Source organism: Cryptotermes secundus, unplaced genomic scaffold, assembly GCF_002891405.2.
Source record: "Cryptotermes secundus unplaced genomic scaffold, Csec_1.0 scaffold2, whole genome shotgun sequence".
NCBI classification, from domain to species: domain Eukaryota; kingdom Metazoa; phylum Arthropoda; class Insecta; order Blattodea; family Kalotermitidae; genus Cryptotermes; species Cryptotermes secundus.
This window is the reverse complement of record NW_019728496.1, coordinates 96,489-308,676: the sequence shown is the minus strand read 5'-3', so window position 1 is coordinate 308,676 and position 212,188 is coordinate 96,489. Positions and strand designations below refer to the sequence as shown.

At 41.7% G+C, this 212,188-nt stretch overlaps 7 protein-coding genes across 12 annotated transcripts in view; 3 read left to right on the top strand and 4 right to left on the bottom strand.

Moving 5' to 3' along the window:
* The window catches only part of LOC111865131, a 13,804-nt gene extending 6,016 nt beyond the window's left edge, over window positions 1-7,788 (bottom strand). Inside the window, exon 1 of the mRNA XM_023852886.2 lies at window positions 7,524-7,788. Within this exon, the coding sequence (XP_023708654.1) occupies window positions 7,524-7,782 (259 nt within the window). The 5' untranslated portion in view covers window positions 7,783-7,788. The remainder of the gene's footprint in view (window positions 1-7,523) is intronic.
* Window positions 7,789-18,410: 10,622 nt separating this feature from the next.
* LOC111865116 (growth factor receptor-bound protein 10) lies at window positions 18,411-147,943 on the bottom strand. Of its 5 annotated transcripts, none has more exons than XM_023852851.1 (12): window positions 147,821-147,943; window positions 124,175-124,278; window positions 120,155-120,314; window positions 97,148-97,278; window positions 94,395-94,463; window positions 91,915-92,043; window positions 88,208-88,249; window positions 32,218-32,418; window positions 29,549-29,629; window positions 27,201-27,466; window positions 26,121-26,214; window positions 18,411-23,789 (listed from the first exon to the last, which is right to left on the bottom strand). In XM_023852851.1, exons 1-12 carry the CDS (start codon window positions 147,858-147,860, stop codon window positions 23,595-23,597), a joined length of 1,512 nt encoding a protein of 503 aa, XP_023708619.1. In that variant the 5' UTR covers window positions 147,861-147,943; the 3' UTR covers window positions 18,411-23,594. The 5 variants fall into 5 exon arrangements, with proteins under 5 accessions (XP_023708619.1, XP_023708620.1, XP_023708621.1 ...); XM_023852852.1 differs by having other exon boundaries at window positions 120,155-120,311; XM_023852853.1 differs by lacking the exon at window positions 147,821-147,943 and adding an exon at window positions 140,099-140,178.
* A 5,552-nt stretch (window positions 147,944-153,495) lies between these two features.
* Window positions 153,496-163,143, top strand: LOC111865126 (28S ribosomal protein S22, mitochondrial). Its single transcript, XM_023852878.2, has 7 exons — window positions 153,496-153,928; window positions 154,207-154,367; window positions 155,844-156,008; window positions 156,279-156,422; window positions 157,741-157,970; window positions 159,809-159,914; window positions 161,865-163,143. The coding sequence occupies exons 1-7, from the start codon at window positions 153,838-153,840 to the stop codon at window positions 161,988-161,990; spliced, it is 1,023 nt and encodes a 340-aa protein (XP_023708646.1). The 5' UTR covers window positions 153,496-153,837; the 3' UTR covers window positions 161,991-163,143.
* A 1,151-nt stretch (window positions 163,144-164,294) lies between these two features.
* On the bottom strand, window positions 164,295-173,076 carry LOC111865130 (N-acetylglucosaminyl-phosphatidylinositol biosynthetic protein). The gene is made up of 10 exons (XM_023852885.2): window positions 172,795-173,076; window positions 172,559-172,715; window positions 172,286-172,465; window positions 171,289-171,407; window positions 169,847-169,962; window positions 168,195-168,286; window positions 166,845-167,050; window positions 166,678-166,763; window positions 165,665-165,939; window positions 164,295-164,483 (listed from the first exon to the last, which is right to left on the bottom strand). The coding sequence occupies exons 1-10, from the start codon at window positions 172,809-172,811 to the stop codon at window positions 164,379-164,381; spliced, it is 1,353 nt and encodes a 450-aa protein (XP_023708653.1). The 5' UTR covers window positions 172,812-173,076; the 3' UTR covers window positions 164,295-164,378.
* A 92-nt stretch (window positions 173,077-173,168) lies between these two features.
* LOC111865113 (E3 ubiquitin-protein ligase MIB2) lies at window positions 173,169-188,322 on the top strand. The gene is made up of 12 exons (XM_023852847.2): window positions 173,169-173,307; window positions 173,483-173,720; window positions 176,165-176,336; window positions 177,774-177,889; window positions 178,590-178,775; window positions 178,916-179,076; window positions 179,796-180,011; window positions 180,273-180,441; window positions 181,307-182,100; window positions 183,291-183,879; window positions 185,131-185,425; window positions 187,203-188,322. The coding sequence occupies exons 2-11, from the start codon at window positions 173,495-173,497 to the stop codon at window positions 185,358-185,360; spliced, it is 2,859 nt and encodes a 952-aa protein (XP_023708615.1). The 5' UTR covers window positions 173,169-173,307; window positions 173,483-173,494; the 3' UTR covers window positions 185,361-185,425; window positions 187,203-188,322.
* A 6,416-nt stretch (window positions 188,323-194,738) lies between these two features.
* On the bottom strand, window positions 194,739-199,185 carry LOC111865120 (prostaglandin E synthase 3). 2 transcript variants are annotated; one of them, XM_023852866.2, is made up of 4 exons: window positions 199,082-199,185; window positions 198,310-198,496; window positions 197,850-198,038; window positions 194,739-197,310 (listed from the first exon to the last, which is right to left on the bottom strand). In XM_023852866.2, exons 1-4 carry the CDS (start codon window positions 199,096-199,098, stop codon window positions 197,197-197,199), a joined length of 507 nt encoding a protein of 168 aa, XP_023708634.1. In that variant the 5' UTR covers window positions 199,099-199,185; the 3' UTR covers window positions 194,739-197,196. The 2 variants fall into 2 exon arrangements, with proteins under 2 accessions (XP_023708634.1, XP_023708635.1); XM_023852867.1 differs by lacking the exon at window positions 199,082-199,185 and adding an exon at window positions 198,629-198,929.
* A 173-nt stretch (window positions 199,186-199,358) lies between these two features.
* LOC111865117 (nostrin) overlaps window positions 199,359-212,188 on the top strand; it is an 88,318-nt gene continuing 75,488 nt past the window's right edge. Inside the window, exon 1 of the mRNA XM_023852859.2 lies at window positions 199,359-199,741. Coding sequence (XP_023708627.1) covers window positions 199,712-199,741 — 30 coding nt within the window. The 5' untranslated portion in view covers window positions 199,359-199,711. The remainder of the gene's footprint in view (window positions 199,742-212,188) is intronic.

The window sequence follows — 212,188 nt, the reverse complement described above, 5'->3', positions numbered from 1 at the left end:
CTAATGCGGCTGGAAGGATTAGGTTAACTGGAAAAAAAAAATCCAATGACCTCATCGGGACTTGAACCCGCGACCTTTCGGCTTGTAGCATAGCCCCTCAGCAACTACGCTACCGCCTGACAATCTTTGTTAGTTCTAACATGAACTGCCAGGGCTACAATATTCACAAACCTATACGAACTCCTATGTGTATGCCAAATGCAGTATTATTTTAGCACCTGATGTAATGTTACGCGTAGGAGTGGATTCAGTTGCGTGATTTTCTTTCTCTCTTTTTTGACAGTGACAATGTTCCCACTTCAGTTGAAACTGTTTATTTTTTCTTTGTTTCTTTCATAGTCCCTAAGCACAGTGTCTATAGCACCTAAGTCATATTACGGCGCCGGCTTCTAGTATGTGCGTTGCAGAAATCCTTTACTGTACTGTACGTAGCAGAACAATGGAGTTGTGTTTGTTTAGCAAACATGGAGACTTCACTATATGCCACACGTCATTCCCCGTATGAATTTATGTTACATTCTGATTGGTTACTTCACCGTCACATACCGCTAGCAAATATCCTAAAAACACGGTAGTAAGACTTCACATATCACAGTGTCTTATAAACTTATTATATGTTTTCATATAACGTGAACGAATAAGAGGAAAGTCATGTACGTCTGTACGCCTGCTTGACCTGAAACATTAGGCATACCCAATGGATTCCTGTGAAATTTTTTATTGAAAAGATAGCGGAAATAAACGTCTAACTTAGCAATTCTGGCGCGTTCGATCATTGTCGTTCACTTTTCTCGAAAAAACTTGAGACTTCCGGGGAGGGGGGACTGGATTAAAGATCAGATGTTTTCTCCACAACTTCTGTTCAGATCATTTTTCTGCTCCGATAAGAAAAAGTATACTTCTTTACAGTTATGCTCTCGGGATAGGCTTAGATACGCACACATATGAAGTGTCCTTTATTTTTGCCCGATTTTAACAGAAATTGTAAAATTCCAACAGGATTTAGCAAAACTCGCCAGTATCATGTTCCATGAGAATACATTCAGTGGTTTTCGAATTGTTACATGCGGACAGACAGTTATTTTAATCTGACCATGTTACTTTTTGGTCACTTGCGCATGCGTGTTTGCAACAAAGGGAAGTCAACCGTTCGAGAATAATAATTTATTCCAGTATTCCAGGAAACGTGTAATTCTGAGTAATACAGCTGCGCCAAGAACATAATGAACAATCGTTGCTTGTTATATTGCATGTGCTGCTTTCTCTGCCAGAAAACATTCGATAATTTGATTCTCATCAACTCTATTCGTCTGTCTATCCGGGGAATCCTAGCAGACTCCTATATATTAGCTTTTTCACAAATATAGGAAAGTTTAATTAAATGTAAAACACAGGGACAAACTTGGTCTTTTCTATTTGCACAACAGGATGCAAGAACGTATTAGAAACTTTACCATTGCCCTCTCTTGGAGCAGCATCTAGCTGTTTCTGAAGGTCGTGTCTATTCATAACCATTATACCCTTAGGCATATCTACTGAACTGGAGAGTATACCTGATTCTGAAAAGCAATTTTCACTCATGACCATTATTTCCCCGGACTTCTCTACCGAACTGGACCACCTATCGGGCTCTGAAGTGGACAGCGTAGTCGGTATAGCGACTGGCTGCGGGCTGAACCGAGGGGTCGGAGTTCGAGTCCCGGTAAGGTCAAGAATTTTCTCCACGTCGTCCAGACCGACACTGGAGTCCACCCAACCTCCTATCCAATGAGTACCGGGGGTAAAACGGCCGGGGCGTGAAGCTGATCACTCACCCCCAGCTAGTGCCGAGGTCAAGAAAATGTGGATCTATACATCTACTCCCCCATACGCCTTCATTGCGTAGTGCTTGATTAGTTAAGCACAGGATAACTTTAACCTTTGCCGGGCTCTGCAGAACCACCGCCACCCCCCGAGGGTCAGTGCTGTTACTGTGACATAGGTGCAGACAAAGCAACTAGCCGGTATGTGCGGTGCCGGACTGCGCAGGGGGCACACAGTCTGTCGCGTGGGGAAATCCGGCTGTCTATTTTCTCTTGTGCCCGCGCTAGATGACTCATACCCGCCCAGGCAGCTCAATAGCGCCGTGGAATGTCTATTCGACAGCCACGCGGGACTTTTCAATGGCTGCAGGTTCCGTCTTTACAAGTTTCTATATTCAGTCCATAAAAACATCTTTACTCTGCAACCAGCCAAGTACTTGCTCCCATGTTCAAGGTCAGGGCTTTCACACACCTCATGGGGTTATGATAAATGAGTATGGAACAGTGGTGGAATGATGATTAGTTGGGGAAAACCGAAGAAACGTAGAGTAAAACTTGCTTCCTTGCCACATCCTCCACCCGTTCACTATAAAACTCACATGAAAGTCACTCGGGATTGAACCTGAGGCACCGCGGCGAGAAACCAGCCTCACACAGCTTGAGGTAATTTCATATAGGACTTCATTTATTTACATATTTGCTTTCAACAAAATTTGGTATCTGCATTACACCGCCTAACACTGAAAGTTTTCTGCTGATATAGGTGAATTTTTTAAGCTTCTTACTTAACGATGCTGTCAGTACATATTGAGCTGAGCCCTTCTTGAAGAGCCGCCAAATCTGCAGCTACTCAAGAATTTCCCAGCATTTTATGGAACCCGAAGGTTCATTACCGTATTCACGAGAGCCCTCCACTGGTCCCTATCCTGAGCCAGATCAATCTAATCCATACCATCCCATCCTATCTCCCTAAGATCCATTTTAATATTGTCCACCCACCTACGCCTTATTCTTCCCAGTGGTCTTCTTCCGGCTTTCCCACCAATATACTATATGCACTCCACGTCCCTCCATTCTTGCTACATGCCCTGCCCACCTCATCCTCCTTGACTTGATCATTCTAATTATGCTTGGAGAAGAGGACAGGTTATGAAGCCCAACGACTCTGTCAGTATCGAGACTATATGCATAGGTGAAGTGAGATATGAATGCAAAATTTTGGCTGGGAAATTTCACATGAATAAGCCGAATGGAAAAGCTAGGAGTTGTTGGGATTATAATTTTTAGAACACAACTTAGAGAAATTGAGTGTGTTGGTACGAATAGGATTGACCTATATAAGACCTGAGGTTTGTCACAGCGGTGACTATGAAGTATACCGTCTTCTGAGATGTGGCGCCGTGTATATCTTGTGTGAACCGACGTTTCGGAGGAACGTATCGTCTCCATCTTCAGGGTAGAAAATGGAAGATGGAGGCTATACGTTCCTCCGAAACGTCGGTTCACACAAGATCTACGTGGCGCTACATCCCAGAAGACGGCATTCTTCAGGATTGAACTAGTTCAAAATAGTTTCATTACTGAACTCTTGTGAACGCAGTTATGAACCTTCATGTTCCTGAAAAGTGGGATACATTCCGCATTGAGCATAAAATGAACTACAGTGAAAGGGGAAAATAATGTTTCCACTAAATAGAGTTTAGTCTTTCCTGTACTTAAAGGTTTAGAACGTCTTGAAAATGCATGCAGCACATGTACACAAGCTACATGGCATCACATCCTAGAATATATTAATATTTCTCTCTAAGATCCGAGACGTTTCACGGAACTGGCTGTAGGGCCGTTAACATTAATATTTCAGTTGGAATTCGGTCCGGTCGATGAATTTGGTCTACGTGTAGCAATACAATGCAGCGTTCTCTGCACGCTCTGTAGAAGTGTCACTGGACTTTCTTTCTGTAAAAGGGACATTGGTTATTTGGGTTTCCGAGAAATCGAAGAAGGCTACGGCAGTGCGTCGAGCAAAATATTACTCCTGCTGATACACAGTTTCAACAGTAGAACCGTACAGAAAGTAAACTAGACTGGAAACTAGTAGCAGCGTTAGTTCCTTGCGCTGGACGTCGTTATCCGACTTGTCAGCCTCACAGTATATCGTATCTTGTAGCTGATACTTCAGACATCAAACACTATGTTCATTGTTAGGCGCGCCATAGCTCAAGCGGTTAGTCGCTGGCCCTGGTTCGATCCTGGGTCTGGTCAAGTGGGATTTGTGGTAGACAAAGTGGCGCTGGGGCTGGTTTTCTCCGAGTACTTCGTTTTCCCCTGCCAATCTTCATTCCACCAATTGCTCCACAATCACCCTCACCTATCATCTGGGGCTGGTATAATAGGCCAGAAGTGGCCGCAGTGCAAGGGACTTAGTCCCACCCCACTAGCAATAAAAAAAAGTTCATTATTATATTAATGTGGAATTATGAGGCAGAAAGTATGCGTCAGTTTTTTTCATTATAGAACTTCTAATTTCCTAGATTACTCTATCTAAGATGAAATATTCTTATTAGTTTTTATATTTTAAGTTACTTCAGCGTATTTTCTGTCAATGAGTGCTAGGAATATTCTTGGCGGTAAACGGCGGCCGGGTGGACCGTAAGGCTGACAACCTTACCGCCATCTTTGAGCCGATTGTCTAGATAATGTGGGACCCTCAACATCTCACAACCATATGGGCCTCCACGGCCTCTTACAGGGATAGATTTAGTTTACTTTATTTTCTCTCACGTTACGTGAATAATATAGATTGAGGTTGAAGAATGCCGTCTTTTGGGATGTGGCGCCGTGTAGGTATTGTATTGTATTGTATTGTGTTGTATTTTATTATACAATACTTACACGGCGCCACATCCCAGAAGACGGCATTCTTTATGGTCACGGCCATGAAAACCTCAAATCCTAATAGATGCAGGTTGTCTGAGAGCGGGATGCTAAGTAGAGTGAATTTAAGAGGAAGAATGTGACAGGAGGTTGGAAAAAATTGCGAAATGAGGAGCTTCATAACTTCTGGTAGACTTGAAAGGATTCTGACGATGGTGTATTCTGTACTTCTTCTGGCTTATTTTGGACTTCATCCATCGTCTGGTGTGTAAAAGAAAAAAGACCACCACGTTTCGGAGACTGGATCTGTCTCCGTCTTCAGGTGGGTAGGGAAGGATGAAACCTACTCAGTTGGGCCCGTTAGATTGAGACTAGCTCTTTCTTACGGGCCCAACTGAGTAGGTTTTATCCTTCCCTACCCACCTGAAGACGGAGACAGATCCAGTCTCCGAAACGTCGTGGTCTTTTGTCTTTTACACACCAGACGATGGATGAAGTCCAAAATAAGCCAGAAGAAGTTCATAACTTCTGCTCTTCACTAGATATTAGTATGATGATAAAATCAAGGAGGGTGAAATGGACTGGACATGCAGCACTCTTGGCAGAGAAAGGAAATGCATACAGAATTCTGGTAGGAAGATTAAAGGACGTAGATCGCTTGGAAGATTTCGGTGTAGGTAGGAGCATTATATTAAAATTTTTCTTAAAGAAATAAGATGGGAGATTGTGGATTGGATTTCTCTGTCTCAGGATAGGGACCAATGATAATGAACCTTCAAGTTGCATAATATGATAGGGTTTTTTTTTTAATTGTTGAGCTATTATTAATTGTCTCTATTTGTGTCTTACTTTCGTGTTTTCTGTTTATGTTTTTCACTTACAGTAGAAGACCGCTCCGCAGAAATATATTCTGAATGCATTCTTTGCTCATAGAATTACTCGGTTTTTGAACTTTTCCCCCCTCATCTAAGGAAGGATACAGATCCAATTTCTAAAACGTCGTGTTTTCTATTTTCTAGAATACCGGATGATGGGACAAGTCCAAACACCCAGTAATTTTATGTGTAATTACCATCGTCAGAACCTTTTAGAATCTGCATTCTTTACTGTTTTGCTTATCTCGTTGTTACAGATCCGTTCTCACAAACTTGATCGCATTGCAAATACTGCAAATATTTTTCTTGTATTTCGTTATGTATTCGCTGCAGGGAATAGTGCGAGGCTTGAGTTCTCGTGAACTTATCAAAATTATATTTTCTGGGATGTGGCATCATGTAGCTTGGTAGACGAATACACCCATTTCTGGTGAAACTACTGTTTCCATTTTAAGATGCAGGGAAGAGAAGAGGACACAATTCTATATCTACATGTATTTTGCTACATTGGAGAGTCTGATATTTGCGTTTTAATTGCATCAGAATTTGGAATTATTTCCAATTTTATTTATAACGTAATGGGGAAGAGAAAGCTTTTGGTAGTTTAGGTGAAGTGCTTTAGGATTCGAGGTTCTCAAAGCGGTGTTTATGAAGAGTAATTTCTTCTTGGATATAACGCCTTGTAGTCCGCTGAAAGTCAACCGACGTTTCGGAGGAACATATCGCCTTCATCGCCTGAGTGAAATAAGCACTGCAAGATACTAGCATGAAAGCAGATGGCAAGCCGGCATAATATTTGTTATAAAAGCAATTGGATTGTCACATTTTGTAGTATGATCATTTCACGTATATACAGCAGGAGCAGACATATAGACACTTGAGCATATGTTACATTCGCAGTTGTAGTTTCAACAAAAATTAAAATTTCTAAATGATTAGCAACAGTGTATGGGTCATAACTTGTAGATGGAGGCAAAATTTTCTTCTGAAACGTTAGTACCCATTTATTAATCTACACTGCGTCACATCTAAGAAGACCGCAATCTAGCCGAGGTAAAAAAAAAAAAGGCGAATCTATATATCCCCTCCCCATACTTCTTCATGGCGTAGTTCTTAATAAGTTAAGCTCAAGGACAACTTTGCCTTTTTTTTTATTGGCGTTACAGCCCTCATTTGGGCCTAGGCCTACCTCCATGAAACTCTCCGAACTTTATTTTTACCTTTTACTTAATTAGATCTGTACTTTTTGTCATATAAAATATTTTTATATACATAAAAACATAAGGTAATTTGAAGAGAAATATAAACACTACGACTGCTTATGCATGCATACACTACAATAATAGCACACATAATTCGATTTGCGCCACGTGGAAACACTGCAGACATTAGTCACCACGCATCTCGACAACGAACCTCACGGTAGTGTGATTGGCACTCCTGTTGCATAATTCGTAGTTCCTGAATTCAAACCTCAGCTCAAAGACAAGTTATTCCGGTTGTCTGTGGTTCTTTTAGATCACTCCACGGAAATTCCGAGATAGCACATCAGATAAACCACGATTCTTTATTTTGTTGCACCTCTTTTTACGATTAGTCTCTTAATCACCTTAGCATTCGACGTGTATAGTCTGAACTACTACGAGGGTCGTTAAACAAACTATTAATATATGGACCTAGAGACACAGTAAAATATCGCTTGTTTTTAATTAAGCCCCACGCCATGGAGACATATAGAAAATTGTGTGTATAGATCCACTTGTTCCGAACCTCTGCGTTGAAAGAAGCGGTCAGCTTCATGTCTCAGCAGCTTTATTTCCGGGGAAAGAGAAGTCTCTTTTCACGCTATGTGAAAACAGGAAAATTTCTTACCTTTGTCGGGAATTGAACTCCGATTCTCCGGTCGTGCAACCCATAACTAAGTCTCTATACCGAGGGAGCTAAATAAAAATATAAATGCATAAATACAGACCTTGACATTGGCTGTTGCAAGTTGTCTGCTGATAGTTGTTGGATGTCCTCTCGCAGACATCCCTACAGGGCTGACATATCTTGTCGTTTTCCCTGCAATACTCCTTAGGCTCACACTTCCTCTGGCCACACACGTTTCCTTCAACTTTTAGACCCGCCTCTACCAACACAAAAAGTCCCCCCAGGATTGCCAGGGCACACAACCCACTACAAGTGAGGACCCTCATCTGGACATTGCGTTCTTCTGACTGCGCCGTCATGTGACTCTTATGATACTGACGGCATTGGCAACCTTCTAAACCCTCTACCTGTTCGTGTCCCCACCACCTGCAGCACGCTCACAGCACAGAGGAAAACGATCTTAAATGACACAACGGGAAGGGGGACCAGTGGATGTTTAATTGCTTGTGTTTAATTGTGTGACTTGTGTGGTGGAGAATCGGAACTCAGGGAATTCAGATGCACGAAAAATTACCTTTACAAAAGTTGCATATTTTTCGAGGACCTATTAATTAGCAATTCTTACTTAGTATAAAGGGTAAAGCTGTCCCTGTGCTTAACTAATTAAGCACTACACCTTGAAGGCGTATGGGAGAGTGGGTGTATAGATCCAAATTTTCTTGACCTTGGCACTAGTTGGAGGTGAGTAATTTTATCTGAAATAGCTTTGTCTTAAGCAAGCAACCATACGAGAGAAAAGTCCTCCGTAAGCAACGAAATCCCCAGAATGACAATTCTACTTCCCAAAACAAATAAACTCCGTGGCCTGTATTCCGCAAGCGAACTATATACCGACCGAGCGACCGCCGCTTGTAGGAGAATTTAGTGCCAATTTTTGCGGATAGAGGGTGTCACGTGATCAGCGCAACGTATCCCCACGGCCGTTAATCTCGGTTTTCTAGACCGGAGCCGCTATTTCTCTGAAATAGCTCCTCAGTTATCCTCACGAGGATCAGTGGACCCCATTCCAGACCCATTATTTCTCAGAAAATTTGGTAGCGCCGGGAATCGAACCCGAACCTCTGGATCTGTATCCAGGAACTCTGACCACTAGACCACACCTATGTTAAATGTGATCTCTAATAACTTTCTCATAATGATATTAAGATACATGTCACTGTCTGATGATGACACACCCTAAAATATGTTACAGGTACGCAGGGTGAACAACATATTTTAAAATCTGCAATTTTCAGCAGAATGTCAACAATTAAAATACACAAACAACGCTAAGAAAGGGAATAAAATGTAAATTTCTCCCTGGGCTTCGTTAATTAAGAACCACTTCATGAAGACGTATGATGGATTGAATGTGTATCTCCGTCACTTTTGACCTTGGCACTAAATGGTGGTGAATGATCAGCTTCGCGCTCCTGCCGCTTTACCCCATGGAAAAATTCCCCTGTACTCATTGTACAGGAAATTGGGTGGGCCCCATAGGCGGTCTGGGCGCTTAAAATTTGCAGAACAATATTGAAAATAGTTTTGATGTGTGGCTGTGGAACATGGTCCATGATTGGTAATGATAAAACTGTAAAGATATGGAAAATTACATTTGCGAGGAAGGTGTATGGCCCGGTAACATAGCAAGGGGTTTGGAAAATCAGAACTAGGGGAGAAGAGAATGAATTACCTTGGTCTCATAACGGTTATTAAGTGGAGAATACCGGCGTGACCAAAACATATAATTACAATGAATCAAAAGGTGGATAAGAATATTTTTTAAAGTAAACCGGATGGAAGATGTTTGAGAACAGGGTGTGAAGAGAATATTTGGATCGAATAGAGATGAAATGACGGGAGGTTGGAATAAACTGCATAATGAGGAGCTTCATAACTTGTACTCTTCGCCAAGTATAATTAGAATGATAAAGTCAAGGAGGATGAGGTGAGCAGGGCATGTAGCACGAATGGGGGAGACGAGGAATACGTATAGGATGTTGGTGGGAAAGGCAGAAGGAAAGAACCACTGGGAAGACCAAGGCGTAGGTGGGTGCAAATATTAAAATGGATCGTAGAGAGATAGGATTATAATGTTATGGATTGGATTGATCTGGCTCAGGATATGGAACTGTGGAGGGCTCTTGTGAGGACGGTAATGAACCTTCGGATTCCATAAAATGCTGCAGAATTGGCGGCTCCTTCAGAAGTGCTCAGCTCCATTAGTAAGTAAGTAAACCAGAAGGCAGAAGAAAGTGAGATGTCCCACATTTAAATTAATTGAAGATGTAGAGAATGATTTACGTGATCTGAAGATGAGATGGATACCGGAGACAGAAAAAATGAGCACCTGACGTAAAAGAGGTAAAGTTTCTTAGAGGACCATAGCGAAAAGGAGGTACAGCTGGCAGCCCAGAATCATTAGTGAATGAAGAATGAATTAAAATGGAAAAACAGAAGCTGATGACAAGTTGATCTCTTTCTTGACATATTCTTCGAGCATGTGGATAGAGGCGATTGCTCCTCCGAAATATCTGGCTGTGTGCGAACTATATGGCATTACAAGCCAGAAGACCACACTCTTCAACGCACTTTCGTGTCACGTGACTGATTGTTTGCCTTACATGAGGACGAGTCTAATTGTAGGTGCAAGCAAGACACGTTGACATTATGAATCACTTTAGTTACTTTTGGAACTGCAGACAGTTACTTTGCTGACTGGGACATGATGACACTCAGTAACAAAAATATTTCTCTAACACAGTCATAACTTTATATACATTACTTCTGCTAAGCTTACGGAAAGTTCCTCAGGAAACGGTCAGTGTGGGTAGATAGAAGTTCCGAACTTCCTCTCTGATTTCGCTTCTGTTCCTCCTTACTTCAATCACTGTAAACCACTAACATGAGGAGCATTGAAATTTTATAATGAAATTGTTAAACACAAGCTTCGTCAAGAATGGCAAACCCCAAGAACTTGGAAAGCTCAGAAAAAACTGCTGTAATTATACTGAGACACTGTATTTTAAAGAATAATTATGTTCACTAAGCGGGGCTGCTGTCTACAGGATTTCTTTTAATAAAAGTGAATTCTGTAATATCGGATCCAGCATACAGTTTTGTTGCTGTCGTCATCTGATGTACTTGGTAATATACATAACGATAGAAGAGAAAATCTTAGCTGTTTATATACTGTAGAGCAAAACCAATATTTCCATAATTCAAAGATGTCAGTCAAAGATACTACGTATGATTACTAACGCCCCACGTTATGTTTCCAATATAACGCTCCATGAAAACCTGAAAGTGCCGCTAGTAAAGGAAGTCATAACAGGGAAAAGCACAAGATACCCCAACAAAACAGAAGGACATGAGAACGTATTAATGCAACCGTTACTGGAACCGCACACTGGACGAAGACTAAAAAGGAATTGGCCAGCCGACCCGAGAGAGGCTTAACGAGGTCTTCTCTCTGGATAAGCCGTCTCCACGTCACGAAGATTACTGCAGCTAATTAGCTTATAGAATCAAACGTAATTCTGACTGCTAATATTATGTAAAATATATATATACTGTATAAGAATTATCGATAAGAACATTCTTAAGCGGTTGATACAGTGTCGTTTAATGTCTTACCGGTTGAACAGTTCGACTTCTAATGTTTAGTGTGAAGTAACCCAAGCAGTTTTTACACTCAAGGTACGAGTATTATATATTCTGAGACTTTCTTTTTAACGCTGTCATCTGTGACTCTTTTAAAAAGTCTCTGATCTGTGTCTTCTGTGGTGTAGCGCCCTGTCATAGGTAGTTACAGCGCGTGTGACGGACCTATTGTCTCCATATTCAAGGTAGAACATGGGTGAAACCTTTGTTATACCCTGAAGATTAGGCAGCAGGTTTCTCCTGACTGTTTGTAAGTATGTATCATACTACACAGTCTCAGAGCCCAGAAGAGAATAATCTTCATTTTCATGGCTGTGAGAATCTCAAACAAATAATAATAATAATAATAATAATAATAATAATAATAATAATAATTTCGTATGACTACGCACTATAAAAATTGGTTTTATGGGCTCTGCTCGGAACTACTACGTACGTAAAACCAAAGGGAATAGGGGAGCCGGATAACGCAGTCGGCATAGCAACTGGCTACTGGCTGAACGACCGAGAGGTCGGAGTTCGAGTCCCGGTAGGATGAAGGATTTCCTCTTCTTCACGTTGTCCAGACAGGCTCTGGGGCCCAGCCAGCCTCCTATACAATGGGTATGGGGGCTCTTTCCCCGGGGGTAAAGCTGCTGAAGCGTGAAGCTGACCACTCATTTCCAACGTGCCGAAGTCAACAAAACGTGGATCTATACATTCATTCTCCCTTAAGCCTTCACGGCGTAGTGCTTAATTAGGTAAGCACAGAGATAATTTTGCCTTCTTTTACCAAAGGGAATAACAAATACGGCTAGCCACAGAAAGAAAGAGCGATAAAATGCACCTAACTGTACAACCGTAACCTGGCAACCTGCCTGTGTCCTACCCCATACAGCATAATGGAGCTCAGCCTAAAGTTTGCAGAACATGCTTGACTTGCCGCACTCGTCACCTGGATCAATGGAACGAAACGACAAACAAAGAACGGGAGGAGATATTCCAGTGGAATACATGTGTCTTCCAAATTGCGTTCTCTGCCACTCTACATACCTCATTGCCCTCTTTCTGCCGTAAGACCAACTCAACTTTCGTGCAAGCAGCGTGTAAAAATCGCGTTAAAATTAATTTCGTTCATATTTGAAGTTTCCACGCATTGACTATGAACAATATTGTCTCCTGCGATGTGATGCCGTGTAGTCTGGTATATATTTATCAAAGCTTCCGAAGAATCTGCTGCCTCCATCTTCAGGATGTATATTTTAATTCTCACGGGCAGACTATTTGGAAAACAGTGCCATAGATGAGACGATAATGTTATGTGTACGCCCACTCCTATGCAATGTGTTGGTAAACAAGTTCCCGCGAAGGCAGATTCTTGGTAAACAGTCCGTTGCTAGGTTACGCGACAGTAGAGGAGGCTGTGTTTTCTATGTCGTCCACGTCACGCCCAGCGCTGATGACGGAACAATGAACTCACAGTCTGACACGTCATATGTGTTTTCTATGGCGCCCGTGGCAAAGAATCATAAAAGGTTCCAGAATAACCGATAAGACAGTCCTGGAGGAGTTTATAGTAAAGTTCTGAGGTTCCATGGTGGTTGAATACTAATTTGAAGTGCTAGTTTCTGTGTTGAGGTCCACTGCTAGGAAACGGCTAGTGGAAACCGAAAATCCTAGTGCGTGTTCAATGGTGAATTTCAGTTGTGTAAATCAGCGATAGCGCTGTATTAAATATAATTAAGAAATATTAAAACCGAAGTGCCAATAAATCCAATCATCCGATCTAGACCCGGTTATTTTCGTCAAGCGTACCCCTACGCGTGACGGTATTAAAATGCATCTTAAAGAAAGATGTGTCGGAGCTAGATTTATGTGCCTCAGGACAGGGACTGGTGGTGGCATCTTGTGAGTATAGTAATGAACTTTCAGTTTCCGTAACTAACTCTACGGAGCTGAGCCTTTCTTGAGAAGCCTCAAGTCGCTCAGCTACTCAAGAATTTTCCAACATTTGTGGAATCCTAGGGTTCATTACTGTGTTCACAAGAGCTCTCCACTGATTCATATTCTGATCCAGATTAATCCAGTCCACACCACACCAACCTGTTTCTCTAAGATTTCGACTTCCATAGAAGGTGGAAAATTTCTTGTCTAGCTGACATATTATTGGCTTTTTAAGAGTCACTCTCTCCATGGAATAGTTAGATACTTAATTAGTCGAATAGTTACTTGGATAACTGTAAGTTAGGTATTTAGTTAAATAATTTAGTTGAATCCATGTTAGATGGGTCCCTTGTCACAATGGCATGGCGCGTCCTCAGGTTGCGGATGGAGGAGATGGCCTCCAGATATGGAAGGTAGCTGAGAATACATTGAATAAACAGTCGCTGACAGCCGACAAAGGGTGGTCCTGCAGTTTTGGGATTGGGCGTGGGGCTAACAGTTCCTCCTCTTGAAAAATAAGCTTGCTACGAAACGTCACACAGACCCTCGAATTGAAGGGCTGTTGTGAACAAGATAATGAACCTTCGGGTTCCATAAATTTCTGGGAAGTTCTAAAATGGCTGCACATTTGGCAGCTTCTCAAGAAGGAGTCAGCTCCATGAAGTTAGTTTAGTTGAATAGATAGTTTGCATACAGATATTTAAGAGATTAGTTAGGTAATAATGTAGTTATATATTTAATGAATTAGTTACATAATTAATCAGATAACTGGTCATATAGATAGCAATCAATTTAGTTGGTTGGTTAGTGTCTCCGTTTGGCACGAATTTCTTTCTGAGGATGGTTACCAGACTGCTGTCGAGTGAGCGGCTTATGTGAGGAAGGTTCCGCTGTGCGGCCACCCAAATAAGCAGGTTCCTCTACTGCAGACGCTGACAAGGTTCACCCGTGACTTCCGTTTCCACGATTTCATGGCCGAAGCCTGTAATCTTCATACGAGTATTGAGATCTTCTTGGTTATGACACCATATTGTCTCGTGGGAGGTTACGAACAGTTTATAGCTACACATTGCTTCAACTTCTTCTACGTTGGTAGTCCAAAATATCTTTGAGGGATCGTTATCATCAGATGGTGACGTAGATTGTTATATCATTGGTAGAAAATTGCCAGGTTTTATTTTTAAAGTACGCAGGAATCCGAAATTGATATACTATACGTCTTTTTGCACACACACAGGACTTTTATTCCGCAAGGTTGCCTACTGAATGTATCATGTACCCTCAAAGATGTTTTAGAGTTTACGAGATTACACGATATAATAATCCATACGACCATAATCTGAAGTTTCTCTGCCGTAAAAACCTCAAATCCCACATTGTTGTTGTGTGTCTTGTAAGCATCTTGTTAAATCTTAGATAATACAGTCCGTCTGCTTGATAAAATAATTTGTATTTAAAATCTAGAACCTCAACTTGGCCAGTGTATAGCTAACATCTGTTGAGCTAACAATAAATGTACAATGTCAATAGACCGAAACACATAGCGATAATAAAGTACTGTATACAATTTTAATTGCAGAGCATATCCTACGCATGAATTAAGAAAATATACTGTGGCGTGTAGAGCCGTTGCTATGCAACGACCGCGAGGTGGGCGGATATACCATCGCCGTTTCTGGTCAACGGCTCTGTAAACACATTCCCGTTGCTAGGTAGCAGATTCTTAATAATGCAACAGTTGAACGCAACAATATAAGAGCTGTGCTTTCTATCAGGTGCGTGCCGAGACATGGGACATGGTTAGACCCAGTCAGAGAGAGAGAGAAGAAAGAAAATTGTGAGATAGTGAGAGACACTAAATTTTGAGGGGAGGGGAATAAGGTTCCCAGGCAGTGCCCACTCGTCCGTCTGATAGAGTCAACGCATATGATCATAATTACTATACGGAAGTCTGTGAAGGGAGGACTTGAGCTGGAGGTGGGGGAATAGTCACTGTTGGAGCCGTTATCAGCAAACGTCCAGTAACAGACAGAACATATAAATGGTGCTTAACGGGCATTCTATATAGCACTCTTTGGATGAATCGGAAATGCATACGCTTTCACCAGACAACCTGAAGGTGGGACTGGAGATTGTGAAGTTTTTTTTCCGCTGGATCAGAATAGGCTCGGGCTACGGAAAAGTGAAGCGCCCTTGTGAACACGACAGTGAACCCTCGGGTTCCGTAAAACGTTGGGAATATCTTGACTAGATCAGCAACTAGTAACTTCTCGAGATGAACTCTACCACATTAAGTTATTTATTTATCTATGGTGCGAATAATCAAAGGGGCACGCGGTAGCGTAGTTGGTTTAGGCACTATGCTACAAGCCAGAATGTCGCGGGTTCGATTCCCGATGAGGTCATTGGATTTATCAATTGATCTAATCCTTCCAGCCACACTATGGCTCTGGGGTCGACTCAGCCTCTAACAGAAATGAGTACCAGGAATCTTCCTGTGGTTAAAAGGCGGCCGGCGCGTAAAGCTGACAAACTTACCGCCATCTGTGAGCCGATTGTCTAGACCCCTATGGGTCTTCACGGCCTGTTACAGGGACATCAAAGAAGCAGGGTCAATTGTAACAATTAAAACACTGTGATTACGGTATTTGCGACATGTTTAGCAATATAAATCTCTGCATTTTGTTCACAGAGTGAATTAATGGATTTCGCATGTTTCTCGAAAATCGTGATTATTTCTCTAAACAGCATTAACAACTGCTTTTACTACCTCCATTCTCCTATATGTCTTCATGCCGCGGTGCTTAATTAAGCACAGGGGCAGCTTTAGTTGCCACCTGTTATGTATGGAGAAAGCTAGGTTACGGTATAATGATATCAGCGTATCTCTGTCTCTGTAGTGATTTTGAGGAAAGCAATGCGTCATGAGCAAGGAACGGATATTTATGACCTGAAAATATTTAGAAAAAGACCGAAAAAGTCAGAAAAATGACCTAAAATATGACCCAAAAATGTAATATGCAGGGCCCGGATATTTATGACCCGAAAATATTTAAAAAAGACATAAAATGACCGAAAAATCCAGAAAAATTACCTAAAATATGACCCAAAAATGTAATATGCAGGGCCCGGATATTTATGACCTGAAAATATTTAAAAAAATGACCTATAAAATGACCGAAAATTTCAGAAAATGACCTAAAGGAGAAAGAGCAAGAACACTTCGCTTCCATATTATTCACATTTCAGAAAACATATGAAGAAAAGTTCCCTAAAATGGCGAAAAATGACAAGAAATACCCTTAAAAGTCCACAAATTTAAAAAAAAATTACCCCAAAAATGAAAAAAAAAAGATCTTAAACCTAAAAATGTCAAAAAATTACCTGTAAAATTTACATCTCTGTAACCAGCAGCTCATATCCGAGATTTATATATTTTAGAGCGTCGCATAGGATACAAGGAAAAGAAGATGACGTGTCATCAAAATCCGGGCCCTGGTCATGAGTAATGATAAAGGTTTATCTCAGCCCTTCACCACGTCATGAAGATGTCTCGGGAAACAGAGGTACAGCTCCACGCCCTGACCGCTTTACCCCAACCTGTACTTAATAGCGGAGAGAAAAATCCTTGCCTCTAGGAAGTCAAGCCCCGGTTAAGCTTCCTGAGCATAGCCACTATCCTTCATTCTAAATTTGTATCGTGTATATGTTTTGGGGAATGACGTTTCTATACCAGAATTTGTATTGTTAATATTCCNTTCATGGAGGTAGGCCTAGGCCCACTGGGGCTGTAGTGCCAATGGAAAAAAAAATATATATATATATATATATTCCAGATCCATCAATAGCGTTAAAAAGCAATTATTTTCTATTATAATATTCTGGATTCCAGAGTTCATGTACCTCTTACAGCTGCTGACATTAATATAACTTGGCATTTAAGCGCATTTCCACTAACCTGAGGAACCTGTAAATAACAATTATGTGGTCTACAGACGTTAGTTACCGATATAAAAAGTCGTGAAACAAAACAAGCAAATCAAAAATAACTTACACTGAAAATGTAGTAGCATTGAATAAATGTTCGTAGGTCGTATAGTAGCGCTGGCCTCGAAAACAGGTCCTACAGGTGTGCGATGACATCATCGTGCAAGCATGTTCGTACCTACAACATAGGTTGCCATTACAGAGCTGTCCATGAGGAAGTGGCTCTTCCACCGTCTGTTCAAATTCGTCTGACACCGGAATGGCTTTATCTTCCTGACCTTTCTTACTTTACTTCCTCTGTTTCATCTTGTCTTTCCCCTACTTCCTTCTTCCTTCTGTGGCGCTTCCTCCTCTTTATCTTGTTCTCCTTTCTCATGCCTCTGTTTATTCCTTCTTTTGCTCCTTCTCTTGATTTCTCTCCTGCTTTTCTTTAATTTTCGTCTCCCTTTTGACGTTGCTTCCATTTTTATTCTCTTTCCTGTCTACGTTTTTACTGCTTCCACTCTTCCTGTTCCATCTTATTCTTCTCCTCTCTAATGACTTTTTTCCGCTTTTTCTTTTCTTTTATCCCATCTTTGCTACTTTCTTTTCTCTCTCTGTTCCTTCTTCCTTTTTGTTCTGCCCCTTCTTACTCCTACATATTCTGACCCCTTTCTTTGTATTTATGCCTCCTTTTTCACTTCTTGCGTGCATTCTTAATCATCTCTATTTTCTTCTTTGCCTCCTCCCCCTCCTACCTACCATTCCTTCTTCCCCCTGCTCCTACCTTTATCTTATTTCTGTACTCTTTTCTCTTGTTTCTTCTCCACCTCCTTTGTGTTTCATCTTCCTCTTCTTTTTTGTCTCTTCTCCGACTTCTGTTTTCCTTTCTTGCCTTCTTTATTTCCTCTGTTTGTACAAACTGAAAAGAATACTGTGTGAAATTGACTTTCATTTCATATGGACCCGTTGCAGAAATAAACAAGAAAACCAAATTATATAGCATTTTAGAGAACCCACTCAGTCAAAGGAGAGCCGGGATAGCTGTCGGTATAGCAACTGGCTACGGACTGGATGCCCGAGGGGTTGGAGTTCGAGGCCTGGTAGGGTCAAGAATTTTCTCTTCTCAACGCCGTCCAGACTGGCTCTGGGGTCCACTGAGCCTCCTATCCAATGGGTACCACAACCTATGTGGCATTTATAGTTGACAAAGTGGCACTGGGTCATGTTCTCTCTGCCACTTCTCACTCTATTTTTGCTCCATTCTCTCATTTCTCATCAAGATCTGGTACTCTATGCCCATTTGTAGCCAGCGTACCAAGTGCTGGATCTCACCCCACTTGAAGAACAAGAAGGAAAATGTCTGGGATCCTCATAAAAGAAGTAATGCCACACATAATGTACAACACAGCTTTTATTATAACCTGAATAAACTTCCAATTTACTGAGTTACATGCTTACATCTTGACACACAGAATTATAGAAAAAAAAGTGTTTTTTCAAACATGAAGTTAGAGGTTCAAAGCTGGTCCTTTGAATAAAGGAACACATATGGGTGTGTAGTGCTTGTGAGAGCATTTAGCATATAATGTTCCTGGAATAACAGTGAGAACGAAACATATTGTACACAAAAACTGTTACCATACAGACAGAATGAAATATTAACAAGTCACACAAACTCGGCCTCACACCATGGAGCAGTCAGTCACTTCAGTGTCCGAGTTCTTTATAAAGAACTGATACAGCAGCTCTCAACCCCATCAGACTCGCAATATTAACATGATTGTCTTATCTGCAAGAAAACTCTTCTCACTTCTATGCAGCAGTATACTACACGTATGACATTGACTCTAAAAAGAAAATGTTGCTGGACAATCTGTGTATCACGTTATCATCTCTTAAGGAATACTACAGAACCTATAATTTGTTACATATAATTGTATTTCGGTATCGTCTCTTCTGCAGAACAATTATGAATATATGAATAACCTCATTTCTTTGTCTTCAAACAGTTCTAATCTATGTGGATTGTTTAAATTACTGTATTGCCAGAATGTAATGCTTACTTTCTCTTTCTGAAAAACTGGGCACATATTATGTGTTCTAGTTCAGATCTGAAGCCAACGAAAGAAGTCTCATGTACAATGAGAATGACATGAAGCTCAAAGCTACTGCCTCTCTGGCAACCACTGGCCCTCTGCAGCCTCCTCAAATCTATACTAACCAGTCCACAGTGTATTGTGGTGTATAGACCCACTGCTAAAAGGTGACTCTAAAAATCGACCATTTCTGGCCAATGGCTAGGTAAACACGTTCCCATTGCTAGGCAGCAGATTTTTGATAATGCAACACTTGGACTACAACAATAGAAACAGGGTGTTTCTATGTGATCAGTGCTAAGATGTTATAAGCAAGGGAAAAAGTCAGTTGAGAGTTCAATTGAGTTCTGGACAGGGGGCTGTGAAGAGAGGATCTGAGAGTTTTAAGCTGAAGAATCTCCACTGTTAGAAGCCGTTGCCAGGGAACAGCTGGTGAAAACACAGTAGGCTGGATAAAGGCTTAGTGAGTACTGTGATGATTTGTGAATTGTTGAGGTTAGTGGTGGTGCTGCAATATTACTTGTACTTATGAACTGTGTTATAAGTGGTCAATAAATCCATTCACCAATCCAAACACCATTAACAGTCTCCCCTACAGGTGACAGTATGTTTCCAGGAAAGGTTACCACAAGGTTATCACTATAAACATTACTCTGAACAGAGTGGCTAAATGGTGGGAGGAAAATACAGGAAAGTGTGATGGAAGGGTCAGAGTAAAGGCTCAAAGAAGATGTGGAGGGGGTCAATCCACAGACTGAATACCATGGCCTCAGTACTGGTATATTAACTGAAACTAAAACTGAAAATGTTATTTAATGAAACTAGTTAATATTTTATGTGTTGTGACTATATAAAATATAAAACTGCAATTGGGATGTCTAAAATGAAATGTATTCTTTAACTAAAAAAAAGTAGTGTGCAATGTGTGATAATCAGTAACAGCAAACTTCTGTAAAGAATTACACACAAATAATCAACAAATGATTTGCTTAAGTATTCAGTGTGTTGTGTCCCATATTTACAAGTAATTAAATTTTTTTTTTAAACTGACTTGCTGATATCTTTTTAAATTTAATTTTCAAAATTTGGATGCACATTATATCTTGTGAGAAGTTCACTAAATTCTGGCAAATACGGCAAACAAATATCATAAGGAAGACGTCATACTTTGATCCATGTCATAAATACTTCTTCAGTTTAGTAATGACTCATGAGCTCCTACACAACTGGAAAATGTGCCACAGACATATGAAATCATTTGTGACATTTGAGGATTACGGTCTGATGAGATATAATGCCAATAGGTTCAAAAGTTTCAGAGGAATTTCGGGACTCCATCTTCAAGCTACAATCCTTGATTACCATTCTTTAATGTAAAAAGATTAAGTGTTAGAAATGCAGAAAACAAATTGGGTTATGGTGTCAGCTGGCTGGTTTACTATTAGAATTTATTCAGACTATTTATCACTTTAAGATATGACATTTCATTATTTTCAGTATGATCAGAGGTAGCACGTCTTGCACCTTCTGAGCAACTGCTGCTGATTTTTATGTCATAACAAACTGTATCTCAACTGAGTAACCCAATTTTGTCAGAATACCATAACTTCATCCATGCGCTTTCAGGGGTAAAGAAAATTTAAAATATTAGGAAACTATTAGATTTAACTCTTTACAGCACAATGATCGTTATTAATTGGTTTTAATATCCTTGCTCTCTGCATTTTTCGCACACAGTATACTTCTTTTCACACAATTATCACAACAAAGAGCAATTATATTGCAAAACAGAATTCAGTGGTTTACTTTGCAACAGAGATGCAGTGTGTTGTTTGTGAAGTGGGAATTGACTACTGAAATGTTATTTAGATAACCTTACGTTTCAAAAACTCAGAAGTCAGAATCCAATCTGTACCTGTGTTCAAAATATTGACATCATGAGGGCTTTTAAGGGGGCAAAGTCCAAAAAAATTTTACAAAACTATTATTTCTCTTCTTTTCTCTGCTTCACTGCATAACTTAAAAATACAGAATCACTTACACTAGTGTAAAATGATTAACAGAAAGAAATTCACAATATAATGAATTATGATCATTTATCAATAAGATCAGTAAAGTAAATATCTAATGATGAATTGTTACATATATTAAATTAATGAATTCCATAAATTAAAAATCATAGTACAAAAAAACTAAAAACTTAAATGTTCTCTATATTAGAAGTTTATGTTTTCTTTGCTATGTCATTTTGAGTCATTTCCATTCAGTCTCTTTTCCCTGGAATTCAAGACAGACATACCAATTATACTTTCAAAACCAGTCGTGAATAGGTGTGATTTGAAGATTTTATGTTGATTAACTGACAGACATTTCACAACTTCTCTAATTCCATATGAGATTTCTACTTATCAAACATGCCATGACAGAAAAAACTATTATAATTTCTTTACCACGAGAGTGAAACATCGAATCTTACAAAACTTCCAAAAATAAAATGTTGGATTTCATGGATGTAATGCTGTGTAGTCTGGATTATGAATATGAATATTAAATAGCATTATATCCCAGAAAATAACATTTTTCAGCTATGCATAAGATTACATACCAAAACAAGAACCAATGTCTGTCCTGAGCTATGACTTTATCCCACACTGTATACATAAAGTTTTGTGGACGTGATCATTAGAAGTCTTGATACTGGCAAGGGAAGAGAAACCCATGTTGGCACAATCAAATTGCTGATCTATTCCATTTTTAACTTAATTCCTTCTGATTACTTATATCAGTTTCCATCTTCTCCTATATTTCAATCGAAATCTGTCTCATAATTTCTCTTATGAAAAGTATGATACAAACAGATCCAGTTTTCAAAATGATGCATTTGAAAAAATTCAAGACAATGGGCTATGTGAAAAATAAGAGTCATATTTTTGTAACCATTACCTGAAACATTAAGACCTATGTATGTTATGGTCCAAGTCTTTTGGCTGTGAACATTAAAACGTGGAGAAAATACTGCTGGGCTGAAGGGTGTGAATAGAATGACAGTTGCAGAAGATGTATATGGTTCTATTTATAATTATAATGTGTCGTTTTGAAATAACGGATCCAATACTTCTTATTAATATCAATGTGGTCTTTCAATAAAACAATTGTTTTGTATATATGAACAGTATTTATATTAATATCAATGTATTGGTCTTCCTTCGTGCAAATTAATTTATATATTCACAATAATTAACCAATCTGTCTCAAACTCTTAAATTCCTAAAATTCAACTTCTAATTCTCATTACTTGACTGCCAGCATCCAGAAAATACAGTAAAACTTAACTTCATGAATTTGTCTATAAAAAGGAAAGTGAGATCAATACAATGCATTTATACAGCCTTTAACTTCCGTGGGAAGAACTCCATAAATTTAAAAAAAAATCTGAACTCTGTAGATTTTACTGTGTATCCTTCTGTTTATATTTTCGTATATAATGATCTTCATAATGATAAAAATATAGGATCCAAGAAAGATACACATATATGAATGTAAACACACAATAAAACCTCGATAATCTGACCTAAACTGAACTGAAGGGTGGCTGGATAACCGAAAATGCTGAATAATAAAATTAAAATTAAAAACAAGACGAAATATATCTTCAGAACTTGATTCACAACTGTATCATGAAACAAGAGCATGAAAATAATACTGACATGCTAACATTGTGTCAGCAGGGCAAGGGAGAAAATGTACTGCACCACAATTTCTCCCATCACGACAATTTTTATGCAGGTGCTCAAGTCAAGTTGGATAACATGGAATGTTGCATAACCAAAGGTCAAATTAATCTGGGTTCTACTGTATATATTAACAATTCTCATATCACAAGGTCTGAAAATTCTGGCCATACAAATTTTGTTACAAACCATAATTTAATATGCCACACTCTACAAACCAAGAACTTTCCAGCATTTAGGCAAGTATACCAACTGTTTAATAAAGTGCTATCACCAGGATATGCTTACAATGAGAACATCAGGTTGAGAACCGCTGCTCTAAATAAATCTTATCTAAGGAATTACTGAACTATAAGGAGTCCCACAGACATAAATAAAATGCATGACCATATAAAACACACCAAGTGAATGTTGATATGACATTGGAAAATGTCAGGTCACAGAGTAACTATGAGATTCGTTATGCACGTTAACCTCAGCCTTATAAACTCTTTGTTCTTATTATGAAAATAAAAAGATGAATATGTATACTGACCCTGTATGAAAGTTTTAATACTGTCTGAGTATAATAAAAGAGGCATGTTAGTCATCAAGCCATCTTGATTGTCTTGCAGCGAATTTTAAAGCACTACTGACAGTATCAGAAACATGTCAGTATAATCTGCTTCTCTGCATACAAAGCACTACTGACAGTATCAGAAACATGCCGGTATAATCTGCTTCTCTGCAAACAAAGCACTATTGACAGCATCAGAAACTTGCTGGTATAATCTGCTTCTCTGCATACAAAGGACCGGTGGGATTCTGCACAACATAGTGTGTGAGTCGCGTTGGCAGACATCCGGCATTCAGTTGGTAGAACTCAACCAGCTGAAGGAGGTCATAGAATTTGGTCACGCCACTGTCCAGAGAATAACACACTGAATCTCGCAGTGGGTCCAATACCTGTACAGACACATGATATCACAAAACGTCATTCTTGTCCCTTTTCATGTATTAAAACTGGAGGTATAAAAAACAAATATTATATGAGGGTCGTACTGAAAGTCATGAGCAACAATTTTTTGTAAAGTAACATGCTTTCTTATTGTCAAATACACCACCTCAATCTACAGACCTTTCTTATTTTTCCACATAATCACCACTTCTTTGCACACATTTCTCCCAGCATTCTGGGAGTTTGAAAATTCCCCTTCTGTAAAATTCCGTTCCAGCCATCCTAAGACACTGACGCACTGATTTCTGAATTGCCTCCCTTGTCTCAAAACGTTGTCCATGCAGCTGATCCTTCACAAATCCGAAAAGATGGTAGTTGGAGGATGCCAGATCAGGGCTATAGGAGGGGTATGGAAGAATGTCCCACCCCATCCTTGCAATTATTTCCAATGTGAGGCGAGCGGTGTGGGGCCAAGCGCTGTCATGCAGGATGATGATGTTTCATCCCGGACATTTATCACGCAATGCATGACGGAACTTGTGCAGCATCTGGACATAATGAGCAGCATTGATGGTTTGCCCAGGTTCCAGGAATTCGGCCAGAATAAACCCCTCTGCATCCCAGAAGACTGTGCCCATCACCTTTGCAGCTGATGGCACTGTCTTGCTTCTTTTTTGATGGAGAATGCAAATGGTGCCATTCCATACTCTGCCGTTTCGTTTCAGGCTCGAAATGGTCAAACCAGNATCTTCAAACACTACTCCCACCCGTGCACACACTTCCATAAGCACGCTGAAGTCTCTGGTGAATTTCTGCAGCACGGATTTCCTCTTTCACAAGAAATTCTATGACAGCACACTGGTGAAACGACATATCACTGTCGGCCATTTTGTTAGGAGTGATACTGGTCATGTGATGCAAGCTATTGACATCACAAGACACTCAAGGTTAACACAACAGCTGGTTCCACCTACCACTCTCTTTCGTCTGCTGTTCCCAGGTTGCATGCAAAAAAAGTTACTCATGACTTTCGGTACGACCTACGTATATGTAACTTCTACAGAGTGGCAACTATAAATACAAAAGTAGCAAACTACCAGACTGGAAGGTGTCTAACCCAAAGTATTCTGCTGTTGTGAAAACCTCGAATCTTATATGTGTAGCCTTCAGAAAGAGGAAAATTTAAAAATAAAAGTGTACACCTCGAGACTACACAGTGTTACAACAAAGATGATCATAATGTGATTCTTCACTACAGTGACAATTTCCATGAGAAGCATCTTTAAAAAGTAAGGTGTCATAACACCTGTAAGACCACAAAATAAATTTTCACCATCAAGATCACCTCACACCTTACAGAACTTCTATGAGAAAGCAACCCTAAATATAAGATACCTACTTAATAGACTACTTATAACCTATACGACACGATATTAATTTTCACTGCCACAGAACATATGCAAAGAGTTCCAATCCAGTCAAGTAACCAGCATTATCTTGGCTCAACTCACCCCCTTAAAAAGAGAAAAGTTGAAGAGATTATTGAAATTACACATGCAAGAAAGTTCTCTGTTGGAAACCTGGTCTAGAGGTATGAGAGTTGATCAGAGAGTAAGTTTACAAAGAATATACTTGAAGATTTCTTATTAAAATCCCTGACATGCAAATGTATGGTAATTCTTCTATCATACCACTAATTTCAGATATAGTCTCTGCAAACTGAGATATTTATCACATTAGAGAGTGAGTCTATTCGCTGTAGGTCCTTTTCACTCAGCCATCATTTTAATCTTGTTTTCACACTGTCTTCATTGAGATATTCATTCAGCTTTGGAAAAAGATGGCACTCGCTAGGTGCTATACCAGGGCTATATGCAGGATGCTGTAATTGTCATACAGAAGAAGAACACCTTCCCAAAGAAATATGGAACATTTTAATTCAATGCCTGTGCATAAATGTGTCAATGTTGCACAGTATATTGTTGCACTGATCATGTCTACAAGAAAAATGCCCTTGTGATCTCAAAACATTATAGCTATCAGTCTGATAGAGAACCTCATAATTTTAAACATCTGGAACATGAATAACAACACATTTCCAATCCATGCTGGTGAGTTTTGTCTTCGGGATGTGGTAATATGTCCATGTCTAAGTATGAAGTGAGTATCATAATTTATTTGGGTACTCTCTATTACATTTGTGGTGAGAGACAGAAGTTACTGAATCTTTGAGTTACATAAAAGCAGAAAAATTCTTGATCAGCTGATAAATAAGAGCCTGCTCCATGGACAGAGGAAGTTGATCAGTGTGCTGTGAGAGTGACTAAACCTATACTTACAGGCTGTATCTGTGAATGCAAGACTTTCCCACTGCACTTAAAAGTCAGAACAAAGGACCCAGGACTGCTGCGGCTCTCCCTCACGAGGAACACACTGCAGAACAAAAGAAAGTGACAATGAAACCATGGCAACCATACTGTTCATGCAGTGAGAAATTCAGCTGTTAATGAATATTGCAGAAGTTCTTCATAAAACATTACTCTGAACAAAACAAAGAGCATTTACAGTTACGCTAACAAACTCTCTAAATCTTCCTTGTCACAATCTATTTCTGTAACATACATAACTAACTGCAAGTCCTCCTTGAGAATTCAATAACCAGCCAGCTTGTCAAGAAATTCCCAGCTTTTAGAGAACCCAGAATTTAATTATGGTGCTCAGAAATTTCTGACATTGGACTCTGCCTAGGTGATGTGAACTTAGTCCTCCCACATACACACACATGCATACAAAATCTCTTGAAAATATAGATTTTCATTTGAATGTTATCCTACAATACTATGCCGATGACTTTCCGGAGCAGTCTCTTCCTTTTAGACATTTTGTATGCACTTCTTATCTCCCCTATGCACACTACATGTCTGACCCATCTCATACTCCTCCATATGATCACCCTGATTTGAATCTTCAAAGTGGCTGCTTTAAAACATGACTAGGCACCAAAATAACACATGAATTTTTTATTTCCTGCTTACGACTTATATATATCATAAATCTGTATTTTCAGTTTTTAATTTACAGATTTTTAATATAAAATTTCTCGGTCTTTTGAGACGTTCCTTTTCAATGTGATTCTGCACTTGAACAATGCATGTATTTCAAAATTTTCCAATCTGAGTTATGTATCCAACCCTTTGTAACCCCTTTGACTGACCTATCCTAACAATAAGAATAATTATAGGAGAAGAGTACAAAGTATGAAGCTCTTCTTATGTAATTCTTCTTATTTCCGTAACTCTGAGGTAAAGTTACTTTCTAGCTGAGCAACTATTAGCTTCTCAAGAAGGACCCCTGTTTCATGTAGCTAGTTGGTTGGTTGGTTGATCAGCTAGGCAATTTGAAATATTTCAGGTACTGACCCATCCACAGAGCCACGTCGGCTGATAAGCTGTGTTGCCTGATCCCGTGTCATGCCACTGTGGAACCACGGTTGCGTGATATGTATCCCAGCCTTCAGACCTCCCGCTGACACCCTCAGCAAACTGGGGCCTCGCGTTGATGGCCGCCACCGCCTCTTCCATGAGTAGCCCTCTGCCACAGCAATTGCTTTTGCTTCCTGAGGGTCTTCCACAATACGACCAACACTTCCTGTGAAGTCCATTGCAACACGGGACCGCACACTTTCCTGCATTATACATAATTGGTGCTAATGTGAGTATATTCTTTGATTTGTTTCTTTATTTTTTTTATTGCTAGTGAGGTTGGACTAAGTCCCTTGTACTGTGCCACTTCTGGCCTATTGTACCAGCTCCAGTTGATAGGTGAGGGTGATTGTGGAGCAATTGGCTGACTGAAGATTGGCGGGGGGAAACCGAAGTACTCGGAGAAAACCTGCCCCAGCGCCATTTTGTCCACCACAAATCCCACTCGACCAGACCCGGGATTGAACCTGGGCCGCCACGGTGGGAAGCCAGCGACTAACTGCTTGAGCTATGGTGCAGCTTTCACTGCTGTTACTGTTACCACTTTGTTTGTGCTATAGCTACATCGTACTTGCTATTTTATATTAAACCAAAACTGCATACATCAACCTTTTCTACATATACATACAGATATATGATATATCCAGTTATACATCCATCCAATTGGAAAATACAGCAGTGCTTTTCAGTCTGTTATTTTTAATGTGCACATATAAACATATGTAAATAATGTATGCTATTATATATTTGATACCAGTACAGCTGTTTTGAACATGAAGAATGTATAACTCTGCTTTGTGTCAGGCCTTGAGGCTGGCCACTAGCTCCATTCAGTGGAAGAAACAGATATCAAGACATGTACTCAAAATAGGCTCTGACTGTGTTGTTACATCTCAGTAAATATATAATTCACACTAAGCATCCTGGAACCAGCATATGGTGTGCTGTGTGATTACTGACAGCTGCATTTCATTGTAAAAACACGTCTTCTTGGAAAGGTCATTTCAATGTTGCAACTGTAGCACAGACAGGAACTGACTAGACCACAACTTATTAAAGGAGTAATCATTTTAGGTTTTCAACTGCTGAGATTTTTTTGTGCTAGACCAGACCCAAATGCCGGGAATTTCTAAAAGTTAGAGCAACCCCTATTAATGGCCCTTTTTATGTGACAGATGCTGGAGTTTCTATTTGCCACCCTAGCCCCAGCCCCACCCCCCAGTTCATTTTCTCTGCCCTTTCCATTGCTTTTGCAGGGCCAAAGTTTATGGTAGCATAGTATTCTTAATCTTACTTCTTCCGCAAGTGGCACCATATGATAATCCATCTGCTGACACCCATCATTCCTGGCTAATAAGGAAACAAAAATCAACCAATAAAGAGCCCACGAATTAGTATTACCATAATACTAGCTACCCCTCGTTGGTGTCTCCACCTTATCGTGGTGAGGGTGTTTGAGTATGCCCTGAGAGCTATACCAGCGGTAGCGTAGCTACTGGCATGGCCTCCCTTGCTGGACAGGTCAAAGGGTAGGCATCAGACGAAGAGAGAGACCGAAAACTGATGCCGGAAGCAGCGTCATCAGCGGCGACTTGAAGCACAGAGAAAATGATGCTCGAGATGGTTCAAGTTCGTATAGCAACAGGCGTGACCAGAGTGGTTTGAACGGCTGTTGTACTGCGATGTGGAAAGCGAATGGAAAAACTACCACATTATCACTATTCCTGGATAGTCTCTTTCCAAAAACAGAAGATCACATTAAGTGGAGAAACTGTTTTGGAAGAGGCTGTGGACCTGTCATCTGACAGATTACTCATGAATGAATGAATACTAGCTAGAAGGGAAGGGGTTAATCCTTTTATTCAAAATTCAGTATGGAAAGCTCTATATCAATTTTATATACTCCCACATAATGGGCCCACTTGGTTTTCGGTTTTAGCCTCCTGTTCCCCAGAAATTCTTCACAAAGCCACTACCGCTAAAACTAGCCAGACGCACATTCATCTTGCATGTACTTTTATGGTTTATAAGTGTTTGAACCTAACCTAACCGCTCTGCTCCTCTAGAGATATTCATGGCACTGAAGCTGTCATCTCATAAAAATTAAAGTTGCTCTGTTAGTGTGCTTTAGGTTAGAATGTTTCCTTGTATGTGCTCTTTAGAAGATTAATTACTCTCTATATTATGTTAAATAGCCTACTGATCTTACCAAATACATTTCTTTCAACTTATTTCGTTAATGTATAGTGAATAAGACCTGGGTGCTGTTATGATGTAACACTTACACTAGGTACAGAACATGTGATGCTGTCCATCTGTTGCTTGTTCTTGAAGGCTCGGTAGTTCTCCCGAAGCTGCTTACCATACTGAAACATTAATTTATTCTAAATAATATGCGAACATTGAGTTCCTACTGCACAGTAAAAGCACTATGTCTTCATAGCAGAGACAACAACTAAGTAACGTTATTTAGGGAGATAATGGCTGTTATAACACTCATACATAAGTGTGGGAAAAACGCAAAATTTCTTAATGTTAAAATAGGTGACATTTCCACTGTGTTCTAGAGGGCTGAATAACCCAGGAATCGATGAAGTGTACTGAACAACTGGGGAAGCCCAATTAATTGAAAGTCTGGGGTAATAAATGAATGCCAACCGTATTTCTAACAGTTAGAGGGATAATCATCGGAAGTCACACATGACTGCAGCTAGGTCTGGTTTGGAATACCATATGGTGCGACACGTGTTCACTTTATTATAAACATTCAGAGCTTTCCTGGTTAGCTATAAAATCTCACAGCTCAGCGTATAGTCTGTTGCCAAGGAAAATGAACTCGACTTAGTAGCAGAGACTGTTCAAGCGCCAAAAGTAAATAATGAACACATAAATGGGATATCACTTGTCTGTCGGTCCATATGTTTCATCTTTCAAAATACTGAGCTATTTTTGATGATATCTGGCACTGCCAGTTGTTTTCGGGAATTTAAAATTTCATTCACACCAGTTCAACATAATCGTAAATATTTTTAATATCATAAAACTTTACAGTTCTATCTCAGAACGTTTCAGCACAGAACAATTGCTACATAACATAATATAAAGAACTCATTAAAATAACATGACTTCACTTGAAACATTTTTCAGTGTAATGAAATACATGGAAAAATAATTTTAACTAGGCAGTGTCCAGTCTATAGCGTTACAATAAAAGGCTGTTATCTGCAATAAATGAATAACAAGCCCAATGAGGTGTGTATAACATCAACACTCAGTATAAAACTTTCAATCAGAGGCTTGCCCCTTCTTCCTTCAGGCAGCCCAAATTTGACTTTAACGTTATTAACATTTATCGGCTTAACCGTTTAAAGTCCAGTGGTTATTAACATACCACGACCTTAACATACTGAAAGTCTACATTCTGCCCACAGCATATGTTTCAAATAGTTCTCACAGTAAACAGAGATTACTTGCCTAAACAGCAATATCCCTTGATCTTTGTAGCTGAGATATGACATGTTTTCTGTGGGGTACGAACTGTTCATATATTATTTAGAAGTAATAACGTTAATGGTAACGCTATGGCTAAGGTCAATAAATAAAGAGAGTGTTTCAGATATGATGGTGGGGGGAGGGGGAGCGTTGAGGGGACAAACTCTGAATCATTTGAAGTTTGAGGCTCATCTGAACATCATGCAAAACGTAGTTTCTACCTCACAGAAAACATACTGCATTTCCATTACAACGTTCAATTAAGTAATGCTCTTTCGGAGATAATCGCTGTTTATTGCGAGATTCAAAAGAAACCCATAGCTGCACTCTGCGGGAAACATATTTAAGGGGCAGGGCTGTATCCAAGTTCAAGGAAACGTTGCTAGAAAAGTACTCTCCATTATCGTGTTTGTTGTGCTTGGGGCAGAACATCTGACGCTCGCTCTTATCACATGTTATGCAAACCTGAGAGATTATCGGTGGGCGGGTGCAGTCACCGCTCCTTTGTTTGCCATGGGCAAAATCAATGACAAAGGAGGTAATTTTAGTAACAAAATAAGTTAATGTTTGCCTCAGTGTAGATCACCGGTACGGGACGTACGAGTTTCTGTGACGATAAACCTTCATGAGCTGCTCTAAGTTCGTTATTGTGCATTGGGGCGCGCTAATATGTACCTTATTGCTCGGATAGTTAACACAACTAAATTCTTGGGATTTATCGCGAGGCAAACTTGTTCTTTGTATCAGTATTCGAATATTCTTCCGTCGGCGAGTACTCCGGAACATGCATCCACACGATGGTCTGTCTTTTCCGACTTCCTGTACATTCCCCCCTACCACACAAGCAATATGAGTCCTTCTCATCCATCTATCGGCATATCCACAATCAACATTCCACTTTATCTGTCCGTTTACAGAACCACCTATCTGTATGCTCATATTAATAGCATTCCTTTTTTTTTTTAATTCGCTAAGTGGGGGGTGGAGTGCAACTGGGTCCACTCGGCACAACGGTCACTGACTGTCCTAGTGTAGCCTGCCTCGGGTGATTATGATGATGGAGAATTTGGTGGAATGAAGACTGGCAGGGGAAACCGAAGTACTCGGAGAAAACTCGCACCCGCGCCACTTTGTCCACCACAAATCCCACTTGACCAGACTCTGGGATCGAACCCGGGCCGCCGCGGTGGGAAGCCAGCGACTAACCGCTTGAGCTATGGCGCGGCCTATAACATTCCTTCCTCCCTTCCTCGGTTAATTGGTTTACCTTCTGTATATCCGCAAACGCCAATCTGCTTTCATCTGTTCGTTAATTCATGCGTCCATTCGTATGCGTACTAACAACACTGTACATACTTCCGTCTCCTAGTACGTATATACGTATATCTGTACGTTCGTCCACAAGCGACAGTCTACAACGACCGCCTATCCCAATACTCAGTAGTCAGAAGGTATGACTCACCTTGGCGAGCCTCATTGCGGTGAGCCAGCAGGTTCTGGCGCGCTCCGACTCGCAGGCCAAGCAGCGCAGAGCTTCTCGCCCGCCTGCCAGGCACAGGCCAAATTCTGTAGGCGCGCGGAACTGGCTCCGGGCGTTCAGAGCAGTGTACACGTTGCAATCCGACAGCCTTGCCAGCACCTGCAGGTCCGATGCATCACCCACCTGCAAGGAAAGTCCAATACTGTACTGGATATACTTAAGAAAATCATGAAAGCCGTCCAGCTGTAAATTGTTATTCGAATCCAAAGTCGACCAAACCACAGTGACCATTCCCGACAGTCACTACACCAAAGAAACAAAACGTAAAAAAGGTAAAAGTTGTCCCTATGATTAACTAATTAAGCACTACGCCATGAAGGCGTATGGGCGAGTGGATGTACAGATCCACATTTTCTTGACCTCGGCAGTAGTTTGAGGTGAGTAGTCAGCTTCATGCCCCGGTCGCTTTACCCCCGAGGAAAGAGCCCCCGGTACCCATTGGATAGGTTTTGAGGACCTCGGAGCCGGTTTGGACGTGTAAAAGAGAAAATTCTTGACCCTACCCGGACTCAAACTCAGACTCCTTGGTCGTCCAGCCCGTAGCCAGTCGCTACACCGACTATGTTATCCCGGCAAAGAAACCAAATTTAAGGTTGTGACGTAACATTAGTTGTTGTACTGACGGAACACTGATTATACTATCATGACTCAGTTTTGAGAGCCTCAGCTATAATAGAAGGGTGTACTCGTGAAGATAAGGATTGAGAGCTCTATTTCGCAACCTGCCCCTTACATTACTGCATATCTGTCCTTTTATTTTGCATTATCCGGAATACCTTCTTGTACCTTGACGGATTAAGCTCACTGCCCTGTTCCCATTCAAAATTAATGCTGAAAATAATGCAGTCGTGCCTGGCTGACCCGAACGAGGTGAACAGCCGGCTTGTCATGCGACATTTATGAAATATACTGTATATACTAAGGCCACGAAAAAAAGTCCGGCAGTTGGTGGGGACTGCGGTGTTCCATTCTTCCTGCTTACGCTAGTATTCCCCTTGACACATAAACTAATCCGAAGTCCCTGTCGCTAACGAAGTTTTTGACGTGACTGTCACTGCCAACATTCATGTGAAGGGACTGGCCCTATAACTGGAGGGGAATACAGAGAAGTAGGCTGGAGGGGGAAAGCTCAAATGACATGCTGAAGGTTTCGAGCCATGGACTTCTTTCCGCGGCCTCGGTATAGCAAGTAGTCTTGTCCCGTGAATCGGACGGCAGGCAATACCAGTCGCTTCAAACTCCGATGGTGCGACACTGTTGCTGGAGGCCAGCTCAGGCTTCAAACATTTATCGAAACGCGAACAATCACCTAATGCATTTTCCATCATTTGTTTTACTTTTTGGTATCCGGTCACGCGATATACTGCTAGGCCCTAGCAACGCGTACGTCATTCTGAATATTGCTAGGGTATTCTGTTGTTCTATGTTGTTTCGGGTGACGAACAGACAAATCTTGCTCCGGCACTTAAATACCATCCAATGAGTTAAGGACTTCAATAATTATATGATTGTTGTATATTAATATGTTTTTTATGTTGAATATTGTTTTACCGAACGTCCTAATTGACTGATTATAACCCTTGCTTCGTATCCAGGAAGTCTTGAGTTTCAATCTCTGACCTAAGACTAGCTATTTTACTTAAATGACCTTCTCGATCGGTCGTCTGTTGAAAAGTAACGGCACATAAAAAGGCCATTCATTGTTTCAACACGACAGCTACGTCATCAATAAGCACATTGTTTATTACTTGTTAACGTCTTTTATAGCACTGTCATTCTGCACAGATAATTACTCTCACACTTGCTTCTCCTTTCTTATTTGCTGGGCTGTCCTGTATGAGATTGTGCAGTTTCAGCTTTAGATATTTTCCTTCGATGAAATTCTGTAGGCCTATAGTACATTTGTGTGTTCACTCCTGTTTGGAAATGCATAAACTGCTTCTGAATTACGTGTTTTCACTTCTTCGGATTCGAGCACACGTTTTCAGGGGCTCAGTTTCGTCTTACACTAACAGAAACGTACAGTACATCTATGGGTTTATTTACAGATTCTTTTAAAGAAGGCATTTAAAAAATACATTGCTTTAGACCGTAACATGCCTAATATTAGGTAAGACCAACGATTCGACAAGCCTAATAGTGTTTCCCGGTCAGGGCCCTCACACATCTCAGAGAGCGGTCATAGGTTAGTATGGGGCATTGGCGGACAACCGAAGAAACCCAGAAAATCTGGCCCAGTGCCACTTCGTATATCACGAATCCCATATCGCTGAACGGGATTGAACCCAAACCTTCATGGTGAGAAGCCGGGGGTTCAACAGGTCTATCTATGGCACGTCTCTGGAAGATGAGCTGTCCAAAAAATCCGATAAAATTGGATCTGAAGTTCTGTAAACGAGAAGCAAGAACGCCTACAAAGGATGTTTCCTTGCTATACAGCAAAGACAGAGAAGTTGCCGTGGTTGCCCGGCGTGCCCTTGACCGCGTAACGCTGCACGTTTCGAACTAAACGTTCGATGTTGCTTACGTAAAAGTGGAGCGAAGTTGTACTCGTCATGATGGCGAATATGAGGGGAGGAGGTAAAGCTCCATGTGTTCTTAGCCTCAACAGAGACGAGTGGTAAGCTTTATGTTCTGGCTATTTCAACACCGATAAGGGTTTCTGGATGAAGGACTTCGGGCGGACCCTGGAGCCGGTCTGGGCCGGACGACGGAAACAGAAATTACTTCCCTTATCCGGTCAGTTGGTCCTCAGTCTTCCACTGTGCTGATACATCGAGATTCATATCTTTATAGACAGAAAAATAATTTATAAAACAGTAATTACAGAACTGTGTGTGTGACTGTGCCCCTTAAGCCATTTTAAGAAATTTAAACAATTTAATCTAGGGCGGTGTAGGGTTGTAACAGTTTAATTCGTACTCACCCATCGCTAATCATCGTTTTTCTATATCATTCGACGTTATATAACGCCTGCAGTTGAAGCAGCGTCGTTAAGTGGCATAAAAATCAATCAGTCGTATTACCATACATAATTCGACCTTACATAATACTGTATTTTACTGAGCATTACAGAACCAAAACAGTTGATGAAATATTGTAAAATTACCATCCGTAAAATCCACCCACAACGAAACCATAAAAATTGTGATTTTTCATCGTAGTTGAGTGCATGTGGTGATTCATTAAAAGCCTGACCAAACACTGATTAAACGTTTGAAGTATGGGGAGAAACTGCATTTTTATGAGGAGGAAACTGATGTTTCCAGACAGGGCCTGCTCCTCCTGGTAAACAGTAGGTTGGTGGGGGGGGGGAGCGTCGGGAAGTGAAGAATGAAGGGAGGTGAACTGCTTTGTGATTATGGAGCAAAGTAGCGCAGGATCTTCATTATTAGAACGGACTATTTTACATTAACGAAGCACGAAGTCCACCTGAATCATATTTAAAAGTTGATTTCCTACCTCACAGAATACACATTGCGTGTCCATTACAAAGACCAGCTGGTTAATGCTGTGCAGGGAGATAACCACTGTTTGTTCTGAGACTCGTATGAGACACACAAATGCATTTTGTGGCCACAGTATAGCTTTGTTCTGCGTTAAAGCAGATGGTACACATAGTAACCACAGAGCTGTAAAAGATTAAACAACAAATGAACATGACTTCGCCCACACCCGATTTGTGTATTGACTTCGCTTCCGTCACCCCCCCCCTTCCCTCACCGCGTTACTTTAAACCCAAGCAGTTGGTTGGGACTTCGACTCCTCGGTTTCATTGGCTGTCTGTCACCAAGTGGCTTTAAAGTCACATAAAATGTTTAAAACCAGAATTTTGGGTTCAACTGAACTGTTCGCTTCTGAGAACGCCAGACTTCCGGTTTGTCCGGATACGACTCCCTGCTGCACCGGCAGGTGATATTGACGTCCTAAAGCTACAGGTTCCCCGGGTAACTGCAAGAGCGGCGCAAGCACTTCAACCAATTTCCCTCTTTCCCCGGAATTACTGTAGCATTTGTTTGTACAGTACATTCACTAGAGTAGGATATTATGCCATGTTGTAGATGTTTGGATCTTTATTTCTTGCAGCGGAGATCCGGGTTCAATTCTGGGTGACTTGAAGATTCATGGGGGAGGGGGAGTTGCATTGGAGCAGGTTAGCCTCCGAGAATATTCGGTTTTCTCCTGCTAATCACCATTCTACCATTGCTCCATGTTCACCCTTACCATCCACAGAGGTTATGAATCTATCAGCAAATATTCGGGTGGCTTTTGTAACTGAAGTGCAATGTTTTCGGCGTGGCAGGAATTGAACACAATTCTTCCTCATCATGAACTCTCATGTGCATTTCTTCCTATGTATTGTTAAGAATTTCTGTCTTTCTTTATCCCAAAGAATCCAAACCTACGGTCTTTGCAATTTACAGAGTTGAGTAATAACTTTTGCCACCAAAAATATCTCTCTTATGTAAGTGAATGCATCACTAAACGACTACAACACTGTTTTGCTGCTGAGGTCTATCACTTCGAGACTCTCATGGAGCTGAGCTCTTCTTGAGAAACCGTAAATTGTGCAGCAACACAAGAATTTCCCAGCATTTTGTGGAACCAGAAAATTCATTATCGTGTTCACGAGAACCCTCCACTGGTCCCTATCCTTAGCTAAATCAATCCAATCCATCCCATCCCATCTAAGATCCATTTTAATATTGTCCACCCCCCTATGCCTTGGTCTTTCCAGTGGTCTCTTTCCTTCTGGCTTTCCCACCAATATTCTATATGCATTCCTCTTCTCCCCCATTCGTGCTACATGCCCTGCCCACCTCATCCTCCTTGACTTGATCATTCTAATTACACTTGGAGAAGAGTACAAGTTATGAAGCTCCTCATTATGCAGTTTTATCCAACCTCCTGTCACGTCATCTCTCTTCGGTCCAAATATTCTTCTCAGTATCACTACGAGAATCTACTGTAAAATATTTTAAACTTAATTATAAATTTCAATTCGAGAAGAAATAATAATAACAGCCTGAGTTTTTGTACTTTCCGTCTGTGATCTTGAATGACCTTGCGCAATGCAGTCTGACACTGGATTCGTCTCTCTCTCCTCTGCGGCGTTCGCTACGGAAAGTGCGGAATGCCATTTACAAAATCCAAGGTGACCTTGATATTTCCATAATGCCTTCGTGCACAAAAAAAAGTATGTCTCCCTCATCGTATATGCTCTCTGATACTAAGCAAGTTTTGTCAGAAACAAAAAATATGGGAGACACTTCATGTAAATGTAAAGTCTGCATAGTGGGGGCGGATTCCAGCTGGTCCACTCGGCACGGCGGCCACTGATTGGCCTACTTTACCTGCCCCGGGAGACTGACGATGGAGAATGTGGTGGAATGAAGATTGGCGGGGGAAACCGAAGTACTTGGAGAAAACCCGCCCCAGCGCCACTTTATCCACCACAAATCCCACTTGACCAGACCTGGGATCGAACCCGTGCCGCCGCGGTGGGAAGCCAGCGATTAACCGCTTGAGCTATGGCGTGGCCTTAAATGTAAAGTTACCCCTGTCTTTAATTAATTAAGCATTATGCCATGAAGACATATAGGTGAGTAGTCAGCTTCACACCCCGGCCGCTTTGCCCCAGGAAAAGAACCCCCTGTACCTACTGGATAAGAGGCTACCTGGACGCTGTGGAGAAGAGAAAATTCTCGCCCCCTACCGGGAATCGCACTCCGGCCGTCCATCCCGTAGTCTGCCGCTGTACCAACTCCATGTGGCAAAGTTATTGCCATGCTCTGAATACTTCTGTCTTGTCAAGGTAGAATCTAGCTGTGATGTATATTTTGGTATATTCTTCTTTCGAAACTTCCTGCCGTTAGGAAACTTTGACAATTTTTCTTATCTTCAAGCCATAAGACAACTGTATAATGTAATACTCGTGCCAACATATCAAGTAGAAAGCCATTCTCCGATGAACTATATATATTGTTCCAAATGCATCTCCTGCTACCTTATGCATCCCTCTGGTCATGATACAGTTACTGCAAGAGTGCCACAGGTGTCGCAAGTTATGTTTCCTCCAGTTTTCTTGCATTCTCTTCAAAACAATCTTTCTTGCTTTTCACCAATACAGATTATGTAACGAGGCCTTCAGTACCGACACTATACAGCATTTCAGCTATATGTTAGATAAGTTTTGTATTTATTTCTTTTGTAGTTTGTGAGACTTCGGGGTTCTCACAACGGTGATTATGAAGATCAATGTCTTTCTGGGTTTTCCGACGTGTCAGAGAAACCTGCTGCTTCCATATTCAAGAAAGGCGCGGCAGGTTCTCTAAAACGAACTTAACAAACTACACAATGTCATATCCATTGAGGTTCTCACACCGGAGGTTATGAAGAGCCCCTGTCTTCTGGGATATAACACCTTATAATCCGTTGAAAGTCTACTGACGTTTCGGAGAAACATGTCGCCTTAATCTTCAGAGTCGAAGACTAAGCCAAGACCAGCAGAGTTTTCTTGCTTCCTGCTTCAGGCTGATCTCTTGTTTGGCTTATTCTTCGATCCTGAAGATGGAGGTGATATTTTCCTCCGAATAGCCGGCTGACTTTCAACAGACTACAAGGCGTTATATCCCAGAATACAGGACTGCTCAATCTTGATTTCTTTTATTTAATGACTCTGTCAACATGCCAGTTCATATATAGTATCGAATAATAGGATGTTTGATAGATAACAAACAGGAAAGGATTTAGAAGGAAGCGGTTGTGGTATTAAGGTAGTGTCCCGGAAATTGTCTGGAAGGACTGAGGTAAGGATGAGCGTCACAGAACAGCAGTACATGAACACTACGGTTCAAGAATAGCCAGCCTGCTGACTGATGAGAAGTGACACTTCCAGCTCGGCTTTGTACATCCACAAGGACCGACACTTTATCGAACCAGATCCAGAGAACATGGCCTGTCACGTCCGGCTGCCAATTTTTGCAGGCTTTGTACCTTGACCTTTCGACCGCCTTGGAAGCGCAACATGTTGCCTCATTTACTCTGAAGGTCTGTTTTGAAATGGAGACCTCGAGCACTTGGAACAGAGCTTCGCTTCCGATTGAACTCAGTGTTTCAGAAGATTTCTAGCCACAAGCACATCATCAACGCTACATAACGTGTCATTATATAGCAAAGGCAAAGGCGTCCCTCTGCTTAATTAAGCACCATACTAGGCACTAAAAGGACGTGTCTGCAGTTGATTGAAAGACACGTCGAACTATAGGACGATTAGTGAATACTGAATTAGAGAGGATATAGGAAGCAGCAAGCCAATAGTCGCTCAAATAATCAAGAAGAGATCCCCCCCTTTTGAGAAACCAGAAGGGTCATTACCGTGTTCAAATGAGTCCGATACAGGCCACTGGCCTAAGCCAGATAAATCCAATGTGCAGTCTAAACTCACTGTTTCTTTATGATCCATAGCTCAAGCGGTTAGTCGCTGGCTTCCCATCGCGACGGCGCGGGTCGGTCAAGTGGGATTTGTGGTGGACAAAGTGGCGCTGGGACGGATTTTCTCCGAGTACTTCGGTTTCCCCTGCCAATCTTCATTCCACCAAATTCTCCATCATCATAATCACCTGGGGCAGGCTACAATAGGCCAATCAGTGGCCGCCGTGCCGAGGGACCCACCTGGACGCCACCCCCCACTAAGCGAATTAAAAAAAATCCTCTTTAATATTACCCTACCATCAAAAACAACTCTTGCTCCTACTCTAATGTATGGGACACTGTTCCCTGTCTCGGAATTGCCCTCTCGGACCTATTCAAATGGAATCGCGTGAGACGGCGTACCCAGGTCCTGTGATGAGGTCACCTCTCCAAGTGATATAATTGCTGTTTTAAGACAAGGCAAGAGACCACGGTTCACCTAGCCTTAGAAGCGCAAGAAGTGTATGTTGGCAAGCGTGTGTATGAATAAACGATCAAGTTTCGTTTAAAAAGGAAGAAAAAAGTAACCACAGTCCTGAAGTGTTGCCAGATCACATAAGGAAAGGCAGAGTACCCCCAAGAGAAGTTAAATGCCATCCACGTTCAAAGGCACGGATATTCTGAACTCAACGATCTTCATTGCTTTCTACTGTTTTACCTCCTCACTACTTTGCTGTACCGTTCATATCGCTATAAGATTAAAGGGGAACCTCGTTGCAATCTTTAAACAAGTCTTAGGAACTTGCTTCACCATTTAACCAGGCCAGTCCATTGATTTCAAACACGCTTACCTACTGGTATCGTTATATGCATGGCAAACTCCAACTGTCTGTGCCAGGTTTCATTTAAGACTACAAATGAGTTGCTTCTATTGTCTGTGTTTCCATGGTAACAATTTCCACTGATAGAGCAATAAGAAGGAATTTACGAAATTGGAAGCACAGACGGCAGGGAACGGCAGTCGTCAGCGGTTATGAAACATCGGAACGGAAACAAAGGCCAGAGGGAAAAGACGGGACGATTAAGGAGACAGAGGAGAAAGTGGAGCAGCACAGAAGGAAGAATGAGAAGATAAAGGAAATGAGGAGAAAAGGAAGAATGAGAAGATAAAGGAACTGAGGAGAAAAGGAAGAATAAGAAGATAAAGGAACTGAGGAGAAAAGGAAGAATGAGAAGATAAAGGAACTGAGGAGAAAGGAAGAATGAGAAGATAAAGGAACTGAGGAGAAAGGAAGAATGAGAAGATAAAGGAACTGAGGAGAAAGGAAGAAGAGGACAGAGAACGAAGCAGGAGCAAAATAAAAAAAAAAAAAGACATGGCCGGGGAGAAGGCGGCGCTGAACTAGCGGCAGAATAATAAAAAGTAAATGAGAACAGATAATAATAATCTCTGTATACAGAAAACTAATAATGATGATAAGCGAGATTATGGTACCTCGGTGGGCCGGTAGCGTGCTGCGCCCCCTGGTTGCTAACAGCAAAAATTCTGTCGATAGGTGCATAGCCAGTGGTCAGCTGTCATTTCCCTTAAATAGACTTAATTTAACAGTTTCTTGAACATGTATTTTGTACTCTTTTCAGTGTTTGATGTAATGACTGGATTGTGAGCTCGGGCAGTGCGATGTTGTTATTATTATTATTGTTATTGTTATTGTTATTATTATTATTATTTTATATTAGCAGCAGTAGTAATGGACCATTATTCAAAGGACTCGGTTCCACCACAATTAGGATTAGCTCTCTCCCGGAAACTGGACGAGGCTGTGCGATCCTTTGGAGTTAGAGAGGTTCTTGGTTTCCTGCTACTAGCCGTATGTACATAGTAGTGGTTAGAGAGAAATTGGGGGTATTTGGTTGAGGCACTATGTTACAAGCCAGAAGGTCGCGGGTTCGAGTCCCGTTGAGGTTTTTGTTTTCAATTTGCCTAATCCTTCCAGCAGCACTATGGCCCTGGGGTCGACTCAGCCTCTAACAGAAACGAGTACCAGGAATATTGCTGGGGGTAAAGGGCGGCCGGCGCTGACCTCACCGCCATCTGTGAGCAGAATGTCTAGAAAATGTGGGAGCCTCGACGTCTCAAAACCCTATGGACCTTCACGGCCTGTCATTCATTCCGACAGCATTTAGTGAAACATTCTGAAACACTGAGATCTTGGCCTGCTTGCTAATTTGTACGGTAGCTACCCGGCTGTCAAAGCGATGTGTTAGCATTGCAGTATGAAGTACCAAACTATATTACAGGCTATAGAAACTGACAACTGCCAACATATGGAGGCTTGCCTCGAAGTCTAGATCTGTACTTCCGGCTGTCCACGTTAAAGTTCGAACTGTTGGATGAAAAGCAGACCAGTTCTCTGACGCTCGGTGCGAGCAGCTTAAGTCAACAGAAAATAAGAAGAGCTCTCTCTACAAGGATGTAACGCCATGCAGCCCGTCGAAGGTCAAACAACGTTTCGGAGGACGTGTCGACTCATCATGGCTTATTCTTCGACCATGAAAATATAGAGGCGTTATATCGCCAAGACGGAATTCTCCATAACCACCAACCACAAATGTGCACTGCGAAGGTTCGAACTCGCATTCTCAAGGACGAAAATCGCCGCAAGAAGTAAAACCTGTTTGTATAGCATGCCGGCCAGGTGACTCTCCATTGTCCAAGCAGGAAACCAGCTCAGGTCGGACGGATCAAGAGTGTAAGTACTTCTAGCTGCAGTTCCGCGAAAGTGACGAAAAATCGGGAAAGCGGCTGTCGCGCAGCGAAGGACAGTCGTGCCTTAGCTGGGAATTAGAGCGCGGGACATCAAAGCTAATGGGTTATCTCGGGTCGTGTTGCTTTGCGAGGACGTCAGACAACATCTGCACAGCCCGTCGCTACGAAACAAGTTCTGTTCCGGCTGATCAGGGCTTCACTGATTATGAACAGGGCCCGGATTTTGATGACACGTCATCTTTTTTTCCTTGTATCCTATGCGATGCTCTTAAATATATAAATCTCGGATATGAGCTGCTGGTTACAGAATTGTAAATTTTATAGGTATTTTTTTGGAAAATTTTTGCAATTTTAAGGGTATTTCTTGTCATTTTTGGCCATTTTAGGGAATTTTTCTTCATATGTTTTCTGAAATGGGAATAATATGGAAGCGAAGTGTTCTTTCTTTTCTCCTTTAGGTCATTTTTCTGGATTTCTTCGGTCATTTTATAGGTCATTTTTTTTAATATTTCAGGTCATCAAAATCCGGGCCCTGCATATTACATTTTTGGGTCATATTTTAGGTCATTTTTCTGGATTTTTTTTTTCGGTCATTTTTAAAATCTTTTTAGGTCATCAAAATCCGGGGCCTGATCATGAATATGGAAGGCCTTTAGCGAAATCACTGTTCGCCTTTATATGCTCGGCACTCTGCATTCTAGTCATTCAGAACTAACCCACTAGCGTACAACCATCGATGTTAGGTTTTCTTAATAGGCTTATGTTTTCTACATGCAAAAACTAGAGTGCAGTTGACATTTACTTACTTACTTACTTACTAATGGAGGAGCCGCCAAATCTGCAGCTACTCAAGAATTTCCCAGCATTTTATGGAACCCGAAGGTTCATTACCGTGTTCACAAGAGCCTTCCATTGGTCCTTATCCTGAGCCAGATCAATCCAATCAACACCATCCCATCCTATCTCTCTAAGATCCATTTTAATATTGTCCACAAACCAACGCCTTGGTCTTCCCAGTGGTCTCCTTCCTTCTGGCTTTCCCACCAATATCCTATATGCATTCATCTCCCCCATTCGTGCTACATGCCCTGCCCACTGCATCCTCCTTGACTTGCTCATTATATGCATTAAATCTGAAAATTTCCTATTTATCACAATCTTATATGGATTTAATTTTTAACTTCTTCTAAGGAGAGATACATTTTAAATTATACAATGGATAAGTAATGAGGAGCTTCATAATTTGTGATACTGAACACTACCTGGTGGTGGCAAAGGTTATGGAAAAACTAGCAGTGAGTAAACAAAGCACAGAGTTCATATGGACAGGTTGAATTTCAAGAAATTAAATGAGGTAGAGGGTAAAGAGCAATATCGTGCTGAAATCTCAAATAGGTTCGCGGCTTCGGAAAACTTAAAGACACTGAGGTGGACGTTAGTACTGATTGGGAAACTATAAATATAGAATATAGAATATAAAAATTTCTGCTACAGAGTGTCTAGGTTATTATGAATTGAAGAAGCATACGCCATGGTTCGATGAAGGATGTTGAAAATTATTAGACCAAAGAAAACAAGCCAAATTGCAGTGGGTACAGGATCCAAGCGAAAGAATTGGGGATAATCTGAACAATATAAAACGAGAAACCAACAGGCATTTAAGGACTAGAAACAGGGAATATCTGAAAGACAAAATTGACGAGCTTGCAATGAACAGTAAGAACAAGAACATTAGAGACCTGTATAGAGGAATATACGACTTTAAGAGGGGCTACCAGCCTAGCAGTAACTTAGTGAAGGATGAGAATGGTGACCTGCTTGCAGATTCCCACAACATTTTGAATAGGTGGAGGAACTACTTCTCTGTTATTGAATGTACATAGGGTCAGTGATGTTAGGCAGATAGAAATCGATACAGCTGAGCCGTTAGTACCAGATCCTAGCCCCTTTGAGGTTGAAAGTGCTATTGCAAAATTGAAAAGGTATAAATCGCCAGGTAGTGATCAAATTCCGGCAGAACTTATTCAAGCAGGAGGCGAAATATTACATTCTAAGCTAATTACTTCTATTTGACATAAGGAAAAATTGCCTGATCAGTGGAACGAGTCTATTATTGTACCACTTCACAAGAATGGAGATAAAACTGACTGTAGTAATTATCGGGGGATATCACCGTTATCTACTTCATACAAAATTGTATCCAATATTCTTCTATCAAGGTTAAGTCCATACATACATGAAATTATTGGGGATAAACAGTGTGGGTTTCCATGTAATGGATCAACTACTGATCAGACCTTTTGCATTCGTCAGATGCTGGAGAAAAATGGGAGTACAACGAGACAGTACATCAGATATTTGTAGACTTCAAGAAAGCCTATGATTCAGTTAGGAGGGAAGTACTGTACAATACTGTCCAGGAAAACCAGGTGGGACTGAAATTAAATGGGACACATCAGCCGTTGGCCTATGCCGATGATGTGAATCTACTGGGTAATAATATAGATACCATAAAGACAAAGATGCAGACTTTAATTGACGCTAGTAAGGAGGTTGGTCTAGAAGTAAACACAGAGAAAAATAACTATATGTTACTCTCTCGTCACCAAAATGCAGGGCAAAATCATGACATAAAGATAAGCAACAGATGTTTTGAAAATGTGGCACAGTTCTGATATTTGGGAACGACGATAACAAATCAAAACCTCATTCAGGAGGAAATTAAGAGGCGATTGAACTCGGGTAATGCTTGCTACCATTCAGTCCAGAACCTTTTGTCTTCTCGTCTGCCGCCTAAAGACATAATAATTAGAATATACAGAACTGTAATTCTGCCTGTGGTTCTGTATGGGTGTGAAACTTGGTCTCGGTGTTTGAGAATAGGGTGTTGAGGAGAATATCTGGACCGAAGAGAGATGAAGTGACGGGAGGTTGGAGAAAACTGCATAATGAGGAGCGTCATAACTTGTACTCTCCTCCAAGTATAATTAGAGTGATCAAGTCAAGAGGATGAGGTAGGCAGAGCATGTAGCACGAATGAGGGCGAAGAGGAATGCATTTAGGATATTGGTGGGAAAGCCGGCAGGAAAGAGACCACTGGAAAGACCAAGGCATTGGTGCGTGAACAATATTAAAATGGATATTTGAGAGAATGAGATGGTATGGATTGGATTGATCTGGCTCAGGATATGGACCAGTGGAGAGCTCTTGTGAACACGGTAATGAATATTCGGGTTCCTTAAAATGCTGGGAAGTTCTTGAATAGCTGCACAACTGGCGGCTTCTCAACAAGGGCTCAAGGATGAGATACGAGTGACATGAGACATGCATACAGAATTTTGGTCAGACAACCTATGGGGAAGAGACCACGTGGGTCACCTCTATTAAAATAAATCTTAAAACACTCGCTTCGTCTGGCTCAGAATTAGGTTCATTGGCAGGCTCATGTGAACATGACAGCCTTCGGGTTCCATAAATAAAATGGGAATTTCTGAAACAGCTGAGCGAATATTAGCTTGGGGCTCTACTCCATGCAGTAAAGGTGGGTGGCTGGGACAGCTGAGGTAGATAGGTGTGTGGGGGATAAGCCCATATACATGTCTCAGTATACAACACAAGGAAACAAAGGACTTGGGCCAGCAACCTGCGACCCCAAAGTTGGACCGCCTTTAAACCTTTAAAGCATAAAGGCTATCATCTTCTATGACATAACAAACACTCTGCACTTCACGCAAGGAGTGCATTTCTGTTTTCCATATGGTTCTCACAATCAGCAGTGATTATTCACCTACACAGTATTAACCCATTGTTCTTTGTAATGGATATATGCAATGCATTTCCTGTGAGGCAGAAATTAAAATTTTAAAATACAGTATTATTTAAATCAAATTAATACTTTAAATGATTGACAGAAAAGGCAATTCATAGCAGTCTTCATCTTCGTCACAACTCTTTAGCGCAAACGCGTGGGCCGCAATTGGTTAACCTTGCCCCTATCACCAACCCCCCCCCCCCCCCAANATCTTTCGTTTGTAAACGAAACGTCAAGTTCTCCCCCGGAAAGCGCCTGGATCTCGTGTAGGGACTCGACTACTCGATATGTAAAAAGGTAACGGTAAAGTTGTCCCTGAGCATTACGCCATGAAGGCGTATGGGGGAGTGTTTGTATAGATCCACATTTTCTTGATTTCGGCACTAGCTGGAGGTGAGTGGTCAGCTTCACGCCCCGGCAGCTTAACCCCCGGGGAAAGAACCCAGGTACCCATTGGATAGGAGGTTGGGTAAATCCCAGAGCCGGTTTAAACGACGCGGAGAAGAGAAAATTCTTGACCCCACCGGGACTCGAACTTCCTTCACTCCTCCCAGACCTGGCAACATAGGAAAATCTGTTCAAGAAGGAAAAAAGGTAACAAGAACATCCAAGAATATTCCTGGTACTCATTTCTGTTAGAGGTTGAGTCGACCCCAGGGCCATAGTGCGGCTGGAAGGTTTAGGTCTATTGAAAAAAAATTCAATGACCTCATCGGGACTTGAAACCGCGACCTTCCGGCTTGTAGTATAGTGCCTCAACCAACTACGCTACCGCGTGCCACTTTATAGACCTATATAGGTTAAAAAGAAAAAGTTTAAAGTGGTAAAGTTTCTGAGCTGTATTCAACAGATGTCCGTTTCGAATCCTGACCGAGACATATTCAACAATTGCTAAGGTTCTTCGTGGGTTTTCTCAGTTACTCCGCAGGATATTTTGGATAGTACCATGAACTAGGCCACAGATGGTTCCTCCTCTTGCCCTTTAAAGTTTACCGAATGTTGTTGTTCTCCTATATCATTCGACAAATATACCTGAAGTCGCGCCGTTAAACTGCCTGGACATTTCTATACATCCATGGAAGTTACGTAAGCTCTGTACGCTCGTTGCCTTTTTGTGCTTACTTTCAGTACATTTCCATGGTAACGTATAAGAAGTCTATACTGATGAAAAGTGGCACATTAACGTTGAACGTTGAGAAAAACCGGGATACATTTCTTTCACTGATATTCTCAAATACTATACAAACTCAGACCCGAGTATAAGCGAGATATCTCGCGCATAGCACGGAAAGTGTTAAATAAATAAACTCGAATCACAGGTAGGGAACGTGACTCGTATATGGAAGCCCAGTCAGCCCTCACTCTCTCACTCACACGTACGTAATCTCACCTGTCCGCTAATTCCCACAATTCGCAGCTCATTACGAACAGGAAGTCGGGTCATGGACATAGTGGCCGCAACTTTGCTCTTAATTGTCCATGGTCGATATTCGTCTGAAACGGGGTAAAACCACGGAGAGAAAAAAGCAATGGCCCGTGCTTGAACATGGTGCCTTCGAACACAAGTATGCAGCGTTACAACTTGATCTAAGCTACGTACTCGCATGTTTGCGTCTCGAAAGATAGGAACTTACACAGATATCGTGCGATTCGGATTTCAAATACTGTCTTACCGTACACAGTGGATAAGGTAAAGGGAGAGTTGTCCCTGTGCTTAACTAAGCACTACACCATGAAGGCGTATGGGGGAGTGGATGTATAGACCCAGGTTTTCTTGACATCAGCACTAGTTGGAGGTGAGTGGTCAGCTTCACGCCCCAGCAACTTTAGCCCAGTGAAAGGGCCCCCGGTACCCACTGAATAGGTGGTTGGGTGGACCCCAGAGCCGATTTGGACGACATAGAGAAGTGAAAATTCTTGAACCTACTGGGACTCAAACTCCTACCCCTCGGTCGTCCAGCCCGTAGCTAATCGCTAATAATTTTTTTAATTCGCATAGTGGGGGGTGGAGTCCAGCTGGGTCCACTCGGCACGTCGGCCACTAAGTGGCATGCCCGGGCGATTATGATGATGGAGAATTTGGTGGAATGAAGATTGACAGAGGAAACCGAAGTACTCGAAGAAAACCTGATCCAGCGCCACTTTGTCCACCACAAATTCCACTTGACCAGTCCGGGGCTCGAACCCGGGCCGTCGCGGTGGGAAGCCAGTGACTAACCGCTTGAGCTATGGCGCGGCCTTTAGCTAGTCGCTGTACGTGGTGGATAAACTATAAAATATTAATTAGGTTAATCAGTAATCCAGCAAATACTCAAACCCGGTGCTTCAGAATATGACTATCACAAAATAGTCAGGATACAGGTGTCCCACCACTAAATATACAGATGTTAGGAGCATATTTTGTGAGTCATCTGAAACCAAAATTGTCGTAGAGACAGCAATTCAGTATCATTGTTAGCGAGATAAGTGCGAGCGTAACGTAGCATATCAGCTTTACGCTTACAGCACCAAGTATGCTTGCTATCTGCTTCACCCTGGTTTCTTGCTTCCACTATTCTTCGACCCTGAAGACAGAGGCGACATGTTCTTCTGAAACGGAGGTTAACTTTCAACAGACTACACAGCGCTATAGCCAAGAAGACAGAACTGTTCATAACCACCGATGTGAGAACCTCAAATCCTACATACTTTCAGTTTGGTTTGCGTTGTTCACAACTCTTGTTCAAATGCAACAGCTGTTAAAAGGTAAAAAAAGTTAAAACTATCCCTGTAACAGGCCGTGAAGGCCCATAGGGTTGTGAGACGTCGAGGCTCCCACATTTTCTAGAAAATCGGCTCATAGATGGCGGTAAGGTTGGCAGCCTTACGCGCCGGCCGTCCTTTACACCCAGGAATATTGTCTGTACTCATTTCTGTTAGAGGTTGAGTCGACCCTACGGCCATTTGCGGCTAGAAGGATTAGATAAATTGAAAAAAAAAATCCACCTCATCGGGAATAGAACCCGGGACCTTCCGGCTTGTAGTATAGTGCCTCAACCAACTAAGCTAAAGCGTGCCCCTATGCAGTAGCTATTAGAAGCCGCCCCTGCGATAAATAAGGAAACGAAAATACGTTCGTGAAGCCTGATGCTCCGCATATTTACGTGTGAAGCCGTAACGCTATTGACTTGCAGTCAGGAGATGTCCAGTTCTAGTCTTAACCAGGCCATCAACTGTCCTGACTGAGGGTTTTGTGGCTTTCCTCGGTCCCTCCAGGCTGATGCTGGAATAGTGTATGCATACAGACCGCGACCGTATCCTTCCCAATCCCTTCAAGTTCACATCAGCTGTTGATGTGTGCAGTGCCACTAGGTAGCCTATGATAAACACTGAAAACTGGCCAGTAGGCCCACTCGCTCATCAGCGCAACGGTACAACGTAACACTTGGCTCTGTGTCTTCTAATTTACATACAATTATCTCGACGAGTTTCCCCTCGTCGCCACGTCATGGTGAGCTGAGTAAGAAGAAGCTGGTATCTCCTTACAAACCGAAACTTTCTCGGCTCGGTAATCCATCAACCGGCCTTTAACCAACCACAACCATGTCGCAGGATCGTTGTTCAGAGCGTTCCTTTGCTCTGTCTGTACTAAAAATGTAAGGTAAAGGTAGACTTATTGCTGTACTTAATTAAGTTCCACTCCAAGTAGACATAAGGGGGAATGGAGGTATAACTCCCCGTATTCTAAACCTAGATGGAGGTGATTAGTCAGCGTGACGCCCCGCCTGTTTTACCTCTGAAACAGCACCCGGTACCCATTCGTTATGATGAGTCTGAACGCTGTGGAGAAGAAAAATACCTTGTCCCTGCCGGAAATCGAAACCCGGATCCTCGGTTCTTCAGTGACTACACCGACTGAGCTATTCCGTCTCGTACTGAAAGAACTACAACCTTGTACGGTACACGAAGTTTCATTACCGGTTCCCTATCCAGAGCCTGATGAATCCAGTTCACGCCCTCACATATTTCTTTCATTTCTATATCATCCTCTCATCTACATTTAGATTTCAGAATAAAATTTTGTATGCATTTCTAATCTCTCCATGTTTGCTTTATATGTCCCGCCTGTCTCATCTTCCTTGGTTCGATCATCCCAATAGTATCAAAGGCAGGGTATGAGTTCCTCATTACATATTTTTCTCCGCTTTCATCTTATTTTTTTATGTACTTATAGACCTTAATATGGGCCGATTGTACAAATAAACGGATATATATATATATATATAAAATCTTATTTCTCTCTCTCTCTACGACCAAATATTCACCTCGGCATCCTGTTCTCAGACAACCGCAATGTATGTCCTTCCCACAGGGCAGCGACGGTTCACGCTAAGGAACGCGGCACATCGAAGAAATTGCTAGGCGCGAAAATTTGGTTCCAAGTGAATAATTTGATATGAACAGTACAGCAACGAGGAAAATTGGTACCGTAGTTGGTTGTGGCACTATGCTACGAGCCAGAAGGTCGCGGGTTCCAATCCCGGTGAGTTAATTGAATTTTTCAATTTACCTAATCCTTCAAGCCGCACTGGGGTCGACTCAGCCTCTAACAATAATGAGTACCAGGAATCTTCCTTGGGGTAAAGGGCGTTCGGCCTGCACGTAAAGCTGACAAACTCACCGCCATCTGTGAGCGGAATGTCCAGAACATGTGGTACCCTCGACCACAACCCTACAGCTCTTGTTACAGGGATAGCTTTACCGGGTTTTTATAGCTTTTTACAGTACAGCAAACGCTGCAATATCCGACGCATCTGGGATCAAAGGGTTGCCGAATATTGTGATTTTCCTCACAGTAGAACGATATACCTAGCAACATAACCATACAGTCTGTTATTTGAATCCTGTCCTGTTTCCCCTGCCGCATATTCTATTCCCTTTCCATAAACATTTATGTAACACGGTGTATATATAAGAAAAAAGCAGGACACCGATATTTCACTCTCTTAATTGTCAATTAGTCTATTTCCGGTTAATGAAGCTTTCCGGGTCAACTAGTGCCGAATATCACAGCTTTTAATGTATCTACACTGATAACGAAACGGTACTATATGTCTGGTTATGTGGGGAGTGAACGAAATTCACATTTGTGTGAGAAAACGTTTCTTATTTTTAGGTTCTGGCAAGGGACCATCGTGCGGGTGACAAAGTTTCAAACGAATTCAAAATAAACAATAAAATTATATTAGGGTACAATCGTATGTTAATATTTACGTCACTAGACACGGAACGATGCGTTTCTCTATAAGAAATTTACTTTTTACCATAACTTGAAATCAGACTTTCGTATATGTTGCCTCGTTTGGTCGCTTCATGGCAACAACTGTCCAGCAAGTAGGATCTATGATAACAGGTGTCTTGTCAACTTATCAACGAGTGCTTGTCTGGCTTCCTTCCATAGCGATAATGCTTCAAGTGAATCACGGATGTCTTTAAACCCCAACGTCCGTCCAACAAACAAGGCAGACTGCACTGGACCTGATGTATACAGAATAAAAACTCCGTGATTTTAGTCCGCAAGCGAACTATACCGACCGAGCGACCGCCGCTTGTCGGCGAAGTTAGTGCCAACTTTTGCGGATAGAGTGTGTCGCGTGGTCTGCGCAACGAATCCCCACGGCCGTTAATTTCGGTTTTCTAGACCAGAGCCGATATTTCCTTGAAATAGCTCCTCAATTATCATCACGAGGCTGAGTGGACCCCTTTCAGACCCACTATTTCTCATAAAAAATTTGGTAGCGCCGGGAATCGAACCCGGACCTCTGACTACACATACTAGAAGACAGTAATATTTAAAGTACTTAATTTGAGTCGGGATAGCGCAGTCGGTACAACTACTAGCTAAGGGCTAGACGACCAAAGGGTTGGCGTTCGAGTCTCGGTAAGAGCAAGATTTTTTCCTCTCCACGTTGTGCAGACGACTCTTGGCCCTACCCAGCCTACTATCCAATTGGTACTGGGGGCTCTTTGCCCGGGGGTAATACAGCCGGGATGTGAAGCTCACCACACATCCAACTAGTGCCGAGGTCAAGAAAACGTGGGTCTGTACATCCAATCCCACATACGTCTTCATGGCGTAGTGCTTAGTTAAGCACATGGACAATTTTACTTTTTTTTTTTAATTTTAATATTATTCCTTCTTTAAAATGTTAGCTACTTACAGTACAGTGTTGTACTGAAGAGGGAAACAACCATAAGCGGAGATGTTTTCGCATGAAAATTGTAGCTGTTTAAAATACCATGTATGTAGTTACAGCTGTTAGGGAGAAATCTGACAAAATTAGATTTGGAGGAGGGAAAGCCGTCCTTCCACTCTCTGGTTGTATTTTTGCTATTGAAGCAACACTTCGGTTATTTCGAAACGTTTGGACCAGAGCCATGAAAGTTATGGTGACAGCGCCTGAAGGTCACATCGAGTTCCTTGAAGATCTACGAGATTTTTAAGAATATATCGTGAAGTACTAATTTAATCTAAACATAATCTTAAATATGATTCACAGTACAAATATGAGTATATCATGTTGTACTGTGTTGCTGATACGACAAAGCATAGTTGTCTACAACGGCTCGGAAGTGGCGTCCATTTTGACCTTTTTACCACGAACCGTTTTCATTGTAACTGGATTGTCAGATTAAAAAATAAACACTCTTTTTATGTATTACGAACTGTATACAAAATGAACAGTACAATGAAGAGTTGGCGTCTGTCTGTTCGCAAGTTTAATCTTCGAAATTTTAATAGTTTTCAATTTAAATTGGTACTGGAGTGCAAACAAAAATTTGTCTTAATGTGAATGAGATTCGAGATTATCAAGCAGGGAATATTAAGAATGGAGAATTCTGTGATGTGACGTCGTGTAGTTTTATACATAGGTACCAACGCTCGGAAGAAACTGACTGCATCAGTTTTCTTCTACTTTGAAGGTGGAGGCAGCGGGCTGTTCCTCTATTACGTTACTACCATCTAACCAAACAACACAGTGTTACGACCAAGAAAACTGTAATCATATCTTTAACGAAATATTGGTAGCTCCTTTTGAACCTTCACTCCCCTATACGTCTTCATGGCGTGATGTTTGTTTAATTAAGCATAGGATAAACTTCATATTTACCTTACACCAAGCTCAAAGAACTCATTTCTTCTCTAAACAGGTAACCATATCTACATCAACACATCATATGAAAAAAGAGTAACATCAAAGTTCAAAACTTTCAATTGAAACTTTTTTTTTCGGTAGGCCTATGGACGTGTTTAACATTATACGAGTCCTGAAATTTATCTAAATAATATTTAAGATTTCAGTTCCCAGTTCATATGACACACAGTGTGTCTCCATAACAAAGATCAACCGGTTAATTCTGTTTAAATCGCATTTTACTGAAAGACGCGTCGACAAATACATTTCTATTGACAATATACTGCAGAGATCTTTGTAGATTGTACATATAGCGGCTTCTGTGCTCTAATCTCTTGCTGTGCATTGTGATACAGTAATGTTTTTGGCTTTTTAGCAACAGATTTATATTTTCAACAGCTGAACATCAAGGCCAATTAGATGAATTAAAACATATTTAACGTCTTCCGAAAGTGCAGATATTCCACTGGAATACGGCTTTAAACTCGTTCGGAACACTTCGGAGGAAGAAGTCGGTCTGACGGTCAATTATCTCATCCCTGGTTCACAATCCGAGGGACACAAAAGAAAACTCCTTCTGCACACAACCTTAAAGATTTTATAGTACCGAAAAAATTTTCGACTTTCCTACGGAATGGATTTATGCGTATCGTATGATCCTTACACTAATGGCGACTGTTTCCCTAACAGCATTAACACGCAGGTCTTTGTAATGGAAACGTAATGTTTCCTGTGAGGTACGAACTGAAATTTCAAAACATCACTTACATGAACTTCAGATTTCAACCGTTCAACTAATTTCATTAATTATCAACGAAGGTAAAATGTTGAATTTTATACTCCAATTTCTGCAATTTTTATGTACGCTCTGTACGAGGCGCAATGTGTGTGGGCCCTATGCCTCTTGACAATTCATATGCCAAACGGTTCATCAGATTTTGTACTGAAGGTTTACATTAAAAGTTGCTACATAACATATTTTCTAGTTTATATCCGCTCAATATCCCATTTTTTTTACCCGAAACTCAAATCGAAAATAATAAGTTCTTAAACAAATGTAGTCGTACAAAATGGTGGTACATGTCAGTCAGAAATACATTCTTCATTAAAACCTATAAATGTTATTTTAAACATTTTCGATGCGGTTAATATTTAAATAAAAGGGAAATTAATTTATGAACATGTGCGACATGATATTCGTAGTGTGACTAGCTTGGCAACAAGAGCTGTGTAAGCCTATATATAAAAGGACTTCAAAGCAAAACAGCAAATAGTTCATTTGTAAAATATATGTAGGTAGTTCACTGCAATAAAAGTTTCACTTCTGTTACATCCACGTCTTTGTTCACAAGTTTACAGAAACAATTAAATATGTCAAGGATATTATGAACTGTATGTAAGTTGCGGATGAAGCGATTGTGATGTAGCTTTGTTACTGAGGTTAGCGAAACACTGCTACGGGGATAACAATGAAGGAACAGTTGATGAGATTCAATGTTCAACCCTTAACCCACAAAATCACAGTGGTTATTATTTGTACTAACTGCTATAACATTAAGGAAGCTGTACACTTTGCCCTCGCTGTGTAGGTCATTGTGATTCTCAAATTAAGCAGCGACCCTTTCCCTAAACTGCATTAACCGGTTCGTCTTTCTAATGGAGACGCAAGGTTTCGTCCGAGGTACAGTATCATTCAAATGATTAAAGACAGAGGAAATTTGGGAATGACACAGCCCTATGGTACTTACGAACTGGAGTAGAGTACAGGACGGCTACTAAGTTGTCCCCTATCCCTCACACTCAGCTGGTCGCAACGGCTGCCCAGCAACAACTGAACGGAAGGTAGGTCACGATATCGAGAGAGAGAGAGAGCGAGACAGCGGGTCTACACCGGCCGGCAACTCGCGCCAAGCCTCACTCCGCCCGTTCGCCCTCCAACTGACATTCTGCTGCTTTTCCTGAATCCTTCCACCAAAACGTGCTGAACGTAGCAGTCACTACAGGGTGTTCATCAGATAGGTCGATTAAATTAAGTACGAGATGGGAGAGATATGCAGCATGCATGAAGGAGGCCTCTTGGGGAACACTGAAATGGATTTTAAAATTAGGTTGCGATGGCGTGGAGTTGATCCACTGGCTCAGGGTAGGGTCCTGTGGCGGCTCTTGTGAACACGGTAATGAGTTTTAAAATAATTTTGAGCCTACTAATTCTGCACCTGTTATTAGGATGGACAAATCGAGGACGGTTAACTGAACGCGAGATGGCAAATTCATACAAAGCATTAGTTGGGAAACCCTGAAATGAAGAGAACAGAGTAGAGACGCAGAGGGCGCGAGGAAGCGGAGTGGAGTCAATTGGCACCGGATAGGGTAAATTGGCAGGCAGTTGTCGTACGTAAGTGCCACTGCTATCATGGTTTTCGCTTGCCGGTACTAATCGATGTTGAAGACATCCGGTATCCCATATGAGATTCGAAGCGACTGCCTTCAGTTAATATTCTATACCGCTACGGTTACAGGCAGTTACGTTCCAATCTGATGATTACGACTGCTTTGGATTCCGAAGGTCACACTCAAATCTCTGACAGGACACCGGTTATCGTGACGAAAGTTTGTCGTTAAGAGTTCATCGGTGTGCCAACAAGATACCCGGAACCAGGCCACTGCTGCCTCCAGCTACATCCGTCCCACTGCATCATTCATTAATCATCCTCTCAGTACATGCTACATAGTCTCATCCACTGGGAGCGTCGTTAAACAAACCACTAACACTCACACTGTCGCTTTCTACTTTATGGCACACACTGCAGTCTGAAAACTGGAGACCAACGTTTCGGGGGAAGATACTACTTCCATTTACAGAGTTATGCTTCAGTCTAGAATATATAGCCAGTATGTTCCTCCAAATGCCTGTGGTTCTGTATGGGTGTGAAACTTGGTCTCTGACTTTAAGGGAGGAATATAGACTGAGGGTGTTTGAGAACAGGGTGTTGAGGAGAATATTTGGACCGAAGAGGGATGAAGTGACAGGTGGTTGGAGAAAACTGCATAATGAGGAGCCTCATAACTTGTACTCTTCCCCAAGTATAATCAGAATGATCAAGTCAAGAAGGATGAGGTAGGCAGGGAATGTAGCACGAATGGGGGAGAAGAGGACTGCATATAGGATATTGGTGGGAAAGCCAGGAGGAAAGAGACCACTGGGAAGACCAAGGCGTAGGTGGGTGGACTGAGATAGGATGCGATGGTATGGATTCGATTCATCTGGCTCAGGATAGGGACCAGTGGAGGGTTCTTGTGAACACGGTAATGAACCTTCGCGTTCCATAAAATGCTGGGAAATTCTTGAGTAGCTGCAGATTTGGCTTCTCAAGAAGGGCTCAGCTCCATAAGAAAGTAAGTAAGCAAGCATGTTGGGCCGCGCCATAGCTCAAGCGGTTAGTCGCTGGCTCCTCACCGCGGCAGCCCGGGTTCGATCCCGGGGTCTGGTCAAGTGGGATTTGTGGTGGACAAAGTGGCCTTGGGGCAGGTTTTCTCCGAGTACTTCGGTTTCCTCTGCCAATCTTCATTCCACCAATTGCTCCACAATCACCCTCACCTATCATCTGGGGCTGGTACAATAGGCCAGAAGTGGCCGCAGTACAAGGGGCTTAGTCCCACCCCACTAGCAATAAAAAAAAGCAAGCAAGTTCCTAACCCATCTACATGGCTGCAAGTGTTGGAGTCGAGCCGTGAAGATGGAGGCACTTCACCTCCTATAAAACCTCAAATGTTACATAAAGTAACAAATCTGCCGTTACAGTAATTTGCTGAGCGCGGTTTTTTATGCCGTCGTTAGGACAGATTCTCTTCTTTCTAGGTGTCTAGCTAGGTTTTCTAAAACACTTCAATATTAGACGAGGCCAAGGTTCCAATCGGAGTGTAGCGCCAGCATGTGACAGTTTATGGAAGGACAGTGTATTTCTAGCTGCCAAATCTCTCCGTCCCTGATACCCCATATCGTGCTTAACCATGTCCGAACAATCGTCTAGTTCAAATAGACACATACAACTTAATGAAGCAAACGTGATCAGTGAAGGTGAGTGTCTTTCTGTTTGTTTCAAGAAGTACTGGGACTTATGACTGAGTATTCGGGAATGCTACAAACCATGACACTGTACAGGTCTGCAAATCATTCATCCAGTTCTTATGTTACGTGCTTACTTGCACGAAAATGTTTTCCGTTTTGGAGAAAACGGTGTTCTAGGGACCATCTGACCTCCTATCCAACTGGTACCAATGTCTTTCCGCAAGGATAAAGAGACTGAAGCCGACAACTCACCTCCATCTCTGCTCTCATATGTCTTCACGCCATGATGCTTACTTAACATTTTGAAGCATAAAATTGACTTAAACGATACTTAAAAATTCAGTTCCTAGCCGACAGAAGAAACAACGTGTCTCTATTACAATGACGAATCCACTGATACCTTTTAGGGACATAAGAGAATCATAAAAGTCTCATAAATTGGTCTTCCACTCCGTGCGCAGAAAGCAGAGTTCTTTGGTGTTAATGCTGGGGACATGTACAATAACAACTGTGTTCTAAAGGTTTAAGTACAGTGACAATTTCATTTGTAACTTTACCTTAAATGGGAGCTTTAAAAATACGGTTGCATGAACTTATGTAAGGACAATCTGTGATTGTGTATAAGATTTTCAACCACCGCCCAGTGTGACCGATAAAAGTCGTGTTTTTAATTTTTCATCCCTGACATGTTTCGGTCTAAACGACCATCTTCAGAAGGATATTATCAACATATATGGAAACTAATATCACCATGTCATAGATATAAATATTATATCTTTTAACTAATGCTAAGAAGTACATAGATTTGTTAAAAGAATCTAAAAATTATTACAAAGTAGTGTACAGTATTTGTTCTAATCTAGAACCAATTTGGTAATAATTTGTAGATATTTTAACAAATCACTGTACATTTTGTCATTAATTAAAATATATATTTGTATCTACCTTCCTTTGATACAACAAAGACTGCATAGAGAACGAGGCCTTCAACAATTCTTCGTTACCGCGGGAACATGTTTACCGAGCCGTTGCCTAGCAGCGATACGCATACAACTGATGGGACGGATTTATGAAGTGAGCAATTGAGATGGGCTCAGGTGCCATGATATAGAGACCAAGTTTCATAAATATTGGTTCAGGCAGTCAAAATTCGATAGAAGGGGTACACATACACACGGACAGCGCGGTAATATCATATTATTACTTTTATTTATTTTCGAAATGAAGGAAAGTAGGCTCAAAACGACTGGTTAAGGACTATACGGCCGGAATTCAGTTCCCAGCAGGGACAGGGATTATTCTCCGCTACCACTGTGCCCAGACAGCCTTTGGGGGGGTTTTATTGAAGGGGGTAAAGCAGCCGGAGCTTGTAACCGACTACTGTACAATATGAGGCATTGCTTACGAGTTGGAGTGCATAGACACAAGGGAAGCTGTGCATTTATACAATTTTACATGCTATACTCGTAAATATGTACAGATATGCGAACTGGAGACGTACATTTCCATGTAGCAGCTAGAACTGGTCTCGCATCCGCGTACAATTACTGTATCCTTCAAGAGAGTTGGTAGGCAGTCTGGTCTCTATGTCTGCAGCTTCATTTGTTACTTCTCAGCCATGATTAACAGTGCCGTACTGTTGCGGTTGTCAGTGGCGGACTGGCACCAGCCTTCCGTAATGATGTTTATATGGATCGGATCAGGGTTGCGCCGGTGAGGAAACACATTTGTTCTGACCATAACATTTTCCCAAGTTCTTTTTTTGGCGTTTTAACTCATTAAACCTTTAAAAGATAGTTACCGCCTCTTTGGTCTAGTGGTCGAGTTCCTGGCTTCAGATCCAGAAGTCCAGGGTTCAATTCCCGGAACTACCACACTTTCTGAGAAATAATGGGTCTGGAACGGGGTCCACTCAGCCTCGTGAGTATAAATGAGAAGTTATTTCAAGGAAATAGCGGCTCCGGTCTTGAAAAGCGAGATTAACGGCCGTGGGGATGCGTTGCGCTGACCACGCGACACCCTCTATCCGCTAAAGTTGCCACTAACTTCGCCGACAAACGGTGGTCTCTCGGTCGGTATAATTCGCTTGCGGACTACAGGCCACGGAGTTTGTTTTAATCCGTTGCGCTGACCACGCGACACCCTCTACCCGCTAAAGTTGCCACTAACTTCGCCGACAAACGGTGGTCTCTCGGTCGGTATAATTCGCTTGCGGACTACAGGCCACGGAGTTTGTTTTGTTTGGTAATTATATGTACCACCTGCATTAACATTTTGCCCATGAAATATATTCTCGGCTTTCATATGATTCTCATAATAAGCAGGTATTGTTCTTTGTAATGGGGAAGCAATGTAACATTTGTAGGTAAAGTGGATTAGTAACCTTGGCACTAGATGAAGTTGAGGGCTCAGCTTCACTCCCCGGGCACTGTCTCTGGGGAAACAGCCCACAGTACCTCTCGTATAGGAGATTGGATTGACCCTAAAGCAGGTGTTGACGTTGTGTAGAAGAGAAAAGTCTCTCCTATGCCGGGAATACTTACTTACTCATGGAGCTGAGCCCTTCTGGAGGAGCCGCCAATTCTGCAGCTACTCAAGAATTTCCCAGCATTTTATGGAACCCGAAAGTTCATTACCGTATTCACAAGAGCCCTCCACTGGTCCCTATCCTGAGCCAGATCAATCCAATCCATACCATCCCATCCTATCTCTCTAAGATCCATTTTAATATTGTCCACCCACCTACGCCTTGGTCTTCCCAGTGGTCTCTTTCCTCTTGGCTTTCCCACCAATATCCTATATGCATTCATCATCTCCCCCTTTGGTGCTACATTCGGGAATAAAGCCACAATTCTCGGGTTATGGAACCTGTAGCGTAGTCACTATGTCGAGTGAGATATCCCGGCTCCCGCGAGCAGTACCAATGTGAAATTACTCCCAGCATCAGACATTACCAATGTATTCTTCATGATGTGACTCATATCTTCTCGGTTTTTTCCTTCAAAACTTCATATTACATCATCCAGTCTGTCTTCCTCGGTCGCTGCTGAGTGGTTTCTTAAAATAAGCTGTACTGCAGAAGGCTGCGAGAATCGTCTTTGTACTGTAGGAGAAAGGTCTTTGAATCTCGGCAGGGAAAGGGCACCCTGACTATTGAAAGAGTTTCTTTATTTGGGTTCTCCCAGTGTAACTAAGTGTATTAACAACTGCCTCATTTAGCGAGATCCTTTTGGCACGTCCGCAACGAAAAGTTGTAAAAATTCGCATATTAGCTGTCTGTCAGCATGTAAGAACTCGGGAAACACTAAACGAATTTTCTTATAATTTTATACTGTGGTCCTGTGCTAATATTTGTTGACACAGTCTGATTTTTATTAAAATCAGACGGCAATAATGTGTAATTTACATGAAGACCTACGAGTATTCTTGCGTGCATCTCGGTTGTGAGAGTATTCTTGCGCGCATCTCGGTTGTGACTGATTAAATATTTACTGGAGCTCTATGGTCTAGCGGCCAGAGTTCCTCTCATCGGGAGAGAACAAGTTTCACATCCATACAGAAAGTCGGAGATAGAAGGTTGCTCCGAAACGTTAGTACGCATCTACAAAACTACACGACCTTACATCCCAAAAGATAACACTTTTTCTCGAACGTCATAACGAACTAGGAGACGAATACATAATTTGTACCTGTACAGAAGTAGACAAATGAGTCCAGACATACGGCATCTCTGTTGTATGGGTAGAGACGGGTGGAGATCCTTTCCCTTCGCAAATGGAACTGAATTTTAGAACAATTTCCACGCACGATAAATAAATGTCCACGGACAAAACACTTTCTAAAGAACATAAGAATGCGCACGGCGCCATCTTGATCATGGAGACTAATGTATGTGTTGCGTTGCACTTCTGTTTTTTTATGCTGATTAATGTCGACATGACGAGACTGAAAAGGTACTTAAAGTAGTGATAAACCTGCTTAATTTAATTTTCTAGATACCTTCAGGGCTAGCGGCCTCCGTAGTCTAGAGATAACGTTCCCACCTCATGACTCGTAGTACGCGGGTTCAAATACCCGGCGGAGGTCGTCGAATTTTTAAGGGCGGAAAAATTCAGGGAACAAGTCCTCGGGAGGGACTTTAAGCCTTGGGTCCTGTGACGTAGCTTTACGGCACGTAAAAGAACCTCATATCTCCAAAGGAGGTCACTGAGCCAAATTACGGACGTTTCCCGCCCAACAGCAGTCTCTAATACCTCTGGTAGATGGGGGAAGCATTATAGATACCTCTCAGCTAGTAGAGCCGGTCTCGCTGGCTGGGCGGGACTGATGGTAAGCACCAGTACCGGTAGGATATAGAGACTGGCAGAAATCATAGAGGGAAGCACAATGGACCAATACTGGTCTCAGTGCATGGGGAAACCCACCCGCTCCTATAACTAACTAACTACTTTCAGGGCTTATGCGAGTCTCTTTCAACATTATTTGAACCAGATAGAGTGGTTTCCATTTATTTACAGAGGATTTGAATGCATCCACGTCCCTTTTAAATCTTCAATGCGTGGTTTTATGTTTGGGGATAGTCCTTTACTTCCAAGTTTTTTATTGAATGGATAAAGTCATGTTCTATATGGAATCTTCATAACAACATCTGGACTCCATGCTAAACGAGGAATTTCTTGACAAGCTGAGCGACTGTCAGCAGTATCCTTACAGATAGTGAGTCTCGTTAGCGATTTATAACGAACCACTCCAGCTAGGGATGTGAAATTAGTCAAGGAGGTTGTACCTGTACTGTAGGTGAACATGGCCACGAAATTTACGTAATGTATTAACATGTTTCAGGTAGTGGAAATGTATGCAGAGGGATAAACTCGGTGATTTATAATTTTAGCAAACCTGTTTGTGTGGTTGTGTAAGCATTTAAATAAAGAAAAGTCGTCAGCAGATGCAGTTTTCGGAACTTGTCGGAATGTATGTAGGATAATTAGTTGAAGAATATCCCATTGATAGCGAGACAAAGATAATACCGAAATGAACCTGAAGAAGTCGACTGGACTAAATTGACCCAGGATATGACTGAGCTGTGGGCTTATTTGAACACGTTATTGAATCTTAGGAATTTTACAGTGTTGCATTTTTTTTGTAATTGTTACAAAAGGTTACTCTGCATTGTTTCAGATATCATATTTGTGTAATAATATATTTACTTCCACGAATGTTTCGGTCACATGACCATCATGAGGTGAAGAGAAGAGTGACACTATATAATTTTCACCCCATGACTGTCATGTGACCGAAATACGTAATGGAACCAATTGTGTCATTTGTGTGCGAATTAAGTTTGTGAGACGGTGTACAGAAACCCTTTCGAATCTTGAGAATGTAAGATGACTGCATGCAGCTGGCTCAGGACAAGTTCCTATGTCCAGCTTCTCCTAACGGTAATGAATGTCTGGGATTCTTAAAAGGTGTTGAATTTCCTGATGGAGTGAGGGATTCTCAGCTTTCAGACAAAGTAAAGTTATGTAAGATTTGAGGCTTTCACGGCGGCGACTATGAAGAAAGCATTCTTCTGGGATTTGGCACCGTGTATATGTGATGTTAACCGACGTTTCGGAGGAACGTATCGCCTCCATCTTCAGGGTAGAAGGTCTCTTCGCTTTCTTATATCTTTCCTTCTACCCTGAAGATGGAGGCGATACGTTCCTCCGAAACGTCGGTTAACACCAAATATACACGGTGCCAAATCCCACAAGACTGCTTTCTTCAAAGTAAAGTTAATTCCAAGAATAGCTCAGTGACATTCACCTTTCTTTAAAACATTTTAATTTTTATACTTTTTGTATTCATTGAGCTATTTCTCGTAAGTGTCATTTAGTAGGCATAGCTATCCAAATGGATTATCGCTCAATTTATAATTATAAATGAACTGGAAACATACGCCTTAATGATAAAGGCAACTAGGCCTTCTGCCTAACTACCACGCCATGAAGGTGTGCAGTGGACGTGGGAGTAAGTTCCACGTATTGTAGTCTAAAAGGTAAAGAAAAAACTGTCTCCGTGCTTAATTAGGCACCAAGCCATGAAGACGAGGAAGGGGTGTGGAGGTACAGCTTCACCTATCCTTAACCTTCGGCATTCGATAGAGATGAATGGTCGGCTACACACTCCAGGGCCGAACCTGAGCTCAAGAAGTTAGTTGCCTACTCCTCACCGTGGCCCGGGTTCCATCTCAGGTCGGATCATGTAGGATGTGAGGTGGAAAAATTGGCACTGGAGCAAGTTTTCTCCATGTAAATGCTTCGGTTTCCCTGTCATTTCTCATTTCACCAACTGCTATATATTATTCTATCTATCTACGCCTCTACAGCCCTCTGTTATGCCTTAAATTAAATTTTAAATTCGCTTAGTGGGGGGGGGGGTCGACTGGGTCCACCCGGCACGGCGGGCACTGACTGGCCTATTGTAGCCTCCCCCGGGTGATTATGATGATGGAGAATTTGGTGGAATGAAGATTGTCAGGGGAAACCGAAGTACTCGGAGAAAACGCGCCCCAGCGTCACTTTATCCACCAGAAATCTCACTTGACTAGACCCGGGATCGAACCCGAGCTGCCGCGGTGGGAAGCCAGCGACTAACCGCTCGAGCTATGGCGCGGCCTTTGTTGTGCCTTGGCCGCTTTTTCAGTTTTCTGATCTTTTACACGGTCAGTAAGACTTCCTGGACGGGGGATCAGCCCGTCGCAAGGCCGCTACTTGCACACAGGACAGCACAAATGCAGAATAAACGCAGAAACCCATGCCTCAGATGGGATTCGAACCCACGATCCCAGTGTTTGAGCAGGCGAAGAGAGTTCATGTCTTAGACCGCGCGGCCACTGTGACCGGCATCACCAATGCTATATAGACTTAATATTTACAGCGCCGTTAAATAACCAACTTAATCGCAATCCGACCGCTGTTTTTCCTAGAGGAAGAGGTCATGGCAACATGCAGACATCTTCCATTTACGCGGTATCTTTGCAACTTTTCGTTGTGTACGTGCAAGCCAGCCACTGCGTTAACATCGTGATACTGCGTTAAGTCGGATGGCGTTCGGAAGAGCAAAACTGAACTTGTTCCAGGGGACAATCTCATCTGCCACTTTATCTCAGTAAGCTAACTTTTGGCAGCGTCATAGCTCAAGCGGTTAGTCGTTGGCTTCCCACCGGGGCGGCCCGGGTTCGATCCCGGGGTCTGGTCAAGTGGGATTTGTGGTGGACAAAGTGGCGCTGGGGCCGGTTTTCTCCGAGTACTTCGGTTTTCCTGCCAATCTTCATTCCATCAAATTCTCCATCATCATAATCACCCGGGGCAGGTCACAATAGGCCAATCAGTGACCGCCGTGCCGAGTGGACCCAGTTTGACTCCACCCCCCACTCATCATCATCATCATCATCATCAGTAATCTGTCAGACGACAGGTCCACAGTCTCTTCCAAAACAATTCCTCCATTTAATGCGATCTAGAGCTTTCTCCTTCAAATGACAGTCCTCTGCTGTCCCCAAGGTCATCCAGCATCTTCTTACGTCTTCTTGTCACTTCTATCCGCCCCTCTATCTTTCCTTCGATAACTTCTTTTAGAAGGTAGTTTCTGCGTAAAACATGACCAATCCAATTAGCCTCCCGTTTTATTTCGTGTAGGATATTCCTCTGCTCACTGACTCTAATTAACACCCCCGCTAAGCGAATTAAAAAAAAATCTAACTTCTCTGGTCATGAAGTATTCGACTCTAATAGAGCCAGCAGATATCGCGATCGAGTGGACAGCATACTGAGAAGTTCTGAGTTCAAATCTCAGTCCAGACAGACCAAACGTTTCAGATGGAAACTACAGACTGCGACGAATTGACATTAAAAAGGTAAAGTTGTCCCTGTGCTTAACTAATTAAGCACTACGCCATGAAGGCGTATGGGGAAGTGGATGTATAGATCCATATTTCCTTGATCTCAGCACTAGCTGGAGGTGAGTTTTCAGCTTCACGCCCCTGTCGCTTTACCCCCGGGGAAAGATCCCCCGGTACCCATTGAATAGGAGATTGGGTTCACCCAAGTACCGGTCTGAATGATGTGGAGAAGAGAAAATTCTTTACTCTACCGGGACTCGAACTCCTACCCTTCGGTCGTCCAGCCCGTAGCCAGTCGTTATACCAATTCCTCGAATTAACACTAATTACAAATAAACGAGTTTTGGGATTTTCACGGCGGTAATAATTACAACTGAGTTTCCTGGGTTATGGAACAGTAGGTCTGTGCTTTTGTAGGCTACGGACGGTTCAGAGAGATCTACTGCCTCCATCTTCAGTCCGTTCAGTGTAAAGCAATGCCACGAACTCGCCGTACCTATCTGTTCCACCGCCAGTCAAGATACTGCGACCTCACATAATGGCCACGTAATGAGGTACGTTGTGTAACAAATGCCCCTCTCCGGTAGCTGATACGTGTTTCGACATTAAGTGTCTCCAATCTGACACTGGAATTCAGATAAGCGTATCGCACGCGACACCTGTCTCGATGAGCGATGTCTGGACGCCATGTAGTCTGAGGATTATCACCAACGTTTCGACATAATTCGCTGCCTCCATCTTCGGGGTCTATCAGTTCGAATCTCGGCCTGGACACGAAATATCCTGATATTTGAAGAATTTTACGCAGTTTCTCCAAGCACGAGTCGTAATAGTACTTCAAACCAGGCCCAAACCCCCTTCTTACATATCCAAATTTATTATTCACTGACCATCCTACTATTCGTCACTGTGAGTATAGTGTATGTGTCACCAATGTTGCTAAATAAAACAAATACCAGACCCTACTACTACTACTACTACTACTACTACTACTACAGACTCCGTGGTTTTAGTCCGCAAGCGAACTATACCGACCGAGCGACCACCGCTTGCCGGCGAAGTTAGTGCCAACTTTAGCGGATAGAGGGTGTCGCGTGGTCACCGCAACGGATCACGACGGCCGTTAATCTCGGTTTTCTAGGCCGCAGCCACTATTCCCTTGAAATAGCTCCTCAATTATCCTCACGAGGCTGAGTGGACCCCGTTCCAGACCCACCACTTCTCAGAAAATCTGGCAGCGCCGGGAATCAAACCAGGACCTCTGGATATGTAACGAGGAACTCTGACCACTATACCACAGAGGCGGTCCTACTACTACTACTACTACTACTACTACTACTACTACTACTAATAATAATAATAATAATAATAATATGTTTTCTGAACAGAATATTTAATCCAGTTCTTCAGTTAATATCGTCGCTGATTCATCAGCCAAATTTCCAGTTTCCGGGCGAGCACGAGTAAACATAACAAACAACAAAACAAATGACAGTTGACGTTCAGCTGCATGGCCAAATAATGTCGCTTGGATTAAAACGCAATTTACTAAAAATATCAACAGATTTACAAACGGCATCAGCATGAGATGCGCGTGTAGCAGAGGCAGTTACCGGAAAAGCTGATGACATCAAGGAAATGTGGCAACTGAAACGAGGCACAATCCGCGTTGTCTCACCAATGAACCAGAGGGCTTAGAACTTGAATACTTATCGTCCACAGTACAGAGAGTGCAGGCAGATTCTGAATAGACACAGTATATCAAAACTTTCATTAACGCCTTGCAATAACTAATGGTTACAGGCAAATGTACTGACAAAATCCGCATTCTTGTAGTGTCTTATCAGCCGGATAGCTCAGTCGGTATAGCAACTGGCTACGGTATGAGCGCCTGAGGGGGTGGGAGTTTGAGTACCGGTAGGGGCAAGAATCTTCTCTTCTCCACGTCGTCCAGACCACTTCTGAGGTCCACCCAGCCTCACATCCAATAGTTATCATGGGCTCTTTCCCCGGGAGTAAAGCTGCCGGAACGCGAAGCTGACCACTCACTTCTACCTAGTGCCGAGAGCAAGAAAACGTGGATCTATACTTCCATTTCCCCATACGCCTTCATGGCGTAGTGCTTAATTAGTTAAGCACAGGGACGTTACCTTTATAGTGCCTCTCGTTTTTGTACGAATGAAAGATAATAATAATAATATTCCTGAGGGGGTAAAGGGAGGCCGGCGCGTAAGGCTGACAACCTCACCGCCATCTATGAGCCCACTGTCTAGAAAATGTGGGAGCCTCGACCTCTCACACCCCTATGGGCCTCCACGGCCTGTTACAAAGACAGTTTTACCTTTTATTACTATTATTATTATTATTATTATTATTAAAGTAACAAACTCCATGGAGCTGCGTCCTTCTTGAGAAGCCGCCAGCTGCTCAGCCACTTAAGAACTTCCCAACGTTTTATGGTACTCCAAGGTTCATTACCGTGTTCACAAGAGCCTTCCATTGGTTCCTATCCTCAGTCACATGAATCCTTTCCATACTGCTCCATCCTGTATCTCTAGGATCCATTTTAATACTATCCTTACACTTACGTCTAGGATATGATGATAATAATTCGACTCAATTTGTGTTTATTTACGTGCAAACTTAACAGCACAGAGGCCAATTATAATAATATTAATAATAATTTCCTTCGACGCTGACAGCACCGTTAAACAAGTAACTGTCTCATTCTACTCATGTACGTTTCCCAGCTACAGCAGCCCTAAATCACTTACGAAATAAATCTCTCCGTGTTTAAAATAATTTATCCTGTGAAAAGGGCGCCACGTTGATTACCTCGTGCGACACTTTCATTTCGAATCTCGTGCCAGGAGCGGCACACGCGCGCGCGAGCCTTCCCACTGATGCGCGCCGTGATGGATGTTCACGGTCACAGCGTGCAATCCGTAGCGGTTTCGGTGCCAGACTCACATCCGAGTTTCGGACTCAGGTCCTTTTGGCTGGCTGTCTTGCGATATGTTAAGGTGACAACCGGAATGTGAACCCGTAACCTCGTGAGCATATGTGCTCTACCATCTGTTAACTGAAGGAGACACTCCATGCTGATGCTTTAAGTGAAAGAAGCTTTGGAGCATTTTCGCCCCGCTTCACGGCCAAGGACTATGGATTACGTAATACTTATGGCAGTGTCCCAATGTGTGAAACCTCTCAGCCACCTGTCCACAAACACAGCGCTCTTCTCGGCCATGTCATCAGCACTGCAATTGTTAGTAGCTCTCTTAGAACGGATTACACCAAACGAACCTGTGCCATGTAGATCATGTCCGTCCGGACATTTCATCTCGGAAATTACTCGGCTGATTTGGGTTAAATATGGTACGGGAGTTCTACAGTAATAACTGTGGACCAAATTTAATTTTGGCTTGTATCAGTCCAATATGCCGGTCGCGGTAGCCGAGCGGTCTAAGGCATGCACTGTCTTCGCTCGCTCGGAAGTCGGGATCGTGGGTTCGAATCCCACTCAGGGCATGGATGTTTGTGTGCGTTTTTTTTGTGTTTGTGTACAGGTAGAGGCCTTGCGACGAGCTGATCACTCGCCCAAGGAGTCCTACCGAATGTGTAAGATCTAGTAAACCGAAGTGAAACGGAAAGTTTCATGGAGGTAGGCCTAGGCCCAAATTGGGGCTGTAGCGCCACAGAAAAAAAAATCAGTCCAATATAACCCTCACTTTACATGATGCTCACATTAAAATTTTATCGATTTTCTCAAAAACGTGTCGCACTAAAAATCATATATGACATAAATCACAGATTTTCTTAAAAGCGCAGAGTATTTGTTTCACATAGTTTTCGTTTATCTATGACAAACACAGAAAAATGCAATGGAATAATTTAATTCGTTTATCAACTGGCAAACGATCTAAAGATGTAAATATTATTGCCTTTTGAAGTGTGACGCTGTGTAGTTTGGCAGATCGTTTTTTATGTTTCGAAGGAATTCCTGCTTCCATCTTCAAGGTAGAATAATAAGAGAAAGGCAGAGGAGTCCTGAGACATTGATTGACCTACCAGATTTCACGACATATTGTAAGACAGTCTTCACAGTTATCACTATAAAAACCTCAAATGTCACGCGAAGGTGTAATTTTGTGGACGTGTAGAAGACAAAATCCTCCTTCGTACAGATCTAATGCAGTATCACGCAGTATGCCGAAGTCTAACACAAAATGAAATTAATGAATGTGCATAACTTTCAAAAATACGTTGACAGTTCTTTGCTTTGAAGGGTCGAAAATGTTTCCGTAACCGACCTACAGACATTTGTTTGTTTGTATCCAACTAACTCACTGGAGCAGAGCCATTCTTGAGGAGATAACAGCCGTTAGATTGTCAAAAAAAAATTCTTGTCTCTGACAGAATCTGTTAAACTCAGAACCCGCAACTGGACCTTATTCTAAGCCAGATGAATCTACTCCACACATTTACACCACAGTTCTTACAACTGTGTTTTAACATTATTCCCTCTACTACGCCTAAGTCTTCTTTTCTATCATGATCCGATCAAGATTTTGTACGTATTTCTCATTTCCCTCAAGGATATTAAATGCCCCGCATATCTCAACTCCCTTGATTTTATTACCCTAATTATATCTGGTTGTTTTCGCTCGCTTGGAAACCGAGATCGTGGGTTCGAATCCCACTCAGGGCATGGATATTTAGTTTGTGTGTTCGTTTTTCTGTGTTTGTGTACGGGTAGAGGCCTTGCGACGAGCTGATCACCCGCCCAAGGAGTCCTACCGAATGTGTAAGATCTAGAAAAACCGAAGTGAACGGATGTTCATGGAGGTAGGCCAAGGCCAACTGGGGCTGTAGTGCCAAGAAAAAGAAATTATATCTGGTAATTTAAAGTTGTCCAATTAAGCACTACGCCATGAAGGCGTATGGAGAAATGGATGTAAAAGAGGTAAAGTTGTCCCTGTGCTTAACTAATTAAGCACTACGCTTATGGGCAAGACGTATGGGCAAGTGGATGTATAGATCCACATTTTCTTGACCTCGGCACTAGCTGGAGGTGAGTGGCCAGCTTCACGCCCCTGCCGCTTTACACTGGGGGAAAGAGCACCCGGTACTCATTGTATAGGAGGCTGGGTGGACCCCAGAGCCTGTCTGGACGTGGAGAAGTGAAAATTCTTGAACCTACGGGGACTTGAACTCCGAACTCTCGGTCGTCCAGCACGTAGCCAGTCGCTATACCGAATGCGCTATCCCGGCTCATGGAATAGATGTATACATTCATATTTTTTTACCTCGGCACTAATTGGAGGTGTGGTCAGGTTCACGCCCCGGCCGCTTTACCCCCTGGGAAAGAGCCAATGGTATCCATTGGATGGGAGGCTGGGTGACCCCAGAGCAAGTCTAGACGACGTGGAGAAAAGAAAATTCTTGCCCCTACCGGAACTCGAATTCTGACCCCTCGGTTGTCCAGCCCGTAGCCAGTCGCTATACCGACTGTGCTAACCCGGCTCATAATTATATCTGGCGAAGAGTGAAAATTATGAAGTTCCATGTTATGCAAGTTACTGCATTATCCTGTTGGGCCTACTTCCTGTCCCTCAGGTATCAACATTCTCCTCAGTACTCACTTCTAACAGGGGGCACGCGGTAGCATAGTTGGTTGAGGCACTATGCTACAAGCCGGAAGGTCGCGGGATTGAATCCCGATGAGGTCATTGGATTTTCTTCAATTTACCTAATCCTTCCAACCGCACTATGGCCCTGGGGTCGACTTAGCCTCTAACAGAAATGAGCACCAGGAATATTCTTGGGAGTAAAGGGCGGCCGGCCGGTCACGGTAGCCGAGCGGTCTAAGGCATGTACTGTCTTCGCTCGCTTGGAAACCGAGATCGTGGGTTCGAATCTCACTCAAAGCATGGATGTTTAGTTTGTGTGTGCGCGCTTTTCTGTGTTTGTGTACAGGTAGCTGATCACACGCCCAAGGGGTCCTACCGTGTGTGTCTAAGATCTAGAAAAACCGAAAGTGAACGGAGAAGTTCATGGAGGTAGGCCTAGGCCCACTGGGGCTGTAGTGCCAAGGGGGGGGGGGGGGGGAGGCGGCCGGCGCGTAAGACTGACAATCTCACCATCTGTGAGCCGATTGTCTAGAAAATGTGGGAGCCTCAACATCTCACAACCCTATGGGCCTCCACGGCCTGTTACAAGGATACCTTAATTTTTTTTATTCTCTTCTAATATACCCTCTCCCCTTTCAGTAAGGGACTAAGATTATAGCTTTGTCTGAACCCAAATCCCTTTGAAAAGTGTGTGGAGACGAAATGTCGTGATGTCAGATAGACCCGCGCTTGGGGTCCCGACTGCATGACGCCGCTCCACTTTGCGCCACTGAATGACAACCGTCGCTTTCGTGAGAAAATGTTAAGTGATGCCCAGTGGAAGCCATATCTAACAGCACACTTTATTTCTAAACGACAAAATCTCTCATCCGATCTGCAGGCGTCACCTATCCTCTCCTCCTACGTACCAAAACAACCATCAACTACTCGCATATGCTCCATTTGCGTCACCATTTGGCCCACTCTGCTCATTTGTGTGTGTCGGTTGATTCTCGCAATGAAACGGGGATTATTTCCCTATACAGTATTAAAGGTTCGTCTTCTTAATGGAGACGCCATATGTTTTCTACGAGGTAGGAACTGAATTTCAAATGTTATTTAGATGAACTTCACGCTTCAAAGAGTTACAGGGCTAACCGTGAAGAGATTTATAAAAGTTCCGCTTGTATACAAGATATAAGATTTGAGGTTTTCACGGAGGTGACTATGAAGAATACCGTCTTCTGGGATGTGGCGCCATGTAGATATTTTGTTAATCGACGTTTCGGAGGAACGAATGACCATCTTCAGGGTATAAGTCCGCGAGCGATGAACCAGCGTGAGGTGTCTGTAGACTACCTGTAGATTTATACCATGAAGACGGAAGCGATACGTTCCTCCGAAACGTAGGTTAATAAAATATCTACACAGCGTTACATCCTAGAAGACGGCATTCTTTGTATACAAGTAGTTCAACAATGTGGGCTACTTTGAGTTATGAGAATGATCTGAAATTAAATTTATGGGCGAGAATTGTCGTACTGCATACAGCAGAGAGGCAGTTATGTATCTTACAGTACTGGCCGCGTTATAGCTCAAGCGGTTAGTCGCTGGCTTCCCACCGCGACGGCCCGGGTTCGGGCCAGGGTCTGGTCAAGTGGGGTTTGTGGTGGACAGAGTGGCGCTGGGGCGGGTTTTCTCCGAGTACTTCGGTTTCCCCTGCCAATCTTCATTCCACCAAATTCTCCATCATCATAATCACCCGGGGCGGCTACAATAGGCCAATCAGTGGCCGCCGTGCCGAGTGGACCAAGTTTGACTCCAACCCGCACTAAGCGAAATGTATATTACATGTTTAAAAATCCGGAACCCGGCATTTTCCCAGAGAACGCATTTATGGCCTTCGTTTAGGTATCAGAATAAACACTGATTATATTTTAAAAGATCATTAGTCGACTGATCTGTGTAGCAGAGATGCTTGTGTTTCCTTGCAGTTAAGTTCCTCCGTATAACAAACAGTATACCTTACCCCTTTCCCTACCCAAAATGCACTGTGATCAAAAATGTGCATGCGGGTGTATCTATGTATATATGTGTCCATGCAGTGCTTCTCTCTGAGGGTACACATCTGTACGCAGTACCGGCACCATTCTTTGAAATAAAAACATTGAAATTCGTTATTTTAGAACTGTCCAGATCTGATTCAATAATTGAAAGGCGGACAAATGTGAGGGCGAGTCCAGGCATCTTGCAAGTATGCAAAGCACACAAACACAGAATAAACGCACACAGACATCCATGACTTCGGTGGGATCGAGCCCACGATCCCAGTGTTCGAGCGAGCGAAGACAGTACATGCCTTAGACCGCTCTGCTACCGTGACCGGCAGTGTATAACAATAATATATAAGAATTCAGTTCGTACCTCACAGGAAACAGATCCGAGCCCACGATCCCGGCTTTCGACCGAGCGAAGACAGTTCATGCCTTAGACCGCGCGGCCACCATGATCGGCGGAAACAGCCTATTACGTCTCCACTATAAAGACCAAACGGTTAATGCTGTTAGAGAAACATCTCTGTTTATTGTGAGAGTCATACGAAACACACAGATACACTCTGTGGGCAGAATGCAGTGTATTATTGTGTGGTAATGACTGAGCTTGAAAGGGTTAATTTGCTCATGATAGGGTCTTGTGGCATATTCACGAGAATAAAGGCTTTTGGAAAATGTGGCGAATCTCATGGCCGGCCGCGCGACCGTCAGATCCTGGAGCAGTAGCTCTACTGGGCTAGCAGAGTTACGGTTGAGGAACACAACAAGGCCGAACTAAAATTATTCAGAGGACCCGGTGCACGACTGATGGGGCTGATCGGAAACGGGAGTGGCTGTGTTGTGTACCACAGTCCCACCCACATTTAAAATACTTCCGACGTCACTGAGGAGAAAACAAGACACGAAACACGCACTGACGTCCACTGTGACGTTCTGCAGCTGGGTTCATCGTACGATTCCTGTGGTGTGTTGCGCCTGGAAGATGCCTGTATTCTGGGACGTAGCGCCGTGTTCCCTGGTAGAGAATTACGAACATTTCGGAGGAAGCTGCTGCCCCCAGAGGCTGCGTCACCGCGGCGGCCCGGGTTCGATCCCGGGTCTGGTCAAGTGGGATTTGTGGTGGACAAAGTGGCGCTGGGGCAGGTTTTCTCCGAGTACTTCGGTTTCCCCTCACGAGGCTGAGTGGACCCCGTTCAAGACCCACTATTCGAAAAATCTGGCAGCGTCGGGAATCGAACCCGGGACTTCTGGATCTGTTGTCAGGAACTCTGACCACTAGACCACAGAGGCGGTCGACGGTATATAATCTGGGCTATTCAAGGCGTAGCTAAGTAAACGACAGAAAACTAATATGCTCATTAAATTCTGCTATCGTCTGACCGAATGAATGTTCGATTGAATAGGAAGCTAATGAGATGAATAGAACAGCCATTTTTCTTCCGGAAAATGAAAGAGAACTGCTCGTATTTTGGTCTGCCGGTCACGGCGGTGTAGCGCGGTAAGCAGATCGCTTGAAAATTGGGTCGCGAGGCCGACTCTTTCTTGGGACATGGATGTATGTTGGCGGTGTGTGCAGGACAAACGTTAAGAGACGAGACTCTTGGGAGACCTAGGCGCAAACAGGTAAAGGTAAAGCTATCGCTGTAACCGGACATGGAGGCCCATAGGGTTTGTGAGACGTTGAGGGTCCCACGTTATCCAGACAATCAGCTCACAGATGGCGGTAAAGTTGTCAGTCTTACGCGCCGGCTGCCCTTTACCCCTCAAGAAGATTCCTGGTACTCATTTCTGTTAGAGGCTAAGTCGACCCCAGGGCCATAATGCGGCTGGAAGGATTAGGTAAACTAAAACATCCACCTTATCGGGACTCGAACTCGCGACCTTCCGGCTTGTAGTATAGTGCCTCAAACAATCACTCTACCGCGTACCCCCAGGCGCAAACAGGGGAGTAAGAACAAATGGAATCTTTAAATAGATAACATAGGAGGGTGGGTGTGGACTCGCTTAATCTGGCTCATGATAAGAGCCAATGGTGGACTCTTCCGAACACGGTAATGAACTTTCCGAGTTCATCGAAAGGCGGGGAATTTCATGACCAGCCGCACGACCATAAACTTAACGAGGAAGACTCAGCACCATGGAACAGCTGATTTATTTTACGATCAACAATAAAAGGAACATTTCGACCTGAACAAACTGGCTGATATTACTTGAAACTTTAGTTTATTAATAATTCCTGATATAAAATGCAATCAATATCCGTCGACTGATAACGGACGGACGCACCAGAAGCAGACACGTGGCACGTGACATCGACTGGCAGACCTTGTGCACCGACACAGCACTGGGCTAGATATCCGAGCTTCACGTCTTGTCGAGGTCTTTATGTTCATACCGGCTATGAGACCTCCCGTGTGCGTTCGAATCTCGTTCCCTGAGGGCAAAGATGCTGTGGCGTGAATTTGACCTCTCGCCTCTATCGAGTGAGGAGGTGTTGTTATATTTGCTTACATTTAAGATCATTTTTGGCAGAGTCGTCAGGGGGCAGGCGGTAGTGTAGTTCGTTGACTATGCTACAAATCGGAAGGTTGTGGGTTCGATTCCCAATGAGGGTACTGGATTTTTCAATTGATCGCACTATGATCCTGGGATCAACTCAGCCTCTAACAGAAATGAGTATCAGGAATCTTCCTGGGAGTAAAGGGCGGCCGGCGCGTAAGGCTGATAAACTTACCTCCATCTCTGAGCCGATTGTCTAGAAAATGTGGGAGCCTCGACGTCTCACAACCCTATGGGCCTCCACAGCCTGTTACAGGGATAGCTTTACCTTGATCCTTCTGTGTTGGAATGGCTGGGGTATGCAATTAGAACGAACCGACAATGGGGGACTAAGAGACTTTTTTAAAGTAAACCAGAAAGTATGACTGTATGAGGGGTAGGCCTTCTCGGCCCTTGCACCGCGACCTACAGTGGTCTATTGTGCTTAAACCAGAAAGTAGAAAACGGTTCGAAGGCCCAGAATGAGGGAAGATAAAAAAAAAAAGGATTTACGAAAGCTGAAAGCGAGGAGAAGGCGGAGAAGGCAAATAACAGAATAATGGTGATTTGTTGAAACGAAGGCCAAGGTTCCTTACGGACAACAGAACCAGGCAGCAAATACAATTCACATCAATACAGATGTAATGCTATTTAGAGAATTAAATGGTCAGCCATTTTGTTTCAGTATGGTGCATGTGACTCAGTTTTGTGCATTGTACATAAATGTCGTCATCCGTAGCCATAAACACATTCTGTGTTATTTTTTCTCTCTCTCTCTGTAAGTTCAACTGACAGTGAAATTTATTGCATCGTGGTTACTGTATGAGGCCCCACATCCGTGCCAAGTTTGGTTAAACTCATTTATTTCTGTGAGGCGACTCCCAAATGCCAGATAACAGCTCGCATACAAGGCACCTATCAGAAGATCCCTGCTAGCTGAAAGATGACGTCACAGTACGACTACTTTACAATAGCAAAAAAAGAAAAAAAAAGTAGAGAGTGCTGCGGGCTCTTGTGGATCACTCATGGAGCTGAGCCCTTCTTGACCAACTGTGCAGCTACTCTAGAGTTTCCCAGCATGTTATGGAACCCGAAGGTTCATTATCGTGTTCAGGAGAGGCCTCCAGTGGTCCCTATCATGAGCCAGATTAATCCAATCCATACCATCCCATCCTATCTAAGATCCATTTTATTATTGTCCACCCACCTACGCTTTGGTCTTCCCAGCGGTCTCTTTCCTTCTGTCTTTCCCATTGATATCCTACGTGCATTCATTTTCCCCCCCATTCATGCTACATGCCCTGCCCACCCCATCCTCCTTCAGTTGATCATTCCAGTTACAAGTTATGAAGCTCCTCATTATGCAGTTTTTTCCAACTTCCTGTCACTTCATCCCTCTTCGGTCCAAATATTCTTCTCAACACCCTGTTCTCAAACCCCTTCAGTCTATGTTCCTCCCTTAATGTCAGAGAACCAACCATACAGACGGGCTCTTGTGGATACCGTTATAGAACCTTCAGGCCCCATCAAAGGCAGTGACCGACTATCGCTTTCTCAAGTAGGGCGCTGGGTCATGAAGACTGGACGGACGGACGGATGGAAGGAAGGACAGACGGATGGATGGACGGACGGATGGACCCTGGGATGGACGGACGGACGGACGGACGGACGGACGGATGGATGGAAGGATGGATGGATGGATGGAAGGATGGACGGATGGATGGAAGGACGGACGGACGGATGGATGGTTGGACGGATGAAGGGATGGAAGGACGGACGGATGGATGGAAGGACGGACGGTCGGATGGATGGTAGGACGGATGGATGGACGGACAGACGGACGGATGGACAGTGGAAAGTTTTACTTCAAACGCCTTCTTTGCGCTTTGCATATATCAGTGCCGTTGATGTTCAATTATTGGAGACACTACACGAATCCATCCCTGCAAAGCTACGAACACCACAGATATCACACTCCATAGTGATGGCATCAGAAATTCTAATTCATGAACTAGTCATCGCTTGGAAGACGGAGGAGTAAATGAGAGAATAATATTAATCTTGACCTTAGTAACGTGTATTACGAACTTCTGGGTTGTGACGCCGTGTAGTTAGGCACCGAAACGTTGGTACCTTCCTACCAAACTTCAAGGATTCACATCCAAGTGTAAACGCCATTCTGAGGGATCCCTTGCTTAGTTCGAAACCAAGTTGTTATATAAGAATATTCACTCTATACTTGTTCTGAACAAGTTTCATGAAATGTTAGAAGCAAGCAGAATCGGGAGATGTAGGTTCTGTTTATTAGAAGCCATAAACTGCTCTAATTTGGAAATAAAGTTCGTTTTCTGACTCTGGGGTTTATGGCTTGTTTTCGAGGGTTAGCAAATTGTCGCCTTGAGCGATGCCCTTCATCACTGAGGGAAGGGAACAACAACCCTAGGGTTCACGCCACCCCTTTGTCCTTGAAGATGAGTCATGAAGGAGATTCCGGGAGGAAATGATGGCAAAGGACGTGGATGCTTGGAGTTCGGTACGTGCGTACCACAGACTATGGTGTGCAATACATCCGGTCAGCGGCTCCGATCCAAAGGAACACTCGGCCTTTCCAAATTACGTTCATCACTGCGAGTGGAATCTTTTACGTAAACAAAAACAAACTCCGTGGCTTTATTCCGCAAGTGAACTATACCGACCGAGCGGCCGCCGCTTGTCGGAGAAGTTAGTGCCAACTTTAGCGGATAGAGGGTGTCGCGTGGTCAGCACAAAAAATCCCCACGGCCGTTAATTTCGGTTTTCTAGACCGGACTTTTACGTAAACATTGTCGTTTATTCTAAATCAACCAATTCAATTACAGTCACAATTAGCTCGACGTTTCGTAATATCAGCATTAATTTGGGGTGTGAATAAACAGCAGTGTTCCTTTATTATTCAAATAAATATACACAAACGACAAACTGTTACTATTTCTAAGCACGAATTATTCGTAACTAATATAACCGTATACACTTCACATTCACGCTTCGATTCCTTTGTTTACACGACATCCAGGCGCATTTATTTGCCCTGAGAGCGCATGCGTACCGAGTGGCTCGACGGCAATCTCTGAACCTAATCTCCGCAGGTTAACTAAGTTAAGAAGGGAACGGTTAAACCAGAAGACTGTAATCTTCACAATAACCGCCGTGAGAATATGAAACCTCACGTAGGAAATCAGTTGTGAGATTGGGATATGGACGAAACGTCGTCAGGATGTCCCACGATTCATTACTTAACTATAAAATGCGTTGAACTGTGAGGTTCTGCGTGTTAGACGTACGTGCTTGGAAAAGCTGATAAAATCCACTATCTCGGGGGTCGAGCCTGGAACTTCTTAGTTACAAATTTGACATGCTGTGAGCTGAGACAACTATCGCATCGTTACAGAACGGAAGACATTAAGCCGTAAACGTCATCGTCTCGTAATTTCAGCAAAGGAACTTGATAAGCGTAGAGTGGAGCAGAAGTCGATTCACTTTCCAGGGAGGAGTGGTCTCTCAGAACAGCTGACACGCGAGCTGCAAACAAAAGCAAGTAAAGCCGAACATCCCATCCAGGCTGTGGTCTGGCTTTCACATTTGCGTCCTGCCTTGTTCGCAGCATGTTGCTATTGTTGTTGCGAATTAACTACATATATCAGAGTCCTTGAGAACTTCGCAGTCGCTCACCTGGTCAAGAAATATCGCTCCTTTTATGGAGCTCGAAGGTTTATTACCGCGTTCATATTGTTGTTATTGTTATCATCATCTTCGTCGCCGGTCATATTAATATAAAATGGACACACATTGTAATAGCATGGGCTCGATAAAGTGGGTATGCATACCCAATACTATTACAGGTATAATCAGGCATTCATGAAACGTACTGCTACATGGTACGTATACAGAAATCGCCTATTTTCCTATTGGTGGTGCCAAGTATTTCAGTTTCTAGTTCTCTACGTGAGTTACACTGGGGCACACGGTAGCGTAGTGGTTGAGGAGCTATGCTACAAGCCGGAAGGTCGCGGCTTCAAGTACCGATGAGGTCACTGGATTTCTTTCAGTTGACCTAATCCTTCCAGCCGCACTAGGCCCTGGGGTTTACTCGGCTTCTAACAGAAATGAGTACCAGGAATCATTAAATAATTTTCCTGGGGAGTAAAGCGCGGCCGGCGCGTAAGGCTGACAACCTTACCGCCATCTTTGAGCCGATTGTGTAGATAATGTGGGGGCCTCGACGTCTCACAACCCTATGGGTCTCCACGGCGTGTTAGAGGAATAGCTTTATTTTTTTTTCTTACGTGAGTTACACTAATTTTCTTAGGGCTTTCTTTACGACGTTGGAGCCGGGATAGCGCAGTCGGTATAGCGACTGGTTACGGGCTGCACGAAGGAGTCGGAGTTCGAGTCCCGGTAGGTTAAGAATTTTCTCTTCCCCACGTAGTCAAGACCGGCTCTGGGGCCCAAACAACCTCCTGTCCAATGGGTACCGGGGATAAACCGGCTGGGGCGTGAAGTTGACAACTCACCTCCAACTAGTGCAAAGGTCAGGAAAGTGTGGATCTATACATCCACTACCCCATACGCCTTCATGGCGTAGTGCCTAATTAAGCACAGGGACTTTACGGTGCTGTCAGTAGCGTAGACTAATTATATAACGCGGAATGATACAATTAATGAAGAGTGCATTTGACAGGGCGTGGAAGGAAGCGACCGTGGCCTACTCCGAGGTACTACCCTTGAGTTTGGAGGGTCTTAGGAAAACCATGCATACTCTCAGTCAGAAAAGTCGATCTGTGGGTCAATATCTGAACCCGGGACCTCAAGAACACAAAGTAGGAGATCTAACCATTCATCTAACATAAACATTCGTTTATGTATGTAAGGATTCTTCAACAATGCTTCGGGGTAAAGAGTGAAGATGAAAGTAGCGGGTTCCTCCGGTACGTCCATAACGATCTACCAGACTACACAGCGTCATATCTCAGAGAACAATAAACATTCTTAATTATAGGATATTGGTGGGAAAGCCAGAAGGAAAGAGACCACAGGGAAGACCACGGCGTAGGTGGGTGGACAATATTAGAATGGATCTTAGAGGGAGAGGATGGGATGGTATGGATTGGATAGATCTGGCTCATGATATGGACCAGTGGAGGGCTCTTGTGAACACGGTAATGAACCTTTGGGTTCCATGAAATGCTGGGAAATTCTTGAGTGCTGCAGAATTGGCGGCTCCTCCAGAAGGGCTCAGCTCCATTAGTAAGTAGGTAAGTAATTATTCGTAGTTTCCGCTATTTTACCGATTTTTCCCCAGTTCCTTCTACATCCTCTCCAGTTCTTCCTCCCACAGGGCGCTACAATATCGCAAGCAGTGCTGCTATAGAGTGATGAAAGCAGGGCGGTCCCTGCATTGTTAAACAGTTTATCGGATTCATTAGCAAGTGTTGCTCGTCCCGAACTTTTCCAGTCCATATTAATTCACGCCACGCCCCATTCCGTCACTTCTACTGCTGCAGTTTCGTAACATATGCAATATAGAGGTCACCTTTGTTGTATCATAATTCATAACGAGGTGGGGCGATTCATACCGTGGCTGGCTTTTGTTCTACTCGTCACAGCGCCTATCCCGTACTCGGAAGGGTTCTCAACGAATTTGATTATAAATTCTGTCATGACATTGGCAGTGGTTCAACGAGGCCTCGTTGGAAGTAAACAGTTCCCAGGTATACTCATCTCTGTACAATTCAATCATAATCATGCGGTGTCAGAGTGTGGCCGATTGAACGATGTATGTAATATTAATACTGTAGGTAGGTGATCCTCCAATAGTCTCACTGACGTTAGGTGTCCCCACTTTCATTAAGGTGAATGAGATTATGAAAAGCGCCGCACACCGGTCTGCGTCATGATGCTGACGAATCACGAATGAAGCAAGACTGCGTCTTTTGTCTCATGTCTTGATAGCTTGTCTTGACGCAGTTGGTGTGCAGCCGCCCTCACTGAGACTATGTAATGTGTCCTAATGTAATGAGCACAAAAAAAAACCGCGCAGACAGGTGACTATGAAGAATGCCGTCTTCTGGGATGTGAAGAGGTGTAGATCTTGTGTGAACCAACGTTTCGGAGGATGGAGGCGATATTTTCCTCCGAAAAGTCGGTTCACATAGGATCTACGCTGCGCCACATCCCAGAAGACGGCATTCTTCAAGTTTAAAGGAAAACTGTCGCCCAATAAAACGAAATGCAACTGCTGCCTGAATTTACAAGATCGAAGAGGGTTTCTTTTGCACTGAAGACAAAGGCAGCAGGTTCCCCTGAAAGCTTTGGTACCTATCCATCAAACTACACGGCTTCATATGAGTGAACGCGTAAGTTTAACATTCACAATCGTCTGAGTCTCACTACTCGAAGAATTACGACCTCGCATGAGGCTTGCTGGCTGCGTGCCCCGGGCATGATCCAGTGCGCCATTATAATGTACCTCCCTTGCTCTGTGCCGTTGGCCGGTAGAACAATGAGTAATCGATGCGACTGCCAGCAGGTTGTTTAAAAAGCCGAACAAAAAGCTACTGCACATAGCGTGTTGTGGTAACTACCTGACGTCACGTCCCGCGATCCGTACAATAGGGGATCAAGTGCTCAATTCTTTGTTCTGCGTGGGAAACAAGTACATATTTTCTGTTTGTTTCATTCTGTTGGAAACAGACACACACTTCGCCTGTCATTATGAAGACGTCAGTTATTTCTGCGCATGTGCGTCTCACCCTTATTCGGGGTCTCCGGATCGAATCGTAACTTATGTTCGAGATTTTTAACCGTCCTCCCTGTATTTTGCAAGGTTCTTCACTCCTTCCATAATCACTTCTTTTTTCACATATTTTAACGACTATTATATAGAGGTAAAGTTGTCCTTGCGCTTAATTAATTAAGCGGTATGTCATGAAGACATATGGGGGAGTGGAGGTATAGCTCCACCATTTGTGATCTCTGCGCTAGATGGAGATATGTGGTCGGCTCCACGCTCCGGTCGCTATAGAGAACAGAAAAAATCACCTCTGCCGGGAATCGAACCCTGGCCGTCCAGCCCGTCGCTATACCGACTCTTAATTAACTGTTATATATTAAATTAAATTTTAATAATTATTATATATGAAATTACACATATATATACGTATATACGTACATATTACTTGATTTTTCAAGAAATTCTTTGCTGATAGGGAACCCGAAGATTCATTCCAGCGTTCGCAGAAGTCCGCTATTGCGGGCACCTTATCCTCGGCCAATTGAATCTCGTAACTCATCAGAAATCCACTTTAATAGTATTCTCCAATCTATGTTAACATGCCCACATTGCCAGTCGCGGAGGTTTCGCGACCAAAATGTTATGACATTAGGAGGCTTCTCTTTGCGTAATTTTCTTCGTTTGTCCGTCACTTACTCTCCCTTAGAATCAAATATTCTGCTCGCCACCGTGTTCTTATGAATACACTCAGTATTTATTACCTATTTCAAGCGAGAGACCAAGTTTCAAACCCATACAAGAAATTGGTAAAATTGCAGTTTTGTGTTTTGTTTTAGGTTGGAGAGGGGAGGACAAGATAAATTCTGAACCGAATTTTTGCAGCAATTACGCGAATTTAATCTGTTGATGACATCCTCGTGAATACAGTTTCGATTTATTTATTACTATCCTTCTTGAATGTTTGTATTCTGCCACACTTGTTAAAGGTACATTAGCCGCCAGAAGTTACTATTATTATTATTATTATTATTATTATTATTATCATCATCATCATCATCATCATCATCGCTGTTGATTCTTCAGTTCTCACTGTGGTGAGTATGAAGAGTATGATCTGCTGGGCTCCACCTGAGACAGCCCGACGTTTCGGAGGAACATATCGCATGCATTTTCAGAGTCGACGAGTAAGCCAAACAAGCTCAACTTGATGCCCGTTTCTAATGGGTTTTGTTTAGCTTACTTAACGGCCTTGAAAACGGAAACATTGGGCTCTCTCCGCACTACACATCGGCGTTACAAACCCAGAAAACTCTTTATTTATAAGGATGTTAGTAAGAGTTCTCTGATGTTACAGCATGTGTTTCTTACAGTAGTCGCCTTGCTTTAAAGCCTTTTAATCACATCAATGGGATATTTTCACTGTTTGCCTTGATCTCCTGCTATGCCTAGTCATTTGGAACGATCAGCTGTTCATCCTCTGAATGATTGCGCACAACAGGCTACTGATAATGATGCTTAATTAGCTACAGCGAGGTGGGACTGCGGCCACTTCTGGCCTATTGTACGAGCCCCAGATGATAGGTGAGGGTGATTGTGGAGCAATTGGTGGAATCAAGATTGGCAGGGGAAACGGAAGTACTCGGAGGAAACCTGCCCCAACGCCACTTTGTCCACCACAAATCCCACTTGACCACACCCGGGAGGCCGCGGTGGGAAGCCAGCGACTTTCAATTATACTAATAATCAAGGCCGTTCCGTAGCTCAGGCGGTCAGTCGCCGGCTTCCCATTGCGGCGCCAGGGTTCGATACAAGATGCTGTCAGGTCGGATTTGAAGTGGACAGATGGAACTGGAGCAGGGTATCTCCGAGTACTTCCTACTTATTGCTCCATACTCATTTATCAGCAGCCACAGCTGGCACAACAGAGCCACTGGTGGCTGACGTGTCAAGTGGAATCAAGCCACGAATAAAAAGGGGGGGGCACGCGGTAGCGTAGTTGGTTGAGGCACTATATTACGAGAAGGAAGGTCGCGGGGTTCGAGTCCCGATGAGGTGGATTTACCTAATTCTTCCAGCTACACTATGGCCCTGGTGTCGACTCAGCCTCTAACAAAAATGAGTACCAGGAATCTTCCCTGGGGGTAAAGGGCGGCAGAAGCGTGAGGATGACAACCTAACTACCTATTGTCTAGATAATGTGGGACCCTAAACGTCTCACAACCCTAAAGGCCTCCATGGTCTGTTACAAAGACACCTTTATATGAATCAACATTCCCAGACCATACAGCCACAAGCCTGTGTCATAGAACAGTGGATCACCGCTGTGAACAATGATCTGTAAATACTGGCCATCTGGAATGCCACCCTCATCATATTTACTAGCTTATTTATGAAAGCTGTTAGTGTCTCAGACTATACAGCTGAATGACAGAGTGCTTAGTTAATGATTAATTAGGAAAAATGTGGAAGGCAGTGATTGTGGCCTTAATGTTTTTTTTTATTGCTAGTGGGGTGGGACTAAGTCCCTTGTACTGCAGCCACTTCTGGCCTATTGTACCAGCCCCAGATGATAGGTGAGGGTGATTGTGGAGCAATTGCTGAAATGAAGATTGGCAGGGGAAATCGAAGTACCTTTGATAGAACCTGCCCCAGCGCCACTTTGTCCACCACAAATCCCACTTGATCAGACCCGGGATCGAACCCGGCCGCCGCGGTGGGAAGCCAGCGACTAACCGCTTGAGCTGTAAGGTACTACTGTACATTATTGAACAATATTCTCATAGAGTTTTGATGTACCCATGAAACTGGTTAGCCCCATTAAAATGTGTTTAAATGAAACTTAAAGTCCGTACAGGCAAACATTTGTCTTATAACTCTCCTATCCAAAATGGTCTAAGACAAGGAGATGCTTTATCGCCATTACTTTTCAACTTTGCTTTGGAATATGCCATTATGAAGGTCCATGAAAATCAGGTGGGTCGGAAATTAAATGGGACACATCAGCTGTTGGTCTATGCCGATGATGTGAATCTACTGGGTGATAATGTAGATACCATAAAGAAAAACACACAGACTTTAACTGACGCAAGTAAAGAGGTTGGTCTAGAAGTAAGCACAGAGAGAACTAAGTATATGTTGCTGTCTCGTCACCAGAATGCAGGGCAAAATCATGACATGAAGATAGGAAACAGAAATTTTGAAAATGTGGCACAGTTCAGATATTTGGGAACAACGATAACAGATAACCTGATTCAGGAGGAAATTAAGAGGCGATTGAACTCGGATAATGCTTGCTACCATTCAGTCCAGAACCTTTTGTCTTCTCGTCTGTTGTCCAAAAACATAAAAATTAGAATATACAAAACTATAATCTTGCTGTGGTTCTGTATGGGAGTGAAACTTGGTTTCTGACTTTAAGGGTGGTACACAGATTGTGTTTGAGAACAGGGTGTTGAAGAGAATGTTTGGGCCGAAGAGGGATGAAGTGACAGGAGGTTTGAGAAAACTGCATAATGAGGAGCTTCATAACTTGTACTCTTCTCCAAGTATAATTAGAATGATGAAGTCACAGAGGATGAGATGGGCAGGGCATGTAGCACGAATGAGGGAGAAGAGAAAGCATATAGGATATTGTTGAAAGCCAGAAGGAAAGAGACCATTAGGAAGACTAAGATATAGGTGGGTGGATAATATTAAAATGGATCTTAGAGAGAGTGGATGGGGTGGTGTGGACTGGATCGATCGGGCTCAGGATAGAGACCAATGGAGGGCTCTTGAGAACACCGTAATGAACCTTTGGGTTCTGGGAAACTATCCTGGTATTTGTCTAGAGGGACTGAGGAATACAACAACAAAAATATATCAATATAGTCAATGTCATGGTCAAAACTGAAACACACACCTCCAGAATACAGATCCGAAGTATTATACGCATTTAAGTGAACTTGCTCAGTAAACTATAGAGTATACCGCTGCAATCCACTTTAAGGGCACAGCTTGCTTTGTTCTTTTCCACAAAGCATAGTTACGAAACAGGTGTGAATAAGTTGTTGTAACATCCTATCTTGAAGCTGATAAAGACTACACTCACCACCAGCACACCTTTGTTTGCAGACCTGTGCAACAGATGGCCTTGCAGTGCCTTAAATCCTCATTAAATTTTCCATTATTCAGCATTCTTTCTAACACAGACACCCATCCTGGAATGTTCTAGCACCCTCAGTTTCAGTCTTCCACCGTTACTACGAGTATATGAGTATATGAGTAACTATGGCTCAAAAGACAGCTGTGAGGATGAAATCTGTTCACTTACTGTAAAGGAAATGTCTTTACCTAATTCATGAAGCAGGATCACAGTGGTTTATTAATTTATTCTTCATTTATCTGATGCTTTTAGTTGCTCAGATTATGCAGTGTGGAATGACAGTATGATTACTGAATAATGAATTGGAAGAAGGGATGTTGATGAGACGTTGTCATTGCCTAATTTGAGGTAATATCTTAGCATCTGCCTGGATGAGCTGACAAGAACCTCAAGGATACCCTGTCAGAACACCCAGTTCTCCTAGCCAAGATCTGAGCTTAGGCCTACTGAAAAGAAAACAGGAATGCTCAACACTCACTTGCAGTGTTTGATATAACCACTAAATCCAGTGTGAAAATGCCACACATAATTCCTAAAATCTTCTCTGAACTTCTCCAATTCCAAAAAATATTTCTTAACAGTCTAACAATTGTTTGCCACAGTTTTCATAAAACTGTCAAATCTCTAATCACAGATTTGTCAAAAATATGGTTGTTGAAACATGGATCATCTAATGAGAAATCAAGACTGCAATGACAAATGCTGGATATCTGGTAACCTGTACAGTAACTGATTAATCCTTTGAAACCTCAACATCACCTAAATAATACATACTGTACATAAATTAAGTACCTGTTTCATAGAGAACACACTATATCTCCATGACAAAGACCAACCAGTTAATGTTCCTTGGGGAAATAATGGCTGTTTATTCTGAGGATCATATCACATATGCTCTTCGGGTAAAAGGTAAAGTTCCTGAACGTTAAAGTAGGTGATACATGCGATGACCACTGTGCTTTAAACGGTTTAACTACAACTTCAATAAGAGTATCTATTCAATAGTCCCTCCTAGAAGTGACAATTTATATTAGAGTTAATCTGTGAAGCCAAATTGGTACTAAAATAATGCATTCTGGAAACTGTACAGAAAGCCTCGGTTCTGAATTTTCATGGATAAACACACGCACTTCATACATGACACTCTTAACCACTGCGCTAAGCAGAGAAGAAAGTGGAACCTGGAGTGTGTCGGAGTATGACACTGGACTTTCTTTTGGAGGGTTTCAACCCTGATCCCTAGTCAGATGTCTGCTCATAGGCTGAACCTTTCGCCTCTACCAAAAAAGATAAATCTTTAGGAATGTGAAGAATACCACAAGAAACTTATTTCTCTCTTATGTCCCTAATTACCCAACAAGCGATGGGAAACCAACAGAACCAGAAACAAGACTTCAGATCCCCAAGATCTTTCATTCATTCAACTGGCTTAAAATAATAAGAAACAAAATGGTGCCTAACCATGTATCTCAAAACTGTCCTGTTTATTTCATTGCGCAAAATATCTCAAACTGTGCGCAGTGTGTTCAACAAGAACATATGAAAAATGTTTTAAACATAATCCCAGACTTATTTTAGTCATTGGGATATATGTATCAGTAAATATAAGACAAACATCATAAGCATAGTTTATTGAACTCATTCCCAGTCAATCATAAGTGGCATGTCACAGTACCTTGTTTGGCATCTTCCTCAGCAGCTTTGACACCACTTGCACCTGAAACATGATACCATTTCTGATTTAGGCCACTGTGCACAGAATTATGTGAGAAGAAACAGTATGAAATGGATTAAAAGTTAAACAAGAATAGTAAATTTGATATTTTCCTGTGTGCACAAGATAGAATTTATTTAATATCTGAAGACACAATTTTTTACAATATGATGACACATTCCCTACAAGCCATCTGAAATGCACATATTACTGTAACAACATTTCAAAATAAATTTTTGTTATATTACTATTAAAGTTGTTTGTTAGTTTAAATTAAAAATAATCGAACATTTTTAAATGTGTATAGACATACAAAATTTTCATGGTCCAGAACAAAAAATTAGCTTGTCTTGCCAATATAGTTTGCTGAAGAAAAATAATAAAGAATCAACATGCCTACTTGTGATCTACAAATAACACCAAAAGTCTTACAAGGCTAGGTATGATATACATGTATATGATAAGTCTACAAGTATCTTTATGTATGCCTGATAATAAGTTAAAATGAAGTCTCAAGTTATAACCAACTGATACAAGATCTACATGTTTCTGGTTGTCTTGACATTCCTGCACTATTAACAAGGTACAGAGGATTACACAGCATGTTATATTACTGAAGTGAAAACAAGTTAAGGAACATTTAATTAATGATGTATTAAGTATAAAATATCCTTCCTCTTCCTTTTTTTGACATTTTCACTTCTAAGTTTGTGTCGAACAACCATGCCCCTCCCTCTATCGCTGTCTCACAAAGCCCCTCCTCCCAATTCCTGATTTGTTCTTTCTTCCTTCCTTCCTTCCATCTGAATGACAGCTTTCTTAACCTACTGTTTCCATCTGGATCTTGGTCTTCCTCTTGGGCTTTCTCCTTTTATTTTCAAATTTGAAACTTCCTTTGTGATTATCTCTTCATTCATTCCACAGATGTGCCCATATCATCTTATTCTGTTATTCTATCTTTAAAATTTAGCTACCTTTAAATTATATTTTTTTCAGTTTTTATTCTCTTTCTTAATTTTTCCTTCTACTTATTTTAAATTTGTGTGTAGCATACTCATATCTATTATCACATTCCTGTAGATTCTAATTTTATATATCCTAAACAGTTGGGTGTAATGCAATTTCTTCCCTAGTTGACTTGCACAGATTTCAGCTTTAACATCAAAATATTAATTACAAATTTAGTTCCTGCCTCACATTAAACATTCTGCATCTCTATTACAGAGACCTAGCAGTTAGTGCTGTTAAGGGAAATAATAAGAGTTTGTTCTGAAAGTCTCATGAAATACATAAATACAATGTGTTGCCAGAATGTAGGAACTTTTAATGTTAAGGCACACAATATGTATATAATCAGTGTGCCACAACAGAGTTAAGATGGTGAAAATTACATGACTTCATCCTCTAGTGTTATCTTTCACTTCTTCACAAAATGCTTGCTAAAGTTGTGCACTTGACCATTCATGTCCCTCAACTGCCAAGGTTTTGATTATGTGGAACTATAATTCCATGTTCCATGTGTTTCTTCATGATGCTTTCGCATGGATACAACTTTACCTCTATTTGTGCTACAGCATAATAGTACATTGATACAGCTGAATGGTTAGCATGAAATCTTTATATTTAAATTATTCCAAAGTCAGTTCTAGGGTCAGTCCTCAGCTTGCCTTATTGGTTTAACTGAGTCCCTTCAAACACTGGGCAGTACCTTAAAACATGTTATGATTATTTCTTTAAATATCCTTAATTAATTAATTTTTATAGTCATCCTCACTCTGAGGTACATAATTGGTGCAGCTCAGAAAGCAGTGTTAAATAGTCCAAGAAACGAAAAGTACACTTCCCAGTTTGTTTTCCATCAGGAAGGAAGGCTAAATATTTCATAACATTCCAAGAAGAAGTCAGTGCTATTTTTACAGTGATGAATATCTGAATTCTGGTCTTGTGGTTTATGACACCATGTAATCTAGGTGTTTACAATGTTTACAGCCTCCAGGTAGAAACTGTTATTTTGATACCTGTAGTGGGTAACTGTCTTGTTTACAAGTAGGATTGTATTAGTAAACCCACTTGCTGAAAACAGGCAAGTCACAGATCTAGATAGATCCTGTGCTTATGAATGGTAACCACTATGCTGTTTACATTAACGTACTTGCCTTCTTCACCTGTATCTTGAAGATGGATGCAGTTATTTCCCTCTGAAATGTTAGATATTTTTTCCCCAGTATAACAGTGCTTGGATTTGATGCCCTCACAGTGGCGGAAATATAGATCGTGGTCTCTGGGTTATGTTACCCTGTTGTTTGGTGGGTGGTTATCAATGTTTCTGAGGCACCTGCTGCTTCCATCTTAAGGTGTAGTATAGCAAGTGGTTACTAATGTTCCAAAGGAACTTGCTGCCTCCAACTGCCATCACAGAAGATGGAACCAACAGGTTTCTCTGAAAAGTTGGTAACTACCTACTAAACTACATAAGAGTCATCCAGAGGCTCATAATCTAAGGAACACAGTTCGTAATCTCAAAGGCTAACCAATTCAAACTAAAGGTTATTTTGCATCAATGGTTCTTAACCCTTCATATTATGCACCTCTTCAGAACTTCTAAAATACCCATACTCTGTCTCCTCTCCAGAAGATTTTCATGTGTCTATGGATTATCATAAACCTTCATTGGTAATTCATTTATACAAATGAATATTACAGTTGAATAATACAGATGATAAGAAAGAGAAAGTTGCATAACAATGAAAATTAATGATTTTTTTGAAAACCTAAACACAATATGGTTAAATTATTATTTGTAACTGTTTATGCAAGGGCTGTCATTGCTCTTTTTTTTACCAATTAGTCAAATCTTGATTTGATCATAAAGTACAGTAAAGATTGCTCCCATTGTTCAAGCAGGTAACTGATTATTGTTCAGAACTCTTTGCTTCCCCTTTGAATCCTACAAATTTGTAGAAAACTGAGTACTGACATGGGAGGGATAACTTCCACTTGGTCCTTATGTTTGTAGGAGACATACGCCGAATTATGATGCAAAAGTATTATATATAGTCCCCACTACAGGTGCAATATTAAAGGCACTGGAATACATGTATTTGTGGTCATACAGACTGAACTACTTTTCCTAACTGGAGTGCCACAACATGAGTCCTTAAAACATTCAGAGCCAACGATTTGAAGATTACTATCTCCTGGGATGTAGTCTGGTAGAAAATTACCAACATTTTGGAGGAATATTCTGCTTTTATCTTCAGAGTAGGAGGAGGGATGGGGCAGAATTTTCCTCCAAAATATTGCTAACTTAGACTACACTGCATCACATTCTAGAAGACACTATCCTTCTTTCACTACCATGAGAACCATAACCATTAGTCTTACTCAGACATGTGCAGCTTGTACAATCTCTATGTTTCAGCCATTTTTAAAAAAGACAACAATTTATGGACCTTGGAAAAGTCAACAAAAGCATCTGATGATATCTAGAACATAGACCAGCTAATGCATGACTGCATGTACCGGTGCAGAAGAAACAATGAAACATGAACTACAACAAAATGTAACGTTATGATTGCAGGCAGTGGATGGGATTACAAGTGTGCAGAGACACCAGGTTCAACACAGCAAAGTTCATCCCGGTTCTGTATATCTGTCAGCATATATACCTTGTGAGAGACGTAAAGGGTTGCATCCCTCAGCAGCATGAACACCTTGCTCCACACCTGCTTGTTGGCCTCTCGCACCCACATCTGGCTCCCGATCACAGGACACTCGTCTGCTGATGTCACCAACACCTGCAACATCACAACTATCAGGTAAGAAATATCACTCTAATCAAGGTATCAAGATTATATCCACTGTTTCAGTCATATAAATGGAGGAACTGACAAGGTTCACAAATTCAGAAGTCTGCTCTACAGAACATTTGGGCACTTTAATCCAAACCCTAAATTCAATATATGACTTCACTGTAAGGCAGCAGATACTATAAATAAATAAAATGTTGCAACAATTCCTTATGCGATTAGGGATTCATTACAACATTAGGACAGTCCTGAAAACTAAACACACCCTTAGGAGTTTTCTCATGAGAACAAGGCCGAAGGAGATCTGCAACAGATGGCACACTGCATCTGTAGCATTTCTTGTCAATGTGGCAGAAGCTACACTGGTGAAATAGGCAGACTGCTAGCCCTGCGGCTTCGTGAACACAAGCACAATCTCAGGGAGGGTCTTCTAGAAAAATCAAAACTGGCCCAACACGTCTGTGAGGAAGGTCACAAAGTAGGGTGGGATGAAGCCAGGATTTTGGAAACTGAAAGTAACAACAGGTATAGGAAATATACAGAATTGGAGCATATGGCATATTTAATACATCTGATCAGCCAACAATTTTGGAAAATTTTCCCATATGGATTCTCCTTGTCACCGAAACTAGGAACTTAAAGGGAAGTTCAGTATGATTTGACAAGAATCCTCATGGATACATATATGATTTTAATTCCAGAATCCAATTTTTGTAAACTTTCCTATTATCTTCAATCAACAAAACCTCGGGTGCATCTATAATTGTAGTTACACTGACACAGACTGTCTGGTGGTCCCCATTTGCTCTTTTCAATGGACCCAACAAAGAAGGGGCCTTCCCTTTTTTGCCTGAGGACAAGAACAGATCCAGTTTCGGAAATGGTGTGTTCTTTAGATTACTGGATGATGGATAAGGTCCATAACCTCAGTAATCCCAAGTGATGAGTATAGGTTTCATAAAACTGTTTGATAACAAATTATTTATTGCAGTCACAGGGCCAAAACAGGGAACTCTTTGTTTTGTATTTTTACTAAGGAACCAACTGCAGTAAAGTCCTGGTTATCTGGCATCCAAGCATCTGGAATTCTCATGCAACCTACAAAAATTCCAGAAAAAATCTATACTTTATTTCAAGAATTTGCCATGACATACAGTGTCCGGCCACCACTAGTAGCACTGCCCATTGTCCTTCCTTATACATGTGACATTACAGCATAGACTAGTTGTATCTGTGACCTCATTACAGTATATATTCCAGGTGTTTTCAATCATCCATCTGTTATGTCACCTAAAGACTCCCACACAAGAACTAAAAAAAAGGTTGTTTTACTTTTTACCGGGTTTCTGTAAGAGTTTCTCTCATGTAACAAGCAGATGCATATAACACACCCCGATCCCCATACATGCCAGATAACAGTCAATGGGAACCACCAAAGTATTTCAATTTAAAAATATCCAACAATAATATTTTTCATTTTTGATGNTTGTTAAAAAATTCCTGAAGAGAATAAAAGACGTTACACAACAAATAATTTTTTAGCTTCTTTTTAAAAACATTAAAATTATTTACACTTTTTAGTTCAGTCGGTAGGCCATTAAATATTTTGGTTCCCATACCAATCACCCCTCTTTTGCAGCGCTCAGTATTGCAAAATTGAACATACAGATTGTGTTTATGAATAGTATTATAGCCATGTACGTCAGAATACTGGGTAGTATATATCCTATTTTTAATTTTAGTCATGTGAGAGCTATGGGCTCTTTTAGATATGGCAATGCACATGTAGATCCCATACAAGTGAGGAAACTTACTGTGTAGCTGAGATACTGTTACCTTCTCGAGAACAATTGTTGAATTAGTTATTCCGTTGGGAGTCATAATCGGAGTATCTGTTTTACACCCGCAAACCTAATGATTTACAGCAGAATTTAACCCAAGTTTCCCACCTTGATATTCACAATTATCTTACCACTCATTATGGTCTTCATAAGCACTGGTATAAATCTATAGAAACAGAACATGAGATATGAGGTTCTCGTGGTAGTAAGTAGTGTATTGAGATTAGAGCTTTCTTGAATATGATGCAATATACACATAGTCTGATACATTTCTCTGAAATATTGGTACTTATCTACACAGAATCATATTCCAGACAACTGTAATTTTAATATAAAAATAGAAATTTGTAAAAGGAACTAGTCCAGTTCATTACTACACTATTTTCTAGTGTCAGAATGAATAATTTGGATTAAATCATCATACTTTCGAAATGTACTCCTCAACGCTAACCTGCAGTTCAAGTTATAAAGGTGACTCTTGTCTCTGAGTGGTCTCACCTGTAGGGCATTTGGCTCAAGTACCTGGTCACAGGCAGATGGGTCCACCATGTCAGTGGGGAAGAATTGCTGGAACATGTCACAACCACATGAGATTTTCAGTGCAGTGAAGATTAAGACCACGGTCTTCTTGGATATGACACTGTGTAGTCTGGTAGGTGGGAATCTTTGTTTTAGAGTAACCAGTCACCTCCATTTCCAGAATCTGCATATTCTAGTCCAAAATAGAGGTAGCACGTTTTCTGAAACACTGGTTACTATATGGTGCCATAGCTCAAGGTGTTAGTCACTGGCTTCCCATGGCGGCGGCCCGGGTTCGACCCCGGGTCTGGTCAAGTGGGATTTGTGGTGGACAAAGTGGCGCTGGGGCAGGTTTTCTCCAAGTACTTCGGTTTCCCTTGCCAATGTTCATTCCACCAATTGCTCCACAATCACCCTCACCTACCATCTGGGGCTGGTACAATAGGCCAGAAGTGGCCGCAGTACAAGGGACTTAGTCCCACCCCACTAGCATTAAAAAAATATGGTGCCATATCCCAGAATCGCATAACCTAAATGTAACATTTACTCATACATTAAACCCATAAACATAGTGTTTGGTTTCTTCTTCAAGACATCTTCATAATATAAATACAAAATCTCTATATAAAAGTTGTTCTCCAGTAAACATATTAAGAGCAGGATGAAGAAAAAACTGCATGTTGATAAAATTTGTGTGCTATGCCAAATAATATCAGGTGACCAAATTAAGAAGTATAAGATGGGTGGATCACATAGAACGCAAGAGGAAGATAAGAAATTCATACATAATTTTAGCTGGAAAAAAATGGTCAGAAGACCTATGAATGAATGTGAAAATGATATTAAAATGGATCTTAGAGAAATGGGATGAGGGTGTGGACTTGATTTAATTTACCCATTATAGGATTCAATTATGGACTGTTGAAAAAACAGTAATAAGCCTTCATGTTTCATAAAAGGTAATGAATTTCTTGAGCTGTGTAATTATTACATCAGTTCTAAGTTCTGCATCATGGAGTTAGTTCAGTAACAAAGAAACTGACATTTATGTGAACATCACAAACGGGTTAAAAGAATTTAAAATGTATTTTTTTATATATTTAGCTTGGCAACTACTCTAGCCATGCCTATTAAAGCACATACTGTGTATTTTTATCATCACCATCAACTAATCATGGGGAATATAATAATGTACTTGGCTGAGGCACTATGCTACACGCCAGAAGGTCACAGATTCGATTCCTAGCAGATTTTACAATTGATTTAATCCTTCCAGTCGCACTATGGCCCTGGAATTGATTCAACCTCTAACAGAAATGATTACTATGAGTCTTCCTGGGCTTAAAGGGCGGCCAGTGCATAAGGCTGATAACATCCCCACCATCTGTGAGCCGATGATCTAGAAAATGTGGAGCCCTGATGTCTCACAACCCTATGGGCCTCCACAGACTATTACAGGGACAGCTTTACCCTTATTTTTTCAATTAACTAATCACCCCATTCATCTACACCACTATCCTCTTTTACAATCTCTAGTGAGTCATGTCATGTCATGTCATATCCATAATATTCTTGTTTGCTCATACTGAGGTCCTTTCAATGTAAACTATTCTACAAATAAGACAGTAGGCGACTGTTAGTTGCACATAAGCGAGGACTGTCATGTTGTGAGACCTGACACAATGAGCATCAGTCACGTTTTGATACCATCAGTATGTCCACTTTCTCTCAAAGCATTCACAACTTTAAATAACTCCTTTGTGAAAACGAACTGCACTATCCTTATAGTGTTCCTTACAGTGAAGGACCAAATACCCTAGCATCTTACTTTGTAATTTAATAACAGAACTCGTTTTTAGGGTATTTAATTACTTCAAGCTTGAGGTGGAGAATAGTGGGATGTACACACTTATGCCAAGCTACAAGAATTCAAATAAGATCTAAAAGTTCGTGACGATGGTATATTGCTACAAGTACGTGTATTATGTTTCTGGACTTTATCCATCATCTTGTCTTTTTTTAAAAAGCTGTCCTGTTTCTTTTTCAAAACATAACGTTTTGGAGACTGGATTCTGTCCTCGTCCTCAGGTAAAACCTACTCAGTGGGTACAATAGATAGAGCTAGCCCCTATCTCCCCTATCTATATTTATTGGACCCAACTGAGTAGGTTTTACCTAAGGACAGGGACAGAATCCAGTCTCTGAAACGTTGTCTTTTGAAAAAGACACAGGACGGATTTTTGAAAAATAGACGATGATGTACAAGAATTCAAATGATGAGCATGTAATGTCCAGCTCATGAGAAAGATCTTCAGTATTGCACCCTATCTCCCTTACCATGATAAACCAACACTCACATGGCATCATGTCTGAACCTTAACAGGTGTACCAGCAGTTCATCATAAACACATTTAGAAATTATTTCTTGTTCCATCAGGTTTCAAAATATAGTAATCACTTCAAGCTTCTTGGAACAACATGGTTGCGTAATTAGCACTCATATTCAGATGGTTCAAGATTCATTTCTCGACACTGAAAGTCGCCTATTTCAAGTAAAGGTATTCATGACTTTCCTCAGTCTTACCATGCAAATTCTGGGATAGAACTTTTGAAACGGATCATCACTGCTTTCCTTCACATCCTTTCATGATTCTGCCATTCTCCCATTCGATGCTCTATACACTAAGCAACTGGGGGAAGGTGAATGTTAATACACTCAACAACTAACATACCTGTGGACTGTGGAAGAATTCATACTTGCAGAAATCCTTGCGAAATATGAATCGCTTGTCTGTATGCTTCCCATTTGTCTCCATGTCATGGTAGACAGCCAGCACCTCCTCGTGGTCTTCCAGACTCCGCTCTGTAACATTGTCAAGCCGGTAACATATGACAGAATTCACTGCAGAACTTACCAGAGGACCAGACTAGTATTTCTTATTGTGAACTTCTGATTATGATACCATTTCAGAGAACTTCTACTTCAGAGGCAGAGGCAGCAGATTCTTCTGAAATATGTACAACACAAAATGGTGTCTTAATCCAGATGTCCACAATTTGAAGCTTTACCGCCATGAAAACCTCCAATCTCAGACTCAAATTTTTATGTGGTTAATGTACAGAGAATTTTCTAACATTGTTGACACATCTAACCCACGTAGCCCCGCTCCATCCAGTGAGAGTTGGTGTCTGGTGCACTTTAAGTTCAAGATTGATTGCTGGACCTGAGTTTTAACGAAAATTGAGAAAGATATGTGCGTAGAGGGACAGCATTTTGAGCACCTCCTGTGATCAGTGAATTGTAACTACTTCATTCTAACCGTTATCAGCCGTCAGGCATGCTGATTCATCGGCAAAATTCGTATGCGCCCTGCGGCAAGCAGTGCCCCAGTCGCCGTGGTACAGCCCACAAAGTAAAAATAATTCCTGTATATGCACTGGATTTAGCTGGCTCAACGTAAGCTGCAATGGCTAGAAAACACACAAACAGCTATGAGGTCACGGTAAGCAGTCCAACGGGTGGTGGGCACGAGGGCGCTTGAGATTTCCTCTTTTCTACCTACTATTTTCATTCTTCTTCAACCCCAAAGGCGTATTTCAACCAGTTCGAAGTGCTTAACGCTAATGCATGAGCTGGGATAGCTCAGTCGGTATAGTGAAGGGCTAGAGGCTGGATGGCTGGAGTTCAATTTCTGGCAGAGGGAAGAGGTTTTTCTCTTCCCCACAGCGTCCAAACCGGCCCTGGGGCCCATCAAGCCTCCTTATTAATAGGTATTGGAGGTTGTCCTAGGAGATAAAGCGCCTGGAGCGTGAAGCTGACCAATTAGCTCCATCTACTGCCGAGGACAAGAATGGTGGTGCTATGCCAGACGTCTTCATGGCGTGGTGCTCAAATAATTACGCACAGGGATAGCTTTACCTTATCGCTAACGCAGGTCAGGATTACCAACATCCGTGTATACAGAATGGCTAGACCACTGGAGGGGGATTAATGGAAGGACGCGGGATGGAAGATTCATGTAAATCCTTTCCATGGCCAGAGTGCAGATGCGGAATCTCCAGTGCTTAGTCAGGCTTTAAAGTTAAACACCCGGATTCTAAAGAAATAACGACAGCGAAACAAGCATATTACACAGGGAGCATTCGCCGTTGTCGCGCCCACGACATCTTCAAAGCGTCAAAACTGTCAGTCTTCATAACCCGCTAAGATATGTAGCGACCATTCAAAGTTGTCGGGACCAAATGACAACAAACGTTCAACCAAGTAACAAGCATGTGGAGTTAAGAGGTAAAAAGGTAAGGTAAAGCTATCCCTGTAACAGGCCGTGGAGGCCCACAGGGTTGTGAGACGTCGAGGCCCCCAGATTTTCTAGACAAGCCGCTCTCAGATGGTGGTGAGGCTGTCAGTCTTACACGCCGGGCATCCTTTATCCCCAAGATTCCTGGTACTCATTTCTGTTAGAGGCTGAGTCGACCTCAGGGCCATAGTGCGGCTGGAAGGATTAGGTCAATTGAAATAAACACAATGACCTCATAGGGAATGAACCCGCGATCATCCGGCCTGTACCATAGTGCCTCAACCAACTACGCTTCCGCGTGCATGTGGAGTTAGTCCTTTTATTTTGTTCACAGTTCATACTCTGTTTTAGTCTGGCCAAATCCAGTTGACAATTCTTTAGGCTTAACGTTTTCGCACTGTGGTCAATGCATTCCTTCACAGTCTGGAACTTGTTTAGTCCCTTGCGTTCATACCGTGGGCAGAGAAATACCGGCAGATGTGTTTACCAATCTAGGTTAAATTATGTCTTATCAGTTTCGAGACAGAATGACTTTTACAGCGCGTGTTTTAACTAAATAATCCGTTAAAGAATCAATCTGCGATTAATGCAGAAACTTGACTGACAAATCCTGTTTTTCAGGCGGAAATGCACTTCAATATCTCACTGCACACCAGACCGTGTAATATTGCTGTATGTTGCGAGTGTAGCGATGTGTGAAGATTGCCGAAACAGCAATAGCTTAACAAAGTAACAGCACGACAGGCTGGCGTGATAATAAAACAGGGTTGGGCAAAATCTCAACCGCTATTTCGCTGTCACACATCGAGAACTGATCATTGTGCAGAAATGCATTTGAATTGAAATGCTCATAACGAATTAGAAATGTCGAATTATGCAAGGGATGTGCTGGAACCGGTTCACACTGGTTCGAGCGAACCGATAGTCTATACTTAAATACTGTCTCATGTAGGGGTGACACATAGATGGGTTATGGATAGGATGATTGGCTTTATTGTACCCTACACATCCACAACTTGGGGACTACAGGTAGTTAGTTAGTCAGTTAGTTATTGGAGAGGGTGGGTTTCCCCATGCACTGAGACCAGTATTGGTCCATTGTGCTTCCCTCTATGATATTCTACCAGTCTCTATACCCTACCGAGATTTGTGCGTACCATCAGTCCCGACCGAGCCAGCGAGTTCGGCCTCTACTGGCTTGGTGGTATCTATAATGCTTCCCCCATCTATCAGAGGCGTTAGAGACTACTGTTGGGGGGGAAATGTCCTTTAAATTAGGTCAGTGACCTCCTTAGGAGATATGAGGTTCTTTTACGTGCCGTAAAGCTACGACACGGGACCCACGGCTTAAAGTCCCTCCCGGAGGACTTGTTCCCTGAATTTTTCCGCCCTTAAAAATTCCACGACCTCCGCCGGGTTTGAACCCGCGTACCACGAGTCATGAGGTGGGAACGTTACCTCTAGACTACGGAGGCCGTTTATCCATGGATAAGGACAAGACGACAGGTAACACAACGCTATCGCTGATCTACACACTTTACAATCCACCGCTTACACACGTACTAGGATTCTCAGTCTTCTCTAGTTGTATCCTGGCAACGGATTTATAAGACTCTCACTTCAGATCACATACGAATTCTTCTTTTCACAGCCCAATCCCTTTCTTGCCACTATTCTGCAACTGCCGATTCCAAAGACTCGACTCAATTCAATTCCTCTGCACCCCAGCTCATATTCCGGCGGGCTGGCGTCCCGAAACTCGGCTCGATTCAATTCCTCTGCACCCCAGCTCATATTCCGGCAGGCTGGTGTCCCGAAACTCGACTCCTCACTCCCGACTAATATGCTTTGTCTCCTCCAAGTCAAAGTCCAAGTCACATACACACTTGTTTTTGTGGGGCGCCCTCTCTGACGAGAGGACGGGTCTGCCTCTTGTATATGCTGCTGGCCCTTGCTAGCGCAGTCGGTTCTCCCGGCGGTAAATGTTAAGATCACGGTCTTCTCGGATATGACACCGTATATTTTGGCAGATAGTAGGCTTACAAATACTTTTGGAACGACTTACTACCTTTATTTACATGGCAGAATTTTTTCCCTGAATATGGAATCAGTAGGCTCCTTCGAAACATTGACCTGTGTAGCAGGCTATATTGCACCATATTTTACACCACAGTGATATTACTGTGAGTTAGCTTCATAAAATACATGAAGTGGACGCACTGTACGGAGTGTCTGCCCGTCTAAAACGCATGTTTCATCGCTGAAAATATTGAATGGGTTTCCATTACACTCCGTATTGACGTAGGTGTATATGTAGAGCTGCAGGGTGAATTTCATTCTGGTCCAATTGAAGCGTATTAAATCTAACAGGATTAATTATGTAGAAGTATTATGTACATGTGCAGTGAATTAAATTTTCATGGTAGCATATTAATTCAGTTTCCGGGACACCACGGGTGGTTATATTAAAATATCAAAAAGGGCAGGCAACGTTTCTTTTCATTGACAGTGCCACACAATGAAGATACATCCCCCCACACCCCCGGTTTCTTTAATGGTTAAAAGCGAAGGGCTCTACGAACTTGAACGAAACAAAGTTCTGTGGAACGTGTCTAGGCATAAGCAGAAAGGTTTATTCAGTTCGGTGGATTCGTTACACGGAAAAGTATTTTCCATTTCGAGCGCAAAAATATGCAAATGTTTACATTCATATTATAAGCATAACGCATTACGCTAGAGTTGCAATTGTCAGAACCAGAGACTGACATCAAATTTCCCAGACTGAAATCCATCAGATTACGGTACTAATTTTTGCAAGGAACTGAAACAGGTATCCGACACAAACCAGAGACAACCATGTCAACCCCTAGTGTGTATTTTATTGCTTGTGTAGTCTGTGGTCTAGTGGACAGAGTTCCTGGCTACAGATCCAGAGGTCCGTGTTCGATTTCCGGCGACATCAGATTTTCTGAGAAGTAGTGGGTCTGGAACGGTGTCCACTCAGCCTCGTGGGGATACTTGAGGCGCTACTTCAGGGAAATAACGGCTCCGGTATAGAAAACCGAAGTTAACGGCCGTGGGGATTCGTTGCACTGACCACGCGACACCCTCTATCCGGTATAGTTGGTACTAACTTCGCCGACAAGCGGAGGTCGCTCGGTCGGTATAGTTCGCTTGCGGACTAAAACCACGGAGTTTGTTTGCTTGTAGTGTGAAGGGAATAACGGCAAGTTTTAAATCGGCGCATCTCGTCCACGTTTGGAAAGTGCTAAGGATAAAATATTATCTTTAGAAGCTTGTTTTTACTTTTCTGTTCTTCCCCCAGGACGAAAGACCCGCTTAGGAAAACGACCTTTACTCGTGAGACTAGTTTCATGGGCTGCACTTTCATAACTGCGTTTACCTCAGGCACGAGAAGTGCTGAGTAATGAGCATTTTTAATACCGAACTTTCTATTCTAACGTTTATTCTTTATTTCTCTTGGAGCAAGATCGAGCCAGCAATGATAAGTATTTGCAAACGGCGTTCTGTTTCCTTTCATTTCTATTTAGTCTCCAGTGGTCTGCTGCTGATGCGCATGAACTGCAAAGGGTCATTACCAACAGTGTACCATGACCGAGCACAATTCTTAGCTTAACTACTTCTTGCGTCAGTCATACGCAGCGCGGCCGACGAAATTCAGCGGCAAATCCGAGTGATGTAATTTTGCATTTTGCTTCTTGTCTTGGGGGCCCATCGCAGTGGCCCCGCGGTCTAAGGCATGAACCGTCTTCGCCCGCTGAACATTGGGGTCCTCGGTTCGAATCCCACTCGAAGCATGGATGTGTGTAGGTAGCGGCTTTGCGATCCCCCGTCCAGGAGTCCTACTGACTGTGTATAGGATTAAGAAAGTGCAAAAGCGGCCAAGGTTCAAAGGGATGTACAGCCATAGAGAGAGAGAGAGAGATCACTAATGGGAGTCAGGATAGCTCAGTTGGCACGGGCTGGACGGCCTGGGTTAGATTCCTGGGAGTGCAAGGTTTCTCTTTTCTCCACAGCATCCAGACCAATTCTGGGGCCCACCTAGCCTCCTATCGAATGTGAACCGGGGGATCTTTGCCCGGGCCGTAAAGCGGCAGGGGTGTAAAGCTTACACTCATTTCCATCCAGTGCCCAGAGGTCAAGAAATGTGGAGCTATACCTCCACTCCCCCATATGTCTTCACAGCATAATGCTCAGCTAATTAAGCATAGACACACCTTTACCGTATAACTAAAAGTAAGAAATGCCTTTTAACATAAACGATGTAATTGATTTGACTACCTTTATATGTTTCGGCCCATATGGGCCATCTTCACCAGGCATGCATGCTTATTATTATTATCTTTATTAATACGAGTGTTGACATGTCAAACAGAAAAAAGAAAATCCATGTTCTTATTTTTATGTACGAGGCTGGTAAAACTGGGCCGAAGAGAGATGAAGTGACGGGAGGTTGGAGGAAACTGCATAATGAGGAGCTTCATAACTTGTACTCTTCTCCAAGTGAAATTCGAATGATCAAGTCAAGGAGGATGAGGTGGGCGGGGCATGTAGCACAAATGGGGGAGAAGATGAATGCATATAGGATATTGCTGGGAAAGTCACAAGGAAAGAACCAACTGGGAAGACCAAAGCGTACGTGGGTGGACAATATTAAAATGGATCTTAAAGAGATAGGATGGGATGGATTGGGTTGATCTGGCTCAGGATGGGGATCAGTGGAGGGCTTTTGTGAACAGGGTAATGAACCTTTGGGTTTCATAAAACTGCGGGAAATTCTTGAGTAGCTGCAGAATTGGCGGCTCAAGAAGGGCTCAGCTTCATTAGTAAGTACGTAAGGCTGGTAAAATACTAGAAACTTTCTTACCTTCCAGTTCAGGCGTTCTTTCCAAAGAAAAAAAACATTAAAAGAACTAAGTGTTTGTCCGTTCGTCTGTGCCCCAGTTTCAGCGACTAAACCATTACATCTTCTTTTAGTTCGATATTCGGATTTTCCACTGAAAGCTGTCGGACAGTTCCAATATTCTGCGATATTGACCCACAACAAAGTCTGCTTTACTTACAGCTCTAAACGGACAAACAGGCGGCGAGTAAACTTAATAAACTGGGAGCTTATGGGCTACACCCTCTCTAATCTTGTTCCATCTGACTCATGGTTTAGAAAGTTATTTTCTCTCTCACTTTCTTCTGAGCATTCCGTGGCTGCAGCAGGCCACGGCAAAACTTACCGTATACCATTCTCCTCTCCGACTTTTCTTTTGCAATGGCAAATCATGAACAAGTCTGGATAGGATTCTGGGGCAGGCATTTTTGAGGCGGTAACGAATCTTCAGTTTCCGTAATGGCATGGAAATGGTAACTTATTCAGTTGATGTGGTGTTGTGTATCATATCCGAACGGGACTGCATGCGAAGGCCTGCCAGAGTTAAATCCATTCGCTTGAAGGGGACAATGCAAACCAGACAGACAGCAAACTGTGGCAGCTCTATCCAGTTCACAGAGATTATTACGTAGCGCCTTGATGGAGGAGTTCCGTCTAAATTGCACTGCTAAATGTCAGGCTCTCACGGCAGTGACTGGGAAAATCACTGTCTTCTGGGATGTAACGCCGTGTAGACTGGTAGTTACCAACGTTTCGAAGGAAAATGTTACCTCTACTTTCTGGGTAGAAGGTTAACTTAACATGTTCCCTCCATCTTCAGGGTAGAGGAGTAAAGTTACTTATATACTCTGAAGATGGTGTCAGAAAGTTCATCCGAAACGCTGGTATCCAATAGATTAAACGGTATCGGATTCCAGAAGAGAGAAATTTTCAAATAATTATATATTTAAAAGAATCAGTTTCTACTATATAGGAAATATATGGCTACGATTAGCCGGCTAATGCTGCCTTAGAGAGAAAATACTATTTGTTCTGGGAATCATGTAAAACACATAGATACACTCCATGAGCAAAATGCTCTATGTTAAAGCGGATGGATTATACACTTACAAATTTAAAACGTTTACTAAGAGGATATAGGGGCATATAACGAGCAAAGAAAAACGGATAACGGATTTTAACCGCAGCATTTCAAGTAAAGTTATCACGAGTCAATGGCAGGATAATATTAAAGTGAACCGCAGAGGAAATGGGTGCGAAGTTGTGGATTGAATTGATTCAGGGCAGCGTATAATGATGGACTTCTGTAAAGGCGGCAATGAACCTTCAGGTGTCAAAAAGGGAGGGGAATTTCTGATCAGTCCAGGGAACATACGTCTCGAGAAGGACTTCTCTTCTTTAAGTTGCTTCTGAATGACAGATGTCCTTGAAGAGTTCTCTCTTCTGGTATATAACGCCATGTAGTCCGTCGAAAGTCGGCCGACGTTTCGAAGGAACATGTCGCCTCCATCTTCAGTGTCGAAGAATAAGCCAAGCAAGAAACCATTGTGAATCAGGTAGCAAGCAGAGCTTGTTTGACCCTGAAGATAGAAGCGATACGTCCTTCCGAAATGTCGGTCGACTTCAAACGGAGTACTCGGCGTTATATCACCAAAGACAGAAATCTTCACAACCATCGCTGTGGGAACCTCAAATCCTAGATAGCTGTTCTTGTATACAGTGCCAGAGTAAAGCTGTTCTGAGTAGAAAAACTGGAAATTGAAAGGAGTCAGCACGCCGAAAAGTCTTGCGCCTGCGCACATTTGTACATACCATAATCCTGCATTGATTCAGTTGTATCTCGAAACAAAAGTTCCTTGGCAGGAGAGGCTGGGCAACCGACATGAGAGTGGAAACGATTCTTTTTCTATGATAAGAATAGACTGTATAGTATATAAATCAAATGTAGGAGTCTACTGGCCGAATGGTACACTTATCGGAACCCAGTAAAAGGAAAATAAGGTCGGCGCCATCATTAAAGGGGTCATCACACAATCTTCATGCAAGAAGTCTTGATGCTGCAAAGTCGATTTCAATCAAATTTGGCACCCTTCCCAGAGGTAACTGCAGCATCTCACATATGGCATGCCTTGGCAACAAAACTTTGCTGGACCTCGTAATATACGTAATTCCCTGTTTTCTGTTACGCCACTGGCGATATAAAAGAGAAATGGTGAGTTTTGGAGAGAGAATCAAAATTTCCACCCGCCAGATGCATATGTTTCTGGCATCGATTCAGAATTAAAACATCACGTCAGGAAAAACATAATGTCATTCTATGTTTTCTAGTCGTCCTCAGCGGTTAACTCATGTTGGTTATGTATTTTCATTGTGAAAGCATCCACAATCCTACCAGGAAAGGCGCCGACGTTGCCCATATCTCAGAAGTTCGGCCTATACACGCAGTACTCAGAGTACGCAGCGGGAGGGAGGTTTTGATATCGAGACTTTTTTTTAAACAGAGATTTATAAAACTTCATCTTATTCGGAGACCAACAATCCTAAAAAGTTTCGTCATGGGTTCACTCGGTTTCTCCAGGCGTAAGTTTGGACTACTTTAAACTAAATCATGGGTGGCTTCCTTCTACATGGTTTCCAATTCACAAACTACAGACCCGTAAGATTTCATTCCTTTAGGCAGCGAATAGTCACGTTGCAACTCCCAATTGATTTCTCTTCTCAACCAAAATGTTGAATCAGATTTGAAATCCTCACAGCGGTGAGACTCAGGGATCCAACGTCGTGCAGATGGTATAACGAACGTTTCAGAGGAACCTGCTGCCTCTATCTTCAGGGTAGAAAGAGCCTTCTACCCTGAAGATGGAAGCAGCAATTCCAGTCTCATCATGTGTTGGCAGGAGCGACTAATAAAGAAGAACTCCCAATAATGTGCCACCGCGCAGGGTATGAGACAGTCGAAGCTCTTCACTGAAGGGCCCTCGGCAAAAACTGTCCAGGGACCTAGTGATTTCGAACAGGAAACAGTATATGCTGTACACTGAGACGGCACCTATGATATGGGCGTCTCAGGTATGAATGAATGTATGTGGGGCAGGCCTTCTCAGCCCTTGCACCGTGACCTACAGTGGTCTATTGTGCTTCCCCTTTTGATTATCCCCTCAGCAATTCTACGCTTCATTCGAAGTGCAGGATTTTGTACGTGGGGGCGACGAAATAGTCACTTGATTCCATAAAGTACTGACTCAAGTGACGTGATCTTAAATAAGCTAAGGCCTCACATTCACACAGGATATATGTGGCTGTTTCATTTTCTTCTTGACACCTCTCACAAGTGGGCCTATCACTTAGTCCCAGTCTGAAGAGGTGTCCTTTAAGGTGACAGTGTCCTGTAAGCAGTCCCACCACCTATGGCGTCTCAGGCAACGCTATTTGCAGGAAATGTGGACATGAGGTGGAGTCTTCCTGCCACACACTTGGTCAATGGCCACGTCTCGCTGAGCGCGGGATACAGATCTTCGGCTCTGCATGGGTGGAGCCGACAGATATTATTAGTAGGGCCTCAATCAATCATGTTCTGGTCCTCGTGTTGACATGGCTCTTTTGAAGGGCCGTAGTGAAAACGGATGCACAACGGACCCAGCCCTACTGCAAGTGCTTGAGGTGGCTAGAATTACTTCCTCGCCCCATTTCGCCACCCAGTACTCAAACGCTACGTGATCCGCCCATACTTCATAACCGCCTTTTCGGATACACGCAGTGTAATTTCGGGAGGCACCTGCTACCTCCATCTTCAAGGTAGAAGAACTCTGAACCTTAAATCGAGACATATTCCTCCGAGAACTCACATTCCAGAAGACACGATTGTAAGGGTGAGGACACACCAAGGAAACTAGCAACCGCAATTTCGGAGAATTATCGGCCTGAGTTGAACACATGTTACTGAATGGAGCAGTGCAAATTGAGGAAAATAAGTTGCCGTATCCTCAGTTTGCGCTGCTCCAATCAGTAACATGTATTCAACTCAGGCTGATAACAATTCTCTTCAAATTCAGGTTGCGTTGCGGTTGCCAGTTTTCTTGGTGTGCCCTTGCCCTAATACTCGATTCCATAAGAACCTGAAATCTCGTCGATTACGAGACACAAGCTATGCCGTCCATATCTCTCAGTATACAGTGGGGGGGGGGCGCTGAACCGGCTCTGCGTCAAGTACCATATTACTTCAGAGATTTGATTTGTGCTAGTGCCAAGTAACGCTTCTGACCTATGACCCCAATATCTTCTGTGCGTCATTCGTCCTTAATGCAACGTCTCACGTGTCTGTATCATAGGCCATATTCTTACCGAATGTCTTCACTGAACTCATCCCTCGCCAATCGCAGCTTCCGTTCGTGCCCAGTTTTGCGAACGCATCCGCGGTTTTTACTCCCTGTAAGGCTGGGGCCACACGAGCGCACGAAGTACGTCAGTTGCAAAGAACGTACTTTATGACAGACGTTGTTGAGGACACCACACAGTTGCAGAATGCGGTGCGTAGTATTTTGTCTGCAATGGAGCCAGAAGAAAGCGTAGCATTCGCCTCTCTTGTTTATTTCTACAACGGACGTCACGGCGTTCGTTACAACGGACGCATTTTGTGCCCTCGTGTGGCCCCAGCCTTAGAAGGCAAAGTTTCTCTGTTCTGAATGAAGCACCATACTGATAACGTATGGGGAAAGAAGTACAGCTCCATGCATCTTAACTTCGTGGCTAGGTGGTGGTGGGTAGTCAGTTTCACGCCACGGTCGCTTTATCCCTGGGGACAGCGGCCGGAGGGTAAACCTGATCTTTCGCTTTTCTCCAGGGATAAGACGGCTGAGACATGAAGTTGACCATCTCCCCGCCTCTTCATGATGTTTAGGAAAATTCTGGGAAGCATGCAAAACTCACAATACACTGTCTGGAAAACGACATACTTTTTAACGTTAACGCAGGTGGTACATACAGTTACCACTGTGCTTTAAAAGCTTAATACAGCGTTTTTTTTTTTTTGGCACTACAGCCCCAGTGGGCCTAGGCCTACCTCCATGAACTCCGTTCACTTCGGTTTTTCTAGATCTTACACATTCGGTAGGACTCCTTGGGCGGGTGATCAGCTCGTCGCAAGGCCTCTACCTGTACACAAACACAGAAAAACGCACACAAACATCCATGCCCTGAGTGGGATTCGAACCCACGATCCCGGCTTCCGAGCGAGCGAAGACAGTGCATGCCTTAGACCGCTCGGCTACCGTGACCGGCAGTGTATAAGAATAATATATAAGAATTCAGTTCGTACCTCACAGGAAACAGATCCGAACCCACGATCCCGGCTTCCGAGCGAGCGAAGACAGTGCATGCCTTAGACCGCTGAGCTACCGTGACCGGCTTAATACAGCGTTTACAATATTATATTTAAGCATCCTGTTGCACTCTATACGATATATGATATAAACTCCGTCCTAAGTGAAACAATTTATTGTAGGTCTTTCGTCTTGCTTTATTCTACGCTACATGTTTCGGCCGCAAACGGCCTTCATCAGGTGTATACACTCACGTAGCTGTTACACTGCACCCAGTTTAAAATTTAAAACCATGTCTTCCCAATTGTTCCCTTCGTCGTTGCTAACAGAATCTACTTCGCTGATATTTATCTGATTCGTACCTCTTGTTACCTACACACGTCAATTTTGACTTTCATGAACTGGCACTTTTGAAAATCTTCAGTTCCAATTTAAAAAAAAAATTCCTTTAACATTTTTTCTTCAAATTTAAAAATTTTTAAATTTAAAATTCTCAGGCTTACTCGCCCTATGTCTATAGTGCTACAGCGGCTACTTCTTTGTTTTCAGCACTGTACAGGTGTTATGCAGTGTAGGCTCCCTGTGTGCGTGCCGCGGTTTATCTTTACTACGTGTAGTGTAGAAGAAAGCAAGACGAAAGACCTACAATAAATTCTTAACTTACGACGGAGTTTATATCATATATTAATACAGCGTCTTGGGAATATGCCCTCAGGGAGCAGCACCGAGGCACAGCGATAATTTCGCTTTTTCACGTCATATCCCTGCATGTAGGCGATTGCTTCTTTTCTTATTGCTAGTGAGGTGGGACTAAGTCCCTTGTACTGCGGCCACTTCTGGCCCAGATGATAGGTGAGGGTGATTGTGGAACAATTGGTGGAATGAAGATTGGCAGGGGAAACCGAAGTACTCGGAGAAAACCTGCCCCAGCGCAACTCTGTCCACCATAAATCCCACTTGACCAGACCCAGGATCGAGGGGCGATTGCTTAGTCGATACAATAATGTTTCCGTTGTTTTCATAAACGAAGTTTTAAAGGTTAGCGAAGATGGTTATATCAGTAATGTTCAAGACATAGAAATACTTGCTTAGTTCATCATCACTGCTACTCCTCGCAGAATTAGCATGCGTGCCGGTTTACTGGACTTGGAATTAATGTGCTGTTGGGGCCGCAAAGAACTAGGACTCATGCTTTCCTCTGAAATTGCCGACCAACTGGCAAAATTGGAATCTGAAAGTCCCTTCATTGGATCTGAACAAGCTTGCGGCATTTCAGCAGGAACTGCCAACAAAGCTGTCACGGAATGGGCAAAAAGAGAGACCATAAAAATACTGGGAGTCCTTAACAGGACTCCAACAGGCAACGGGATTTCTACAAGGATCCTCTGTCAGAAGAATCATGGAATTGCCAAAACTAGACAGAAATCAGTTACGGTTGGTGACAGGATTACTCACAAGACACTGTTACCTGAAAGGACACATCTTTAAAATGGGATTAACAGATTATCCTATTTGCGAAAGGTGCTTAGAAAGAGATGAATCAGCCACACAAATCTTATGTGACTGTGAGGCTACAGCTTGTTTAAGATTTCACCACCGTATGGAGTCACGTGACTATCAAGACGCCCCAGTAAGTAAAATACTATACTTCATTCGAAGTACAGGATTGTTGAAAGGTTGAAATCGAGAGAGATTTACAGTAGATCACTGAAGGTCGCAGTGAAAGGGTCAGTCCAGGCATACCCCTTATGCGTTCATTTGTCTCTACTTCTCAGTACATTTGATTTGGTTCATCCTGGTCCGTCACACTAGCAATATAAAGGACACGAACCAAATTGGTACCAAAAATGTTAACATCTTTTTTAAACCACACATGTAAACAGACTAATTGTATAAATATTTTAATGTATTCATGCACGTCGCTGTAGTAGTTAAAGAATTCGATTTTATATTCGTGGCATTGTGATGATACTGTATGTAAAAGTAAAGTAAAGCCAAGCCTGTAACAGGCCGTGGAGGCCCATAGGGTTGTGAGACGTTGAGGCTCCCACATTTTCTAGACAATCGGCTCTCAGATGGCGGTGAGGTCAGCCTTACGCGCCGGCCACCCTTTACTCCCAGTGCCATAGTGCGGGTTTGAAGGATTAAGTAAACTGAAAAAATCCACCTCTTTGATCCCACGACCTTCCGGCTTGTGGCATAATGCCTCAATCAACTACGCTACCCCGTGTCCCCGATATTGTATGTACGTACTGATACCAAACAAACTGTAACAGTAGTTTCCGCCTGTATTGATATATCCTTCTGAAGATGGTCTCTAAGACCGAAACATGCCAAGGATAAGAGATTAAAAAGGAGAGAAAGAAAAAAACATTTTATCAGTCACACTGGACGGAGTTCAGTATATTCCTCAGAGTCTTCTGTTCCTATTGTAGCGCACCACAGCGGTACATTTTCATATCGCCGGGAGAGCACCAATTCTCAAGTGTGGTCAATCTGTCGGTTANCACTAAGAGTTCCCCTTTAATACTTTACGATGTTGCTAAAATTATGAAATGTCATTCAGATATTAAAAGTGACCATCAAATTATTAAAATGTCTCTAGTTTTGCATATGTTTCTTCTCACTTTACAACATATTTCGGCCGTACATGGACCTTTTCCTTTTGTTTTCGGGGACACCACTGCATTGTTCACTTTTATCGTCATTGTTTAGTTTTTATCTCACGACTAGAACTCTCTCCTTGTACTCTTTTGCGGCCATCGTAGTTTTTGCGTGTCGTGTTCCTCTCGTATATGTTAGTAGTGAGGTCTTAAGGCGCGCCCACATTACTCGTGCTCGTGTGACTCGCTATCCTCGCGAGTAATGTGGACGATATGACAAGTCACGAGACAAGCAAATTTTTTATTTAAAAACTATATAGCCAATAAATTAAAATACTGCTACAGCCTATATACACTACGAGTAAATATACGGATCCTCACGTGCCGAAGCCTGGTGAGCAACTGAAGTAGTGTGGACGAAGATTTACGAGCACAAGTAAGAGCCAGAGAGTCTCCCGACGAGCACAAGCCTGGCGAGCACGAGCACGAGTAATGTGGACGCGTCTTTACTGTATACAGGAATATAATATAATGTCGGTTAGGTCATTAGTTCTTCCCATACTCAGGTTGTCAGTTCATTTCCTTCACTAGCGTTGCCCCCGAATATTCATCGCTCCACCGTACGTCCTTTCTGACTGAAGACGTCACAGGAATTCCTATACAACCGGTTCTCCTCAACATTCACCTTACAATCATATCGGTTCTACGGCCGCAATAGCCTTCAAACTCATTGTCACAATGTCGAGTTAGTACTGACTGTGCCAAAATAACACAGTAAATGGGCTTCTATGATCTGACGCCGTGTAGTTTGATGTTTTGGAGAAACGTAATGACTTCATCTTCACTGTCCTCCGTACTTTGCTAGGTTATTCTTCGACCCCGAAAATGGAGGCATTACGTCGGTTTGAAACGTCGGTAAATGCCTACCAGACTACAAGGCGTCACATTCCATAGCCAGGATCGTAAGAGCCACACATTTCACACACTCCACGTGTTTCCTACTGATTCCCATGCGATCCACAGGCGGAAACCCTATGGCTTGAATTCGGGAGGTGTTCAGTTCGAAACTCAGCCAGGGAACCGACTACAATGACTGAGATTCCCGTGGTTTTCCTTCATCCAGACACATCTTCGAATAGTACCTCAGATTACACTACGACTGCTTCCTTCCACATTCTTTCCAATTCATCTGATCACTCAGCGCTGTATACTTACTTACTTATGGAGCTGAGCCCTTCTTGAAGAGCCGCCAAATCTGCAGCTACTCAAGAACTTTCTAGCATTTTATGGAATCCGAAGGTTCATTACGTTGTTCACAAGAGCCATCCACTGGTCCATATCCTGAGCCAGATCAACCCAATACAAACCATTCCACCCTGTCTCTCTAAGATCCATTTTAATATTTTCCACCCACCTACGCATGGACTTCCCTGTGGTCTCTTTCCTTCTGGCTTTCCCACCAATATCCTATATGCATTCATCTTCTCTCCCATTCGTGCTACATGCCCTGCCCATCTCATCCTCCTTGACTTGATGATTGTAATTATACTTGGAGAAGAGTACAAGTTATGAAGCTCCTCATTATGCAGTTTTCTCCAACCTCCTATCACTTGATCTCCTTTCGGTCCAAATATTCTCCTCTACACCCTGTTCTCAAACACCCTCAGTATAGTCTGAGTAAACTACAAAATATGTGGACAGAGCCAAAATTGCGGACTGCAGCCGCCCAACAGCAGTCACTAATACCTCCGGTAGATGGGGGAAGCATTATAGATACTTCTCAGCCAGTAGAGCCGGTCTCGCTGGCTAGGCGGGACTGATGGTAAGCACCAGTACCGGTAGGATATAGAGACTGGTAGAAATCATAGAGGGAAGCACAATGGACCACTACAGGTCTAAGTGCATGGGGAAACCCACCCTCTCTAATAACTAACTAACTAACTAACTAACTAAACTACAAAATATATGGACAGAGCACGAAATCTTGGATCACTTCGTTCTTGCCTGTATGTAATTACTGCAGCATGCAAGGGAGGGGGGTACACTGGAACTACGTCATCTATCGGGTTTATCGACACTGAATCAGACAGATTTGTCATAAAGCGGTGCTCACGCAGAATAAAATAATTATATGAATGAAAAACAAACCCTATAACAAAAAAGCAAACTCCGTGGCCTGTAGTCCGCAAGCGAACTATACCGATCGAGCCACCTCGCTTGTCGGTGAAGTTAGTGCCAACTTTTGCGGATAGAGATGTCGCATGGTCAGCGCAACGGATCCCCACGGCCGTTAATTTCGGTTTTCTAGACCGGTGCCGCTATTTCCTTGAAATAGCTCCTCAATTACCCTCAAGATGCTGAGTGGACCCCGTTCCAGACCCATTACTTCTCAGAAAATCTGGCAGCGCCGGAAATCGAACCCGGAACCTCTGGCTATGTAGCCAGGAACTCTGACCACCAGACCACAGAGGCAGACAAACAAACCCTATATTCGGCAATATTTCGAAATATGGATCAAACGGAGTTCAACGCATCGACAGTATGGAAAGAAACAGGTTTTCTAAACCATTAAAAAGATTAAAACTGCTTGGACCAAGGAACTGGAGGAGACCTTCAATGAATGAGGCCGAAAAGGGTCAACAAGTGCCCCAATTCCCTAACCCCTAGATGATGATGATGATGATGATGATGATGATGATGCCACTGGTGGTAGTGGCCACGACGATGATGATAATGATTTTTCTGCCCCTAAACTATTTCATGAATTTTAATTAAAATTGTATCGGAGGCCTACATGACCAGGGGCAATTCAATCATTGAGGAGACTGTAAAAGAATGGCAATCGATTCACGGTACAAAATAATGTCTTTCGTACGGAACGCCTGTCTGTGTCTGGCAACATTAATGTGATCACAGGGTACGGCTGTCTCCCCTCCTTGTATCGGTTCCTTACTATATGGGTCGACGAAGAGTCTCCAATCTGCTGTATCTTCGCAGAATCTTCCTTCTGATTTCTTGCCAGCTCTGTCTTCTGGCTCAGTATCTTGTTCTGAGTCATCCCATTGGTCTCCTTTTTTCAGATTTTAATTCTAGAGCCCTTCGCAGCGTCCTTTCCTGTCCAGTCTCTTTACACGGCCGTCACATTGCAACACATCTCATCTAACTCCTCAAATAAATCACGAATTCTCACTTCTCTAATATTTTACTTTATACTGAGCTGGGATAGCTCAGTCGGTATAGCGACTGGCTACAAGCTGGATGACTGAGAGATCGGAGTTCGAGTCCCGGTAGGGTCAAGAATTTTCTCTTCTCTACGTCGTCCAGACCGGCTCTGGGGTCCACCCAGCCTCATATCCCGGGGGTGAAGCGGCAGGGGCTTGAAGCTGACCACTCACCTCCAACTAGTGCCGGTGTCAAGAAAATGTGGATCTATACATCCACTCCCCTATACGCCTTCATGGCGCAGTGCTTAGTTAAGCGCAGGGACAACTTTACCTTTATTCCTTCGTGTTCTCCATGCGTATTTTTTTAAAATGTTCATGCCCATTGCTTGAACTTTTCTTCTGTTTCACGCTGTAAGGGGCCAAGTTTCGGCGTTATACGAGTATGTTAGTAAAAAAAAAAGTAAAGCTATCCCTGTAACAGGTCATGAAGGCCCATAGGGTTGTGAGACGTTGAGGGTCCCACATTTTCTAGACATTCGGCTCAAAGATGGCGGTAAGGGTGTCAGCCCTGCGCGCCGGCCGCGCTTTACTCCTCAGGAAAATTATTTAATTAATTCCTGGTACTCATTTCTGTTAGAGGCTGAGTAAACCCCAGGGGCTAGTGCGGCTGGAAGGATTAGGTCAACTGAAAAAAAATCCAATGACCTCATCGGGACTTGAACCCGCGACCTTCCGGCTTGTAACATAGCTCCTCACGTTATATGTTAGTATCTGTTTAATATATACTCTAAAGAGCGTTGTTTGCATTGTTTTGGTATCACTCTATTCCATCATATTCATTTTATAAGCTGTTTATAACAATTTTGTATGTTTATATTGATTTCTCTCTCGATTTTTCCTGATGTCCATTCCGAACAAAAGCAAATTAGTCTTTACACATTCGAATGGCAACCAATCACTCCCTTTTCTTTTGCCTTTTCTTTTATCATTTATTCCTTCCTGTGACTATATGGTACTATTTCCATCTTTCCTTATGTCTTGTAATGTGCGCAGAAAAGAGGACACTTCGGTGCTTAGTAACCACGAACAAAGAACAACAAACATGTACACGTGAACAGATCTTTTAAAAACACGAAAATTACACAGTAAATTTGGTGGCAAAAGGCCAGTGCCAACCTTCCCGCTGATGTTTTTCCGTCTTTCAAAATAAGTTCTGACAATTATATTAATATTTTTTATAGTATTAATTCTAATAATTTTTGTCGCTTACGTAAAATGTTGTTGAGAAAATAGGCTTCCGTTATCATCACCCAGCTTGGCCCGCGGAGGGTTCTGGGTTCTTGACCGTCAAGCAAAAATAGTTTGCTTCTCACTCGTCTGCAACTTCAGCGTTTCCATGCAGGAGCACTGTGATGGAAGACAGTTCTGGGAACAACTTGGTGTGTAAACACGATAACATCTCAGCTTTCATTGCTGCAAGACGCATGTCGGGGAACGTACGGTACATCTCACATTGGCTTGAGGCCTAGCGCTCATTTGGAATGCGGGCCTTTTCAGTACAAAAAATAAGAATGGTTGGAAAAGGGAAAGAATGAAATGAGTAAAGGATGAAAGGAGAAAGAAGGAAGAAATAAAGGAATCAGAAAATGCACTACATTTCAGAATAGGTGTTCAGCGCGAGTTGACAAAATGCGCCCATTGGCTTCGACACGTGTATTTGTTCGCACTCGAGAGCCAGTGAACGGATTTTGATGATGAAATTTAATTCTTGGAAGATTTACTAAATTACATGAATACATTTCAGTTTTAATAAAAATCAGATAGCAATAATGACCACGAAGACTTGAATGTGTCTCTACATACAACTCTACCATAACACACTATATCCGTTGGTAAGAAGAAAATATTTCCGGAAATGAAATGGTTCTCGGGGATAATTAAACCGAACAGAAAACGAGGCGCTGTTACTATATACGTAAATTTTCCATCGAACGTCGAGCTCAAGTGGGTAGGACTTCTACTGCGTGTTCATGAGGTCCGGGGTTCAAATCTTATGTGAAAAGCTGCTATCCTGACTCAAAATATTTCAGATTCTGTAAGATTTGAGGTTTTCACGGTAGTGACTATGAAAAATGCCGTGTTCTGGGATGTGGCGCAGTGTAGATATTTTGTTAACCGACGTTTCGGAGGAATGTATCGCCTCCATCTTCAAGGTGTAAGAAATCCGCGAGCAATGAACCAGCGTGAGCAGGTGTCTGTAGACTGAGTCAGCATCGTTAAATATATCATAAACAAATACCGTTTCTAAACTCATTTTATTTAGTACGTGTAAATTAAGTAGAGCTATCCCTTTAACAGGCCGTGGAGGCCAATAGGGTTGTGAGTCGTCGAGGCTTCCACATTTTCTCTAGACAATCGGCTTATAGATGGAGGTAAGGCTGTCAGCCTTACGCGCCGGTTATCCTTTTCACCCAAGAAGATTCCCGGTACTCATTTCTGTTCAAGGCTGAGTCGAACCCAATTGAAAACAAAATCCATCTCATCGGGACTCCAACCCGCGACCTTCCGGCTTGTAGCATAGTGCCTCTACCAACTACGCTACCGCGTGCCACCGTTTTATTTAGTTCTAATTTTAATATGAGTGATCATAAAAGAGAAGTTGGATTCTGAATAAGTCGTGAAGTATTATTATCCATGGTCCTATACTTTTGCCTCAAGATTTCTCTGGAATACGCACGCGCTGTGTCTCACTTTGTACGCGACCGGTTTCCTGGAGACCAGAAGCAAGGAGTTCTCAGAAGAACTAATCATGAGGATCCGCCATCTGCATGGCAAGGCAAACGCACAAACAGATCTCGCTGAATTCTCTGTAATACAGACGTCCAATTTAACCAATTAAATCACATCAAGAAGTTCTGGGAAGAACATCTACTTTAATTCGGTCGCTTCAGTGTGAGACTTGTGATTCTGACGGCAGTAAAAATGGAATGTGACGTCATACAGTCTAATGCAAAGGTACCACTGTTCTGGATGAACCTGCCATATTTAGGATAAAAGAGCTAACTTGTTGTTGTTTTTGTTGACGTTATTGGAGAGGGTGGGTTTCCCCATGCACTTAGACCAGATTTGGTCCATTGTGCGCCCCCCCTGTGATATTCTACCAGTCTCTATACCCTACCGGTACTGGTGCGTGTAATCAGTCCCGACTCAGCCAGCGAGTTCGGCCTCTACTGGCTCAGCGGTATCTCGATGCTTCCCTCATCTACCAGAGGCGTTAGAGACTACTGTTGGGCGGGAAATGTCCTGAATTTGGCTCAGAGGTCTTACGTGCCGTAAAGCTAGGACACGGGACCCACGGCTTAAAGTCCCTCCCGGAGGACTTGTTCCCTGAATTTTTCCGCCCTTAAAAATTCCACGACCTCCGCCGGGTTTGAACCCGCGTACCTTGAGTCACGAGGTGGGAACGTTACCCCTAGACTACGGAGGCCGCTATAAAAGAGCTAACTTCTACTCTGAAGACGCAGGCAGCAGGTTGCTCCGAAACGTTGGTACCTATCCACCAACCTACACGGCTTCACATCGCATAAGACTAATATGAATTTATGTGGCTCAGGAAAGGGTCCAGAGGTGGGCTCTTGTCAACATGGCAATGAATCGTCTGGCTTCTTAAGAGGGAGAAATGAAACTGAGTGACTGTAACCTGTTCAGGAAGGGCTCAACCTCACGTTGTTAGATTCTGTACATTATACACAAAACAATAATTTTGCTTGTTATTTTGTATCCATGTAAAATATATTTCTTACGCTGAATGCAGAACTTGACCGCCTCTGTGGTCTAGTGGTCAGAGTTCCTGGCTACAGATCCTAAGGTCCCGGCGCTACCAGATTTTCTGAGAAGTAGTGATTCTGGAACAGGGTCCACTCAGCCTCGTGAGGATAATTGAGGTGCTACTTCAAGGGAATAGAGGCTACGGTCTAGAAAACGGAAATTAATGGCCGTGAGGATTTGTTGCGCTGACCATGTGACACCCTCTATCCGCTAAAGTTGGAACTAACTTCGCCGACGTGCAGCGGTCGCTCGGTCGGTATAGTTCGCTTGCGGACTCAAGTAACAGAGTTTGTTTGTTTGTTTTTAAATATAGAACTCGTATTGCAAGTGTTTGAAACCAAAGCTTAACGCTGAACAGAGAATATACATTACAAATGTCTGGAGACTAAGTACTGAAGAAAATATTTGGACCTAAAGAAGATACAAGTGGACAATGTCCGTCATTACATACAAACCATAACATATTCTATAATATAAACCAAAAGGGACCCAGGCGTAGGTGGGTGGACAATATTAAAATGGATCTTAGAGAGATAGGGTGGGATGGTATGGATTGGATTGATCTGGCTAAGGTTAGGGACCAGCGGAGGGCTCTTGTGGACACGGTAATGAACCTTCGGATTCCATAAAATGCTGGGAAATTCTTGAGTAGCTGCAGATTTGGCTTCTTCTCAAGAAGGGCTCAGCTCCGTAAGTAAGCAAACCAAAAGGACGCTGAGACCTAGGAAGACCTTGGAAAATATGGCATAAATGTGTGAAATAGGACACGTTTCATGCCACATCATTTATAAAAAGATAAGTAGAGAAAAATACGAGGGAAAGGTAGAGTTGTCCAGTGAGGAACTCCGGCATGTATACAGGCCACCTTGGCGCAGTGAACCTGAAGAGGCTACAGTGAGTTGAGCCGGTAGATAGGTGAGAAATACAAGGATTTCACAGAGCCAGATAGTTGGGTAACATAACAGAGAACACTCACTTGTGGCCAAGGAGTTGGGACAGTAAAATTAAGACCGATCTTAGTGAAGCAGGTTGTCAGGATGCGAGAAGGATGGAAATGGCCCTGGATTATGTCCAGTTGTAGGTTTTGGTATGATCCGTGTTGAACTTCGGGATTCTGCTACCATAAAATGAGTTCTGCAACATATAACTTCAAAGTTGCGCACTAAAACTGAAGCCATGTTTGGAATCCACACAATTTCACTTGTCAAACTCCAATGGTTCAGCACTTACCGCCATCATATAGAAAGCTTATTACAGATTTCGCGCGGCCGCCATGTTACTGTCCTACATGGAAGCATCTAGATACCGCTGAGCCAGTAGAGGCCGAACTCGCTGGCTGAGTCGGGACTGATGGCACGCACCAGTATCGGTAGGGTATAGAGACTGGTAGAATATCACAGGGGGACGTACAATAGACCACTGGTCGCGGTGCATGGGGAAACCCACCCCCTTCAATAATAATAATAATACTGTCCTACATTCTAAAAAATTACACATAATTTTCGAATGTATATCAACATTCTACATTAATTAGCGCTATTAACGTGTCCACATTCAGAATTAGCACAGATGCTGTACTGGTATTAATGATTGGGGCCCCTAAGACCCCTAGGGGTGACACTCACCGAGTCCCAAATCAACCCACTGCTCCACAATGGTCCAGCTGGCGTCCTTGGCCACCCGGTTCTTCAGTGCCAAGAGATGACAAAGGTCGCTAGCCCGTAAGTTGCGTTCTACCACCACCAGCTGGCAGCTGCCGTCGTCATTGTGGAACATGAGTTCCTGCTGAACAAACAATGTGCAATTTCAGTATTAGCTAACTCTATCTGACAGAGGCCTCCTTAAGAAGTTAGCAATTGTTCTGCTGCTCAAGACATATTTCTGCTTCTGTGGACCCCAAGGGCTCCTTACTATGATCACATGAGTCCGCCACTGGGCTGTATCCTGAGCCAGTTGAATCCGCGCCATACCCTCCCTCTCTAGGCCTACTTCTTTAAGATCTATTAACANATATATATATATATATATATATCGGAAGCTGTCATACACGTGTACGGTTTATGTCATCAGAAAGGAAATCTCTTAAAGTATTTTTTTTCCATACCCGGCTTACGCTTATACGCCGCCACATTTTTGCCACCATCTTAGGAATCGCCTGGACAGAGAGATGGCTGGGATATGAATTGGCAGAGGTGGACCAATCACTTGGCCTCCTTGGTCGCCAGATTTAACCCCAGTGGATTTTTTCTTGTGCGATTATGTGAAGAACATTGTCTACCAGGTTAAGATCAACGAGCTTCAACACCTGAAAGCCCGCATAAAGGACGCTGTGGCTACGGTAACACCAAACATCCTCCAAGCCTGGATATTTGTCGTGCCACCAAGGGGGCCCACATTTAAATTTATTGAGAAAGTTATATACGCAAAAAAATAACTTTGATAGTTTCCATATGTAATGGTGTAACCCATTAATGTGTATAATAAATTCTTTCTGAGATAAAATGATTTTATTTTGGATACCATTCATCCGGACACCCTGTACTGACTGGGTTTTTTGGTGGTTCTTCCTCAGTCCCGCCATGTAAATGCCTCAAATTACGCCATGACTGTGCTTCCTTCCACACCATTATACACTTATCATCCTACCATTGGACAATACACGCCCATACCCTGGGCTGTTTACATTATAGTTAAACAAATCATATATAAAAGTGACTGTTTATATTATACAGTCTGTAGCACGTATCTTCCCACCCGACTGGCCAATCACAGCGCTGTAGTTGATACTGCGTCACACGGTAATCGAAAACAACCATTTCTCGTATCTAGCCCTTTCGTAAACATATTTATCTGAAAGAACTTACTGCTCTGACAAACACTACAAAGGAGACACGTTATGACACTCTGGCTGGTCACACAATTCTAGTTTTAAAAAATTTGACTTGTAAGAAAAAAATATAAAGCGGGTATAGACAATTTGATGTAATCTGATCTAAGTTAATTATTAAATCCAGTAGGCAGGTTACTTGAACTTGGATTTATTAGCAGCTGTAAGGCACAAGAGATCACTGTGGTCGCGGTGCAAGGTCCAAGAAGGCCCACTCCTTATACATTAGCAGATGGATCGATTTAATCTCGAAGAATATGATTTTATTTAGTCCCCATAGCAAGTGACTGCCTACTAGCTAGAAGTGCGGGGTTCGATTTTCTCCGCCATTATTTTTTCCGGTTCGAAGATGCAGCACAGAAGGTTAAAAGCGAAGAATAAAAGGACTTATTTAAAATATATGAAACTAGGCTTCACACATGAATGATGGAGCCGGCATAGCTCAGTCGGCATAGTGACTAGGCTACGGAATGAATAACCAAGGGGTTGGGATTTGATTCCCGGTAAGGGCAAGAGATTTTTCTCTTCTTCACAACGTCCAGACCAGACCTGGGACCCCCCCAGTCTCCTATAAATCGGGTACAGTGGAAAGTTTCCCCGGGGATAAAGCGGCTGGGGTGGGTGAAGCCGACAACTCACCTCTATTAGTGGCAAGGTTAAGAATAGTGGAGCTATATGTCCACTTCCCCATACGTTTTTATGGATTGGTGTTTACTGAATTTTTCTTTATTGCTAGTGGGGTGGGACTAAGTCCCTTGTACTGCGGCCACTTCTGGCCTACTGTACCAGCCCCAGGTGATAGGTGAGGGTGATTGTGGAGCAATTGGTGGAATGAAGATTGGCAGGGGAAACTGAAGTACTCGGAGAAAACCTACCCCAGCGCCACTTTCTCCACCACAAATCCCACTTGGCCAGACCTGGGATCGAACCCGGGCCGCCGCGGTGGAAAGCCAGCGACTAACCGCTTGAGCTATGGCGTGGCCTGTTTACTGAACTAAGCCAAGGGATAACTTTGCCTTTTATACACGAGATACTTACACAAACTTGTATAGGTCTTGAGTGTTGATGGACATATTTTTTAAGATGTTGGAATGTTTAGTTACTATGCACTCTGATAACACGGAAAAAATGACATCAGTGAAGAAGTCGGGGTGATAGCTGCTGCAGGCAATCAATTATTATGGGTCAAAATACGTTTAAGGCTGGTACTGTGAGAATACCAAAGATTAAACTACACAAAACACCGTTAAAACCTGTTGTGATGTACAGATGTGAAACATAGTCCACGATTGGACAGAATAAATTATGTTAAATACGAGAAACAGGAAACTTTTAAAGAAGGCACATGGAGCAGTAATTGAGTACGAGGTTCAGAAGTCGAACTAAGAATTGAGGAGAAGGTTGAAACGGGTTGGGCATGTAATTGCAATGAATTAACAAGGATGATAAATAACATGTTCTAAAGTTGTTAAAAGGAAGAAGAAAAGTAGAAGTCCCAGAATGAGACGAATGGATTAAAGAATGTTTTACGACTGATGAAAGTAAAGACAAAACGCAAATATTTGAGAAGAACCGACATTTGTCATAAGGAAGGCAAATGTTCTTGAACGGCTTGGGAAACAGCGGGTGAATTTGATTTGGTTCATCCTCGTCCGTCACACTAACAATTTTATAAAAGGTTAATAATTAATTCCGTCCATTGTGACTGATGGGAGTTTCTTTCCCTCCTTTTTAATATTTTATCCTTAATATGTTTCGGTCATATAGACCATCTTCAGAAGGATATCAATACAATTAGAAACCACTATTACAATATGTTTTGTGACTATTAATATATACATACAATTTGATTTGTTTCATTCTGTTCCGTGACACTAACAATTACAAAGACAAAAATAACACCGTCTAATGTGACTATTTAAGTTTTATCATTTGATGATAATTGATAATTTGATGATGATTTGATGATAAGGCTGACGAGACTTCAAATGATAAAACTTAAATAGTCATATTAGATGGTGTTATTTTTGTCTTTAATATACATACAATGTTATGATACAATGAGTACAAAATCTAATGTTTTTAACAACTACAACGGCTTGTACTTATACGTTAAAATATTTATAAATTACAATTGGTATGTTTAAAAAAATGATAAAATGTTTAAACCAAATTGGTTCGTGCCTTTTTATTTCTTCTCTTTGGAGGAAGCCAAGCGTCTACCGTCTTGAGATTCTGTTGTTTGGGGAATAGGATTCTTCAGTGTAGTCCTATGATGTTCGAGGCGCGCTGTGTTGTCTTTCTGAAGATGGTCTATAAGCCCGAAACATGTTTAGGATAAAATATTAAAAAGGAGGAAGAAAACTCCATGTCACACTGGACGGAATTAATTAACCTTTTATAAGCGAGTGAACTGCGTTTGCTCAGGCCGGCTGTGGAACTCAATCAGTGTCCTATGGAATGGGCAACGAGAGATCTTCCCCCCAAATTAAACTTGTCACAGAGCGCAGCTGACCACTCTCTTTCATCTAGTGTCGAGTTTAAGAACGTGCAAGCCATAGTACATCCCCCTATATATATATATACTCGTAATAACGTAGTGCATATTCACAGGGATATCGAATCGTCATTCGCGAGCCACAGACTGCTACACGGGTAGAAAATACGGAACGAACTTTTGAAACAACTTATCCTCGGTCAGTTTCACAAAATAATTTATGTCCCTCCCATTATTTGTTTCGAGAACGCCCCGATATACCTCTTTCTCTCTGGGCGCATCCTCATCTGGGCAAACCGACGCCAACTCCAGGAGACGCTCGTAGCCCGAACAGCTGCACTTCATCTTGTTGTAGCTTCCCCCGTCTGCAAGAACAAGCAACCGGAGTTACACGCGACTCCACGCCAAAACTTTCAGCGCAGTTGCTTCTTTGAGGCGGGATGTCGCAATAAACTGCGATGCAACACGACACACAAGAAACTATAAACCACATGGCCTAAGCCTGAAAGACACGATTTTCTGGAAACACACAGACGAGTAGTAAACTTCCACACACCGAGGAGAATAGGGACCAGAATAAAAGTAAGAACTACATATAAGTAGGAACCACAAAGATAGGGGACAATATTTCTTTTTATTGCTAGTGGGGTGGGACTAAGTCCCTTGTACTGCGGCTACTTCTGGCCTATTGTACCAGCCCCAGATGATAGGTGAGGGTGATTGTGGAGCAATTGGTGGAACGAAGATTGGCAGGGGAAACCAAAGTACTCGGAGAAAACCTGTCCCAGCGCCACTTTGCCCACCACAAATCCCACCTGACCAGACCCGGGATCGAACCCGGACCGCCGCGGTAGGAAGCCAGCGACTAACAGCTTGAGCTATGGCGCGGCTCTAGGGACAATAAGAACACCATCAAAATTAGAACGGCACAGCTTTAAACGGTGATTGTGCAAATAAAAGCAGTAGTCAAAGGGACTTAAATGTTGTATTTAGATTGTGGTTTTCTGGCTTAAAGAACCGGTAGGTGGTTACTAATGATATGCAGCTGTCATTTCAGGGCCTCACAATGAACCGCTTACAAGATTGAACGGTATCATGACCCAGAAGACCACATCTAAACCTTCACCGCCCTAGAGAACTCAAATCTCGCTAAAATATTGTGATTTTCAGTTCAATGCCAAGACTTACATAACTTGTCTGGGGAAGTCTTACAGTCGTGTGCAAGCACAGAAATTGAAAATTTGTATAAGGTGACGTTTCCACGGTGGCAATGATTCAGGGTTGACAGTATGTTCCTCCTAAACATTTGTATGCGCCTACCAGACTACATGGTGTCACAATCACAAAGACCAAAAGATCGTAAATAATCACCCAAGGTATTAAGCAAATATTTATAGGTAAAAGTAAAAAAAAGTAAAGCTTTCCCTGTAACAGGCCGTGGATGCCCATAGGGTTGTGAGATGATGAGGTTCCCACATTTTCTGGACAATCGGCTGATAGATGGCGGTGAGGTTGTCAGCCTTACGCGCCTGCCGCCCTTTACCCCCAAGAATATTCCTGGTACTCATTTCTGTTAGAGGCTGAGTCGACCCCAGGGCCATAGTGCGGCTGGAAGGATTAGGTAAATTAAAAAAAAATCCAATTGCCTCATCGGGATTCGATCCCGCGACCTTCCGGCTTGTAGAATAGTGCCCCAATATTTACAGGTATAAATCAAAATTGTCAGAACCGCTATCGAGAAAAGCGACGTTTTGCTTTTCGGACATATTAAGGGTCCATATTATTGGAGTTCGAGTGTTTATATTCAGCGGGAACCAGCCTGGGATAAATAGATTCTTGATTAAGAAATATAAGTGAAATCCATCCTCTCGTTCAGTCGCTAGCGAGGGACACATACTGACAGACGGCTTTCCACAAAACCTTTTTTGGTTTTTCGACCAGGAAGCTGAAAGCGTGTAAATCCGTCAAAATCTCGACATACATGTTTTCTTTTCTCACTATCACATGCCCTCTAAGGAGTGAAGGGGTAAAAGTGACACCCGCCTGTGAAAAAACCTATCATGCACAGTCTACAACATCCATTGTACTACAGGCAGTTGTGACATGAAGGACGGCCACAAAGTAAATTTGTCTGTACCGTGGAGTGATTCATTAAACCTTCAATACACACAGTAATGTCAGTGTAAAGACTCCTCAACTACGAGGGTATGAATGAATGTACAAGGGGTGGGCCTTCTCGGCCCTTGCAAAGTCAATAAATAAGTTACAAATGGATATAGAACTTAAACAAATAAGAGTACTGATTTGAAAAATGCTTTCATTTCTCAACACAATCTCCCTGTACAATGAGGTACTTGTCCCATCGTTTCAGAAGCCCCTGAAAACCAGCAGCATAAAATTCTTTGGGTTGCTGTAGGAACCTGGCGGTGACTTCCCTTTCTACAGCTCCATCGTCGGGAAAATGTTCAGCCGAAAGATGATGTGACAATTCGGGCTAGCATATCGTGTCCTTCATCGTGGTAGCTATTGAGATGCTGTAATGACAGACCCATTCTTTGCATTTTGTGTTGTGGGGTCAGCATGCGTGGCACCCGTCGTGCACAGACTTTGTGAAAACCTAACCTGTCATGCATTATTAGATAGGCTATGCCGTGTGAACAACCAATAGCAGTGGCTATAGTGTGTATAGTTACCCTTCTGTAGGGAAGTCACCGCCTGGTTCTGACAGCAGCCCAAAGAATTTTATGCTGCTGGTTTTCAGGGGCTTCTGAAACGATGGGAAAGTGCCTATGCTGAGAAATAAAAGCATTTTCCAAATCACTACTCTTATTTGTTTAAGTTCTATATTCATTTGTAACTTACTTATTGACTCACCCAAGTATCTAACTACTCCACCTCCATGTAGACGAAAACACGCCCTGAGAAGAGTTTCATCCCCTGTCCATAGAAGCCAATGCCTTGTTCCTTGAGCCACTGTTTCACTGACGTGTCCTTATCAGTTTTGGCTCCCTTTCGGTCAATACAATACTGCCGTGAAAGGGGTCAAGTCTGATTTCTTTCAAGTTTTTCATAATTCGTATATTTTTCCTATTCTGGGATTTATGTATAAGGGAGTGTCATTAAATAAATTTACACAAGGTAAAGCAGCTCAAGTTAAGCATCATGCCTTCGGTGGAATAGAGGTATAGCTCCAGCCGTTCTTAACCTCTGCTTTAGATGGATATAATTGACCAACATCACTCTCCCGCCGTATTACCTCTGTGAAAAGAATCCGCGATACCCAATGGATAGGAAGAAACTGCCAGAAATCGAACCTTAATTTCCAGGTCTCCTAGTCAGTAGCCTACTCACTTTTCCGACAGGTCCATTAATATCTGTTGACAGGTTTAGTAACAGGTTCGCATAGCTTACCATATTTAGAGAAAATGATTCATAGATGAAAGGCCAGACCACCGATAGTCGGACGACATGCCCTTAATTCGCTCTACGTCTAAAGAACGCCTAACTTTTTTTATGTGTTATTCGGGATACGACATTAGAAAAGTGTGTAAGTGAGACGAGGCTCGAACTTGGCAGAACCTGCTTATCCTTCAGAAACTGACAAACACTGAGATATTTCTGGGCCCCCATAACCTCGATGGACACTACTCCCTACTTAGCGCCCACACCCTCAGATGTTATTTCTGCACGGACCTCCTTCGTGGGTGTCTTACGTCTGTCACTGTGTACGTAGTAGTACACTGAATGCACTTGAGTCTGGTCACAAGGACGAGAAACAGTTGTCGTGACACAATTTGTCTGGAAAAATAATGTCACCTTGGAACACTCAAACACTTCCTAAAGTGACTGCCTGGCTACTTAATGACAGAACATCGGTCACGATAGTTGTTCGATGTATCTGATTATTTAACAACAAAATAATACAGAAACTGAAGTCACGGAAAGCTGAAAGTGATTAATTACATCAGATTTTCATTCGAACCTCGACAGAAGTTAACATTTTTACTGACTTTCCACAGTTCTTCCAAGGAAATACCTGCCAACAGTTTGTTAAACAAGTTAGGAAAACTACAATTCTGGCGCGTTCACGCTGTTATGTCTCTAGATTTCAAAATTGGGAATTCCAGCTCTTGATGTGTTCTTACAAATAATACAAAATAGGAGGAACGACCGAGCCCTGGCAAAATCAGCCCAACGTTTCTCGGTGCATAAAAATCACTTTCAGCTATTTCGAATATCGCAAGACTTACGGAAAGCGTCATGGGCTGTGTTTCTTTTCTTCTCCCCCCCCCAAAAAAATTTTTTTTTGTTCGACACATTTTCCCTTTCATATATGCATTTTGCGGGTTATATGCAAGTTACTCTCGGCATGCCTGAAGAAACGCATGTAGTCTTCACAGTGTGTGTTATTGCTGTTCCATTTTAACCCAAACGGGAATGTAGCCACAAATTTTAGTAAATGGTAAATTATGCGGATTACAGTGGCCGCGCAGTCTAAGGCATGAACTGTCTTCACTCGCTTGAACGCTTGGATCGTGAGTTCGAATCCCACTCGAGGCATTGACATCCGTGTACGTTTATTCTGGGTTTGTGTTGTTCTGTTTGTAGGTAGCGGCCATGTGACGGGCTGATCCCCCGTCCAAGGAGTCCTACCGACTGTGTATAGGATTAAGGAACAAAAAAGCGGCAAAGGTCGAAAAAAGGGCTGTAGAGCCATAGACAAATAAAGGTACATTATCCTTGTAATTAATTATATAATTAAGAAATATTCCATGAAGGCATATAAGGGAGTGAAGGTATGGCTCCACTATTCTTAACCTTGGTGCTAGATGGAGATGAGTGGTCTGATTCACGGCCCTGCCGCTCTACTCTTGGGGCCCATAGGATGGGATGTATGGATTGGATAGATCTGGCTCAGGGTAGGGACCAGTGGAGGGCTCTTGTGAACACGGTGATGAACCTTCGGGTTCCATAAAATTCTGGGAAATTCTTGAGTAGCTGCAGAATTGGCGGCTCCTCAAGAAGGGCTCAGCTTCATGAGTAAGTAAGTAAGTAAGTAAGTAAGTAGTTCAGTGGTGTAAATGTGTTAATCATGTATTGCCTGATAATGGCTTTAATAGCCGAAATATGTAGCCGAGCCAATCTTGACCTTGATACTGTTGTGATGGATTTTAATAAAGAAATTGTATTTTTCTATATCGTTCACATCGGACTGAGGAATCTATCACACCGTGGTGTGGGGAGTTTTGTTTGTTTGTTTGTTTGTTTGTTTATCCCTTGCCCATACATGCAGTCGTCACGCTGTTACAATCATCATTTCACTTTTGTTTACACCCAGTCATTAGTTTTGGCCTTCATGTGCTTCTGGCACTGGAACATCGTCTAGGGGGCCAAAACTGATGACGACGTGGCCACGGCGGCGAAAGAGTGTTTCAAAGAACAGGGCACTGACTTCTACGGACAGGGAACAGAAACAGATCGGAAATGTACACATACAGTAACAATGCAGGCACCTTTCCTCCCTCCTGTTTATCTAAAAAAAAGTGTAAAAAAGTTAAAAGTTATCCCTGTGCTTACCTAATTAAGCACTACGTCATGAAGGCGTATGGAGGACTGGTCGTACAGATCCAGACAGTAATGAGTATAAAATACGTATATTTCATTTTTCCCTGTAACGTTTGTTGGAAATATTCTTTGCTGCTGTAAATATTTTGCGAGTTATGATCCAAATGCGCGCAGAATCGCGTGTAGGTCTTCGTGTTCTCTGTCCGCTATTGTTGCTTGATGTTAACCAAAACTGGAAAGTTTCAACAAATTTTAGCGGAACTCCCAATATCAAATTTCAAGAACATCCGTCAGGCGGTTCCCGAGTTTGAACACATGGACATACGAAACAGACAGGCAGAGACAGGCGACAAAGGGAACCCGGTGAAACTAAGGCGCATTTTAGCCAACTTCTCGTTGCGAATAGGCTAGACACCCTCACCCGAAGATGTGTCTCAAGTCTCCACGGGGACTGACTGACTTACTCATGGAGCTGAGCCCTTCTTGAGGAGAAGCCAAATCTGCAGCTACTCAAGAATTTCCCAGCATTTTATGGAACACGAAGGTTCTTTTCCGTGTTCACAAGAACTCTCCACTGGTCCCTATCCTAAGCCAGATAAATTCAATCCATACCACCCCATCCTATCTCAGTCCACCCACCTACGTCTTGATCTTCCCAGTGGTCTCTTTCCTTCTTGCTTGCCCACCAATATCCTATATGCATTTCTCGTCTCCCCCCCTTCGTGCTAAATTCCCTGCCCACCGTATCCTCTCTGACTTGATCATTCTAATTGTACTTGGAGAAGCGTACAAGTTATGAAGCTCCTCATTATGCAGTTTTCTCCAACCTCCTGTCACTTCATCTCTCTTCGGTCCAAATATTCTCCTCAACACCCTGTTCTCAAACACCCCCAGTCTGTGTTCCTCCCTTAATGTCAGAGACCAAGTTTCACTCCCATACAGAACCACAGGCAAAATTATAGTTTTGTATATTCTAATTCTCCACGGGGACAAGTGCAGAAAGTAGTCCACAAGAGACGTAGCCTCCTCTCAACATCAAAGATTCAGTGAATCACATCAAGACAAAGGCCCCCTCGTGGCCCAGTTACATAACAGTACGGTTCATACTCTCGTCCTTTCCAATCACCAGGGTGACTCTGTATCCACACACACTGTAACCTAAAACACCAACTGTTGGAATGCAGTTTACATCGTTCGGTCGAAATTACAGGAAAATATCGCCAACTGACCAAGCACGATCATTTTTATTTATATGTGGCTTATTTAACGACACTGCAGTCATGGACAGTCATGGGTCGCGCGAGGGGGAGGCACGCGGTAGAGTAGTTGGTTGAGGTATTATGTTACAAGCCGGCAGGTCGCGGGATCGAATCCCGAATGAGGTGGATTTTTTCAATTTACCTAATCCTTCCAGTCGCACTATGGCCCTGGGGTCGACTCAGCCTCTAACAGAAATGAGTACCAGGAATATTCTTGGGGATAAAGGGCGGCCGGTGCGTAAGGCTGACAACCTTGCCGCCATATGTGAGCCGACTGTCTAGAAAATGTGGGAGCCTCGACGTCTCACAACCCTATGGGCCTTCACAGACTGTTACAGGAATACCTTTACTTACTTACCTGGGTCCTGCGGGACTCGGAAGCAAGAATGATTCTGCGTCCGAGAGCGAGCAGTAATTTACCCGACCGACGCTTTAGTAGCTTAGATTATCCAGCGTCGAACTCGTTTAGTCACTGGTACTTTTGCATATGCATGACTGGCAAATTCCATATTACGACTCCAAGTCACCCGAAACAACTGTTTTGCACCTGAGCTTTATTGCCAAGCAGCAAGCATTGGTTACATCGGTACGGCCAGAAGTAGGAGCCGTGGCCGCCCTCGTGGAGAGGGCCGAAACTGGGGGCTCTAAAATTACTGGTGAACTAATTTTAATTCAATAAATCCACATTAAATTGGTAACAAACATAGAATTACTGTCCGGTATTTTCAAGAGTCCCGGGCGATCGAAAAAGTCCAAAAACCTTGTAATTCTGTGTTATACACCATCGTCAGAACCCTTTAGAATCTACTGGAAATAAACAATTCCTTCTAGTGTTCTTAAAAGTATTCATGAGTTCTCCACACTCACTCTGCCTGCCCTACGTTGTAGAATCTAATGTGAAATCACTACTGAAAGCAATAAAACATACAAATGCGCCAATACAGACGTCTGTTTCTACGCAGAACAGACTTGCTTCGTCATTAATCGCAGACTTCTAGGCCGGAACTGCGGATTTTCTGACGCAGAGACTTGTTGCGCGAGAACGCAGTTTGGCAGATGGCATCAAGCGAGTTGGAAGCGCTCATTCTTCAAATGCCGCCCACAGAAACCAGTGATACATGTCCGCGATGCTTACACAGATTCTGTACCGTACATACAAACCAATAACGCAATCTAAGAAAACAAAATTACAACCAGAGAGGAGACTGTTGGCTTGGTAACGCATTATGACGTACACATGAGAGCTGCAAGAAGTTATCCAGGGGAGATACCCAGTTTCAAGACGGGATGACCAGAAAATTCGCTTGTAACCTTAAATTAAATCGTTTAATATTATCTAGGAGGGGCGGATAGAAGTGACCAGAAGACGAGAAAGAAGACGTAAGAAGATGCTGGATGACCTTGGGGACAGAAGAGGATATTTTCATTTGAAGGAGAAAGCTCTAGATCGCATTAAGTGGAGGAACTGTTTCGGAAGAGACTGTGGACCTGTCGTCTTGACAGATTACTGATGAATGAATGAATATTATCTAATTTTGTAAATTTGCAATATTTCGTATATTTCTTTCCTTTCTCCAATTTCAGTCTTTTCAAATATCCAGGGGGGGGGGGAAGATGACTAGTTTGCCACCCTGCTCCCCCATAACAGGACCCATGGACATACCCTTGTTCAACCCATTCACATTAATTAATCTTCAACACAGGAATTCATTCACTGAGGCCTGTCATTTGTTTGTAATGAAACTGGGGAGACTGTAGGGCTATACAGTGAATTAATGTGTCCCTCTTCAGAACCACGTACGCAGTGTGTTGAGACATGTCATATCATAGAGCGTATTACGTATATCATAACCCAATGTACGTGATCGCAATACAAATTAGCCGTCAGAATATCGTGCTACACGAGCATGCGCTCTGACTTTGTTCCTCAGACTACCCAGCAGTTCCTCAAAGTATTCTGCGCGTATTTTGTCTGCAACCTCAGTTTAATTCTTTTTCCCTGTCTTATATATTACTTTCCGGATACAGTTTCAGGAGGCACAATATATAAAGAATTCATATAAACTAAAACCAGTGACGCTGAAACATACGTTTTTATGTTAAATTCTTGTTTTCAAATTTTATTTCCCCTCTAAGGGGAGCCATTTCAAGGAAATAGTGGCTGCGGCCTATAAAACCGGAATTAACGGCCGTGGGGATTCCCCGGGGGCACGCGGTAGCACTATGCTACAAGCCGGAAGGTTGCGGGATCGAATCCCGATGAGGTCACTGGATTTTTTCAATTGATATAATCCTTCCAGCCGCACTATGGCCCTGGGGTCGATTCAGCCTCTAACAGAAACGAGTACCAGGAATGTTCTTGGAATCTTCTTGGGCGTAAAGGGCGGCCGGCGCAAGGCTGACAACCTTACCGCCATCTATGAGCCGACTGTCTAGAAAATATGGGACCTCAACATCTCACAACCCTATGGGCCTCCACGGCCTGTTGCAGGGATACCTTTACTTACTTTACTTCGGCTTCCCCTGCCAATCTTCATTCCACCAATTGCTCCACAATCACCCTCGCCTATCATCTGGGGCTCGTACAATAGGCCAGAAGTGGCCGCAGTACAAGGGACTTAGTCCCACACCAGTAGCAATAAAAAATTAAGTACATATAATTTTTATTACATTTCGCTCGTTATTCTAGAGGCTACAGAAATTTTACGCCAACCTGTTTCCGCTAAATCTCGATTCATTTTAGGCAGGTTTTACTGCTAATCTCCCTTCATTAGTCTTCTCAGAGTTCTCTCTGAATTAAACCCTCCTGCACCTACAAACACTGCTAAGTATCTTCAGTGCTGCTAATTAATTCAACTCGAATTTTATGAAAACAACACTTCATGTAACAACCGTAAATGAGGCATGCGACTTATATGCTGAAATTCAAGGAATCAACTTTCATTCCAAAAGCCAGAATGTCCCTACAGAACGCGATGAACGGTGAATATTTCACAGACTGCTGCTTTGCACGCAACAGTGAAAACGCAGGATATGCGATGCCGCGGTCGTTCTCGTCTTCCCCACAGAGTACATTTGTGTGTCACAATGAACAACGATTATAACCCCAAAACAGAATCAACTTGTTCGTTTTCGTAACAGAGACGCACTGTGTTTTGTGAAGCATGAACTGAATTTTGAAATATTATAGGTGAACTGACAACCAACCCCAGTCAAAATAAAGATAGACCAAAAACAACTGGAGAATGTGAAATGTTTTATATATTTGGGTAGCTTGTTAACAGATGATGGAAGGTGTACTAGTGAAATTAAATCCAGGATTGCCATGGCAAAAGCTGCATTTAGCAAGAAGAAGAATCTTTTTACCAGCAAATTGGACTTAAATTTGAGGAAGAAACTAGTGAAATGCTACATTTGGAGCATAGCTCTGTATGGGGCTGAAACATGGACACTTAGGGCAGTAGATCAGAAACATCTGGAAAGTTTCGAAATGTGGTGTTGGAGAAGGATGAAGAAGATCAGTTGGACCGATTATGTGAGAAATGAAGAAGTGTTAATTAGAGTCAGTGAGCAGAGGAATATCCTACACGAAATAAGAAAACGGAAGGCTAATTGGATTGGTCATGTTATACGCAGAAACTGCCTTCTAAAAGAAGTTATCGAAGGAAAGATAGAGGGGCGGATAGAAGTGACAAGAAGACGAGGAAGAAGACGTAAGAAGATGCTGGATGACCTTGGGGACAGAAGAGGATACTGTCATTTGAAGGAGAAAGCTCTAGATCGCATTAAGTTGAGGAATTGTTTTGGAAGAGACTGTGGACCTGTCTTCTGACAGATTACTGATGATGATGATGATGATGATGATGATGATGATAGGTGAACTCTGAGGGCATGGATAGCGACTAGCTCACGGGCTGCAGGACCGAGTCTACATGTATGTTAAGATTCGTCCAGACTGGTTCCGAGGCCCACTCGGCCTCCTATCCAATAGGTACCGGGGGCTCTTTCCCCAGGTGTAAAGCGGCCGAGGCGTGAAGCTAACCATTCACCTCCATCTATTGCTGAGGTCAAGAACACGTGGATATATACATCCGCTCCCCCATACGCCTTCATGGTGTAGTGCTTTATTAGTTAAGGACAGAGACAACTTTACGTTTTTACCTAATAAGTGAATTTCGGGCTTCAAAGGATTGGGGGGTCAGATACTTTCTGCTGTATCGGTTAAGATGCAGACTACAAAACAAGGGTCTAATTATGCTCTTAGAGACAGACGCGTCAGTTTCGGTCTCAAAAAGTCACTTAGTGCTTTATTGCAGGCGGGAAGCAAGTTCTCATTGCATGGTGCACTCAATTGAAATGGAACCATCCTTCACTGGATTTGACAGCAGGGTACGTAATAGGCTTGGTACTGATAAGCGATATCTATATTGCGTGGGCGATTCGGTCTATTGTTCCTCTTTATCTCACTGTATTTCGGTAAGTGGAGTAGTCAAACCGGTTCTGTCCAAAGATTAGGAGAAAACGGTGATAATGCAAAGATAGAAAATAAATCCTTTGCAAATGTAGCAGAGTTCAAGCACTTTATAAAAACAGAAATAAATCAAGACATTAAAAAAGAAGTTACGAGCAGATTAAATTCAGGAAATACTACCATTCAGCTCAAAATATTATCACGTGTTAGTGACTGGACAACATGATTTGGAATGATAATTGGATTTACTGGACGTTTATGACTCGTAACTACGTAATGACTATAACAGCATGAATAATTTTCACGCTCTATAAATCGCTATAACTACAACACCAAGTTTTCTGTTTGATATTCTGCCGTCATTAGACGTTGCTAGGTAGTGGCTGCTAACAATGGCGAATCCCACGGCCAACCACGAACTGCCACACAGCTCACTTGCAACTCACGAACTAACTGCGGCCTCCGATCTTCTACTGACTAACTCATCACGTTTGTCCTCGCTATATAGCATCAGCGCTGACCACGCAGAAAACACCGCTTCTAACAGTTCTCCTATTATTTCGTTTTGATTCGTGTTTACAGCGCCGTTGCTTAGTACTGGCCGTACCTTCTTGTTCCACTATTCCGGCTTTCATTCGTCATGTGTCAAAATATTGTCTTGGCGTCCCGACCCAAGGGAAGGCCGCAGATTGAGGGTGTTTGAGGACAAAGTGTTGAGGGGAACAGTTATACTTGGAGCCCAGAAATATGAAGGAACTGAAGGATGTAGGAAATTATACAAGTATAATGTGACGCCGGAGAGGTTCATGGAGGTAGACCTAGGCCCACTGGGGCTGTAATGCCAAGTGGAAAAAATAATGTGAAGCTTGATTATACGGTAAAAAGGGTAAAGTTGTCCCTGTGCTTAATTACCTAAGAGCTATGCCATGAAGACTTATGGGGGTATGAATTTATAGCTCTATCATTATATTCTTAGAATATTAGAAGGAGAATTTTGGGGTGAATTAGGACATAGTATTAGAATGGATCAGACAAGGGTGATTAATAGAACTGTTGACAGCAAGCCAGAAGAAGACGAAGAAAAATGTTACGGCCCAGATTGAAACGGCTGGGAGATACAGAGGATGATCTACGAGAGCCTAAATAAAGAGATGAGGCTAAAGCCAAATAATACAGAAGAACTGACATCTACTGTCAAGATGGCCAACAAGCAGGTAACTACTATTAGGGTAATCGAATTGAGAAAGCTCAAACGAACAGGTTATTTAGCGCGCATGACGAACACGAGAACTGCATACCAAATATTGATAAGGAATCCTCAAAGGAAGAGACCGTATGAGAAGCGTAGACGTAAATGGGATTATAATATTAAAACAAATCTTAAAGAAACAGAGAATCAAAGTGTTTCCAGAGTTCAGCACTTGTAAATATGATAATGAGAATGAAGAAAGTCGTCTTCTGGGATCTGGCGCCGTGTATTCGTGGTTTTAACCGACGTTTAGGAGGAACATATCGCCTCCATCTTCAGGGTAGTAGAACTGGGTTACGAATACAAATAGCGGTAGCTGCAATGATTGGGAAGTGAAAAGCGCTGAAGATGGAGGCGATATGTTCCTCCGAAACGTCGGTTAAAACCAAGAATACACGGCGCCAGATCCCAGAAGACGACTTTCTTCATAGTAATCGCCGTGAAAACCTCAAAACTTACATGATAATGAGAAGTTCGATGTCTTGATCAGTTGAACGACCATCAGCTTCCCAAAAATGATTAAATCATGATCTCAGGATGTTATGCCACTTAACCTTTATGAACTTTGACGAGAAGTAAAGTGGTACAGCTATGCGATGGGAGAATGCTACGAACTTATTGCACAGATAAGAGTGACCTTGCAGTGCGCGTGCGTGACAATGTCCCACTGAAATTTTGGGATCGCGAGTTCAAATACCGTTCAGGGTTTATGAAAAGGCCCCTCTTTATAAGGACTAATGGTCGCCAAAGGAGTCTTACCAAGCGTCCCACATCTTTCAGACAAGGAACGGGTTGCTGTGCGGGTCAGGGCAGCGGAGAAGGCAGAGAGATATAAAAAGGGAAATAGGAGGCAAAGATATTTACAGAAAGCAGATCAAAGAGGGGAATTAGAAGGAGAATAAGAGAAAACGGATAAGGACGAGGGAAGAAAATGGGGCAAACGACAAAAAGTGGAGGAAGATGAAGTAGGAGAAGAACGACAAGATAAATTAGAACGGATGAAATAATTTGGCAGGAGAGTAAGAAGAGAGTAACAGAACAAAAATAACCTCTTCTTATGACGCCTCAATTCCTGTTAGACGAAGAAACAACATACCATGATAACGGGCTGCTCCTCATGAACCGAGGCTGAAATACTTAAGAATTCGTCGTTTCAGAATTAAGTCTGAATCGGTACAGGTCACATGGGCCAAACTTCATATTGTAGTCTACTAGGCTGTGACACCGTGTAGTCTTGTGGGTGGATACCAAAGTTTCGGAGTAACATACTGTCTCCATCTTCAGGTCCGAAGTCACTTTTAAAAGTCACCGCCATTAAAACCTCAAAACTTCTTTATTTATACTTACAAGTATATAATTAGTTATGTGCCTACAGACTGGAAATCCCAAGACTTCCGTTGGCGTGCATGCCAACTAATTATACCTGTGTCAGTCACATGGACATTTCAACGGTACCCAGCGCTTACATTCTGGGTGGGAATTCCACGCCGGTGTTTCTTCCAACATGGCCAGAGGCCGTTCACAGTGGCCGGGCTGTCTAAAGAATGAACCGTCTTCGGCCTCTGGAACACTGGGATTGTGGATTCGAATCCCACTTGAGGCACGGATATTTGTCTACGTTTATATTGTTCTGTGTGTAGGTAGCGGCCTTGCGACGGGCTGATCCCCCGTCCAAGGAGCCCTACCGACTGTATATAGACTAAGAAACTGAAAAGCGGTCAAGGTCCCCAAGGGCTGTAGAGTCATAGATAGTTGGAAAGACGGATGAAGATCACAGGCAGTATGTTGCTGGTAGTTCAGGTTAGAAAGCAAAATGTATCAATCTGTCTACCTACATAAAGCCGGGTAGCTCTGTTAGCGTAGTGACTAGGATGTTAGGCTGCGGGCTGGACCGGCGACGCTCCAGATTTCTCAATTCGCCGCCGCGTCCAGAGCAGCCCTGAGTCCTACCCAGCCTTCTATCCGATGAGTACTAACGGTTCTTTAGGTCGCGCCACAGCTCAAGCGGTTAGTCGCTGGCTTCCCACCGCGGCGGTCCGAGTTCGATCCCGGGTCTGGTCAAGTGGGATTTGTGGTGGACAAAGTGGCGCTGGGGCCTGTTTTCTCCGAGTACTTCGGTTTCCCCTGCCAATCTTCATTCCACCAAATTCTCCATCATCATAATCGCCCGGGGCAGGTACAATACGCCAATCAGTGGCCGCCGTGCTGAGTGGACCCAATTGGACTCCATCCCCCCAATAAGCGAATTTAAAAAAAAAAAAAGGTTCTTTAACTGGAGGCGTGACGCTAACCTTTCATATCCACTTCGTGATGAAGTGTACGAAAGACTGGAGCTATACCTCCACAAGAAGGCTAAGGCTCGTAGCGGGCCGCAGTGCCGTTCTATACTTGTCGAGGCCGCGCCATAGCTCAAGCGGTTAGTCGCCGACTTCCCACTGCGGCGACCCGGGTTCGAGCCAAGGTCAGGTCATGAGGGATTTGTGATGGACGAAATGGCACTGGGGCAGGTTTTCTCCAAGTACTACAGTTTCCCATACCAATCGCTCCAGAATCACCATCATCTATCATCTGGGGCTTGTACAATAGTCCAATAGCGGCCGCAGTACCAAACGGACTCAGCCTCATCACACTAAGAATAACAAAATAATAATAATAATAATGCCTACTTGTCGACTTAACCACCTGGATACAAACTTTCTGCATGTACTTAGGAACGCTCTCATCTTGATCTAAGTTCAAGCTTTGGTTACAAAGGGAATATCAGGCACGTGTCTGAACTCGAGATAAGGAGAAGAGATCTGACGGCCGCCAGTTTGCCAGTGATTACGTATCCGCCACAAGGGTGTTCCCGCCGCAGAAACGAATTTTTCCATATCGCAGGTCAGGCTGGGCAGAGGTGAAGAAGGTCGAAAAATTAATAAATGAAGTCAAGTTTTTACTCGTTTGTGGAAAGTGACGTGACACTATTACGTCAACTGAATGTTCCAGAAATAGCTATCTCAATTAGAAAGTTGAGGAGTTGAATGTACGAACGGTTAACCATTTAAAACACGAATTTCGAGTAGGTAATAGGGAGCTTCATAACTTGTACACTTCGCCAAGTATAATTATTATGAGCAAGTCAAAGAGGATGAGATTGGCAGGGATCGTAGCACGAATGGGCGAAAAGATAATGTATATAGGATATTGGTGGCAAAGCCAGAAGGAAAGAGACCACTAGGAAAACCAAGACGTAGGTGGGTGTACAATATTAAAATGGATCATAGTGAGATACGATGGGATAATGTGGACTGGATCGATCTGGCTCAGGATAGCGATCAGTGGAGGGCTCTTGTGAAGACGGTGATGAACCTTCGGGTTCCATAAATTTTAAGAAATTGTTGAGTAGCTGCACAGTTGGCGGTTTCTCAAGAAAGGCTCAGAACGATGAAGTTAGTAGATACGGATCTATCTAGAAATTCAGTTCCTACCTCACAGGAAACGCACAGCGTCTCCATTACGAAGGTCTCTCCATTAACGCCGTTTAGGGAAACGGTCTCTGTTTCTCTTTTCCCGAAATCATACGAAATACATAAATACATTCTGACGGAAAGAGCAGATATATCTAGTGCTACACTTGCAAGCACAAGTACAGTACGTACCGACCGTGCGTGTGGGTTCGTTGCCTCACGCATCGCACCCATCTCTTGCGACACACGTGACCCCACAGACAGGTGTTTCATTACGGTAATTCCGTGTGACTCAACACACACACAGACACACACGGATGTGACGCCCAACTGTAAGGTGTAAACAACAGGAAAACAACACGTAATATAGATACGCGTGACAATAAACAGAACTATAATTTATGAAGCAAGCTAGCTGAACCGGTAATGCTTCTGATATATTCGGTGAGGGGGGGGAGGGTCGGCTCAAATATCGCTCGAGGTATCGACTCTCCTGACTAAGGAATTTCGTGGTTTTCCTCAGCGCCTCAAATTAGGCCACGCCCACTTCTTTTTCAATTCCATATTCAGCATCATCCTATGATATGACGCTATGGGTCTAGCCTGAGTTAACTGACAACATCGTTACATAAATTAGAAATTGTACATATATATACATAAATATTGGAGCCGGGATAGCGACGGGCTATGAACTGGATGGTCCAGGTTTGATTCCCGGGGTTCAGACCGACTATGGGGCTCGCCCAGCCTCCTATACAATGGGTACCGGTGGCCCTTTCCTCGGGGGGAAAGCGGTAGGGCCGTGAAGCTGACCACTGACCTCCATCTAGTGCCGAGGTCAAGGAAGGCGGAGCCATACCTCCACTCCCCCATATCTTCGTGGCATAGTGCTTAGGTAATTAAGCACAAGGATAACTTTACCTTTATGTATATTATAATAGACCGCCTGGCTACAGACCCAGAGGTCCCGGGTTCGATTCCCGGCGTTACCAGATTTTCTGAGAAGTTGTGGGTCTGGAACGAGGGCCAATCAGCATCGTGAGGATAACTTAGGAGCTATTTCAAGGAAATAGCGACTGTGGTCTAGAAGACCGATATGCGTTGGATGCGTGCTCGACTGTTTTCCCGGTTAGGGAACACGCAGAATCTGAAAAGAACGGAAAAATGGCGCCGTACGTTCGCACAGTTACAAATCTAATGAACCACCCACGAACGCGTGTACGTCCTCCTCATATGGGATATCTGTGAATATGCCTGTAGCTCGAGAATAGCTTCTTTAGTGCACCGTTGAAATTTCAAAGTAGAATTGTTGATAGCAAAAGAAAACTTCAACAAAAATACATGGACTCACTAACTTGAAACTCTCTGGCAAGATAGAAACATTTACAAAAAATATTAAATTTGACAGAATAATAATATGCAAAAGCAAAGATGACATCTAGGGCAAATGTTTTCGGGAAACAGACTGAAGCATACCTTCCACTGCTGCTATCTTCTGCTCTTATTCGCGGCTACTTGTTAACATTAACATAACGGTGGAAGTGTACGTCTTAGCTGCATGTAAATAACATTACCTAATGCCCAGATAGAAAACTATATATACATTTCTATAACAGTGATTTTGACCCCTGCCTAGGGAATTATTTTCTTAAAAATATTGTGACATGTGGGCCGTTTCTAGGAAACGGATGGGCAAACAGGTCGCCACGGAGACATTGATTCCTGGGAGCCAACCGATTACGGAACACGGTTTCCATGGATACGGATACTTAAAATTGTAAACATCTAGGAAACCAAGCCGTTGGATGGAAAATAACACACAGTTTCCGGGGCAAAACATTCGTGAAGAGCAGTATTGGAACACTTGGAGGCAGTGATCTCTGTTCGGTTCTCTGGTAGTTACAAAAGGGAGTTGATTCGAGCATTCGAGTCAACCCGTGTGGAGGCGAAGTCGACTACCTCCACCGTGACCCTGCGAGTCGCAGGAGGCGACGTAAAGGGAAGCCCCAAATCTAAGACAGTAATATATGGTCGCGAGTCCCTTGCAAGGGCCAGCAGCATATACAAAAGACAGACCGGTCCTCTCGTCAGAGAGGGCGCCCCACAAAAACAAGACCATACCTGTCAAAGAGTAATAAATATCTGGTCATGTGCCACAGATGGGGCTCGAAACTAAGACTTACTGACCGACTGACCGTCAGTCCCAATGTGACTTTGACATTCGAGTCAGTCAGAGACCGAGAGTAGTGAGAGATTCGTTAGACAGACGCCGTTCAGAAGGAGTTCAATGTGTGAGCCGTTACAATAGGCTGTAACTGTAAAGTGCCAAGAAATCCAATCATCAAATCCAGAACACGTCATTATTAGTCACGCTAACCCAGGACACGTGACAATATGGTTCTAGCGCCATGCTGGTGAGGCAACTTCTCTGGCAATTGCGTAAGGCTGGAAATCTAAGTACCGAGTTGGCAGGCGGTTCTCTTTCTGTTCTTCGGCTTTTTTATATGATTGGGCAAATGTGGACAAAGGAACGGAAGGGGTTGGCAGAAAACTGGTGTCTTTAAAACAAGGCTAAATGATATAGGGCCGTGCTTGTAGGGGAACCTTACAGGTCTGACCCCCTTTCTAGTCCCCGTCTGAAACGGCGAACTACATTGAAAACAGCTGGAAAGGAACGCTTTGGCAGGTTCATAGTGGTTACCTGCTTCGACATTTAAAAACTATACATTCTGCACACAAACTGTATCCATATTTCATTTGATTCTCACAGCAAACAGGACTCAGTAGTCGTCAAACAGTCCGCTTACTTCATCTTTGAAAATAAATACCTTTCCTGAGAACTCTGTTCCGAAAGGGGGAACGCGGTAGTGTAGTTGGTTGATGCACTATGCTACAAGCCGGAAGGTCGCAGGTTCAAGTCACGATGAGGCGGATTTTTTTCAATTGACCTAATCCTTCCAGCCGCACTATGGCCCTGGGGTCGACTCAGCCTTAAACAGAAATGAGCACCAGGAATATTCCTGGGGGTTAAGAACGGCCGGCGCGTAAGGCTGACAACCTTACTGCCATCTGTGAGCCGATTGTCTAGAAAATGTTGGGAGCCTCAACATCTCACACCCCTATGGGTCTCCACGGCTTGTTACAGAGATAGCTTTATCTTTACTTTTACTCTGTTCTTAAAAAACTGTAAGATATGTTCCCCCCTCAGAATAAGACCATGTTTCATAAGCATAAAAGAACTGTCAAAATTAAACCTAATGTATTGTATATCCTAATATTTAGTGTTTTGAAAAGTAAACACGACGATAAGGGCAGTAAACACATACGTTTCAAAATATGACGGTTTTATATAATGTTTCCAAACTTGAAACGCTTTGTTAACATCGTGTCCCTCCAGATATTAGATGCCTCCTTTGGCCCTACTCTATAAATATGGAATACTCATTCTCTGGCCTACAATTTCGTTCCAGGAGAAGTAAATATTTCAGAGGCACCTGCGTAGTTCTGACCCAGTTCTATGATACCTTCAGCTTTAAGCTCACCTTCGGACATTTCCCTAGCTTCCTATACTAGACCGACTGACTTTACACGTAAACAAGGGGTTGTGTTGGTGGTACAAATGTGTCCCTGCAATATTTAATCCGATGGAGGGATTCTCAACCGGCAGTAAACGAAAGAGCCGTTTAAAGTGTCAAGTCGATACATTTTACGGGCGATAAATATTGAACTGGGACTTCTTCGTGTCATTCAGTTCAGGAACCTGTATCTTCTTGCGCGCTGCCTAAAAACGTATAGAACAATAAACATGCCTTTTGCTTTCACGGGTCTGACAACTGGTCTCTCACATTAAGGGGAAAACAGACTGATTATGTTTGAGAAAAGAAAAATGAAGATAATATTTGGACCTACGAAGGGGGAATAGGGGGTATGCGGTAGCGTATTTGGTTGAGACACTATGCTACAAGCTGGAAGGTCGCGGGATCGAATACCGATGAGGTGGATTTTTTCAATTTACCTAGTCCTTCCAGCCGCACTATGGCCCTGCGGTTGTCTCAGCCTCTTGACAGAAATGAGTACCAGGAATATTCCTGGGGGTAAAGGGCGGCCGACGCGTAAGGCTCACAACCTCACCGCCATCTGTGAGCCGATTGTCTAGAAATGTGGGAGCCTCGACGTCTCACAGCCCTATGGGCTTCCACGGCCTGTTACAGGGATACCTTTAACTTCTTTACCTTTTTACGGAGGGGGACAAAAGGGAGGCTGGAGAAAGTTGCACAATGAACTCCACAGTTTATACTCTTCACCAAGTATTACCAAGGTGATGAAATCAAGGTTGGTGAGCTCTACATGGCATGAGTATGAGAATGCATGTAGAATTTTAGTCTGAAAATCTAAGAGAAGAGACCGGCTGGAAATCTTAGCCGAAGATGGAAGGAACATAATTAAATTTGCCTTAAGTACTGTAAGGGTGTGGACTACATTCATCTGGCTTAGGACGAGGGCCAGTGGTGGGCTCTTATGAATGCCTCTGCCAAATAAATCCTCTAAGACAGCAACACTGCTTAGTGCGTACAATTATTCTGTCAAGTGTTTTAGTACAAATCTGCCTATATTTCTATAATTTGTAAAGTTACAGAGATATAGCATTTCTGACAAAGTTTATTCTTCACAACATGAAATTCAAATTTCAAAGGACGTTATGCCAGTTCTTAACAATTTTCACATTTCATTCGATGCTGAGCAGCATCTAGAGATATACAATGCTGCTAACTTATCGACCAATCATGCAACACTTCCCATACCTTGAGAGAATGTCGCAAACGGATCCTTAAAGAGGTCAACAACGACTCAGTTAAGTCTCACTTGGCACTAAATACCATCTGCAGTTGATAGATCCTTATTAAATGACTACTACATCAGTCATACACAAAACAATTCCACTTAAAACAAGCACACACATATTTAGAATACAGTGATGGAATGAAATATATGGTACTCTTGAGTTATAAATCAACAGCCACCTACACATTCTGACTTCAGTTGCGTGATGTCTGAAGGCTTCACTATGCCAAAGAAGTGGAGCTCGAAAATGGGGCCCAATTGCTGGGGAAAGAGCTGACAGCTGCATAACCCGTCCGTACTTTTGGATGCAGATTACTGCAGCTCACTATCAGGAACTAGCGCTCTTGCAAGCCCCTCTGTTGACGTGCCAATAAAGAATCAGGTGACATCCATCACATATCTGCCCTTGCATTTAAAACTGTCAAGCCACATTAATCAATCATGCAACGCTGATAAGGAGTACCTCGTCCTCTGAAGTGGGTGGCCACGAACGCGGTTCAATTACCGACTAAAACAGAGATATCTCTCTTTTGCCACGCCCCCAGACCTCCTCTTAGGCCTGCTGTGTCCTTACACTGAACAATGCAGATTCGGTCTCCGAGGGTCAAGCGGCTGGAGCATCAGAATATTTACCTCCACGTCGACTTCACGCCTTCATGGCGCGGTGGTTAGACACAGAGGCGTTATACTGATAAGGATCTCTTTGTCCTCCATATATAAATGCTTCTGAACAGCATGAAGTGAGCTATAATTATTTTTTTTCAATATTTCAACTCTGCACCTTACTCTTAGATTCTCTGAAGACAACAAACGAAGGCTGAACTCCATAGCGCAGGGCAGATTTGAAAAACTGATAACATTTCAACTGGCCTGGAAATTCTCTTCCATTTATGGAACCCGGAGGTCCACTGCCGCATACACAAAAGCACGACCCTTGGAACCTACTCTGGCCATCATCAATCCAGTCCACACTCCCATATCTTACTTAGAGAAAAAAAAAAATATTTTAATATCAATCTGGTATCTTGGTTTCTCGAGTGATATCCTTCCTGAAACTTTCCCGATAAAAATTCCGTGATGTTCGAAGGCCTCACTCTACCATTTAAGATGAAAATAAATATGGGAATATGTAATACAGTAGGCAAATTTGAGATTCTTATAAATTCTTACAGTCATATAATACTAGTTTTCTTTTTGTTTATTTCTTAAGTAACTAAGAAGATTAAACTCTAGACTAGTTATTCTGGAGGTGCCATTTTCGAATCTGTCAAATGGGATTAGGCACGTTGGAACAGAAGGCCTATACATGCAGCCTAGTTGTATCTCCGTGTTAGGGCAAGGGCATGCGAAGGAAACTGGCAACCGCAACGCAACTGCAATTTCCAAGAATTGTTATCAGCCTGAGTTGAACACATGTTACTGAATGGAGAAGCGCATATTGAGGAAACTGCATTGCCGTTTCCTCAATATGCGCGGCTCCATTCAGTAACGTGTGTTCAACTCAGGCTGATAACAATTCTTGTAAATTGCAGTTGCGTTGCGGTTGCCAGTTTCCTTGATATGCCCTCGCCCTTAGGAACTTTTAGCAACTCTGATCGGTGGAGTCTTAGGGCATGAATTTGAATCCTTATTAGTTGAGTGAAATTACAGAAGCCTCTGGTAACTTGGGGATACTGAGGGAGTTAGGCACCGTCGTTTTCTCAGACCCACACTGCGCAGTAAATGCGTCACTGAAAACTTTTCACAGATTTTGTAACATACCTTTCTAAGAAAACTATTATAAAGCATTTTTTATGGTTCATAAAAAGGCATTTCAGCAAAGCATATAACCAGTAACACGGAAATTCCCCTTAAAAGAATACTTACAAACAATTTAAGCGTACAATTATGTTGGATCTCAGACTCTTACGGCAGTGACTATGAAAAGTATTATATTTCGGGGTGTAATGCCGTGTAGTCCGGTAGAAGTTCAATGACGTTTCGGAGTAACGTACTGTCTCCATCTTTTGGCGGAGGAGTAAGCCAAGTAAAAAATTGGCCCTCTGCGTGCCTTCTGCTTCTTGTTAGTTGGCTTACTTTTCAACCCTGAAAATGGAGGCAGTACGCTACTCCGAAACATCGGTAAACTTCTATCAGATTACACAGCGTTACATCTGAGAAAACAGTACTTTTTACGTACAATTAGATTTAGCACGTTTTTCGTGATATTTAATATTTGCATGAACATTAAGTACTGGCCACCACAGAAATAGCCTCATGTCTTTGAATACCTTGAAACCCGAAATTCGTATAAATAATATTTGAAAATTCGGCTCCTAGCTAACAGAAAACACAATGCTTTTCCATTGCAAAGACCAGCCGATTAATACTGCTTGGGGAAATAGTCGCTCTTCATTCTCAGAATTACGAAACACGCTCTGCTGGCAAAATCCAGGGTTTTCTAATATTCCAATGCACATGCTTATTCTGTATAATAACCACCTTGCTTCAAAAAGAGTAAATCAGACATCGCATCCCTCACTGCGTGCAGTCTGGCGAGAAGGCGAGTTGGCCAAGTGATGAAATTAACACGCGACTTGACTAATTGTCTCTTAGCAATAAACAAACACACGTGTTCCTTCCACGATCGGGTCCGGTCAGATCTGCCGAAACCGGGAACGTTACAACCGTAATCACTTTCTTAAAATTAACAAAACTGTTTAAAAATGATGGGATGAAAACAAGAGTTAACGACAATTTTCATTATGTAACTTATACGTCATTATCTGAAGGAAGACACGTTCAAAGCCAAATCTCTGCAGAAAATGACAGCACTTCGAAATATTGCATCATAAGAGTATGCCAAGGATAACATATAAAAAAAGGTATAAAATATATTATTTTGCGTCATTTAGATAATAAAACTTTCTTTATAAGTCCCTACTAAATACACGTTTTCCTTTTAGATCCATGCTAAATCTACATGGGCCGTGAAACATACGATATTACCATTTAACAGAGCAACAAATCGAAAATGTCAAGTAGAAATAACGCCGTTACCTACTGTTAGTTTGAGGACGGTACGTGACTTACCACCGAAGTGCTGTAATATATGCAGACCGCAAATGTCCATGCCCTCTCATCACAGTGTCAGCATACCTTACCACTACACTTCCTCACCCCGTCTGTAGCACACCGTGCACTATACTGCGTAGAACTCGGCCACCTCAGCAGCACCAGCTGTGACGTCATGTGACCCGTGACGTCAAGGAATATGCGTGCCACAACTTTCATTGAGACGTAGCGTCAGACCGTCATTTTTCCACGTAATGAATTGTCGTGTTGTCTTTGCGATCAAGGTATAATGACAGTGGCCATAGCATCCCGGTAACAAGGCCACAGTCTGAGAATGTACGTTCGACAAGCACACCTCCTTTCGCTCAGTGATTAATGCAGCAATGTTGTAGATAAACAGCGTTTGTATAGAATCTGAATACTTGTAAATCATCTCAGACAATGGTTGCATTGACCCTTCAGACCCTGACCCCATCCTGACCTTTTTATTTTTCCTTGGCACTAAAGCCCCAGTGGGCCTAGGCCTACCTCCATGAACGTCTCCGTTCACTTCGGTTTTTCTCGATCTTACACATTCGGTAGGACTCCTTGGGCGGGTGATCAGCTCGTCGTAAGGCCTCTACCTGTACACAAACACAGAAAAACGCACACACACACAAACTAAACATCCATGCCCTGAGTGGGATTCGAACCATGCCCTCAGTGGGATTCGAACCCACGATCCCGGTTTCCAAGCGAGCGAAGACAGTGCATGCTCGGCTACTGTGACCGGCAGTGTGTAAGAATAATATATAAGAATTCAGTTCGTACCTCACAGGAAACAGATCCGAACCCACGATCCCGGTTTCCAATGAGCGAAGACAGTACATGCCTTAGACCGCTCAGCTACCGTGACCGGCCATCTTGACCTTTACATAAGACGAATATAATTATTTCGGAACGAAGTTAGGACGTTAGGACGAGTAATGCAACAATCCCGGCGCTTTTGTTGGTACGGCATCTAGATTTTCAGTTCTTGAATGCTAACTTTTGAACAGATTTGAGGTTCATACCACGGCGAAGATTTTTATGGTCTTCTGGAATGTGACACCATACGTGGTTTGGTAGATAAACAACGTTTCGGGAGAACGTACTGACGCCATCTTGAATTAACCTTTTCTACTTATGATTTTCGTGGTACATAACAAAGGGGATTTTCATGTTGTAACATTTTGTAAAACGAAAACTTGTGGGCTGATTTTGCCTGCCCCCGCTACTAGCAAGAGAGCGTCAACAGCGTTCACGGACTGAATATGTAGAGACAACAGAATTGTTGGGTCATGTGTGTATTCCGTAACTTTTCACGTATGAAATTTGAAATCCTGCAAAGTTAAATTTGTTTGCGTGTTCTGTTATCTCTGTTGTTCCTATTAAGACTGCGCTTATTCTACATGAGATATTACTGCTTGGGGTCCAAGAAATGTCATTGTTTAGTTTTAGTTCCTGATATTTTCAAATTGTATGTGTCCTCTACAATATTTCATTCATAACTAACTGTCTTCAGAGTTGGCCTGGCTAGGTCATCAACAAATACTGAGTTAAAACAAAATTACTCGTATAATTCGTAAAATCATCTGAAAGAATTACAATACTCAGTAATACCTTCAATATTTGTTTAACCTTTCAGGCATACATTAGCAGTTTATAGAGCAAAGTTCATCTAAAGAATATTTAAAAAGTCGGATGTTATTGCCAAGAAATCACACAACATCTCCTTTACAAAGCTCAGCTGGTTAATGATGTTTACGAACAAAAGTTGTTTTCTGTTCTGAGAATCAGATGAACCCCACAGAGAAACCCTATGAGTGAATAGTACTTATATTTAACTTTAAAGAAAGCAGTACACGTAATTAGTTATCATTGCTCTTGTAAAAGGGTTAATTAAAATGGCCGATATAATGCCTACTCCTCTGACCCATCACTGTACTTTTTGTGTGACTCTTCTGCCCCGAAGCTGGAAGCAGTACGTTCCTCCGAAACTTTGATGACTGTCTACCAGAGTACATGGCGACATATTCCAGATGACATAAATCTTAATTCTGTTTCTTACAACCATGATCCGACCTTTGTTATAATCCTCAAAGTATTAATTTTCAAGTTTTCATCCTTCTGAGAAAGAACATTGATGTAGAACCTTCTATTTGCTTCTGCCGCTGCCCATACTCCTGAGTGATGAGACACGAATATTCATGGTGTGGTAGATAATCAGTCCACGAAGGAACAATTATCTAATGAAATTCATCATAATTCGGCAATTCTTACCTGGGCTTGTCGTAGATTTGTGTGCCCTATTCTGTGCCTCTAGCCGGTCACGGTAGCCGAGCGGTCTAAGGCATGGACTGTCTTCGCCCTCTTGGAAACCGGGATCATGGGTTCGAATCCCACTCAGGGCATGGATGTTTGTGTGCGTTTTTCTGTGTCTGTGTACAGGTAGAGGCCTTGCGACGAGCTGATCACCCGCCCAAGGAGTCCTACCGAATGTGTAAGATCCAGAAGAACCGAAGTGAACGGAGAGGTTCATGAAGGTAGGCCTAGGCCCACTGGGGCTGTAGTGCCAAGGAAAAAAAAAATACTGTGTCTCTAACAGAAATGAGTACCAGGAATTAACTGAATAATTTTCCTGGTGAGTAAAGCGCGGCCGGCGCGTAAGGCTGACAGAGACCGCCTCTGTGGTCTAGTGGTCAGAGTTCCTGGCTACAGGTCGAGAGGTAGTGGTTTTGATTCCCGGCGATACCAGATTTTCTGAGAAGAAGTGGGTCTGGAACGGAGTCCACTCAGCCTTGTGAGGATAATTGACGAGAATACTTGAATGGAAAAGCAGCGGCTCCGGTCTAGAAATTCGAAATTAACGGCCGTTGGGATTCGTTGCGCTGACCACGCTACACCCTCTGTCCACTAAAGTTTTTCTCTAACTTCGCTGATAAGCGGCGGTCGCTCGATCGGCATAGTTCTCTTGCGGTCTAAAGCCACGGAGTTAGTTATGTATTTGTGTGGAGAGCGATAGTTGAAAACTGTGGTCGAAGTCTCTGGAAATAGAATGAGCTAATCCAGACTGGTGTAGTGTTTGCGTAAACGCAATGCATTATCCCTGCAGATCAGAACCGCAACGGTCCACGAATGTCGGAGAAAATGTGGGCACGCCCAAGAAATCCGCTAGACTTCTTTTCACGCGTTCACTTAATTTAATCTCTAACTGTGCTGTGTTATTCCATTCACAAAACAATGATATCGGGGATCGAGCCTTGTTCTCAGGACACATATAGGGTAATACGTACAACAATAAAGTCAAAACACATACTTCGTCTGCGGGCACGCGGTAGCGTAGTAGGTTGAGGCACTATGCTACAAGCGGAAAGGTCGCGGTTTCTATTCCCGATGAGGTCAATGGATTCTTTCAATTTACCTAATCCTTCCAGCCACAGTATGACCCTGCGGTCGACTCAGCCTCTAACAGAAATGAGTACCGGGAACCTTCGTGGTGGTAAAGGGCAGCCGGCGCGTAAGGCTGACAACCTCACCGCCATCTGTGAGCCGATTGTTTAGCGAAAATGTGAAAGCCTCAATATCTCACAACCATACGGGCCTTCACGGCCTGTTAACAGGGATGGCTGTACCTTCTTTTATCGGACTCATACTTGTTTTAAAAGTCGTGATCGAAATTATAACAAGGTTCAATAATCCATAATCGTAACGAACTGTAATGATTAGTAAGCTAAATGAGGTATCAAAGCGTTGAAATAAATAATAAAAACTCCCGTCATAATGCATTTTCAAACTGGGGAATTATAAAGCACGGTGTTCCACAAGGATCAATTTTAGGTCCCTTACTTTTTCTTCTCTACATAAATGATCTATCTAAAACCATCAACAATAAATCTAAACCAATTCTATATGCAGATGACACTAGTATAATATTTAAGAACTCTAAATTTGAAAACTTTAAAAATGACATAAATATTGTATTTGAATCCTTAAACAGATGGTTCGAAGCCAATTTACTCGCATTAAATTTTGATAAAACCCATTACATATCATTCACAACTAAAAACAACCACCAAATTGATCTGGACATCAGTTATGCCAACAAATTAATCTGTAAAGTACTTGATACAAAATTCCTTGGAATACATGTAGACAGTACACTGTCTTGGAAAATACATATTGAACAAATTATACCTAAATTAAATGCAGCTTGCTATGCGATGAGATCAATTAAGCCTTTTATGTCACAGGAAACATTGAAGATGGTTTACCATGCCTACTTTCATTCTATTATGAACTATGGATTAATATTTTGGGGGAACTCTTCACATAGTGTAATAATTTTTAAAATACAAAAGAATATAATTAGAATCATTACAGGATGTAGAAGTAGAGATTCATGTAGAGAATTATTTAAGAAATTAAAAATTCTACCTCTTCAATCGCAATACATATTATCGCTTCTCTTATTTGTTGTTTACAACAAAGATAAATTCAAATTAAATTCTGATGTCTATAACATGAATACTAGACAAAAATATAACTTCCACCTACCCTCATCAACTTTATCAGTATATCAAAAAGGAGTCTACTTTACTGGCATAAAAGTGTTCAACAATCTGCCACAAAGTATTAAAAACTTGGGCAATGATACTAAAAAGTTTAAATCAGAGTTAAAGAATTATCTACATGCTCATTCCTTCTACTCTTTAGATGAATACTTCAATGTAAATAGAGAATGATGTAAAATTAAGTTATATTAATTTTTAAGCTAAAATTGCCTGTACTTATGTATGTAACCTTTTGACTTGTTCTGTATCCAAAGGTACTAACCTGCTTAGGATTTATAGAATGTAAATAAATTCAATTCAATTCAATTTAACTTTACTGCCTCTCACTGCACCGATTGTTATACTCACTGAAATGGACTGAAGTGACACTGGATATGATGAATGAATGTGTGAGGGGTAGGCCTTCTCGGCCCCTGAACCGCGACCTACAGTGGTCTATTGTGCTTCACTGGATATGACGATGCAATGGCAAGGTTTTTGTGATTAATTCAGATGAACGTTTGTATTCAGACAGTGACCTCCTAGAATTTGTAAATGACAGTTTCCTCTTCAGCGATGATTATACGAATACATTAGTTTGCTGTAAACGATATTTCATTAAGGAATACAAGTACAGTGTACGAATTTTCTGTTACTTGTAACCGATGCCAGCTACTGTACACAATGATTTTCTTAAACCTTGAAATGAAGTGACTATGTATTTTCCTTCCCTGTTAATCAGAGGTTCTTGTATCCCTTACGTTCATGTGGAAACAGTGATTTTATTTCTGAATGGAATAGAAATTTCTGTAAGGAGAGGTAAAACGTAAAGTTGACACATGAGGGAGTGGAGATAAAGCTCCACCATTCTTGACCTCACCACTAGATTGACGTGAGTGGTCAGCTTCACGTCCCGGCCGTTTTTTTTCCGGCACCAATTGGAAAAGAGACTGGTGGGCCCCAGAACCGTACTGGATCACTCTGGAAGCCTAGCCGGTCAGCCCGTAGCCCGTCGCTGTACCGACTGAGATATCACGACCGATCCCGACTATACCGACTCCGTACGTGAATGAAGGGGCGTGAACAACACAAGGTTAAAGTTGTCCCCGTGGTTCTATACCATGAAGACGTACGGAGTAGACGAAATCTGTTAGTTCCTGACAAACAGCAAATCTTTAGGACATCAAAAAGGATAATATTAAATTTCGTGTGTGAAATATATTGTTTTGCTAGTAACAGAGCGTATTTATATTTTTGTGTTCTGTGAAGAAATGTGACAGGACGAAAAGCATTATCCCTGGCCACATGGATTATTAGACTATTGCTGGCGGCCGTTACATTGACTAACGAAATCGTAAGAAATGAACCGATAAGAAATATCGATATTTATTGATGGCGTGAAGTGATGTGTTTGGGTTTGTGAGGGTAGGTCTTCATTGAGATTGAGTGCAAATATATATAAACATGTTGTGTAGAAGTTGTAATGTGTTGTTCAGAGTGCAGTGTACATCGAAATTGAATATCATGAGGAGCACAGCAAAGCAGTCTGCGACAGGTAATCGCTTACAAATGTCCGCGTGCAAGTAGTTGGTTTGCATGTGAATAGCATTAGTGTAAACTCCTTTCTTGTACCGCCTGTTTTGATATTTATCTTCATTCTCTCTAATTGTTGGCTTATTCACCCTGAAGAAATTTAGTAGTTACTACAACCATTCTATAACTTGTCACTTCAGTTAATCGAACTATACCTAACCTCAAAATATAATCTCAGTACCCGCTACAGGTTATGGCAGTTGTTTAATTCCTGTTACTGATTGGCATATTTGTTTTCAGAGGAGAGAGATCCTGCACCAATATTTTTTAATTCAAATGTTCAGCAGCTCCTTAAGAAATTGACACGTGTGGACTTGAATAAAGTTTTCCGTACGAAAAATTATGGAGTACCTTTAAGAGCACCAGAATACAAGTTCTTGACAACAGAAGAACTGGATGAGGTAATTAATCTGTTAAATTATTTTATTATGCATAGTATGTATGCTGGAGTCAGAATAGTTCAGTCAGTATAGTGACTGGCTACGGGCTGGAGGACAAAGGGGTCGGGGTTTAAGTTCTGGTAGGTTCAAGAATTTTCTCCACGTCATCCATGCCGGTTCTGGGGTCCGCCCAGCCTCCTATCCAAAGGGTACCTGGGTCTGTTTCCCGGGGGCTAAAGTGGCTGGCTGGGGCATGTAGCTGCCCATTCACCTCCAGCTCCTACAAAGGACAAGAAGACGTGGATCTATACATCCTCTCCCCTATACATCTTCATTGCGTAGTGCTTAATTAGTTAAGCACAGGGACAACTTTACCTTTGTATAGTATGTATGCTGATATTGTTTAAACAATGAAGATCCTCAGGAAAGATATAAACAGGGTGTTTCTTTAATGTAAATCATGTGTGAAGTCAAACTGACAACCTTTCCTTCGAGAAACAGCTGTTTTCTGCTGACTTTTGCTTTAATTTATACTTATAATTTTCCTCTTCTTTGGACAAAATTACATATGTGAACATAATACAAAACCAAAATTATTAGCAGGGTCATAATATAAACTCATTTGTTAATAAGTCATTTGAGAATATTTCACAATTTAAGTATGTGGGGAAAACAGTGACAGGAATGTTGTTTATAACAATGTTAGGAGAAGCATAAATTCTGAAAATGCATATTATTAATTTCTGAAATGGTTCTCACCCCATTTACCTTCCAGAATGCTTATAATTAGGGCTTATGAAACAACAGGTTTTCTAGTAGTTTTGTGTGAGTGTGAAAATTCATCTGTTGCTCTGAGAAAGGAACATAAATTACAAATGTCTGAAAACAAACTGGTCAGGAAAATATTTGCATCTACAGAGGATGAAATAAATGGCCACTTGAAGATACTGCACAATGAAGAATTGATGATATATACAGGCCACCTGGTATTGTTAACTAACATCAAGGGGCAGAGTCACTGAGAAGCTAATTAATTGCTCAGCTGGCTTGGAAAAGTCTCTACTTTGTACGAACACAGAAGTTGATTTCTATGTTCACTGATTCTTATCCTGAACCAGATGAATCAACTCATGTACTCATATCCTAGTACTTGTATTATTGAGATAGCAAAATGTAGGAACCCTTGCATAAGGTCAGAAATTTAGCTGGAATGGTAGGATACAAGGAATGATTACAGAACTTTGATGGAAACGTCAGTTGGAAAATGGCCGTATGGAAGTCCAAGACGTTTGGAAGATAATATTAAAAAGGATTTCGTGTAAATAGTTTGGGAAGTAGGATGGAAAATGGACGGAACTGATTTAGAATCATGTCCAGTAGCAATTATGATATAAGCAGTGTTTAACCTTTAGCTTTTGTTACTGTGGTGTTATTTACTTAGATTGTTGCTGAATTATTATTTGATTGGCACCAATGTGCATATTTCTCCTTATGTAGGCTATGAAGAATGCAGAAAAGAAAGCAGAGAGGAAGTTACAGATGCCACCAGTGGTGAAGGTGCGAACTGAAGAACCTGAAGTCCTATCATATGATTGTGAACTCCAGGACCATTCAGAAACAAAATTTGTCTTCACTGACATTTCATTTGGTTTTTCTGACAGGGTAAGATCTCTTAAACTGTTGCTTAAAACATGTGTAGTAAATTTAAATGATATTTAAAAATGTTTTCACTTTTAAAATTATAGTGACTGCTACTAGATTTATCATTCTCAATTTATCCTTTCATTTGTGCTGAGACTTCTTTATCAAAATTTTCTCATCTTGGGTTGCCCTAACTTCTAAAACTGTGAAGCATAAAGTTCCAGTGAATTGAAGAATTTTTAATGTACATTGCCAAATGCCTCTGTGATGTATATACATATTATTTTAAAGGAACGGATGATAGTTGTTCGTGATGTGAATGGAACATTGCGGAAAGCAACGCCTGATGAGAGGCATCGCATGAATGAGACATACTTTCCCCGTTCAGGAAGAAAATTAAGAATGCCTCACATGTTTGAGAAGGAGTACTTAAAGGTAAAAGTTTGGTATAGTGCAGAGAAATGATTTTGATGTGATTAGAATAATTGACAAATTAATATAACTGTACACATGAAGATTAAACATGTTTAGAAATGTGGCATTAAATGTTATTGTAAGTAATAGAATCACCTTGGTAATGGTGCAGAATTTTTAAGTTTATGTTTTCAAAAGAAACTATAAATTGTTGAGTCCCACATGGTTTACTTGTTTGAAAGGAAAGAGGATATTTTCAGGGACAATCACATTTTTCTGTAACTCCCATACAACTTGGAAACTGAGTTCATGAAAACATGTAAGAGGATTATGTCTCTAGATAACTTGTAAATTACTGTGATCTTTATATTAAGCATGGGGCAGGTCAGATGATTGAAATTTCAGCACTTTCAGTTATAAGCACATCAGTTTATGACATTGCAGTTGTTGCTAAACTGAAATTTTGTTATGCAGGTAGATTACAAATATGTCTGAACATTCTGTCTGAAATATGTCAGAGATGAGGTCATTAGAGTAGTAATTATGAAGATTACTGTTCCCTGAGATGTGATGCCATGTAGTCTGATAGATATTTACTAGTGTCTTGGAGGAACCTGCTGCCTCCATCCACAGGGTAGAAGTGTAAGCTGTGTAGAGAAGTGGTCAGTGATATAGAGAAAGGTAGTCAAGGACTGAGGCTAAGAGCAAAACAGTAGGAGCAGTCTAAAAGAAATGGGATCTCAGCACTGAAAATTGTTGCTTTGTGGTAGGAAAAGATTAAGATAAAAACAGTGGGAAGGTTGTAAACTAAATGGAAACTTGTGACAATATTAAATTTAAGCATCCTGTTGCACTCNTTTACCTCTCTTCCTATCTACATGTCCCAATTCTTTTAAGTGTCACAAGTTTCCGATATATGATATAAACTCCGTCTTAAGTGCAACAATTTATCATAGGTCTTTCGTCTTGCTTTCTTCTACACTACATGTTTCAGCCGCAAGACGAAAGACCTATAATAAATTGTTGCACTTAAGACGGAGTTTATATCATATATCGGAAACTTGTGACACTTAAAAGAATTGGGACATGTAGATAGGAAGAGAGGTAAAATGTAAAGAAGGTGAAGAAAAAGACGATATATAACATAACAGAAAACAAAAATAAAATAATCTGACAGAAATGAAACAAAGAATGAAAATGGGGAGTGAAAACTTAGAATTCAGAATAGAAGCATTGTATGCTGGAAATAAATTTATTTAAGAGCTCTTCAAGGGATTGGTTGCAAAATACTTCTGAGTTATCAGGTGGAACCACCCTGATTTAATTCTTGTCTGCTTAGCGGCTACTAGACCAAGGGAATTATGAGTTCGTACTTGATCGAGCATGCCTGCAGTTTGAGCCAGATGACCCCACATACCAGGACGTCACAGCAACAACATATGAAGCAGTTGAGAGAGCTCAGCACTATAATTCCTTGCGGTCTACACGGCACTTTGGTCCATTCGCTTTTCACTTGGCATGGAACAAGTCAATTGATAGTCTGCTGCTCGACTTGATTGAGACAGACAGGTACGGTACAGAGCTTTGCTTCAGAGGTACTAGGCCCTCTTACTTACTCATGGAGCTGAGCCCTTCTGGAGGAGCCGCCAATTCTGCAGCCACTCAAGAATTTCCCAGCATTTTATGGAACCTGAAGGTTCATTACCATATTCACAAGAGCCCTCCACTGGTCCCTATCCTGAGCCAGATCAATCCAATCAATACCGTCCCATCCTATCTCTCTAAGATCCATTATAATATTGTCCATCTTCCCAGTAATCTCTTTCCTTCTGGCTTTCCCACCAATACTCTATACGCATTCCTTGTCTCCCCCAAAATAAATTTGCATAGTGGGGGGTGGAGACCAGCTGGGTCCACTCGGCACGTTGGCCACTCTTTGGCCTATTGTACCTGCCCCGGGTGATTATGATGATGGAGAATTTGGTGGAATGAAGATTGTAAGGGGAAACCGAAGTTCTCAGAGAAAACCTGCCCCAGCGCCACTTTGTCTGCCACAAATCCCCCTTGACAAGATCCAGGCCGCTGTGGTGGAAGCCAGCGACTGACCACTTGAGCTCTGGCGTGACCTTGACCCTCAGGCTTACTTATCCTTTCCATGGGGTGAGTATGCTTCAGAAAAATGTGTGTGGAGTTAAAGTTCTGGATTCTTACAAATCTACATTTGAGATCTGTTGTTACATAATCAAGTCAGCACTTCTTATAAGTCATTTGCAACAAACTGCTTCTCAGGAAGCTTTGCTGTTATATGAAGTGCAACATTTTTCTGATAAGCAAGGTCCCAGTTACAATATATCAACAAAAATCATTATTACTTTTGGACATTATCCATCGTATTGTCTCTATCTAAAAATAATCATGTTTATTTTACAAAACCCAACGTTTCGGAGACTGGATTGTGTCTCTGTCTTCAGGTAAAACCTACTCAGTTGGGTCCAATCGATAGAGTTAGTCCCTATCTCCGAACCATATTATCCATGTCAGGAGTATACATGTATTTACCAGCTATTGAGCAAGTATGCCGAAGTGGTAATGCTTCTGGCTTGTATTTGGAAGGTGTCCAGTTTGAATCTCAACCAGGACATTGATTATTTTAACAGATTTTTTGTGGTGTTCTAAAGTCTATCCAGACAGTGTCAGGATATTATCTTAATTACACCTCAACTAATTCCTTCCACATTCTTTCTAGTCTATTGTTCAGTTATCATCCTACAATTTCACACTTTATAATGTGCACCACTGATAGCTTTCGTAAGTAAACCTTACATAAGTTAATCATGTGGCAGGCACCTTGGTCAAGAATTTTTTTTATCGCTAGTGGGGTGGGAGTAACTCCCTTGTACTGTAGCCACTTCTGGCCTGTTGTACCGGCCCCAGATGATACGCTAGGGTGATTGTGGAGCAATTGGTGGAATGAAGATTGGCAGGGGAAACTGAAGTATTCGGAGAAAACCTGCCCCAACGTCACTTTGTCCACCACAAATCCCACTTGACCAGACCCAGAATCGAACCCGGGCCGCCGCTGTGGGAGCCAGCGACTAACCGCTTGAGCTATGGTGCAGCCTTGGTCAAGCATACATTGGAAATGGAATCAGAACAGGGATGGGTGGGCTGTAAGAGGAATCTGAAACATTTTCTTAGGTCATAGTGTTGAGAATTCTAAGCCAAGGGAACTTTGAGGAGACATATTGGTGTGTGTGTGTGTGACAGTATTTTGCTTGCTTCGGTCTATGAATTTTCACATATATGGTATAATATTGCTAATGAGAAAAACATTTTCTTGATTGACATTTTTCTACCTGGATGGAGAAATTTAAAGTCCTCAGCATATGTTTGGCACATTTTTTTAGGCTTGATGAAGCTGTATCCCTTATCCAGCTTTATCACATTGTCAACCCTGAAGCAAAATCTGTGAGTTCCCATTTTGAGCCTGGATTGGAGCATTCATTCATTCAGGTAAATTTATTTCTGATTAACTATTCTGATGCCTTAATGTTTATTAATGTTATATATTACTATGCAGGTAATAAAATCTCATCAAATTGGGAAATTATAGACAGAATCAATATAATTAGGATATTTTACTATATTATTAGATTGTCGTGAACCAAGATGTTGGTGGGTCGACTGAATTACGTTGGCCGAGTGGTAGCATAATAATTTAGTGATGATGATTGTCAGTTGGCTGCCTGAGCATATATTCCAACCACAAAGAGCAAATACTACAGAATATAGAGCATTTATTGAACTGTGTGTATATTACATACAAGCCCTGGCGGACATAAGCCTGGTCAGCCTTCTCCTAGCAACAACCCAGACAAAAATGCACCCTTCAACTTTTCTCTTGTTCTTAAAAACTAATCTAAACTAAGGTTGCAGCCCAATATCTCGAGACATGAACCCCTCATATCAAGTTACACCAGCATGAGCTGAAGGGTAGTTCCCAGACGAAATACTCCAGGACTCCACTGATTTATGAAAATGGCAGCGGTAGATATAACATTTTTAAGTGGAAACAGGTCAACCTTTTGACACGCTATAGATTTTAGTGGAGGGCATGACCCCAGACATCAGACTCAGGGTTCCTAAAACTACAGGGGTGGTACAACACTTTGCAACAAGATATATCATTAGGAATTTATAACTTGTAGAAAATATCATCACCATTATTATTTAGCTGTCCAGGAGTCAAGAGTCCTGTTGATCCATTCTGGCCGCATTTGCCTAGTAGTCTCTTCCGAGAGCTTCCTGTTTATAGACCCATGCAGTTTGTAAGATTTCAGTAGGTTTGTATGTCGGGTATTTTGCATTCTCTCAACTTGTTGAATCCATTTGGTTTTGTACATCAAAAGTTTATCCAGTATGGGTTATATTTACAATTCTGTTGTATGTATCCATTTCTTTTATATTCCATCCAGTTGTGTTGTGCCATTTATCTCATAAGTTTGATTTCAGCAGCTGTAATTCTGATTTTGTTTTTTGTTTCTGTAGTTCAGCTTTCACCCCTGTATAAAAATGTTGGCAAAGCTAGGGTATTATAAATTATTTTGGTGTGTTTATGGACTTTATATGGCTCAACAGTAATGAACTTCAACATAAATGTGAAGTAGTCAGAAAAATTTAAGATAAATAAAGCAATATCTTTTACTTGTCTATTTTGAAACATGGACATGGACGGGAGAGATGCACCACATTTGTTGTAATAAAAAAATGACTAGAATCCAAAACAGTGACATGTTAAAGTGGAAACACTGTATGTATAAAGGTTGGTGACCTTCAGGCTACAGTGTTATGCACATAGTAAGGTTCCTTTCAGTGCATAAAAGTGAAGGTGTCAAATAGGTGACTACTGGGGAGACCAGGAAGTAGGCGGAGAAATCAAGTGAGGGTGGATACACAGAAGAAAGTAAGGATAGACTGGGTATAGATACAAGAGGAGTGCTTGTGAAAGCAGAGAAGAGAATGGAGAAGGTGTTGTTATGAGGTTGCTTACACTGGCAGAAAGCATATGAATTATTTATTTCTGTAAAGTATACATGAACACCCAGATTTGTTAAATTCAAGACATTTTCTGTAATCGAGCCTGAAAATCCAGAATTATCTTTGCCACAGATAGGGTCTCAGTTGTGAGTAACTTAAGCATTCTCATGGCCAGTGTTCCCAAGTCATCCATGCAATATCATGAGATTCAACAGTATGAGAGATTTGCTTTTTTCATGATGGTGATGTGTTGCTGTACAGTTTGGTAGATGGGTACCAATGTTTTGTAATAACCTACTGCCACTCTCTTCATGGTAAAAGATGGTGGCAGCATGTTCCTCTGAAACATTGGTACCAGTCTACCAGACTGCACGAAGACTGTAATTTTGATGAGAACATGAGAGTATTTTGAATCTTTTGTGGCAGGCATATGTGGAGTCAGACTCAAAGAAGAGGAGTGTACTGGAGTTGGCCCTGCAGGCAAATGTAGAGCTGCACAAACAAAGAGCAGAGGTGGAGGCAGGGGTCCGTAGAGCACATGGCCACACATAGAGACCAAATGGACAGACATGCAGGGTAATCAGAAAAACATGAACAAATATTTGGTTCTAGTGAGACCTGTAGCAAACGGTTTTGTAAGATGGTCACAGGGGCTATCATGTCAAGTACTTTTGTCCTTTTCCATGCTCTGAATAAGATATCTGTCACAAACTGTGGCTGCTTCCACTCTGAAACAAGTTATTTTTTAATGAATAAAAAGTAAACTCTTCTTCTATCTCATACCAACTAAAGCCAGTAATGGCTTGTCATTAAAAGAAATTACATATTAGTACTGAACTATACAAAGGGAGGGTCTTAATTTTCAAAATGAATCTCAGCAAAGAAAGGCTTCATGAAGTTACGTCTTGACTTACTGATAGATATTATTTCATGTTCATTTTTACCATTGCCAAACAGTTAAGTTTAAGTTTAATGACATTAGTATCCAGAATTCTCAGGAGTTACACCGTTCACAGATTAATTTAGTGCAGAAAGTTAATTTTCCTATTCTGTGACCTTCTAAGTGCAAAGTCAGGGAAGATGAAGCCCTCTGCTTAAAGATCAGAAATGTGATAATGTGCTGCCTGAACAGCGACATCACACACTCCTGGGATTGGTAAGATTAGCCTGGGCAGTGGTGGAATGAGTAGCAGGGAAAACTGAAGACCCCTGAGTAAACCTGCTGTTTCACGTCATACACCAGGAGTCTCACGTGAAGTTACCCAGGATTGAACTCAGCTCAGCAGTTTGAAGTGATGATATGGCCAATTTTAAAACTAATAGCACGTTTTGTTGCAGTTGTAGGACACAGATGAATGATAGATATAAACACATAAATTCCTTTAGTAGGAAAACTTTGTTCATTGTCATTAATGCATCATGGACAAATTTTGGTAGTTAGACACAACTGCACTATAAGAAATGCTCAGATTGCAGTTTTCTGAGTTGTGACATCATGTAGTTTTGCAGATGGATACCAGTGTTTGTAGGAACCTGCTCTGAATATGGATAAAGTTTTTTTGAGAAATGGGCTTATCTGTTTGCACCTACTATTTATCTTTGTTCAGTAGAAAGTCATCAGATGTGTTATGAAGTAATGTGAGTTGAAATTTGGAATGACAGATTAGCAAACCAATTCATTACATGAGTATCATGCTGGACATTGTTTGAAGCATTTTTGATATACACACTATTTTGGAAACTGGATATTTCCATGATCAGGTGTAAGGTGGAAAAGATCCTGCTCAGTTTGGTGCTTAGAAAGAGCTAGTCTCAATCACCGGACATTGGTAGCCTCTCATGTTTATGAATACTGTACAACATTTGCAGTTGCCTCAGCATCAATAAATAAACAAAATTCCTTAATTATCCTTCATAACCATCGTCCACATTTATCCTGTAAATGTAATAACAAGAGTTGATGGAATACATAACCAAAAAGTGGAGATGTGTTTGTGGGTACTGCTAAATTCTTTGTGTATTTAATAGTGCTTTCAGTTAGCACAGATTGTATGGTGTTTAATGATGCTGTTAGTGAACAATGAATTGGAAAGGATGTGCAAGTAAATGGCAATGGTCAATTTGGAGTTTGCTGGGAAGGCTAAAACCTCAATCAGGATAGTCTCCAGGCTCCCGGGGCACTTTTTAAGCGGCCTCCATAATCTAGGGGTAATGTTCCCACCTCGTGACTCAAGGTACGCGGGTTAAAACTTGGCGGAGGTCGTGGAATTTTTAAGGGCGGAAAAATTCAGGGAACAAGTCCTCCGGGAGGGACTTCAAGCCATGTCCCCCGTGTCGTAGATTTACGGCACGTAAAAGATCATGTCTCTAGGAGACCTCTGAGCAAAATTAGGCAAAAGTTTCCTGCTCAAGTAGTTTCCAATTCCTCCGGTAGATGGGGAAGTATCGGGGACCACTGCCAGAGAGGGCCGACCTCGCTGGCAGAACGGGGCTGATAGCGAGCAGCAGTACTGGAAGGGCATGGCAACTAGTAGAATAATTAAAGGGGGATGCACAATAGATCAACAACTGGTCGCAGTGCATGGGGAAACTCACCCCCTCCAAAATAATAATAATAATAGTCTCCAGGCTGTAATTAAGCTGGACCTCTGAATATGAATCTTGCATGCTACACAGTTGATCACAATTTTCAGGTAGCACCACTATATAGTAAATACACTTCACATTCATGAAGAATATTAAGATCTGGAGAAGATGGGGGAAGCATTGTAGACAAAGGTTTCATTTATTGAAACTGAAATATTTATTTCATTTGTGTTAAACAATAGTAGTACATCATATATTCTGATATAAAACTTATATAAAATATCTTTTGTATAACATTTAAAATCAAAATACTTTCTTGCATTTTCTTTGATGTTTGCTAACAGCTTGCTTGTGTCAGGATAGCTTCCATTTGCCCTGGTAAGGTTTGTGAACTCCGTTTGAATGACGTACATCCGTAATATGACTAGTTACATTGTAATCTTTGGCAATGTCAATACTCTGGAATACAAACAGTGTAAGTGAACAAAATAAGCATGTGGGAGCATTATGTGAAATTTGCATATACTGTAAAAGAAATCATTACATCAAGGATATTCAGATAAACTGCATGTTTAAAATTCACAGAAGAAATAAAATAAAAAACATTAGAGAATAATCAACTTGGAAAAGTGTAATATTTTATTAACTCTGAAAATGAGAATAGTTCAAAGATTTTCTTAGTTGAATAGTAAAATTTCATCAATTTGAAAATGAAAAAGAATCCTATAAGAAATTAAAGAGAACCTGTAAAGGAAGTTTTTTAACCAGATATCAGATATTTAGAATTGGAAAATGTCAGAAAAAATTAAGGGTATGTTGTAGGAAACATTACAGCAAAACTTCCATTTAATGTTTCTCATTTAATCTCAATGTCATATTTCTTCCTTAATTTAAGAATATCTTCATTTTAGTGCTAAAATCCACTACCCCTTAAAGAAACATTAAATAGGGATTTTACTGCACTTCCCATTTTTATACATGGAACAGAAATGTTTACATGAGCCACAATACTGACTACAAGCAGTTAGATCAAGTTTTGCAAAGCATTAATGAATAAAGAAGATTTGAAGAAAACCAACAGGATCTTAGATGAGGTGTCAAGAAATGCCAGTGAAATTGTGGAATAGAGTGGTAAAGACATGTGTTACACATGGATCTTAATAGGATTCTTTTGAGAGCACATGACAGTCACTGATTAATGACCCACTTTCCTTACTCTGTGACCAGGCAAGTACCAGGACAGAGATGAAGGTGTAGACATGTAGACCGAGGATGTGATCATGTGCTGTCTGGACAAAGCTATGGCCACCTCAGGGAGCAATGATAGACAAGTACGTAGCAGTGACAGAATGATCGCTAGGGGAAAACCAAATAAAATCTGCCTCAGTGCTGCTTCACCACAAATCTCTCATAAAGTCACTTAGGACTGAATCCAACTTTGTAATGAGAAGCCAGCACCAAAACAAAATTAAGTAGGGAAAAAGTGGGTCCAAAAACAAGAGGGGTGCTTGTAGGAAGACAGACTTTGGTACAGGAGAGTTCACCAATGTACATGTACCAGGACGAAATGATGTATAGGATTCATGGTGGGATTTCATTCATATATTCAGCAATATACTGGTGGTAAACCTGATACTCACTTTGTGAGGTACCATCCAGTCAAGGAAGCGCAGCATTAGATGGGCAAGACTGATAATGAGCAGGAAGGGAAGCACTCCACTTGCCATATATCTGCGAAGCTGTGATCCCAACGTCTTGCTCTTTTCACCAGCTACCCGATGATACACGGTCTCTGTTCGACTTGCTACATCCATCCAGTTGTATAGTAATGCCACACGGTGATGGCAGTCCCATGGAGGCACCACATTACCTGAACGCAGGTTGGCAAGTGCTGTCTCTAGACCTAGCAACAGAGCTGTGACAAACCAGGGATCAAATGAAAATTCATGATCCATGATAACATTCCAGTAAGGTGGCTGAAAAACTGATTTATGGAACAAATTATATAACAATTATATATTACAAGCATTAATTAACATACCATTAAAATCTGCAAGTTTTATTTTAAAGTTCTGATACAGCAAATATTTAACAATTTACAAGGAAAAATATATATCTGAGATGAAATATGATATGTATACTGCTATTAGTTTTGCATATTTATATCTGCAATAAATGTTGTAGCATAGTTGGTTGGTTCAGGAAGGTCATGGGTTCAAGTCCCGATGAGGTGGATTTTTTTCAATTGACCTAATCCTTCCAGCCACACTATGGCCCTGGGGTCAACTCAGCCTCTAACAGAAATGAGTACCAGGAATATTTCTGGGGGTAAAGGGCAGTTCGTGCATAAGGCTGACAACCTTACCACCATCTGTGAGCTGACTGTCTAGATAATGTGGGACTCTCAATGTCTCAGAACCCTATAGGCCTGCATGACCTGTTACAGGGATAGCTGTACCTTCTTTTTTCCTGCTAATAAACATCAGTATCAATGAAGTATGTAAAATAGCAACAGATACTAATGGAAAATGACTGTACTCCAAAACAGGAAGTTTTCATTACATTTGTGGATAAGTGATAAGTAATTACTTCTACTCCATGTTATTCCATTCACATTCTAGTAAAATTTCTGTCTGTTTTTTATATCACTTACATGGAACGTTTGGCTCAGTCAGGTAGATCAAGTCTGATGGCAGAACCTCAGGGATGCCCCCTACCTTGGTACTGACTACCTGAAGTCTGTAATACAAGACTATATTAGGACTGCCCACTTGTTCAATAAGGGAAGAATATCATAAAGTTTACCACAGTGATACCGACCCACATGATGCAGCTTCTACTATGGCCATACAGTATGCTTCAGTGAGGGATGTATTGAGGAAGATGTGACCACGTGTGAGAACGTCGCGCACCTGTGAGTGCTCCAGGCTTCCAAGCAGAGTCACACGATCCTGCAATCCACCACGTTCTCGCACTTCTTCCAGCAACCAACGCTTTGGCCCATCTCCACCAATCAGGAACTGCAGCTGTGGAAAAGCATTCATGTGTGACAGAAGGTGGAATTACTGTCCTTGTTATACAGTACTTTTCAAGTCGTTTTGCTGTAACTTATAACAAAATATAAATGTAACTCTCTGATATAAGATCCAACAGAATCAGCACTGCTAACAACAAAGCTTGTCTCTGAAACTCAATTTGAACCGGTGCAGTCAACTCCACAATACTAATCTCTATATTCTTGATGTTACTCTTAAGAAGATGTTTAGTTTTCATAAAATTCAGGTAAAAAGGAAAGCCTCTTATAAGACAGCTCTAAGAGCAATACAGTGGGATCCCTGTCTTTTAGTTTTACATTTCTGGGGCCCAAGCCCAATCATTTCAGTGTTAAATTCCTTCTGTTTAAGGTTCAGGTCATTCTCCCTTCATGACTATTTGTTGTAAACAAAAGACTGAAGTTCATTTTGACCTAGTATTTAGCACTGCTATATAAGTGCTGATGATTACAAGTAAAAGCCAATAATTTCATTACAACAATTTTATTTAACTTTAACTCAGCAGTATTGCTGTAACATTAAAATATTCTAACATTTTTAATCACATATATTGTTACATAATGCATTAGAAAAAAGTAAACTATCCCTGTAACAGGCCATGGAGGCCCACAGCATTGTGAGACACCAAGGATCATCATCATCATTCTTCTTAGTGGGGTGAGACTTGAGTCCACTTGGTACTGGAGCCACTACTCGCCTATTGTACTGGCCCCAGATGATAGATGATAGTGATTGTGGAGCAACTGGTGAAATGAAGATTGGCGGGGGAAACCGAAGTACTCAGAGAAAATGTGCCCCAGCACCACTTTGTCCACCATAGACATCAAAGATCCTACATTTTCTAGAGTTGGCTCATACATGGCCTTACATGCTGGCCGCCTTTTATACCCAAGAAGATTGGTGGTACTCATTTCTGTTAGAGATCAATTGATTAGATCAATTCAAAAAGTTGACAGGGAATCAAACTTCTGGCTTGTAGCATAGTGCCTCAACCAACTATGCACTATGTGCCCCAGTGCATTATCAGAATTGAATGAAAATCTAAAGGTGATATAGATTTTATTTGTTACATTAGATACTCTAAGTTACAAAGTTCAAGTATGTGCAATATGCTTACCTGTGGGTATCGTGGACAGATCTCAGCAATGACTTGAGCCATCAGATCTACACCTTTCCTGTAGACCAATCGGCTTATCACGACGATTGTGACTGCAACCAGAAATATGACACGATTAGGACAGTCAACATATTTTCACTACACAGTAGACTCTACTTTAAGTACTAGCATACTTCTCAGAGCTGCTGTTAAACATTTTCTTTGATGCTTTCATATTCGTGGTTACAAATCTGGTTATCTGCAGACTGGGTTTTCAGTTTCATGATGTAGGATGCATGAAAGGCTGACCTTGTTCTGTCAGTTCTTGTATTCATTCCTTACCTGGAGGTGGGCATTCTATAAATTATTTTTTATTAGAGTTTGTATACTATTTTTATTTTAAGTTATTAAGAGTATAAGAGCAAGCGGTAGTGTAGTTGGTTGAGACATAATGCTACAAGCCAGAAGGTTGCAGGTTCAATGCCGGATGAGGCCACTTGATTTTTCAATTGACCTAATCCTTCCAGCTGCACTATGGCCCTAGGGTTGACTCAGCCTCTAACAGAAATGAGTACAAGAGATCTTCCTGGGCGTAAAGCACAGCAAGCGTGTGAGGCTGACAACCTCACTGCCATCTGTGAGCTAACTGCCTAGATAATGTGGCAGCCTCAACATCTTGCAACCCTATGGGCCTGCATAGCCTGTTACAGGAATAGCTTTACATTTTTACCTTCTAGGAAAAAAGGTAAAGCTATCCCTGTGAAAGGCCGTGGAGGCCCATAGGGTTGTAAGACGAGGTTGCCACAGTATCTAGACAATTGGCTCACAGATGGCAGTGAGGTTGTCAGCCTTATGTGCTGTCTGTCCTTTAACCCCCCAGGAAGATTCCTGGTACTCATTTCTGTTGGAGGCTGAGTCGACCCCAGGATTAGGTCAACTGAAAAAAATCTACCTCACTGGGACTCGAACCTGCAACCTTCTGGCTTGTAGCTAGTGCCTCAACCAACTACACTACTGCATCCCCCCCCCCTTTTACCTACTATAAGAGCATAAGTAATGTTGTACACAACTACACATTTGCTAAATGGGAACAAGAAATGAAAAGTCTCTAGTTGTAAAGCAAAATATTTACCTATGGTAAACTAAGTATAATTTGCAGTGAAGACTTGGGTGATTGAGAAGATGGAATTAGTATCGATATTTCAATGTATGTATCTGTCTCCATTGTCAGGAGTTGATGTGATGAGTAATGTTACTATACACCGCATGTATACCCACAAAGTATGGTCCTGGCTGTCCCAGCGTGGACTGCTGAGAGAACAGTGGGAACTATCAAGTGATCAGTGGTGTTCTGTTCCAGTGTGACCACTGTGAAAGCAATGAGTGAAGTCAGGCTCTCAACTCATTATGCAGAAAGAGGCACTCTAAAATGCTGGATAGTAACACCATCTTCATATAGCTGATTACTCAAGAAGACCTGATTGCAGAGTCACCACGAAAGCTTCAAATCATATAAGCGTAATCTGCATTCTGACAGAAATAAGCCTGTAGATTGTCCTGACTGGAAAAAATTGATTGCATTACATCAGGTGTGAACATCAACAACAGCCAAGTCTCGCTGACATTACCTCCAACTGTAATTTGCAACCCTGCCAAGCTTTACAAGTACTCACTTGAGTCTGTGCTTCGTTTACTAGGATCTGGGGTAAACACAGCTGTATCAACAGCATTAGGTATAACTGACACACGACCACAATGGACCCTCGCTCTCAGTACTGTGTTTTCCTTCCTGTGTAGCATGAAAGGAAAATTTATTAAACCCAGCATTCACTCGGTGTCTGCGGCCCACAACAAATAAAATCACAAGGTATATTTAATAAATTCTCTTTGTCTGCTGTGATACAACAGCTTGGTGTAGGTCAGTGATGCTGAGCCACAATTCCTGGATTCCAAGAATTCTTATGTTTCATTTGATGCTGTCTAGCCACCATGTACTCAGTCTCTCTGTTCACCTACTATTGTCTGGTTTGGAAAATGTTATCTTTGTACCGAGGTGCATTTTATTTGTTCTAAAGAAGTACTTGAGCCACATGGTCTTCAAGCTTTCACTACGTTATTTGCCCCATCATACAGGTAATATAACTCAGAACTGTATGATTCTCCACAATCCATTTTCACTTAATAGAATTAACAGACCAGGGATGTCCAAGAATGTGCCTTTAACATTATAGTCCTTGTAGTATGGTTTTGGGTGCATATAGAATTGCCACTGTTCTGTATTACTACATTTATATTTTACCCATAAATTCAGTGCCCTATGTATAGTCAAAATCAGTGGAAGTCACCTTTATTCCAAAAATGTTAGGTGCAATTAATTTTGTATCTGACTTTTTGTGTGAGGAAAAAAATTTGAAATCCAAAGGTAACAGTTCTCTAGGTTCTGACATCATAAAGTTTAGTGACTGTCTACCAAAATACGTGGTATCACATCCCATAAAATGGCAATTTTCATGATCACTGCTGTGAGAATGTCAAAGTGTCACACTTAAATTTAAAATATCCTTCCAATCTATCACCACTGTGAAATATAGATAACTGTGCATAAGATTTTGGGGTAATTCTGATTCGGATAATAGGTTTCTGTTCTTTCTTTTGAGTACCATGTGTATTGCATTCCTGCCTATCTGAGGAAGGTATACAAAATGTTGAAGGCATCGGCAATTTTCTTCACCATCAGAAGCCTGAAATTCACTATAATTGAGTTCCTGCCTCACAGGAAAAACAATACACCTCCATCACAGACCGGTTAACATTGTTCAGGAAAATAATGGCTGTTTATTCTGATGATACAAAACACATAAATACACTTTGTGGGCAAAGTGGGTGGTACATAGTTCACATTGTTCCTTAGAATTAATAGATTTATTTGATTTATAATGCATCATATTTTAAAAACAAAAGAAATTTCAAAATGAAAAATTGCCTCTATATAGAATCCACACAGCTGAAGTAATTTAAATTAATCTTCCATACTGTTGCTAAGTAATATACTAGGAGCAGCTTGTAAACCTGATCACACTTATACAGTGTGCAAAACATCTAGCTTATTACTTACCCCGTATGTGACACACAGATACAGTGGTTACAGTCTGCTAGTGACATCTCCAAGAGTTTATTTGTGATAATAGCAGATGCATCAGCAAAACCAAACAGAGAATGATCTGTGAACACCGTCTGAAAAATGACACAGGGCAGTGTGATTTCTTCTGTGACTGCTTGGTGACCAGGCATGACACTGCTTGCTGTGGCTGATTCAAGAAATTTATTAGTGTTTCCTTTTGCTACCTTATCAATGTTTTCACATTCATTGTATTTACATATTCAATTATCAGGCCATGCCATAGCTCAAGCGCTTAGTCGCTGGCTTCCCATCACGGCGGCCAGGGTTTGATCCCAGGTCTGGTCAAGTGGGATTTGTGGTGGACAAAGTGGCGCTGAGGCAGGTTTTCTCTGAGTATTTCGGTTTCCCTTGCCAATCTTCATTCCACCAATTGCTCCACAATCACCCTCACCTATCATCTGGGGCTGGTACAATAGGCCAGAAGTGGCCACACTACAAGGGACCCCATTAGCAAAAAAAATTCAATTATCATGGAGTTATTATATCCCTGAATCAGAATTCTGTACTACTGTATGTATGTAGTACACATTTCTTTTTGCTGCAGAAAAGTTATCAGAAATATTTACTTATTTTAGTAATCTCAATGTAGGAATGAAACCAAGGACTGTACATGAATGCAGCTGTAACCAAAGTTCATGAAAGAATCAAAAATATATCAATAGAAATGCCCAGTTATTGTCTGAATGCATTCATGACTAAATTAAGAGCAGAATAAATACAGTAAATTCTCACTGCTGCTCAGTCCAGAAACCTACAATGTCTGTAAAATAATAGTTCTATTAATAAGGAAACTGTTATATACAGTGTATATAATTGCGATGCTATATGAGCAACAAAGACAAAATTAAATATAACAAATAAGCAATAGCCTTTACTATTCACCATTCAGAAGCCCTTTCATTTTTAATTTGCTAGAAACAAAAGTCATTACCTTCAAACCCATTAATCTTCCAATAACCATTGCTTCATGTGCCAGGGCTGAAAATGCTGAATGACCATGTATGATTGTTATTCTTTCCCTAATAAAAATGTAACGTATCAGTGGAAGAGAGCACACCATTGTTGGAAGCACACACTGATTATAGAATACTCTCACTGGAAGATAGTACACCTAAAAAAATGTGAATTCAAGATAGTATAATCTTTGTACCACTTTTTTTGAAATAAATATTTGACAAGACTGCATTAGCTGTAGAATCCATACCTTTAAGCCATTAGTCATGTATCGAACTCCAACTCTTTCTCCATAGGAATGTGTCATAACGATCACTTTGTGCCCATGACTGATAAGGCATTGGGACAAATTAAATATATGCTCTTCAACTCCACCCATATTAGGATAAAAGAAATCAGAGACCATGCTGCAAATAAATGTATGATAAAATGCCAAAATAATACAACTTAACACAAAAAGCTTAACGTTATAGGATCGCAACTTACCAAATTCTATGAAGCATTGCAAAGGTAAGACCACGTATGTCATCTCGAATTGTAGTGTTAATTTATACTGAATCAAGCATGCCTACTGCAACATAACCTCCTTATCAATACCTTTCTTTCATTTGAAAATTCAAGTATTACCAGTCCATGCTTGCAGTACATTCAGGCTTATTCGCTTTATTTACAAGAATAGCTGGCTCTTGTGCTATATCGCGGTGAACTTTTATCGGACCACACGGCGTCACATCGGTCACATTTCCCACACCTCTGCATGTTACTCTGCTATGGAATTATTCATAGATGGCAGCATGAAAGTTATCGATTATTCTCTCAACTGACAAGTGTCGGTATCGAGATGAAGTTGTCAACGGTGACTGAAATAAGCTGTTTTCTTCGAAAGGTGGTATGAATTAATGTTTATTAGAACATTTTTGTAGTGTAACGACAATTGTAAAATGGTGATTTCAGTGTGGTTTCGACCTCTTCCGGGTTAAATAGGCATTCCAATAAAAGGTAGGTGCCGGGTATGTAAGCAAAGCATGAGGAAAAGATATGTATTAAATCTTTTAGAAACGCTTTTCCTCATATTGTGACATTATGTGTGTTGAAAGATGTTAAATCTTTTGAAAACGTTTTTCCTCATAGTGTGACATTATGTGTGTTGAAAGATGTTAGGTGTTTGTTACAGTGATATCCTACAATGTTGGAAGTTGGTGTGCGTGTGGTCAGAGGACCAGATTGGAAGTGGGGCCAACAAGATGATGGGGAGGGTCATGTTGGGACTGTGGTTGAAATTGGAAAGCCAGGAAGTTCAACCTCTCCTGACAAGACTGTGGTAGTGCAGTGGGATTCTGGTTCTCGGACAAATTACCGTGTTGGCTATCAAGGAGCTTATGATCTACGGGTTGTAGACAATGCCCCAGCAGGTATATCTCTTCAAGTCTCTCTCTTTCATAAGGCTTTGGCTGATTGGCATCATGATAAATTAGAATGGAACATCCAGTTATGTTTGACTTGCTATACAGTACAGGTTGTGCATTCTTTAACATATTCAATCCTGTCACCATGATTCCAGGCCTCATCAACATTTTGTATGGTAATGCAACTACACTGCAATCAGTTTTTAGCTGCTTTGAGACAGCCCAGCTACCCAGATGAGAGAGTCTTATGCTCTTTCCACCCTGTAGGGTCATGAAGACCTAAGTATTCATTTTATGGTGGTGCTAGGAACGCATAACAGTTGGGAGTTCATGCAGCATCTGCCATAACCCGGATAAATTTTATTTTTAATTCATTTGCCGTGAGCTTGTTCATTCCACTAGTGTTTTGAGCATCCATAGCCCTGTTGTATATGATGGTGTGATGTATTGTGTTATTATGAATGTAGCAGGTATATGGTGGATGTAATAATGCCTATGGTTACAGTTATAAGTAATATTTTGTCTTAACTCAGAATGTAATATTGAATGATAATTATGAAATGTAACAGCATAGGTTGTCACATACTTTCACCGATGTTATCCGCCAGAGGACAAACAAGACTTGTTGTGAACCGAGGAAAGCAAATAAGAATAGTCATGTTCCTTCACAGAGCCACTGGAAAACATCAGTTAAAGGTCTGAGAAAACAAGCCAAAGTTCAGGAAGACCCACCAACTGAAATAACAATAGAATGTTCTAGAAACTTCCTATCTGATGAAGTTTGTACCTTCCAAGGAAGCTTTCACAAAGTCCCCACACCACGGACAGGGCTATAAGAACCCTGACATAAACCGTCCAAAATGCTTTCTAATCTGATTACGAAGTTTAGCCTATAGGGCGGTACTCTGTCAGTTAGGAGTCAGCCACTTCTAAAGCCTTAAGCAGACTTGCTGTTGTAATAGTTGTACATATTAAGTGTGAAATAAACTCTCTTGAATTAAGCATCTTCCAGCAGCCTATCTCCATCAAAACGACGGACGACATTTGACATTCGACTGACTCCGTCAGTCTAACCCACAAGTATCCGCAGTGTCGCCCGACAGTGTGGCATACAAGAGCCGCACTGGATGAAACAGGCATCAGACTCTTGAATGTTGAATGGCCCAGTGATTTGTTGGAAGCTAGAAGTTGATTGCATTGTATTGTAGCACCCCCTTTTGCTGTAGTGACTACTCACGTCAGTTACACTTAACATCCATTATTTATCGTCCGTCAATATTGCAACACTTTTTTATTCACTACATAATTTTAATTTCAGTTTAACAGTATGCACTTTGACACTACATGTTTCAGCCCCAAATGATCATCTTCAGGTGTCTTGATATGTTACAAATATTTTATTAAATTATGTTAAAACTGCTGCGCTGTCTTAGTCCATGTTAAAGTCATACACTGTAGTCCTCTTTTCAAGGTAAGACCAGATACAATCCTTTAAAGTTTCTATTATACCCATGTTATTTTGTACATATTATTTCACCTCACCTCAGATTTTATCTGGTTTTACCTTGAAAAGAGGACTACAGCGTGTGATTTGAACATGGACTAACACAGTGTAGCAGTTTTAACATAATTGAATAAAATATTTGTAACATATCAAGACACCCGAAGATGGCCGTTTGGGGCCAAAACATGTAGTGTCGAAGTGTATAATGTTAAACTAAAATTAAAATTAAGTAGTGAATAAAAAAGAGTCACAATATTGACGAACGATAAATAATGGACGTTAAGTTGAACAATTGCAACGGGATGCTGAAATACAGAATCATGTCAGTTACAGTTAAAATGGTGTGGTCCCACATTTTACTTTATTCCTGGATTGCCAGTGTGACATACAGAGTAATCGAGTGTGAATGGGCGTAGGTTGATGATCATGTTTCATTTAAGATACTGTCCCTGTATGTTCACACTGATTGTATAGCTAGTGGATGGGCTGTTTTCTTGATGAAATACAGAAATGTAATCTTTTCTTCTCATGAACTAAATCTGTCTCATCTTCTAGTACAATTTCTGTTCTATGCAGGTCAGTGGATGGAAGTTATCCAGCCTCATCTGTCTTCCTACAATCTTTTGTTTTCACTTTCTTGTAAGATTTTCTTCTTGATATCTTCCTGTTCTGGGTTTTCCAGTGGTCTTTTTCCTTTCAGTTTTATTTCTAATGCTTTTCTTGTATCCCTGGTCTGTTCATTCCTTCTATTTTACAATACAGTTATAATTGTTTATCTTCCAATTCTGTTAAGAAGTTGTTTCCCTCAATACTTCTCAAAAATTTCATATTCATAGCTTGGATTTTGCTTTGTTTCTCTTTATAAGGATCCATGATATGAGGTCATATGTTAGCATTGGTTTCAGATGTACTCTGTAGACAGAAATTTTTTTGTGTGTGTTACAAGGTGTGAAGCACCCCAATATTATCTGTGATGGTTGTAAGAAACATGGCATCGCAGGGATGAGGTGGAAGTGTGCGCGTTGCTATGACTATGACTTGTGCGCGCATTGCTACATGTCTGACAAGCATGACCTGGTCCACTTATTTCAGAGATTTGAGACTGCTTCATCCATTGGGTAAGCAATAACAGCTGTGCAACTGTCTGTAGACCTAAAACCTCTGTAGACTAAATGAGGTTTGAAATTCTTGTGCTGGTGAGTTTTTTAGACTATGGTCTTCTGGAGTGATACTTTATAGTTTGGTAGTTAAGTACCTCGTTGGTGTCTCCACCTTATCGTGGTGAGGGGGTTTGAGTATGCCAAGGACCCTGAGANAGCGACTTGAAGCACAGAGCAAATGATGCTCGAGATGGTTCAAGTTCGTATAGCAGCAGGCGTGACCAGAGTGGTTTGAACGGCTGCTGTACTGCGATGTGGAAAGCAAATGGAAAAACTACCACATTATCACTTTTCCTGGATAGTCTCTTTCCAAAAACAGAGATACCATATATGCGAGATGTTTCCTCTGGAGGCAAAACAATCCGGAGGTAAACTACTCCCCCAATCGGATCGCATTAAGTGGAGGAATTGTTTTGAAAGAGACTGTGGACCTGTCGTCTTGACAGATTACTGATGATGATGATGATGATGAGTTAAGTACCAACATTTCAGAGTAGCCTGCTGCTTCAGTTTGCAAGTTAAAAGTAAAACTGTCCCTGTGCTTAAGCAATTAAGCACTACACCATGAAGACATGGGGGAGTGGATGTGTAGATCCATGTATTCTTGACCTTGGTTCCAGTTTGAGATGAGTGGTCAGCTTCATGCCTTGGCTGCTTTACCCTCCTGGAAAGAGCCCCCAGTACCCATTGGATTGGTGGGGGGGGGGTCTGTGGGCCCTAGAAGCAATGTGGATGATATGGAAAGTTGAAAAATCTTGCCCTTACCGGATTCTAACTGTCCTCTCAGCTGGCCAACCTTTAGACAGTTGCTATACTGACTGTGCTGTCCTCTCTCTCCATAGTCGAGGTAGAGAAGTGAACTGTGTGTGTTATAGGGAAGGGAAGGCTGACACATGAGCTGTGAGTTACTGAGTGACAATTTTTTACCTTTTAAGGGTTTTATTTTTTTGCCAATTGGAAAGGAAAGAAGAAGCATGTGTGGCCAATAAAAGGGTTGATGGTAGAAGAGTGAGCCAAGTGGGAAAAAAGTGTAAGGGGCACTCATACTTCTTTTTTCTCCCATGGAAATAACAGGTTTTTCAAAGGTCATTGATTTAAATTGGTTTGCTCATAACCTTGGCCCAAGTCCTGTCTTCCCCGCCATGCTGTATCATTCTCTGCTCCACTCTTCTACCCTGAAAACAGAGGTAGCTGGTTCATGTGAGACATTAGTTTGTGTATCTACCATACAGTAAATGTAACACATCCCAGAAGACTACAGTCTTAATTTGTTAACTGATTTTGTTAGTGTTTTCTATAGTTGCATTTTTACTGCATTTTATCACTAATTCTGTAGCATGGTTTATTTGTTAAAATTGCTACTTTATATTTTTTGACCCTTTGTTTTCATTCTAGGGTTGAGATGGGACCCAGGAAGGGCTGTGCCAAAGTACAGATGAAGGGCATCTTTGTAGGTGCAAAAGTTGTGAGGGGTCCAGACTGGGATTGGAGCAATCAGGATGGAGGGGAAGGTAAATGAATACACTCTTAACTCTTTTCATTTGACTCTCGAATGAAACAGCACACCCATGTCTTTTCACAGGTCAGCATTTGCTCTAGAAGTGTTTCCGTCCAGTTTAAAATGATGCAGATGTTTGGCAGACACAGCAACATGCTGCACCTTCTGGTTGAATGTTAACATTTCTGGGATCCACCAGGCACACACTTCTTGAACAATAAGTGTTCATGGATACTTGTTTCTATACTTCAAACACTTGTGCCATTGTTAGATGCAATATCACTTACAGTAATTTGCCTGGTTCCCAGAATCAGTTTCTTGACACATTGAATGTTCACATTGCAGTTGGCCAATTGTGATCATGAGATAGGTTTAAAACTTCTTTGCAGCCTTCAGAAAACTGATCATGGACACTTGCATGTGACAGGGTCTCTTTCCCCATACTGTGCTGGTTTCACTTTTCCTTTTACTAGGAATCTGATGATATATTACTGTTCTACGCTATAAGTGACAAGGTCTGTACTAACTCTAATGCACAGAAATAGGGCATATGGCCACCTCCCAGGCAGTGATGCAATGTTGCCACCAACTGCCCATAAAATTGTTTTATTTTTCTGGTGCCCACATCTTCAGCAAAAAAATAAGTCCAGGTTAACATTGAACCACCCTCATGAAATTTGAATGTTAGAAAGTTTGGAACTCTTTGTTATCAGGCAAGACTGGACGCGTGATTGACATCCGAGGCTGGGACAATGAGTCCGGTCGCTCAGTTGCCAATGTCACATGGACCTCAGGTTCCACAAATGTGTACAGGCTTGGCCATAAGGGGAAGGTGGATCTGAAATATGTGCAGGATGCAGTTGGAGGTTACTACTATCGTGACCATCTTCCAATTCTTGGTGAGCTTTCAGTTTTGATGTATTACTGTTGATTATTTTTGTGTGGAGAGTTAACTTTAGAGCATCACAGTGACACTGTAATATTCAGTTTATTTATTTTGGGAGAAGCTTCTATCTTGTATCTGCTGTAAATTCAACAGGTATCACCTCGGAGGTACAGGGAGGGGCAGCTCGGCTGCCTGGCTCATCACCACGCCACCTCACATTTAATGTGGGTGACAAAGTGAAGGTGCTGATGGATGTTGAGGCTCTGAAACAGATGCAGGAAGGTCATGGAGGTTGGAACCCACGTATGGCTGAGGTATTATTGTTCAGGAAAAGTTTAACCTGTTTTGACCAACAGGTGCAGAATATGTAGATATATGTGAGGGAACTTAAATGAATACTGCTTTTAATTTATTTTATTTGAGATTTATGAACAGCAAAATTTTTGTTTTAAATGTGTCTGAGCCTTATTTATGCATGATATTTCTTTCATTTTGAAGAGAAACACTAAAATTTAATAATGTATGTAGTCTTACTTAGGACTAAATGCAATTTTATAATGCTCAAAATGCCTGTATTTACCATTTTTAGTGTATGAATACGTACGTAACAGATAATTGACACAGAATTAATAATTGGCAGTTGAGAACTTTTTGGCTGTAACAGAACTGGCATTGACTGTTTTTGTTGCCATTCATGAGACATAGGCATTACCTTCATAACTATCACAGTTGTTTAGTGTCTGAAAACTGGTAATTCCTAAACGTCCAAATTCGGTCATGAATCGTCAATATATTGCATCGCTTTTGTCTTTCTCTTTTTGTGTCTTGTGTCTAATGTTTAACTTTGGCTTTTAGAATTTGACTGTGTTATGCATTGAAGCTGTTCATGTGTTTTGGTGAATATTGCAGTCACCATCCTCATTCTCCCTTGTGATGATAACTGTGATGTATGCAGAAACAGTGGAACACTTTCAACATGGCACAGCTAAACTGTGAAAGCCAAAGTCACATATAAGGTGCTGCTCTTTTGCAGTACATTGGAAAGATGGGAGTAGTTCACCGAGTAACTGAGAGAGGAGACATTCGTGTCCAATATGAAGGCTGTAACAACCGCTGGACCTTTCATCCTGGGGCACTTACCAAAGTCAACTCATTTGCTGTTGGTGATGTAGTTCGAGTCAAGCATGATCTCACCACAGTGCGGGACTACCAGAAGGGCCATGGCGAGTGGATTGAAGTTATGAAAGGGGTGGGTTGTTTCTTTAAACCATGGTATAGTATTTTTATTTGATACTGAATTCTGGTAAATCTTATTTGTGACCTACCTTCCTTCGTTTCATCTTGCATTGTATTTGTGAAACATCCTCGGTTGGTGAGGTATGTTGATACTTTCAGAATTTAATGAAATCCCTGACTTATTGCGTATGCTTATTTTTATTATGGAGTTGTGTTGTGTGTATTTTGCAAGTGTCTCTTGTATGAACTTAGTCTTGCAACTGATTCAATACAGGCACTCGGAAAGTTGGGGAAGGTGATCAAGATCTACTCAGATGGAGACCTGCGTGTCAGTATTGACGGTCAGACTTGGACATTCAACCCACTTTGTGTGCAGCTTGTCCCAGGCTCAGCCACTGAGCTCAGCAATACCATGAATGCCAATACAAGGGAAGAACATGCCAGTAAGTAATGACAGCTGAACTCCCGGGGTTCACAGCTCAACAATTAGGAGCTGATATAGCTGAAATATCAATATTTGCACTAACACATCTCATAACTGTGGTTTCATGCGGGTGCCTCTCTATTTTATTCTTCCGTTCCCCAAAAGCAACTTTCAAACAAGTTGGACAGGTTGCTTTAACATTTTCAGGCCCATATGACTGGCAGCATGAATGTGAGATTTGAATTCCTCACAGCGGTGATCTTCAAGATTATGGTCCTAAGAGATGTGATGCCATATAGTTTGGTAGTTAGGTAACCTTGTGCCACACTATATGGCATCACATTTCAGAATAGCATAATCATGAGGAAAAAGCATATTTTTGCTGAATGGTAGTGTCCTGATCAATAGAGGTACAGAGGCAACTGAAAAATATTGAATTTATTATTTTGCAATATTTCAGGTTCTCATGAGAGTGCCCATGAAATGTATGATCTTCTGGGTTGTTATGATCTGTATTCTGGTAGAAGTTTGCCAGTGTTTCAGAGGAATGTATTATCTCCATATTCAGAGTTGAAAAATCTTCAGCTGCAGGCAGTACATTTTTCTGAAACTTCAGTAAACTTCTACAAGGCTGGTGTAGAACTCCAGAAGAGAGTAAGCATACTGAACCAAACTTAGCTTAGTTTATTGCAGCAAAAGCAATGTTAGATTTTGTTTGTAAATTAATATTATTTTTTAATGTGTAGAGACAGAGATTTGAGTAAAGGCACTTTTCTTTAATGTTTAAATGCAAACTAAGCACAGTTTGTGAACAGTCCAGAATTCAACATGTTCATATGTTTCCTTTCTTAATTCCCTGTTATCACAGTACTTTTATATTACAGATCCTCTGGCTTCACTGTTGTCAAATCTAGTGTTGGGGTCACAGCAGCTGGAAACAACAAGTCTTGATAAACTAGTAAGAGAGGCAGCTCAAGGCCACCTGGATGTTGTTAGGGAGTTTGTACTGAAGTGCCCTGACAAGGTGAACGGACATAGTGGAGGCAAGACATGCCTTCAGGTGGCATGTCACCAGGGCCACGTGGAGCTTGTGCAGTTTCTCTTGTCAGTAGGTGCCTCACTTGAAGTTGCTGATGATGATGGAGACACAGCTCTGCATTATTCAGCATTTGGAAATCAACCAGAGATTATGGAGATCCTGCTGAAGCAAAATGCGGACATTGATGCTGTGAACAAAGGTCGATGTTCGGCTCTCCATGTGGCTGTCAATAAGCAACACTTGCACTGTGTTGTTATGCTTCTCAAGTACAAGTGTAATGTTAACATACAGGACTCTTATGGTGACACTGCACTGCATGATGCTATAGGGAAGGACAGTGTTGAAATCATAGACCTGTTGTGTAACGTGCCAGGTGTTGACTTCACATTGAAAAACAAGCGAGGCTTTAATGTCCTGCACCATGCTGCCCTCAAGGGAAACAACTTTGCTACAGAGCGACTGTTAGGACGCACTCGGCAGCTGGTGGATGTGAAGAAGGATGATGGATTTGCAGCACTCCACCTCGCATGTTTGAATGGTCACCGGGCTGTGGCAGAGACATTGCTTGCACAAGGACAAGCAGAGGTGGACCTTCGAAACAACCGCAAGCAGACTCCTCTCCTGCTGGCTGTCTCACAGGTACATCCTTGACAGTCATAACAGACTGTCCTTGGTTGCAGCATGTTATGAACACATCACCGTGCTTTACTGTGTTACTTAAATGGCACAACTGTGTCTGCGTTTATTTCCCACAGGTCATAACATGGATCTCCCTTCTCCCACGTCACCATTTGACCTTTATCATCCATGCCTCACACAAGTGTGCCATTGCATGCAGAAGTACAGCAAGTGTGGTGTCACCTTGTTTACACTACGAATTCCAGTAATGCCAACTTGAAACCTGGCCATGATCATCATAGTAGGAGGAGATTTATATCCCAACAGTTAAGGTTAATACACTTCAACTGTTGCAGGTTGCATTACAGGTAGCAGTGTTGCCCCTTCTAATATATAAAGAGCTTTGAATGACTTGTGTGACAGATATTTTTCTTTGTGCAGTATTTTGCTTTTTTTGTGATTAGGATGCAGTTCCTCCTTTTTAAGACTTTAAATCTGTAAAAGTTTTGGCCTATGTATGGTGCCCCACCACATAAGGGCCAGATTTTGGAATGTGTTCTACAGATTGTTTTGAAGTAGAATGTATCCTCTAATCAGTAATTTGATTCATCTTGATTATTAAGTTATGCACTAGTGTTGTGTGATATGCCAGTGCCACTATAATACATTTTTATTTGTAATTTTTGTATTTGACTAGTGTATTTCTTTGCTGTACAAAAATGTTAGTAAAATACCTTTCATATTTAAACATGATGTATGTTATTATGCATTCTGTGTATGGGTTTTGTAATGAAAATGTTTGGGTAATTGTGGCAGAATATCAGCAGAACTCCTCAAATCATAAAGTCTCACATCAAATCATGTAAATTATTTAAGTTGATAATAGTTCAGTTAGTGAATTTGATAATAATTTAGTTGTAGAACATGCTGATAATAAAATGTCAGAGGAAAATTGATTCATTATTTTTTGCCACACCCATTAGTGCTCTTGTGATAACAATCATAAATTAAATTATTAATTTGTAGGGCAGTTATGCTTTAAATGACCTGCAGAACGTGCTCCCCAAATTGGATCGTTATGTATGTTAATGTTATAATGAGTATCACGTAGTTGACGTTATATTACATCTTTTATAATTGTAAAAATGAAATGCACATGACAGATGCTTGGAGTCAGATGGAAGCTGAGTTTGGCATGTGTTTACTTCTAGGGCCACTGTTCTGTAGTGGAGCTGGTGGTCTCCATGTCTGCTGATGTGCACGCAGAAGATGAAGATGGAGATACAGGTCTTCACCTGGCTCTCATGAAACGTGCGACCATCTCGACTGAGATCAATGAGTTAGAAGCTCCTACTATCTATGGAATCTTTATGCAACTTGCAAGCCGGACAGTGGAGCATCTGGTTGCCCTTGCTATAGCGTGTTATCTTGTACAGGAGGGTTGCAAGCTGAACAAGAAAAATAACAAGGGGAAGAGCCCCTTAGATCTAGTTCAGGACACTGTAATGGCTGATTTGTTGCAACAGTATGTTACACCTCGCAGTGTTGCTAATGAGCCACTAGCTAGGAGTCTGATTGTTGACTCTGAATCTTCAGTGCAATCTGACAGTGATGGTAGTAATACTTCAGTAGGAGAGAAGAGGGCCCCTGCTCCAGTGGAGTGTGCTGTGTGCTCAGAGTTGGGTGAGGAGAACGTACTTTTTGAACCCTGTGGGCACCGGATTGCTTGTGAAGACTGTTCAGCTCGCATGAAGAAATGTCTGCGCTGTGGGCAGTTTGTCACAAAGCGACTCACACAAGGTCTGTATCTGTGGTTGTGTAGGTTAATTGCAGAGTTCAGTCATAGAGAAATAATACCTAAGATAGGCTGTGATATTACTGGTCTGATAGTGGACGGATATGTACCAGATGAAAACTAATATAAAATTGTCACCTAACTGTTCTGTTTCCACTACATTCTCGTGGGGAGTTGTTATTGGAACAAAGGATGATTGGAAAGAATTTTGTAAGATGTGCTTGACTCCTATCTCAGCCTGTAAGCAGTTCTTTATTGTGGACAAATTGTGTGGTGGCAGTATTTTTGTGGGGCAATATTATTTTCTGAACTAAGCAGATTATTTACAAGATTTGAGGCATCTTGTAGGTGGGAACAAACATTTCCATATCTTATCCCCCTCTGATGATTCTGAGGGACCACCATTTGTCACCTTGTCTAGTGTGACACAATTCTCACCCCACAGAACATCAATATTCACCTACTGCATATATCCACAGTGCTGCAATTCAGAAGACCAGAATATGGATACAAATTTACAAGTTTATGTGACATTTGAAGTTCACAGGTTGCTGGCTGTGAAGTAGTTTGTAGTTTGGTAGATCCTTATCAGTATTTTGGAGGAACCTAGTGCCTCCATCTTCAGGGTAAATGAGTAAACTGTATTGGCCAATATTCTTTATATTGTTCTACTCACTCCTATTGGTTTGCTAAATTTACTATTCTGTTGTGAAGATAGAGACAGCATGATGCAGTGAGACACTGGTAATGTTTTACTGGACAAGGCAGTGTCACTTCCAAGAAGATTTTTTTTTATTGCTAGTGGGATGGGACTAAGTCCCTTGTAGTGTGGCAAATTCTGGCCTATTGTACCAGCCCCAGATGATAGGTGAGGGTGATTGTGGAGCAATTGGTGGAATGAAGATTGGCAGGGGAAAATGAAGTACTTGGTGAAAATCTGCCCCAACGCCACTCCAAGAAGATAGTAATATTAATGTGTTTATGTTCTGCTTGCTGTATTTTTCCAGATGTAAGATGGTCCTCCTTCCCAGCATTTAATATTTAGAGATTTCTTTTCCTCGCTTTCATATAGAGTCAGTTTTTATTTTTAAACTCAAACAGAGATTGAAGGTATGTGAATTAAGCGTCAAAAAGTGGTATTCGCATGTGTACTTATAACTTTGACCAGCCTCTTCATTCAGACTAAAGTACTTTAATAAGTGATTACCTGGCCATCTAATCACTTCTTTATCAGATTTTTTCTGTTCTTGCTACAGATGGGCGTGTGATTGCCTGCAAGTCACGTCAGCCCAGCACAGAGCGCCTCCGGTACTTGGAGTCTAAAATAGCTGAGATTGAGGAGGCCCACTGTTGCTCCATATGCATGGAACGAAGACGTAATGTGGTGTTTCTTTGTGGCCATGGAGCATGTGAGAAGTGCTCCACCACTCTGAAAATCTGTCACATGTGTCGTAAGACCATCACCAAGAAGATTAATCTTTATTAGCATAGAACAAATGATGCTAGAAGAAGGAAATAAATACTAAGACGTGTTCCTTCTCTGTGATAAAGGTACTTGAACGTATGTCACTTACTGACTAATTCATTAATAACTAACACTGATAGTAGAACTCAAAAAGTTCAACACTGCTTATACCAAAGAACAGTACTGGACATGATCCTGTGCCATTTTCACTCACCTTCCAGTCTGTGCATATCTCTAATGTAACATATGCATATGAGGGAAGTATTGTGTAATATTTTCATTGAGTTTGGTGTTCCCATAAAACTAGTTAGCTTAATTAAAATGTATTTAAATGAAACCTGTAGTAAAGTTTCTGTAGGTAAACATTTGTTTGATATTGTCACATGCTGAGTGACTAGACACAGGGTTTGGATTGGTAATTGGATTTATTGACCACTTATAAATTGTTAACTGCAAGTATCTATAGCGCTATCACAAATTCATACACTCTACAGCACACAATAACTTTCTGCAGTCTTCTCAGTTTGCTGCATCTTCACCAGTCATTGCTTGGTAATGGCATCCAACACTGTCGATTCCTCAGCTTTCGCATTCATGTCGTTACTGGTTCCGACTGTTTTGTGGCTCCTCATGGCCGTATTTCCTGACCATTGACTCCTGGTCATGTCTTGCTATTGCAGGCTAACACTCACTTCTGACTCAAAACTCATTCATCTTAGAACTCATTCACTGATGACTGTCAGCAGTCATGCTCACAGTCACAACTGCTAACCACTGACTGCAGCTCCATTTTGATCCCCAGTTTATAGCCTGGGGGCATAGAAAACACCTCTTCCAACAGTTCTTCTATTATTGCTTGTTTTACCTCCAGCAATTCCACCATTGTTGGTGTCAGCCTCTGTTTCCATGGAAACGTGTTTACAAGGCCGTTACTTAGCAGTGGACGTCTTTTTTCCACTGTTTTGGTTTTCAGCTGTCATGTCACAATATATTTCCTATCTAGAATTATCTGAAACAAAGAATGTTTTATTGTCATTGCATTTCCACTTTGCTTCAGAATATGCCCCTGTGAAGGTCCAGGAAAACCAGATGAGAGTGAAATTGAATACCACACATCAGCTTCTGGTCTGCGCTGATGCTGTTAATTTATTGGGGGATGACATAAATACCAGAAAGAAAAAACACAAAAACTCTAATAGGTGCTAGTAAGGAGGTTGTCATAGAAATGAACACAGAACAAGGGACATGTTGATGTCTTGTCACCAGAATGCAGGATAACAGCTTAACGTAAAGGTAGCTAGTAATATTTTTAACTGTATGGGTGTGAAACTTCATCTCTGACATTAAGAGAAGAACATAGACTGAGGGTGTTTGAGAACAGAGTGCTGAGTATATTCGGACCGAACACAGATGAAGTGACAGGAGGTTGGAGAAAACTGCATAATGAGGAGCTTCATAACGTCTACTCTTCTCCAAGTATAATTAGAACGATCAAGTCAAGGAGGATGAGGTGGGCAGGGCATGTAGCACGAATGGTGGAGATGAGGAAAACATATAGGATGTTGGTGGGAAAGCCAGAAGGAAAGAGTCCACTGGGAAGACCAAGGCATAGGTGGGTGGAAAATATTAAAATGAATCTTAGAGAGATAGGATGGGATGGTATGGATTGGATTGATCTGGCTGAGGATAGGGACCAGTGGAGGGCTCTTGTGAACACGGTAATGAACCTTTGGGTTCCATAAAATGCTGGGAAATTCTTGAGTGGCTGCAGAATTGGTGGCTCCTCCAGAAGGGCTCAGCTCCATGAGTAAGTAAGTAAGTAATATTTTTAATACTAATTATATGTGTTTGTACATTTTACAGACACATGCCATTGTTCTCTGCAGGGGCAGGAACTTCATGATGTTTCAAGTGGCTACATCGAGCTTACCATGTGTCTGTTGCTTTTTTCAACTTTTCACCGAACCGTCCACAATGAATCTCAAAACAAGAGGATTTGACACTGCACATGGTGGAGACAGTGTAATTACATTTAGCAGCCCTTCAGCAGAGAAGTGTTCATGACTTGGTATGATTGAGTGTAAAGAAGATTTTACTTACGTTCTCAGGTTTTTATTTAGCATATTGAAATGTATATGCAGCAGGTACCAATCATATTAATGGATTCATAAAGCATGTCATTTTTCTTTCAGCTTTCCTTCCATAGAAGCACTGGGGGTAGAAGTCTGACTTTATTCATTCTGGTCCATCACACTAATCTGGAGATGATGAGTTCAAATCTTGGTTTTTGTGGTTTTATCAGCCCCACCATGTAAATATGAGGACAGTACATCAATTAGACCACAACTGATTCCTTCTAAAGCCTTCCACCAGTTATCCTACCATTTGATACAATATACTGTAAGATACTTATTGGTGTCATAAAAATAAACCACAACCTACCTCATTCCAGATTAAAATAAAATTCAGAATTGGGTACCTTAGAAAGACCTAACCTTAATCCCTGATCCCGTGATTGAGGTTAGCTCTTTCTAAGGGACCTAAGAGATTAGGTGTCTTCCCCCCCACCCTCACTTGAGGATGGAAACAGAACCAGTTTCTGAAACGTTGTGTTTTCTAGTTTTTAGAATACTTTAATTTATAGAGCTACTCCTTATCTCTGGACACCTGTACCAACACCAGATAAGGTATATGAGCTTAGCACAGCACAAACCATCTTTGAGAGCTAAGACAGAACATTAAAGTATTAAAAGCTCCATATTGGGATTGTAGTTTTTTTACTTCTGCTGTGATAACGGGAGTCCAGATTGGAGAGATGTCCAAGCTGGGTTGACTGATCAGATGGTCTATCTGGATAAAAACAGGGCAATGGATAATGTCCGGAAACATATTTGTATTACCATCATTACAGACTTTTAGATCTTAGATGGAAACTTAGCGGCCTCCGTAGTCTAGGGCTAACGTTCCCACCTCGTGACTCAAGGTACGCGGGTTCAAACCCGGCGGAGGTCGTGGTTTTTTTAAGGGTGGAAAAATTCAGGGAAAAAGTCCTTCAGGAGGGACTTTAAGCCGTGGGTCCTGTGTCGTAGATTTACGGCAAGTAAAAGATCCTCATGTCTCTAGGAGACCTCTGAGCAAAATTAGGCAACAAGTTTCCCGCCCAAGTAGTTTCCAATGCCTCTGGTAGATGGGGGAAATATCAGGTACCGAGGGCCGACCTCGTTGGCTGAACGGGGCTGATAGCACGCACCAGTACTGGTAGGGTATGGCGACAGTATAAATTAAAGGGGGACGCACAATGGACCAGTAACTGGTCTAAGTGCATGGGGAAACCCACCCCCTCTAATAATAATAATAATGATAGATGGAAACTTTCATCTTATACTGATGTCTGTAGTTTTTCAGAAAAGTGAACCCTATCAAAACACCTCAATCCAGACTTTGTAAATCCAGATATGACTTGACACTTTAATTGATACCATGACTGCTGCAGGAGATGAGATGTTGACACACCAGCTGGTGGGTCCCCTCAATGAAGAACACCCAGGGCTGCTGGATCCACTGCAGCACCGTGAACCTAGATACCTTTATCCGTCTCAATAGACCTGGAATTCAAGGACATTGACTTCACCATCATTGCAAAACGTTAGTGTGGGACTTTCTGAGACCTTCATGCCACCATTAAGAGATGAGGGTCGTGGTTATACTCTCAAGAGGTGTCATCATCTTGCATGATGACTTACACCTCCATATGGCATGCACCATCCATGACCCACTGAGCTCCATGAGCTGGACCCATCACCATATATGATTTCCACATATTCATCCCTCTCAGGAAAGTGCCAAAAGGTTTCAGCTCAGATGAAGATGTTAAGACTGTGGTGGTTAAAGCAGCAGCCAAGAGTGTTCTTTGCAGGTGGGATCCATTGGCTGATGCATCAGTGGGATGCCTACCTCAGTGCAGTGCCCTTGGGGACTAAAAGAACCCTGACTGTTTTTTTTTTTTTTGAGCAGCCATTCGTTTCTTCCACCTTTCACTGTCCCACCACCTGTTTCTGATGGATTTATGCCCAATAAAATCCTTTGAAGCACACAGATTTTAATATTTAAAGAAATTGCTTTACACTATACTTGTATATCTGTAGATGTGGGATCCTGCTGCATGTACGTTTAATGCACAGTGTATCTACATGTATGCTTTCAGTACTCCCTTCCACATGTTACTGTTAGCGTTGGTGGAGCATAAAATTAGTACATCGAAGTACCAGCCCCAATTGTGACGAGTATGAAGCATTAGGTACTCTGTTAGATAGTAAGAAACAAGATGTTTATTTATTTAAAACTCCAGTGCCATGTTTCTTAGAATATATTCATAATCCATTGATCATTATGTGTAGTGTAGATGATTTGAATGCCCTTGTTTTATATCTTGAATGAATGAATTCATTCATTTATATCTTGGATGCAACATGAGAATGTTCTATGAGATGGACTTTGAGAAGTGGACTCATTGACTTCTGTCAATCTGAACTCTTCATTATATTTAGGCTGGGTGTTGATGAGTGACAATGATATTTCTATTTACAGAAGAATGAAGAAAACAACAGATGAAGGTTATATTTCATAACAGTGATGTGTATGTGTATGTGTGTACGTCTGGGTGAAGTATAGCTGCGACACTGCTTCAGAACCTTCCCCCCCCGCATTCAGATGCGCACATGTTCTCGTTTTTCTCCTGTTCAGTTATAATTGTAACAGTTGAGCTTATCTGATTCAAATCATAGCTGGGCTACTATTTAGTGTGATTGGCAATGTGATGTTTATCTTTTCATGAATCATCATAAAATCAAGATGCTTAGATTTTCCTAAAATTTATCTGCGGATAGTCAAGAATGGTCTCAATAATGAACTTCATGATTATTAACCCTTTCACTGTTAAGGATCTCACTGAATATGTACTCTCCAATATCATATTTTGTGACATTTTCTTTTATAGTATTCACATCCATGTTGCCAGTACTTAACCCATCAGTATAGAGTGCTGTGCACAGCATGATATGCGGTTGCCACCTGCCACTGCAGAGTGCCATGCATGCATGTATGCAGATGACACCTTGTGCTTTGTGCTTCCGTGTCAAGAATGGTATTTGAATCACATGAATTCTGCTTATTCTTTTAGATGAAAGTTAAGGCTATTGTTTGGTGTGCTTACTGACTGGATTTATCAGTTTTTCTGTGAGTATGTGGTCTTGGAAAAGTTGATTGTAGATCAGTTCTCAGTGAAGATGGTGCTGACTGGTAAACAAACAAATGCAAAAATTGAAGGTAGTCTGAGGGAGTTTTTTTCTTGTTCTGAAGTTGGTGATTTTTTATTCTGATAATGAGAAAATAATAGAGCTATTATTGGTTTTGAGCCAGTGCTATTTGGCATGTCTGCATTTAAATTCTCAGAGGAAACTCTTCCTCATACCAGGTTAAAGACAGGGATTTAAATCCCCTTACATAGATAAGTTAAGTATCAGTTTGTAGTTGCAGTTATGGCAGAAACATCGCTTAGTCAAAATTCATGCTGTGCATCTACTACAATTCAGTACAATTAGAAAAATGAAAAAAAATACAGTTATAGATGCACATATTTATGTTTTTGAAGAAAATTATTGCTATCTGTTCTCCTCCTCCTTGCCCTCAAAATGTAATTTTATATGACTCAGCAGATGAAAAGTATTCATTCTCTTCTGTATTCTGTCTTTCGCACATGGCCGAGCCATTGTAATAGTTCTGTGTCTGACGCTTCATAAAAATTTTGAACTTCATCTCTAAGAATCCATGTCTTGAGACATGTAACCATTCCTGCACTGATGTATGGAACATAAAGCTTCATGGTGAGATTTGAAACTACCACATTGGTGAATATTAGACTGTGGTCTTCTGGGAGGTGATTCCATGCCATTTTTGAAGAACCTGCTGCCCCCAAAACACTGGTATCCATCTACCCAAGGACATGGCTTCACATCCCAGAAGACCTTAATTTTAAAGTTAATGGTGCTTGACCTTAATATGTTGCAGTTTCAAGTTAAGAGGCAGGATTACGCCTGTCATAACATTTTTTCAAGACTGTTTCTTGATGTAAGATTTTGTACACATCTGTGTATAGCTGCAAGCCTGTTGTGGCATTTTATAATGGCCTACACTCTGAATTTATTCCTAGTGGGTGACATTAAGGACACCTTCTGTCACATAAAGTTGCTGTGTTATTGACCCTAACTTCCCAAATAGCATGTCAGACTGATATTGGTGCTATGTATTTTTTTCATGTGCTTGACAATTTATGCCAGCTCTACATTTTACTTAGGGTCTAAGTATACTTTAGTTTCATCATCCTAGTCTCCATGTCTGCTGTTGTATTTGCTATATCTGTAGAACTTATGTGCTACCCAAGAGGTTTTGTCTGTGAATATTACATGTATGCAGTGGGTACTTTCTGTTGGGGTTGTTAAGGGATACAGTGCTGATCTAATATGCCAAAGGCTTTGGGGTTTAGACCTGCAAAATATAATGAAGTTTTTTCTGCTTTCTGGCAAATTCTAAACTGTAGGTCTCCTCTTACTCAGTTATGGGAGGCAGTGGAATCTGTGGGTATGTAGTTACTATAGGATTCTGACGATGGTGTATAACACACAGAGATATTGGGTTTTCGGACTTTATCCATCGTCCTGGTTTTTAAGATAACTAAGAAAAAAAGCAGCATTTCGGAAACTGGATCTGCTTCCGTCCTCAGGTGAGGGAAAACACCTATTCTGTTGGGTCCCTTAGAGCTAGCCTCAATCACTGCTGGATCATATTTCATGTTTATGGCAATTTTAGTAGTAACTACATTGTTCTCTTTTACATTTTTATAAAAGTCTGTAGTAATATGCTTATTTTTATATAAGATTTGTAGCTCCCATTGCAAAATATCATGCATATGGACATGGCTGACTTCCAGAAGAGACTCTGTTGCATTCTTTCTTATTTTTTTGCTGCACTGAAAAGATTTTAACATTTTAAAATACTGATATGAATTTTTAATATATTCCTCTACATTTTAGCCTTTAAAATTTAGTTCACTATAATGTGGAATTGTGTTAGATGTGGTTTGAGTTACAGCTGTTTTTGTTTTGATAGTTTTGTAAATAGAGGGAGTACATTCATGTGTTGTTGAGTGCCATAGCAGCTGCAGGATAAAACATCTGTCAGCATTTGATAAGGAAACGGGCCAAGAATATATATCCTGATACAGGTTTCTTCATCTTTTTCCAGATGAATACCAGGAAAGTACCTTGAATCAGGTCATGACCATTTCCTTCTCATCCTTCCAGTTGGCACAATGCAGTGGTTAGCATTCCTAGTTTATACACTTGATATATGTGATTCAGATGTTGGTCAGGAAATTGGCTGACTGAACAGAGGTTTTTCAGTGCTCCTCAGCACCTCACAGGCAAGTGCTAGGATTTAACCTTAAAATGGGCATTAAATGATTCATTCCACAGTCTTTCCTAGACACAATTTTATAATCATCTCTATTTCTCTTCTAATACTGTCCTCTGCAATGATCATTGTTGTTAAATCGACTAAGAAAGATGCTACTTCCCAGTAGCATATTCATTCATATAATTCTTTCACTTTTCATCCAGTTTTTTTGGGGAGGTCCAAGTTTTGACTCGTGTTCCAGAGACTGGCTTCCTGAAATTTTTTATTGTTTTCTGTTAAAATGGCATGGTCATTTTCTTTCACATCCTTCTGAATTCATCATTCACAGTCATCTTCAGTATATAAAGTGTAGTTGAAAAAATATCATTGAATAAGTTAAGAAAGCTTTCAACCACATGGACTTATGAGTCAGGGAAAGTATGAACACACACACTCCTCCATCCATCTGCCTTGCAACTATCTCCTCCTGCATATGTTCCCCCACTCCCACCAGGTGTCACTTGCATTGGTTTCAGTCCATCTGTACGCACTTTTGTGTCCTGAGTTTGTTATTGATTTTGGAGGACAGGTGTGAGCTGTGGGTATGGTGGAGCAGGTGACTTGAACTCCCACCATCCATGTTCATTCCTTTTCTGACCTGAGTATAGGAATCTGTGGTGAATCAGGTACCAGTAACTTTTCTGGGCTTTTCCTACTTACATTATTCTATTATTTACAAACTTCATAAAAGTTCCAGCAAGTGATGGGGCACTAAATAATAAATTCTTTTATGTTTGTGCTAAGTGTAGCACAATTGGAGTAACTGGAGAAAGTTTTGTGGAGTTTGGCCTAACAGATTGCCAGGGGCATTATCCCAGTGAAGGCCTGCCTTTATACAGTTGGGTTCACACTGAGAATTACTCTTGTGTAGGCTACATTAACCTGTTGTACCAACATGGCAGAAACCTGCAGTTAGTCTGGTCTTGTTCAGCTTTTGTTGTAACTGTGTGGAGCTTTGCAGAGGTAAATGTTCCATATAGTGGTTGAGTAATTGCTATAACCAGTCCCTGCCAATCAGACTGTTTAAGCATTTCCTTTCCTTTCCCTCTGATATGAAAGTCTGTACATATGACTTAGTTTCAGAAGGCAAGTGGCTGTTTCTTGGTTCAGAGTCAAGTGGAACAAACTTCTTTTCCAACAAAAAGCTGTCCCAAAGAGTTTTCTTTTAGGCAGACTGTGTAATAACATACAAAACATTTAGTCACTTCTGTGTACATTCACATCTATGTGGAATGCCTATTAAAATCAACAATCCATCACTCAAATAACTTATGCTGAATGGATTTTTATGAAATCTCATGTTGGGTAGGTTAATATTTGTCAGCCCATTCCAGTTTTAGTTAAAATCATGTCATAGAAATGGACATTTTACATAAAACTTCCACATATTTCTGTGTGCATCTTGCATGTAATATTCCAATTATTTATTTTAGGAAAAAATTAAATTCTATGTCCAGTACATTTTTCCCTGAAGCTTAAAACTTTCTAGATAATTAACCAAAGGCAGTGAAAATGCCAGAATTCTTATGATATGCATAAATTTTAGACCTCGTTACTCTAAAACTGGGGTCCCCCATAATGTTCATATAAAAACATGACCAAAATTTGCACTGATGTATGTATTAATCATAATATACAATGTGTGAAGGCAGAAATTAAAATTTCAATACAAAGTGGGGGTAGATTTGTCCCTGTGCTTAGTGAAGCACCACACCATGAAGATTTATTGGGAGTGGAGATATAGCTCCACTATTATGGAACTTGCAGTAGATGGTATGTAGTCTGTTTCACCCCTGGTATCCAATAAATATAAGGCTGGGCCCTAGATCCAGTGTGGACACTGAAGGAGAGAAAAATTACTTGTCCCTGCCAGGAATCAAACCCTGTGTATCCATTCGTAGCTTTTTATTATACTGACAGAGCTATCCAAATTCATTTAAACAAAGTGGTAACAAATATTCAAAAGAGAGGAAGAATCTCCTTTCAAACATGTTGAGTAGTAGTGCTAATAAACAGCCTAATTAATATAACACAAGTTTCTGTTGTTTTTAGACATATATCAGCTATAATTTATTTTGATTAAAATATGCTAGGATATTGCCTGAGCATAATGGTGTCTGATGAAAAGGTGCAGTATTTTTTAATGGTTCTGTATCTTGGGGTGCAGAATTATGGTGCCCACAATGTACCCATCTTTTCAAACACAGCAACTTTGGGTGCTGATGATCTCTTCAATTGGTGTCAGGGTTCTTATTTTGTAAGAGCAGTTATACTTAGTAGGGCAAGTGCTCTGTGTGGTTCATTTTTTTTTGGTGGGGATTGAATGTATGAGTATGCATAATGTTTTAAGAAAAAATATAAAGGAAACCTCCGCAAAGACTGATCTATGTTATAAATATGTCACTTCTTACATGCTTTAAAGTAAAAATAATTTTTCCCCCATTTTTCTTGTTTGTATCCATGCTGCAAGCTGTTGGTATCAATAAAGTCAACATATTAAGGCTGTAAATTATTTGTTTGCAGAGAAGTTTTGCCTTCTTAGTATAACCCATTTTATGTTAATTTTCAAACAGTTCTGTTATTTACAGGGCTCAAAAGATCTTCGGTGACAAGTTATCAAACTTTTTGCCTCGTAATATTTCATGGTGCTCTGTATTCTTGTATGAAATGTTTTAAAATTAGCGGAGTGTCGCTTTAATTCAGTCATGCAGAGCACAGCCTGGCTAAATCAGAAGCTTTTCTGTTTAAGGTATACTATCAGTCTGCAGAAAAGTATGTCACAACCATTTTGCACGTGGTTCTCTGACTTATAGGCACCTTCCTGCCACATGCTGAATTTTATCACATCTATTAAATAGTACACAGCATTCAGTTGAGGAAACTTTGCAACACCGCTGACCCAGCCCAACATTCCTCAGATTGCTACTGTAACTGCTGATAGCAGAATGAGTCATTAGCACTGATAAACACACGCCTTTAGGGTATGGCCTGAGTGCGGCGGGGCGTGGGCAACTTTATGGCAGGGACAGCAGCGGGCCGCTGCTGTGTCCTCAGTGCACCTCTAGCATTCAGCGTTTATATCCTCAAAAGAAACCTTCGAAACGCTACTGAAACACAAACTGGTTTGACCTGTACACTCCACGACCCGCTGCACTCAGGCCATACCCTTACAGTTACAGTTACAGCAGCAATCTGTGAGGAATATTGGACCCAGTCAACAGTGTTACAAAGTTACCTCCTTGATTGAACACCCTATACTTGGCATCAGGCTGAAACTATTTGAAATAATTGTCAGTGTGTAATTTATGTAAACATATGGTAGTTTATGACGACACTAAAAATTACATATATGGAAGTTCTGCTGCATGAATCGGATGAGATTCTCATATCATGGAGCATGACCATACTTCGCTCTATATCTCGATTTACGGTCATTTAAGGAATGCACCTTCACCTCTACTTAGAAATTTATTTAACAATGATTACATTCCCTGAACATAAAAAGGAGTGAAATAATATTTTACATTTGCATGACAAATGAGAACACATAAGTATGAAAACAAGCTGGCATCTGTTTTCACGGAACTGCCTCGATAAGCTGTCTTCTGGTTAATCATCTCTGTGGGTGTGTGGGATACAGTTCAATTGAGCACTGTTAATATGGCAGAGGCTCATACAGTGATGACAAAACTCTGCTCTTAATAAGAACAGCTGCTCCAAAGACAGGATCAACCAAAAGTTACTGCATCATCATTGAAAGTAGAACCACTCTGGGCAATGGTAATAAAAAATGTTGGGAATGCAAAACACTGCAAGGAAATGAAAACATGAATGGTGGTAATTAAAACATTAGCAATAAACTGCCACTGGAACGAAGATAATTTTGTAATGTATTTATGGAACACGAGTTCTAAAAATATTCTACGATGAGATAACGGCATTCAACTGGGGCACTGAGACAAAAAAACATTTGGTAAAGAGTCCTTGAATTTAACAAAACAATAATACATACAATCTGTTTTGAAATTTCTACCCCATTAATTGTCGTTTTTGGCTAATGCCTGCACTGAAGTTGCCTGCACTTGCAAGGTATTCATATTCCATACTGCAATGTATTTCAAGTCTTATATGCTTCTTGCAATGCCACACGTGAAGAAGGTATTAAGTGGTCTGAACTGCATCAAGAAGATATCCAATCTGTTATTAACGAACAATTACAGCTGAACAACAGGCCTGTTAATGGGTTTAGTTAAACTTTCATGGTCCATTTTCCCATCTCAGGCTTTAAATAGCAATGATGAGGAAAAATATTGATGACTTTGCTTCGTTCTGTTTGCATATCAGGCCATCACTCCAAGTCAGGAAGTTCCTCATCGTCGGAATCAGACTCTGGCTCAAGGTCGTCAAAACTTGGCTTGCTATCACCGCCGCCACCTCCCAAGCCACCCATCTGCCTCATCATCTGAAAGAAAGGCCACGGCATCACTTATATACAGTAAGTATGATTGAGTGTAAATTGTAATACTGTACACTGTCGACTGTCAGATGTGTAACAATTTCTATGTACACAGCTTTGGAAACGGATAATATGAAAATTATTCTCAATATCAATCATGACAGCCATGCACCAATGTACCTTACTGAACACTGACAAATTATGTTACTAGTAAGGATGATGATCTTCAGTTTATTTTATTTGAAGGAAATCCATACGTAACCAAGTTTCATGCCACAGTGGCATTTCATATGCAGCCTTTCTGGAGTATATTACCTGCCATATTATGTTAAGTAAATATCTGTGAACTATAATACATAAATTTCCCCATCATAATTAACACTGTTTACATATAACATGTGCAACACAATAGCATGTTCACAAACAATATAGTCTTCTGATCAGTAATATTTCAGTCTGACCAGTAACTGCATTAGGGACTGTATAGAGGCTGCTATATTTCATCCCAGAATATGCCACAATATGTGTGAAAGGGAGAATCGTACCTCTTCAAGGTCTTCTGACTGGCCAACATCATCCTCACTATCATCCTCGTCCTTCCATTTATTGAAATCCACCTTCAGCCAATGATATTTCTTCTTATCTTTCATCAGATGAGGCCAATATGGTCCATCTTCCTCTTTCTTCTTCAGGACAAGCTCAATATTACGATCACGAATACATTTTACTGATTTCTGTCCAAAGAAAATAACAGCAGTAGCAACAAACTTGAAATTACTAGGAGTACAGCAGGATTTACCTGCTTCCACGACAATTTCTACTTTCAATGAATCAAATCCAAATTGTATTTCAACTATGCCTTTTGGTTTATGCTTCATAAAAGCAATTCTGTTAATTTTGGGTACCACTCTGACAAATCATGTTTCTTAAATTATAAATTTATATACACTTCTGGTCCTTAAACAATAATAAAATTACGACAATTTTCACATAACGTATAAATACCTCTGGGTCGATTTCTTTGAAAAGTGGTATTGTTATTTCGTGGTCCTTCTTTTCTGTCCCTCCAACTCCATGAAAATACACTTTATCGCTGTCTATTTTGATTTCGGGGTTCTTGCAATCTTCAAGACAAATTGTAAGAAAAATTATGTTATTCCTCTGAGCCCACATAACAGAGGGAGGCACAGCCCTGGAAAAATAAAACAAAACCAACCTGCACCAGAGGAAATGTGATGGTTGCACCATCGCACATACTCAGTACTCAAGTAGCTTTTAAAAACAGAGGTTTTAACTTAACTAATATTATTAAATACGAACATACTCATTTTCATGCACCATTTTCAATGCTCCTTGAATTATCTTCAAATTTAAGTTGCAAACAAAGGCCACGAAGAACCACGCTACAGACACCGCTTATATACCACACTACAAACAACGTGGTTCCACCTGCACTCTTATACGTAACCAACAACCTTTGCTGCTACGTAAAAGACTGATCTAGAGTATAAGTTTCCTCTCCGCAGTCTCAAATGCAAAATATTTCCACAACCTACAACTGGACGAACTGGACGTTCAGGAAATTTCATCAATCAATACACGCAACGCAGGCAGAAATCAAAGATGGCGGTGACTGTACCATTCTATTCAAGCATTAGTACTATATTCACTTTTTACTTTACTTTTACAACAAATTAAATACGAACAATTTTTTAATTTTATCTATAAAAGGTAGCATACACAAACGACATTAAATAATTAGTATTTGTAAACTTACTGGTCGTCACCCGACATCTTTTCGCTATGTGAAACAAGGAGCGGTTAGATTGCGCTTGTCACGATCGATAGGAAGAACGATATTCGATACGAGTTCTTGTCGATTCGGTAACTGAGTATGTCGAACGATTATGGGTGACTGCACGCTCGAATTTGTATGCTGCTACCATCTTGTGCCAGAATTTATGATTATAAACCAGTTCTGTTCATTTACGTTATTGCCGTTAGGCTGCAGGATCGTCAACTGTATGCTTCTGCCATCTTCAGTTGCCATTACTCATTGTATCATGTCCGGGAGATCAGATGTCTCTTTCGAGATTGACGCATTTTCACTTATGCTTTTAAATCAGACCCGCGTTAATTACACGAGAAATGTTGTCTCTAAATGAAGGTGTTCATAATATTTTAATACAGTCGGTGTACGTGTGAATATTAGTGCCATTATGTTTTAGAAATGCGAAGAAACGATAATCACCTGAAAAATACGTTATCAGTGTCTTCATATTCAGTGAAGATTTCAGTGTTTTTAGCCATATAGAATATGTTCTTATGTGTATAATATTAACTGAGCTAATGCAGATTGAAATACACTGTTGAAGAGATCGAAGAGACGTCAGTAAAAACTGGAACGATGACTGCTCTGTTCAAGGATACGTTCTGGGTAAGTAAATCAGTGTTCATTAAGATCTTGCGTCAACATTTACCCTCTTCATTCTGTTACCAGATTTGTTAACACTTCACGTTACGGATGCAAAGCTTGAAAAATAAACCAAGCAACATATTGCTTTTGATAAAACGTAATTAGGCCTGGAAACTTATTTCTTGTGCTTCTTCGACAGAAAGAAAATTTGACAAAATAACATACAGCACTGGTAATTATGAAGTAACATACACCTGTTAAAATTTCAGTGTCATGGATTCAAATAGCAGAGTTTCTTATCAGACCTGCTGGTAATATGTTATTTACATCTGGGGAAACACGACACTTCGCTGGTTCCAAAGAATAAATTTGTGAATGTTCAGGATGGGCACTTTTATTGCATGACTTCTGAGGGTCAAATGCCCCATCGTTTCCATCGACAATTTAGTAGTTTTATATACCATACCATATACACCATAATTAATCGTAATTCTTAATTTCGAAAAGTCACGAAGTGTAGATAATGGCTGTTTTATGAAGTTAAGACGAAGTTCGGGAAATGCTTTTTGATATTCAGCTCAGAATCGTTTAATTTCCGACCGAATTAGATTTTCACCTTGAAGGAAGAACGTAAGTCGAGAGTTTTTAGAGCAATTTCTTAAGATTATATTTTGGAGTTCAGAAGGGGCTTTAACAGTAGGAGAGGAAATTCACATAATGAGAACCTTCTTAATTTTTTCTTTCTACCTTGCTGTAATAGTATCATGGCGATCAAGTGAAGGACAGTGAGATGGGTGATATACGTAGTACATACGGAGAATCTGAAAATTCATACAAAATATTTATCGGAAAATGGCAGGCGAGAGACCTTCGCTTAGTTTAGGAAAATAATATTAAAATATATTTTATGGAAGCGAAGTGGATGGGATTTGTTTGGCTTAGAATAGGGTCAAATGACGTACGTTGTATACACAGCACTAAACCTTTGGGTTTAAGAAGAAAGTACCAAATTTCTCTTGAATATTTTCAAGCTAAGGATAAGAAAAAATATCGATGAGTTTGCTAATGGCCAAAAAGGAAAATGCCACAACGTAGTCAAATTTTCGGAGCAGTCGCTGTTGCAGTCTTGGAACCCCATACAACCCAAGGTCTTCCTTCACCTTATTCAGGTTTATCTTCTGAGGTATTACGTCGAGGACAACAAAAACCCGTCTTTACGAGGTGTACTTTTGACCTACAAACCGGGCGATGTTGCCACACATGCTTTATTCTGAGTGTATAGGGATATTACAGCTGATAATTGCTTGAAGAAGTAATATTTTACGTGGAAAGGCTTCGTCGGATTCGTTACCGGGGGTGTGTGTTCAATTTGTTAACTTTGCACTTGACCACGTGGTTGCTAAGATTATCCTTCGAAGCAGGAATATGTGTCGTTTTCTTGTCTTGTCACACGGCAATGCCCGATCTCCTTTTGAGGCGTTGCGTTTGAAGAACGCCTTGCGTGGAAGACGGTGTGGGCATGACTAATTGCACTATGAAAACTAGCTTCCTTACTCTGTAAGCAGCCAAGTTCTTCATTAGAGATTAAGCCCCGAACGAAAATACCGAAGATGTGATCAGGGCTATGGCTGAGTTACTTATAACGTCGTTAAATGAGCTATATGATAGGAATGAGGCTAATGCATAACTTCGTCTGCCCTGAAAGTAGACGCAGGAGGTCCAACCAAAACATTCGTACCTGTCCACCTTCTGTTTTCGACAGCCTGAATGTTCAGGCCAGACGTCTGAAGGCGGATCCCTGTCCACTATGCGATCTTGAAGCCACTGTAAGTCGATCGTATAAGTAAAGCGTGACAAGCTGACTTCATATAATCACCATCATCATCAAGATGTCTGCGTGTAAAGATATGAGGGCACAAACACGAGGAGAAGCAAGATACAAACAGAAACAAACCCCGTGGCCTGTAGTCCGCAAGCGAACTATACCGACCGAGCGACCGCCGCTTGTCGGTGAAGTTAATGCCAACTTTTGCGGATAGAGGGTGTCGCGTGGTCAGCACAAAATTATAAAGATGAAATTGTTTCTGTGTTTCATTAAGCGCCATAATACGAAAACGTGGAGATACCTTTATGGATTCTTAACGTCGGCTATAGATGGATGTGAGTGGTCAGCTTTCCGCCCCGCTCACTTTATCCCCTGTGAAATAGCTCCCTCGTACCCATTGGATATGAGGCTGATTGTGCCCCAGAACCGGCTTGGACGTTGTGGAGAAGAGAAAATATCTTGCCCCTTCCGGAAACCGAACCCCCATTCCTTAGTTGTCCGCCTCGTATCCTGTCACTATATGGACTCAATTATCCTGTCTCAGAACAGAAGGAAATGAGTGTGGAAAATGGAAACATATATTTTAGCATTGGTTTATGTGCATGGAAATGCTACAAGAAAGAGTGCAGTAGACGAAGCGGAATGCTGTAGCAATCGAGAGATTGACGGATTTATCTAGGCCAGGAAAATTGCCTCGATATAGAAGACTGGTTTGTTAGAAGACGTGATGTCTGAACAAGGTAACCTGAAATAAGATATTCTGGAAATGTCCGTATCTTCCATTTATTCTTCGTTTCAGCGAACTGCCAGTCATGTAAAAGGATGTAATGATTTTGATGATTAATTTCAGTAGTAAATAGGGCGTTATTAGCAAGATGCCCAGCCTATCGAATCCCAGCGCCTTCGAGACACTTCGCTTAGTGGGGGGTGGAGTCAAACTGGGTCCACTCGGCACGGCGGCCACTGATTGGCCTATTGTAGCCTGCCCCGGGTGATTATGATGATGGAGAATTTGGTGGAATGAAGATTGGCAGGGGAAACCGAAGTACTCGGCGAAAACCGGCCCCAGCGCCCCTTTGTTCACCACAAATCCCACTTGACCAGACACGGGATCGAACCCGGGCCGTCGCGGTGGGAAGCCAGAGACTAACCGCTTGAGCTATGGCGCGGCCGGACCACTACATTACGTGATCTTTTGAATTTTTATTAGGATAGGCCTGCTATCTTCACTATATACTCACATGTGTTACACTACGATGTTGCTTTCTTGTGACATGCTTATTTTTTTTTTTTTTTTTAGAAATTCGGATCAACATGTACCAAGCAGTAGAATACAAGAAACATTGTTTATAACATGAGTTTCACTTGCTCAGCCTTATTTTATTTTTTCTTTGCCGACCTTACCTTCGTGTGGACCAGCGTTGGTATTGGTAAGACTAAAACTGTTTTGTTGTCCTTGTCTTGGAGACATGTTTTGGTTGTGGTAACTCACTATAGACACTAGAGGGAACACATTTATGCTTGCGTTCTTGATTATTTTGGAAGAAACTTTCCTCTATGTCGAAACTACGAGCCAGTGTGTTTCAACATTATTTACCTCGCAAGCTCCCATATTAGACGTACAGTATCTTCTCAAAGCATTATATAGATGCATTCCACATTCCTTACCTCAGCAATATATTTCAGTTCGTGACATAAATTATAGATATAGATCTGTCCAATTGCAGTGCTTAACACACGTGTTCCCTACTTTGCCCCAATAATTCAGTTCTCTGGATAAGAAATATTCCATTGCGTTTGTACTTCGTTGGAATATTTACGTTTTTAAATGAAAATAATTCTTGGCCGCTTGGTTGCATCCTCTTGGATTGTCAAATTGTCATCCGGCATAAATGTCTCAAATCCAGAACGCGCACAACTAAGACAAGGGAGGATTTTTTTAGTAAAATAATTTTTGTTATGAATGAATATCGCTTCTTCCCTTGTAAATACTTTCTTATGAAGCAGTTCTATACTTCTTTATTATGTCGAATTTCGCTGGAATTATGGAGGTTGCGATCTGCTGGTATTCACTATAATCTGTAAGAGTGGAAAAGAAATTCGGGCTTATGTTCCATTTTAAAATAACGTTAATTCAGTGGCTGGTAATTTTCAGTGTCACCTTAATAGACAGACGGACAAAATTTTTAAATTTATAGAGAGAGAAGTAGTTAACTTGGAGTCAGTGGCCTGAACAGTGGAAATTTAGGTGTCCAGGAAGTGGATATGGAAATTGCCATAAGGTCATTGCTCCTTTCTTGTCTATCAACACCATTCCTTCGGTTCCTCGGTGTTTTCCTTTCTAATGTTGTGCCATGTAAAGGCTATATCAGTTAATAACTTGAACTTTCTGTGAGAACTCTACTACTTTCAGAACAATCACAGCCAAATTCATACGCGACTGAATCTGCGAGATTTCAACCCTGTTACTCTTTTCATGGACACTATTATCCTCTTTAGTCATTTCTTAAGGGGTAACTGATTTATCGGCTAGTTACGACATGTTCCTTGTGTCTGTATAGAAGACACCATCCTGTTTGAGTGACTGGAAATAGGACATTGTCAGCACAGGAGGCAAGTCAGTGGTTTTCTGGGGATGTTAATTTGTCTTTTGACATGTGTAGCTGTCACAATTTATCTTTGGAAGGGTATAACTAAATGCTGTACTCCAGAAGATAACTGCTTCCATGTGTGAGGTCCGAGTTCTGTCTCTGGGAACTGCTTGTTCTCAAGAATCGTTATGTGATTACTTTATGCTGATTGCATGATGATTTTGGCTAGTTAAAATCAGCCAATTGGAGATTAATTCTTACCTGAGAAAGGAATATCATCAATTCAGATCCTTCTGGGACATGAAGCGACGCTTCAGCAAGATGCTTGACTTCAACACTTGATTTCGGAAACTTATCGGTGTCGAACGTGATTTGTCCGCGTTCCGCTCATGTATCTAGATTCATCACTCATGGCGTCTTCAGTTCTTCGGAGTGGGGCGTGATTCGCCTGCACGCCTCATGTTTATCCAGATTAATCAGAACTTGATTTGGGGATATTAAGATTTATAATAGTATTAAAAACCACGCTCCCTTGCTTGTGCGGGGAAATTTGTAAAGTTTCGCTAGCAGTAAATGAACAAGGAAATTGTTGTAAGTTTTGAGGTTTTCACGGCGATGACAATGAAGAAAGTTGTCTTCTGGGTTTAGGCACCGTGTATTCTTCGTTTTGGCCGACGTTTCGGAGGAACGTAGCGCCTCCATCTTCAGAGCAGTTGAATAGCTGCGGAGAGCAGTAGCTGCGGCTCTCCGCAGCTATTCAACTGCTCTGAAGATGGAGGCGCTACGTTCCTCCGAAACGTCGGCCAAAACGAAGAATACACGGTGCCTAAACCCAGAAGACAACTTTCTTCATTGTCATCGCCGTGAAAACCTCAAAACTTACATAGTATTCCTCTATGGGGAGGCTATCCATCGACAAAGATGGAGGCGCTACGTTCCTCCGAAACGTCGGCCAAAACGAAGAATACACGGTGCCTAAACCCAGAAGACAACTTTCTTCATTGTCATCGCCGTGAAAACCTCAAAACTTACATAGTATTCCTCTATGGGGAGGCTATCCATCGACGAAGATGGAGGCGCTACGTTCCTCCGAAACGTCGGCCAAAACGAAGAATACACGGTGCCTAAACCCAGAAGACAACTTTCTTCAAGGAAATTGTTGTTGCGACTAGAATGAAGGCCCAGCTTCTGATGTGCCTTTTCCGCTTGCTTAATTATTGCGGTTACACGAACAGGAGAGGAACCAATTGTTCCACTGAACCGGCATTTCAGTTAGAAGGAGGGGACGGTGGTAAATCTTACATACATTTGGGCTAGAATCTCTTTTTAGGTAAATGTGAAGCATACTAGGTTCATATTGCATCAATATGAACAGGTTTATTTGGCCGCGCCATAGCTAAAACGGTTAGTCGCTGGCTTCCCACCGCGGCGGCCCGGGTTCGATCCCGGGTCTGGTCAAGTGGGATTTGTGGTGGACAAATTGGCGCTGGGGCAGGTTTTCTCCGAGTACTTCGGTTTCCCCTGCCAATCTTCATTCCACCAAATTCTCCATCATCATAATCACCCGGGGCAGGCTACAGTAGGCCAATCATTGGCCGCTGTGCCGAGCGGACCCAGTTGGACTCCACCCCCCACTAAGTGAAAAAAAAGAACATTTATTTACCAAGTAAAGTAAGAACTCCTCATGTTTAGATCATATCTTTCCGTCCGTCCGTCCGTCCGTCACATACAAGTATCGGTATCAGTGCCTAAGCCCTTTGACTTTTTTAATTCGACATTGGAGGATGTGAGAATGTGAGCAGTTCAGAATTTAGAACATACTGATCAACAATAAGCCATACTTTAAACAAGACAACAGATTATTTTTGCATGTATATTATAAACGTTTTGGCCGGTCACGGTAGCCGAGCGGTCTAAGGCATGCACTGTCTTCGCTCGCTCGGAAGCCGGGATCGTGGGTTCGAATCCCACTCAGGGCATGGATGTTTAGTTTGTGTGTGTGCGTTTTTCTGTGTTTGTGTAGAGGTAGAGGCCTTGCGACGAGCTGATCACCCGCCCATGGAGTCCTACCGAATGTGTAAGATCTAGTAAACCGAAGTGAAACGGAGAGTTTCATGGAGGTAGGCCTAGGCCCAAATTGGGGCTGTAGCGCCACAGAAAAAAAATATAAACGTTTTGTGAAGTTCGACAGGAGATGTCTATATAAAACTTTCGTCGGCCACTTTGATATTTAGCTGTACTGGCCGATTACGAAACCTGCTTTACATAAAGCATACTTTTTCATGTATGCATAAACAGATTCACACTCACATTGTTGCAGTTTGATATTGTGAATTGTTATGCTGTTAAAGTATACAGTTTAGGCTTTTTATTTAATACATTTTGTGTTTTATTGAAATTCAGTTCTCAGAGTGGCCGCAGTTAACCTTAATAAACGGCAAAGAATGCCGTTTGAAATTTTGCATAGGTCTACTGCTTTGTGGAGTACACGTTTTTCAAGTCTTGTTTAACTAGTGCTCACCATGACACTGCGCATGATCAAACATTTCCCGGATATAACCTGTATTGTTACCAGTCAAGCATACAAACATCTGTAAATGTGTAGAAAGCTGCCTACAGGAGTCCTGGTTACCCATCCTTGGAAAACTCATAGCTACCCGATACAAGTCGCCTTTGTTTGGACTGGTGTCCTGCTTTCATTTCCGACCTTATGGCTAGACATCAGAACAATAAGAAACGCAGTTTCGTGGGATCAGGCATCTTCTTGAGAAACTAATAATCACCTCATTTGCCAAGAAATTCCTCGGTTTTTATGAAACCTGAAGGTTTTAAAGGGCAAGGAGTCTCATGAGCAATTGAGCGACTGTTGACTTTTAACGAAGGATTTTGCTTCCTGGAATCTGCTGGTTTAATCTGACTTTAGCTATGCTGGTCATCCAGATTGTCTTTAGAGCTATCAAACACGTACTGGCATGTGTCAGTGGTACATTTCCAGGTTACGGTGCTCATAGTTATGCGGATGTGTGCTTGCCTGTGCAAAATCAGAGCGTTGTTTTATATTTCCGCTGTACGTCTTGGATTCTTGTAATAAGCGAAGTGGAACTACGATTCTCTTCCCCTAACAACACTGCTAAAGGGTGCAGATTGTGTAACCAGACGTTTGTCATCATCACAAAAACTTCTAATTGGACTCTGCCCTGCACAAATTCAAGAAAGTTCCCATCACCACAGCCCGTATCCTTTGTAGCCATTTTAATATTCTGGCCTATCTTCCATTGTGTGTCTGGATCACCGTAAAGTTTTCTTTGTAATTTTTGTTTCCCCGTATGCGTACTATATACGTTGCTTATTCAAGCCTCTGTCACATGCCACCTATTTTAAGTGACGTGTACAAAATAATTTCATAGTTATGTAATTCTTTTCGTTTCCTTGTTAAGTGTTCTTTTTCTAGAGCAGCCATATTCTGGGGAAATATGCAGAGTGATTCTAAATTATTGTCGGGGTTTCCATGGCCTATAAAACGAAAACCCGAGAAAAATTTGGAATTGCCCTGTACATATTTTCATTAATTATACCTTCAGCAACCTCTCCCCTCCCCCCAAAACCAATACTAAGGATCTCAGTAACGTGGAAATTGATAGTCTCGCGTGATTTTATATTAGTTTTAAAGCAGCAAGTCGATGTTATTAGTGATTCTGAAGTGTATGTTGAGACTTAATTGCTGTGGGCCATGTACTACTACCCTCTCATTTAAACTTTTCAATCAGAAAAGGCATTGAACTTAAACTATAATCAATCTAAATTCGGTATTGACATTTCCATCCTGTTAAGTATCCTAGTCATATCTCCATTACTCGGACACACTGCGTGAAGGTGAGGGTGGAATTAAGACAGGAGACGATTTTTGCTGTTCATTTTATTATAGGCTTGTTTTGCCGCATCTGAAAATAAATTATTGCAGTTCTTATAATGACGATATGTATAAAATTGTAACTTTGCCTATGGTTCTGTATGGGTGTGAAACTTGGTCTCTGACGTTAAGGGAGGAACATAGACTGAGGGCGTTTGAGAACAGGGCGCTGAGGAGAATATTTGGACCGAAAAGGGATGAAGTGACAGGAGGTTGGAGAAAACTGCATAATGAGGAGCTTCATAACTGGTACTTTTCTCCAAGTATAATGATCAAGTCAAGGTGGATGGGATGGGCAGGGTATGTAGTACGAATAGGTGGAGAAGGGGAATGAATATAAGATATTGATGGGAAAGCCGGAAGGAAAGAGGCCACAGGGAAGACCAAGGCGTAGGTGGATGGACAATATTGAAATGGATCTTAGGTAGGATTGGATGGTATGGATTGGATTGATCTGGCTCAGGATAGTGACCACTGGAGGGCTCTTGTGAACGCGGTATTGAACCTTCGGGTTCCATAAAGTGCTGGGAAGGTCTTGAGTAGCTACACAATTGGAAGCTTCTGAAGAAGGCCTCAGCTCCACGAGTGAGTGATAATTACGATAGCCTATGATACATAAGTTATGTATTTCCATGGAATGTGCATGCAAGTATATATGCATATGTGGCATGATTTAGAGGTTTCATATCGTTACGTATGAAGGTGTTTGGCGAGAATATCAATCTCGCACAGTTTAGTCAGCACCTTATTGTTTGTGCTATATTATGCAACTCTGTATATTTATAAGCAGTGGTGCCTTTCTATGAAAACTATGAAGGTCGAATAGTTACTTCCGTCACCAAGACTGCTAAGGTCGGTGAGCAAATGAAAACGCTGAAACCTGGGCAGCCTGTGTTCGATGCTACTGAAATTGGAATCTGGTATCCATAAACAGCTGTCTTTGTGTCGAATGAATTTTTTTTATTTATGCCTACGTTTTGCCGATCGGAGGTAAACAGTCATAATTCCAGTACGTAAGCTTCTACTTGTAGCCCATCGTTTCCTCTAACATTGTCCGTTTCTTCATTTCTGGTCTGTTTCGTTTTTTTTTCTTGTCGCTACAGCCCCAATTTGGTCCTTGGCCTGCCTCCATGAAACTCTCCTTTTCACTTCGGTTTACTAGATCTTAGAAATTCGGTAGGACTCCTTGGGCGGGTGATTAGCTCGTCGCAAGGCCTCTGCCCGTACACAAACACAATCACTAAGCAGCCATGCGCTGAGTGGGATTGGAACCACGATCCATGCTTCAGAGCGAGCGAAGACAGTGCATGCCTTAGACCGCTCGGACACCATGACCGGCAGTGTATAAGAATGATATATAAGAATTTAGTTCGTACCTCACAGGAAACAGATCCGAACCCACGATCCCGGCTTCAGAGCGAGCGAAGATAGTTCATGCCTTTGACCGCTCGGCTACCGTGACTGGCTCTCTGTTTCGTTACTTAGCAATTATTTGGGTCCTGAAACACCACTAACGTGTGGCCTAAATGATAGAGCCTCTGTCAACAGAGTGGAAATCCTTACGTCTGTCAAAATAAATACGCAATTTCGTTATACCACTACTGTTCATTTGAGAAACGCTTCAGAGACGAATTATTATAGGCCGAATATTTCGTAAAGTCCATAGAATGAAATTTGTTCATTTTGGTACATAGCAGAAATTGTTTTCTTTTTAACGAAATCTTTAATTTAAATGGTAAAGAAGCCTTTTCAGCTGCAGTAATGATAGACCTGTAGAATTTCTTAGTAAGATATACATGGTTTTGAGTTAGGCCCGTTTACTTCTGAGTACAAATCTCATGTGTTAGGATCATTAACTAGTATTGATGTAACACGGCGTAAATATCAGGGGGTTTAATTTGTGAGCTAAATCTTTAGTAATCTGCAAGACAGTTCTAGGCTGAATGCATCTCGGTATTAGAATGGGAAGAGAGAGCAAATCTACAAACCATTTCAGTTAGAATAACCAGCTCCGATCCAGGCTACACGGAGTTCTCCCGTGGCATTCCTTCCAAGCATGTACTGAAATACCTACTCATGGAGCTAAGCACCTCTGGAGGAGCAGCCAGTTCTGCAGCTACTCAAGAATTTCCCAGCATTTTATGGAACCCCAAGGTTCATTACCGTGTTCACAAGAGCCCTCCAATGGTCCCTATCCTGAGCCAGATCAATCCAATCAATCCCATCATATCTCTCCAGGATCCATTTTAATATTGTTCATCCACCTACGTCTTGGTCTTCCCAGTGGCCTCTTTCCTTCTGGCTTTCCCACCAATGTCCCATATGCATTGCTCTTCTCCCCATTCGTGCTACATGTCCTGCCCTCCTCATTATGCAGTTTTCTCCAACCTCTTGTCACTTCATCTCTCTTCGGTCCAAATATTCTCCTCAACACCCTCAGAATCTCATATACCTTAAAGTAGGTCATGATCGCTGTCTTTATGTTCTCTCCAACTCATAGTTCATAATCATCGTACCATTCCATGCATAATCTATGTCGTCTTATAATCGAAGAAGGAGTAAGGGACTCGCCTGTCTTTATTGCTATAAACTCGTGCATATTTTGTTGGATTTTTTGCTCATTCGGTTTCTTCCAGCTGTTTCGTAGCTGCAGATTTGTTCTGGCTCGACAAGACAAATCCATTCTTACACAAGAGTAAGTGCGTTTAGTTGTTAGTGCCGGCTGTCAAAGCAGGTCGCTGCTTTCTGCCACGTTACGTAATTAGTTGCAAACTTAGTGACTGGCGAAATGGTTCACTAGCCGAAGTCATTAATGAAAGGAAGGGAAAAATGACAACAGATTCGTCGTGCAGAGTCTTAAAATATTGAACCACACAACTTTCTTCTTCTTCCCTTCTAGGCGAAGTGAATGTACCGCCGTGTAGACCATTCGGAAGGTCTCGTATAATATAGACCAGCTTCACTTCTGCAATTACACCCTATTATTAATTTTGTAACTAGTGAGGTAGTAATGTGCTAGTTTTGGTTGCAAAATGCGCATCTCCCGCCTGTGGTTTCGTTTATTTCCAAACAAAAGAGAGCGTTTTCATGTCACTAAATTGAAAACTCTGCCGGGCAATAGATATCATAAACAGTTATTGTGTTTAGCGTGTTTATTTGGCCGTCTCTGTGGTCTAGTGATCAGAGTTCCTGGCTATAGGTCAGAGGTCCGCGTTCGATTCCCGGCGCTACCAGATTTTCTTACATGTAGTGGGTCTGGAACGGGGTTCACTCAGCCTCTTGATGATAAATGAGGAGCTGTTTCAAGGGAATAGCGGCTCCGGTATAGAAAACCGAAATTAACGGCCGTGGGGATCCGTTGCGCTGACCACGCGACACCCTCTATCCGCTAAAATTGGAACTAACTTCACCGACAAGCGGCGGTCGCTCTGTCGTTATAGTTCGCTTGCGGACTCAAGCCATGGAGTTTGTTTTGTTTGTAAGTATATTTAAGCTGTTGTAGGCGTAGGAATTTGCCATGCTATAGCTCAAGTGGTTAGATGCTGGATTTTCACTGCGTATAGTCGGGTTAAACCTCAGGGTGACTTCATGTTCGTTTCATGGTGGACGGAGCGGGACTTGAGCTAACCGGAATTTCACTGTTGCTTTACTTCAGTCTTTAAATTTGGGCTTCGTATTTGGCCTGGAACTTAACGGGTTACAGAATCAAGTTATTTTATATGGCAAGCAACCTCTTACCGTCACTCGAATTTCAGTTAAGGCTGTTTCTAGCGACTCATTTTTGTTTTATCCTGTTGTGAACCACTATATATATTATATACCTGTCAACTGAACATTATTCCCAAAAGGTGGAGTTTGCTGTCTAGAATGATTTACACATTTACATCACTCACTCATGGAGCTGAACCCTTCTTGAGAAGCTTCCAATTGTGCAGTTACTCAAGAACTTCCCAGAATTTTATGGAACCCGTAAGTTCATTACCGTGTTCACAAGAGCCCTTCACTAGTCCCTATCCTGAGTCAGATCTATCGAAACCATATCATCCCATCCTATCTCTCTAAGATCCATTTTAATATTGTCCACCCACCTACGCCTTGGTCTTCCCAGTGGTCTCTTTCTTTCCGGCTTTTCCATCAATATC

What these genes read in the sequence shown, in the direction of transcription:
- LOC111865116 (XM_023852851.1), bottom strand. Translation starts at nt 147,860, where the DNA reads ATGGACATTTGCGGTCTGCATATATTACAGCACTTCGGTG. An exon ending in ATGCGCCCAGAGAGAAAGAG is followed by an intron (nt 120,315 to 124,174) that starts GTATATCGGGGC and finishes TTGTTTGTTCAG; the next exon opens with CAGGAACTCATGTTCCACAA. An exon ending in CCGCAATGAGGCTCGCCAAG is followed by an intron (nt 29,630 to 32,217) that starts GTGAGTCATACC and finishes TTAATGTTTCAG; the next exon opens with TATGGTAAGCAGCTTCGGGA.
- LOC111865126 (XM_023852878.2), top strand. Translation starts at nt 153,838, where the DNA reads ATGTTGTGTAGAAGTTGTAATGTGTTGTTCAGAGTGCAGTGTACATCG. An exon ending in AGCAAAGCAGTCTGCGACAG is followed by an intron (nt 153,929 to 154,206) that starts GTAATCGCTTAC and finishes ATTTGTTTTCAG; the next exon opens with AGGAGAGAGATCCTGCACCA. An exon ending in GACTTGATTGAGACAGACAG is followed by an intron (nt 157,971 to 159,808) that starts GTACGGTACAGA and finishes ACATTTTTTTAG; the next exon opens with GCTTGATGAAGCTGTATCCC.
- LOC111865130 (XM_023852885.2), bottom strand. An exon ending in ACATGACTAATGGCTTAAAG is followed by an intron (nt 172,466 to 172,558) that starts GTATGGATTCTA and finishes ACATTTTTTTAG; the next exon opens with GTGTACTATCTTCCAGTGAG. An exon ending in GAAGATTAATGGGTTTGAAG is followed by an intron (nt 171,408 to 172,285) that starts GTAATGACTTTT and finishes GTCATTTTTCAG; the next exon opens with ACGGTGTTCACAGATCATTC.
- LOC111865113 (XM_023852847.2), top strand. Translation starts at nt 173,495, where the DNA reads ATGTTGGAAGTTGGTGTGCGTGTGGTCAGAGGACCAGATTGGAAGTGG. An exon ending in TGTAGACAATGCCCCAGCAG is followed by an intron (nt 173,721 to 176,164) that starts GTATATCTCTTC and finishes GTGTGTTACAAG; the next exon opens with GTGTGAAGCACCCCAATATT. An exon ending in TACAAGGGAAGAACATGCCA is followed by an intron (nt 180,442 to 181,306) that starts GTAAGTAATGAC and finishes TTTATATTACAG; the next exon opens with ATCCTCTGGCTTCACTGTTG.
- LOC111865120 (XM_023852866.2), bottom strand. An exon ending in TCAAAGAAATCGACCCAGAG is followed by an intron (nt 198,039 to 198,309) that starts GTATTTATACGT and finishes TTCTTTGGACAG; the next exon opens with AAATCAGTAAAATGTATTCG. An exon ending in AGTCAGAAGACCTTGAAGAG is followed by an intron (nt 197,311 to 197,849) that starts GTACGATTCTCC and finishes CCTTTCTTTCAG; the next exon opens with ATGATGAGGCAGATGGGTGG.